Consider the following 206,397-nt stretch of genomic DNA (forward strand, 5'->3'; position numbering starts at 1 on the left):
ATATTTTTATTATGTTAGTAAAAAATTGTAGTCAAAGTTAATACATGAATAGTGAAAAAAGTCAAACGTATCAGTTATTGTGGGACGGAGGGAGTAGATATATATTAAAGACCTGTTTTGATCTACTAAATTGAGCTCAACTGGACTAAACTGAGCTGAACTGAACTGAATAGTGCTAAAATGAATATTTTATGAGAGAAGGAAATTAGTTAAGTAGGAAATGAGCTGATTGGAGCTGAACTGAACTATGAAATTAAGTTAAAGAAAATAGGCCCTAAATACTTATTTGTAGCCTTAATGAGTAATGACTACATATAAAGAACATTATTATAAGTAATGGAATGAAAAACTTAGGGCTTGTTCACATTTACTGAACTAAACTAATTGGAGTTGAGCTGAACTGAACTTAATTAAACTGAGCTGAACTAATTATTTTATGAGAGAGAAATTAAGAACTAAACTGAACTAAACTGAAATTAAGCTGAAGTAAACAGACCCTTAGTATTATCCATATATGTATGAGACCATCTCCAATGGTGAGACTCAAGTTTGAGTATTGAAATACAAAATGAGTTGTTTTTTTACCTCCAATTGTGATACTATCCCACTTCTCAATTTAGCAACTCATATGAAGTCTAAATTCTCAATGATGAGACTCTCTAAAATATACAAATGTCACTTTCAATTTATGACCAATCAATTATTATAAGATTAAAAAATAATAAAAAAAAGGTAAAACTAAATAAATTACAAAATATATTAGAATATTGACATGAGCCCACACTTTTTTATCAAATGAGACTCAAAGTTGAGTATCTAAACTTAACAACTTTCTTTTGGAGTTGCTAAATTATGATACCAACTTATTGGTATACATTACAAAAAATACTCTCTCTCTCCTAAAAATACTCACTTGAGTCTCACCATTAGAGATGCTCTGAGATCTAAGCTAGTTTTTTATAAAAGTAAAATTTTAATTCAAGACAACACCGGTTTGCCCTAAAAACTTGTTATAACATCATATACGTGAACTCCTTGTCCCCCCCCCCCCCCCCTAAATACTAATGGATATCTACACTGTTAGAAGTCTAAGAGCTAATTAGTCAAGACAAAGAAACAAATGCAAATTGAACAATACAACAATTGGATATCCTGAATAAGCACGACCAATTTACCAAGCCATCAAATACATATCATAATTACAATTAAAAAAAAAATGATGATTAAAGCTTCTTGTTATCAAGACGTTTATTGTGGTACATTAAAGTAGGATTGTACCTTTTGAGCCTGTAATAATTAGAACTCTCAGATAGAACTGTCAAAAGTTGACCCGACCTGAAATACCAACTCAAACCCGATTAATAACCGACCCATCTGATGATCATATATGATTCCAAACGTCATTATATGACTCCAAGATGTATCCCCTAAAATCTAAAGTTTTTTCGACACCAGGTCCCGAAACCTCCAAAATTTCTCAAAACGTGGATATTAGCCTTCAATTTTGGAATTTTTCGACTTTTTTTTCACCCGCAAATAAAAATTGTCGAAATGTTTACCACAGTATCTAATACCCTCCGGGAGTCCAATTGAGTTTGTAGAACCATCCAATTTGCCTTTAAACGACCAATTTAATTATTGGTTTACAACTTGCACGGATTTCATTAACTCAAGCCTACTACGAACATTTATGACAACATATAATGATCATATATGGTCCCAAACGTCATTATATGACCCGGGAAGCATCCCCTAAAATATTAATACTTTTCTACACCGGGCCCCGAAACCTCCAAAATTTCTCAAAACGCGTGGATATTAGCCTTCAATTTTGGAATTTTTTGACTTTTTTTCGCCTGGAAATAAAAATTGCCGAAATGTTTACCATGGTCCCTAGTACTCTCCGAGAGTCCAATTGGGTGGGTGAAACCATCCAATTTGCCTTTAAACGTCCAATTTACCGGCTTAAAACTTGCACTGATTTCATTAACTCAAGCCTAGCACGAACAATTATGACAACATAAAATGATCACTTATGGTTCCAAACGGCATTATATGACCCTGAGATGTATCCCCTTAAATCTCAAGGATTTTCGCCACCAGGCCTCAAAACCTCCAAAATTTCTAAAAAAAACGTGGATATTAGCCTTCAATTTTGGAATTTTTTGATTTTTTTTCGCCTGTAAATAAAAATTGCCGAAATATTTACAATGTTCCCTAATACCCTCAGGGAGTACAATTAGGTGAATGGAACCATCCAATTTGACTTTAAATGGTGAATTTACTGGTTTACAACTTGCACCGATTTCATTAACTCAAGCCTATCACAAACATTTATGACAAAAAAAAAATGATCATATATGGTTCCAAACGACATAATATGAGCCCAAGATGTATTCCCTAGAATTTCAAGACTTTTCGACATCGGGTCCTGAAGACTCCAAAAATTCTCAAAAAGCGTGGATATAATCTTCAATTTTTGAATTTTTTTCGCTCAGAAATAATTGTCGAAATGTTACCATGGTCTCTAATATTCTCCGGGAGTCCAATTAGGTGGATGGAACCATCCAATTTGTCTTTAAACGACCAATTTACTGGTTTACAACTTGTGCCGATTTCATGAACTCAAGCCTACCACAAATATTTATGACAAAATATAATGATCATATATGGTTCCAAACGGCATTAAATGACCCCAAGATTCATCCCCTAAAATCTAAAGTCTTTTTGACACCGGGCCCTGAAACCTCCAAAATTTCTCAATCAATTTTGGAATTTTTTGACTTTTTTTCGCCTGGAAATAAAAATTGCCGAAATGTTTACCATGGTCCCTAATACCCTCCGAGATTCCAATTGGGTTGTTGGAACCATCCAATTTACCTTTAAACGGCCAATTTACCGATTTACAACTTGCACCGATTTCATTAAATCAAGTCTACCACAAACATATATGACGTCATATAATGATCACTTATGGTTCCAAATGGAATTATATCACCGCGAAATGTATCCTCTATAATTTCAAGGATTTTCGACACCAAGCCTCGAAACTTCCAAAATTTCTCAAAAAACGTGGATATTAGCCTTCAATTTTTGAATTTTTTTGACTTTTTTCCGCCCGGAAATAAAAATTACCGAAATGTTTACCATGGTCCATAATACCGTCCGGGAGTCCCATTGGGTGGGTGGAACCATCCTATTTGCCTTTAAACGACCAATTTACCGGTTTACAACTTGCACCGATTTCATTAACTCAAGCCTACCATGAACATTTATAACAACATATAATGATCATATATGGTTCCAAACAGCATAAACAGCATTATATGACCCTAAGATGTAACCCCTAAAATATTAATACTTTTCTTCACCGGGCTCTGAAACCTAAAAAATATCTCAAAAAACGTGGATATTAGCCTTCAATTTTGGAATTTTTTGACTTTTTTTCGCCAGGAAATAAAAATTGACGAAATGTTTACCATGATCACTAATACCCTCCGAGATTCCAATTGGGTTAGTGGAACCATCCAATTTGCCTTTAAACGACCAATTTACCGATTTACAACTTGCACCGATTTTATTAACTCAAGCCTACCACAAACATATATGACGTCATATAATGATCACTTATGGTTCCAAATGGAATTATATCACTGCGTAATGTATCCCCTATAATTATAAGGATTTTCGACACCGAGCCTCGAAACTTCCAAAAATTTTCAAAAAGCGTGGATATTAGCCTTCAATTTTTGTATTTTTCGACTTTTTTTCACCCGCAAATAAAAATTGTCGAAATGTTTACCACGGTATCTAATACCCTCCGGAAGTCCAATTGAGTTTGTAGAACCATCCAATTTGCCTTTAAACGGCCAATTTAATTATCGGTTTACAACTTACACGGATTTCATTAACTCAAGCCTACTACGAACATTTATGACAACATATAATGATCATATATGGTCCCAAACGTCATTATATGACCCGGGAAGCATCCCCTAAAATATTAATACTTTTCTACACCGGGCCCCGAAACCTCCAAAATTTCTCAAAACGCGTGGATATTAGCCTTCAATTTTGGAATTTTTTGACTTTTTTTCGCCCGGAAATAAAAATTGCCAAAATGTTTACTATGGTCCCTAATACCCTCCGAGAATCCAATTGGGTGGGGGAAACCATCCAATTTGCCTTTAAACGTCCAATTTACCGGTTTAAAACTTGCACTGATTTCATTAACTCAAGCCTAGCACGAACATTTATCACAACATAAAATGATCACTTATGGTTCCAAACGGCATTATATGACCCTGAGATGTATCCCCTTAAATCTCAAGGATTTTCGCCACTAGGCCTCAAAACCTCCAAAATTTCTAAAAAAACGTGGATATTAGCCTTCAATTTTGGAATTTTTTGATTTTTTTTCGCCTGTAAATAAAAATTGCCAAAATATTTACAATGTTCCCTAATACCCTCAGGGAGTACAATTAGGTGAATGGAACCATCCAATTTGACTTTAAATGGTGAATTTACTGGTTTACAACTTGCACCGATTTCATTAACTCAAGCCTATCACAAACATTTATGACAAAAAAAAATGATCATATATGGTTCCAAACGACATAATATGAGCCCAAGATGTATTCCCTAGAATTTCAAGACTTTTCGACATCGGGTCCCGAAGACTCCAAAAATTCTCAAAAAGCGTGGATATAACCTTCAATTTTTGAATTTTTTTCGCTCAGAAATAATTTTCGAAATGTTACCATGGTCTCTAATATTTTTCGGGAGTCCAATTAGGTGGATGGAACCATCCAATTTGTCTTTAAACGACCAATTTACTGGTTTACAACTTGTGCCGATTTCATGAACTCAAGCCTACCACAAACATTTATGACAACATATAATGATCATATATGATTCCAAACGGCATTAAATGACCCCAAGATTCATCCCCTAAAATCTAAAGTCTTTTCGACACCGGGCCCCGAAACCTCCAAAATTTCTCAAAAAGCGTGGATATTAGCCTTCAATTTTGGAATTTTTTGACTTTTTTTCGCCCGGAAATAAAAATTTCCGAAATGTTTACCATATTCCCTAATATCCTCCGGGAGTCCAATTAGGCTGGTAGAACCATCCAACTTGCATTTAAACGGCCAATTTAATTAACGGTTCACAACTTGCACGGATTTCATTAACTCAAGCCTACTACGAACATTTATGGCAACATATAATGCTCATATATGGTCCCAAACGGCATTATATGACCCCGAGATGTATCCCCTAAAATATTAATACTTTTTTCACCGGGTTCTGAAACCTCAAAAATTTCTCAAAAAGCGTAGATATTAGCCTTCAATTTAGGAATTTTTTGACTTTTTTTCGTTTGGAAATAAAAATTGCCGAAATGTTTAACATGGTCCCTAATATCCTCCGAGATTCTAATTGGGTTAGTGGAACCATCCAATTTGCCTTTAAACGGCCAATTTACCGATTTACAACATGCACCGATTTCATTAACTCAAGCCTACCACAAACATATATGTCGTCATATAATGATCACTTATGGTTCCAAATGGCATTATATCACCGCGAAATGTATCCCCTATAATTTCAAGGATTTTCGACAACGAGCCTCGATACCTCAAAAATTTCTCAAAAAGCGTGGATATTAGCCTTCAATTTTGAATTTTTTGACTTTTTTTCGCCCGGAAATAAAAATTACCGAAATGTTTACCATGGTCCCTAATACCGTCCGGGAGTCCCATTGGGTGGGTGGAACCATCCAATTTGCCTTTAAACGGCCAATTTACTAGTTTACAACTTGCACCGATTTCATTAACTCAAGTCTACCATGAACATTTTTGACAACATATAATGATCATATATGGTTCCAAACAGCATTATATGATGTCGAGATGTGTCTCCTGAAATTTCAAGACTTTTCGACACCAAGCCCCGAAACCTCCAAAATTTCTCAAAAAGCGTGGATATTAGCCTTCAATTTTGGAATTTTTTGACTTTTTTTCGCCCGGAAATAAAAATTGCAAAAATGTTTACCATGGTCCTTAATACCCTCCGAGAGTCCAATTGGGTGGGTGAAACCATCCAATTTGCCTTTAAACGTCCAATTTACCGGTTTAAAACTTGCACTGATTTCATTAACTCAAGTCTATCTAGCACGAACATTTATGAAACCATATAATGATCACTTATGGTTCCAAACGACATTAAATGACCCCGAGATGTATCCCCTTAAATCTCAAGGATTTTCGACACTGGGCCTCGAAACCTCCAAAATTTCTAAAAAAGCGTGGATATTAGCCTTCAATTTTGGAATTTTTTGACTTTTTTTTCGCCTGTAAATAAAAATTGTCGAAATATTTACCATGTTCCCTAATACCCTCAGGGAGTACAATTAGGTGAATGGAACCATCCAATTTGACTTTAAATGGTGAATTTATTGGTTTACAACTTGCACCGATTTCATTAACTCAAGCCTACCACAAACATTTATGACAACATAATAATGATCATATATGGTTCCAAACGACATAATATGACCCCAAGATGTATTCCCTAGAATTTCAAGACTTTTCGACACCAGGCCCCGAAGACTCCAAAAATTCTCAAAAAGCGTGGATATAACCTTCAATTTTTGAATTTTTTTTCGCTCGGAAATAATTGTCGAAATGTTACCATGGTCTCTAATATTCTCTGGGAGTCCAATTGGGTGGATGGAACCATCCAATTTCTCTTTAAACGGCCAATTTACTAGTTTACAACTTGTGCCGATTTCATAAACTCAAGCCTACCACAAACATTTATGACAACATATAATGATCATATATGATTCCAAACGGCATTAAATGACCCCAAGATTTATCCCCTAAAATCTAATGTCTTTTCGACACCAGGCCCCAAAACCTCCAAAATTTCTCAAAAAGCGTGGATATTAGCCTTCAATTTTGGAATTTTTTGACTTTTTTTCGCCCGGAAATAAAAATTTCCGAAATGTTTACCATATTCCCTAATATCCTCCGGGAGTCCAATTAGGCTGGTAGAACCATCCAACTTGCATTTAAACGGCCAATTTAATTAACGGTTCACAACTTGCACGGATTTCATTAACTCAAGCCTACTACGAACATTTATGGCAACATATAATGCTCATATATGGTCCCAAACGGCATTATATGACCCCGAGATGTATCCCCTAAAATATTAATACTTTTTTCACCGGGTTCTGAAACCTCAAAAATTTCTCAAAAAGCGTAGATATTAGCCTTCAATTTAGGAATTTTTTGACTTTTTTTCGTTTGGAAATAAAAATTGCCGAAATGTTTAACATGGTCCCTAATATCCTCCGAGATTCTAATTGGGTTAGTGGAACCATCCAATTTGCCTTTAAACGGCCAATTTACCGATTTACAACATGCACCGATTTCATTAACTCAAGCCTACCACAAACATATATGTCGTCATATAATGATCACTTATGGTTCCAAATGGCATTATATCACCGCGAAATGTATCCCCTATAATTTCAAGGATTTTCGACAACGAGCCTCGATACCTCAAAAATTTCTCAAAAAGCGTGGATATTAGCCTTCAATTTTGAATTTTTTGACTTTTTTTCGCCCGGAAATAAAAATTACCGAAATGTTTACCATGGTCCCTAATACCGTCCGGGAGTCCCATTGGGTGGGTGGAACCATCCAATTTGCCTTTAAACGGCCAATTTACTAGTTTACAACTTGCACCGATTTCATTAACTCAAGTCTACCATGAACATTTTTGACAACATATAATGATCATATATGGTTCCAAACAGCATTATATGATGTCGAGATGTGTCTCCTGAAATTTCAAGACTTTTCGACACCAAGCCCCGAAACCTCCAAAATTTCTCAAAAAGCGTGGATATTAGCCTTCAATTTTGGAATTTTTTGACTTTTTTTCGCCCGGAAATAAAAATTGCAAAAATGTTTACCATGGTCCTTAATACCCTCCGAGAGTCCAATTGGGTGGGTGAAACCATCCAATTTGCCTTTAAACGTCCAATTTACCGGTTTAAAACTTGCACTGATTTCATTAACTCAAGTCTATCTAGCACGAACATTTATGAAACCATATAATGATCACTTATGGTTCCAAACGACATTAAATGACCCCGAGATGTATCCCCTTAAATCTCAAGGATTTTCGACACTGGGCCTCGAAACCTCCAAAATTTCTAAAAAAGCGTGGATATTAGCCTTCAATTTTGGAATTTTTTGACTTTTTTTTCGCCTGTAAATAAAAATTGTCGAAATATTTACCATGTTCCCTAATACCCTCAGGGAGTACAATTAGGTGAATGGAACCATCCAATTTGACTTTAAATGGTGAATTTATTGGTTTACAACTTGCACCGATTTCATTAACTCAAGCCTACCACAAACATTTATGACAACATAATAATGATCATATATGGTTCCAAACGACATAATATGACCCCAAGATGTATTCCCTAGAATTTCAAGACTTTTCGACACCAGGCCCCGAAGACACCAAAAATTCTCAAAAAGCGTGGATATAACCTTCAATTTTTGAATTTTTTTTCGCTCGGAAATAATTGTCGAAATGTTACCATGGTCTCTAATATTCTCTGGGAGTCCAATTGGGTGGATGGAACCATCCAATTTCTCTTTAAACGGCCAATTTACTAGTTTACAACTTGTGCCGATTTCATAAACTCAAGCCTACCACAAACATTTATGACAACATATAATGATTATATATGGTTTCAAACGGCATTAAATGACCCCAAGATTTATCCCCTAAAATCTAAAGTCTTTTCGACACCAGGCCCCAAAACCTCCAAAATTTCTCAAAAAGCGTGGATATTAGCCTTCAATTTTGGAATTTTTTGACTTTTTTTCGCCCGGAAATAAAAATTATCGAAATGTTTACCATAGTCCCTAATATCCTCCGGGAGTCCAATTAGGCTGGTAGAACCATCCAATTTGCATTTAAACGACCAATTTAATTAACGGTTTACAACTTGTACGGATTTCATTAACTCAAGCCTGCTACGAACATTTATGGCAACATATAATGCTCATATATGGTCCCAAACGGCATTATATGACCCGAAGATGTATCCCCTAAAATATTAATACTTTTATTCACCGGGCTCCGAAACCTAAAAAATTTCTCAAAAAGCGTGGATATTAGCCTTCAATTTTGGAATTTTTTGTCTTTTTTTCGCCTGAAAATAAAAATTGCCAAAATGTTTAACATGGTCCCTAATACCCTCCGAGATTCCAATTGGGTTAGTGGAACCATCCAATTTACCTTTAAACGGCCAATTTACCGATTTATAACTTGCACCGATTTCATTAACTCAAGCCTACCACAAACATATATGTCGTCATATAATGATCACTTATGGTTCCCAATGGCATTATATCACCGCGAAATGTATCCCCTATAATTTCAAGGATTTTCGACAACGAGCCTCGATACCTCAAAAATTTCTTAAAAAGCGTGGATATTAGCCTTCAATTTTTGAATTTTTTTGACTTTTTTTCGCCCGAAAATAAAAATTACCGAAATGTTTACCATGGTCCCTAATACCGTCCGAGAGTCCCATTGGGTGGGTGGAACCATCCTATTTGCCTTTAAACGGCCAATTTACCGGTTTACAACTTGCACCGATTTCATTAACTCAAGCCTACCATGAACATTTATGACAACATATAATGATCATATATGGTTTCAAACAACATTATATGACGTCGAGATGTGTCTCCTAAAATTTCAAGACTTTTCGACACCAAGCCCCGAAACCTCCAAAATTTCTCAAAAAGCGTGGATATTAGCCTTCAATTTTGGAATTTTTTGACTTTTTTTCGCCTAGAAATAAAAATTGCCGAAATTTTTACCATTTTCCCTAATATCCTCCGGGAGTCCAATTGGGTTGGTGGAACCATCCAATTTGCCTTTAAACGGCCAATCTAATTACCGGTTTACAACTTGCACGGATTTCATTAACTCAAGCCTATTATGAACATTTATGATAACATATAATGATCATATATGGTCCCAAACGACATTATATGACCCAGAGATGTATCCCCTAAAATATTAGTACTTTTATACACCGGGCCACGAAACCTCCAAAATTTCTCAAAAAGCATGAATGCCTTCAATTTTGAAATTTTTTGTTTTTTTTTTTGCCCGGAAATAAAAATTGCCGAAATATTTACCATGGTCCCTAATACCCTCCGGGAGTCTAATTGGGTGGGTGGAACCATCCAATTTGCCTTTAAATGACCAATTTACCTGTTTACAACTTGCATTGATTTCATTAATACAATCCTACCACAAACATTCATGACAACAAATAATGATCATATATGGTTCCAAACTGCATTATATGACCCCGAGATGTATTCTATAGAATTTCAAGACTTTTCGACACTGGGTCCCGAAACCTTCAAAATTTCTCAAAAAGCGTGGATATTAGCCTTCAATTTTGAAATTTTTTAACTTTTTTTTGTCCGAAAATAAAAATTGTCGAAATGTTTACCATGGTCCCTAATACTCTCAGGGAGCCAATTGGGTATGTGGAAACATTGAATTTGCTTTTAAACGGTCAATTTACCGGTTTACAACTTGCACCGATTTACAACGACCAATTTAATTAACTAGCACTGAACCCGACTTGAACCGAAATTGACCGAAACCTGTTTTATCCCGTCAAAACCCGAATTGAACCCGACTTGTTACTAACATGACCTGAATTTAATCCTACCCGTTCCTAACCCAACCCGAATTTAACCCAACTTGTTACAAACCTAACTCGAAATTAACCCGACTTGTTATTGACCTGACCCAAATTCAACCCGACTTGTTTTTGGCCTGACCCAAATTTTACCTTACCTATTACTTACCCAACCCAAAAATTCAACCCGCTCTGTTACTAACTCGACTTGAAATTAACACGACTTGTTATTGACCCGACCTAAATTCAACCCAAATTGTTCCTGACTCGATTTCAAATCACCTAAAATGCAATTTAGACCACCTTATTGTTGTTGATCAAAGCATTTTGTCTTGGGAAACTTAGTCGGTCCAAGCCGGCAAAAGAAAGGAGCATCATCCTCAAATTTAAAAGTTAAATATAGTATATATTTGTTGTATGGTCAAAGGAGATAATTATCTTCCTAAATTATAGACTATAGTTCCCTAGTATATTTCCATATATATTATAGTCAATGGAAATAATTAGCTTGATAAAAATGATAATTATTTATTTATAGTTAGTTGAACCCGAATATGACCTAACTTGGAAATAAACCGACTTGATTGTAACCTGCAAATTATTGACTTGAACATAAACCGAATAGAATCCGAGAATGACCCGACTTGAAAATGACCCAACCTGATTATAACCCGCAAATTATTGTCTTGAACCGAACCCGACATAAACCCAAGAATGACCCGACTTGAAAATGACCCAACCTAATTATAACCCGCAAATTATTGACTTGAACAGATCCCGACTCAAACCCGAGAATGACCCGACCTGATTCTAAACCGCAAATTATTGACTTGAACCGAACCCGACTCGAACCCGAGAATTACCCTAACCCGTTTTTAACCCGAATTAAACCCGACCTATTGTTCACTCGACCCGAATGTAACCCAACCTGTTATTAACCCAGCCTAAACCCGATAAGAAGTATGACCCGACGTGACCCGACTCAAGCATGACCCAACCCAAACCCGACCCGCATAGGTTATGTTATTAATTTGAATTGACCCAACCCAAGTTGACCCGACCCACGCTTACCCGAATGGACAGCTCTACTCTCAGTGCATGGTAAAATATTAAATTATATTATATCAGATAGCATAATAAGTCATACATACTAGTCCATGTTGCTTTAAGTACAAGCAAATTATTTACAAAGATGATATTCTCTCCATCAGCAAAAGATCCACAATGTGTAAAGTAGAGCATATTAGTTAGGCGAGTTCATTTAATGACGGAGTAGCAGAATCCTAGTAGTTCGCAGTGGCCACGCTGAGAGATTGGTTAGAAAAGTATGAGCAACTGCTGGTCAAGGTGCTCTTGCTAAAATGAAAGCACAATCTATATAACAGATGTCCAATTAGCTCGACTGTGATGAGGAGTTTAGCTCAGCTTCTAGCATTCTGTCCGCAGGCATGCTACTTGCTGGTGGGCCAATCAAACTTAGCAATACCTGCAAATTAGATAGTTAAGTATGCAGCAGAAGTTGTATGAAAGGATTGAGAAGACTGCAACTTACAGGCAAAAAGATGAGCCCGTGCAGGAAACCAATGATAACTAATGCCAAGTACATTTGGAAGTAATAAACCTGCAAATATATATAAATATCAGTTATATGATCATACATCAGGTTGTCACCCATTTCATAAAATGGAATAGTGATAGATCACAGATAGATGATAGACCACAAAAATCTCTGATTTTGCAAAGCATAGTACAATAACTCCGACCAGCTTAGTCAATGTGATTCCACTGCAAAAGAAGCAAAAATAGGTATCAACTAGAAGAATTTGTGTAACAGCAAGAGATTTGACTTTAATCAATGGTTGAGAGCTCATAAGGTCATTAGTCATATCTAAATTTGGCTTGATATGATTATATGATGTATTCTAGTAATTAGTAATAAAGGAATCACATAATACAAAAAAAGGTGATGCATGTGAGGCTGATTGAGGCATGTCCAATACCCATGAACGATTACAAGTCATTGACATGGTACCACTAGATTACAATTGTTGATTAATACAGGAGCGTGTTACCTGAAAACAGAAGCTCCCATGGTACCAAGCGCCTCCTTTGCTCGTTGGTTTCTGTCACCGTGGCTGACCTGAAAATAATCCAGCAACTTGAGCACCATAGAAGAAAAAATATGGAAAACTATAAAGGGAGAAAACTATATCCGTGAGCCTTTCCTAATTCAATTTAAATAGTTTTAGAAGGGTCAACCAACACAAGAACAAATAATTCTAAAAAATTTACCGAAAATGCATGTGTTATATGAACACAGAACTCAACAGCAATTCCTATTGACATGATAAGATTGACAACAGATACAGCATTCAGTTGGATGCCCAGGATAGCCATAACACCCTGCATTTTCCATCATACAACAGATATGGGGTAAGTAAATATCAAAACTTAGTTCAGAAAGAAACATATGAATATCTGAATACCGGCTTTAACACCTAGAAAAGCATTCCAGTCCTTTTGATAAAGATAATGTCAGTGTTGAAGTCAACAATGATGCAATTCCACAAGTGGGTTTACAGATTCTAACCATTAACATACACAGCCCACAAGCTCTAACATTCAAAGTTATAGAAACTTCAAAAAACCAAGTATAGAAAAACAAATTTTTTACGTGTACGTAAGAGAACGATGTAGGATTTCAAGACTGATAATTTCTAAGGCAATAGTATCATATTATACCATGAGATCAACCACTATCATGGCCAGAACAAGCAAAATGATGGCCGAACTCCACAAACTGCAGTTGAAAAAAATAAACTATAAAAAATGTGCAATGAGCTTTATGAAAGGAAGAAAGTTGAATACTTGCATAAATAGGCAGAAAGGACCAAAAGTGCAGGGATTTCAGGCTTCTTACCTGGAAGTTATGAATAGGCACACAATGAAAACAGCACCTGTGGTAACAATTGACACATCACTGAGTAATTCTTGAGCATTGTGTCATGTCTAAACTAAGGCCATATGCTAAACTGAATGAGAGGACAACAACAACATAATCAAAGAAAATGAAACACTAAAATTTTCAATTATATAAGACCATCGACTATAAGTCTATAAGTAATAGTTTTTTTTTTTTTTTTTTTTATTTATTTATTTATTTATTTATTTATTTTAATATAATAACATCTGAATCATTTCTTTCCTTTTTTTTTTTGGCTCTGAAAGTAAGACTTTCTGCCTTATCCTTACTGTCATGTGTTGATGTGTGTATACTGATTGTTTTCATTGCTAATAATTTAACTCTCAATATGACCTCTTATATCAAATACCAAATAGTATAGAATATAGATCTCAACATTTGGTATTAGAGAAAGACCAACTAGAGACTAAGACATCGGCCAATAGAGAAAAAAAAACCAAAGCATACAATATAACCATAAAAGTTATTTTAGGTTGATAATCATTAAGCAACTTTCTCAAATTTGATTTGCTGACAAAAATATTTGTAACAGTCAACAAGTAGAGGAAAGAATATGCTTCACAACTCCATATTCATATTCCAATTCAGAGAGAAACAAATGAAACGAGGGATGTATGAACTTGTGATACTGCCCACAAGGTGACAAGATTTATGTTAATAATAAAGCCAAAGGCTTTTAGAAGCACTTTTAAAATACTAACCAAGGGCAATAGCTAGGTTGATGACAGCAGTTCTCCAAATGTCCAGATATTGCTCAAAAAATATATAAAAGACTGAATATGGAAAGATATCCATCTGCAAAATTATCATACATCCAGTAATACCATGAGAAACACAAAGATGAAAATTTTTCCCAACAATGAAGGTTTTTAAATAAAGAGGATGTCATTCTATCCCTTAAGGACTAAAGGAGAAAGAAGAAAACCAAAAATAAAATAAAAATGTATGATTATACCTCCAGCGAATCAGAAATTTTTGAGCTGAACTGACGGGCAGCACGGAGTGCATTAACGTAGTCACTCTGTCATTGAAAATGAATCAAATGGCTTGAGGGATCTTAACAATTACAAATGCCCTATTAGGCTAAGAAACTATTGGTTATGTCACACTGTAGACATGAACTAACCTGTCTGTTGACTGGTGTGTGATACGTTCGAAACTCAGATGCTCTAATAACACCGCTCTCATAACCTGGTTCAGGTTTCAACAAACAGATTTCAATCCTGGAACTTATAATTTGGGAGAGACATTTCTAGAATCATGCATAGTAGATGGCAAAGGTGAAAAAGAAGAAAGGAAGAGAGAATAGTAGACCATTCAAGTCCAGACTAGTAGAGTAGGCTCCATGACCCCCCTTAGCACAATCAGCAGAAGGCAATGCATCGAGAAACCACGGGAGCTTTTCTCTAAACTGTGTAGTAGAAGGACGATCGTTGCGAAGTTCTGAGTGGCGAAAGCACTGGAAGATATTCAACATGTAGGATTCATACTAGTATACTTGGTAAAATAATTTATGACTAAAGAAATTGGCAATTAATTTTTATTATGCATAAAGAAAAACTTCATTACTGTAGTACAATCTTTGCAAACTCCCCCATAACCACAAGGCCCTTCGTCAGGTGAACAGCATGGAGGCTGGAGAGCAAATTAAGATACATTAATAAGAAATACTAGTAAAAGAAACAACTAGAAGCAAAATCAATTTTATTGACAAATCCTTGCTAAGAAATGCATTCCTCATTGCACAAGAACAAGTTTAGTATTAGTGCGGTTGTCTGCTCTCAAACTCACAATTATAAAATAAAAATATTTACTAATCTAAGTCAAATGTCTAGTATATCAACTTTGTGGATCTATAAACTCATTACTTTATGACTTAAGTTTTAGCCTTCTCTCTGCCAACAGGTTCTCTAATTGGTGAAAACCTAACAGCCAGTCACTCGATGTCAATTTGACTCAAACCTAAATTCTTTTGTGGCCATTTTAGGTGGGGGGTTAAGAAACACTAACCTGATCATCAGGAGGGCAATAGCTACCATTAATAAACTTTCGGCAACAACCAAAAGCTTCAGGTGATAGCCACACTAGAAAATCATCAAGCCACGAGGCTGCTGGCTTTGCAATGTAGCTAGATTCTGATGTCAAAGATGCTCTTGATATCTGCAATCATTTAACCACGAAATCCATTTGTCAAAGCAGCATGGTAACTATGGACACACATAATATAGTAAGCAGAACAGAAAAGAGGTAATAAGGTATGTTGGATTTAGGCAAAAGTGCATGTTAAAACAGATCAGCAAACATATATGTAGGGTGTAGCCATAATGATGAAAATCAATAGAAGTAAAAACACACTTTAATGAAGCACACTATTAAAAGGGTGGAGACAGAACACAAAATCAGCAAAAGGAAATGGGGGTTTCACCTATCCAAGCTAAATAAAAAGAAAATGACAAGGAGGAAGAAGTTTCATATGCAAGAAGCACACATTAAAACTGAATTCATAATGCATCAATTTCAAAATCATAAAAGCAGTTAGTACACATCTACATTAAAAAAAAAAAAACATAGCTAAGCTAAACCTGAGGACACCAGCCAGTATGCTAAATACAAAGTATATTCTACCAAAGACTTAAGTTGAAAAGTTACCTCATTTAGAAGAGAATTCGAGTCACACTTGCTAATTGAACACAATTGATTTGTATGCCTTGAATTAGAACTGCAAAGATATGAAACATATATCTTTATGAAAATTTACATAAAACATACGATGCTAACTAGAATATAGCAAATAGAAAGGCAATCTTTTGTTGAAATATATGTTACTGAACTAAGATATGAGATATCACTTACAAAGGTGATTAGAATTCAGCCTCGAATATACCAATTAATAGTTTGTCAAGTATCCATTATTCCATTGTTAGCATAATGCATTGTCACTTGAAACTTGAGAATGTGACTTTAACTAAATATTATAAGCTGAGGTACCATCATATACAATAGCAACACTGTTTCTAATTTTTAGCAAAGCCTAACAGGTAACTTTCCAATATCCCAAGAAATCCATCATAGAAGGGTTGTATGTATTAAAGTTCACAGTTGTTCGGATAATTAGTGGTTTAAGGGCCTTCTGTTGGAAAGTTTTCCTCCGCTGTGGAGTGTGGACTGTGGTTAATCTTGAGGGGGATGACGAGATATAGCAATTGATATGAGCGGATCATTTTCTCTCAAAGGTTTTTGTAAGTTTCTCAGAAAAATTAAAATAAATAATGATTATGGGATGACAAAAGCACCTCCTAAAGCATTAAATTCTTCATAGGAAACAAGGACAAACAACCAAAGAGGGATTCCAGCAAAAGGTGTTCTTTAGAAAAGGATTATATTCTGTGAAGCAAGTATAATTCACTTCATGAGGAGAAAAAGGCTATTGTCTGCTCTCCTTCTTGGGTTCTATCTCTGAACTCTCTGAGGCTCAGCTTTGTCTGTAATGGGTTGTGTGCAGCTTCATTCTGTGGGGGTAACTTCATGCGGTTTGGAAAAGAAAGATGATTTGACTGTTGTAATGTTGAAAATGGTTCTGTTTAGTTAAATCTATTTAAATAAAAGCCCAAAAAAACCCGCTGATATAGAAAAATTGAAAACTTCTCCATGAAATAAGTTTTAGTGCACGAGTACATGCCTAATGAAAAACATAACAAATACCTGTAGTTATAATCCTTTACAACAAAATACAGGGGAGGTCCAACTCTGAGATGCTCTGAAATATTATTAAAATAGCCCTGCAACCACAAGTGAACTATTGAGACCAGGAAGAGTAGGCAGTGGGATAAGATAACATAAAACATCAAGGAACTTGATAAGCACAGAAAGACCTGAAGATATGAATCCCGAGGAAGAGCAATCTGTTGCTCTAAACCTGGCTCAATCCTGGGGCACAAAGCCTACACAGAAAAAAATAGAAATGTAATAGAAATATTTCAAACGAAGTTGCAGGTGGATGGATGCGTAGTTCAAAACTTCAATCAACTTAGAAATGGAAATTTTGATGAGTACAACTTACGATGCCTGCTAAAGCCAAACCAGAAAATAGAGCCAGAACAAGTACTTTAACTCCACGATGTAAGAGAATGGGTGCATGAATTTCCTGCAGAATGATAGGACTTTTAAAAATCAATATTATCCCCGGAGAGTCTCTTTAAAAATTCTAAATTGTTAGCTTCTGCAAATTGACAAGAGCTAAAGCCAAAGGCAACTACGAAATGAAGTTGTTATATCATCAATGTCAGCAATAAAAGTTCAATCATCAAACTTGACAAACTGCACTGAAGAAAGCAAAATACAGTCATTTTCTCAAAAAAAAAAAAAAAAAAAGTAGGCCGTTTGCTAGTGTTTAAATGATATTGAGTTACTTTGATGATCATTTCAACTTCCAAAAATTAAAAATCTACATAAGACAAATATCTATTAACTACAAAGACCAAGGATCTGTCATCATGTAAGTATAACGGAATCTTGGAGGACATAAAAAATAGGTAAGATCAATAAAATACAGATCCACAAAGCAGGCAATTCCCATATTATTTTTCTTTTCTTTTATATATAGAGGATGAAGGGGATGCCAAGTAGAGGACACAGACACCATAATACTTATAGCCTCTTTAGCACATCAAAGCTTTGCATACTGAGGCTTAAACGAGTTAAATCTCCTGAATAAAAAGTCTAAATGACCTTCGTCTCCTCTAATTATTAAGCATACCTTCATATATTGAGTAAGCAGTCCTGGAGTTCTCTGATGAATCTCTGTGCCATACATATAAATACATATATCAGCTCAATTATACGATGAATGCAAATAACAGACCAAACCCATCATTTAGAGAATAATTTGATCAACAGTCGAATCAGAAATGCAATTGAACTGATCTTGTTGAACCTCTATTTAATTCCACAGATGCTGATGAAACTCTAATGCATGGGAAACAGTCAATTCTGAAGTCTTCAGCTCTCTTGAAGTCCAAAACTATCAGTGCAACAAAAGCACTGAGTTGAAGAAGAAAGTCCAGAAAGACGGCCAAAGCTACAGAGATGGACACAGTTGTATCGATCAATTGAACAAATTAACTTAAAAGACAAAATAAAAACTTCAAATAATAAAAATCAGAACTAATCAAACCTGCAAACATAGAAAAAACACGGCATGCTGGCATAGTGATAAAAGCTCCCACTGCAAATGCCAAGACCTCAGATAAACTAGCAAGTGTTATGGAGGGACCAACTTCAACAAGGGCATTGCTTATTCGTTCTTCTAGAGATATTTCAACTGACTGCCGTTTTGCAGCATGTACCAATATGCACATGTTATCAACTCCAACCTGTCAACAAAAGATTGAGAGACTGAATGCATAAATTATGTTTGAAAGCACTTTGCACCCTTAAACCATGAAGGTAAAGGAAAGTAAATAGAAAAGAAATGTTAGCATTATAAGCACATGGAAGATCAAAAATATGCAACAAGGTGTTTAAACAACAAAGGCTATCCTGAAATAGCCAATAAGCCTTTGTAAAAGTAGATTTTACTATCAATTCAGGCATCATAGAAAGATGCATAGTAAATGACAATAGGTTGGAAAATCATGGCAGAACATTTGCATAGATGAAAATTAAAATTGTGAAGATCGAAATATACTTCCTCCGTTTTCTTTTACTTGCAACACTTCCCTAAAAAGGAAATGTCACAATACTTGCAACACACTATAAAAGGAAAGTTACTTTAGGGAAAAACTATACTATTTCCCTTATTTAAAGCACATGGCCCACTAAATTACACTCCTAACAACCACTCATCTTATTTTAAAGTTTATTATATCATGTAAACCCCACCTTTCTTAATTACCGCGCTAAAGGGTGTGTTGCATCTAAAAGAAAACGGAGGAAGTAGTAAACAAGAGTATATCATGAACCTATAATCCAACATGAAACAAGAATGCTGCAAAGCTATATTCTTTTATCTGGAGTAAATATAACAGCAATGCAAGTTGTTATAGGCAGTTTTTCAGACTTGGAATTTCAGATTGTAACTAGCAATTTAATAAAGGTGGAAGCTTTAATATTGATTAACAATGGTGGAAGGGTTACAAAATGATAGGATTAATAGCTTTAAACTATCACTCTCATAATGTTAGAATATATGTTAATATATTCTTGTATATATCTCTATGTTAGTTAAGTGTATATTTAGAGTATATTCTTTCCTAGTTTGTTAGCGTAATTATCGCATAAGATAGCCATTGTATTTTGTATATAATCTTTACACAACTAATGAGAATGATCAATGATCACATTCTTTCATGGTATCAGTAGGGTTTCGATCCTAGTTTTCTCTTCCTCTCATACGGCCCATCTCCTTCCTTCTCCTCAAATTTTCTTTCCTCCTTCCGCTGCAACATCCCATGGCTGAAGCTACCAAAAATCACCCCGCTTTGACTATCACTAACGTGAAGTCTCTATACATTCTTTCACATAATAGCTTGAGGATATCAGTCACTAACAATGGCTTGAGGCGCCATGATTCTCTAAGGTTTCCCTTAAACACAAATTTCTGCTAACCATTTTCTATCCCCTCCCTCTCTATTTATACTTAGGACTATTAACCTAGTACTAGTTAAGCAATATTAATAGAACACCTATACTACCCTTCCTTAGGTTAGTCTATTACACTTACAAACGCTTAATGATACAAATGACAAGATTCATTTAGTCTCTCCATCCAAATGATAAAGACTAAAAGACACAAAGGTAAGGGTTCAAATTACTTCATGTTAACTGTATTGAAAATATTGACATGATTATGCTCAACATGAAGCAACATTTTGCCAAATGAATGGCATACTGACTCATCCTTTCGCAGTACAATGTAAGATAATGCTTCAATTATCTATGCAAATTAGAGCTATCAAAATTTGATCCAAACCGAAATACCGACTCAAACCCGATTATTAACCGACCCATCTGAACCTGAAAAAATGGTGACCCAAACCAAACCTGACCCGACCTGAAACCAACCCTAAACCCGAGTTGACCCGAGTATATGAGACCCGAACCCGAACATGAAATGACCAGGAGATGACCCGACCCGAATGTAACCCGTTAATTATTGACCGGAACCGAACCCGACTTGAGCCGAAATTGACCCAAACCCGTTTTAACCCGAATTTAACTCGACTTGTTACTAACCTGACTTGATATCAACCTCACCCGTTCCTAATCCGACCCGAATTTAACCCAACCTGTTACAAACCCGACCCGAAACCAACCTGACTTGTTATTGGCCTGACCCAAATTCAACCAGACTTGTTATTGACCCGACCGAATTTTACCAGACCTATTACTAACCCAACCCAAAAATTCAACCCGATCTGTTACTAACCCGACTCAAAATCAACACGACTTGTTATTGACCTGACCTAAATTCAACCTCAATTGTTCCCGACCCGATTTCAAATCACCTTAAATGCAATTTAGATCACCTTATTACTGTTGATCAAAGCATCTTGTCTAGGGAGACCAAGTCGGTCCAGGCCAGCAAAAGAAAGGAGCATCATCCTCAAATTTAAGAATTAAATATAGTATATATTTGTTGTATGGTCAAAGGAGATAATTATCTTCCTAAACTATAAACTATAGTTCCCTAATATATTGCCATATATATTATAGTCAAAAAAAATATTTAGCTTGAGAAAGATGATAATTATCTATTTATAGCTAGTTGAACCCGAATATGAACTGACTTGGAAATGACTCGACCAGATTGTAACCTGCAAATAATTGACTTTAACATAACCTGACTTGACTCCGAGAATGACCCAACTTGGAAATTACCCAACTAGATTATAAGCCGCAAATTATTGACTTGAACCGAACCCAACTTGAACCCGAGAATGACCCGCCCTGATTATAACCCGCAAATTATTGATTTGAACCGAACTCAACTCAAACCCGAGAATGACCCGACCTAATTCCAACCCGCAAATTATTGACTTGAACCGAACCTGAGAATTACCCTAACCCGTTTAAACCCGACCTATTAAATTTATGAAAACATAAAATGATCATATATAGATCCAAACGGCATTAAATGACTCCGATATGTATCCCCTAAACTCTCAATGCTTTTCGAAACCGGGCCCCGAAACATTCGAAATTTCTCAAAAAGCGTGCCTTCAATTTTGGATTATTTTGACTTTTTTTCGCTCCGACATAAAAATTACCGAAATGTTTACCATGGTAACAAATACCCTCCGGGAGTCCAATTGGGTGGGTGTAAACATCCAATTTGCCTTTAAAAGACCAATATATCGTTTTACAACTTACACCGATTTCATTAATTCAAGCCTACCCCGAACATTTATGACAACAAATAATGATCATATATGATTCCAAACGACATTATATGACCCCGAGATGTATTCCCAAGAATTTCAAGACTTTTCGACACCGGGTCCCGAAGACTCCAAAAATTCTCAAAAAGTGTGGACAATAACCTTCAATTTTTAAATTTTTTTTACTTTTTTTATACCGGAAATAAAAATTGCCGAAATGTTTACCATGGTCTCTAATACCCTCCGGGAGTCCAATTGGGTGGGTGGAACCAACCAATTTGCCTTTAAATAGCCAATTTATCGGTTTATAACTTACGCCGATTTCATTAACTCAAGCCTACCGCAAACATTTATGACAACATATAATGATCATATATGGTTCCAAACGGCATTATATGACCCTTAGATTAATCCCCTAAAATTTAAAGGTTTTTCGTCTCCGGGCCCGAAACCACCAAAATTTCTTAAAAAGCGTGGATATTAGACTTCAATTTTGGAATTTTATTACTTTTCTTTGCCCGAAAATAAAATTACCGAATTTTTAACCATGGTCCCTAATACCCTCCGGGAGTCCAAATGGGTGGGTGGAACCATCCTATTTGCCTTTAAACGACCAATTTACCGGTTTACAACAGGCATCGATTAAATTAACTCAATTCTACCACGAATATTTATGACAACATATAATCATCACATATGGCCCCGAGATGTATCCCCTAAAATCTCAAAACTTTTGACACCGGGCTTCGAAACATCCCAAATTTCTCAAAATGCGTGGATTTCAATTTTGGAATCTTTCGACTGTTTTTGCCCGGAAATAAAAATTTCCGAAATATTTACCATGGTCCTTAATACCCTTCGAGAGTTCAATTGAGTGGGTGGAACCAAACAATTTGCCTTAAAAAAACCAATTTAGCGGTTTACAACTTGCACCGATTTCATCAACTCAAACCTACCACGAACATTTATGACAACATATAATGATCATTTATAGTTCTAAACGGCATTATATGACCCCGAGATGTATCGAAATGTTTACCATGGTCCCTAATACAATCCGGGAGTCCAATTTGCCTTTAAAATGCGAATTTACAGGTTTACAACTTGCACTGATGTAATTTATTTCAAGCCCACCACGAACATTTATTACAACATATAATGATCATTTATGATTTAAAATAATATTAAATGACCCGAGATGTATCCTTAAAAATCTCAAATATTTTCGACACCGGGCCCCAAAACCTAAAAAATTTCTTAAAACACGTGGATGGAAATGTTTACCTGAAAATAAAAATTGCCGAAATGTTTACCATGATCCATAATACCCTCCGCTAGTCTAATTGGGTGGATGGAACCACCAATTTGCCTCTTAACGGCAAATTTACCGGTTTACAAGTAGCACCGATTTCACTAACTCAAGCCTACCACGAACATTTATGACAACAAATAATGATCATAAATGGTTCCAAACGACATTATATGACCTCGAAATATATATTCCCTAAACTCTATAGTCTTTTTGACACTAAGTCCCGAAACCTCCCAAATTTCTCAAAAAACGTGGATATTATAGCCTTCAATTTTGGAATTTTTTGACTTTATTTCGCTTGCAAATAAAAATTGCCGACATTTTTACCATGGTCCCTAACAACCTCCGGGAGTTCAATTGGATGGGTGGAACAATCCAATTTGACTTTAAACGACAAATTTACCGGTTTATAACTTGCATCGATTTCATTAACTCAAGCCTACCACGAACATTTATGACAACATATAATGATTATATATGGTTCCAAACGGCATTATATGACCCCTAGATGTATCCCCTAAAATCACAAGGATTTTTGACACCGGCCTCGAAACCACCAAAATTTCTCAAAAAGTGTAGATATTAAGCCTTAAATTTTAGGATTTTTCAACTTTTTTTCACCTGTAAATAAAAATTGCCGAAATGTATACCATGGTCCCTAATACCCTCCGAGAATCCAATTAAGTGAGTGGAACCATCTAATTTGCCTTTTAATTGTGAATTCACCGGTTTACAACTTGCACCGATTTCATTAACTCAAGCTTACGACGAACATTTATGACAACATATAAAGATCATTTATGGTTTAAAAAAGTATTAAATGACCCGAGATGTATCCCTTAAAATCTCAATGCTTTTCCACACCGGGCCCGAAACCTCAAAAATTTCTTAAAAAGCATGGACATAATTCTTCAATTTTGGAATTTTTTGATTTTTTTTTCGCTTGAAAATAAAAATTGCCGAAATTTTTACCATGGTCCCTAATACCCTCGGGGAGTCCAATTGGGTTAGTGGAACCATCCAATTTGCCTTTAAACGGCTAATTTACCAGTTTACAACTTGCATCGATTTCATTAGTTCAAGCCTACCACGAACATTTATGACAACATATAATGATCATATATGGTTTCAAACGGCACTATATGACTTCGAGATGTATCCCCTAAAATTTCAAGAATTTTAGACACCTGGCCCCATATCCTCCAAAAATTCTCAAAAAACGTGGATATTAGGCTCTAATTTTAAAATTTTTGACTTTTTTTTCGCCCAGAAATAAAAATTGCCAAAATGTTTACCATGATCCCTAATACCGTTTAGGAGTTTATTAGGTGGGTGCAACCATCCAATTTGCCTTTAAACGACCAATTTACTGGTTTATAACTTGCATCGATTTCATTAACTCACGCCTAACACGAACATTTATGTCAACAAATAATGATCTTATAAGATTCCAAACAGCATTATATGACCTCGAGTTATATCCCCTAAAATTTCAACACTTTTCGATACTGGGCCCCAAAACCTCCAAAGTTTCTCAAAAAGCGTGGATAATTAGTCTTCAATTTTTGGAAATTTTTGACTTTTTTTCGCTCGGAAATAAAAATTGCCGAAATGTTTACCATGGTCCCTAGTACCCTCCGGGAGTCCAATTGGGTTGGAAGAACCATCAAATTTGCCTTAAACGGCCAATTAAATTACCGGTTTACAACTTGCACCGATTCCATCAAATCAAGCCTACCACGAACATTTATGACAAGATATAATGATCATATATGGTTCAAAACGACATTATATGACCCCTAGATGTATCTCCTAAATTCTTAAGCCTTTTCAACACCTTGCCCCAAACCTCCCAAATTTCTCAAAAAGCGTGGATATTAGCCTTCAATTTTTAAATTTTTTGATTTTTTTCGAAATGCTTACCATGGTCCCTAATATCCTCCGGGAGTCTAATTGGGTGGATGGAAACAGAGGGGGACCTTTCACTAGGGTCATTCGGGGCCCGGCCTCCCATAAATTATTATAATTAATTAGGGCCTGTTCTCATACGTTGAAATTCAGCTCGGCTCGGCTCGGTTCAGTTAAGTTCAGTTGAGGCCTTTAGTTAATGAACTTGAATAATCTATATTTACTTATAAAATATTAGGGCATAGTGATTAGTTTTGAGCAAAAGGTTAAATATTTAAATACCGACCCCTTTAATATTTTCGGCCAAGATCCGCTTTTGGGTGGAACCATCCAATTTGCTTTTAAACGACCAATTTACCGGTTTACAACTTGCACCGATTTCATTAATTCAAGCCTACCACAAACATTTATGACAACAAATAATGATCATATTTGGTTTCAAACGACATTATATGACCCAGATATGTATCTCATAGAATTTCAAGACTTTTCGACACTGGACCCCGAGACCTCCAAAATTTCTCAAAAAAACGTAGATATTAGCCTTCAATTTTGGAATTTTTTGAATTTTTTTAGCCCGGAAATAAAAATTGCCGAAATGTTTATCATGGTCCCTAACACCTTCCGAGAGTCCAATTGGGTGTGTGGAACCATTCAATTTGCTTTTAAATGGTCATTTTACCGGTTTACAACTTGCAACAGTTTACCGGTTTACAACGGCCAATTTAATTAACTTGAACCGAAATTGACCCAAACTCCTTTTAACCCGTCAAAACCCGAATTTAACCCGACTTGATACTAACCTGACCTGAATTCAACCCGACCCAAATTTAACCCAACCTGTTACAAACCCGACCTGAAATTAACCCGACTTGTTATTAACCTGACACAAATTCAACCCGACTTGTTATTAACCCGACCCAAATTTTACCTTACCTATTATTTACCCAACCCAAAAATTCAACCCGATCTGTTACTGACTCAACTCGAAATTAACACGACTTGTTATTGACCCAACCTAAAATTCAACCCAAATTGTTTTTGACCCGATTTCAAATCACCTTAAATGCAATTTAGACCACCTTATTATTGTTGATCAAAGCATTTTGTATGAGGAGACCAAGTCGGTCCAGGCCAGCAAAAGATGATAATTATCTTCCTAAATTTAAGAGTTAAATATAGTATATATTTGTTGTATGGTCAAAGATGATAATTATCTTCCTAAATTATAAACTATAGTTCCTTAGTATATTACTATATTGCCATATATATTATAGTCAAAGGAAATAATTAGCTCGATAAAAATGATAATTATCTATTTATACTTAGTTGAACCCGAATATGACCTGACTTGGAAATGACCCGACCTGATTGTAACCTGCAAATTATTGACTTGAACATAACTCGACTCCGAGAATGCCTTGACTTGGAAATGACCCAACCTGATTATAACCCGCAAATTATTGACTTAAATCGAACCCGACTTGAACCCGATAATCACTCAACTTGAAAATGACCCGACCTAATTATAATCTGCAAATTATTGAGTTGAACCGAACCCGACTTCAAACCCGAGAATGACCCGACCTGATTCTAACCCGCAAATTATTGACTTGAACCAAACCCGACTAGAACCCGAGAATTATCCTAACCCGTTTTAACCCGTGAAAACCCAAATTAAACCCGACCTATTGTTCACCTGACCCGAATGTAACCCGACCTGTTTAACCCGACCTAAACCCGACCCAAACCCGATAAGAAGTACGACCCGACTCAAGCATGACCCAACCCAAACCTAAACCCAACCCGCATAGGTTATGGAATTAATCTAAATTGACTCAATCTGAGTTGACCCGACCCACTCTTACCCAACCCAAACCCGACCCGTTTACCAAAATTGACAGCTCTAATGCAAATCTGTAGATTACATCCCTTGTCAAATGAATTCATGATGATCAATTGGAATATATCATCATCAACATCCAGAATTGTCATATACATGTATCATAATTTTGATTTTTTTTACTGTACTCAACATTAAAATAAATAACGGACACTAACAAATCATACAGTGGTAGTCATACATAAATTTACTTCCAGAAGAAAAATTATGATAAGAAGATAAACAAACACTCAGACACACATGTAAATCCAAAGCAAATCATATATATATGACAAATGATCAGTCAACTTACAGCCAAAACAAGAAAGGGGATGACTTCCATTATTATTAAAGTTGACTTCACTCCGAAGGCGCTGAAGAAGCCAACTGAGCCAAGAACAGACAATATAACAACCACAACTCCTGAAAGTCCAAGTAAAGCCTGTAATAGTAACAAAAAATCAAATTACTCGCTAGTATTTAGTTCACCGGACTCCATGCACAACCTATGTTAATCAAAATTTGCTTGCCCTCCAGTACCCATGTTGGATACTTGATACTCAACATGGATATGGACATTGAGCATTTCATTATGGACACTATGGACAAAAGGCATGAAGTGTTCCCAAAACCCTCCAATGAGGCTAAAAAAATAAAAGGACCTTCGGTTGTGCTGTATAATAATGACAATTCAGATAATGGAGAATTAAAGGTATTATGCTGGTGTAATTTATGGGACTAACTAAAAATTTACAATTGAATGCATACCTTGGATGAAATGTAAAAAGAGGACAAATGTGGTTTGTCTCCCAGAGTAAGTGATATATAAGCAAACATCACAAGATAGCTTATCTGATACAGATTAAACAAATTGCAAAACAAGTTAGTCACAAGCTCACAACCCCGTTTTTCTTAAATAATATAATTTTCGTAAAATAGTCAGGCACATAAAGATCACTTGCTGTAAAGTTCATCCAAAGTTCACAAGGAAAATTTTGATATCTGAATAACTTACTAAAATTGTTATAACATCAGCAGTGCTCTCTCGTTTTAGTTCATCTTCAATTGAGCTTTCAGAAGAAAAAGATAAAGTGAGATTGCTAGACTGCACCATAGGTAACAGTTCCTCCTGTAATGGGAAATGGATCAAGAGTCAAAGCATGCAACCACAGATATGTTAAGCAGATATTCAACCAAAACTATTGTACATGGTATAAACTTGAGTATATGCAGAAAAAAAATAGTATATTTTTAACGTTTTTTCCCTTCTATCTCAAATTCCGCTAAAGATAAGGACCTTTTACATGAGAAGAAAATATAGGCTGAAGAGAGACTTCTAGTGCTGTAAAAAGGAGCTAGGTCAAACCTTAACCAGATTAATGAAAGCCCTTTCCCATTTCACAGCTTTCCCATTTGCATCACTTGACTCATCAACCATATTAGTGACTGGGTAAGTTACCACAAATGCAGAAGCCTAACATTTGAACAACAAAGGATCAGTCTATTATACCTTCAGTTCAGAAATGTTAGAGTTGATAAAGAAATTACCTCAGAAAAATTATTCCCGGAAAATCCCCCTAAGGCAATGCTGGGGTCAAGGGGTGCTTTAAAAGCGCTCAAACACGAGTCAGTGGATGTAAAATGCTGTGACAGGATACATGTCGTCATGCCCCAAAGAAGTGTTAATATATGTTCAGTATGTTAAAGGTAGAAACAGGTGTCTTCAGGCACTTTCAACAAACTGAGCAAATGTAATATTCTTAAAATAGAAAATTCCACTGCTTGAGTAGCAAATGCAACAACTTGGCCATACCCTCTGCAAACAATACCAAAAGATTACAACTACAAGGGGTTCACAAAGTGATTACCTGAAAGCAATACAAAACATGCTGGATTCCTCCAAATTCATCATAATTGTCGGGATCCATCTGGAAATACTGTCACATAAAAAGATAAGATTGAAGTTACATAAAATAAAGTTGTATTATATCTAGTAATGTGAAGAGATGCACAGCAATGCTGAAATAGAGACCCTACATCAAGTTAAAAGGATGCAGCATTCCAAGCCATATGATAAATGAGCAAATTGATAATGTCTGAATGTGATGGATGATACATATGAGTGACAAAACATGACACATTATAATTAAAGTTTTCAATCAACCTGAAGGATACTCTGGATGGCACAATCCTCCCCTAGAGGTTTCAAACAAATATCAGACAAAGACACCATTGATCCTGAATAATTCACTTTCAGTTCATCAACCTGCAGCCAAAAAGTTAACCACAATCAAAAGCATCAAGAGAGAGTGAGATACACTAATAGACATCTTAATAGGTATGCAAACTGCAACTAAAAGTCATTTATACCTTCTGTTGTATGTCAAAAAGCAACTGTATATTATCCTCTGTTACTATACTGGAAGATTTCCCATTCTGCGGATCTGGCCTGGTTGCCAATATAAGCTGAAAGTAGTGAACCATTCAACTTCAGTTTGCAAATGTAAATGCCAATTCTAAACCCTTAAGTTGCACTATAAATTTCCCAAAGTAATATTGTATCCTCTGATACGCAGAGTTTCTATATCCTAAGCATGAAAGAGGGAAAAAAAAAAAAAAAAAAAAAAAAAAAAAAAAAAAAAATCTGGTGCCAGGTATTTAATGAAAATTCAGCATGAATCCAATGTCTCTCCAAGCAGAACAGACACATTACATGATGCATAGTATTTTAATGACTAAGCAAACCATAAAGATAGAAAACAAGGTGCATATATACGTTTACATGTCTCTAATACTACTACACGTCTGCCACAATATAAAAACAGAGTGTCTCATACCTGTTCAATCCTATAGAAAGGAGCTAAGTGTGTGTCAAAAAAGTGCTTCTCTTCTGCTGCCTTGCTTCCAGGACCAACCCATAACTAGAACAAAAGAAGCATCTAAAGAAAATTATGATGTTGCCAATACAGACAATAATAAAAATAATATACAAAGCAATTAACATGTTTTCTTAAGCCACCAAAGTTCTTGTAACGTTCTCAAAAAGAAAGAAAGAAATCAAAAAAATCTTGTAACTAGGAAGCTGTTCAATGATGTATGCATAGATATGCAAAGATTAGAAAAGAAAAAAGGTTAAGAGTGAAATTGTGATATGCTTTTGTACATATTCAGCCTAATAAACTAATCCAGAATATAAATTTGGGATTCTGTATAACTAATATAAAGAGGGAGAACACAAAGTTTAAAAAGAGAGAGAGAATAACATACCTTCTCAGGTCGAGTCTCGACCTTGAAACGTAGTAAACCCAAGCAAAGTATAAGAACTACGGCGACAGAGGAGCACAGCACAAGGGCAGGATTCCTTGCAACCCAAAGTCCATACTTCCTGCAATAGGTTCATAATGAAATAGTTGAATCAATGATATATGTGCCTTGACTGTTCAGGGTGGAAAAAATATATCCGCATTGCTAACCTAAAAGCATCAATCATAAATCCTTGAACAGTAGACTGAGACTGCAGCGCTTTCTCAGTATCCTAGTCATAGACAATGATCACGATATAAGAAAATAATTATTGAAGCTACTATATTACAAGATAACGCTTGGAAAAAAATCAAGTATCAAAATAAAAAGTATAGTATGGCAGATTATACAAAAGGAAAATTTTTTGACCATGCAGATATGGTATGAAATGCAGAGTTAAAAAATAAAACAATTTAAGCTGATGGATTGGACACATAACTACTTTACAGATCAAGGAAATGCAAATTACTGCTATAACAACAATGTCAGTTAACTAAATAAAAAAAAAATAAAAAAAAAGCATCAAACTCCACCTTATAAGTAACCATGAAATTAGACACGAATATATTGATCTACAATTAAACACTACTACAGTTATGGAAGGCTGTAAGCAGCTAGCATTTGATAATAATGCTCAAAAGTAGTTAGTGGTGAAAAGATTTCCCCAGTCACCAGTGAAAAGTAGTATAGACAAATGGTCGGAGTTAACCTTCACGTTAGGGGTGTCATCGTTTGCCTCGCCAAAGGAATCAACTTTACTCAACAAAGGCGTCGTAGTAGATGCAAGACCAGTTCTTTCTGTTCTACGGTAGAAGAACCCCCATCCAAGAAAAGCAGAAACTAACAGTATATAGATGATGGCCATTGACAAGTCAATGCATTTCACCTGCAAGTATTATTAATTACCAAATCTATATGAGCCAGAAGGTAAAATAGATAATATATACTTCTTCAGTTCCTCAATACACGCATCATTTTGAATTTTAACGGTGTTTATAAATGTCACTATTATAATTGTTGTGTGATCTAGATGTATGCTTATAAAAGATCATTTTTTTTATATCAGTATATATTTCCAAGTAATAAATGGTTAACTTCGTGCATTAAAATACATAAAATTCAGAATGATGCATGTATTAAATAACAGAGTTGCTCACAATAACTTCACAGGTGGCAAAACACCCAAAGTAGTTGATTCAAAGAAAAAAGTAAAGCTAGGGTCATTGTTTTATCAGTTAGGACCTCAAGTGAACCCAGCCTAACTGAGCAGGAATCCTTTGTCTGTGAATGAGGAGGTTCTGAACTTGAGCACACAGGTGATGAAGGGCAATCACCACATGAGCAGCCCAGCGAAGTGTCATTGCAGGAGTAGGTAGACACATCCATAATCTGCATTCCAGATGATTCAGGAGCGCTAGTCTGAAAATTGATGGAATATGGAGATCCGGGCATGCCGGATCCAGCCCTCTGACCAATGAATGCAAACCATTCTGAAAATTATATAGTTTAGTAAGTATTCTCTTAACAGAAAAAGCTTTCCCAAAAAGGCCCTGTTTGGTTTGATGTAAAATATTTTCAAGGAACATAATTTACCCTTTTTTTCTTTCTTTCTTTATTTATTTTTTTTCTTTTCTATTTTCCTTTGTTTGGCTTGTAAACAAGTGGAAAATAATTTTGCCAATGGTAGAAAATTGCATCCTTAATGGTAAGGGAATCCACATTTTCCTTCTTCCTTACCTCCTTTTTACTTTCCTCTCATCCTTCCTTACATTTCCACATCTATTTTTCATTTTTTTCTTTAACTTTTCTTGTAAGGAACCAAACTAAGGATAACCAATATGCGATTGTGGTTTTCCTTGAAAATTTGTTTTTTAGGAAAACTAATTTTTTATTGAATATGATTTACATCAAATCAAATAGGGCCAAAAGTATATTTTTAACTTCCAAATATATTATTGAAAGGGGAAAAAGATACTAGTAACACAGATGAGCTGATCAATAGAAGCCCAACAAATGGCTAAATCCCAATCTCTTGTATTAATACTAAGGTATATATACTGTTTATAAAATAATAAATAAAAAAGGGCAATAGTAGTGTAGTCCCCCAATCTATTCTACGATTCCTTCATATCTGATCCAAAGGGATTAATTTAGAGCTGTCAAAAGTTGCCCTGATCCGAAATACCGACTCAAACCCGATTATTAACCGACCCATCTAAACCTGAAAAAATGGTGACCCAAACCCGACCTGAAACCAACCCTAGACCCGAGTTGACCCGAGTATGTAAGACCCGAACCCGAACATGAACTGACTTGAAGATGACCCAACCCGAATGTAACCCGTAAATTATTGACCTGAATCGAACCCGACTTGAACCGAACCCGACCCAAACCCGTTTTAATCCGTAAAAACCCAAATTTAACCCGACTTGTTACTAACCTGATCTCAATATACCCGACCCATTCCTAACCCGACCCGAAATAAACCCTACTTGTTATTGACTTGACCAAATTCAACCCGACTTGTTATTGACCCGACCCAAATTTTACCACACCTAATACTAACCCGACCCAAAACATTCAACCTGATATGTTACTAACCCGACTCGAAATTAACACGACTTGTTATTGACCCGACCTAAATTCAACCCAAGTTGATCCTAACCCGATTTCAAATCGCCTTAAATGCAATTAGACCACCTTATTATTGTTGATCAAACCATTTTGTCTAGGGAGACCAAGTCGGTCCACGCCAGCAAAAGAAAGGAGCATCATCCTCAAATTTAAGAATTAATATAGTATATTTTTGTTGTATGGTCAAAAGAGATAATTATCTTCCTAAATTATAAACTATAGTTCCCTAGTATATTGACATATATATTATAGTAAAAGGAAATAATTAGCTTGATAAAAATGATAATTATTTATTTGTAGTTAGTTGAACCCGAATATGACCTGACTTGGAAATGACCTGAGCTGATTGTAACATGCAAATTATTGACATGAACATAACCTCACTTGACTCCGAGAATGACCCGACTTGGAAATGACACAACCTGATTATAACCCGCAAGTTATTGACTTGAACCGAACCCGACTTGAACCTGAGAATGACCTGACTTGAAAATGACCGGACCTGATTATAACCCGCAAATTATTGACTTGAACCGAACCCGAATCGAACCCGAGAATTACCCTAACCCGTTTTACCCCTTAAAACCCGAATTAAACCCGACCTATTGTTCACCCGACCTAAATCCGACTCAAACCCGATAAAAAGTATGACCCGACGTAACAGCTTAGCTTGACCCAACCCGAACCCGACCCGCATAGGTTATGGAATTAATCCGAATTGACCCGAGTTAACCCGATACACTCTTACCCACCCAAACCCAACCTGTTTACCCGAATTGACAACTCTACCCAGAACCTCAAAGATTTCTCAAAAAGCATGGATATTAGCCTTCAATTTTAAAATTTTTTGACTTTTTTCACTCGGAAATAAAAATTGCCGAAATGTTTACCATGGTCCCTAATACCCTTCCGAAGTCCAATTGGCCGAGTGGAACCATCCAATTTGCCTTTAAACGACCAATTTACCGGTTTACAATTTGCACCGATTTCATTGACTTAAGCTTACAACGAACATTTATGACAACATATAATGATCATATATGGATCCGAACGGCACTATATGACCCTGAGATTTATCCTAAAATCTCAAAGTTTTTCGACACCAGGCACCGAAACATTCGAAAATTCTCACAAAGCGTGGATATGAGACTTCAATTTTTGAATTTTTTGACTTTTTTTGCCCAAATATTAAAATTGCCGAAATGTTTACCATGGTACCAAATATTTTCCGGGAGTCCAATTGGGTGGGTGGAACCATCCAATTTTCCTTTAAACGGCCAATTTACTGGTTTAAACTTGTGCCGATTTCATTAACTCAACCATACCACAAACATTTATCACAACATATAATGATCATATATAGTTCCAAACGGCATTATATAATCCCGAAATTTATCCCCTAAAATCTAAAGGCTTTTCGACATCGGGTCCCGAAACCTAAAAAGCGTGGATTTCAATTTTGGAATTTTTGGCTTTTTTCGCCCAGAAATAAAAATTGCCGAAATGTTTAGCATTGTCCCTAATACCCTCTGGGAGTCCAATTGGGTGGGTGGAACCATCCAATTTGCCTTTAAACGACTAATTTACCGATTTACAAATTGCACCGATTTTATTAATTCAAGCCTATCACGAACATTTATGACAACATATAATAATCATTTATTGTTTAAAACAGCATTATATGACCCCGAGATGTATTCCCTAAATCTCAAAGCTTTTCGACACCAAGCCCCGAATCCTAAATAATTTCTCAAAACACGTGGATATAAGATTATTAGCTTTCAAATTTGGTATTTTTAAACTTTTTTTCCGCCCGGAAATAAAAATCATTGAAATGTTTACCATGGTCCCTAATACCGTCCGGGAGTCCCATTGGGTGGGTGGAACCATCCAATTTGCCTTTAAACGACCAATTTACCGGTTTACAACTTGCACCGATTTCATTAACTCAAGCCTACCACGAACATATATGACAACAAATAATGATCATAAATAGTTCTAAATGACATTATATGACCCCAAGATATATTCCCTAAAATCTCAAGTCTTTTCGACACCGGGTCCCGAAACCTTTAAAAATTCTCAAAAATCGTAAATATTAGCCTTCAATTTGGAATTTTTTGACTTTTTTCGCCCGTAAATAAAAATTGCTAAAATGTTTACCATGGTCCCTAATACCCTCGGGAGTCCAATTGGATGCGTGGAACCATCTAATTTGTCTTTAAACAGTCAATTTACCGGTTTACAACTTGCACCGATTTAATTAACTCAAGCCTACCATGAACATTTATTGTAATACCCGATATTTTATGATTTTATATAATATATTTTTTTAAAAAAAAAATAATTATTTTTATTTATTAAATAACTTTCGTAATCTCATACATTTAATTTTGAGTTCGAAGTTTTAAAACCCTATTTTATTTAAATAGGACCCTACATTCTAAAACTTACATAAATTATTTTAAACCCTAAAAATATTAACTCCTAAAAAAATATTAAAAAAAAAATAAAGGGTCGTCATTTTCGTTTGGCTTTGGCAGTGCGTGAAACGAACCAAACCAAACCAAAATTTGATTCATCTCTTATTATAATCTATATGATGAATCTCCACCATCATTATTATCTATATGATTATTACAAAGATGTGAATTGACAAGCTTCACACAATATTTGTAAAACCAAAGTCGTGAATTGCAGATCTACCGATTTATTTTGTCCCTCGTACTGTATATCAAATTTCTATTGTGATACGTTGAAAACGTTGAAAGGTAATCACACTATTCTAAGAGTCGTATATATATATATATAATTTTATATAGTAATCACACGATCTGCTACCTTAGAGTTGTTTGTATAATTGTTTTATACGTAGTATAATTATTGTATGATATGCTATTCATATATATGATTCATTTATACAATTATATGATTTGGTCGTATTTAATTGTCTTGTTACTATTGTTGTATATGATTGATTGTTTTATTATGCTAGGGTTTTTAATGTTTCTATAGGGAGTATTGTTTTACCGAGGTTTAGGGTTGTTAATGCAGAGTGTTAATTTTAGGTTGTGAGTTAATTAAATTTGGGAACTAGTTTGATTAATCAAGTTCGAATTGTTATGTAATTTGGGAACATGTGCCATTGTCGAGTTATTATTATTAGTTTGTGAATGGTTATTGGATCGAGTATGAGATCAAAAGGTTAGAACGATTATTTTGTTCTTGGTTTGAGGCTTAGCGTTATATACCTTAGTCCTTGGCATGTTGGTAAGAGGATGATAATCATAAGTTAAGAATGAAGTGCAATCTTTAATATTTATTTTCAATGGTCCCCTCTAGTTCAATGTGTTTTGTGGTTAACGAGAGTAATCAAGTTTTTATAATTGTTGGTTTGTTATTTGAATTACCTCATGTCCACGGCTAGGTATAGAACAAAGAGCATGACACACTTATGGGATGTATGAGTTAATTGAGTAAATGGTCGTATTATTATTCGAAGTTGAGTTGACAAAGGTTATTTCTAGAGTACAATGTGAAATGTAGTTTTGAACTACATTGTTTAATTGATCTAATAATGTTAATTATTCTATTATACTTTTTATTCTGATATGTAATGATTACTCAGCTTTTTGCTTACGTGCGTTTGTTTATTATGCTACTTGTGTTTGCGGCCAAGTCTTTTTTGTCTTATGGTAGCCCTGCGACGATTTATTTTGGAATTTATCCTTAATGGTGAGCAGTGAAGATTTTCTGAGTAGGTAAACAAGTTATCGTAGCCTCGTAGCTAAAGGAGCTCAAGTGTTTCGATTAGTATGATATAACGAGTTTGTGAAGCTGTATAAATAGCTTAGTAGCTTACCTTGTTTATTGGGTTGTAATTATTAGGATTTTATAAACCTTAACACTTGACAAGTTGTCGAGTTTAGCAGTAATACCTCTGATTCAGGTGTATGCTTCCGCAATTTTATAAATAAGGTTATTTATTGTCTTTTATTTCTTATTTAATATTAGTTAGTAAATCGGAGGTGTTACATTTATGACAACATATAATGATCATATATGGTTCCAAACGACATTATATGGCCCAGAGATGTATCCCCTAAAATCTCAAGGACTTTCGACACCAGACCTCGAAACCTCTAAAATTTATCAAACAGCGTGGATATTAGCCTTAAATTTTGGAATTTTTTGACTTTTTTTTCGCCTGTAAATAAAAATTGCCGAAATGTTTACCATGGTCCCTAATACCCTCCGAAAGTCCAGTTAAGTGAGTAGAACCATCCAATTTGCCTTTAAATGATGAATTTACCGGTTTACAACTTGCACCGATTTCATTAACTCAAGCCTACCACGAACATTTATGACAACATATAATGATCATTTATGGTTTAAAACGTTATTATATGACCCAAAGATGTATCCCCTAAAATCTCAAAACTTTTCGACATCGGGCCCCGAAACCTCAAATATTTCTCAAAAAGCGTGGACAAGTCTTTAATTTTGGAATTTTTTGACTTTTTTTCGTTTGGAAATAAAAATTGCCGAAATTTTTACCATGGTCCCTAATACCGTCCGGGAGTCCCATTGGGTGGGTGAAACCATCCAATTTGCCTTTAAACGGCCAATTTACTGGTTTACAACTAGCACCGATTTTATTAACTCAAGCATACCACTAAAATCTATGAGAACATACAATGATCATATATGGTTCTAAACGGCATTATATGAACCCCATTTGTATTCCCTAAATACTCAAGTCTTTGCGACATCGGGCCCCAAAACCTCCAAAATTTCTCAAAAAGCATGGACATTAGCTTTCAATTATTGAAATTTTTGACTTTATTTGCCAAAAAATAAAAATTGTCGAAATGTTTACCATGGTCCCTAATACCCTCCGGTAGCCCAATTGGGTGGGTGGAACCATCCAATTTGCCTTTAAACGACCAATTTAACGGTTTACAACTTGCACCAATTTCATTAACTCAAGCCTACCACGGACATTTATGACAACAAATAGTGATCATATATGGTTCCAAATGACTTTTTATGACCCCGATATGTATTGTCTAGAATCCCAAGGCTTTTCGATACCGAGTCCCGAAACCTCTAAAATTTCTCAAAAAGCGTGGATATTAGCCTTTAATTTTGGAATTATTAGACTTTTTTCGCCCGGAAATAATACTTAATGAAATGTTTACCATGGTCCCTAATACCCTTCGGGAGTCCAATTGGGTGGATGGAACCATCCAATTTGTCTTTAAACGGCTTATTTACCGGTTTATAACTTGCACCAATTTCATTAACTCAAGCCTACCACGAACATTTATGACAACAAATAGTAATCATATATGGTTCCAAACAGCATTCAATGACCCCGAGAAGTATCCCCTGGAATATCAAGACTTTTCGACACCGGGCCCCGAATCCAACAAAATTTCTCAAAAAGCGTGGATATTAGCCTTCAATTTTGAAATTTTGGACTTTTTTTCGCACTGAAATAAAAATTGCCGAAATGTTTACCATGGTCCCTAATACTGTCCGGTAGTCCCATTGGGTGGGTGGAACCATCCAATTTGTCTTTAAACAACCAATTTACCGGTTTACAACTTACACCAATTTCATTAATTCAAGCCTACCACAAACATTTATGACAACAAATAATGATCATTTATGGTTCCAAACAGCATTTTATGACCACGAGATGTATCCCCTAAAATTTCAAAACTTTTCGACACCGGGCCCCGTAACCATCAAAATTTCTCAAAAAGCGTGGATATTAGTCTTCAATTTTGGGATTTTTTGACTTTTGTTCGCCCGAAAATAAAAATTGCCGAAATGTTTACTATGGTCCCTAATACCCTCCACGAGTCCAATTGGGTTGGTGGAACCATCTAATTTGCCTTTAAACGGCCAATTTAATTACCGGTTTACAACTTGCACGGATTTCATTAACTCAAGCCTACTACGAACATTTACGACAACATATAATGATCATATATGGTCCAAAACGGCATTATATGACCCCGAGATGAATCCCTAAAATATTAATACTTTCCTACACCAGGCCTTGAAACCTCCAAAATTTCTCAAAAAGCGTGGATATTAGCCTTTAATTTTGAAATTTTTTGATTTTTTTTCGCCCGGAATAAAAATTGCCGAAATGTTTACCATGGTCCCTTATACCCTCCGGGAGTCTAATTGGGTGGGTAGAATCATCCAATTTGCTTTTAAATGACCAATTTACTGTTTTACAACGTGCACCGCTTTCATTAATTCAAGTCTACCACGAACATTTATGACAACAAATAATGATCATATATGGTTCCAAACGGCATTATATGACCCCGAGATGTATCCCCTAAAATCTCAAGGACTTTCGACACCAGACCTCGAAACCACTAAAATTTATCAAAAAGCGTGGATATTAGCCTTAAAAATTGCCGAAATGTTTACCATGATCCCTAATACCATCCGGGAGTCTAATTGGGTGGGTAGAATCATCCAATTTGCTTTTAAACGACCAATTTACTGTTTTACAACTTGCACCGATTTCATTAATTCAAGTCTACCACGAACATTTACGACAACAAATAATGATCATATATGGTTCCTAACGGCATTATATGACCCCGAGATGTATCCCCTAAAATCTCAAGGACTTTCGATACCGGGCCCCAAAACCTCTAAAGTTTCTCAAAAAGCGTAAATATTAGCCTTCAATTTTGGAATTTTTGACTTTTTTTCGCCCGGAAATAAAAATTGCCGAAATATTTACCATGGTCCCTAATACCCTCCGGGAATCCAATTGGGTGTGTGGAACCATTCAATTTATTTTTAAACGGCCAATTTATCGGTTTACAACTTTCATAGATTTACCGGTTTAAAATGGCCAATTTAATTAACTTGCATCGAACCGAACTTGAATCGAAACTGACCCAAACCCGTTTTAATCCGTCAAAACCCGAATTTAACCCGACTTGTTACTAACCTAACCCGAATTTAACCCTACCTGCTACTAACCCGACTTGTTATTGACTTGACCTTAATTCAACCCGACTTGTTATTGACCCGACCAAAATTTTACCTTACCTATTACTTACCCAACCCTAAAATTCAACCTGATGTGTTACTAACTCAACTCGAAATTTATAGCTTGATAAATATTATAGTTCTCTATTTATAGTTAGTTGAACCCTAATATGACCTGACTTGGAAATGACCCGGCCGCCTGATTGTAACCTACAAATTATTGGCTTGAACATAACCCGACTTGAATCCGAGAATGACCCGACTTGGAAATGACCCAACCTGATTATAACCCAGAAATTATTAACTTGAATCGAACCCGACTTAAACCCAAGAATGACCCGACTTGAAAATGACCCGAGCTGATTATAATCTGCAAATTATTGACTTGAACCGAACCCGACTCAAACCCGAGAATGACCCAACCTGATTCTAACCCACAAATTATTTACTTGAACCGAACCCGACTCGAACCCGAGAATTACCCTAACTCGTTTTAACCCGTGAAAATCCGAATTAAACCCGACCTATTGTTCACACGACCCGAATGTAACCAAACCTGTTATTAACCCGACCTAAACCCGACCCAAACCCAATAAGAAGTATGACCCAAACGTGACCCCCGACTCAAGCATGACCTAACCCAAACCTAACCCGCATAGGTTATGGAATTAATCTAAATCGACCCAGCGCGAGTTGACCCGACCCACTCTTACCCGACCCGTTTACCCGAATTGACAGCTCTAGATTAATTCCCCCTTCTCACACAAAGTAAGTCACAATAGCATCATGGAGAACAGGAAAAAGGATTCTCATAAAATTACTTTCTTTTTCAGGTCCTAAAACAAGAAATAAGTCTGCTCTATTTAGCTTCACAGCCACTGCCTGAAGCAAGAAAATAACACTACTAAAATGTTGGTGGGCAGTTGGTCAGTTGTGGACACTGAAGAGTTTGCTATAAAATAAGGATATGTTTCTGGTAATCTCTATATATACACAATTTTTTCACTCTTTAGTAATCAGGCAAAAAGGCTACAACCTTTATCCCATGTGCAAGCTTAGATAAGACTTACAACATTCTGGGTAACATATCCCAAAGCTCATAAATAATTTGGTATGAATGGAGAAAAAAGAGGATGTTACTTTGACAGGTTTACTTAGAATGTAAAGAAGTTAAAAACTTGAAAACACATTAGAATATCAACCTCACCTTTATAACTTTTTGCACCAGCCCCAACAAAATCTATGGCTCTTGTGTTCATACTACCGAATTTTACATCCTTGCAAGAGTTATATAAACCTTCACCAAAATCTTCAGATACATAATATTCAATTCCATCCACAGTCAAGTTTCCGTTTACCTGCAATATAGTTAAAACTTGATGTATAAGACTATAACGATAGTGTTATTCTACTTCACCTTCGAGGCAAACAACTATTACACCTCCAAGGTACAAAAAAATGCTCCAATGAATATTTATAGCTTATAATATCTCTCTCCAGAGGAAGAAGGCTGGAGATTAAAACACAGATCTTTCATGAAACAAACTGCACAACTGTTCATGTAGACACTGAAACTATAGAACAGCTCTAAGAGATAGTGGTTCAGCACCAATCAAATTGTGATACTAACCTCGACAATGGATGTAACATTAATAAATAAACTCTGGTTTGGTGAGCATGAAAGCTCACAAAAAAGATTCAGGAAGTTCCTCAAGCAAGCTGGGCAACCCACCAATAAAGGAATTGCCTGCAATAAAATATCCAAAGCTGAGCCTTTTTGACAAATGACTAGTAAACTGAATAAAACACTAACAAGCAACATATCTGTAGAAAATTTAAAGTCCTACAATTAGCACTCCCAGGTCCAGATCATATACAGGAACAAGCTTCTCTTAGCATATTTTATATTAACTGCTGGAACGCAGTGCCAGACAAAAATTTACCTGTTGAACCTGTGACCGCAACGTGTCAAATTGACGCTCTGTACAACAAACATTACCAGTAATGGTAGGACACAAACTCTGGATTTTTGCTGAAAAGAGATCATCAGGCTGCAAAGAATGACAAAAGGCTTTAAGCTAAAAAGTCCAACAAGGTTGGCACAAATAATTTACACAAAAATAATCTTTATAACATGCCTTTTTTGAAGGAGAGCTATAAGGGCAATTTAAAACTTTCCCATCACTACGCTCTCCACAAATATCATACATAGCACAATATTCTTCAGAATGTCTTCTCCTAAAAATCAAAGTAAAAAAAAAGTCAAATTACAAATTTTACACAGACAGTAACAATTAAGAAAAATTAGATATATAGAGCTTAGACCAGTGGCAAAAATCTTGTAGAATAGGAGATACAAGATCCCAAATTATGTCATTCATCTTATTACATAGCCTAGATATTAAAATTTGACACATAATACATTCCTCTAGAGTTCATGCTTTCCATAGCACATGTAATAGACTGTTAAACTTTCTCCATTTTCCCAAGTCCTACTCACTTTCCATTTTCATCCATTTTTCTAAGTTTTACTCACTATTACTTTATTCCTTTATTAGCAACCTTTTATTTATTTTCTATCATATTCAACCCCACTTTGTGGGCTCAGTGATATTTAATAAAACACATGCTCTCTATCTCTCTCATCGTTAAAGTAAAAATACCCACATGCACGGTTCCCTTTTCCGCTTATTCTTGGTTTGCATAGCTATTGAGTAGATCTCAAGAAAACAGAGGGAAAATCTAGCAACTCAAGAAATCAAGATTGCTACTCAAAAAATAGATAAATCAACTTTTCATGTCTTCTTACCTTCTTACTTTTCATTTTATGCATTTAATTAGTAATATATGGAAGGTAATAATCAGCCTTTCAAACAAACATAAGTTGCAGGAAATGCTGATGATAACCTATTAGCAAGCACTAGATAAAGATGGAGATGATAATTAAGAGCTATGAGGCAGATATCTTGATAGAATGGTCTCCTTCACAGCTATAACACCCCATGTGTACCTCTTACTTGCTTTCAAGTAAGAAAATGTTATTCGGGGGAATCAAAGTTCAGGACCTGTTGAGTTCTAAGAAAACTACCTCGAGATTAAATATCAAAAGGTTTCATGTAACACCTGAGTCTTATTCTATTCTGAATTATAGACAATATTTACCAAAATGAATAGATATCAAAAGGTTTCATGTAACACCTGAGTCAATACACGAGACCAATTGTACTCAAGATGGCTATCATGTCATTCACCTTTCAACCATCAAATTGACAAAAATATACTACAAACATCTAAATTCAGATGAAGCTACAGGGGAGAGAGATAATTGGCAATAAGTATGGAGTATCAAAATATCAAACAATTAGTTATTTCCCCTCACTGGGAAAATGAGAAAGTTAAAAGCTACTAAGAGAGGCAAACTGTTATGTAAAATAGTTAGGGAATGTAATAGGCTCTCCTCCCACACATATGGCTTAAAAATTAAAATGTACTACCTCCGTCCCCGAAAGAACAACCCATTTGAACTAATTTTAGTCCCAAAAAGAAGGACCCATTTGCATTAAAACACCCACCAATTTGCAACAATATTTGTGCAAAATTAGCTTCCCCATATAAAAATTTGATTTTCCATGTAATTTTATTACTTTCTCTCTCTATTTTTTTTTTACAAACCCCTTTTAAATTTATCTTTTCAATATACTTTTACTTCTTTTTATTTAACTTTCTTAATACCCGCGTAATCAACCCAAATGGATCGTTCTTTCGGGGACGGAGGGAGTAATAATTAACTGCTGATTTGGTGCATTAGAATCCTCCACAAAGTCCGAACAACCATCGCCACTACCTCCAATCCACCGCCACCTTACTCTAAAGTCTAACACCTGAACCGATGCCTATTACCTCCATATTTACAAGCATGCTCTAACAAATAACAGTACAGTTTACTCCAGTGATAATTCATATGAACTTCTACTGTGACTTGGAAACAAATAAGAAGTGAAACTATAAACCTGGCGATCATGCTTTTCACAACTTTCATGGAAAACAATGCCATTACATTTACACTTTCCAGAACTTGTCATTTTCAAAAGATATTGTATTAACAATTCAAACAAAATCTATTTATTGCCAAAAATTATATCATACGAAGCAAAATCAAGCCTTTAGTTTCCAGAATTGGATTAGTTAAATTTCAGACTGCTAATTTCCTCTATCTTTTCTCCCCAATATAATCACTATTGAAAAAGATTGTGACTAATGACTATTAATCATTTTATAATTTATCAAACAACCCAAAATTTAAAAATAAAAATAAATAAATAAAGAGAAAATTGAACTTACCCAAGTATAGCATCAGAAAACAAGGAAGACCCAGAATCAGCATTAAGTAAAGTAATCAAAGAACCCAGAAAAACCAACTGCAAGTTACAGATGATCATCAGAACTTTAATCAAGTATTGCCACATAATAATTGCAAAAAAAAAAAAAAAAAAAAAAAAAAAAAAAAAAAAAAAAAAAAAAAAAAAAAACCAGAAATGAAAATGATGATTTTTCAAATTGCAAGATCAAAAATTGGTTATTTTTCTTGATGGTTTAAATTAGAAAAAGAATAAGTTAACCTGAATCATAAAAAGAGAGAACAAAAATCTAAAAGATGGCGCCATTGATGATTTCTCACATAAGCAAAATTAGTTTGATAATGGAAATTGGAGAGAGAAAAGGAAAGTGAAGATGAAAGAGGAAGTCGGTTTTCAGTTGAAAATGAACAAAATTTGTTGGGGTTAGTAAAGACTAGAGAAATTGAAGGTGAAAGCAAAAGGTCTTAGAATTTGTGTAGTAAAAGAAACGTATCGTTATTCATTTGTGATTTTGTCTTGCCATTTGTGATTTTGTCATATGAATATTTGATGTAGACTTTGTTAACTCGTAATTTTTGTTTTTTCCCTACTTGGTCCTCGTGGCTCTCGCAGAGTCGCGGATGGCCGATGGTGTGTGATATTAATTATTGCTAAACGTGTACTCATTTTCGTATTTAATTAAGAGAAAAATAAATTATACTCAATTAATCTTTTAATTGCGTATTTGGATATATTTAACATCATTCAACTAATAAATTTGGGTGCACCTAATTTTACTTTACATCGGTCATTTGGTATAAGCAATTATTCTTTTTGTAAAATTAATACTGTATGTGCAATTTTGGGTACATCTAAGCTTTCATTTGTTTAAAAAAAATGGCAAAGATTTTAACAAAAAAAAGTTGGACGGACGAAATTTCATAACTTCTTAAGCTATTAGGATCAATTGACAAAATTACACTACTACTAAGCTTTTCTCTCTCTAGCGGCAACCCCCACAAAAATCCAAAAAAAAACCCCAAAAACCAGATCAATTGGGGCTGCCATGGATAGAAATATTCATGGTAAGCCCCAAATCCCCTCTTTAGTCTATAGTTTATGTAGTTTTTTCATAATTTATTGGTCAAGAAACTCTCTTTATCAGAGTTGTTTCTCCCCTTCTATGGGGCTTTTCTGTTTTAGCGTCTATTGGTCAAGAGAGACGAAGATAGCAAATCTTCGGCAACGGAACTGTTATTTCTCCTTTGATGTTGCACGAATTTGTGAGATTGTTGCATTTTGGAAAGACGCAAGGACATCATCAAAGGGTTTACATCTATTCTTCAATGGAGAAGTTAGTAGATTAGGAGAAAAATATGTTTCTGATGTGAGATCTGTTCTTTGTAGTCTTTACTTGATTTCTGTAAGTGTCGTTTGACTTGTTTAATTTATACTATTTCTATGGTTTCCCCTAAAAAAAGGATCAATTGATCACTATTGTTTTTTTTGCTTATATCCTTTATTATGTAGCTCAATTTATTTTGTTTAATCATATTGAGTACGGAGTATGATTTTGGCCATGTTGTACTTCTTTCGTTTTTTCTCCATCTTTGGCCAACCATTCATAGCTCCACTTCTTAAATCTTGAATAAAATATTACTTGTATATTATTATCTTATATCACATCTAACTGTCTAAATACATTGTTGAAATAACAATTGATAACCAAATACCTATATAATCTCACTTCCAAAAAGTGAAAAACTATGTGCATCAATAATGGATTTTGGTGAATAAATTCTATTGATTATTCGGTTAATTCGTCATCTGCTTCACCAATGTGCATACATCTGTGTAACTGCTCAACAATAAAGCAACTATCAACTGCTTGTGGAGTGGATTTATCCCCTGCTACAAATCTTAAAGCCTTGTCACCTACACGAACCAGGCTATAACCAGCCAATATTTTCACTCCTCTATCCTTAACTAATCGTCTCATCTTTGCTGCATCACTCCATGACCCTGTACTAGCATGCAAACTCGCTGCTAGCATGTAACCAGATGAACCAAGGGGCTCCAACTCGAGAACATGAGAAGCTGCTCCCTCACCAACTTCGACTTTCTTGTACCTAGTGCAAGCACTTAACACCGCTCCCCACACACTTGCCTTGCCCTGAAAATTTTCAGGCATAACTTTGATCAACTCCATAGCATCATCCAACTTTCCTGATCTACTCAACATATCAATCATACAAGCAAAATGCTCCAAACTTGGTTGAATCCCCAAATTTTGCACCATCTCTTTGAAGAATGAGAGGCCTGACAGAATTAGTCCGCCATGACTACAAGCAGATAACACTGAAAGTGCTGTTACTGCATTCGGTTGGAAACCACGTTGCTTCATTTCAACTACTAGGCCTAATGCATCTTCAGCTCGGCCATTCATGCCATACGCTGATACCATAGTACTCCATGACATAATGTTTTTCTGGGGTATATGATCAAACGCCTTTTTTGCTTCTTCTACTGCCCCACATTTGGAGTACATGTCTATAATTGCAGTTCCAACAGATACATATGCAGCAAAGCTACTTCTGATGGCAATGCCATGTGCCCATTTACAAGTTTTGAGTTCAGCTAAAACTGTACAAGCTTCAAGCAAGTTTAAGACAACCACTTGATTGATTCCCTCCTTAATTTCGGCCATTTGTCTATAAACAGTAATCGCTTCATCAGGCATACCACAATATGCGAATGCCCCAATCATAGTAGCCCATATAACCGTATCCTTTTTATCAGTTCTGCTAAACAGTTTCCATGATAGCTCAATGAGATTGCATTTGGCATAAGCGTCGATTAAAGAATTTAACACCAAAGCATTTGACTCATACCTATGTCTCAATATTCTGCAGTGTATTTGTCTGCACTGAAATGGATCAGTAAACTGCTTGCATAGTTGAAGAAGATTCACAAGTGTCACTTCATCTGTTCCAATATTTGCCTGCACCATGGAATTGGCTAAGTCTAAAGCTTCCCGAGGCATTCCATTATAAGCCATCCCAGATAAGACTGAATTCCAGGACACAATATTTTTGAAAGCCATCGCGTCAAAAACCCTCAAGGCTGAGGCCGGGTCACAGCACCTTGAATACATGTCTATCAAAGAGTTTGCAACAAACACGTCAATATCATGCCCTCTAGATATAACGAACCCATGAAGCGAACTTCCCGTGGAAGCATCTTCAAGTTTACTGCAGGCCTTAAGAACACTGACCAAGGTCAACCCATCTGGCTCAACCTCCATAATTTTAAACAACTGCAGAGCCAACAATGGTTCCTCATTCTGAACACAAGCCCCAATCATCAAACTCCAAGAAATAACATCTCTCTCACACATTTCATCGAACAGTTGGCGTGCATTTCCAATATCATCATCAGCATACACACCCATCAGAGAGTTTTGCAGAGACAGTACACTCAGAAACCCACTTTTCAGTACATAACCATGAAACTTCCTCCCACCATCAAAATCCAGAAGAATGCGATACGCTTGAGCTACAAGAACCAAGGTGGAAACATTCGGTTCGAAACCCAAAACTCGTCCCTCCACAAAAAACCAGAGACCGTCCTCTACAAGACCCTGATCAAGATGCCCATGAATAACAATGTTCCATGAAACAGAGTCTCTGTTTCTCATGCCCAGAAACACCGAGAATGCTAAAATTGGGGAACCCCATTTCATGTAAAAATCCAGTGTTGAATTCCCAACAGAAGGGAAAGAATCATACCCCTGCTTCACTGAACAAGCATGCACAGATTCTCCGAGTTTGAAGGAAATTTTTGAACTTGCTTTGATAATAGCAGGGAAGAGAGAAGTATCTGTAAGTTGTACTCCAGACCTCTGCATTCCTACATAGCAAGACATTGCTTCTTGCCAATGCCCATTTGATAAACATTCTTTGATCCTTGAATTCCATTCTGGTAATCTCAAATTACACGATGCGATTCGCAATCGCATTGCAGTGCATAACAAATGAACAAGTGGAGAGAGATTGAGAGAAGGAAGAGAGAAGCAAAGTAGGAAAAGTACAAAGATTGGCCGTATGCCTGTATCCTATCACTTGGACATGGATTGGCGCGAACACTTCTAGCTGAGTCGGAGTAATATGCATAAAATGCTAAGCAAATCAGCAATGTAAAAAATGAATTTTTTTTTTTTTTTTCATTAGCTTTTATTTGTCGAGCAAATAAATCTATACAAATAGAAAAAAAATATAAACCTATAGGTAAATTGCTTTTACAGAAGATGTTACAAAGTGGGGTTGACGATGGGAATTGGGATCTATCATCTATGTAATAAAAGAATTTCCAAAGAGGGGAAAAAATTGGGCAAAAAAAAAAGATCATTTTGTATTCTCCTAATAGGCTCTGCTGCTATATATTGAGACTATTCCGTGAATTTGCAGTGTCGAAGGTAGGAACTATCATACATCACATATCTGGACCAATATGACTTGTATTTGGCGATGGCAAGATCTAACCAAGGTTTGTAATTTCCATTGTAATGAACAACCGCGGCATTCCCTATTGCAGTCTGATTGAGTGCAGGGTCATATCCAAGTCCCAATACATGCCAGCTTCGATCTAGTGGATAGGTTAAATTGTAGAAAGTGATTAGGCCAGGCGGCAATGAGCCCAGCTTCCACAGAGTTCTGTCCTCATTCTGCAAAGCAAGTAGCCAATAGATCAAAAATCCAACAGATAAAGTTCACAACATAGCTTTAACAAAGTTTTGTCCTCTCTATTACTCCAATTTACAACAACAAAGGAGATGAAAATCTCCAATTATACAACCTCCAGTTGAAAATAAAAGGAGAACCATCAAAAACACACAAAAGAAAAGCTACAAATTGCATTTAGTTTTAACATTGGTTTTGATAAATCAAAGATATTACTATTCAAAAAAAAAAAAAAAAAAAAAAAAAATCAAAGATATTATAGCATCACCAGATTGAGATCTTTATTTCCTCTTAAAAACAATACCGAAAAAAGACAGTCCGAAGTCAAACACAGGGTAGAGTTTTATGTGAAAACAAGTAAGCAGCTCCCTCCACTGACCCAAGAAATCACTGAGACTTGACCTCCAAACTAATAATCAATGCCCTTAGAAATCTACACAAAATAGACTACCGAAAGCTCCAAGTAGAAATAAGCACACAATATCTGCAATCAATTTATAGCAACATGGACCAGGCTACTCTCTAATTTAAGCCCGATTTTGGTTGAAACTAAGATAGAAAGTGAGAAGTGATAGATTTTCTAAGAGGGCAAAAAGATAAAATGGGACAATGAAATAAAGTATTCCTTACCAGTTCTTGCCAGTAATGATATATTCCGGTAATGTTTCGCTTCCTCCACTCCTTCAGGTCAAACATATTCATTCCATATGCCCAGCCACAAGCATTGGGGTCAAAATTTTCTGAGATCAAGGGATTAGAGAAGTTAAGATACTTGTCAAACCTATGAAAGCTCTCCTTACATGTCTCAACAGCACCATTCACCATTCCTTTCATATCAACAGACCAAAGTGGAGTCAAGTCCTTTTGAACAACAATGTCATCATCTAAAAACAAGATTTTATTCAGCTTAGGATATACTTCTGGAAGATAGAAACGAAGATGGTTCAACATTGACAGATATTTCGGGTTCCTATACTTCAGTTGGTCTGTGCCAGTTGAAAGAGATGACGGGTTATTATTCACCTTAAAGTAAAAGTCCTTCATTCGAGCAGATTCAAGTTGCCGAAGCACAGGGCAATAAGAAGAATTTAACCATGTAAAATCATCAATGTTCAAGACTTCTACAGAAGCACTAGAGGGAGGATTATCAAGAAACCACATTTTCATGGCTGAAACCTTCAACTTATCCGTCACAATGTGGAAAACATGCTTTTCCGGCTCATTAGCATGCACAATAGTAGAATTCACTACTACTGCTGCAGCAAGTACATTATCTGAAAAAATGGCATAATGGTAAAGTGACGGGTCCTCAAGCTTATCTTTCATGTTAGCACCTTTGTTTGCACGGCCAGAAATGAAATAATTAGCAGTAAGCAGTTGAGAAAGGCAATGTATAGGTTTTGGTATCGTCTTTGCAGCTAGCTGAATCAAGAATGCACTCTCCTTCTTCAGAGCATTGACATTATCTTCAGTTACTTGAATCATTGCTCTTAGCTTCCTAGCCAAAACGGCACAATCATGCAATTTCTCTTTTGCTGATGCGAGAATCCCCCCCATTGCCTTCGCTTGATCCAGGGCACTGCAAGAAACAGCTGCTACATGAGAAAAAGACTAGTGACTATTAAACATGTGATAAGTATGCCAAAAAATAATAGCATTACCTTGGCTGAAGATCAACATCAGAATTTGCTTCACCAATGGTACTCAGGCTATCTTTGGTGCAGTTCATCAAGGAATTGTAAAGACTACTCTCATTCTTAGCTTTCGCAATGGTAGCATATGCTTTTGCCATAATGATTTGATCACGCATAAGCTTCAAAGTAGAATCAGAATTGGAATTATCATAGTCGCGTCTCCAAATGCTATACTTTCCAATGAAAGTAGTATCCAGCCCCTCAGCACGTTCAATGGCTGCTTTCTCCATCTCTGCATCCATTTCTTTGTCTTGCTTCATAAGTTCTGCTGTACGGAGCTCCCTCCTTTTAAGCCGTAATATCTGCAAGCAGTAAGTATAAATCGCCAAGCATGTGAAAAAAAGTAAATGCTAAAATGGAAGCAGTAAATGAACCTGGCGGTGACGCTTAATTGGATCATCTGGATATTTTTTTGAGTTGAAGACAGTGCTTTCTGTACTTTGCTTTGTCTCAACAGGATCCTCAATACTGTCTTGGTACTTTGTGATAGGCGGAGATAAATCCTTTGATTTCTGAAAAGGCAACAATGGTAAACATTGCCAATCAGTTTACATTTGCTAAGAAATAGCTCCAATGTCTGTAACAGCTATAATGAACAACACAACCCAGGAAAAAATAAAGTTAAAATTTTAGCAGAATAACTACAGGAACTTTACATCTCCTGACAGTTACAGTTATTGAGTTTCAGGAACAGATCAAACAGCATATATCAACTGGCTCTCAAAACCTTTTCATTCTCTATTCAGAAAAAGTACCTCAAGATTTTTCACATTGTCATCATGGTGACTAGGAGTTTTCCAAACCCAGGAAGCAGATAGATCTTTTGCTTTTACTGAACCAACCCTAACAGCTCCAGAGGCATCACTGTATGTCACCATTATGTCAATATCCTGCAATAGAAAAATAAAAATAAGTATTTTCCTATTTATGTTTGACTACCTAAGACCAGCTCTAATAGATACCTTAACATCTAGATTCCCAGATTTATCATCGGAAGCATATGATGGAGTTGCCTGGTCCTGCACTGTTACCATTAACAGTAAGATCATGTACAAAAAAGATACAAACTTAAAATGATGAAAAAGATGGAAACAGAACCTTTTTTCTGTTACATTGTTCACAATCATAAAGAATAGGGTACCCTCTGCGATCTCTTTGACTGAAATAATAGTTTACAAATATTAAGAAAATATGAGATGCCAGTGAAAAAAAACATTAAAAATAATAAGACTAACCAAAAATGACATAAATGTAACCAACTTACAGTAACTGAGCTTTGATGAGTGTACTACTGTATACAAACTGCATTATTGAAAGACATTATATTAGTAGACAATCAACAATAGTAGATAAAAAGCATCTTAGTAAGGTTTCATATAAGAACTTGCTTTTAGAAAGCTCAATGCATTTCAAGGCACACAGGGTTTAAAGCCAAGGTGCAATCAGCAAGGCAGGCACAAAGTACATTGCATATAAGGCATACTTATAAATTAGCAGAGTGATTCTTAAAGGAGCATAAGAGAAATCAGAAAAAATAGACAATAATAGAACAAAAGTAAACAATACAAGGACATGATGCCTCATGTATGCTCGCAGTTGTGCCTATGCGTCCTTTCATAGCCAAAGTTAATTGAGGCAATGAGGCCAGCATGCCCCTACGTGTAATGAAGTTATAAAGAGTGGTTTACAGTTAAGATAACAACATACCTTATACACACAATATTGTTCCGAGAAAGATTTATAACCTTATTCATTCCTCAAGTTCCCCTTTTTCCTTGTGGTTTCAAATAATATTTTTAACTCATTCATTGAAATTAAAAAATTCATGATAATACAATTCTCAAAAGAATACATGTTGTGAAAATGATTCATAAGCGTTCTTGTAAAACTTTGGTCCAAAAGTCTAAAATGCACACACCTCCAAGCTCAGACCTTGAATTTGAGAGCTTTTGGAGCTTCTATGCACCATGCACATCACATCTTAGATCTAAGTCAAATGGCTCTCAAGTATCGACTCTCGATGAGATAGAGCTATTAACACCAATATGATTTGATTATGTCTTTGTTCCTTGGGGTTTACAAAGAAGCTTTTAATTCACAACAATATGCAAACAAAAAACACTTCATTCAAACCCAAAGTCAAATTTGTTATGATATGTACTCAGAAATAGACTTGAGATCAAATGAAATCAGTAAATATAATATATGTTTACAACTTGAAATAAACTAGCAAGAATCTCAATATCAAGAACATGTTTAGGCAAAATGGCACCCCGCCCGAGTTTATTTTAGACAAGTATTCTCACATTCAATACTCATTATCAACATCTGAGTAACATTGGTTGAGTTGTGCATCATGCTAAGTAACAGGAAGATCCATTGAAGAAAATCGCAACTCAAACGAAAACAAGTTCTCAGCAGCAACAAACTTAATTTCCTTATAACACAGCTTAATCATAGGTAAACTGAACTAATCTAAAATCATGCATTTAGTATAATAAACAGCAGAAATTGAAGAAAAAATAAAAAAATCCTAAGAAGGATATTGTGCAATCTTATCAAAAGAAATGCATTTCAATCAATAATCAAAATTTGCAACCAAAAATTTATCGAAATTTCAATTTCAATCGAAATATTAAATTAACACTTTGCATCAAAAACCGCTACAAATTATGATTCGAAAAAAAAAACGCTACAAATTAAAAATACCCTAAATTAACAACAAATTACCAGTCACAAAATGTCAAAATCAATCACAATCACAAATATCAACATAAAAATCAAGAACTCAACAAAATAAGTAAATCGAATAAAAAAAAAAATTCAACAATTACCAGAGTGAAGAATATAACAATGGCGATAATAGAAGTGGAGATTCGTCGTCGACGAGGAACCATGGCTAGGAGAGAGAAATCGTTGAGATCAAGGAGAGAGAAAATCAGTTCATATTAATTGCAACGAAGAAGATGAAGTAATTAAACTACAAATTTCTGGGAATTATTTAATTTTCCAGATGATGGAAAACAACTGTTGGAGAGTGAGTTCTAAGTGAGAGAATTTTGATTTTGATTATTTTTTCAATATCTGTTTAGTTGCAGCACATAGTTCGTGCTTATTTTTTGTTCCCACTTTATATCACCTGCAATAACTTTTCTTTTGAGTGCAAATGAGTATGAGTTTGACCCTTTTGGGATATCTCCGATTTGAATTATTCGATCCAAATCTGGAATGTGTTCGGAGCTAGGAGTGGATTATTTGATTTTCGGCCCGGCTTGAATTTAATACAAAGTGTTTCGTATGATGTATAATAATGAAATAATGAAAAGGACTTGAATATGACAACAACGATCGATACCATAGTGATGTATTACGTAAATCGAATCATTTGTATGTGGTTGTGCAAATCGTAAATGGTGTATTATCTTGAGTTTAGAACGCATTTTTATCCCAATGTAACAAGTAGATTTAAAGAGAATAATATTATTGAGATTATTAGAAAATGAAAACTAATCAAAGTATAAATTAATAATTTATGAAGTTTTTATAATATATGGAGTATTACTCAATGAATGTAGAAAAAAAAAGGAAAAAAAAAAAAAAAGACTGACTAAGCTAGTTCATAACAAGCAACATCACCTCCGAGTGATCGATTCTTGCATAGTTCGATAGGTTTTAAATAATCCATTATGGATCTTAGCTTACTTTGGTTCAACGATAATTTAATTTAGTAACCTAAGAAAGGTTTTGTTAATTTTGTTTCACGTGCCGAAACTTAATCCTATTAACCTTTTATGATGGGCTAAATTTGTTAACTTGCTTCTTTAAAATTTCTCGGATTTTAAAAACTGGCTCTGATATGGCAACAATCCGACAAAAATCAAAGTGCACCATCTAATAAAACAAAATTTCACTCATTCAATCAGCATGAACGCTGGTCATGTATAAACCATTATCTAATTTGACCTGAACCAATAAGAGTATTAGAACCAATTTCTAACCAATCGTATGCTTAATTTGACAGCAATTATACCCAATCTTGACTCTATCCAAAATATTTTTGTATAGCTTTGCAAAAATAAATTAAGAGATTGTTCAACTTCCAACAAAAACTATCACTTGCTCCTTCTTCCTGAAGTATCTACCTGTCCATCCTAATTTAAGTACAAATTATGCTGATAACCTTTAACTCTAAATATAAAATTGAATATACATAGTTTTCAAAATAAATCAATAATTGATGTAAAAGATGCCCAAGATGGTGATTGAAGTTGCTATGTTGAATCTTAAGTTGACAGTTAATGCACTATACTAATGCTAAGTATAAATTTGGTCAAAGAAGCATAAATCTTTAACATTGAAAGCAACTTAAAACCACAAATATTACACTCTCTTGTTATTTGACTTTTTCGTCTCACAAAAAGAAATAAAATATTTTGTAGAAAGAATGAATGATGAGTGATAATAATATCCAGGAAAATTAAATTCAATTCACAGAGAATAATTACAAATACATACCAAGTATAACACAATACATCAAATTACAGAAACTCTTTCTTAACTAGCTATATATATTCAGTATTATCCCATCATAAAATGGAGGAGGTAATATCATTAAAAGAACAGTTTAATTTAGAGTATTAGGCTTGGCCAAAAAAATGACAAGTTAAAGCAATTTATGAAGACATATTCTACCTAGATTGTAGAGAATTGGGTTGTGATCGAATCCCATTTTGTCGACGATGTCCATGAGGACGAACAGCTGCACTACCTGCTGAGTTTCTCCTACACACCCTTGGTTTGTCATGAGCAATGCCTTGTATCTTTACTAAGGACTCCAAAACTTCTTGCATTGATGGTCGCGCTCTAGGTTCGTGCGCAAGGCAAGACAGAGCTAGTTCAGCAGTTGCTAACGCGGCTTTTGATGGATACTTTCCCTCCAACCTAGTATCCATTACACCCTTTAACTTCCTTTTATCAGATAAATGGGGTTTGATCCAATCCACCAATGTTTGCTTGTTGGTAGGACGGTTTGTATCAAGTGCTCGTAAACCAGTCAAAAGTTCAACTATCACGACACCAAAGCCATAGACATCACTCTTGACATACAAGTGACCTATAATGAGCACAATGATGTTTTTTGGTTAGAAGTAGACTTGATTATTAAACAAACTCATTGTTAAGATTGTACATAAAAAAAAATTGATCTTTATTACTATGTACTGTTAAATTAAGGCTAGTTTAAAAGATACCTGTGGCAATGTACTCAGGTGCGGCATATCCATAGGTGCCCATAACCCTTGTTGTGACATGGGATTGACTCGCCGAAGGACCCAATTTTGCCAAGCCAAAGTCTGATATCTTTGCATTGTAAGACTGAGAAGGAAAAAAAATGTCTGATATCAAATTGTTGTTCGCATGTTTGAGATTTACGGTGTCTAGGTGAAACTTACTATGTGTCTATGTCAAATGTTCAATTAGCAAACTCTTATCGCTAAAATTCTCCTAAACAGTTCTATATGAAAATACACTATTACTACTATGGTAGTAGTATTTAATACCATATTTTACTACGGAGTATAAATTTACTTACGCCGTCTAGGAGTATATTGGAAGCTTTGATGTCACGATAAATAACACGGTCATCCGAAGAATGTAAGAAGGCAATTCCCCGTGCAGCTCCGATGATAATTTTAAGCCGTAAGTCCCAAGGAAGTGGTTGAACAGCAGAGCCCCCTGTGTATTGCACAAATATATTAACATCATAACTTTTTTAAAAAAGCACTCTGATTACAATTATTATTCAGTCTAAACCATTTTCTACCAAAATAAGATTTGAAGAAAAACTTACTTCCAAAAAGATGATTTTCCAAACTCCCCTTTTGCATGAACTCGTATACAAGCAGCAGTTCTTTGTCTTCCCAGCAGTATCCAAGTAATTTGACAAGATTAGGGTGCGAAAGCCTTCCTAAAAAATTTACTTCTGACTGCATCGTAGGATAAATAATGACATCAACATTCGCCCCCAATTACTCCCAATATTCTAAAAAAAATACATATTTCTAGGACAACCATTGTAGAATGTTCAATGTTTCAAGTGTTTAGATCTTTAGGATATACTCCCTCAATCCCTAAATTACATTCCTAATTCTAACATTTATTCCTCACATAATAAAGAGAAGTAGAAATGTAATTTAGAGACGGAGGGAGTACCATGGATGAATAACATATCTAGACCTCTCCTAAGTCCTAACCCCGACAAATATATAAATTTCATGCTCAATAATAGTTTGTACCGTATTAGTTTACATATCATAATCAAGCTTATCTATAAAATCAAATTCCACAATACATAAGAAAATGAGAGCCATGTTTTTGACTTTAAGTTCTGATTTCTAATAATTTCTTTTAATATAATAACTTGCAATTCCCCGTTGATTTTTTAACATCAATTATATCCCTAGTATTACGTATGAAAATTGCCACAATTCCACAAAATATTAGTCAAACAATTTGGCTTTCATAATTGCAAGTCAACATATGTGGCTTCATTTTCCCAGTAGTTACGCTTACGCAAAACAGCCCTTCAATGCCAAAGATAACAGAATTTTTTCTGTAACAGAACAATTTAGACTAAAGACAAGAAACTTCCTCTAAATTCTACTCGTAATTCATATACACCAGTTCAAATATAACATCTTCCGTCTCTTAAGTCATTTATAAGTATACAATCAGTACAGTATATGTGATTATTAAATCCGTAATACATAGTATATGAGTTTGACCATCTACTATGAACGCATAAACTTTGTGAGTTTAGGAATTAAACCATTTTGATTAGTGTCATTATTATTTATTATTGTGGTTACATCTGTACTTATTCTCCTATGTTAAAAAAATAATTGTGTTCACTTTTACCTACTAATCCACTATAATATACTAATTACACCATTAATCAGAACATAACTTTGTCCAAGACTTTAGAAAAGGCATAATTCAACCTTCTAATGTGATTAATCATACTCCTCCACTTCTGTCTATTAAAGCAACAAACCATACATTAGATTAAAAAGTTTGCCTTTTGAGTCCTATAAAAAGCACAAAAGACATAAATGTACACCAAACTTCCTAAATGGTAACGAAATGACTAAACTAGTTGACACCCACGAGAGGCAATACAATACAGACAGGTTTATTAATTATAAATTGAGTGAAATAGATGATGATGATGAATTACCTGCCATTCCTCGAAACCTTGAACACTTTCGGAGTTCAACTTTTTAATGGCGACAACCAAACCGCTACCACTCTTAGGAGGATGTTTATTTTCAAGCCAGCCTTTATAAACTCGACCAAAACCTCCTTCACCCAATAAATTATCACCCTTGAAATTTCTAGTAGCAGATTTCATTTCTTGAAAACTATACTCTCTTAGATTTGGAGTAGGCAAAATCTGGCCATTTGGATACACATCATCACCACTTGATGCCGAAAATTGGCTCTTGGTTGATATATTGCTGCTGCTTGTTAATGAGGTGGTCTGACTAATTACACCTGTTCATATACACAAATACAATCATCTATCGAATTAGTACTCTGTTTCGATTGTTAAATTTATTACAGGAAGTCGATAAAGGACAGGACAATGATGTAGACGAGATTTACCTGAACTAACGTTTCCGGTAGTGCTAGGAGTTGTGGTGGGTGTCTCAGCTGGAGAACCCCAGCAATTTCCCATTTGATTCTTCTGAATTTATCTCTCTAATCAAAGAGGGAAAGAGAGAGAAAAATGAATGTTATGTATTTTCAATACTTATAATTATGACTAAAAATATGGAGGGGTGTTTGCTTTGTATTTTGATTGGTGGTTGACTAGAAGAAGATTAGAAGAAGCAGCACAAAATGATAAAAATTAAATTAAGATTTTTTTTATTTTATTTTAATACCAACGCTTTCTTTGTTCTTGGTCATATACACTTGCGCCTTGTTCAATGGGTCCATTTATATAAAACAATACTTGTATATGTAGCACTCATTTTCTCATGTCCTTGATTTTCATACTTGGTTGGTCAGATAAATAATTAAATTTTCAAATATTCCTATCCATACTTTTCCTTTTGAAAAATTTGGCCTTCTAAATTGATTCTCACCGGACATTTTTATGATTTTTTATTAACAAAACAAATTTTATTATGGGGTAACTTTTACTTGAGATAAACAAACTTAGTGTAAGTATGTAACTTTGTAAGCAAATGTTGATATGACTGCCAAAATTGTGTAATCCGATTCAACGTAAAAAAAACATTCAAAAAGAGTGATTCTCTTTTTGAATGAAAAAGAATACAAATCATTTGACACTCATAATTTGCTAGCCAAACTGCCAAAAGAATGTTGGACGGGGCCATGAGGTAATAAAAATAAATCCCATACTAGTCTTCTTATGTAGTGCGTATTGATATTCTCTGGCATTGAACATAATAACGGAGTTTTTTAAATCTAGAGAGAACCGATGAACTGTAAAAATTAGTGATGTAGACGAGATTTAATCCTGGATTTTTTAATATTGCAAAAACTTTAATTAACCAACTAAACTAACTGACATGTGTAGATAATAAATGACAATATGTACTCCGGTAATTAGTCTAATCAATCTACAAGCTTGATGATTGTTGTTCTCATTTCACATTGACTTAAAAGTTAAAAAAAATAATAATAAATAAATAAATAAATAATAAAGAGTGATATCCAAATGCAGTATAAACATAATCCTCGTTAGTCATCATACCATTAAAATAAAAGTAATGCAAAACAGAATTGTTATAACCATGAATAGAATAAATATTATTAACAGTGTGAAAGTTCCCAAGGACTGAGTCAAATTAACAAATATTAGCCTTTATAATTAAACTGTATTAAAATGTTGGACTTGGCAGCTGTAATAAAGTCAAGAATACCCTTAATAGTTAATACGATACGATGTTGATGTCAAAAGGAAAGTCAAGTCAAGCATTTCTTCAAGCAAACTCCTTCATTTCTCTCTTTATAATATAACCCTTTGCCTCCAAGAGAAAACTAAATTGAAGCTTCAATGAATTGCAAATGCAAGTAATGTGAAATTTCTCCACGTGGGAAATACTCGGGTACGTAAATTTGAGACAAAGGACTATGAGTCCACACTAGAGATTATGATGACATTGAACTAGACTAGGTAATATAATAATACTTGTATGTCATACCTAGATTTGTTTGGATATTGACTACAGCGGCTCCGCCAATGACTTATCGGGCGTGGTGACACTGTACCAAGGGTGTTATTCCGACCTCCAGCCTTATTGAAGTATGATATAGCGTAGTGCTTTAGCATACGTGTAAGATGAGTCATAAGAACACTTTGATCAAACCTTTATATTTGATAGATTATCATACTCTTTTAATGTGAAATATTATTATCACATGATTTCATAATTTGATGACTTGACTATGATAATTGATAGTCATAACATAGATAGGATTATAAGACTTTTTTTAACTCTTGTAAAGAGTTTTTAGACAAACATCAATCAAAATTCATAAAAATTTCAACTTTTCATTGTCAGGAAAATAATTTCCCATTATATACAACTTCTTACGGAAATTTATTTCATATCAACGAGGAGGAATCGTTACACCAATACACCTTGGTTACAATAAAAAACAAAGCGTAGCTTTTGAAGTTGATGACATGATGACGTGATGTAGGCGGTGTCAAACTCTCCGCGTAAAATAAATTTATAAACTTAGTAATTACAACGAAGAACGAAGCAATCTCATCGAGTGGAGTCATTAGATATATTAATGTAGATGATAATACGGAGAACCAAATTATACTGCTTCATAGTCATCGGCTTCAAAACGACGTCACATCAAATCTCTCTCTTACGTGTGAGCCCTACCTCTCTTCACACTATACAATTGGGCTTTTGTTTTTAAGTGGGCCAATATCTGGTCCAACTTCAAGACTCTTTTTTTTTTAATTTATTATTTTATTTGGGTCCTGAAAGTCTTCCCACGCTCCTCTCTTTATGGGCCCCCTTAAAATAAAATTAATAATGTACTTCTATCATTTTTTTTTTTGGACAATCATAATGTATTTTGGATTCATGTATCAAACTATCAATGTATGGATATTGTAACGTTTGTCATTTCATATAATTTATAAATACAATACATAATACTATAAGGTTCAATACTTTTGAAACTCAAATCACTAATAAATTTGTGGACAGGCTTTGCAAAGTAAACCATCTACAGAGTACTTCTTTGACTTGGATTTGTTACTTCTAGATCTCTTTTGCTTTAGCTCTAATTTTGATTCTATCTCTTGATGTCATGTTAAGCGGGAAGGTAACTCTATAGCTCATAATTTAGCCCGCATTGTGCCTTTTGGTGTTGAACAGGTATGGGAGAGTCATGGTTCATGTGACGTTGCTCTACACATTTTGATGGATAAATTAATAATATAAGGCACCATCCGTTTTTCTTCAAAATAAAAAATTGACAGTGTTATTAGCTCCTATAGACTTTTTAGCAATAATAAATTCAAAAGGTCGTATCATTAAAATAGGTCAATAAAGAATAATCATATTAATTTATAGTTATGTATCAGACTATCAAATTATCTATCTCATTTAAAACCTTGTAATGTTATTTTATTACACTATTTAGCATTTACTATTTAGTGATTAAAAAAAAAAAATCTCTATTATGTTTGAAGCTTGTAATTTGGATGTGTTCTCCCAAAATCATAGAAATTCAAAAATCACGGTGTATCACACCCAGGTGTACCGAACTAGGCTTGGGTTAGTTCTACTCTTCATTTAATGATTAAACGAAAAATAATCATTTAAATGAGAATATAATACTTATGGGTGTAATGTGTATAACCGTATAACCGTATACCCACTTTTCTAATTTTAAGGTGTATAACCGTATACCCACTTTTCTAATTTTAAGGGGGAAAATAAAAAAATAAATCTAGCAAAACTCCAGCTCATCAAGAAGCATGGTTGACTATAACATCTTGTTCACGGTCAACGGAAGATTGTTTTAAATGTTACTGTACTGTAGTTTACACATTACACGGTTTACACCAACCACTAGTTAAAGCTTAAATTCGTTGTTAGATTTGGTTCTTCATTCAATTCTTGCTGAAAACAACATTTCATGCAATTATTTTCTTTATTTATTGGTGGTGACTAACATCATTACGTACATCTGGTCATATGTACAGTACTATACTACTATGAGATCTTTTCAAGCATTATAATATCTTTGACCTTTACCAATTACCATTAACAAATTCAATTAATAGTAAATTAGTAATAGAAACTAAGAGTAAGCACATACTAAGAAGTTAAGAACTAATCTACAACTCAACTTAGTGACACAAACGTTACGGTGATGTATATATGCTACCTCTGTTTGCATCAAGTAAATAAACAATATGCTACCTTTGTCCTTTAATACTTTCTTCGTTCTGCTAAATAATTTACCATAAGAGTCTGTTTTCATTGACTGAACTGAGTTGAACTGAACTGAACTTATTAGGCTGAACTGAACTGAGCCGAGCTGAATATTTTATGCGAGAAGGAAATTAGGAGCTGAATTGAACTGAAAATAATCTGATGAGAACAGAGCCTTAGTGAAAGTAATCTGAATAGGATGACCTAGAAATGACCAATTAGTAAAAATAATCTTGATAGAATTACCGAGAAATGATTGTTGGTCTGAAACATTAAAAGAAAAAAGATTAGTGGTTATGAAAGAAAAGTTCATTGACATTTGACATCTAATTCAAGTACCTTAACATTTGGGTGACTATGATTTACTACAAAGTCATTGTCAAAGACATACATTTAGATATCCCCCATAGTTTACGGCTCAATATTTATTTTGATTGGTAGACTAAGCAAATGTATAGTTTCATGCACCTTTCTTCCTAAATGACTTACTAAATCATGTCTACCATGAATTTTACATGATTTGTATCACAACCAAGTCAAAGCATTATTATAGAGGAAGTAGTCAATCCTATTTATTATCTTTCACATCATTGCGACAGTTATCATATTTGCTCTTTTCTCACACAATACTCATTAAAATCAATACTCGTTCATAATTAGATAATTCATCCATTTCTTTTAAGTTGCAACAATTTAACTTCTTACGCTAATTTAATGTCACGCACCTTTGTGGAACTCCCACCATGGCCGCCCATCGTGCACAATAAGCACAACCTGTGCAAGTGTCACATCTGCACCACTCAAAAGAGCCTCGGGAGTAGCTTTCTCTAGGCACACCCAAGTGTAAAATACAAGTATAATATATGAATATTGAGGGCTATCCCCACAGAAAAGAAAAGGAGGTAAAAGAAAATTGACAAAGAGCTGGTACCAAATAAACCAAACACTACTGAATAATTGTTCCATTTCATGCCAAGAGCTGAAAGGAAAAGAAGAAAAAAAAAAAAAAAAAGTACTAAAAGCTTCTTCAACTCCCTAAAAAGTTTAACATTAACTCTGCTAAACCAACCTACTTATTTTCCTCTCTTAATCTCAAAGTATCCTATTCAACTATAGCAAACAGCATCTGGAACCCATCAAGCAGCCCACGATAATGAAGCAACTGTATCCTCGAACAAATCAGAGCAATCCAATATATGTCTTCTATACACAAACTGAAAACGCTGAATAATTTTAACCACCTGCATAACACAAAGGATACACGATAAATAAAAGAAAATCCAGAAGCATGAAGGATTTAGAAGGATGAAGAGAGAATACAAATATATTACCTTATTCTTTCTGACCTAACAATATCAAATATATATGTGCAGTCATTAGACATATAATATAACTCAAACAAACTTCTTTCACTCCCACCACTTTGTACAATTGTTGAAATAGGATGTTGCGACTTCTTTAAATCTAGCATTTTCTTTTTAGGAGATTTTTATTCTAGTATCTGCTTTGATCACGTTGTGAAGGTGAAGGCCTGCAAGGACTTCGTTCTGCAGAACCAGCAGCTGCAGGAATATAAGGTTGTGTAGCCAGATATTCAAGCGCCACAAGGACATCCTTGATGAAGGGTCGGTGTAAGGGCATTTCCTGAAGACAAATGGCAATTATTGCAATGGCTTGATGGAAACATCGCACAGGATACTGACCCCTCAGTGCTGGGTCAGCCAGCTTGTAAAATTTTGTGCGGTCCTTGAAGATACGGAGTGCCTGCAGAGGATAAAGGTATATAGAGATGGGTTACTGTAACTGGATATGGAAATTTTCTACTAATATATCTTTGCTTGATATGAATGTAAACTCTAATTCAGTTTTTGGCACCACTATTGCTTGAAAATAGCACAGAAAACATACGAAGTATTAGATATGACTTGTTTCTTAAAGATAGATGAGAAGATGATGCACTGCCTTCGAGGCTTAGGATGTAATTATTGGATTCGACTTTTGGGTAAAAACCCCCGAAATTTAAAAACCAAACTCATTCTGGGAAAACAAAATGGTTAATGAGATGCAAATTCACAAACAGATTTTCTTTGTTGACATATGAGGAAATAGGAGACAATGTAACTCCTATTAGCCTGAGAGGGGAAGGGAGGAAAAACTAAATAAAATGGCGGATTTCTGGAAATATAACCAACAGATATATCAAATCTTAATGCTCTGCTATATACCATTAAAGCTGTAATATCGAAGTATGATTTATAAGCCAACTTACCCATTCAACTAAGTTTTGCTCTGCGCGACCCCTACTTGGGTCAATTGCTTTGCGTCCAGTGATGATTTCTAATAAAACAACACCAAAGCTATAGATATCAGATCTTATGGTCAGTTTACCACTCATGGCATATTCTGGTGCACAATATCCATAAGTTCCCATCACGCGGGTAGAGACATGGGTCTTGTCACCAACAGGTCCCAACTTGGCCAGCCCAAAGTCAGAGAGTTTGGCATTGAAGTCATTGTCCAGTAGTATATTTGCTGGTTTCAAGTCCCGGAAGATAACTGGTGGATCAGCTCTGCAGTGGAGGTACTCCAAACCCTTTGCTGTATCAATAGCAATTTTTATGCGCGTGTTCCAGTCCAAGGGAACCCAATTAGGCATCAAACCTGAAATATACCCCAATAGAGAAAGAATATCATAAATATACATACAATGTAAAATAGAAAAGCATTTAGGTCTAACCAAATATCTTAATCAGGTAACGAAATGAAGGGGATAGGAAAAGGGTGAGAGCGAAATAGGGAAGAAAATTCAAGCGTGATCCAAAATAAATTTAGAAGATTTATGTAACAGGCAATATATAGAAAAGCATATTTGTCAATTAACATTTCAGATCATAAAAAGTGCAGACCACACAAGATACTTGAAACCGAAGAACTGCATAGCTCTTTCTAATTTTCTATGGCTACTTTTCTACCAAGTGAGAAAGATATACAAACTGAGCAAATAAAATTTATATGCTACAAAGAATTCCAAGGAATATAAGTACTACGAATGGAATATAAGTACATTTCTACCAAGAGCACCACAACACAAATAGAATTTCACGTTTCAAATGCCTATACCGTTCCTTGCACTTGCCTGGCTGTTAAATTACCCTAAATTTCTTTATATGTGAAAGAACGACGACTCCTTTGGTACCTCAAGATTGTAGAAATAACAATAATACGAAGCATAGAAAAGAACAGCATTCTTTCTATATCAAAAGAAGCAAAAATATAAAGAAAGATACGCCTGCAGTCAATTTAGATCCGCTGCAACAAAATAATTTCCACATTATCATGTGAGGCTGTAAATACTAGGAATGTTCTTTAATATAGTTTAAAAGACATGCCCGTCAAAAAAAAAAAAAAGTTTAAAAGACATGAGGACTTTTTGTGTTGGTGCATTATTAATTCAAATAATTAATAATTAATTATACACTTCAGTTAATGTACTAGACATTCGAGTTTCCATTATGCTTACTCTCCCAGACTCACAGCCAATGAACCTATGTTGGCTTCATAACTAAAGCATCCCTTACACCCACGTTATTGCTACAGAAAGTATTTGCGGTAAAAATGGCTATATTTGGTGCATTCCTAAATTGAAGTGCTTGGTTAAGTCAGCACTTCATTTAATGTATTATATGGTTGCTTCCAATATGGTCATGGACGTGATATAAATTTCATTACTTAAGGTTTCTATCTTACATAAAAAGGGATGCATGCCTACTTCACAGTCGTTGAACCTTAGTCCATTTAGTTAAGGCATCCCATATACTCACATTCATGCTGCAAAGAAGGTTCCAAGCAATACAAATTCAATAACTTGCTTCATTTAAACCTAGGGGCAAGGCCAGAATCAAATAAACTATATACTAAATTTTGAAAGGGACGATAGACAAACCATATATTCATGTAATTGTTTGTGGACAAGTTTTTTCGTGAACTTGACTACTTGAGAGTCAAACTCAATATATTTCAGCCACCATGGATTATTCTAAGATTACCAATAAACCATCATAATAGCAGAACCTCCTCAAAGTCTCAAACTAACAAAAACAATTTTCCTCCAACATAGAGACCTCTTTAAACTCAATACTCAACAGTACAGTACTATAGTGCTAATATTTCAGTAAATCCCTAGATTCATAGGCTATTTTGATGAGAAAAACTATCCTCAAGCCTCACCCAATCTCAGCTCAATAATAAATAACAAATTTCCCTTTAAAATTTTCAATCATGTAGCAGTTTGTTTTCAGGACTTATTAGGCAAACCTGGGTAGCCCTAGATATCACTTGAATGACTTGCAACACAAACTTTGAACTATTCAAACCAAATCCTTTCTTTTCACTCCAACTGTCCAACATACCTCAATCAGTGGCATCCTATATCCTTTAATGGTGATTCTATAGAAATGACAGGAACCCGAAAGTTGGAAGGAAACACTCCAAAATAATTCTAATGAACATTTTAATTCCAGTGTTCTAGTCAACATACAGTAAGGGATTATTCATTATTATTGGCAAACAACTCTAGTTCGGTAGTTCCTACTTCCTAACAGGGCATATATCAGACTTCAACTCTGCTTCAAAAATACAGATGAATACATCAATACCCATTCACGTTTATTTATGGTAAAATTTGATCTACAAATCACATCAATACTTATAGGGTATATTCTAATTATTCTATCTGATGTCGTGAGCTATATATCCATATTAATAAGCAGACCATAATATAATTCAGCCAGTCATCAGACATCACCTTTTCGGGGAAATTGATTTTGACACACCCTTAATTGATATTGGCACACCCCCATGTGAGAAGAGCATAAAAAAAAATAAAAAAAAATAAAAAATAAAAAAAAAATAAAAAAAACTTTGCTCTCACATAAGGGTGTGCCAAAATCAACTTATGGTGTGCCAAAATCATTTCCCCCTTTTCGGTGCTGATAAGTTTAGCTGATCATAACTGACCGCATCCATTTTTTTTAATTAATTAGATCCCATCTAATAAAATACTAATATGCATAAATAAAAAGGGAACACAGCCAACCTGACACCATTTTTAATGCTTACAACATGATTAAAAACAAATATGAGCATGATGCACAAATAGTCAAAGTAAGCAGACACCAATACCTAGAAACCTTGAGAATTATAAACAGCATTATTATACTTCTACTGGGCACTAGATTTGAGCAATATACCATAATTTGAAAACAATGTATGGATTATCTCTAAATCGTAATGTACTACCAAAACAAGATTAAACTCCAGAACGTGATTATAAACTGGGGATCTTCAAATTAGTCATATACACAAGCATAAATCAGAGATCTTTCAGCTTATAGCACATTTAACTGAGTGATCAGAACATACTTGGGTTACCGAACAGGTGGTCCTCCAAGCTACCCTGAGGCATGTACTCATAAACTAAGAGTTTTTCGTCACCATCCGTACAGTAACCTTTCAAGCCCATAAGATTAGGGTGGTGGAGAAGGCTAAGCATGAGAACTTCGATGATAAATTCCTGACTTCCTTGAATTCCTTCATGATTTAATTGTTTAATTGCTACAATCTACCAACAAATGCAGGATCTCACATTAATAGTAGTTTATAAGTACAAAAGATGTCATAATCCAATATAATAGGCCACAATTATATTCTAACATTTAAATTAAAACTATTCGGACGCAAATGTATGACAAGGTAACTACAGAACAAACAAAGTTGCAAAACTTTTAACCACTAACCTCCCCAGTGTCCAACCTTCCCTTGAAAACCTTCCCAAAACCACCTTCACCAATGATGTTAGCACCATTGAACATTCCAGTGGCGATACAGAGCTCACGATAAGTAAAGGCTTTCGCCGGACTTCTCAACTGAGCAGCCGCATTAGCAATCCCTAAGTTTGCATCAACATTAACATTCTCTACAAAATGATGCACAATTTCTCTAACAATCAAACACTTTATTCTATGAAAATTCATACTTATATCATTTAAACAATGTCTCACTGTCACAACTCACCATTTTCATGCACCCTATCTTTTCTCTGCCTACTCACTGCATAAATCAACCATTTTCAGCAGTAACATTAAAGAATCAAGCATAAAACAACAATGTACATTAATAAGGTTGCAAATTATACCTGACGTACGAGAAGCAGATCGAGCTCGATCAGTATCCTCGACCTTCACAACCTTTTTCCGAAAAGCAAGGCAAGAAAAAAGCCCCATTTTTCTGCTAAAACACATAGAATTGAAGTCACCCAAATCCAAATTAAAAAGAGGGGGAAATCAAGAACCCTAAGTACCCATTTGCACTAATTTTACAGCAAAATCAAATTAAACCCAACTCATTTCTTGAAATTTCAAATTAAACATAACCCAATTCTTAAATTTTGAAATTAAACACAGCCATATACTAAAGACATGAAATTAAACAAAACCCATTTCTTAAAACTTGAAATTGAACAAAACCCATTTCTTAAAAACTTCAAATTGAACCTTTGAACTTTCAAACTCAGTAACCCAGTAAGTAAAACTTCAGAGAAAAAATTGAGGAATGAAAGAAATAAAAGACAACCAGAAAATGATGAACAATAAGCAGAAAAAGATAAGCAGAAGAGTACAAAAACCTTTGAAGCAGATCTTAACGAACTCAAGTAGAGTAGAGAGAATTACTGTATTTTAAAATCTGAATTTTTTTTACTTGCTACACAACAAATCAGCCTATATTTATATTGAAAAGGATGAACTTGGGGTTTTTTACACATTAAATTTCATCAAAACATTTGTTACAAATTCACTAAAAACCAATTTTTAAGAAAGGAAACAAAAATCAGTGTTGAAAATTAATGTGATATTCTGTGATTTCTTGAAGGGAAAAAGCATGATAATTGACCATTAAAAAGGAAATAAATCCCGAAAAAATTGAAATGCTGATAGTTTCTTAATTTGAAGAGCTGATTCACACTTTAATAAAAAGTTTCAATTAATTTTTTTTATTTTTATTACCTAAGTGATTAGTTGACAATTTGACTGTACAAAATTTTGAGTTTCTAGTACGAGTGGAAATTTAAAAATTAAAATCATCTTTTTATTTTTATAAAATGGATAGATATAAAGAATGTGGGCCTATTTGGTTGAATTACTGCATAAATTGATGATTGTAGCAGGTCGTTCTCCATAATTTTCTCTCTCTTACATTTTCTCACAAAAAAATTGGGTCAATCTTATAATCTTATTTAAAGTTTGCTTTACTTTTAACATTTAAACGTTGCGGTAGGGATTTTGTCCAGTCTCCTCTATTTTTGGGTGGTTAGATTTTGCATCATGCATCAAATCATCAAACTGTAGTAAGTTTTTTTGGGTCCGATGTCGGAATGAGTTTAGGGCTTGTTCTAATAGACTAAAATCAGCTGAACTGAACTGAGTTGAAATGAATATTTTATAAGAGTAGGAAATTAGGAGCTGAGCTGAACTGAACTGAATTGAAAATAAACGTATGAGAACAGGCCCTTAGAGCGTTACAAAAGACTCCGACAATGAACTTATGACTTATTGTACATATGCCCTTGTTGATAGGTTAATATTTCTTTGCTATTGTATTAGCTAGTACTCTGGCTACTAATGCTCAATTTATGTTTAACGGTTAAGTATTCCAACTTAATATGTGTCTTCTATGAAAAAAACTAAATATACTTAATTTGATTCTGATTTGACCACTAGCTAAGCTAGTTTGTTAAGAAGTATTACATTTGGCAGTACTAGTAGATTTGATATATATATATATATACCGCTATCAAGTTGTTTGGAAATAGAATAATCCAATGTACCTTATTGATGAAGTTCAAAATTTATATTGTATATAACTTGATCAAACTCATAATTGAACTAACCATCCTTATTCAGTTTAACCAGCAAACAAATTATCCATTAGTATAAATATTTAGATAACCAATGTAATGAATTCACGAGCTTAATTAGTACAAGCCTCATAGAATTCGACTTTCATTAAGTTTATGAATTTGTTACGTGCAATGTTAGATTGGTTTCTATTATTGCAGCAAATAGAAAGATAAAAATAATTGTAGAATTGAAAAACAAAGGGAGTTTATGTTTATAATCAACTATTTATTTAAAAGATACAGAAAAATAAAGATTAGGAGATTTATGATTAGCATTTTTTGTATAAAATGTAATAAGCTATTACTGGACATATACTCTGTATCCTATGAGAGTTTGCGCAACCTAAATGTATTGTTAGCTCATTATAATGATTATTGCTCATTTAATCATTAAATGGTCGAAAAAAAATTGATCTCTTGGTTGCACCATACATATGGGTGTATGTAATTATTTTCAGTATTCTATATATGGGTGAGATTGTGTAATACTGTAATGTATTGTCTCCTTTTCTTGTACGTTGCACCCAAATTGAGAAATGAGGTAAGAAATGTTTGCACCATTATAGTTAATTTTTTAACACAGCAGAGAAAACAACCCTAATAAATCAATTAATTATTGTACGAAAGTTAAAAAATTTGTCAATTTATAGGAGCCTTAGGAGGTATATATATACTAGTATATACCATGTAATATAATTTGGTACAGATCCATGTGACGTAGAACTAATAAATATTTCATAGACTGACACATTATTTAAAAATTACAATATTAAAGTAAGTAGTAATTCATAGGCTTTAGATGTCTGATGAAATATAATTAGTAAACAATTAAGTCAATAGATTAAAGTCCACTTAATTTGGAAATCTAGTTTAAAGGTTCGTCATGTGATTGTTAAAGTTGGATTTGGTAGCTTTGTACAGATTATTTATAATTTAATACTTATTCTACTTAAATATTAGTAATATTTTGATTTTTACACAATTCACTATATAATTGTAATTTTTAAATGTTAGTATCAATTAAAAATATGTATTATTTCATGCCATTATAATAAGTTTCCTTAATATAATTTGTCAAACATAATCAAATACTGCAATAAAATATAACGAAAGAAGTAGGGTGTTATATTGGTTGTTAAGTGTAAATTCCTTCAAAATCTATTTTTTTTTCCTAGTTAAAAAGGGTATTTTTGGTTTAATTAATATAGATTACATTTAATTTTGTTGGTGATATTTAGAACAAGTTTCTCTTTTTATACTGAATTTTTATCTATGTTAAAGATAATAATAAAGTTAATTAGTTAACCATTTAAGTATTAACTTGGAAAAAAAATAGCTCAGTTGTTTTTTCTTTGTTTCTTCTTCTATCTTTTTGTTTGTAATGTTCCACAATAAAATAATTAAATAAATAAAAAAGCTTGATAGAAATGATGATGGATAAATTGTCAAGAAATTGAAATTTGTATCAATTATAAAAATAAATAAATAAAAAAGACAAAAGAACGTACAAGACTACAAGTAGTGGAGATTGCGAGATGACAGTTTAACATTTACAAGGCTGAGATAAAGACTGAAAACCTACTTAATCTAATCTTATCATCATTTTATTAAGACAAAAGCGTATTATTTTAGTTGATATGAAATGTCTCTCTTTATTCAAACAAAAAGGCATAACTAATTAACGACTTATTAGTTGTACTTTATTGGCTTAATTTATGATTACTTCCAAGATACTTTGCTGATTTTTATTTTATTTTATACTTGTACTTGTTACATATGTTATTATAAAATTTTTTTTAAAAAAAATCATAACACTAATTGTACTAGAATATTGACTTATTTGTTATCTTAGCAACACTTTTTAAAGTGTATATTGTATAGTTGATTGATTTTATACTAAAGGTAACGTTTGTCACTCAATAAATTATACGAAGTAATAGGATTTGGGTTAAATACTTCGATAAATTTATGTATGTTACTCCCTATGAAATACTATATTCATTTTTATTTTTCACTAATATAAAAAATAGTTTAAGTGTAAGCAAACCTCGATCACATACTTTAAAAAAAATATCGTAACAAGTTATAAACACCTAACATGATAACCTCTATAATAGCTAACCACTTATGCCAAACATGATTAATGTTCAATCAATGCAATTATAGAATTATTATAATAATCTAATATCACTACTTCAGTCCGGCCTTTAGCTTGATAGTTGATACGTTGGCATTTCAATATCACTCATATTATTTTAAACATATATATGCCGCATATAGGTCATAAAATGTTATAAATCATGTAATCAAGTTGATATTATACCTAAAAATGTGGTTACATTTTACATGCATATAAAAGTAGGTTGCAATAATACAAGTGATTTGAGCCGTTAATAAAATTGCCATAACCAAGCATTTCAAGTCAATTAAGGCTCAACTTTAGTATCTCGTCCTCATTTATAATTGTATCATTAATATTTCCGATCCGGCCTCGTACAGTCATAACACATGCTCACACGCGTGGTTATTGAATGAGAACCTAAAAATGATATACGACTTTAAATTAATTTAAGTATGTGAGAGCAATATATCCCACCAACAATCCGTATTATCATTAAACTGAGTTTAGATAGATTTATTGAAAATTATTGATACGTAACAATATATACTTTTATATAAAATATATGAAAAACCTCACATAACAAAAGGACGGGTAGACTAAGATGATATTATGCCACACACTTTTGGATCAATCATCAAATTAAAGGATGAAAAAAGCTAACCATGTAGCGTATAAGCCGGATGTAACAACGTCAAAACAATTGATGCAAACAAGAGGGCTCATCGATTAATCGATTTATAATCATAAAATGTTTATATGCGGACGTAATATATCAATATATGTACCTATTGGCTGATCATGCATAGAAAATTATACAGTAAATGCTTTTACTAATTTAGAAAAATCAACATTTTATAGATATGCTACTACTACTTTTTGAGATAATATTTTGTGCATTTCTTTAATCCAATAAAATTAAGTATTTACATATTGATCAAATGCTTTTCTTCCATATTTTATACAGTATATCAAAGTGCAAGTCAATGAAAAGTCAAAACAAAAGAAATAAAAAAGGGAGGGAAAAGGTGTACATATTAGTTAGAGTCTTAGGCTCTTAGGTTGAGACAGAATTTGTATTTGTGCTGCATATTTCCAACACAATCTGATAATTATTCCTTAAATCTATAATAAATCATTAAATAACAATAGTTGGACTTTGATTATGCTTTATGCACATCCAAACAAAGTTGATTATCTGGAACTTGGACCACTTATCCATTCCAAATTTCTAATAATAGCTTCTAGCTTAGAATTATTGTACTACGAGTATCTTTATTTTTTTTTTTCTTAATTTCCTTTTTTTTGTATATTTTATTTATTTATTTATATATAAATGATGTATTGTACTTATTATTATTATTATTACTATGTTAAATCCCGTGTCATGCACGGTCATAATTAAATTTTACAACAAAATTTATAAAGAATGGTGTTAATTCAACAAATTAATCCAAAAAAAAAATATTTGTAACAAAATAATAGTCTCTAATTAAAGATATTGATGGTCAAAGTTGTGTCTCAACAAATGTGCAAATTCAACCATAACTTATAAAAAAAACGGAGGAGCATAATATAATAAAATGATTTTGTTCAGTTGTTCTTATAAACGTTATGTATATTTGTAAGATTTATACAAAGTATCCTACCAAAATTATTATTCCTATTTTTAATTAAAATAAATTTTAAGTCGGAGGAAAAAAAATTATAATAATATTATGATAATCTTGGATGATGATATATGACAATACCTTAATTTTAAACTATGTTAGTATATTTGTAACTAAAAGATTTATAGTATATAAAATATGTTGAAAAATAATAATAATAAAAAAAATTTAAATTGAGTATGATTGGATTAAATGTGTTGTCAAAATGGAAATAAGTATTATGGTAGGTTATAAAATGGAAGTCATTAAAATTTGGCAAAAAAAATTAAAAAAAAAAAAAAGGAAAGATAAAAAGGCGGAAAATTTTTTTATAACATCGTGACAAGTGTCACTTTAGGTTCGCTTTTAGTATAGGTTAATTGATTATTATTATTATTATTATTATTATTATTATTATCTATACTAATCTATTAAAAGGCGTTCCTAAGAACGTCCACGTGTCACGAAAACTCTCCTTACCGCGCCACATCACCCACTAAACTATTCATTACGCCACGTGGCTCTCCTTCCATTTGTTTTTCATTCCATGTCATGCATTCATCATAATTAAAAAAAAATGTCCATAAGAATCGAACCCACAACCTCTAATTCTAGAATTTAGTATCTTACCACCAAACTATGAGGTTTTTTATGCACTCTATTGAATACAAAATATTAATATGTAGCAAAAAACAATATGAACAACAAATTTTATTACAAGAAAATTAAATTATACATTACAACGTATATTAATTTTCAATTGCATGTAATAATCCGGGGCATCGCCCGGGCCCAAAATCTAGTTTTTTTTTTTTATTTTAAAAAGCGAGCTAATGTAATGTAGTACTTTATTTGCTTTAAATTTAATTTAAGTAAGCAAAGATGCACTACAAATGATTTTGTAGCTGATTTGACCGTTAATTGGTGAATAATTTGAGTAATTAATTTATTTATTTGATTGATTAACTGAGATAATGCATTATTAAGATCAAAGTCCAATCACTAATATGTTAGTGTGTGATTCAAAAAATTAATTAATTATCTTAGTTGCTATTTTCTAGCTTAATGATGTTAGTGGGTTAATAGGGTCATAGTTTATCATCATGTTTTTATGTAAGTAGAAGTTTGTTAAGTTGTGGGTTATTGATCAATCACGTTGTTAGTGGCATATTTAGTGGGGCCTAGTTGTCCTTGAAGATAGGAATTATGGTTAATTTCTTAGCCTATTTAAGAAGTCTTTGTATTTTCAAGTTATGATTAAGTGAGTAATATTATCAGATTATTTTGCTTTTATGTTCTTTTATCTCTTTCTTTTTATCTCTTAATACTTCAACATATTAGTCTATTATTATCAAAGATCAAAGTCCAAATAAAGTTGATTGTCTGGGACATATGGTTTGAACTTTGAGCTGAACCTCCATTAAACAGGCCCAACCAAAGTAATTACTTCGTTTAAAATGGTCCAATGGTTGACTCTTCTCACCAAATCCAAGTCCACTGGGCCAGTTTAATATGGGTTAGATCATACTTCGTATGTTATTAATTTTAGCTCAGATGAAATCAAATTGGGATAATGAGAATTATGATATATACGGACTGTGCTTTCAATAAGTGGGTTTAATACATACTTCGTACTCTCCTCGTTTCTTAATTATATGCCTATTTATCTCTATTATGTGAATAACAAATGACAGAAATAGACATATAATTAAGGAACGGAGGGACTAATAATGTATTTGTTACGTCGTATGTTGATTTTGATAAGCAGGTATGAGTTAGTTTAATAAGAATCTATAGCCCCTTGTTAGGATATCATTGCAAATTTGCAACTAATGTTCCGTAACCGTAAAATAATTGCTATGGTAAAGGTTGGTATACATTCGATCATTTGATTATTAGGGTTAAACATTAATAAGTTTGTATGAAGTACAGTGCGTAATAAGTAAGCTATAAAGTTACTACTTACATGGCACATTATTGTATTTATTACTCTGTATATATATTAATTCCTTAAAAAACAGAATACGAGCTAGTTAACTGTAATATATCCCTAACTAGTACGTATATCTTCAAATCATAATATACATATAGTTCTACTCCTTTAGTTTCAGAATAAATGTTCCACTTTGACTAGCATATCTGTTAATGGGGAACATTGACCAATGATAAATTAAATTATCAATAAACATAAATTATACTTTAATTTGTAAAAAGTTGATATTCTAACAGGTTCCTACACGACTATGGGCCCGTTCACATTTACTGAATTGAACTGAACTGAACTGATTGGAGCTGAACAGAACTGAACCGAAGTGAGCTGAAATAAATATTTTATGAGAGAGGAAAATTAGGAGCTGAAATGAACTGATTAGAGCTGAACTATTAGAGCTTAGAGGTGAACTGAACTAATTAGAGCTGAACTGAAATGAATAGAACTGAAATTAGGTAAATGTGAACAGACCATAGGTTTAGCTTTATGTATAAATAAAACACCTACAAAAATTAAAGTGGTGTTTATTATTAACGCAAAATTCAAAATAGTATTTTTTTTTTAATAAAAAAACAAGATCAGATCAGATCGAGGGACTATCAAAAGAGGCCAGGATAGCACTTGTCAGGAGTGATATCTCATTTGATTCCATAAATCAAAAATGATTTTGATATGAGTTTTCTAAAACCACCTTATACTATCTATATATACATAACATACGCCACTAATTAACTCTCACATCAAAATCTTAAGCTAATTAATAATAATCCTCAAACAATAAACACTAATATTATTATAGAAAATGGCAAGAGAAATGGTAGAACAACTCGAATTCGAAAGACAAATCATCTCCTACATCGTTGAAAACATTAACAATCTCTCTGAAGAATCAATTGCAACCATAATCTCGTTCACCACCCCTCGCGATGCTTGTCGTGTCGCGACTCTCTCTTCGAATTTCAATGAAGCGGCCAACTCTAACGTTGTTTGGAATCGTTTTCTGCCGTCCGATTATCGTGAAATGATCTTACGGTCATCCAACATTGATGATGTTCATATGTTGGATACTCTCTCGAAGAAGGAACTCTTTATGTATCTCGCTGATAATTCTCTTCTCATCGACGAAGGATTGATGGTAATTTAATTAATTTTTTTTTTGTCGTTTTAATTTGGATTTTGATTTCTGATTTCTTTTTATCATTGAATTATTTAATTTTTTTTTTTTTTGCAAATCCTTTCTTTTAAAAATAATTGTTACATTTTGATGTAGAAATAGGTAGAAATAATGATGATTTGGCTTTCAAATGAAAAGAAGCAATTGAACTTGATAATTTTAAGCATAGGAATAAATGTTAATGCTGGTGGCTTACGTAATTTAAACTATGGTACCTTAGGACGGTACAAAATTGTTCATATATTACAATTTATTACATAAGATTTCCGTCAGAAAAATAAAATAAAAATTTACATCTAGGTAGTTCTAGTGAAGGGTTTATTTGTCACATGTTCCACCATTTTTAAAACTAGTATAGGGCTTATTTGTCACATGTTCCACCGTTTTAAAAACAAAAAATATAAGATAAATGTGACGTACGTACATTGAGTTTTCAATTAAATAATCTCTTACCAATTTAATAATCCTAAGTGTGAATCTAGTTATATAAGCACTCGATCTATGCATGGCTACATACTACATTAATATTTATGATGCAATATTTTTCTTTCCTACATGAGAATCATCTATCATTGTTAAATTTGATAGAAAAATTCAATACATTTTTATTTGTTGTAACTAACCAAAAATCCGAACTCTTGATTAGAGCTTTTCACTGGAAAAATCAACCGGAAAAAAGTGTTACACACTAGCTGCAAGGAAGCTAGACATAACATGGGGTGATACACCAACTTACTGGCAATGGCTTACCCATTTGGAGCCTCAATAGAGGTTCGTTTCACTTGTATTCGATCTCTTTAATTTTAATTTAATGTTGATTGTTAATAATGAAACAACAACTTTATTCAACTTTATTCAATTGTATAGCCCATAATAATGAAAAAGTTGTTGATTTATTCACGAAAATACCCATATGAGAAACAAATTTTGTTTATCAATATGAAAAACAGGGAATTTCCTGTTAATATTACATCATTTCATTAATAATTATGGTTGATCATGCTATTGCCTTATCTAATTATATCATCAACAGGTTTGCTGAAGTAGCAAGGCTTGAATATGTATGGTGGTTAGAAATTAATGCGAGAATCACAACATCAATGTTATCTCCAAACACAAGGTATGGTGCATACCTTGTGTTCGAAGTTACGAGTAACGTTTGGGAATTCTACGATCTTCCCATTGATGTCGCGGTTGAAACTTCTGGAGGCGAAGAAGTGGTGACCGGGAGGGTCTACTTAGACCCACGTCGTGCAGGTATATTTGACCGCGAGTATGATCTAGTTGCATCATTCGACGATGAAGGGCCAGAAGAGAATGTTAAGCTTCCAAACAAGAGGAAAGATGGGTGGCTTGAAGTCGAAATTGGTGAGTTTTTTACTAGAGAAGAAGATGAACATGTGACGTTTTCACTAATGGAGGTTAAGGCTGGGATTGCTAAAGGTGGTTTAGTTGTTGAAGGAATTGAGATTAGGCCAATAATCGAGTAATGGTTTATGTTAATCGAAAATAATGTACCAATGAATAGATGATACATTGGTTTGAATAATAATAATAATTCTGATAAACAATTTGCAAGTTGATTAGTTTTTAATTACATTTTGGTATTGTGCTTATATTACTTATATATTTATGTATAATGCTCTTATGAAAAGTATAGAGGAACAAATATATCACATCAAGATCAAGCCAAAGTGAATTCTAGCTTATAAATTAACAACTAACAATACATATTAACTGTGATAATGGTTTGAACTTTGATCTTAACCTCCACTAAACAGGTCCAACCTAAGTAATTAGTTAATCACTTCGTTTATGGAGTCAAAATGGTCCAGTGGTTGACCCTTCTCACCAAATCATGGGAATTACTAGCTACTACTCCCTCTGTCCCCAATTGATATATAGTCATTTTTGAAGAAAAATCACGGGAATTAAGGAGAATTAAAGAAAGTACATTGAAAAAGTAAATTTACATTAGGTATGCAAAAAAGTAAAGAGAGAAAGTAATTAAAGTACATGGGAAAGTAAATTTACATTAAAAAGTTAAATTTGCACAAATATTTTTGCAAAAGTTAGAGAATTTTTGTAAAAAAAATAATACTCCGTATTAATGGTACTTGAAAAAAAAATCAAATGTGACTAATATTTTGGGTGCCCAAAAATGGCATAAGTGAATATCAATCGGGGACGGAGGGGATAGTTATTAAGTACTCCCTCCGTCCATAAATTACATTCTTTTTTCTCTCTATTATGTGAGGAATAAATGCTAGAAAGAGGAATGTAATTTAGGGACAGAAAGAGTACTTAATTAATCAGTACTAGCTATTAATTATTAATTATTAATGACTAATTATTTATTACTAATTACTACTTATTAGTCCCTCCTTCCCCAAAACTTTGACCCTTTTGGTTTGATTTTGTGGTTATTAAGAAACTTAAATAAAAATAAATAAAAACATATTGGAAAGATAAATTTACATGATGTTTGTAAAAAAGTAGAGAGATAAAGTATAAAAATATATATATATATACAAAAAACAAAATTTTATATGGGGAAACTAATTTTACACAAATATTGTTGTAAATTGCTGGTGGGTATTTTAATGCAAATGGATCGATCATTTTGGGACTAAAATTAGGCCAAAAGGGTTGAAGTTTTGGGGACGGAGGGAGTAACTACTAATTACTAATTATTAATTACTTATTACTGATTATTAATTGTTAATTATAAATCATTAATTATAAATTATTAAATAAGAATAAAGAAGTAATTTGTTTAATAAAAAACCAAAACCAAAAAGCTAGTAAGACTAGCTTTTGTTTTTGGCAGAAAAATAATCAATATTTCAGTTAGCTGAAAAAGCCATTTACCAAACAATATTTTGGCGGTTTCACCAAAAGAGAAAGCTTAAAGTCAAAAGCCAATAAAAAAGCTAGTCAAAAGCCATTTACCAAACAAGGCCAACATGCAAAATACTCTGTGGTAAATAAGTAGGTTTAATAGTGTATTTGCTACGTCATATGTTAATTTTTTAAAAGCGGATATGAGTTAGTTTAATAGTAAAATACTCCGTGATATATCTTCATCCATAAAATAATTGATATGGTAAAGATTGGTATATATATTGGTCTAATATTCAAAATGACCGAGTTTAACTGTTACCGTTATTAGGGTTTACAACAAAAAAACCTAACTCTAAGTATTTATGTGGTTAGATCATACCATATCTATATACATTTTAGAAGTATGTAATAAGTAAGCTATAAAGCTTCCTAAACTACATGGCAAATTGTATTTATATTTTGTATATATATTGATTCCTTAAAAACTGGATACGAGTTAGGTTAACCGTGATCCCCAAACTAGTACATATGTTTTCGAATCATAATACACATAGTTATACACTTCTAATCCTCCCTTTTTAAATAAATGCTCCACTTTAATCAACACATTTGCATATGCTTTCGTAAATATATAAATTATACACCGTAAAGATTTATGATATTGTAACAAGTACTCACATGACTATTTTATGTATAAATAAAATATCAACAACTGACAGTCAAAGTAGAGTTTGTAACAACTATAAAATTCAAAATAGAGCATTTATTTTTAAAACAGACTGGATTAAATGGGTTGGCACTTGGCAAGAGTGATATCTCATCCAATCTCATCCAAATCAATAGAATCAAAATAAATCAAAAAGAGTTTATTATTACCATTTATTAGGGTTCAAAACAAATACTTACACCCTAAGTTTACCTTGTCAACTTATACATACTCTCTATATAACATACACCACTAATAAACTCTCACACCAAATTCCTAAGCTAATAACAATCTTTAAAACAAATTAAACACTAATATCATTGAAAATGGCAAGAGAATTCATTGTTAATAAAAGTACTCTTATTAACAACCTTCCGGATGAATCCATTGCAACCGTGATTTCATTCACCACCCCTCGTGATGCTTGCCGTGTTGCGACGCTCTCTACGGCCTTCAACGTCGTTGCTGACTCCAACATTGTTTGGAATCGTTTTCTGCCGTCGGATTATCGTGAAATTATCTTACGGGCATCTAACGTTGATCATCATGCTCTTCTGTTGGATAATGTCCCCAAGAAGGACCTCTTTATGTATCTTGCTGATAATCCTCTTCTCATTGACCATGGATTGATGGTAATTTTATTTTTTCGTCATTTGAAATTAATTTGAGTTTTGTTATTTTTTTACGTTGAATTTATTGAACAGGTTTTATAAAAAATCCTTTCGTTTTAAAATAATTGATTCATTTCACTCGTGTTGACGTAGAAATGATGATTTTGCTTTCATGAATTGACATGAAAAAAAATTATAAAAAAAAAAAAAACCAATTGGCCATGATACCTACATACTCTTTGTTGAAAGCTAAACGTCGCCCTCGAATATCTAACTAACGCTCGCAAAATAAATTAAAATTACATTCTTACCCTTTTTATAAAAAAAAAAAATAACCCTCAAACAAAATTACCTCCCTCCCCCAACAAAACCCTCATTCCTTACTCACTCTCATTCTCTCTCTAAACAAACCACCACCACCACATCCACCTCCACCACCACAACATCCACCGCCGCCACCACTATCACCGCAGATAAAAGCGCCGGAGCAGTGGTTGAGCGCCGATCTACACCGTGATAATGCCGCGGAAGGACAAAGGCAAGTCAATCGCCGGCGGAGAAGAGGTTTGTGTTTTTTTTTTTTATTTTCTGAAATCCAGGCAAACGCCTGATTTTTTCGCACAACCATGGCTGAAACGCCTAGTTCGTGCGTACAGCCGTGTGGTTGTACGAAAAATCTGGGCGGTTGAGGTGAAACGCCCAGTTTTTTCGTACAACCACACGGTTGTACGCACGAACCAGGCGTTTCAGCCATGGCTGTTCGAAAAAACTGGGCGTTTGCCTGGGTTTTTATTTTTTTTTTTAAATTCGTTTTTTTTTTTTTTTTTTTTTTGGTATTGGGTTTTAATTGCTTGGCTTTGAATTTGTAAATTCGTTGTTGTTATTATTATTAAATTCGTTGTTGTAAATTCGTTGTTGTAAATTCGTTGTTGTTGTTTGGAAATTGGAAATTAAATCATCAACTAAAGTTCAAGATTTTTGGGTTTTAATCAACTAAAGTGAAGGACTTCAATTGCTTGGTTTTTAGTTGTTGATTTTGGGATTTGTTAGTGTAGATTTAATTTTTGTAATGCTTTAATTTTAATTCAATCATAAATGGTTTTAGCATCTCGTGTAACAAAGTAGTGAGATATCTATGCTTTGTGCTCATATATTCACACCCTATACATTTTAATATGACTTTACAATCGGATTATAAATATGTAGTAGTTAGTTGTATTGTGTTTGAGAAATGACGTTGTTGGCAATATTTGTACTCTGTATATAATGGATTTTCTTTAAGTGCTGTTGGATTGATTAAGAGTTATTATTGTTTTAGATATTAGCCTCGTAGATATTCCAACCATTACTATCTATCTCGATGCCCGTATAGAATTTCTTGGAAGTTTTTTTTGAGAATTTTCGTGATGTTTAGTTTGAAGTTTTGTTGATATTTTGGGTGGTTTGTGTTGATATATAGTTGATGAGGATTAAATATGATTTCGAATTCATCTATATGAAAATACTTGTTGAGCATTCTTGATTCTTTTTCATTTTTCAGATTTTCATACTATAAGCAATGGTTATTGGCTGATTTTTATATTCCTATACTTGTTGATCCTTTTTTTTTTATCTACTATAAAGATGTGAGTAGGAAAATGGGTTTTGATTAGATTTTAAATGTTGCTTGCTCCGTTACTTCAAGATTGTCTTGACTTTACCCTACTCCAAAATTGACTAGAAAGATAGCTTTTTTTTACCGATAGAAATTTTAAAATCGGCAATTTGATTAGTCTATGTGCAAGTTCCTTAGATTTCTCGAATTAACGTGAATGTGTAATGATAGTTTGGTTTCGGTCATTATTTCTTATTTCTTATAGTTGATGGTGATACTAGTATTATATCATTACTTTATGTCGGCTAATGCAAGATTAACTAAGGAATAATGTAGAAATATTGTTTGTTGGATTTTGTTATAAATAATTGGATGATATGTGTACTAGTTTATTATTTGGTTAAAAGTTTGAATATTTAGTTGTTAATTATTAGAAATTTGTTGGATTTTGTTATATATAATTGGATGATATGTGTACTAGTTTATTATTTGGTTAAAATTTTGAATATTTAGTTGTTAATTATTAGAAATTTGTTGGATTTTGTTATAATTAATTGGATGATATGTGTACTAGTTTATTATTTGGTTGAAAGTTTGAATATTTAGTTGTTAGTTATTAAAAATATTAGTTGGTTGATTTTGTTAGTATTAATGCCATTTTATTCTAAATTTAGAATGTAGTCGAGGGTTCTGGTCCACGCCATGCTAGATCACGCGGCATTAACGCGTCGGTTAGGAGAGATAGGGGGCCGGGGATTAGTATACGGGAAGGTAGTTCTTTACCGGAGCGCGATAGAGAAGTGGGTAGTTCTGGGACTTATTTGGATGAGCGGGAGGGAGCCGGTCCTAATCCTTTGTTGAGGACTACTAGCTCGGTTTCGGGTTCAGGTTCGAGATACGATGATGATGGACCTGAGGACGATGATGCTGATGCTGATGCTGAGGAGCAGCCGACTGTCGTGACGAGAGGTCCTGATGGGAGATTTACGAGTTCACGACCACCTCGATCTGTAGCGCCTTGGCTTGTTCAGGGGCCGATGGACGGTGGACCCGATGTTGGGACCGTTATTCCTAGTTTTGGGGCCCATGTTGCTCGATATATTTGGGACGGGCATGATCGACGGTTTTTGCGGTGTCATACTAGAGCTAGTGTGTGTAGATTGTTGAGTGAATGGATGGAGGGATTTACGGCAGACACTGCTACGCGGATACGACAGACTGGGTTGTCGCACCTGCCGAGCATTATGCACGACCACCTTGATTTTCCGCTGATTTCTGCTTTTGTGGAGAGATGGCAGCCAGATACAAACACCTTCCACCTACCTTTTGGTGAGATGACCATCATGTTGCATGACGTTTACCACATACTTGGTATTCGGGTTGAAGGTGATATGGTTGCCGAGGATCTATCTAGTGACCGGTATAAGACATTTGCAGCTGAGTTGTTACAGTTGACTACAGAGGAACTACAGGTCAAGACTCAGACTGCCATATATAGGAATGGTGGCGTCCATACTGACCAGATTTTTGATAGGTGTCGTACTGTAGAGACTACAGAGGAGGTTCAGGTCATTGGTTACATGTGGGTCCTTTTGGGTAACACGCTCTTTACTGACAAGAGCGGTTGTCGTACCCACCCTTCTTTTCTCACTGAGTTGTTTGTGGAGCATAACCTGGAGAGGTTGACGAGATACTCCTGGGGTTCAGCCACACTAGCGTACTTGTATCGTCAGCTCGGGCATGCCACCCGAAATGGATGTGATTCTATCGCGGGTTGTCTAACTCTTCTCCAGTCTTGGATATATGAGTACTTTCCATGTTTTCGGCCTCACCAGGGTGTGTTGACGCGAGACGTTCCATATGCACGTGCAGGGTTATGGGATGTTGGTATGGCGCGGAAGCATCAACAGCGTCTCGTGTCCTTTCGTACTCGACTTGACCAGCTGGGTGACCATGAGGTATAAATAGATACGTAATACTATTTGTTTTACAATGCTTTAATTTACAGTTGATTTACTCTTGTATTAATTTGTAGGTATGCTGGTTGCCGTACGGAGCTTTTCCTGCATTACAGGTGCCTAGGACTGCGTTTACTGGATGTATTCGATATCGAGGCATCATAGAGCCATATATGCCCGGTCGAGTTGTTCGACAGTTGGGGTTTATACAGGAGGTTCCCGGTGACATGATTAGGCCTGATGATGCTCATAGACCAGTTAGTGTTAAGTCTTATAGGGTCAGTTTTTCAGCTCAGATGACTACTCGCATGTGGAATGGTTTTGTTCCCGGTGCTGCGTTCAGTCTTCTGCTTGGTGGATATACTAGAGTTCCGCCTGGCGGACATACTTGTGCACCTGACTACCTATCATGGTTTAGGAGAGTTAGTCATCCTATCGTCACTCCTAATGTTGAGGATGATCACGGTCTTCCTGAGAGGACCAACGTTGATTACGTAAGTTTTTTATTACTTGTTTATTTTTATTTAATTTATTTTTCCTATTATTATTAATATAATTATAATTGTTTATGCAGTGGGTAGGACGATTCATGGTTACAGCACAACGATCACTTAGTGAGTACCCTACACTATCGAGAGACACCAGAGCAATGTTGGAGCAAGTGATTTCTGATTGGAATGCAATAAATGGACTTGCTGATTAGTTGTAATATTTATTTGTAGCTTGGACTTTATTTTTTTTATTAGACTATGTTTTGGATGTTGACTATGTTTTGGATGTTGTTAGTGGCCATTTAAGTTTTACACATTTGTTGGAAATAATCAAGTTGACATTTATGTTTGAGTTTTTTTTTATTTTTTTTTTATTTTCTAATAGACTGTGTACTTGCTTCACAAAAGAAATGCTTAAAATAAATTAAAAAAATAACCATGTTTATTAATAAAGTTAAAATAAAGTTGAATCAAAATCCACAACAATACTCAACGGTACTCAAGAGTTGATTAATGTCTGCCACAATTGAAGCCTTCTATCGTACCTTCTCTCCCACCCGTTTACACTTGTCTGTCGAGCGTTAAACCACATTGGTGAAATTGGAGGTAGTGGGTGGTCATGTTCCATATGCAACCGAATGAAATGCGATCCACCAACAGTTCCAATCACAAACTCCCCAGAAGGCCTATCTAAAGGTCCACGATTGTTCAACGGCAAAACAGTAGTAGATGGATAGTAGCTCGACGGTCTATTTCCTACTCCATAACAAATCACCACCACATTCCATAATGTGGCAATAGCAAAAAAATCTTGTTGTGCTACCATCCAGTGCTCCTCTCCACACGCATCACCATCCCATCTAATCCGGTCTATCTCCCTTTGCAGTCCTGAACCAACCCCTTGGCCCCATATGTCGTAGTAAATCATGTTGTACAGCCAAGGGTGAGAACCAACCTCATTTGCCATTTGATGCCGAACCAATCGCCACTCCTCCTGAGTTCCGTACAATAAATCTGCTACGCAACGAAATCCGCAGTTCCCATCACCAATTACATCCTTAACACCTACGACGTAAGGCCAAATGATGTTGGGAATAGCGTAGCTGTATCTGCATTGGCGCATGTCGAACCCAGTACCTACAAAATTAAAAACATAATATGACATATAGTTAAATTAAAATTTAGGATGAATAAACATATTATTTAAATTGATGATCACCTGTATTAGATGGGGGCGGTCTACTTCTAGATCGATTCTCTCGCCCACTACGTTCAACATGCTCAAAAAATGAAGGATCCCGCCTATTACGATTCTCGGGTGGTCGTCCCCTTACACGAGGGTTGACTCTAGGCTCCTGAAGGTCATCGTAGTTAGGATCCATCTCACCCTCAATAACTCGTGACATGTGCCTAAGCATCACAGGATCACTGGCAATAACCTGATCAACAAGGGTGCGGAAATGAGCTCGATCCTCATCATTTTCATCAACTATATTAGGAATGTCGACACCATCTCCAATGACAAGGGTCCTCCAAAATGGATGAATATTCTTAGAATACAACCCCTTCCCTGCAGCAATCGAGTCATATATTTGGCACGCACAAGGTAAGCCGTGGGTAGTACGTAGAGCACACCCACAGCGTCGATGAATATCCGTACTCAACCCTCGCATTCTGTTTGTCTCACCGAGAAGAATAGACAGACAATAGTGGGATACCTTTCCGTTCAGCTGATGTAAAGGCTTATGCTTGTACTTCTGACCATGACTTGTTCTACATGCCTCCAATACATTACGAATGGCTATGATCTTGTTCTCAATCGAGCAGTGCACTTGAGCCCAAACCGTGTCCAAAGAGCCTGTTGAACTGTCAATCCAACACTTCAATGCTGAATGCTGGCTCTCAACCCTGCAGTTGTTAACATTGCCAAAGTGTAGTACCTGGTTTGTCCAAAACAATACAAACTTCTCCTTGTGTACGAGCCAAGTGTCCATAACATATTCAATCACTTTCGGCCATCGACTCCACTTGGTTTTCAGCACTGCAAGTTCTCTGTTATATGCCTCTTCAGATGTAGCATTAATCACAAGCCTCCACCTCCCATTTTTGAACTTGGCACCAATCTCCTTTTTTTTTTTCAAACATGGAAGTAACCTTCGCCTCAACATCTTTGTTAATATGCCACACACACAACATGTGTCTTGTGTTTGGAAACACGCTCTTCAACGCTGCACAAAGGCCAAGCTCCCTATCTGTCAGTAGTACCGATGGCTCTCTATGATAACCGATCAACAACCTCAAGCACTCAAGCACCCACCGATAACTTTCCTGAGACTCTGACCTCATGAATGCGTATGCAACAAGAAAGTTTTGATTAGTCGGTGTAACCCCAACAATCTCAAAGAATGGCATGCCGTATCGATTCGTCTTGTAAGTGGAATCCATACCTATCACGTACGGGTATGTGCGAAGCAAATTTGTCATGATCGGGTGTGCCATGAAAGCATGTTGCAACACATTGTTGGAATCAGTAAAAACCCAAGTGAGGTATTTGCTCTGTCTGGCCAAATGAAGCACCTGGTGAACTACTTCTCTTCCTTCAAATTGCTCCATTCTTATTTTACTTCTGCAGTTGTAGACATGCCTGATGTTAGGATGGTCTCCGGGAAACTTTTCTACAAGAGTTCTCATGATATGTCGAGGTGGCACCTGTGCCTGAGTCATGTCACGCACTACCTGCTTAGCAGCAATACTAAGACCACTAATTTGTCGATGTCCCTCGGGATAAACAACCAAAGAATGATTGTGAGTTCCGTTCAAGCAACTAAGCTTCCAACCATTTACTACTCTGACATACTCAACCTTGAGTTTGAAGGGACAATTGGTTGCCTTGCTTTTGGTGTCTTTGCGTATCGCGTTCATCATGTCTCTTATCATGCCCTTTTTTCCACGATCACAACTCACATATCGATACGGTCGACCACTCCGATCGGTCTTGTAAGAAGCCTTCACTAACATAAATCCGAGCGGTCGACAAACATTTTGTGCCCATAGAACAGCATCCTCAAAACTCGGAAACACTTCGTTTGTCAAAAAATGTCCACTATAGTCCACACCGTCACCATCCTCGGACTCAGAATCCTATATAAATATTAATAAAAGTTAGAACCAAAGAAGACGACTAATAGTAATAACAACAAAAACAATACAACTAATTATAAAAAAAACTTTCAACCATAATAATGACAATAACAATAATAATAACAATAACAATAATAATAATAATAATAACTAATTTTAATAACAATAATAATTTCAAAAGTATAAAATCCAATGACAATCAACCAATACGTGAAATAAAAAATTAAAAAAAAAAAAAGAAAAATCGAAACCCAGGAAACGCCTAGTATTTTCGAATGACCTAGGCTAAAACGCCTAGTTTTTTCGAAACATCCTAGGATATTCGAAAAAACTAGGCGTTTCAGCCTAGGTCATTCGAAAATCCTAGGCGTTTTCTGGGTTTCGATTTTTTTTAAAAAATTAACGCAACGTACCGATTCTGATCGGTTCGACGAGCCTTCGGCAAGCGTCAAAGGTTGTGTTTCTGGTATTTCGTTGTTGTCCATAAGATCTAACGAAATTGATTTTGCAAAATTTATAAAATTTGTTTGATTTCACGGTGGTTGGGGTGGTTGTCCGATGAAGGTCGGTGGCCGTTCACCACTAGAGAGAGCGGTAAAAAATTTTGTGTCCAGTAAAAGTATGAAATTAAGGTAAAATTAATTATTTTTATAATCGTTATAATAAGGTTAAATACGTAATTTAATTTCATTTTGCGGGCGTTAGTTAGAAAATCGAGGGCGATATTTAAAAACCCCCTTTAATTAAGATAGACAATCCGTAATAATTTTAATCACAATCGTATGTTCAAATTAAATCGTATGTTCAACTTTGACGGTAGTTTTGAGTTTTGTATTGAAAAAAAAACTATTATCATATAATTTTTAGTGGCTTTTAATTATATTTTAGTGGTCAAATTATTGCATAGACAAGTATGGTAATATTGGTGGCTTACGTAATTCAAAGCACGGTATCCTAGAATTGTACAAAATACTATGTATATTATACTTTATTATATATGTTCCCGTTGAAAAAAAAATAAAATTTACATTTAGGTAGATCTAGTAAATGGCTTATATATATGTCACATGTTCCACCATTATTTCTAACAAAAAGAAAAATAAAATAAAAAATATACGAAGTGTAAGATGAATATGACGTTTATTGTGTTCAATTAATTATGCTCTTACGAATTTAATAATCCTAACTCCGCATCTAGTTATATATGCACTCGATCTATGAATCCCAATTTTATTTCCTCAATAATTGTGAAAGGATTATTTAGATTTCCGGCCTATTATCTGTAAGAAATTCCTACTACTCGTATTTTTTACGGCATGTTGCATGTATTGAGAAACAAAGAAAGCATAAGACTTAATTAAAAGATACTTCGTATATATGACGCATTCTTTTGCACTGATGTCACACCAATAGTAGCTAAAAAGTTCATCGTTGCTTGTTAAATTTAATTGTTTGATGCATTATTTTTGTTGCTTGATTGACGAATGTAACAACCAAAAATCTGAACTCTTGATCATCAGACCGTTTCGCTGGAAAAATCAACTGGAAAAAAGTGTTGCACACTTTCTGCAAGGAAGCTACGCATATCATGGGCTGATTCAACAACTTACTGGCAATGGTGGCTAGCCGAGGATTTCTTGCCTAGATCGAGGTTCAATTCAATTCATTTGTAATTCCATCTCTTTAACGTTAGTTTTTTGGGGTGAGAATCGATCCCAGAATCTCCTGGAATCGAAAGGAAAGCTCTAACCACTTGAGTTATCCCTCACTCTTGTTTCTTTTAACGTTAGTGATCATGTTTGCCTTATTTTATGTTGTCAACAGGTTTGCTGAAGTAGCAAGGCTTCTATATGTGTGTTGGTTTGAAATAAAAGGGGAAATCAAAACATCGATGCTGTCACCAAACACCAAGTATGGTGCATACCTTGTGTTCCATGTTAGTAGCAGCGCATGGAATTTCTATGATTATCCCGTGGACGCTGTTATCGAAACTTCCGGAGGCCAAGTGGTGACCGGGAGGGTCTATTTAGACCCTCGTCGTGGAGGTATAGTCGACGAGAGTTATGAATTAGTTCCATTAGCTGGTGCTGAGGACCCAGAAGAGGGTGTTAACCTTCCGAAGCTGAGGGTTGATGAGTGGATTGAGGTTGAAATTGGGGAGTTTTTTACTGGGGATGAAGATGAACTTGTCACTTTTTCGCTTATGGAGATTTTAACTGGGGCTTTGAAAGGTGGTTTAGTTATTGAAGGAATTGAAATTAGGCCAGTGATTGAGTAATGGTTTTGAAATCCAAATTGATGTACCAATGAACAGATGATGCATTGGTTTCAATAATAATTCTGATAAACAATTTGCAACTTGATTGGTTTTTAATTACTTTTTGGTATTGTGATTTTTAATCTTTTATTGCTTTATATTGTTCTTATCTTCTTAACAAAAGTGTAGAGGAACAAATAAATCACATGCATAAGAACAAATTAAACCAAATAACCTCACTAATTAGTTTTAGAGAAAAATTGTGAAAAAGGACCTTTAAGTTTTAAGTGGTCGATTTTTTAAAAATGGAGCTTTTAAGTGAAAACTGGTGAAACAAGACCTTTTAAGTTTTAAGTTACATTGTATTTGTATCGGTATTTGGGTGAGCTTGCATGGTGGTCAATGTCGGAGCTCCGGTGTTGACTATTACGTGTTAGTCACGTGACTTATTAAAAAAAAAAAAAAAAAAATTCCAAATTTCCCTCCTTTTCCGACTTAACCAATGAAAGGGTTATTAATAGTTGTCATCATCTTATTGCTTAATACATGGAGCATTGAAAGTTTAAACCCTTTGAATACACAGCATTAAACAATTTAATTGATGTAGTATTCTAAATAAAATGGGAGAAAAGTAAAAGGGAGCAAATCAATCTTGTAGTGAGTTTTAATTAAATTTAGGATCGCTCCCAATCCACCAGGCACCACCTTTTCAGCCACGTTCCCCATCAGATGATGATTCTGCTCCTCCACCTTTAGAGATGGCTGAACCACCATCAGAACCTATGCCTGCTGACAATCCACAACCAGCTCCGCGCCTACCCGAACCATCCACAGATGGTTCTCAACCTGTACCACCATTAGGAGCAGTGAATTCCCCACTGGAACCTAAGACTGCTTTCAATCCATCTCCTATGTTTAATCCTCCTACAACACCACCTCAAACCTCAGATACCGATGTACAACCACCAACAGACGACGACATTCAACCACCACTACCACCACCAGCTATGTTCATCAAATGTTTAGGTTTGAATATTTCTTCTAGTAAACTGCATTAAATTTAACTCAGGAAAAAGAAAGTATTGTTGCCAATTGCCATGCAGTGAGAAAAAATAAAATAAAAAAGCAATCAGATTTCTGATAGTTTCCAACTACAACAGCCTGAATTAAGCTTCTTGATTAATACTCGTACAAGTCATTTACAATATGATTATGTCTTAAAAGTCTATTTTAGTACATTTGAGTGGATGTCCACAACAAAATCAAACTTAAACTGACCAAATATATACATATATATATATATATGAAGAATATATGTCACTTGTATTAAGATATGATTCGTATGAAGCATATAACTAGCTAATTAATGTAATATTCTTATCAAATGGGAGTAAAAAAAAAAAAAAAATAATAGAGAACATTACAATCTTATTGTGTTTTTAAGCAGCTAGCTCACTACTACTAGTTCTTTATTTTTAATTGATTCGTGGAAAGGCACTTACAAGTGTTACAACTCTACAGTTTTCAAATTGTCAAATGAATATGAAAAGATCATGTCAATATTTCTATACATTACAGTATTACTTTTATGTAATTTAAGGCAATTTGAAGGAATAATGATCTTGTTAAACCATACCAAGAGGGCAAGAGTTATATAAAGTGTCAATTTTTGTGGGATCAGAATATAATTGAAATGGCAGGGCATAGTAGTATGATGAGTTTACTATTAATGGTTGTAATACTGGCAACTACGGCTTCCACCACAAAAGCCCAGGTGCCTGCCCTCGCGCCAGCCTCAGCATTGCCACCTGCTAAGGTGTTTAGTTTGGCATTATTTTTTCTTAACATTTCCCAACCAGATTTACCACCAACTCTAAGGGTGGAACCCCCTTCAACTGCAAACACCCCACCATCAGTTCCGATCATCAATCCTACTCCACCACCAGTAACACCACCGTTTCCATCACCACCACCAACACCAACACCACCACGATCACAAACACCACCACGAGCACCACCACCACAACCACAAACACCACCAGATAAAGATTCGTCCCCTCCACCGTTAGGGGAGGACAATCCTCCAACTGATCCAAAGATCGATAATCCTCCACCACCATCACTACCACCAAACAAAGATTTGTCCCCTCCTCCGTTAGGGAAGGACAATCCACCAAGTGATCCAAAGATCGATAATCCTCCACCACCACCACGAACACCACCACCATCACCACCAGCTAACGAGGATGTTCAAACTCTTCCGAAATAGGATACTACACCGATGCCACCATCAAAAGAGTAAATTTCTGCAGCCAGTTTTCCATTGATGTCCAGTTGTCCATTGTGCAATTCCCTTACCAGTGTTTTCAAGTCACACCTTGTCACCTTTATTATGTGCTCATATAGTATGTTTCCTGTGAATATGTTAGTTTTGATGGCCTGCTTTAATCAATCTCTTATTTTCCTACAACCTAGTATCTGTACTGCTATTCGTTTCTCTCGCGTTTGTATTTTTTCCAATACGTTACATACTGTGCAGATAAAACAATGTGTACCCTTTTTAAAGAGTAATTTACTCAGTCTAATTCATCATCTTAACTATCTGGGCACTAAGCTAGAGTATAGTTCCACAAAAGTTAGAGCAAGATGACAACCCATGACATATACGGAATATATATTATTAATTTATTACGTGCATCAGTGCATGATGATATTGATGAACAAACCAATGATAAAAGTATGAAACTAACTAATGTAATATTCTCATCAAATGGGAGGAAAAAAAGAAATAAGGAGCAATATAGTCCTTAATTATTGAGTTTTTAAGCTAGCTAGGTCAATACTACTAATTCTTTTCTTACTTGATTCGTGGAAAGGCACTTATAACTCTGCAGTTTCCAAGTCAAATGACTGAAAACATCATATCTATATCTCTGTACACAGCAATTTTGATGGATTAATGAGTGACCTTGTTAAACCATACCAAGAATTATATAAAGTCTCAAACTTTGTGGGATCAGCATCTAATTGAAATGACAGGGCATAGTAGCATGGTGAGTTTACTATTAATGGTTATAATATTGGCAACTATGGCTTTAACCAGCAAAGCCCAACCTCCGACGGCCATGGTGCCTGCCCTCGCGCCAGCCTCAGCATTGCCACCAGCTAAGGTGTTTAGTCTGGCATTACTTTTTCTTAACATTTCCCAGCCAGATTTAACTCCAACTCCACCAACGCCGGTGCCTCCTCCTCCAACTCCAAGGTCGATGCCCTCTCCACCTCCATCGCCAACCATGGAACCACCTGAAGATGATTCCCCTCCTCCTTTAGAGAATCCATCATCATCAGATGGTATTATCAATGAAAACCCACCTTTAGAGGCTCCATCGCCGTCAGATGACTCGGATGGTAATATCAACGACAATCCACAACCATCTCCGCCCCTTCCACCAGATGAGGGGACTGATCCATTGCCAGATCCTATACTCGCTCCAAATCCACCACCATCACCAATACCATCACCGCCACCACCACCACCACCAACAGTTACTGATCCAGAAGAGGATGCTACACCAATGCCACCATCAGAAGAATAGATTCCTACAGCTCTGTTTTTTTCCCACACCTTATCTATCTGTATTGCTATTCATCTAGTCATTTTGCTCTGATCACTCTTCATGGTTCATCGCAACGTTTCTCCACTATTTGTATTATTTCCCATATGTTACTATGCAGAAAAATATATAAGACGTCGCGTGTACTAACATAATTTTTTGAGGTTAGGGCCATCTTTTTCATTAAACATCTCATTTAGAGATGGGGATTAACAAAGTTTCGGTGTCAAATCTATTAAAAAAAAATGTTGAACTGATCGAGTTTACAGCTCTTGGTTATTATATTCTAAATCAAGTGTGCACTACAAAATCATCTAACTAAATAGACTCCAGTAAAAAATCAATCATATTATACTTGCAAATTGTTAATTAAACGGAAAATTTAAAACAATTGGTAGCTTGTCCTGAAATTCTGATCAAACCTTCCATAACTCCATATTATAATGCCCTCACACAGTCACACACACCTGCTACGAAATTTCCAACCAATTCTGTATCTAAACATAACATAAGTCATTGTTTCTTCAAATTCATAAGATTCGTGGGTTGAAATTAAATGGGGTTCAAATTTGTGGCAAGTCTGCTTTTAGTAGCCATGCTAGCCAGTATAGCCTTGACTACAAAGTCCCAGTACCTCAAGATTGTAAACGGCCAACTAATACTCTCCCTACCAAATGGGTTAGTCCAGGAACCAGTGTCAGAGACCCTCCCTAGGCGATCCACAGGGATGCTAAAGAATGTTGGTAGACGGCTAAGATCACGAGTGTTCACACCGCCAGCACCTAACCAAGCTCCAGGATACATTCAACGAGCGCCACCAACTCCCCCTCCTATCTACAGGTGACATTATTGGGGATTTTAAGGCTATCGTCTTCACTGTAATACAATCTTATCATCATCATTTTCTCCTAACATTTTCTGAAATTCCATGTATTTCATCATTTAGAGTGAATTAAACTGTATTCGTGAAGAGAAAGCACTTGTGAAATGCAGTGAGAAATAAAAAAAAATGAAGAGCAATCAGCTTTCTAATGTACTGTAGTGCGTTTCTACCAATAACTGCATGGTTAAACTTCTTAAGTAATACTATCAGTCATTGTTTCTTATTACTATGATGGATGATGAAATTCCCAAGAAATGTTGATGAATTTATCATAACACTTATTTGAAATATTACCCTCCAGAACTTAAGTATTTACATAATTTTTGAGCTTAGGAACACCTATTTTTTATTGAACGTTTCATTTAGAGAAAAAATGTGTTGAACTGACTGAGTTTACAGCTCTTGCTTATTATATTCTAAACCAAGTGGATACAACAACACAATTAATTAAATAGACTCCAGAAAAATTCAATAACACTATACTTGTTTGTAAAATTGAAAACTAAAAACAAATAAAGAATTGGTAACTTACCCTGAAATTATGATTTAACTTTCCCTATCTCCATATTATAAACCCTGACACACCTGCTACAAATTTTCAACCAATTCTGTTTCTTAAATATCAAGTCCTTGTTTCTTCATTGGATTAGTGGGTTGAAACTAAATGGGGATCAAAATTATGTCAAGTATGCTTTTAATAGCCTTGCTAGCCAGTATAGCCTTGACTACAAAGTACCTTGGGATTGCAAACGGCAGACTAATACTCTCCCTACCAAATGGGTTTGTCCAGAACCCAGTGTCAGAGACCCTCCCTAGACGACCCACAAGGATGCTAGAGACTGTTAGCAGACGGCGAAGACCACCAATTGGCACACCACCACCACCACAGAGGGCTCCAGGACAAATGCAACAAGCGCCACCACCTCCTCTTATCTACAGGTGACATTATTGGGGATTTTAAGGCTATCATCTTCATGGTAATACAATCTTATCATTATTTTCTCCTAAGATTTTCTGAAATTCACCATCAACTCCAGTAGGCGATTCTGACGTTGAGACATTCAACGACCATCCCCACCTGAGGATGTTTAGGGAACCACCAGACTATGATCCTACACTGAAGCCTAAACCAGAAGAATAGATTTATCATTCCTATTTTTTTCTCTGTTTTGCACTACTCATAGTATGTTTCCTGTGTTTATATCTCTGATAATATGTCAGTTTAGATGGCCTGGCTAAATCAGCTTGTTTTATTTTAATTTCCTACACCCTATCTGTATTATTGCTACTCAATCGTTCATTTTGCTCTAATCACTGATCATGATCCATTGCTACGCTTTTCTTCTCTCTGTATTTTCCAATATATTACTCATTCAACTTCATTATCATTAGTGGTCAAGCAATAAGTAAGAGTTTCATTATCACAAAGGTAACAGCAAGATGACATAAATCATGCACAGCGAACAAATCAATAACAGTAAAGTTTAGCAGGCATTGGATGTACCATTATTAGTTAAACACAATTCACAAATTTCTTAATAAGCCTAAAATCATTACCATTTCCGCCAAGTTTGTGGGTAGGACATGAGAATATGTGATGTGTTTCCTGTTTGCAGTGTTGCTAGTTTTAATGGCATCAACTGTAACCCTTCAGCCACAAAAATGTGTCCGGTTCACTGCCTTTACCTAGTCCTGCTGTGTCAAAAATTGGCATAACAACGAAAGTGCAATGGTTTTTGCCTTTTTAAGACAGATATAGTCCAATATTAGCTCTGCTCAGGGGTTGGAGGGGTGCAAGCGCGGTGCAATATCAGTGCAGCAGCATCTAGATCAAGGTCCCGTCAAAAAAATAATTCAAAGAGCACTCAACTTTCAAATAGTTTCTAACTATAACAGCCTGGATTAAACTACTTCCTAATTAATACTTCGTATAAAACATTTGCAATGTGGTTATTTCATACAAGTCTATGTTCGTGATTCAATTGACATATGAGTGAATGTGTACAACAGCATAATCAGGCGTAAACTGACCAAATATATACAAATATATATATGAAGAAAAAATGGCACTTGCATTATGATATGAAGCTAATTTATGTAATATTCTCATCAAATGGGAGTATAAAAAACAAATTATAGAGCAATATAATGTTAAATTATTGAGTTTTTAAGCTAGCTAGCTCAATACTACTAATTCTTTTCTTACTTAATTCGTGGAAAGGCACTAATAACTCAGCAATTTCCACTAAAATGAATGAAAAGATCTTGTGTATATTTCTGTACATAATTATTTTATGTAATTTAAGGCAATTTTGATGGAATAATGAATGACCTTGTTAAACCATACCTAGAGTTATATAAAGTCTCAAACTTTGTGAGATCAGAATATAATTGAAATGGCAGGGCATAGTAGTATGGTGAGTTTACTATTAATGGTTATAATGCTGGCAAGTAGGGCTTTCACCACCAAATCCCAACCTCAGATGGCCACGCCACCTGCGCTTGAGCCAGCCTCAGTATTGCCACCTGCTAAGGTGTTTAGTCTGGCATTGTTTTTTCTTAGCATTTCCCAACCAGATCTACCACCAACTCCTAGCACGGTGCCTCCTCCGTCACTGATCATGGAGTCACCCGAAGATGATATCACTCCTCCAGCACCATTAGGGAGGACAAATCCTACACCAGTTCCTATGATCGATGACAATGATCCACCTGAAGATGATTCCACTCCTTCAGCACCATTAGGGGTGACAAATCCAACGCCAGTTCCTATGATCGATGACAATGATCCACCTGAAGATGATTCCCCTCCTCCTTTAGGTATGACCATTCCATCGTCAGATGGTGATATCGATTACATACCACAAGAATTTCCAGGGGATCCACCTACAGGTGAGCCCCTTCCACCGGAAGATGAGACTGATCCATCATCAGATCCTACACTTGCTCCTAATCCACCACCATCACCAGTTACTGATCCAAAAAATGATGCTACACCGATGCCACCATCTGATCCACCGTCAGATCCTACACTTGCTCCTAATCCACCACCACCACCATCACCATCACCATCAGTTACTGATCCAAAAGATGATGCTACACCGAGGCCACCATCTAATCCACCGTCAGATCCTACACTTGCTCCTAATCCACCACCATCACCAGTTACTGATCCAAAAGATGATGCTACACCGATGCCACCATCTAATCCATCGTCAGATCCTACACTTGCTCCAAATCCACCACCACCACCAGTTACTGATCCAAAAGAGGATGCTATACCGATGCCACCATCAGAAGAATAGATTCCCTTAGCTGAGTTTTCTATTGTATTCTACTAAACAGTTTCTTTATCAGGGTTATCAAGTCTCAACCTACTACCCTCGTAGTATGTTTCCTGTGTACATAGCTCCGTGAATGGGTCAGTTTTATGGCCTGGGTTAATCAGGGTTTTCGCACAATATATCTATCTGTATTGCTATTCATTTGGTCATTTGGCTCTGATCACTTGTCATGGTTCATCGTAACATTTCTCTACTATTAAACTCCTGCTTATTTGTTCAACTTCATTATATTTAGTGGCCAGGCACTTTTCCCCTCCCTATTGTTATCCAAAGATTGTGTTACAAGATAATATTGAGCTTAGAGGCATTTTTTTTTTTTTTTTCCAATTAAACATATCACTTAGTGACAGTGATTGAAGTAGTTTGAACGTCTAATCTGAGTACTCCGTATTAAACAAAAGAATTGTAAGTGTTAGAACTGACTAAGTTTACATCTTAAATTATAAATCAAGTGGGTACAACTGTACAACAACACAATTAACTAACGGAGTATATACTTGTCGTACTTTTTAACGTGGAAGACTAAAACAATGGGTAGAATGTCCTTAAATTCTGATTAAACTTCCATATTTGGTATTATAATAGCCTCACATTACCTGCTACGAAATTTTCAACAAACTCTGTTATTAATCATAAGTCCTTGTTTCTTCATATCATAAGTTTTTTGAGAGTTGAATTTAAATGGTGTTCAATTACATGGTAAGTCTGCTGTTAGTAGCCATGCTAGCCTGTATGGTCTTGACTACAAAGTCCCAGTACCTTGAGACAGCAAACGGCCGACTAATACTCTCCCTACCAAATGGGTTAGTCCATCAACCAATTTCAGAGATCCTCCCTAGACGACCAACAAGGGGACTAAAGATTCTTGGCAGACGGCGAAGACCACCAGTCAGCGCACCACCACCACCTCAGCGAGCTCCAGTACGCAATTTTGTACTACCAAATCCTCCCCCTCCTCCTATATACAGGTGAATTATTGGGGATTCTAAGGCTATCATCTTCATGGTAATACAATCTTATCATCATTTTCTCCAAGATTTCCTGAAATTCAGCGTATCTAGTTCAGCACATCTCATACAGTCATATGTTGCATATACCCCCTTAACTTTTGTCTATCACTTTTGATCGATCATTCAAAGCTACGCCCATCCTCGAAGATTTCAAGGGAAGAGAAGCCATCTGCAATAACTGCAAGTGCTCCTTCTGGTGTACATACCTATGTATCGGGGGACTAGGGGAAGCATGTACTATCTCTGAACATCTGAAAAAGTTTGTCTACTTCTACTATAATTGACAAAAATTGTGATCACATTAGCAAGTCAGCCAAACAACTTCATCTGTATTCCTATTTTGATTACTATCTTGTAATGGTGTAATCCTTATTTTGGTTTTTTCTTACTGTAAATTCTATACTGCTAAATTTCTGCCATTCCATGTATCCGTTTGGGTGTCAAACAACTTCCCATTTTCCATAGCATTTCAGTATAGCACAGCAAACCTGATGAGTTTGATTACTTCAGGTTTCAGGTATTGCTGTTCCTGAAAATCTGGTTGATTTGCATTAAGCCGTACTTTCACAGCTTCAAAGATTCCCTCTGTCCCAGGTTCCAAATATAATAGGCTAAATCTAACTTTAAGGTCAAACCTTATCAACTTCATAATATATTTTTTCATTTAACAACTTCAAATATTATTGTTGATCGATACCTATAAACTAATTTAATAATCTAGGCAATCAATCAAGTATAAGAGTTATAAATCCCTGTTGTTAGTCTTACCAGCAAGGTCAGATGTGAGTCAATCCCATAGGGAAGGGTCAGTAATTAAAATTACGTAAGCTCAGCATAGCCTTATTCCCGAAATAACAAAACTTCTCAACTATAAGCCGGTTTTAGAACTTTACTGCTACCCCTTTCCCTAAACTTAAGCATTTTTCTGATAATACAGGCAAAGGATTCATGGCATTGACATTGACAGTTTTTCTTGTCTTCTCTAAGGATTTATCTATTAGTCAAACAGCAAACATCACAGTACCCGCTTGGTATAAGGTCACAGGGGAGTTGTATACATTTTTAATCTCTTGAAACCTGTTTGGAGGAAAATACTTTTACGTAGTATTAAATACTAGACAATGTTATCATTCAATTGCATATCATCTCCATGACTCCATAAGATTTATCCACTTAAGCAGGGGATGATACCGAGTAGATAGTAAAAATTCTTATTTACAACGATAGCTTAACAAAGGTGTTGATTTGAATGGTTTCTGGCAATTTCCTATGGAACATAAGTATTTATGTAAACATAAAAAATATATAAAAAATAAAATAATAATAAATAATAAAAAAAATTTAAAAAAATCGATAGGAAATTAAGAGTTAATTTTGAGCTTAGGGGCATTTTTTTCCAATTAAACATCTCGCTTAGTGACAGTGATTAAAGTAGTTTGTGGTCAAATCTATTAAACAAAGAAATCTAAGTTTTTAGCTGACCAAGTTTACATCTCTCGCTTATTAAATTAAAAATCAAGTGGGTAGCATGTCCTTAAAGTCTGATCAAACCTTACGTAGTTCCCTATTATAATAGCTTCACATACCTGCTATGAAATTTTCAACCAACTCTGTTTCTAATCAAAAGTCCTTGTTTCTTCATGTCATAAGTTTTTGAGGGTTGAAATTAAATGGGGTTCAAAAACATGGTAAGTCTGCTGTTAGTAGCCATGCTAGCCAGTATGGTCTTGGTCTTGACTACAAAGTCTCAGTACCTTGAGATTGTAAATGGTCAACTAATACTCTCCCTACCAAATGGGTTAGTCCACCAACCAGTTTCAGAGACCCTCCCTAGACGATCAGTAAGGGTGCTAAGGATCCTTGGCAGACGGCGAAGACCACCAGTCCGGGCACCACCACCACCTCAGCGAGCTCCAATACGCACTTTTTTAGCACCACCAACTCCTCCCCCTCCCCCTTACCCTTACCCTCCCCCTCCTATCTACAGGTGACAATATTGGGGACTATAAGGTTATCATTTTCATGGTAATACAATCTAATCATCATCTTCTCCAAGGTTTTCTGAAATTCAGTTTATCTAGTTCAGTACATCTCACATACTCATATGTTGCATATCTCCTTTACTTTTGTCTATCACTTTTGATCTATCATTCAAAGTCGCAGCCACCCTCAAAGTTTTCAAGGGAAGAAAAGCTATTGGCAATATTGCCATACATAACAGTGAGTGCTCCTGGTGTATGCACATACCTTTGTAACAGGGGACTGGGGGTAGCCTGTACTATCTCTGAAATCTGAAAAAGTTTGTTTACTTTTACTAGAACTGACATAAATTGTGATTCGCATCAGCAACTCATAGTATGAAGTGGACAAAATTTCTAGACCGAAGGGCTATAGGTTTTACATGTAATTCTTGTCTTCCCCCCCCCCCCCCCCCCCCGATTTATTTCAGTAAAGTAACTTCATTTGTATTCCTATTTTGATTACATTATCATGTAATTGTGTAATTCTTATTTTGGTTATTTTCTTACTGTAAATTTTATACTGCTAAATGTCTGTCATTCTATGTACTCACCAGTTATGGTGTGAAACAACTTCCCATATTCATAGCAGTATACCACAGCAAAACTAATGAGTTTGATTACTTCAAGTATTGCTGTTCCTGAAAATCTCATTGATTTTCATGAAGCCATACTTTCATAGCTCCAAAGATTCCCTCTGTCACAAGTCCTCAATATAATAGGATAAATCTAACTTTTAAGGTCAAACCTTATCAACTTCATAATATATTCTTTTCATTTAACAACTTCAAGCATTATTGTTGACAATACCTATAAACTATTCCAAAATAATCTAGGCATAGATTTATTGAGATCAATCTAAAATCTGATAATGTTATTACTCTCTCTTGGTAGGCTTAGCAATTAGGTCAGATGTGAGTCAATCCCATAGGGAAGGATCAGTAATTAAAAAAAAAAAAAAAAATAGGTAAGTTTCACTAAGCCTTATTCCCTAAATAGTAATACTTCTCAAGTAAAAGCCGGTTTTAGAACTCTATTTGGCTACTCCTTTCCCTAAACCCAAGCACTTTTTGATAAAATAGGCAAAGGATGCATGGCATTGGCATTACCAGGAAATACCTGATTAAATTCATGTTCTTCTAGGATTTATCCATAAGTCAAATAGCAAACGTCACACCACCACTTGGATAAGATCACAGGGGAGTCATATACAGTTTTAATCTCTTGGATGAGAGGTTCTATGTGATTATTTATGATGGATCCACTTCTTAAAATTTCTGTTTTTCATGTTTACTATTCGAGAAGTTTACAAAAGGGGCAAGAAAAATAAACTAAGAAAAACATATCACGATACTATGAGAGTAAATGTGTTATGTGTCAAGGTTTTACTTTTATAAAAGCCACTCCCAACATTCGGGTGTAGATTCATTGATTTTGTACATATATTGAGTGTATCATTACAATGGTGAAACAAGTACATATTTCCCAAACCTTTAAGCAGATAAAGAGAAAGCATGAAAGTTTGTTCATGGCATCTTTTATCTACCAACTCAATCAACATACTTAGCATTCTAGAAACACCAAAACTCAAAATACATGTGTACAATACTACACCATGGAAACAACGGAGAATTTGAGCAACTAAGCAACCAGCTTTTAGAATTCAGGTAAGGTTGAGAACAGCTAACCTGATTCTAAGCAAATCTTGTTGCTGACTGATGAAGACATGCATGATAGACAAGGAAAGTTTTCACTTCACAAATGGTACTCCGGACGGGACCCTTTGAGCATATTCTTCATACTCATCAACAAAGAACTGTCTCAAGAAAAACTCTTCATAGGGTATGCGTCCAGCAAAGAACTTCCAAACTACCACTGCAAATGCTAGGGTACAAATGGGATTTAACAGCATAATCTGAGTGCCAACTGACCAGATGAAAAAGCCGCAATAACCTGGATGCCTCACAAATCCATAAATTCCGTGAGTTACTAGTCTGTGTTGCTCCTCATGGTGGACTTTAATCAGATGCGTAAAGGCATGACCAGCTGTTACCATTGCCACTTTTCGTATTATTTCCCCAAAGACAACCATGCCAAGGCCTGAGTTGCTTATCCACCAATATTCTTTCAGTCCAGGAAGGAAGGTGATCTCAAGCCAGTACTCAAGCAACGAGCATATCATTGCCACAATGTAATTTTTGCTTATCAAAAGAGATTTCAGAGTCACATTTGATCTCCCATGAATGTAAACAGCTAAAAAATACTCCGAAACATGAAAAAAACCTATAGCCACTATAAATTGAGATAATTGTCTGCAAGCAGTACTGCTGAAGAGTTCAGTCATTTCTTGACGAGAAGATAATGAAGTAATATAAGCCAATCAGGACCCTTGTCAGAAGATTCAGACCTACTTATTCAACCACGTCAATGCATTAGCATTGTTGATTATCTCAGATCTGGTACACACTGGTAGAGATATGATACCAAGACAAAGAGTCGAGTCTGCATTTCATCCCCGCCTCATACCTTGAAACCAAAAAAAAAAAAATGATTCTCGTTAGGATTCCCACCCCATGAGCTCCATAACACAACTAAGCTCACCAGATGTAGTGTACACATAAAGGCAACAATAACATGAATATATAAAAGCCTCCTACTTTAGGTAAATCTCAAGCATTCATAATCAGCACCACTTTGAGCATAACCATAAGAAACTGCGTGATGATAAGAAATAACCTTACAAAGTAAACATTAGGAGGATAGGAAAAGACTATCTATAAGACACAATCAAAGCAACAGATCATTCATCAATGTAAAGATCTTCCAGGAAGGGTTTCTAAAAATGGATCAAATCTGTTCTCACTCTACTGTAGAAGGGATTTGTGTAATTGTAAAAGGCAACCATTAACCCTACTAACATACGATACGACAAAGCCATATACTGGAATGCTCTTATGTTAAGCAAAAGCACCAGTCATACACAGATAACAAAACCAAGGGATCCCAAGAGAAAAATGCAAGTGAAAAATGGTGGGGAATAGTTAGTCTTTCATCCCATACAATATTCAATCACATTTTCCTAACAACCTAATGCTAGCTTAAACATAACACCAATATCACTAATATCAACACAAGATAAACGGTTTGGAAAGCCAAATCATGATTCATGAAACTCTCTATAACAATTTCTTTCATTGTATCATTTTTTGCTCATTTCCATTCTATCCTATCTATCATACAACTTACCGGCTAATTTTCCTCCTACGGCGCAACTAGCTTAGTTGGTTAAAATCTACGGGTAGTAGTACCCATAGACCTAAAATTAATTCTCGTTTACATCATTTTTCCTTTTGCAGCTATCTCCACACCTTAAGTAAATCAAAAGAACTCCAATTACAAAATTTCACCAAAAACTAATTCAAATTTCTAATAGACCCAAAATAATGGATCAAAATTTAATTAAAGAAACTACTAATCCTTAAAGTTACATTCTTTCAGTAATTCAATGTACAATAATAAATCTAAGTACCTTTTGCAATCATAATCATAAAGAAGACAATCTATAAATGCAGATTATAAATAAATATTCAAATTGTTAGTTTCAAGAATGTAAATTAATCAACAAAAATGAACAAAATAATACAGTTTATAAAAAAATTGATTTTTGGTGAAAGAACCTGAAGAGTGTGATAGCAGAAGATGAATCGGAGGAGAGCCACTGAGTCAAACTCCCGAGTGCAGCCGAGTTGATTTGACTCACTGAAAACCGGCTAAAATAATGTTTGGTTTTATTTTATTTTCCTTTTTTTTTTTCATTAGGATTTAGGACAATAGGCCCATATAAAGAAAAGAGCCAAAGGTCCATATAAAGGCCCATATAGTAATGGCAAGGAAAAGGCCCATATGTTACAGTTTCTACCAAAAAAAAGAAAATCCATAATCTAAGGGTTAAGTCACTCATAGCGTAGAAGCAATAAATTTGAATTCTTATGATAAAATTACACATTGATGTGTTTGTTAATTTTTGGTTTTCTCAAAGTCATAGCTTAGAAGCAAGAAATTTTCTAAGAACTTCTGGTGAGAGCTTTATTTTACAAATTCGATCCAAAGCAATCTACGTAGATAGATGTTTCTGCTTAAAAATCATCGTTTGATATAAAATACGGAGTAGTACATAATGCAAAGTAAGCCAAGTATATGTACGATGTATACAAAGTGTCTATATATGTGCAATGTTGTTGACAAAATCCAAATTTAAAACAAGCTTAATCCATTTACGAGTATGTGTTTCAAAGATCAACAACATAATTTAAAGCATAGAATAGGTAAATATTGAAAACAATGGAATATTATTCGATAATTTCGGTTTGCATGCTACAATTTGTTGCTAGACTTTTTGTCATGTACAATTTTTTCAATAAAGGGTTCTAGTTTCTTTTCCACGTCTTCAAAGTCTTGCTTCATCACATCCACCTGCACATCATGTAATTCACAAAAATTTAAATGGTTGCCATAAAGAAATAACACAAAAATGTTTTTAGAGTATAACATTATCACCCAAAAACATAACCAATTAAACTAGTTAACATGCACGAGAAAAAATAGAAATGACCTTAATAATACTAAAAATATCGTACGTGTTTACCTTATGTATGATTTCTTCAGCTAAGTGAGCATCCTTAGCAGCCTCCTCTGAAACATGCTCGACAACCAAAGCTGCTTCCTTAAATTTGTTACCATCAGGAAGTTCATTAGCCACCTCCTCCGAAAGCCTCTCCGTCACGGATGCCACCTTCTCTACCACTTCCGCCACTTGCTCTACCTCTTTCAACACTACTTCCGCCTCACCTAATGTATTTGATAATAATCATATATAATTATATTAAACAACATCAAAAAATGAAATAAATAAAGATTGTTATGTACGTAACGTTAATGTTTATGTACTGTATTCAGTATATAAATATCAATTACCTCCTATTCTTAGTAGAGTTGTCCATTTAGGTGCCCAAAATGCTAGAAGTAGAGAAAACATAGAGCCTAAAACCATTTTTATCCTGCACACGTAAAACAACAAACTCGTTATTAAATTAATTTGTGTCTACACTCAACATCCTCGTATATAAATTATACGTATAACTTAATTTGTCTCACATTTTGTATTGCTATCGGAGAAAACGTGATGAGAATAATAAATCTATCATAAAATTGTGATACTGATATGATATTACAAGAATAATAAATCTATCATAGATCAGATATATATAATCACAATATATATTCTCTAAAATATTATCACAACAACATCAGTTCTAAGATTTCTAACTGTCTCTTAAAATGACTACCGTAGAATCATCCACTAAAGATGAAAATTATCATGAAACACATACATACCACGAAACACGCCTAGCTGGTGGTGGCCGTGGTTTAGGAGAAGGTGGTTTAGGTGACGGTGGTGTTGGCTTTCCATCGCCTCCCCTGCATATATAATTACATTAATAACTAATTAAGATCGCGATATAGCTAATAAACTTTGCTAATTAATTATTTACTCTTACGTTCCGCCAGAAGTAGAAGCACCTTCAGCACGAACCATTTTTCTACTTCCAGTAGATTGCACATTAATAAAAGAGCCATTATTATCTCCAATTCTTCGCCTAGAATTCGAAAAAACAGCATTATTAGCCAATGGATTGTTCGTTTTTGCTCTATAGAGTTGTATAAGCTCAATCAAACCGCGCATTTTGTATGATCCTAAATTGTTTCTCATCCTTGTACACGATACTAATACAAATAAGCTAAGCCGCGATCCTCAATACCAACTTTGATCTTCTTAGCCAAAACTACGTTGCAATTCGAGTTTCGTACAATTGGAAGAATCATGTAACGCTAGCTCGTCCTATTATATATAAGGTTAACTTTATATGAATATGGCGTGATAATATAAAGTTTGAGTTTGTATAAAGCATTTAATAAGTAATGGCCTAGCTAGTTCGCGTGTTAAATTGGGCGATACAATAATACAGTTTATTTATATATAATCAATTATTTGATGGATTGCTTTAAGGATATGCATGGCTTATGTGAAAAATTAAGCAAAAAAACTCGTAACTTGAAATATAAATTATGTTACTTGCAAGTCATGTATTGCCTAATTTGTATCATATATTAATTATCTTTCTTCCAATCTTTGTATTTCATACGTAAATATTTACTAAAATGTTTTTTTTTTATTGTTTTTATAATACTTCATGTAATCATGTTCTCTCATACGGCTCATTTCTTTGTCACGTCGTTAGGAGTACTTGCGTATAATTTTTTTTTGCTATCTTCTTAGAATTTTTTAATTAGATCCATCTCTAAAAATGTGATAAGAACAAAACTTTTTGGAGGAAAGGAGGGAGAAAGAGAAAATGGATAATCTCTTGTTTAGATAGATAACAATACATATGAATATATGATCGAAATGGGAAGAAACTGTTATACTAATAAGCAATAAACCAGAAATAACTTATCTCTTGATGCGTGAACCAAACTGACAATAGCCGCGTCGTGGAGAACCACTGACCTAAAAGACGATTCCGCGCTACCTCCCGGTGCAGTAGACAATTGCGGTCGCCCTCCAGGATAAGCACGGCGCCGGAGTTTATGTGCACTCACAAACCCGACTGGAACTCAGAATACTCGCCCAGAAAACAGAACAGAAAGAACATGTATTTAGATAAGTTTAGAGGAAAGAGAAGACTGATTGTGTTGTGTGTTTTGGCTAAGAAAACCACCGAATATTTATAGGGTGAAGAGGAAAAACGGAAAGCATGAAAGGTGGGAAGAATCTGGCCAAGAAAACGACCAGATTAATCTGGTCAGTCAACAACCGAGGCAAGAAACAAGGAATTAATTCTCACAACAGTCAGAAAAGAATAAACCCAACAGACAAAAAGGAATATTCTGTTTAACAAAGAAAAGGGAAATAAAATTTCTCCAAAAAGATAACAAGGACCCACGCCCGCGCATCGCATTCCCCAAGTCCCAAGTCCCAAGTCCCGAGGCCCGAGCCCGACCCGGCTCGGCTCGGCGCGCGCGCGCGCGTGTGTGTGTGTGGAGTAACACACACCTCCAACTCACTCAACTAAGTAGTGCTAAAGCACTACATTATAAAAACAAGGAAAAACCTTCCTCCCCAATCAATGTGGGACTTTTCCCCTTCCATTTATTTCTCTCTCTCTTTCCCTCTTATTTTTCCCAACACTCTTGTTTTATATCAAGAACTTCCAACAGAAACATCCTCCTCTCCTCTCATTATTACATTTTTCTTTCTTCTGAAATTCCCTACTTAAACGCATGAAATCCACGACATGACATGACACAAGTTATCCGAAATTTCCATTATACAACACTAGCTAACAATGGACTAGGTTAGGGGTTGGGTTAAGTCAGGTTGAGTTGATATAAATGGCCTGGTTTGAGAATCTTTCAACCCAACTTGGCATGATATTTAAACAAGTGAACTTTTTTTTTTTTTTTTTTTTTTTTTTTTTTTTTTGACAAGGACAAGTGAACTTGAAGCTCGACTAATTTTAAGTGTTTTTTTTTCTTCTTTTTTTTAATAGTTAATACAGAGTAAGGAGTATAAGATAATGCATTTGTGTGACTCTTCCCGTTTGATAAAATTTTTCTAATTCTTTGTTTGCATATTATCAACCCAACACTACAACAGTGCAACCATTTCTTAAATTTACTTATAAGTTTTTGCTTGACAAAAGGTGATATCAATGGTGGGTAAACTCTAAACTCTCGGTAAAAGTATGTATGCATTTAAAATCCGAATCTCTAATATATTAGCAAACTTCGTAGGGATGTAAGTTTTCACATAGATTAATGCGAGTTGGGAGAATGGGACAAATGTTTGTTTACACATTATACTAGTATATGTATGCAAGACCACAACCTTTTTGAGTGGAGAGCCAAGACTACTTAAGAGTGTCTTTATCTTCTTATTTTACTACCCGTTTTCTAAGCATTTTCTCAGCTTCTCCTTTTGCTAATTAATTGCCTTTTTTTTTGTACTAGCTTTTAGAATTTGATATATTTTTTTACAAATCTTACCTCGACAACTTAATTCAAGTTAAGGCAAAACAGATGGAAAATAAAACTATTATCATAATTCAAAACGTGACAACTTTTTTTTCGGGGGGAGGGGGTGTGGGTGTACTAATGTTGTATGCTTTAAATATAAAGTAAGGGGAAAAAAAAATTCCTCAAAAAAAAAAAAAAAAAAAAATAAAGGAAAAAATATTATGGAATTAATAGAATAGCTTATTCATAAAGGTAGAAGCGATTTAAGCTCCAACAATCAGTTAGTCACTGATTCAACTTTGTCTTCCCAAAATCTTACTAGATTTAGATTTGTTGCTTTCTTGTAGCAGTAAGTAGTCTCAGGATAAATGATGGATAACCAACAGATTCCGAAAAAGGGGTCTGATTCAGCTTCACCTGCAGAATCTGAAACTACAAAAGTTCAAGAGATTCAACCTGAAAACCCAACTCCCACAAAGGAGTCTGATTCAGCTTCACCTGCAGAATTTGAAACTACTAAAATTCAAGATATTCAACCTGAAAACCCAACTCCCACATGCCGCCGCCAAACTTCTCATACCTCTGTAAACATTTCTGATGATGTTTCAGCTGCTTCTTCAGGAGCATCTGCGCAACAGAGAGAATGTTCATGCTTTGAGGTACTATGTAAGATAATATTTATACTTTTGCTACCAGTTATATGTGCTTGTTATTTGTGTGTTGCTGCTATGATTATAGCAGTTTTTTTAGGCCTCATCATTACTTGCTCAGTTATTGCTGCCACAGTCGCGTTACCACTGCTATTGGTGTCATTTTTAGTTATACGGTTACTTCAGTTCTTTAGTCACGGTGATGCCTATGACAAAGCGGTTCAACTTATGCTTTTCATCCGTGCTTGGATACTCATAGATATGGTGGTGTTTCTGATTATATTATGGATTTTCTTCTGGGTACCTAAAAACATCTCAGGATTAAAGCATATTCTGTTGTTAGGATTGACTTTAGCAGATTGGGTAAACCTATATTATGTGATCTTCGGCATCTACATTTTGAGCTGTTTTGTTTCAGTAGTGACCATTAATTTATTACCACTGGTCCCCTTGGATCACACAGAAAGTGGCCTTATATTACCCGAAGCAGTGCTTGAAATAATCGACTGTCTCATTTTCTGGTTGGCAGAATCCGAGGTTATGAAACGTGTTTCCACCTTTAAGCACCACAAGATACTTGGACTGAACACTCAAAAATGGATTGAGGTATCAATATTCGTCCTTGTTGCCTACAATGTCATCACCTTGTGTACTTATATGATAGTGTGGTTGCTAAGGAAGTTAGTTTGTCACAAAATACTTAAACCAGGGATTAATACAAAATCACGTCAATACTTAATTATAGAAAAGTTCCTGCGAGGGAAATATCTAATGTATTGGGCTAATGGAATGAAACGCAGCATCAACTTCATATTAAGATCATTGCTGCTTTTAATTACTTGGGTGTCGTATTTTGGCTCTAAGCTAAACAAAACACCCCAGGCCAAATACATTCTGGATTTCGGAACCTGGACTTGTCTGAGTCTTTTAATTTGCTCCTTTCTTTGGCTGGTCAAAACTTGTGTCTTGCTATCATGGGAGGCTTGTTCTGTGTATAACAGATTGAACTCTAAAATCTTGGAAGGTGGGAAGCAATTGTATTTCCTTGGCATCATAGGTCGCCACAACTACGACATCTTAAACCTTCTGTATGAGTGCAAAGATGATGAAACTTTGTGGAACTATGACATCTTAAACTATGACTCGGATGACCAGAGATTAAGACAGTTTGTCTCACATCTATGTAAAACCTTGTTTCCTACTAGAGTAATGAATTTACACGCTCATTACCTAAGTAAATTGGACGATGTGGATGAGTGGGGAGATAAACAAGTTAATGCAAAGAAATTGTTAATGAAGAAGCAGAAAAGAGTCAAGCATGACTTATTGATACAGGAGGGTCGGACTCCTACTCTGTATTGCATACAGCAAGCTGCTGGTTATTTTTTGACAGCGAAACAGACATTGTTAAAGGAGAAGTATTCTTGTGACATCCTTGAAAATTTGAAGAGCCATAGTCAAGATGATGATCATGGGTAAGGGCCATTTCTTCCTCTAATCTACCTGTGATATCTGTTATATTATCCTAAGCCTCAACCCTTGTAATTCAGGATGCAAAATGATTTTACAATTTAGAATTTTCACTAATACCTTTTGTTACAATTTTATCAAGCCTATCATCTCCTTAGGTAACAATATCTTCCCAACATCCTACAATTAATACATACGAGCCCTTTATCCCACAATGGTCTTTTGTTGTTTGTATATAACCTTTTACTTAAGATTATGGAACTTATTCAGAATATTGTTCATGTTTTTAACTGATAAAACTGATAAGCAGGAGTATCAAAGAAAATCTGAAGCGACTTATTGAAGTTGGAAACAATACGAATGATGAAACCAAAAAATCATCCGAGGATGCTCTAGTTAAGAAGGATGATTGGGGATATTTTGAAGATCAACTTCATGAATATGTGGGTTCCTCACAAGAAATATCAGCTGAAATTTTTCGTGTTTGGATGGTATGTACTTTCTTCACCAGTCTTCTTTAGTTCTCTATTTGGGAATTTAAATTAAGCACTTAGCTTGTGGGGTTTTACATTAAGCACTCCTGGAGTTTATTAGACACGTACTTTATAGGGGAATTTATCTTTGGTGACCTCGATTTGGGATATTAATCAGATAGCTTCAATTTGGTGATCTCAAAAATTAGACAGGGTGAAAACCTCTGTTAAATTACTCAGGAGGACAATTCTTTGACCAGGATTTTTTTTTTTTTTTAATGCCATTTCATATTTGTTAGGGTTTAATTGATTGACAGCTTGATTTATGTACATTGATCAGGAAAGGGCACGCAACAATTGTTTGTTCCTTGCGAATACATTAAGTAGTGCCAAGGAGGTTGTTGATTGTTTAAACAAGATAATCAGTTGGCTTTTGATTGTTGCTACTTTCATAATGTGGTTGCTTCTAACTGGGTTGGCTTCCACAAAGGTACTAGTCATCATAGCATCTCCGTTGTTAGCTGCAACTTTTATATTTGGAGATGCTTGCAAGACCCTATTTCAAGGGATCATGTTTGCCTACGTTATACACCCTTTCGATGTTGGTGATTTATGTGTCATTGATGGAAACATGGTAAGTTATTCAACTTTTAATAAAAACTTCTGATTCGTTTAGGCAACAAATCTTTTCTTATATGATTACGGGATGTTATGATTTGCTATTGTTTTCCATAGGTAGAGGTTAAAACAATTGGTGTTTGGAAATCAACCTTCTCAAAAGTTGGGATGCAAGAGCAAGTGTTATATCCAAATTCAGAGTTATGCAACAAAAATATAATCAACTACAAGACAGAATTTGATTGGAATGATTATCTAGAGCTTGATACAATCTCATTAGACGAGGAAAAAATCAAGATTTTGAAACAAGAAATAGAAAAGTAAGGGTTTTTAAATGCTTCCTCACATATTTTTGTGTCTCTGATTGTATTTTATGCAATACCATCAAATTATTCACAGTTGGTGTATATTTTTGTTTCATCAGATACCTTGATGATGGTGAGAACGGTAAATTTACACCAGGTTATAATTGTGTGGAAGTGGTGATAACTGAAGAAAACATCAAGATAGCTATTAACTTTAGACACCATGTAAACCTCAAGAATAGCACTTACTTTGAATGCCTCAAGGAAAAGCGCAAGCGGCGATCAGAGTTCATTCTCCATGCACAATGCCTTGTAAATCACATGAAAAATGGAAACACAAATACCTCAGGTTAGCTTCTGTCCATCATTGTTAAGATTCAAACTTGTACACTTTAAAGACAAAAGCATAAAATTGAAGAAAGGATGAATCAATGGGATGTACTGTATTCATCCTACGTCTTAGTGTAACTTTAACTCTCTTACATTCTCCCTCTCCCCCTTCTCCCTAGTCCCTACGACGTTACATGTATTCTTGGTACGGTGTTTCATACTTTACAGTTAACCTTTAGTGTATTCACCTTCATTGCAGAGAGTTACGAAGATAAGGTAGAAAGTAAAAATGGCAGCTTGATGAATATTCCCGATTCAGGTGATGAAGATGACACTTTTGTAGCAGGAAAGGTAGAGGGAGTCTATGGAGGATAAGTAATTCCGTAAACATGTTTGACTACACTTTACACCTTTTGTGCAATTTTGCAATAAAGACAATCTTGCTACAAAATCATTAAAGCTAGGACTGATCTTATTAGCAATAATGCTATAGTTAACTAGTTGACAGTTACTCGAGTTCAATTCAAACAGAACTCAAAGCACTTATATGAGCTTAAATCTCAACTCAAATTCAATTTGAGACCTTAATAACTCGGTGTTGAAATCCAGAATTTGTCTAGAAAAGTTCATCAGCTATGAGCCTAGGATTCTATTAAATGCATAATTAAGCAAACCAAATTTTGAATGTGACGGTATCTGATTAACTATTAGCTAATAAGCTTACTATACTAGTATTATCTTAGGCTAAGATATACTTCCTCATTTTCCTTTTAGTTGACACGTTTGTTTAGTCACGTTTACCAATGTACAAATAATAACACTAATATCTTTAATTACTAATAAGAAAAAATTATAAAAAGTTGATATTAGAAAACTATACATTGTGACGAATCTAATAAGATCTCACTTGACTATATTTTTCCTTACATATAAATCACAAAATATGGTCAAAGGGAGGTGTGTGAATAGTGTTAAAGTCAAAACGTGTAAACTAATAAAAACGGAGGTAGTATAATATATTCAAAGGTATCATCATAACGTCATTGTATAATGTCATAAAGTGAAAATTCCAACAAGAACTAGTTGCTATTAAATATTCAAAAGCATTGAAAATCTTCATTGCAAACGCAAGCAAGACAATAACAAACAATAACAAGACATATAAAGTAATAAAGATACTATCCCTAATTAACTACTCTAAATGATTTTCCACAAAATAATTTTCATGACCAATCGCTGATATCATTCACTATTACATTAATTATTTTTATTATGAACATAATACACCTTGATGTAATTTTAATTTTTAATTTTTAATTTTTGTGTTCTTCTAATTGCTCAGTTGTTAATTGTCCCTGTCTTCTTCTCCTACGACGGTTCATACAATATTGGATTAGGTTAAGTAAAACCATCACAAATTTGCATGCCAAAAGCAATACGTACAACCTAATAATATTAACAAAAAGCAAGAACTTAGCTAAGAAAGATACAATATAAAGCGGCTTTTGAGGTAGTTGTAATTTATCAATTTTTCATAATCAGTACTGATAAAAATCAATTATCAAATATGTATGAAACTATAAAAATATCTTACTATATTTGAAAAAAGAAATGGTAATATGATTATGAAGTCAAACACACTAATATAAAATTATAAATATGTATATATAAACATAGTAAGTCTCTGGTTGCCGTGAGTAAGCAGCCAAATTGACTTAACCTCTGTCTCTCATTCAAAGTCTCCTACCCAAATTTTCCCTATATTTAGTTTCCCCTCACAAAAATTTTCCAACACCTCAAACTCCTATCAAAAATTCTAACCCCTTTCTTACTCTTCCAAATTCCCATGGCTTCTCTGCACGGTCACAGAAAACTCACAAACTCAAACTCAAACTCAAACTCAAACTCCGCCACTACCACTGATACCACAGTCAAAACATGCCTACAGTTTTGCCACTCTGAAAAAAATACAACCTCATCACTATACTCTGGTTTCTGCCCTGAGGTCTGCTTGGCAATCTGCCCTTCTCTTTGCATATACCCCCACACAAATCTCCCCTTACCTCAAGACTATAACCCTTCGAAACTTAACAAGTCCCATAATCTTTCACCTCTCCTAATCTGTATGCTTATACTTTTAGCCACAACTTTCCTCTTAATCATCTTCTATGTTCTGTATACCAAACTATACTTCCACTTCTATGCACCCAATAGTCATTCTTTTCTCCAAACAAGGCCTAGAAGTAGACGAGGAGGAAGGGTGGGGAGTGATTCTCAGGATGAAGAACACGTGAGTAGGGTGGTCTTCAACCCCTTCTGGTGCATCCCTACCGTAGGACTCCCTGCTACGGTGATCAACTCCATCGCCGTCCACAAATATGGGAAGGAGATGGAGGAAACAGACTGTGCAGTGTGTTTGGCAGAGTTTGAAGAAGGTGATGTACTGAGAGTTTTGCCTAAGTGTAGTCATGCCTTTCATGTACCTTGTATTGATACTTGGCTTTCTTCACACACTACTTGTCCACTTTGCCGTGCTCCTATTATTCCACCTGATCAACAAAATCACGATCATGGTCATGAGCACAAGGCTGAGGATACATCAGCCTCGTTGTCACCAACAGTGGAGGAAGCAACAGAGGATAATTCCTCTGACGAGGTTCTGAGAATTAGTATTGTAAGTGGAGAAGAGGGAGTTGATGAGAATAATTTGGAGGAATTCTTGGAAAATAGTTCTTCAGATAAAGATCAAGAGAATTTGGAGGAAATTAGTAAAGGGAGTTGTTCCCAAAGATGGTCTTTAGAAAAAGGGGCAGCTAATTTGGTGACTAGATCACTTTCTTGCAGTGGAAAGATTTTTTCATCGCGTTCTAATATTAGACCAAGTCCAAATTCATGATTTCCGAACGATTATTTCTTACCAGAACACAATACATGGAAGTATACATTAATACATACCCTTGCATCCTGATGGGTTAATCATACATACTTGTCTCAAAATCTGGTGGAGTGGGGCGAAATATCTTTCTGTCTTGACAAGTAATACCGTTTAGTTGGGAATTTTCGCGATCTTTTGAGATGGGACATGGAATAAGATATGAAGGGTAGGAAACATCCAAGGAGAATGCAGAACTTTGATGTTAACGTCCTGGTTGGTGGATGAAACAAGAGTACAAATTCATTTTTGTTACTTGCAAGTATGAAGCTAGAAAACAGGTAGAATAGTTCTGTCCTATGATTTTGTCATTTGACTAGGATGTTTGAGCTAGCTTTAATTAAATTAGTGTTCTACATCAATGAGAATGTGAATAAGAAAGTGAAGCAACAGCATAACTACTTTTACTAGTTTAGCTGTTGCCTTTTAAAACCTATTTTAAGCATTGGTATAACGACTGCTAGTCTGCTACTTCCTCTATATTACTACGCTTACCTTAATATTTAAACCTTTGAGTTTTGGTGTATGTAATGAGAAGTCTTTCAATCCCACAACATAGTTTGAAATTTCCAATATGCTATGCATATAGAGGTCGTGCAGGCAGCATGCACAAAGCAGGTGCATCAGCACAGATATGTGCACATAATGCAACGGCCTCACATGCATAGTTGCTTATAGTGTACACTCCAGCGGGGGCACCATACTCGGTGCTAAAAGAAGCATGAAATTTTTTGCTCTCAACATGTTATTGATCTCATACCACCTTGTCAATCAAATTTCCTTTTACAGGAAAACAAATTTAACTGATCATATTTTGATGCTCTTGCATACATCAATGCATGGATACATTTGGCCAATCAATAGTTTGAAAGATAGACCATATAGTTCACATAGGAGTAAAATCATTGTGGTGTCATAAGGATTCAGACCTACCACTAAACGTATCTTGTACAACATGTAACTAACACTCAATGCAAAGACATAAAAATGTGTTGAACTAACCAAAATAAATAAAATTAAATTAAAATCAGTACAAAGTTTAACAAAACAGGGAGATCGAAAGGTTGAGTGCTTGGAATTGTCAAACCCCAGTCAGATTACACTGATGTCAGATTACAGGCATGAACTAAGGTTCTTCATATTGCTCGTAATGACTGCCTGATTGCCCTAAGTTTTCCGAAATATAATGGAACCCATAATTAGTGCCTTTTATTATTTCCTGCTTAAAGAGGTGAGGTGTCTCACTATATTCCCCACGAATTTAATGTTTGGGCATCCTTAAGAGTTTTCATACAAGTGAGTCAAACAAATTCAGAAGCTTTAATGTTTTAAAGAATTTGCAAAAATTAAGAAGGTAAAAATGAAATGGAAAGTAAAGACAGTAAAGATAGATGGGGATCCATACAGTATCAAGTGGATGTCTTCCAATCAAGCATTTGCCCAGCAAACATAGGAACAATTTCTCCGAATGGGAAAGATATACACTCTGGGCCCTTCCATGGTTCTTTTAGCAACTTAATCTTAGATGTATTCCTTGGAAGACCGTAGAAATCGGGACCATTGAAGCTTGTAAATGCCTCTAACTTGTCAAGTGCATTAGCCTAAACGAGCAAAGAAAGCAGAAGATGAACTTCCAGAAAATTCTACCAGCAAATACAAGTACTATATAATTGAACATCATGCAGGCAGGAAGAGCATGCCACTGCTACCTAATTTGTTCACTTTGAAAAAGAAAAAAAAAACACTAATAATTCATCAAACTTGTTGGTAAAGAGAATTCAATCTCATGAAAAGATTCATCTAGCATAACCTAGCCCTCTCTGAAGGAGCCTACTACTTCTATTATAAATGCATACCTCTTCAAATATTTTGGCATATAATGACAGAGCAACAGGCGCATTAAAGATTCCAGCACATCCACAAGAACATTCTTTCTTCCACCTCTCATGAGGAGCACTATCAGTCCCGAGAAAATATTTTTTACTCCCACTAGTTACTGCTGAAACAAGTGCCTGCCCTGCATGTACAACCAAAAGGTACTATTAGAGCAAATCGAGACAGAGAAAATGACAGAAATTCATGTCAAAGACACAACAGAGCAAATGTCATGGATTTTATTCACTTAATTAGTTGTAGCAAACTACGCACCCTATCTAAAATCTCACCCTACAATTATTATTATTATTTTGATTCATTACTGATTTGAAAGCCCATACTATGAATTTCCCTTTTAAGCACTGGAAGACAATAGTTATGTGGCTGCAAGCCTCCTTGGAAGAGAGAGTTCCTATTCAGAACAAGGTGTTGTGGAGTCACAGTGGCGGCTACAGTACCTGATAATTGTAAAAGGAGCAAGATTAATAAACAGGTAGATTTTAGCACTGCACTGAAAGAAAATTAGAAAATTAGTTTAATAATTGAAAAGGATAAACTTACCTTCATCACATGATTCAACAAATTTGACAGCATCAGCTGTAGTGATATGTTCCATCACAACTTTAAGCTGAGGAAGTTTTTGTAGTAAAGGTCTTAAAACTGTCTCAATAAATAACATTTCCCGATCAAAAATATCCACATCAGGATCTGTAACCTCCCCATGGACCTGTTAATAAACACAACTCTCAGTAAACAGTCACCTATTACAAAACCATCATGAATTTATTTGTCACACAGTAATGCAAGTAGCTCCAGGAATGTTGAACTAAAGCACACCAAAAACATTTTCAAATTTCAAGACTGTCATGAATTGAAAAGGTACAAACTCATAGCTTCATCTTAAATGATTTGTATCATACAATGTGAAGCATGTTTATTAATTCAATATGTTTGATCCTGCACCCAAGAGAGAGTGGCAAGACGTTTTGCTTGGACTGGGGAAGAACGGGGTTGATTTGCTTTAGTACTTTAGTTTCTCAGCTTATGAAACTATCTCTCCCTTAAGAATCATGGTTCATTCTAGGAGGTGAAAGAAAACTTTAAAATATGAGCAGGTGAATAATCAACACATTTTCATGGTTAACACAGATTTTTTTTCATTTGCTTGATGGGTTATAACAAGAAAGACAACACCAATCCCTGCGCTGCATTTATTCGTGACAGACAACTTACCAAGAGAGGCATATTTTGTTCAGCCATCTCTTGGAGCACAGGCAAACACTGTCCAAAAAGATCAGTAACACCATCCTGTGAGTTAGTTGTTGCACCAGCTGGGTACAATTTGACAGCATAAACCACCCCACTTTCTCCTGTCAAAATAATTACAGTGCCAATCAAAAACAACTTAGATTTGACAATTATTCATCACCCAACCGATGACTTTGGGAAGGCTAACATACTATTACACGAACAAGATCCCAGTTAAACAACATTGTTCACTTTCAAGTTTCAAGTGAATAACAAATGCTAAACAAAATTTTCTATAAACACTAAGAACCAAATCAAACAAACTCTATAACTAAGAAAGCACAAAATGAACATGAAATGACAGAAATACAAATGTAGGGATCATGAAGCCATAAAGGTAGGAAAGCAATAGATAATTTTATTAGAAAATACAGCTCTATGACTAAGGATTTCTTGGGTTATAACTTATAAGTTTGAAAAGACTCGTGTCAATGTTCACGATAATGCTTGTCTGCCACAAATATCACTTTTCCTTCATTAAATTCCCACTACCCACTTCTAAAATTGATTGAAAACAATCACTATTGAAAGAAGAAAAAAAATGTTTGCTAATGACTCTTCAAACCATGGATATTGACATAGGATTTTCCGTACAAACTAACACATAAATTCGTTACCATTTGTCTATTCCTATCATTTATTAGTATCATTAGTTCATTACCGCCTACCAAACGAGCCGTTAATATATAACAAGCAAACCCAATAACAACAACATCAATTTCACCTAAATCAAAAGTTTAGACTTACTAGCAAGCTTGATCTCATTAGGGGTAGTAGTATCAGTCAAATAGAGTGTCATAAGAGGATCAAATTCGCTATTCGAAGGCAAAACCTTCAAAATCGAGTCTCGGTACGCAACAGCAGCAGCTGTAGTAGTAATTGGAGGCCTTAGATTTGGCATTACAATTGCCCTCCCAAAATGTGTAGCACTGAATTACATAACAATACACTTCGTATTACAATTTTATAAAAACGGGTTTAAAATGAAAAGCGAGTCGAACTTTTAGGAACGGAGGGAGTATTTAAATGAAATAATTACCTGAAAGGAGCAACGGCAGCAAGAAGGTTGCCGTCACGAAGATGAAGGTGCCAATCATCAGGGCGTGTTAGCGTTAATTCCATCTTATGCTGAAATAATTATGCAAAACTAATCAAACAAAAATTGATTTGAACTGTAATTTTATACTAATTATGCGATTAATTGAAGTAATTAGAGTAATAATAAACTCTTGATTGGTGAAGGTGGGAGCTTGAAATTTGTAGGATGTGATTGGATCTTACAATAGTAAAAGAGAGTGATGACTGATGAGTTGTTCATCAGTTGAGAATTGATTTTGAGAGGGTGAATTTGAGGAAGACGAGTCACGAGAGGGAGGGGTTTGAAATTAACCAAGGGTAGTTTTGTCTTTTCGTATTTTTTATGGAGAGTATTTTTAACTTTTTACGTAGTACAGAGTACGTACGCATTATGTATTACTATTTTGAAGGTTTACTAGCTTTCGTCTATTTGAATCCAATAACTTGAACTTTAAAAAATATATGGAGCAACTTGAACTTAGTTGTTAACTTGTCATACATTAACACCAATCAGTTCAGTTCAGTTCAATTTAGTTCAGCACCAATCAGTTCAGTTCAGCTCATAATCTCCTTCTCTCATAAAATATTCAATTCAGCTCAGTTCAGTTCAGTTCAGCTCATAATCTCCTTCTCTCATAAAATATTCAATTCAGTTCAGTTCAGTTTACTTCAGCACCAATCAGTTCAGTTCATGTCATAATCTCCTTCTCTCATAAAATATTCAATTCAGCTCAGTTCAGTTCAGCATCAATCAGTTCAGTTCAGCTCATAATCTCCTTCTCTCATAAAATATTCAATTCAGCTCAGTTCAGTTTAGTTCAGTTCAGTTCAGCTCCAATCAGTTCAGTTTAGTTCAGTTCAGCTCCAATCAGTTCAGTTTAGTTCAGTTCAGCTCCAATCAGTTCAGTTTAGTTTAGTTCAGTTCAGTTTAACTCCAATCAGTTCAGGTCAGCTCAGTTCAGTAAATGTGAATACTCCCTCCGTTTTTAAATATTTGCTCCATTTCTCCATGCGCGGAGTTTTATGAGAAATTGAAGAAAGTAATAAAATATGGAGGTAGTGGGGTAGTTGAGAAAATAAAAAATTATAAAAAGCAAAAGTAGTGGAAGAATAGGAGGAGAGAGAGTATTTTGTTAGGTTCACTAAGTGTGAGAAATGAATTAAATATTGCAAAAGCTTTCCATAAAAGGAAATGGAGCAAGTATTTAAAAACGGCCGGAAAAGAAAAGTGGAGGAAAATTTGCAAATTGCAGCCATTAAAAGTTCGTATTTTGCAAATTGCAGCCATTAAATTTTTTTTTTTTTGCAAATTGCAGCCCAAAAATTCGTATAAATTGCAAATTGTAGCCCGATTCAATTTTTAATGGCTGCAATTTGCAAAATACGAACTTTTTTTTTTATGCAAAGCCGGGGGCATAAAATAGATTAAAAGTTTAGCAAAGTAATACAAGAGTTAGGGAGGTTTATCCTCCAATAATACATCACGAATTAAGTCAGGGGGGGTCATTCACAATAACAAAAGTTACATTCTGATCTGGGGAAGTTCTACAACACTTAGCTAGAATGTCAGCAGCCCTGTTAGCATTTCTACCTTCAAAATATAGCCTAACTTCTTGCAAACTCTCAAGCTGGTCCCTGCAACATTTTAGAATATTTAAGTTAGCATCCTTGACAGCCATGCTATTCATGATGAGATCAACGGCTTGCTTTGAATCTGAGCAGACATGGGCTTTAACCCAGCCTCTAGCTTTGAGTAATTCAAGACCAACAGATATGGCTAGGAGCTCTCCCATGATGACTGACTTGACTCTGCATTTCTGGTAAAAACCTAGCACCCAATTACCTGCACAATCACGAATAACACCGGCTATACTTGCCCAAGAATCAGATGAGCTGTAGGAAGCATCACAGTTTAGTTTCAGAAAAGAAGTGGGAGGGGGGGGGGGCAACGAGTAACAGGGCAGGGAGAAGAAGAGAGCAAACCCGAAGATAGATTCAAAGAGGATTGGAATTCCCAAGCTAAAGCTAAGGCCTCTCTGAGAGCTATATCAGGGGGTTGGTTTGTTTGGTTGAAGATCAAGTTGTTCCTACTGAGCCAGAGTTTCCAAGCAACAAAAGAAAACAAGGTCTGCCAAGGGAGCTGGGAGTTTGGGGAGGAGGGGGGGCGACAGAGAGGTTAGTGTGGAGCCAGGAATGCAAATCTTGGAGGAAAAAGGAGGGGGGCATATGGAACAATCCCCACACCTCTCTAACTTGGTCACAGTCTCTGAGAATATGAAGAGAATTCTCAGGGGCATTGTGACAGAAAGCACACAACTCTGAGGTGGATATCTTTCTCTTACAAAATACGAACTTTAAATGGCTGTAATTTGCAAATTTTCCAAAAGTGGAGCAAGTATTTAAAAACGGAGGGAATATGCCCTAAATAACAATAGATTTTACATTGATACCCTTTAAATTATATATATTAATTCAAAAAAAAAAAAAAAAAAAAAGGCAAACCCCAATTGGAAAAGCAGAGCAGCAAAGCAATAGTAGCAGTAAGCAGGGCACCACCGCATCAGGTGGTTGCGGCAGAGGAAGTAGCACAGCACCACAAAATGCGCAGGGTTGCGCTTTCTCCTTCTTCAATCTTCTTTCTAATCAGGCGTTTTTCTCTCAACCCTCTTTTTCCCAACTCCCCTTTTCTCCATACACCCTGGTACTCTCTCTCTCTCCTTTCACTCTTGCGCTTTCTTGTTGTTTATTAAACCTTTTCTTAATTAAATCACAAGTTTTATTAGCATTTGATTACACTAGTTACTTTAGTTCTCTCTGTTTGAGGGATTTTAATTTTGGGTTCTAATTATGTTTTGATTTGCTTAAGGTTATTTGCTATGATGGGTTAATTTTTGTTATTGATATGATTTATGTTATCATTTCTTGTGATTGTAATGGGTACATTGGGATTAATGTTTACATGTAAATTGGGAAGGATTTTTTGGATTAAGATGAGATGCTTATTTAGGTGAAAATTTTATTGGAAATTTTGACTCCTGGGTTCTGAAGCTTGTGTTGCAGCATTGTAGTTATGTTTCACACAAATTACATACTCCCTGAAAGTAATGGTCACAAAGTATGAAAGTAATGGTCTTGTATTCTATTTTAAGATGTTTTGAGAAAGTTGTCATGGTTTATAAATTTGGGCTAATGATTTACTACCATTGTTTTGTTACTATGTGCTTCTGTCTAAATTATGTGGTGCAAAGAGCGTGCAAGTTTTATTTTACTTCTAATGTAGTGAAACGTTTTCGATCCTTAATTATGAGGGATCGAGATAATGTGACACCAAAGGGTCATTGTTGTCTATGTTTGGAAAGTGATTTAGGGTCTTCCCTATTGTTGCTGTATGTATCACCGCTAAAAGGTTGTTACTTCAAACTATGAAATGGATCAGGATTTCAGGATGATAATGTTGGGTGCGGTTTTTTTAGATAACTCTCAAACTTATAATACATCATATGTTTTCTTTTTGTGGGTTTGGGACTTTGGGATGTGTTGAACTTGATGTAGGTTGCTTTTGTGGCTATGCTAATGATCTCATTTTATACTAGCTTCCCTATAGTTCTACCCAAGGATTTCGTCCAAGATCCTCCTTTAGGGCCACTCCTTCGAGTCTCCTCTATTTCAGGCTACCGAGGCTTCCACAGTAGTCTGTTTTTGGACAGCGCTAGTAGTGATGCAGATACCTTAAAGAAATCTGAGAGAAGCTCTACTTCACAGGATGCGTCTACAAAGGTAAAGAGGAAAAAACTAAGGGGAAAGAGAGCAGTTGTAAGGTGGCTAAAGCACTTCAGGTGGAAGAAGAAGAAGGAGCATCAGAGGATGACTGCTGAAGAAAAGCTCTTATACAAGCTAAATAAGGTCAGCTGCTACATTCTTCCATTCTTTTCCTCCTTTCTGCTGTTCTGCATTTGAACATTTCAATGCTTGTTATTTCAATGTTTTATTACTTTAATACAAAAAGAATGAAAAGTGCTTAAACAGGAAGATGTTTCTGCGTCATGTGGCATTTACTAATCCCAATACAGGATGTTGGAATTTGCCTCTATCTTAAGAGTGATGTGCTTACAACTTTTGCATCTCATAATCTTATTCTTATACTGTTTTTCTGTGCAATGTAACATCCTTTATAATGCGTGTGTATTGACTTCCAAGTATGGCACATTGCATTTTTTTTTTATATAATTCTGTTCTCTCATGACAAGCGTAGTTTAAGAGAGGGAAGGACTGGGGATGGAAGGGTTTGACATGTGTATTTCTATTAAGGGTGAAGCAACTGCTTATTTTTGTTCTGTGCCGACTTCGTCTTTAAACATTATGCTTTCATCTAGCTGTTACAAGTTGGTTGTTAAATCTCAAAAGGGAAATTTGTCACTCGTAAGCTTGCTTGAGTATACAAATTAGCTTACAGTATTCTTTGTCCTTGCTCATGCTTTTTCACAGCCCCCCTTCCCCCAAAACAAAAATAATTGAGCTGTCTCTGACTTAGCTTCAGTGCAGGCTAGGAAAAAAGAAGAAAGACTTGTTGAGGCACTGAAGAAGTTAGAGCCAAAAGAGTGGTCAGAGGCAACTCATGATCCCGAGGTGTTGACGCCAGAAGAGCATTTTTACTTTTTGAAGATGGGCCTCAAGTGCAAGAACTATGTTCCTGTCGGTAGAAGAGGGATATACCAAGGTGTAATCCTCAACATGCATTTACATTGGAAGAAACACCAAACACTACAAGTAATTGTAAAGACATTCACTCCTCAAGAAGTTAAGGAGATGGCTACTGAATTAGCAAGATTGACTGGTGGAATCGTACTAGACATTCAAGAAGAGAACACGATAATCATGTACAGGGGAAAGAACTATTCACAACCTCCAGCAGAAATAATGTCACCACGTGTGACCCTTCCTAGGAAGAAGGTAATATATGTTATTGTAATGTTCTCATGTTTGATCATTTCATATCATGAATCAGGTTTTTTGGCAAAAAGAAAAATACTACGATATGTTTGTTATTTCTATTCCTGATGATAAAGATGGTGTTTTTTTTTTTTGTTTCTTTTTTTAGGGCTCCTTGTTTGTTTGTCTGCTTCCACATCAAGATAAATTTTTAGTTCATAATATCAGGCTGTAGAGTGTATAATAAAATTCAATTTGCGTCGTATTATGCTAGCAAATTGTTGGTGGTGTCAAAGATTCAATGGGTACATTACGTACATAGTGAAACTTTTATTCCTAGGAAAATTTAAAGTACGGATTATAACAATCAAAGCTGTGGGGTACCTCATAAAGATCAAACCAAAGCTCAGGATACTAGTGAAAATTTACACGAGCGGACAAGCCTGTCAAGCATCTCTTAGTAATCCTCATATATACTTCATTTATTCGTACATGACTTTTATGGCTTTTCATTGAACAGTTTGATGCAATACGTGATGTTTGCTTTCTTGAAGAACTTGGTATTGTGTTAAATTATTCTATTGCTCTACAATGACCTGTTGTGTCGAAATTCCTTGAAAATCTTTAATTTTCATATCTTTATACCAGACTTTTAAAAATATTGAAATATTCTTCTTGAACATTGAGTTACTCTATAGCCTTATTTGACAAACTCAAAATCAGAAGTATAATTTTGTTGTAATGCTGCTGGGCATAATTTTATGAGTGCCTCTTAGCTCACTAATAGATGAATGTTTAATTCTTTATAGGCATTGGATAAATCTCAGTATAGAGATTCTTTGAGGGCTGTTAGAAAATATATTCCGAGGCTTGAGCAGGAACTTGAGCTGCTCCGCGCACAGGCTCGAAACAAAGAGAATCATGCTTCCGAGCTAGCTGAAAATCCTACAATTATATCAACTGATACGCATGATATTTCTTCTGCTCCCTTATCAAGCCTGGAGTCGCCCCCTTCAAACAAACTTAGAGAATTGATGGATCAATATGATAAAACTGTGGAGGATGATGATCCATTCACAGATGAAAGCGTGAACTCAGATTCAGAAGATTTATCTGACATTTTTGAGACAGATTCAGATAGTGCAGAAAATGTAGAGCAGCCTCTATACTTACATGAGTTCGATAAATTACCTGCCAAGATTACTGACACAGAAACATTTGCGAAAGATCTCCGTCAGATGTCAGTAGACTCAAAAAAGACTGAGATATCAGGTGAGAACGTTGACCTAGCTGATTTTGATGAGGTTGACCAGGTCTTTTTGCGAGCAGCTGAACTTTTGAAAAAGAAGAGACGATGAAGGTAAGACAATCAGATAACAAGGCTGTTGTGGAAATTCCCTTTTCTGCTGTATTGACACATGAAATCATTTTGATCTACATTTAGGGATATAGGTCATATAGCTATGCATGATGTGTGTCAGTGTGTGTATGAAGATGCCCAACAACGCAACATTAACTTGCTAATCCTCTGATTCTCTCAACATTTGATTAATTGGAAGCAGGCAATTTCTTGAACATATTTACATTTTTTTGTAATATAATACAGTAGTTGGTTTAAAAATCAAACCCCATATGTATTGATCAATTTTTCAAATAAAGTGCTCCTCTTCCTTTCTGTATAGCTGTCTTGAGGAGTATTTAGTAAATTGAGATGTAATCTTTTCCCACTGAGCTTTTCGATCTCCTGCTTTTGTTATTACTATGAAGGGCAAATGGAGGCCTCATTTATGATAGATTGTTGCTGAAACTTTTTACTTTTTACTTGTCAAGTGCGTGTAGCACTAGATAGAAGTGGATGGAGGAAGGGGATCTTTGTGGATGACCACCAGAGATAAATTCTAGGTTCATGCAGTCGACCCCACCTTTTTGGGGATTAAACTTTGCTGTTCACTTGGTGGTTTTGATAGAGTATTTCATGAAGTTGCTTTTCTGTAAGTTTGAATTTCTATATTAATGGCTAGTGCTCTAACTCCTAATGCTTTGACACTTTCAGATTACAGAGTGGATGGCCATGATAATGTCAAAGTTGAGGAATTCTTTCAGCAAATCAAGGATTCTGTTTGTCCTTCAGTGCCATGGCCTTCAGTGAGGTGATGACTCGGTATGTCTGTGGGGCAAATGGTGAAGGTTTCTGCAGTTAGCGAAGATCTGAAGTTCCAAAAGGTTGGCCAGATCTGTTAACGTATAAACCTTTGGAGAAGTTCTTGTGCAGTAACTCTCAACAGCAATGTTGTACGAAGAAGCAATTTAATTGAGTTGGGCTGGGATCCATAATTTGATGAAGGTTGGACGGTATCCAAACCATGCTAATTATATCCGTGACCACAGAACACCTTACCTATTTTTTAGAAGCTGAAAAAGTGTTACTCGGATAATGACGTACTTCTACTTCCGTCGTCATATTGCATGCTGGATTGGAAAACAAGGTTGCGGTTGACTATAGATACGTAGATATTTGAGGATAACTGAGCTAATGTGGTTGAAATGTGCCTATTGTGTTAACATATATGATGTGGGGGAATACCGAAGATGCTACTGAAGTCATGGATCAGCAGGGGAAGACCTCAACAACCCTATTTTTTTTGCGATTTCCTCTGTGAACTGTACTTTTACAACCTTAATATTGGCGAATACTTCTGCTGAAGCTGGATTTGCAGAAAGTGTTCAACGTTTCAATCTGAAACAGGAATCCTGATATAATCGATGAACATAAACAGTCATGTTAGTTAAGAGGTTTTACTTAAAAGACTACCCGGGGTCTTGAGAAGAGCATAGATGGATGAATCCTCCATCTTTAGTGGTATTGAGAATTTGAGATGTAGCTTATTAGCCTGCCTAATGACAGTTTTTGACTTCTGATAACAAACATCAGACTTGTTTCGGAATAATATTTTGAAAAATTCTCTTGAAGTTGTAATATGTGTATCTTTGATGGAAAAATAAATCTCACAATCAGTTAGTTTAATCCACACTACCAAAATTAGAGTTGACTTAGTGAAAATGAGTTAATTTGTAAAATTCAGTTTCAATAAACACAATTTTTAATGAGCACAATATTTTTCATTCCAATACAAATGAGGTAAAAACAATGGAACTTTCAAAGTGACATTATTTTACACCTATCAATCTAAGGTCTCTTCAACCAATGAGGTCTTGACCTAGTGGTTAAGATTGATGAATAGTCGTATGTGGTCTAAAACTTTAAACCCCCAACCTTGAGCCGAAAATAACACCTTGTTTTAATACCCATGCCATTTAAATTGTCATGATTTACTTCGTATTTAATACACGTAATAATCATATGAGATCTTATTGGCTCGGATCGCAAAGTCCGAACGGGAACTACTCTAGCAAGTTAGCAGCAGGCCAGCAATAGTCACACCGTGCAGCATCAACCCACGCCATGGCAGCTCGCTCTCTCCTCCATCTCAGACGGTAATTCTTTCTCTTTCTCTCTCATCTTCCATTTTCAACATTTAGCTCAATTTCTCAAACATTTCTCTCAATTTTGCAGAAAAATCATCACAATTACAAATAGCAGTAACACCAAAATCAATGCGAAATTTCTGAGTTCCAATTCAACTTCCGACGCTTTATCAACCGAAACCCTAGAATTCGAAGATTCTTCTCAACAAATTTCCGACGATTTGAAGAGTCGGATCTTCCGTCTTCGACTTCCTAAACGAAGCGCCACTAATATTATTCAGAAATGGATCAATGAGGGCAATTCCGTCACCCTCCCTCAACTCCGTCAAATTTCTCGAGACCTTCGGAAATCTAATCGTTACAAGCACGCTCTTGAGGTGTTTTTACTATATTTTTGTTGAATTTTTGGTGTATTCAGCTTATCATATATATGTATAATTAGATTTATGGCATTGAATCATAAAGAACTAGAATTTCAAGCTATTTTGTAAGTAGTATAATTAGGTAAATGAAGGGAAAACATCTAAGTGAATTGCACCCAATGATGTAGATTATAGACTAGTCACATCGTTATTGAATGTGAGGTCGTTTTGAGATGTTCGGAGAAAGTTGTCACCTTTTGGAGTTGATTAATGGATTGGGTTAGGATAGCTAGATTTCATATTATATAGTGTGTTTGGGTGAAGGGGTACCAATTTAGTTGATTAGTTTGCTGGAACATAGAGCCTTCTATTATGGGGATATTGAATTAGACTATTATGTCATTGGGTCTGTAAGATGAGTTATGCAAGAATTGATTTAGCTCTAAACTTTTTGGAATCTTGGTGTCTCGTTTCGTCTTTATACGTAGTATATTACTTCATATGACGATAATGGTTGATTACAGAAAAGTTGTGGTGTTGCAAGTGGTAGTCTCTGATGTTGAGGGAATTCGCCAATGTCTATTGTAGAGACAGCAGACTAAAGAAGGCAAGAGAGTAAATTGCTTCCGAGTCATTATGGATACTAAAAAAGTATTAGTCTTGATTCTGAAACCAAATGAAATTATATTAGATTTTTGAATATGGCTGTGATTCAGGTTCCAACAAGGAGAGGTTCTACTATGATGTCCATGTGTGGTCTGTGTGTTAGATGGTGTGCTTGTTTTGTATTGCTGTCAATTTTGTAACCTTGCTGAAATGAGGGATATGTTAGAATATTTATGAGTCTTGTGAGATTTGAAGCTTCATGGTGTTTCTGGCTTTCTGCTGTGAATAATAAATACTCTAAATATCACTTCTTTATTTGGGGAAATAGTTTCAGGGGAGTACTGAGTAGAAACATAAGCTGCTTAATTTTAGCACAGAAGTTGAAGTATACACTCGTATGCTTTATGATTTTAAGCTTGTACTACTTAAAGATGGCCATATGAGTGTGTTGTTTGATTTAGGCATCAGCAGCTTCAACTATTTTTGTAAAATTTACAGAATAAACCTGGTTTGAAGACTTGAAGTTTTTGAGTTTCTTGACCCTGTCTTTGTTATCATACAATGTAAGTATTTTTATTAAAATATAAAAGTTCCCAGTAAGCTGGTTTAAGAATACAACTGTCTCAGGGATAAAGAAACCAGAAATCACCCATAATTTCCATTGGATAGTGCCTTTTTATTGGGGAAAATATCTTAAAACCTGCTAATGGATGACTGGATGTACTGCTGCTGTGGAATGTGCCAAATTCACATTTCTGTCCTGACTTTAGTATCAAAACATGTTGTAGCTCTTTCTTTGGACGTACTCAACTTTATAATTGTCTCCCAGCTTTTATTTTATTTATTTTGGGAAGAATATTAATGATGGCAAATGCCTTGCAGTTATGCTTAGATATTTGAGTCAGAGAGCCTATATGTCTGCACTGTACCATCTTATTGACTTGGAGTGGTATAAAGGCTTCTTTTATTAGACTTCCATGAAGCATTATCTAGAATGGGTTATTATTGATAGTAATTTTAGGATATCAAGAATGGTTATATAACTGAGATGAGCAAGGTAGATAGGCCTCATACAGTGATACTGAAGAAATCAGAAGAGTTGACCTTTAACTTGTGTGAGCTATTTAAAAATGACTTATGGCAATTTCCCTTGACTACGTCTAATGAAAATAGGTCTAGAAATTATTGTTTTAAGATGGAAGAAAGAGAATTTATGGTTGATTCTGCCATTGTGGTCTAGTGTGTGGTCATCAGGGCAACACGTAAGAAGTTGTAAGAATGATGTTATATGAGTACTTGTTTCGTTATGGCTACTATGAAAATAAGTTGTCCCAAGATGCGAACTAGCTTCTTCTTCTTCTTTCTTCTTCTTTTTTTTTTTTTTTTTTTTTATGTAGGAATTCTGTGCTGCAAAGATGTTAGTTAATTCTGAATTTTAGTATTGCTATATTTGCTAACCATCTGCTCCTAATACTCATACTTCTCTATGAATGGCATTTTGTGTTATAATTTTTCACAGTTAACTGTTATAATGTGTTATGTCCTTTTCTTTATATATCGCACGATTCCTTATGACGATTCATGTTAGCCGACTTCTTGTTGTTGTAACTGTTGTCACAAATGAGTGAAAAAAGTTCATGGCCAATATTATTAGGCATATAAGAGAGGGCCAAAGATCCCAATCTGTTTTCATACCCCCCATGTATACTGTGCCAAATCTTCCTGTTAAAACACAGTGGCTAGTCTTCAATTATGCTGTGAAATATCCAATGATTGTCATTGTTTCCGTTGCCTTAATGTTGGCTTCATTTTATGGTAGAGAGCACACTTTACTTTCTTTTTGCTTCACGTTCTTCTGTTTTTATGTTGCTAATTGAGATTGTTCTGACCTTTTCTGACTAATATACATGGTAGGATTATTTTACTTAAGTGCTTTGTGATGCTCGAGCTAATGGTCAGTTAACTAATGATTTGTTACCATACAGATAACAGAATGGATGGTTTCTCATAATGAATTCAAGTTATCTGATTCTGACTATGCTGTTCGCCTTGATTTGATGACAAAAGTTTTTGGAGTTGATGCTGCTGAAAGATATTTTGAAGGTCTTCCACATGATGCTAAAACAAATGAAACATACACAGCTCTACTCCACTGCTATGCATGTGCTAAATTAACTGATAAAGCCGAGGAGCTTTTTCAGCGTATGATGGAGTCAGGTCTATCCTTCCATGCCATTACCTACAATGAGATGATGACTTTGTACATGTCTGTGGGTCAAATGGAGAAGGTTTCTTCAGTTATTGAAGAGATGAAACGCCATAAGGTGGCACCAGATCTCTTTACTTATAACCTTTGGATAAGCTCTTGTGCTGCAACTCTCGACATTGATGGTGTCAGAAGCGTTCTATCTGAGATGAGCCAAGATCCTCACTCTGATGATGGTTGGGTGACGTACCGAAACCTTACTAACATTTATGTTACAACGGGCCAACTTTCCAGCTCTGGGGGTAGCTCTCTTGTAGAAGCTGAAAAGACTGTTACTCAGAGAGAATGGATTACCTATGATTTCCTCATCTTACTTCATGCTGGCTTTGGAAACAAGGATATGATTGACCAGATATGGAAATCCTTAAGAATGACTAAGCAAAAAATGATTGGTCACAATTATGTGCCCATCTTGTCTTCATATTTGATGCTAGGCCATATTGAAGAAGTAGAAGAAATAATAGATCAATGGAAGAACTCCACTTCTTCAGTTTTTGATAGATCCCTCTGTGATAGATTGGCGAATGCTTTTGTAGAAGCTGGATTTATAGAAAGAGCTGAAACTTTCCGTTCCCTTTTGAATGAGAAAGATGATGCTATCAGTGAATCGGAATAGGCACAAAGCAGCTATGGTGGGTGAAAAGTAGGCAGATGAGTCCTGCTACTCAGGTGTGGCGTTTTTGAAGCCCGCCTGATGACAGTTTTGATAAAAGCCAGCAGATAAATTAATTTTTTTGAAAGAATCTCCCTTCAATGTATTTGTCATCGATCATGTACTACTCTTGTTTCGAATCTTCCATCTTTGGTAAATGAAACTATTTATCATTATTGGCTAGTAATAATGAGCAAAAATTGTATGAGTACAACGACGATCATGCTTTGCTCTATCATACTGTCGTATTGTGATTTTATGTGTAAGAAAGTGTTGTTGGTCATATGAGGTTTTGTCAAAAAATAAAAATATGAGGTCTTGTATTTATCTTTGGTATATATATTTACAATATAACTGTTTATCATTTTTATCTCTATTATACAAGTGAGGGCTTTGGTAGTTTGGTCATTTGGTGTCCACCTAAATTATACAATAATACCTTTTATAGCTCAATGTTAATGTTGGAAAAAAAAAAAAAAAAACAATTGCCTTGAATGGAACGAGAAATAATTGAAGGTGATAATTACAATTAAAATGAAAAGTAATCATTGGCAAATCATAATTGACAAGTTAAAATTGACATTAGTTCTTCAAATAATTGTCACCAACTTAAGGAATACGGAGTAATAAATCATGGCACTATTATGACAATTAAGAAGATTTTATCAATGATTATTTCAGCTTTGTGAATAGATATGAATAATTATATTACTAAAATTATGAATACACAAACTTTCCCCTTTATATTATTGCTATTATTATTTTTATTTACCGATTCGTTTTACACAATCTTCCATCTCATCCCTCATTCATTGAAAGTGCAACATTATATGCATTGAATCAAATTTCCTAAAGCATACACACAAATTTAATATTTGCCATAATTGAAGCTATTTAATTTTTTTTTAAAAAAAAAACTTTTCACGCGCTATATAACACACATTCATCATTAAATTTCCTACCAACTACAAATCTACAATTACACCTTACCAATTTAATCCTCATGTATAACAACTCCGCACATAATGAATTTGCCTCAAATTATCATTACAATTCAGAACTCACTTTTTTAAAACACAAAAAATATTCTAAAAACATTTCATTATCTAAAACCAGTCATATGCAAAGTCATAATATGTCAACCGTCCACTAATTAAATTGTATGCTAATCAAATCCACTAATGGGAAAATCCGATTTGATACAACTCAATCCAATTTGATACACAACTCAATCTGATTTGATGTATTTCAATCCCTTATATTTAGCCCTAATCTTCTCCTTGAGAAGAAATTCTTACAAAGCAAATGAAAAAATAAACGTTAAGCCCCACCATAGACATACACAAATGTTCCATCTCACGGGCTCCTCGAAGTCCCACAAATTTTCATACTAAAGAAGACTACTGTACTCACTGAATACAGTATTCCCAGTAATTATTAGCACCTCTCATACTCCTTTTTCTCACTCTTTTCTTCTCTTCTACACTCTTCATTTCACTTACCTTTCTTTTCACTCTTCTTCTATCAAAGGTATTCTCTTTCCTGCTTTTCTTTTCTTTTTGATTTTTGGTTCATTTGATTGATTGATCTTTGATGTTATAATCTTGTTTTTGTTTCTGGGTTTGTTGATTTTGTTGTTGTTTGATTGTATAGGTTTGTGGAAGAATTACTGAGTTGGTGATCTGAAATGGGTGTTACTAAGAGAATTAAAAAGTTATCTGATTTTCAAGGTAGGCTAATACCCTTTTGTTTTCAATTTAACTTCTTTTTTTTGTGGGATTTATTGCTGATTTATTATGGTAGTTTAGTATTTTGATTTGGGTCTTTTTTTCACCCTGGGTTTTCTTCAGAATTTGATCAACAATGGAGGGTTTTGATGCGTTGGCTTTGGGTTGGTGGCGGGTTCTTGCTCCAATGATAAAGAAAGAATTTGGTTTCTGAACTTTTGCTTTTCAGAAAATTATGTCCATTATATTGATGAATTAGTTATAGCATTAGTTTGATTTAATTTGTAGTTTGATGTAATTTGCTAATTGTTATTAGTGCAACAATGGTCAGTTGAGTAGTGATTACTGATTAGTTAGAGTGAGTGTAGGGAGTAATTGACAATGTGGACTGATGAATGATTTTTAGTAATTTAGGATTTAGATGAAGTCGCCGAGTAAGAAAAGGAAGGGAGTTGAGGAGCTATTGAATGGTGGGAGATATACTTCGTCAATAGCATATTATAGGTCTCATGTATCGTTGGAAGATTACTCTAGGCTAAGAAAAAGGGGAAAGGAAGATGTAATTAGAGATGATTGTAGATTGTCCGAGAGTAGAGTGAGTGGTGTCGTTACTGCTCCACCTTACGGTAGCTTGCCTTCTGGGTCACCTACGAGAGGTATTAAAAGGAAAATAGGTTGTATAGATGCAGCTACCAGAACAGGAAGGAAGAAAAAGATTGAGCAGGATTATTATTTGGGTGCTACGATTGGGAAAGGGAAATTCGGGTCTGTGAGAATGTGCTGGAGCAAAGCAAGTGGTGAGGTGTTTGCGTGTAAAACTTTAGCCAAAGGGGAAGAACCTGTGCATCGAGAGGTGGAGATTATGCAACATTTGTCTGGACATGTGGGCATTGTAACACTCAAGGCAGTGTATGAGGATGTTGAATCTTTCTATCTTGTGATGGAATTTTGCCCTGGTGGGAGATTGCTTGACCAAATGGCAAGGGAAAGGCGATATTGTGAGCAGCAGGCCGCTAACATACTAAGAGAACTTGTTATGGTCATCAAGTACTGTCATGATATGGGTGTTGTTCATCGTGATATAAAGCCAGAGAATGTTCTTCTTACATCCTCAGGGGGCTTGAAGCTTGCAGATTTTGGCCTGGCAGTTAGGATTGTTAATGGTAAGTGGGCTCATAAATTATTATGCTTGATGCTGCATTTAAGAGCTTGACATGTTAGGTCTTCTTCATTGCAATTTCTGCTCATCAATTTATAAGCATCACTTTCGATTCGTATGATTTGTGCTTTTAAATACTTCGTATATTTTATGTAAATTTCTATAAAGGTATGAAGTCTGAGGTCATATTGTTGTGACTCGAAGAAGTGGCAATCCTGGATTTTGTTCGTGTCATGTATGTCTTTGTTGATGTGGTATGTTTGTCAATTATCTGCTGTTCACATGATCACATCTCTCTCCAATCAACAGACATACACTAGGGGGGAATGGGGATAGCGACTAGATAGAGAGAGGAGAGAAAAAAATGCAATATATAATTTTTTTTACTCTTTGATGTCTCCTTTCAGGTCAGAGCTTGTCTGGTGTGGTTGGAACTCCAGCTTATGTTGCTCCTGAAATTTTGGCGGGTGAATATTCAGAAAAGGTGGATATCTGGAGTGCTGGGGTGCTTCTTCATGCACTTTTGATTGGTGTTTTACCCTTTCAAGGAAGCTCTTTAGAAGCTTGTTTTGAGTCCATCAAGAGTGTAGATCTTAATTTTGATAGTGGCTTATGGATAACAGTTTCACAGCCTGCTAAGGATTTAATTGCTCGTATGCTAACAAGAGATGTTTCAACAAGACTATCTGCCAATGAAGTACTAAGTAAGTTCCAGTCTTTCTTATTGGTCTTCCACTGCAAAGTCTAGCACCCTCTTCTGCTTGTTTCATATGTTTTAGATTGACAATAGTCACATATATTTGATGCGAAAAAATGACAAATGAAATTGGAGGATCTTATGTTTAGAGTTACGGTGGATTTCTCTTTTTTCTTTCTTGTTCAATTTGTAGATTTGATGGCAGATCTATTCGAGTACATATACATATAGCAGAGTTATCAGTGGTAAAGAAAAAAAAAAAAGGGACCCTTGAAAGATAATCTTTTCTTAGTATTATCCTCAAGTATTTGTAATCCTTCCCCTCACCTTGATCATCTGATCTTTAATGAGTTTCTGTTTCTATTTCTGTTCCTATTTTATATTTGTTTCTCTGCCACGTAGGATAAGACCGAATTTTATGTTTCCATATCATTTCCCATTTTCATATCTGCTTATGTGCTACATAAATTGTGACCGAATCCTATGTTTCCATTTCTAATTCATATTTATGAGTTGTTTGAGTGGGACTCGGGAGGGGAGGTTTTTGAGAGCAAGCCGTCAACAGAGGCAGTTAGCACCTCCTTGTTTAGTATCGAATCACTATATCTATATTTATGAGTGTTTAGACTATCATTGTAGTTGGTTAGACTGATAGTTTAAGCTTGTAAAATCAAGTTAACTAGCTACGGAGCATGTTTGCAGTGGAGATGGTGACAGTCTATGAGAGGTGAACTGGAGGCAGCTAAACTTTTTGCAGATTTAAAGCTGAGTTAGTTGTGATGTACATACGAATCTAGGGTATTGGGCCTATTGGCTAGTTGGGAGGATGGTAAATCTATCTATGATGCTAAAGTTGTTTTCACTCTTGGAATTTATGCATGCTTGGTCATTTTTGGTTGCCGGTGTAGAAGAATTGATGATGTTGGTGCTGTAGCAAATGAGATATATTTGGGGTTGATATTAATTGTGCTTCTCATTGTTTAGTTGTGTATGCTTGTTAACTAGAATAATGAAGATTGCAACCATTATGGTTGCTGCGAGTCAAGTAATTCAACTTTAGAGTGTTTCTTTTGATAGTGAGATTGCACAAGTCAATAAGATTTAGCACATTTTCTTATTTTGCAGAAAGTTAAGAAATGAGGAAAAAAGTTGTTTGTTAAGGCTTGCTTGGAATGCGATTAATCATGATGGGCAGAAGGGAGGTAATAAAGAGGCTAAGAATGGGCGGAGGTGGTTAGTAATTTTGGTGAAAAAGAGAGAGGAAGAGAAGGTAATAGATTACCCCCAATTCAGGGTTTTTAAGTACACCCCTGCTTCTGGGGCCTAGGTATAAGAATTACCCCCCAAATAAGGGTAATAATCTCCCATCACGGCCTCTTCCTTCAAGCATTACTACCCCCACTCGATTATTTATCACTTCTTATTGCCTGTCCTAGAGGAAACATCTTTACTCCTCAACAACACCCCCCCCCCCCCCCCCACCCCACCCCCTCCTCTCTCACCCCAGCTCGTAATGTTAGTTAGAGTAAAATCCATTAACTGCTGGTCATGTTTTGATTGATTATTTCCATCTCTTTTATCTTCAGCTATTTGTGCTATTTGGCAATATAAGTGTGATGGTACGAAAAGCCATTATCAACTTAATTGGTGAATTTGCTTGTGTGTGCTCATGTTATGGTGCTCTAATACAATGTTCTATTTGTGACAGAACATCCATGGCTTTTGTTCTATGCTGATCCACCTTTGAAGACACTGACCCTTAAGTTAACACCGAGCAAAAGTAGGAGAATGACTGCACGTGACGTGACTGTAAAAAAAAGGAATGAATCAGAAAATAAACAGGACAAGCCAGCTTATTCACACAGAGTTGACTCAGACAATGACTCGTCAACAAGCAGGTCGACTAGTTCTTCGTGCAAGTTGGAAGAGGACAGTGGATTAGTGGATGCTCTTGCAGTTGCAGTTTCCTGCATGAACATAACTGAAACTAAGAGGATTAGGTTATGCAACCCACCGACTACTATTTCTATTTCACATGAGTGTTCATCTAATATAAAAACTAATCTCTGTACAGCTTTCTGATTATTTCTAAAGTGTTGATAAACAGTTTTAAGCTACTGGGGTTAACTTAAGGTAATGTTAGCCACCTCATAGCTTAAATCAGAACTTAGGACTACCCTTATGGTATTAGTCTTACCTGTTAATGCTTTTATTATTCGATAAGCGGGTTTTGACTCTTCTGTAATGTGTGCATATTTTCGTGCCAGTATGTGACTAGCTGAAGGACAGTTACCAATAGGATGTTATAATGTAACTTTAAAGTTAATATTACATGACTGTTTTTCCTTGGGTGCATCTTTTTACTCTTTTGTGCATTATAGTCCCTTTTCCATATGCTGTCATTTTCGCAGCTGTTTATATCCTGAGAAAGATTGAAGGATAGAACTTTAGAAAAATGAAACAATGTCTGCTTATGTAGTTTGAGTGCTTGGTCATCTTTACTGCCATTAATCCGATGACCTTTCCTAAACCTTTTCATTCACCTTAACCTGCCCGTGGTTGCGATTGAGTCCAGTCCTTTCACCGATTAACTTCACCGATAGTGTGCAGTGCAGTCCCTTCACCACATCAACTTTGTCGCTACCTTTACCGAACCTTGATTATCGTCTACCAGGAGGGCTGGCAATCCCTGACCCAATCCGATAACCCGACCCGAAGTTACTGAGAGAAACCCGAACCCGACCTAAACCCGAACAACCCGAACCCGACCTGCTGATCCGAATTGCCACCCCTATCTACCAGCAACCACCTTCCTTATACCCTTTGTGTGCAGTCCCTTGAGCATGTTAACTTTGCATGTACCTTCATATGAAAATGAACCTTGATTGTCAGCTACGGCCTTCACTAGGGCCTAGATCCTTTGCGTGCCTTTGCTCTGTAGACTGTAGCTTAATGTTATCCTCCATAACATACTTTTTCTAATGGTGTTTTGACGTTTGATTAATCTAGTCAATCTCATATGTTTGGATTTTATATATGATAGATATCAGAAACACTCAAATAATTTGATTTCTCTACCACATATTTATGTAGTACTATCTCTGTTACATATTATTTGCAAAGATTAGACTCCCTCTCTACTTTATGTCAAATCATTGCAAATAATATGTAACGGAGGTAGTATAAAAGATTACTGAATTGCTGATACATAAGGGTGTCAAATAGTCAGAGCCGTCAAAAATTGAACCGACCTAATCTTAAGTGTCCTGGAGTCCTAAATTAGAATTCTATCTGAATGGATTTATTGCTTTAACATGACTATTTTGAAATGGCCAAACCAACAGGACCTTCTCCACACATCCATTATGATTGCTACCTCTATTTTTGGTCTTTTACTAATGTTAATCTCTATTTCTACCAAGCGGAACAAGACTCAGAATGCAGGTCCTCACTCTACAGTAATCCAATGGAACACCTGAAATTCAATACTCCAAGCTCTTTTCTCCTTTAAATCATACTAGTAATTCAGTTTACACTAGATTCCTCGTCTCTTCGAAGCAAAAGCTCCCTAATTATTAGAATAAGCAATAGGGGTAACTTTTAATGACCTGGTAACATCCAAATCCGAAAATTTGAATTATTCACCCACAAATTCCTAACACCATGTGTCTTCATAAATCATACATTAACATTATCCGAATATCTTCTATACATAAGTATAATATATAGTCCGTGGAAACATTGAAAAGGGGTACTATAAAATAGTGAAGGCCAAACGACTAAACCATGATAGATCCATATAGCAGAAATTTTATGCCTGCAGGGGGATGCTCTGGTTTTTTTTTTTTTTTTTTTTTTTTTTTTTAAAAAAAGGCGGAATGAACATATATTTTTTGCAAAGAACATACAGTTATTTTATAAAGAACATCACATATAGTTGTTTTGTAAATAGCATATATCTATTTAAAAAAAAAAAAAAAAAAAAACATCCAGCTTTATATATATATATATATATATATATATATATATATATATATATATATATATTGAGATCATATGAGAGCATCTCACCTAAAGGTGGACACGGGCCGTGCCGGCACGAGCCTGGCACGGCGGCCCACCTGTGGGCCATGGGCCGTGCCGTGAACAAAAAAATTAGTTTTGGCACGGGCACGGCACGCGGCACAATGGGCGGCACGGTGGCCGGCACATGGGCCGGCACGGCCCGGCACGAGGCCCATATTTACTCACCATTATACACTATTGTACAATTTTTGTAATATCGAACTTCGTATTTCGTATAATAAATGAAGTTATTCACCAAATATTGTACGATTTTTAATTATCATTAATTATTTGTATTATCGATTTATCGTACCGGCTCCCGTCATATGATAAAACAAGTTATTCTTCAATTTTTTGTGTTTTCGGATTATCGCAGTCGTAATTTTTTATTTTTTATTATATGCATTGTTGTTTATTGCTAAATTAGTAAAATTGTTTTTATTTGTTTATATAAACTTAAACATAATTAGATAAATAATTTATATAACCTTAATTAAAATAAAGTTGTTCTAAACAAAATATATTAACATTAACATAAACATAAATTAATCACATTATTTATATAAAATTAAGTTGTACTAAAAAATATATATCGTTTTTTTATTTACATTTATTATTTAAAAAAATAAATAAATAAAAAATTAAAGTGGCACGGTTTGGCCCGCGTCCCGGCCCGGCCCGGCCCGCCAGGTACGTGGGCCGTGCCGTGTCGTGGGCTGGGTTGTACCAAAATTAGGCACGACACGATTCCCACCGCGGCACGGCCAGGCACGGCCCGTGGCGGCACGGCACGACCCGTTGCCCATGTTTAATCTCACCCGATTGGGCATTGTGCCGCCAAATGTCAAAGTAATAAATTAACTTCATTTATTATAAGGGTGCGACTATATTAGTGCAATGTTATATTATTCTGTTTGATTATAAGTTGGTCAAATGTCAACTATATCAAGTATTCAAGTGAGCCCTTTTCCAATAATTGAATAAAACCAACCGTTTGATGTACGACACGTCAAAGTAATTTGAGGGTTGACTTTGAACTCATGAATACTACAAATCTCAAGATATGCCTATTATAGTGTATAATTATATACGAAGTATACAATTAGGTCCGTTGCCACATTCTAGTGTCGACATGTTGAACAACCCGGGTTAGGAGATAAGCTAAAATACGATCCCTAAATTATATCATTAGTTGCATATTTGGTCCCTCATCTTTGAAATGAGGCAAATTAGTCCCTCTGCCACTCTTAGCTCACCATTTCTGGTGGAGGAAAATCTGAGTCAGCAAAGTTGAGGGATGTTTACTGCCAATTAAACTAAAGTTTAGGGACTTCTCTTCTTGAGTCAGCATTAGTTTAGGGACTGCACTTCTTTTTTGCCAAAAGATTAAGGACCCCTACCAACAAAAATTCAATCTTTACCAATCACAATTACGCACAATACTACAAAATAGCATAATCAAGCATATTTGAACCAAAATCAACCAAAATAAGAACAAATTCCAAAAAGCCCCTTTAGCAGGGTTTGATCATATAACTAAATGAAGATTAATTTTTAAGAAGAGAAGATCGATGACCGTACCTTGAGCAGATGTGAGTTTTGCCATCTTCGCTTTCTATTGCTCTGAATATTCACCAAATTCCGAGCCAGACATCATAAACGACAATGGAGTAATTGAGCTTGAAGATGAAGTGACGAAGTTTGGGTTATTTTTGGTAACCTTCTAGAAGTCCCCTAGACTATAAAACTCATATGCATGATTTTTTTTTTCACAGCTGTAATTATTAGAAGGTCCCTAAACATTACCAATTCATTAATTAAATACTGTCAACTCATACCAAGGTCCTTAAACTTTATTTTTTTTTTTTTTTTTTTTTGTCACATGGACACTGTAGTCCCTAAACTATGCTGGCTCATCATTTTTTCACCGGAAAAATCAAGTTAGGGTGACAGAGGGACCAATTTGCTTCATTAAAAAGATGATGGGCCAAAATGCTACAAATACAATAGTTGAGGGATCGTATTTATGCTTAACTCCCCGGGTTAGTTATATATCTTATACGAAGTACAAGACAAGCTCATAAGCGTAAAAAACATGGGTACAAGTTATACAATTTTCCTTAGTACTTTATTTTGATCCAAAAGACGCATTTGCGTGTTGCTTCTAAAAATTAGGTGATACTTAAGCTAATACTTCTAAAATTTGGGTGATACTTAAACTAAGAAAATTAGCAACTTCTTAAAATTGAGCTAAGGAAATTTGAAACAAAAACTTTCAACTATTGGACTTATTTCATGAAAATGTAGCTAACAAGGCCTAACTATTTGTCTTACTTTTTTGGGCAAGGTCACAAGAGTATTGCACTGCCTGCCTAATCCAACTAAGAACAACTAAATTAGGCCAATAAATCCCATTTTTAATTCCTTTGTTTTTGGGGTAAAATAATGATTGCATATATATTTAGATTAGCAAATGTCTTCGATTTTGATATAATTATGTGAGTATCATTTGGTTAAAGCATTGAGAGTTATACTAAAGACATGTGATCAAATCGTGTTTACATCGGTATCAGTTGTGATTATCTGACTCTCTCTATGCACTAATGGAAAGATTTCTAAACTTTATGACAACAACGTTTATACTTCATTATGCAGTAAAGTAGCACCAAAAATTCTATGCAAGAAAGTAAACACAAATTTGGTTAGGTTCATATCACGATAAATCTATTTTACACCCTCTAATTCTTAACAAGTTGATAAGTTATAAAGTATATACTTCCGTAAGAAGTAAGGCAATTGCAGAATTTCCTCGAGGTTTGCTAGCTTAGCACATGAACTTTACCATTTGTTTTCGCTAGTTTTGGGTGAGTAGTGTTATATTAACCACATGTACACCCTCGAAAATTGAAGAATGTATTAACAACCACCCCTAATTTGCTCTTACTACACGTTATATATGCATACTTTCATTAGCAAAGCTTCTTCCTCACTTTAGCATACACACATATACAAAATGTGAGGGCGATGATTTAGGGTGCGCATAAGTGAGAACAAATAAATCCGGGATCTGAATGTATGTACCTGGCTAAGCCGCCATGGAAAATTTTCCACAAACTAGTGAAAGACACACACATACCTCTAATATTCATAATATTCCTCCCTTGGTACCTAAATATTACAACCCTAAAAGCAAGCACAACAACTTATCTTTCAACTATTCACCAAAACATTCTATTATCATCTTACTCATATGTTTAACCATATTTCTTCTCTTCCAAATTCCTTCTCTTCAATTCCCTCCGTCGATTGAGTCCTTCAAGAAGGTTGCCTCCTCCCCCTTAGGAAATCAAAATTCAACGAACGAAGATGAGATTGAGAAGCTCAAACACGCGGTGACATTCCTCCCCTTGAAGGACTTAAGATACTCGAGCACAGCCGCCCAAGGGCACACATGGTTCATGAGTTCCATGTACGACACACGCGACGAGGAAGGGGACGTGCAATACCAAAAGTTCCCATCAAATGACTCAAAGGGAAGGATCCTATGCATAAAGGGTCATGACACACATGATGGGTCATGGAATTATTATGCACTTGCATGGCCGGAAGCGTTACCCCATAATGCCACCCTTATGAAAGGCCTAACATTTGTGTCATATAATCATTATAATTATGATAATATATGGCATGGTTTGTCCGCCGTATTTCCGTTTGTAGCATGGCATATGAAAAATGGGTGTAAATTGCCTTCTAGATGGGTGTTATACCATTGGGGTGAACTTAGGGCTAAGATGGGTCTTTGGATACGTTTGGTTTTGCAAGCCACTTTTGATGGGCCAATCAATATTGAAGTGTAAGTTTATTTAAATTGTGTATATTAATTCTTTATTATTGACTCAACATAATTTCATATTTTCATGAGCAGAGTTGCAATCTTAAATTAACCTAAAATGGGGTTGGATTAGACCAAAAGCTAAAATGGTCTATCCGTTATCGGACCATGGCTTAGGTCAAAATTTTTGTGTTAAGCTCGACCCATTTTGGGCCGGGCCAACTTGAAGTGAAATTGAAGGAAAATTAATTAATTATAGAGTATTAACTATCTAGCTAGGAACTACTAAAAATGATCATATGACATGTGTTCATAATCTAATAAAATTGTTTTGTATGGATTTGATGTTGGAAGTTCTTGATATAAAACAAGAGTGTTGGGAAAAATAAGAGGGAAAGAGAGAGAGAAATAAATGGAAGGGGAAAAGTCCCACATTGATTGGGGAGGAAGGTTTTTCCTTGTTTTTATAATGTAGTGCTTTAGCACTACTTAGTTGAGTGAGTTGGAGGTGTGTGTTACTCCACACACACACACGCGCGCGCGCGCGCCGAGCCGAGCCGGGTCGGGCTCGGGCCTCGGGACTTGGGGTCTTGGGGAATGCGATGCGCGGGCGTGGGTCCTTGTTATCTTTTTGGAGAAATTTTATTTCCCTTTTCTTTGTTAAACAGAATATTCCTTTTTGTCTGTTGGGTTTATTCTTTTCTGACTGTTGTGAGAATTAATCAGCCATTAATTCCTTGATTGTAGCTGACTGATTAATTCCTTGTTTCTTGCCTCGGTTGTTGACTGACCAGATTAATCTGGTCGTTTTCTTGGCCAGATTCTTCCCACCTTTCATGCTTTCCGTTTTTCCTCTTCACCCTATAAATATTCGGTGGTTTTCTTAGCCAAAACACACAACACAATCAGTCTTCTCTTTCCTCTAAACTTATCTAAATACATGTTCTTTCTGTTCTGTTTTCTGGGCGAGTATTCTGAGTTCCAGTCGGGTTTGTGAGTGCACATAAACTCCGGCGCCGTGCTTATCCTGGAGGGCGACCGCAATTGTCTACTGCACCGGGAGGTAGCGCGGAATCGTCTTTTAGGTCAGTGGTTCTCCACGACGCGGCTATTGTCAGTTTGGTTCACGCATCAAGAGATAAGTTATTTCTGGTTTATTGCTTATTAGTATAACAATCTAAAAGACGATTATGGCTTCCAAATTCCTTGTTCCTGATATGTCTAAACTAGAACCTCTTGATGGAAAGAATTATAAACGTTGGGCTGTTAGGATGCATTTTTATTTGGAGCAGATTGATGTTGCATATGTTCTTGATGATATTGTTGAACCTGTTGATAAAGATGATTTGTCTGAATCTGAGATTAAGTTTTCTAAGGATGATAGAACTTGTAAGGGCATGTTGTTGCATTATATGTCGAATAGTCTGTTGGATATTTATATGGGTTTCTATCATGCTAAGGATATTTGGGATGCTTTAGAGAAAAAATATGGAACTGATGATGCTGGTACTAAACGTTATTGTGTTAGTAAGTGGTTAAGTTTTCAAGTTGTTGATGATAAGCCTATTATTGATCAGATTCATGCTTATGAGAGTATTTGTATTAATATGGCTGCTGAAGGTCTGTCTATTTGTGATACTACCCTTGCTATTGTTCTTATTGAGAAACTCCCTCCCTCTTGGAAGGATTTTCGTAACCAACTCATGCACAAAAAGAAAGACCTAACCTTAGAGGAACTTGCTGCCCACCTCAAAATTGAGGAGGAAAACCGTATCAAAGACAAAACCCCTTCTGTTTTCCCTTCCTCTTCTTCTGCCAAAGCCAACCTTGTTGAACCCAAATCAAACAACCAGTCCAAAGCCAAAAACAGTAACCTTAAGCCTAATGGGAAAATTCAGAAGTACAAGTTTAAGGGAATCTGTTATGAGTGTGGTTTGACTGGTCACAGGGCTAGAGATTGCAGGGTCAAGAAGAAGAATGGGCAAAGTCAAGCAAATCTTATTGAGGATTCTGACGTTATTGTTGCTGTTGTTTTAGAAGCTAACTTTACAGGTAATGCTGCTGAGTGGATTGTTGACACTGGAGCTACCAGGCACATCTGCGCCAACAAGGACATGTTCACTACCTATGACTAGGGCTGGCAAACGGATCAGGTCGGGTCGGGTTCGTGTTCGGGTCAGTTAAAATTCGGGTCAAGGACCCCTAACCTGAACCTGATCCATTTAACTTTTCGGGTCAAAAAGTTCAACCCTAACCTGATTTTTTCGGGTTCGGGTCAACCCGAATCTGACCTGATTTTTTTGGTCATTGATTTTTCGATTTTGAATTACCTCAAAATTTCAGATCTAACATTTCCCATTTCAGTTTTTTGTATTAACATCTTAATTTTATAGAGAAAATCATTGATAAAATAATCAAATTGATACCATCAACAAATTAAAAGTGTAGATATATAAGCTACAATAAGTTAGTAACCAAATTTAATTACAATACACAAGAGCTAAAATAAAATGGATCTCCAAGATCAATGATTTGCAGAAATATTTTTTAGTTATTGGTCACTTGATGGTCGTCCTGCTTGCGGCTTGCTGATGCGAGATCGGTCAAGCGAAAGTGAAGCAACGAAGGCTGGTGAAGCTAATTAAAGAGAGAGCGACGACGCGACGGTGATGGAGAAACGACGAACAAGAATTAATGAGTGGGGGTTAAACACCACCAAGAATGAGAGTAATGAGAAAGAAAGGGATGAAGAGAGAGAAAGTGGAAGTAAGAGTGAAAGAGGCAGAGACTAGAAATCTAGAATAATCAATAATTTATACTTAGGGTTAGGAAAATTTGGGCTGGGCTAGTGTAGTTAAACGGCAGGGAGACTCATTTAGGATTTTAGGGTGTTACTTCTATTAGGTGGGTTTGGTAATTTTTTACTCTTTTTTTTTTTTTTTTTTTTTTTTGGATTATCTGATTTTTTTCGGGTTAAGTGGGTCATTTTCGGGTTGAAATTTTCAACCTTAACCTAACCCATTTAATTTCAGGTCGGGTTCGTGTTGACCCATTTAAGTTTTCGGGTCGAAAATCTCAACCCTAACCCGCTATTTTCGGGTCGGGTTCGGGTCGGGTTATCGGGTCGGGTCATCTTTTGCCACCCCTACCTATGACAAGGTTGAAGGTGAAAATGTCTTCATGGGCAACTCAGCTTCTGCTTCTATCCAAGGCAAAGGGAAGATCGTTCTCGCTCTCACTTCTGGAAAATTGCTTACTCTCACTAATGTTTTGCATGTTCCAGAAATGCGCAGGAATTTAATTTCTGGCAGTTTGCTCATGAAAGCTGGACTGAAGCTCTCCTTTGATTCTGATAGATTAGTTCTTACTCGCAATGGGGAATTTGTGGGGAAGGGCTTTTGTAATGGGGGGCTTTTTACTCTTGATGTTAAAATTGACACTATGAATAAGAATGCTAGTACTTCTTCTGCTTATATTGCTGAGTCTATTGATTTATGGCATGCTAGATTAGGTCACGTTAATTTTGATTCTGTTAAAAGGCTTAAACACTTAAATTTGATTCCAAGTTTTTCTAAAACTGATTTTTCGAAATGTCAAGTTTGTGTTGAAGCCAAATTTACTAAGAAGCCATTTAAATCAGTAGATAGACAGACTGAAGTACTAGAACTTGTTCATAGTGACTTAGGTGATTTTAATAATCACGAAAGTAGAGGGGGTAAAAAGTATTATATTACTTTTGTTGATGATTGTTCACGTTTTTGTATGGTTTATCTTCTCAGGTCTAAGGACGAAGCTGAGGAAATGTTCCTCAAATATAAAGCTGAGGTAGAAAACCAGTTGGACAAAAAGATCAAGAGGGTTAGGAGTGACAGGGGTGGGGAGTACAGCCCTGACACTCTTAAGGCATTTTGTGAGCAACTTGGCATTGTTCATGAGACGACGGCTCCCTATTCACCCGAACAAAACGGTATAGCTGAAAGGAAAAATAGAACTTTAAAGAATATGATGAATTCTATGCTTATTAGTTCTGGGCTTCCTAATAACATGTGGGGGGAGGCTATTCTTTCTGCTTGTCATGTTTTGAACAGGGTTCCTCACAAGAAGCTTGACAAGACTCCATACGAAATATGGAAAGGTCGAGCGCCAAACCTGAAATACTTGAAAGTGTGGGGGTGCCTAGCAAAAGTAGGCACACCTAGCTTCAAGAGGGATAAGATTGGTCCCAAAACTGTTGATGCTATTTTTATTGGCTATGCTTATCAAAGTGCAGCTTATCGTTTCTTTGTTAAAGGTGCTAACAATTCTTATGCAGGTGGTCATATCATTGAAGCAAGAGATGCTGAGTTCTTTGAGAACATTTTTCCTTTGAAAATGTCTCCTTCTAATGATAGTGAATTGCATGCTAGTAGTTCTGTTAGTTTACCTATTGCTAATGCTCCTATTACTAACGATGATTCTGTTTTGGAGCCAAGGAGAAGCAAAAGGGGAAGAAAGGAAAATAGTTTTGGTCCTGATTTTATTACTTCTTATTTATCTGAATCTTCCTTAATTGATGATGATTTTGTGCATATTTTTGTTTTGGAAGATGATCCAAGAACCTATGATGAGGCAATGAGGTCAGTTGATGCTGTATTTTGGAAAGAAGCAATTGATAGTGAATTACAATCAATTCTCAATAATAACACTTGGGAATTGGTTGAACTTCCTAGAGGTTGTAAGCCCATTACTTGTAAATGGATCTTTCGGAAAAAATTAAAGGCCGATGGATCCATAGACAAGTATAAGGCAAGGATAGTGGTAAGGGGTTTTACTCAAAAGTTTGGCATTGATTATTTTGATACTTACTCCCCTGTTACTAAAATTGCAACCATTAGGACTTTAATTGCTCTTGCTTGCATTTTTGGTCTTGTTGTTCATCAAATGGATGTCAAAACTGCATTTTTGAATGGTGACTTGGATGAGGAGATTTACATGGTCCAACCTGAAGGGTTCGTTGTTCCAGGACAAGAGGAGAAGGTTTGTAAGTTAGTCAAGTCATTGTATGGGCTTAAACAAGCTCCAAAGCAATGGCATGACAAATTCGATAAGACTATGACTGGTAATGGTTTTCATGTTAATGAAGGTGACTCTTGTGTTTATTTTAAGCATGATAGTCATGGGTGTGTAATTATTTGTCTTTATGTGGATGATATGTTGATTTTTGGGACTAACTTGGATCGTGTAAATGAGACAAAACAGTTTTTGAGTTCGAATTTTGAAATGAAAGACATGGGTGAGGCAGATGTGATTTTGGGAGTAAAAATCAAGAGGACTCCAAATGGCATCTGTCTTAATCAGTCACACTATGTTGAAAAACTTCTTAAAAAGTTTGACTCATTTAATGTCGATCCAGTTAAGACTCCCTATGACCCAAGTTTCCACTTAAGGAAAAATAATGGTAATCCAGTTAATCAGTCTGAATATGCTAGAATTATTGGTAGTATTATGTTTCTTATGAACTACACTAGACCTGACATTGCTTATTCTGTTAGTAGGTTGAGCAGGTACACTCATAATCCAAGCAGTGATCATTGGATTGCTCTAAGGAGGTTGCTTAGGTACCTTAAGGGTACTATGGATTGGGGTTTGCACTACTCCAAATTTCCTGGAGTTTTGGAGGGTTTTTGTGATGCCAACTGGGTATCCGATAATGATGAAGTTAACTCCACTAGTGGCTATGTCTTCACCCTTGGGGGTGGAGCCGTATCCTGGAAATCTTGTAAGCAATCTTGTACTGCTATGTCTACTATGGAATCTGAGTTTATTGCTCTTGAATTAGCAGGTCATGAGGCAGAATGGTTGAGGAACATGCTTGCAGATATTCCTCTGTGGGGGAAGCCAGCTCCTTCAGTTGCACTTCATTGTGATTCGCAAGCTGCTATTGCTGTTGCACACAACCATGCCTATAATGGGAAGAAGAGACACATCCGTCTGAGGCATAAAGCCGTCAGAAATTTGTTGTCTGAAGGGGTGATATCACTGGACTATGTTAAGTCCGAAAAGAACATTGCGGATCCGTTAACTAAAGGCCTATGTAAAAAACTAGTTTTGGAAACATCGGAAGAGATGGGGCTAAAGCCCGTTGTATGAATTGTGAAATAATGAACTCCTACTCACTATGAGTTCAAAGGGGAACGTTATGTAATAATTCGGAAGCACATTTTTATTTTATTTGTCCATCTCTAGATGTTTGTTTTGTGCTTAGCTACATATGAGAAGGAGGTTGAGCATACGGCTCTTAATGAACCCATATCCATATTTTTGGAGGTGTGTTGTAGCTCACACTTGATGGAGTTCACCTACTTAGGTGTGGAAGTGTGGCCGCTTCCTATGAGTATTTCGTGGGCTTATACTCTAGAGCACCTATGAGCATCCAGGCTGGACGTATGGCCAGTATAATGCGTCATCTTTATTCGCGGAATTTCAGAATATTATACATGTTCAATTGTGTGGCTCAAAGTGACGGGTCCCTAACTCCCTATTGAGTTCAAGACGAAGGTCACTTGTTAGGTGAGGGATCATAGCTTGATGTCCACTATGTGTTAATTCAAGTCGCGAGACATTGACACTTATGCAATTGTTTTGTTTTGCCCAGAATTCATTTTTCCTTTCTTTCTTTTTCATATCTTCGAACCTGTGGGGGATTGTTGGAAGTTCTTGATATAAAACAAGAGTGTTGGGAAAAATAAGAGGGAAAGAGAGAGAGAAATAAATGGAAGGGGAAAAGTCCCACATTGATTGGGGAGGAAGGTTTTTCCTTGTTTTTATAATGTAGTGCTTTAGCACTACTTAGTTGAGTGAGTTGGAGGTGTGTGTTACTCCACACACACACACGCGCGCGCGCGCGCCGAGCCGAGCCGGGTCGGGCTCGGGCCTCGGGCCTCGGGCCTCGGGACTTGGGGTCTTGGGGAATGCGATGCGCGGGCGTGGGTCCTTGTTATCTTTTTGGAGAAATTTTATTTCCCTTTTCTTTGTTAAACAGAATATTCCTTTTTGTCTGTTGGGTTTATTCTTTTCTGACTGTTGTGAGAATTAATCAGCCATTAATTCCTTGATTGTAGCTGACTGATTAATTCCTTGTTTCTTGCCTCGGTTGTTGACTGACCAGATTAATCTGGTCGTTTTCTTGGCCAGATTCTTCCCACCTTTCATGCTTTCCGTTTTTCCTCTTCACCCTATAAATATTCGGTGGTTTTCTTAGCCAAAACACACAACACAATCAGTCTTCTCTTTCCTCTAAACTTATCTAAATACATGTTCTTTCTGTTCTGTTTTCTGGGCGAGTATTCTGAGTTCCAGTCGGGTTTGTGAGTGCACATAAACTCCGGCGCCGTGCTTATCCTGGAGGGCGACCGCAATTGTCTACTGCACCGGGAGGTAGCGCGGAATCGTCTTTTAGGTCAGTGGTTCTCCACGACGCGGCTATTGTCAGTTTGGTTCACGCATCAAGAGATAAGTTATTTCTGGTTTATTGCTTATTAGTATAACATTTGATGATGAATTAATAGGTTTGACGGGGTTGAAGACAAGCAACCGGTATGCTTCGAAGAGGCGGTGGTTATGAGGCATAACGAGGGAGGGATGTCAAGGCAAAGAAGGATGGAAACGTATGATCTAATAAGGTGCAAAGCAAGGATGTTTTGTAATGTAAGCCTTGATCGTAGGCCACATGAAATTGGGATGACTCTATTTATGAGGACTGGGGCTAGATCTTTCACAAATGATGCGGCTGTTATTGACCTCTTTAAAACCGAATGTGACAAGTTTACCAATTGCCAATTATATGTAGCTTACTCTAATAATCTCACCTTTTGTCAACAGGTTAGTCCTTTTTTATATTAATACTTTCAGTCGCAATTATTTATTTAGAGACGAATAGAGTAGTTGTTAATTATATTATTACGCTGGTTATTAACATTTAATGTTGATTATCTAGGGATATAGTGGCATAGAAATAGTGTGTTCCTTGCAAAGTTGCAATCTTAAAAATATGTAGTTGGATTGCTGAATTTAATCTACTGGGGGGCATTTTGTATAAGTTTGATTATATATTACTGTTTCATATTTTAAGTATGGTGGCAGTTTTTGAGCAATTATACAATACCAAATGTGACCGTTGTAATTTTTCAAATGGTGATATAAGGGTGGGTAAGGATTTTGAAGACAGAATGTCGATATTATGATCATGGGATATCAAGTGACAAAAGATCACTTTAATTTAAAAAAGAACATTATACAGTTTTAATGGAGTGTTTGCCGACACCCCATGTACTTTAGTGGATCCGCCATTTGATATACTTTGCCATAGAGCTAGGATTAATTGGAAGTGACATAGGTTTCTTATTCTCTGCACTATTTTTATTGGAGCACACTAAAATAGTTGACATGTCATACAAGTTATCAACCATAAGCGATCAATCTATTAATTAATTAATTACAATTAGAATTTGGTTTACACAGTAGGTAATAGCCTTTAATGTGAAGAGGGATCTAACACAACAATAAACCATGTAACAACAAATACTTATTTTTTGACATTCATGATTATATATAGAGATCTGACATGAGTTACATAGCTATGTATGTATATTTCACTTTCAATAGCTTGTAACACACCGTTTTAGTACAATATTTATCGAGTTTAATATCTTTTTTAAAGTGCGTGTTAAAGTGGTGTGTTACAATTCATAGGTATAGAAATAAAATGAAGTATGTATCTCCATTATATTATTATATACTTGTATAAATATACCTTCACAGAATAAAACAAGCAAAAATTTAATTAATATGATTGATCAATGCTAATTAATTATGTATGCCTTGAATTTGATGATGACAGGTTGAATTGATGAGCATAACAGATGTATTGGTATCACCTCATGGTGCCCAATTAACCAACATGTTCCTAATGGACAGGAATAGTAGTGTCATGGAGTTTTTTCCTAAGGGTTGGCTAAAGTTAGCCGGTGTAGGCCAATATGTCTATCACTGGATTGCAAGTTGGTCCGGTATGAAACATCAAGGCGCATACCGTGACCCGAATGGTGAACCTTGTCCCTATCCCGAGGACGATCGTCGATGTATGTCCATTTTTAAGGGTGGTAAGGTCAGTCTTAATGATACTTATTTTAGAGAATGGGCAAGAATTGTGTTAAAGGATGTGCAGCTTAGGAAGGTTGATGAAGCCACTAAAAATAGTCTAAATTCTAAAACAACTATTGGTTGTACTTGTAATTTGTGATATGTTTAGTTACAACCAATTCAAAAAATTTACATGATGTTAAAACAATATTTTAAGAATAGTTGATGTTACCAGTCTTACCACTAAGTGGTTTGCTATAGTTTTACTTAGTTCATCGTCTCATTGTCATTATTGCCACAGTTTAAGAAAAATGTGACCACTTATTGAGACAATTGATAAGTATAATGACTACTACACCGTACTAGTATAATTATTACGGAATACTTAAATAACCCACCTTCCAACCAACTTCACTTATGTCATCTGGACCATTTTTAAAACTTAATATTGAAATTTATCTAATATTATTTTTAAAAAAATAGAAATTTTACTACATTAATACTTTTTTTATATCTTAATGTTGTTCCTACTTTATGTCTCAATTGTGGTTTGCTTAGATAATGCTATAACAATACAAATCAATCATAGCATAACACCAATTCGAAACTTTAAAAATGGAGTATGTTTTAACAATTACGAGTGTTAATATATACATTTAAATATTTAATGCATTGCATGTGAAAAGTCAAAATTTTCGAAGTATTCATATTATAGGTTTTCGGGTTGGACTGAGCCCTTTGAAGGAGTTAACTGACCAATATGACATGACGGGCCCAAAAGTAATAAATTATCCCATGTACCTTTGAGTTTTGATTTGGATGGCTATTGAATGGAGGAAATTTCATGGTTCAAGTTACATATAGAGCACAGTAATACGTAGAGCTGTAAATTCGGGTAATCGGGTCGGGTGTGGGTCGTGTAAGTGTGGGGCGGGTCAACTCGGGTTGGGTCAATTCACATTAATTCCATAGCCTATGCGGGTCGGGTTTAGGTTGGGTCATGCTTGAGTTGGGTCACGTCGGGTCATACTTCTTCCTGGGTTTGGGTCAGGTTACATTCGAGTCGGGTGAACAATAGGTCGGGTTTAATTCGGGTCTTCACGGGTTAAAACGGGTTAGGGTAATTCTCGGGTTAGAGTCGGGTTCGGTTCAATTCAATAATTTGCGGGTTAGAATCAGGTCGGGTCATTCTCGAGTTTGAGTCGGGTTCGGTTCAAGTCAATAATTTACAGATTAATCAAGTCGGGTCATTATTAGGTAAAGTCGGGTTCGGTTCAAGTCAATAATTTGCGGGTAATAATCAGGTTGGGTCATTTCCAAGTCGGGTCATTCTCGGATTCAAGTCGGGTTATGTTCAAGTCAATTATCTCATTTGACCATACAACAAATATATATTATATTGAACTCTTAAATTTGAGGATGATGCTCCTTTCTTTTGCTGGTCTGGACCGACTTGGTCTCCTAAGACAAAATGCTTTGATCAACAATAATAAGGTGGTCTAAATTGCATTTAAGGTGATTTGAAATCGGGTCAAGAACAGATTGGGTTGAATTTAGGTCGGGTAAATAAAAAGTCGTGTTAATTTCGAGTCGAGTTAGTAACAGATCGGGTAGAATTTTTGGCTTGGGTAAGTAATAGGTAAGGTAAAATTCGGGTCGGGTCAATAACAAGTCGGGTTGAATTTGTGTCAGGTCAATAACAAGCCGGGTTAATTTTGGGTCGGGTTTGTAACAGGTAGGGTAAAATTCGGGTCGGGTTGAATTCAGGTCAGGTTAGTAACAAGTCCGGTTAAATTCGGGTTTTGACGGGTTAAAACGGGTTTGAATCAATTTCGGATCAAGTTGGGTTCGGTGCAAGTTAATTAAATTGGCCGTTGTAAACCAGTAAATCGGTGAAAATTGTAAACCGGTAAATTAGTCGTTCAAAAGCAAATTGAATGGTTCCACACACCCAATTGGACACCAGGAGGGTATTAGCTAGGGATCATGGTAAACATTTCGGCAATTTTTATTTCCAGACGAAAAAAAAGTCAAAAAATTCCAAAATTAAAGGCTAATATCCACGCTTTTTGAGAAATTTTGGAGGTTTCGGGGCCCGGCGTCGAAAAGTCTTGAAATTCGATGGGATACATCTCGAGGTCATATAATGTCGTTTGGAACCATATATGATCATCTTTTACTGTCATAAATGTTCGTGGTAGGCTTGAATTAATGAAATCGGTGCAAGTTGTAAACCGTTAAATTGGTCGTTTAAAGGCAAATTGGATGGTTCCACCAACCCAATTAGACTCTCGGAGGGTATTAGGGACCATGGTAAACATTATGGAAATTTTTATTTCCGGACGAAAAAAAATCAAAAAATTTCAAAATTAAAGGCTAATATCCACACTTTTTGAGAAAATTTGGAGGTTTCGGAGCCTGGTGTAGAAAAGTATTAATATTTTAGGGGATACATCTTGGGGTCATATAATGCCGTTTAGGACCATATATGATCAATATATGTTGTCATAAATGTTCGTAGTAGGCTTGAGTTAATGAAATCCATGCAAGTTGTAAACCGGTAATTAAATTGGTCGTTTAAAGGCAAATTGGATGGTTCCACCAACCCAATTGGACTCCAGTAGGTGACAGGGTAAAGTCGTATCCCCTAATCAAAAATAATTACCTAATTCACTAACTAAAGTAGATAGGGAAGTAGGGTCGATCTCCACAGGGAAACAAGTCTTTTTACTCCTAATTAAATATTATAATCTAAATTATTTAAGTAACCAATATTAAAAGTTGAATATGAAACTAAACTAAAAAGAGTAGGAAAAGGGAGAAAATAATATATAAAAGGATCTAGGGCATAGGTTCACCAATAAATAATATTCCGGGGTAAAATAGGGTAATCAATTATTGACATTGCATAAATAACATGATTAACAGGCTCTCGCAATTTATTAACCAACATAGATCTAACAGGCTCTCGCAATTTACTAGATCTAAGTTCTTATTGAAAATAGCCTTTAATATCAAATTAACATCTGCTCGATTCATCAATTTAATATTGCTATACTTTTACAAGCCGCAATTGTAAAACATTAAAACAATCCAATAAGAAATCATCATGCAATACCAACAATCAATAATAGTCAATCATCAATGCATCAATTAATCAGATTGTAAAGGGCTCTCGCTACTTATTACAATCACACAATTAATTTATCGGTATTAAATCTCATCTCTCGAATCTTGACTTAACCATTTATAAATTAACTTGCCTATTGAAACTAGACCTAAACATTAATTCTCATCTCTCGATTCTTGAATCAATATTGTCAAACTCATGCATAAAAGACAGGCCTAATCTAGTCACAGAGCATTAAATCAATCAATAGGAAATTAATCTAGCATTGATAATTAACAACAATAAATTACCCCTTCATATTATTTATTAGATCCCCATAAACCCTAGAAATTAAACTACTCACACATAATTAGATATAGACTAAGCAAAGCAATAAAATAAATCATGATCAAAGGAATAAAATAAATAACTAAGATTAAGGGAAGAGAAATCGTCACCAAAATAAATCTGGAATTAATCAAAGAAATAAGAACAAAGGTTTAGAGAGAGAAAACTAAGTAGAGAGAGAAAGTCTAAAAGAGAGGAGATAAGGGAAGAAGAAGAGGAGAAGAAGAGAAAAGAAGATCTCCCCAAAAGAAGAGACGATCTAAAAACGTATTACGGAGGAGTATTTATACTCCGTACAAAAATCCTAAACTAAAACAAATTAATACGACTCTAATTGTTTCCTAAATAAACACGCGCCCGATCGGGCGAGGCACCGCCCGATCGGGCGCGCCTTTTTTCACCTCTAATAACAATCTCGCGCCCGGCCGGGCGCGTCACCGGGCGCTCCTCCCGCCCGGCCGGGCGCGCCTCCGGGCGCCAGCCTTTTTGGCCGGGCGGATCATTTGGGCCAATATTTGGACTTCGATTGGGCTCCAATTCTTCGGGCCAATCTGGGTTTCCTCTTTGGGTCTTGAATACTCGGTCCAAACGCCCCGGTATCACCTATACTGAGCCCTTAATCACCGGTTCGATGTCTCTAACCGGCCCTGGGCTATAAACTCTGGTCGTGCTTCTCCAATGTTCGTGATTGCTCCTAAATATCTCGGGAAAATACTCCAAAAGCATAAATCCCTGCAAAAGTCAACCAAATCTACGAAAACACTAGAAAACACCAATTAGTAATAAAAGTGGCTCTAAAGAGCCAAAAACACTACTAACTATGACCAAGGGACGGGGGTAAAATACTATATAAAATGGATACATCAGTAGGGTATTAGGGACCATGGTAAACATTTTGGCAATTTTTATTTCCGAGTGAAAAAAAGTCAAAAAATTCCAAAATTGAAGACTAATATCCACACTTTTTGAGATATTTTGGAAGTTTCGGGACCTGGTGTCGAAAAGTCTTGAAATTTTAGGGGATACATCTCAGGGTCATATAATGATGTTTGGAACCATATATGATCATTATTTGTTGTCATAAATGTTCGTGGTAGGCTTGAGTTAATGAAATCAGTGCAAGTAGTAAACCAGTAAATTGGTCGGTTAAAGGCAAATTGGATGGTTCCATCCACCCAATGGGACTCCCGGACGATATTAGAGACCATGGTAAAAATTTCGACAATTTTTATTTTCGGGAGAAAAAAAAAGTCAAATATTTCAAAATTGAAGGCTAATATTCACACTTTTTGAGAAATTTTGGAGGATTCGGGGACCGGTGTCGAAAAGTCTTGAAATTCTATGGGATACATCTCGGGGTCATTTAATGCCGTTTGGAACCATAAATGATCATTATTTGTTGTCATAAATGTTCGTGGTATGCTTGATTTAATGAAATCGTTGCAAGTTATAAATCGGTTAATAGGCCGTTTAAAGGCAAATTGGATGGTTCCACCCACCCAATTGGACTCCTGAAGGGTATTAAGGACCATGGTAAACATTTTGGGAAACTATTATTTCGGACGAAAAAAGTCTAAAAATTCCAAAATTAAAGGCTAATATTCACGTTTTTTGACAAATTTTGGAAGTTTCGGGGCCCATATCGAAAAGCCTTGAGATTCTAGACAATACTTGTCGGGGTCATATAAAGTCGTTTGGGACCATATATAATCATTATATGTTGTCATAAATGTTCGTCGTAGGCTTGTGACAGGCTAAAGTCGTATCACCTAATCAAAAGTATTACCTAAATCCTCTAACTAAAGTAGATAGGGAAGTAGGGTCGAATCCACAGGGAAACTGGTCTTTCTACTCCTAATTAATTAATATAGTCTAAATTATCAAGGTAACCAAATTGTTGTTATAATATAAAACTATACTACGAAGATTAAGTTTAAGGAGAAAATCAGATATAAGAAGGCCTAGGGTCACAGGTTCACCAATAATTAATATTCCGGGATAAAACATAACAATCAATCAATCAACATTGCACAAATAACATGATTAACAGGCTCTCGCAATTTATTAACCAGCATAGATCTAACAGGCTCTCGCAATTTACTAGATCTAAGTTCCTATTGAAAATAGCCTTTAATATCGAATTAACATCTGCTCGATTCATCAATTCAATATTGCTAAACATTCACAATCAAATTACATCTGCTCGATTCATAATCCAATTACAAAGAATTAGAACAAATCAATAAGAAATTATCATGCAAAGTCAATAATCAATAATAATAAATTACCCCTTCATATTAATTATGGATCCCCATAAACCCTAGAATTAAACTACTCGGACATAATCAAAACTAAACAAAGCATAATAATTAAACAAGACATAACAGAAATCGGAAAGAGTAAAATACTGAGATTAATTAAAGGAGAAATCATACCAAAACGGCGGAATTACAAGAGTGTGAGGAACAAGGAAAGAAAATAAAATCTAGAGAGAGAAAGTTAAGTAGAGAGAAGGGAGAGGAAAACTAAACTAGAGTAATAATAATGACAAGAGATCCTAAACTTGCCTAATAGAATTACATTAATACTAAGCAAGAGTTAACGCTAAAACAAAACAAAACGGAAAGCTAATCGTCTCTGAGGAACGACACGCGCCCGGTCGGGCAAGGGCTCGCCCGACCGGGCCCGCCTTTTTCTCCCCAAAAGCTTTCTCGCGCCCGGCCGGGCGCGTGTTGATTTGGCCCGCCCGGCCGGGCGCGCCTCCGGGCGGAGAGAGTGGACTTGGGCGATGCTCATGGGCTTCGAAATCTCCAACTCTTGGGCCTCCGAACTTGGCCCAAGTCCTCAAATCTTCATAACCGAGCCCTTAATCACCGATTTGATCCCTCCAATCGGCCTTGGGCTATCGAAAGCGGTCGCGGTCTTCCAACACTTGTAGATGCTCCTCGAAAAACCCGGGAAATTGCTCCAAGTACGCAAATTCCTACAAAACTCAAGCAAAACTACCAAAGCACTGGAAAACACAAATTAGTAATAAAAGTGGCTCGTAGGAGCCAAAAACACTACTAATTACGACCAAGGGACGGGGATAAATATATATAAAATGAACACATCAAACTCCCCCAAGCCAAACCTTTGCTTGTCCCTAAGCAAAGAGCTCCTCAATGAACAAATAAAACATGCCTCACCCCAATATATAAATCAAGCACAAACGATTCAAGGTAAATCAAGTGAACATGCTTCAAAATCAACCAATCTTATCCATCTAATCACCCTTCATCCCCAACAATTGTCAAATAGAGCAAACCACAAGAGCATATAGAATTCAAGACTAGTGCTCACACACTCAACTCTCATTCATGTGGCGAGTAAAAGATGTACTCGATCGCTCTCCACCCCAACCCCTTTAATGTGAACAATGCCCTCCCAAACTCACAACACTCGTGTGTTTAAAAAGACATACACTCAACCTATTAGTCGACTCGGAATATGTCAAGTCATAACTTGCATTGATAAACAACACTTTTCATATCTACACAACTCTATGCACAAGGTCAAAAGGTCTTTTAAAGCTTGTAATGCAAGGCTAGGGAAAAGGGTAGGATAAATTTGGGAATATGTGAGAGAAAGGCTATGCATAAAGGGAGCCATATCCTAATAAACCCATGACCAAAAATAATGGTCATAATCATCTCCAACAAAACTAACTCCAACACAAATCCACCAAAAATACTCCAATCATAAAAAACAATCCCAAAACTTACAATTATTCACTCATAAAAATATGATAATATAGAACAAGAGTGAATAAACAAACTTTGAACTCAAACTCAAATATTTACAATGAAACTCAATTTTTTTCTTTTGATCAACCTTCACTTAGAACATTTGAACATCAAACTTTTTTCCTCTTTTTGCTCTTTTTTTTTCATTTTTTTTTCCTTTTTTATTTCTTTGGAAGTTCACTTTCTTTTTTTTATTATTTTCTCACTTTTATTTTTCTTGAACTTCTCTTTTTTTTTTCCTTTTTCATCACACTTTTATTTTTCTCAAATATATACACTTTTAAACTCATCAAAACAAAAATATGATCAAGAAAAAAAAATACTTCTCACCCAAATTGTGCAAATAATGTGCACACTACAAACTCCCTCACCTCACTCACTAATAGCTCCCCCAAGCCAAGCTTGGGACTAGTAACCAATGAGGCAAAATAGGCTTGTAATGTGGCTAAAAACAATAAAAAGTCAAGGCAACAACATGGGTAGCAAGAAGGGAACAAATGTATCTAAATAAATCTGAAGGCTACCTAAAAGAACAAATGCCTTCGTCCTCCACATGTGCATAATAATGAGCCATGAAACACTACTCATAGTTGCAAACCAATACTCAAATTCATTGACATACCAGGAACTAATCACGCATTCCTAACCAAATCAACTAGTCAAGCACTATATTCACAAGTAGTTGGACAAAATTGACGCATGTTTAGGAATCCAAGCAATTAAACTTCAAATCATGATCAACAAATCCACAATGCTCACAATCAAATACCAAGAATCAAAACAATTTTTCTCAAGTATGGGGCACAGGGAAGCATGATTTACAGTTCATTGGTTCGTATTTTTTTATTTTTTTTGATTTTTCAATTTTTTTTGTATTTTTCAAATAAGGAAAGCAATAAAACTAATCTAGAAAGCAATAAATCTAAACTAACAAAACACACCAAAAATAAACAAAAATAAAGAAAAGGAAAGAGAAAAGTATATACCAAATCCAAAAATCCTCCCCCAAGCCAAGATCGGACAATGTCCTCATTGGCTCGAAAGTAGCCCAGCTGGCTACTCATCCTCATCCTGGTCCATATGAGAGGACCCACCTGCTCCACCACTGGAACCTGCACCATCTGCACCAAAAGAGCTACCACCAAAATAGTTAGCTTGAAAAGTCCCCCCCGGCGGTCCCCCAAAAGGAATGTCCTGGCCGTACCCATGGAACGAGGAATAGTCTGTGTAAATACCATGGGCAGTGGGATCCCTATCATATCCCTGAGGTGGGGGCTGGAACCAGTCTGGGTAAACAGCATCGTCGGGAATGTTGCCCCGACGAGCATAATCATCATAAATGGGGTAGAGTCCCCTACCCTGGTTCCTCTCTAGGTAGCCTAGCCTCTGGTCGACAGAACCAATCATCTGTCTGAACTCGGTCTGGGTCTGCTCTATGCGACCTATGGCCTGGCCAATACTCTGCAAGTCCCAAACTGGGTCAGAGTCACCGTGAGGGACGGAATGGGACTGTCGGGGTGGTGATGGTGGCTGTGGAATGGGTTGAACTATGAGCTGTGGTTGAGCCTGGGCCTGCTGTGGATCCTCACCCCTAGCATGGGCAACTAACAGGGCGTAAGTGTAGGACTCTTGCCCTGGTGGAAAGGCGGTCAGGTCTGGGTTGGGCAAAGGAAAAATGGGCAGGGGTTGTTCAGTCCCTGTCCTAATGCACCAATGGGTGACCTGGTTCTTGTCTACCCGCAACCACCCAAGCTCCTCAAGGTACCTAGAGGTCATGTAGGTGTCGGGTCCCATGTTGGTCATCTTATGAGGTCCACTCTCTACAAAACCGGCCTTCTTGATGGCTATCCTAGTGATAAGGCCACCAAGACGGATAGGGGTAGTGTGGTGGTTGCTGGCCGTAGCGTGCCTACCTAGGTGGTGAATAATGTACCGGGCGATGTTCAGTTTTTCATACCCAAAAATGTAATGGCCAATCACAGCAAGTTCATTGGTCTGACAGTTATGGGGTTCATTTCTACCTAGGAAACATACACCGGCAAATCTTTGCCACAATTTGGGGATGGGGTGGTGAATGGGCCTAGCACTAGCATGTTGAGCAGAAACATTTGAAATGCCAGTCAAAGCTAAATAAACATCTTCCATTTTAAATTCAGCATTCCATTGTCTGTTCAAATCAGGTTCCAGTTCAAATAATTTACAAAATTCCACAAAAGAAAGAGTGATATTTTTATTGTTAAGCCTAAATATTAATTTAGGACCACTTTTATGGTTTTGAATAACAAGAGAAGACAAAAATTCACAAGTTAATTCACGGTATGTCGCATAATGCATATCTACAAATTTACGCATACCAATATCGTTTAAAAATCTCCTAACAAAACCATATAAACCTAAAGCTTCTAAAGTGGGACGGTGTACCCACCGTGAGGGAATTACCTCTCTTCCGTAGAGCACCTCCAATTTCTCCCGTTGCTCCGCCGTCGCGATCTTGATCGTCGGCCACTGAGCGAGTTGAAGAGCTGGATCGTACTGTTGGGACGAGCTGGAGCTACCCCCGAGCAAATTTCGAGCCCTTTTAGCCGCCATTAGGTAGTAGTCGAAAATTTAATTTGTGGAAATGTAGAATTTTTTATGTAGGAATGCAGAGGATGAAGAGAGGAGTAAGAAAATGTAAAAAGTTTTGGATTTGGGTAAGAGAAGGAGGAGAAATCTTAGAGAGAAGTCAGAGGAAATTTAGAGTTTTTAGAGAGATAAAGCCGAAGGAAGAGAAATAAAATGAGAAAAGAGGAAGAAGACGGGAAGAGAAAGAGATGGGGAAGGCGCGCCCGGCCGGGCTAGAGGGCGCCCGGTCGGGCGATCTTGATTGGCACTCAGTTCAGTTCTCGCGCCCGGTCGGTCGCCGTTTCGCCCGATCGGGCGATCACATTTGTCATGAGCTCCCTCTCTCGCGCCCGGTCGGGCGCCATTTCGCCCGATCGGGCGATCAGAGGGACCTGGGTTCCTGTCGCCTCGCGCCCGGTCGGGCGTCTCACTGCCCGGTCGGGCCAATTTCTCAAGATTTTCGATCTTCTTTTCGCGCCCGGTCGGGCGACCTTCCGCCCGGTCGGGCCAAATTTTAGTCCGTATACGTCAACTCTCGCGCCCGGTCGGGCGAAACTCCGCCCGGCCGGGCCCGAGAGCAAGTTTTGACGAACTTTTTTTCTTCCTCAAAATTTGACTAACTCTTTCCTGTAAACTGTACCAAAAACTCATAAAACTCATTAAATTCCCTCCTCTCTCCTCTCATAAGAAAAAGAAAGAAAAACAAAAATTAAAGCAAGTAAAATACGGGTTGCCTCCCGTAAAGCGCTGGTTTATCTAGGTCCCGCACGACCTTTTTACCTCCATTGAGCTCATTTAGGAAGTGGAGTTAGGAGAGTCTCCTCCACATCCCTAATGGTAGCACCATCATGATACACTTTGAGTCTTTGACCATTGACCTTGAACTCTTCACCTTTGTTATTCACCAACTCCACCGAACCGAATTTGTTCACTTTTGTGACAGTGAAGGGACCGGACCACCTAGATTTCAACTTTCCTGGAAAAATCTTCAATCTAGAGTTAAAGAGAAGGACCTTATCACCCGGTGTAAACTCTTTTGGTAGGATCCTCTTGTCATGCCACTTCTTGGTCTTCTCCTTGTAGATGCGTGCATTGTCATAGGCCGACAATCTAAACTCATCCAACTCATTGAGTTGGAGAAGTCTCTTCTTGCCCGCGGCCTTAGAATCCATGTTAAGCTCCTTGATTGCCCAAAAAGCTTTGTACTCCAATTCTACGGGAAGATGACATGCCTTACCATAAACTAGCCTATAAGGTGAAGTACCAATTGGTGTCTTGAATGCCGTTCGGTATGCCCAAAGTGTGTCATCTAACTTCATGCTCCAGTCCTTCCTAGACTTGGCTACTACCTTCTCTAAAATCGCCTTGATTTCTCTATTAGAGACCTCAACTTGACCGCTAGTTTGGGGATGGTAACCAAGCCCGGTTCTATGATATACACCATACTTCTTAAGTAAGTTGTCCAACTGTCTCTCGTGGAAGTGGGAACCTCCATCACTAATAATAGCTCGTGGGACACCAAACCTGGGAAATATGATTCTCTTGAATAGCTTGATGACTACCTTGGAGTCATTTGTTGGTGATGCTATGGCTTCAACCCATTTGGACACATAATCGACGGCCACAAGTATGTAACAATTCCCATTGGAAGATGGGAACGGCCCCATATAATCGATACCCCAAACGTCAAATATTTCAACTTCAAGTATCCCAGTTTGGGGCATCTCATGCCTCCGCGAAATGTTGCCAGTCCTCTGGCAAGAGTCACAAGCCTGCACAAAAGTGTTAGCATCTTTAAACATGGTAGGCCAAAAGAAGCCTGACTCGTTAATCTTGGCCACCGTTCTAGAGGGGCCGTGATGTCCACCATAGCGTGAAGTGTGGCAACTAGTAAGGACGCCGTGAACTTCCCATTCGGGAACACACCTGCGAAATAATCCATCTGCACACTCACGAAACAAAAAAGGATCATCCCAAAAATAATGTTTAACATCAGAAAGGAATTTCTTTTTCTGTTGGTAGGACAAGTCAGGAGGTAGAGTACCACCCACCAAATAATTAGCAAAATCTGCATACCAAGGGTGATTCTCTACTACTGCATACAGGTTGTCATCGGGGAACGAATCATCTATAGGAAGAGAATCCTTACCCTCATCATACCTGATACGTGACAAGTGATCTGCCACTACGTTCTCTGCTCCCTTTTTGTCTCTTATCTCAATATTGAAATCTTGGAGCAAAAGAACCCACCGGAGTAGCCTTGGCTTGGATTCAGCCTTAGCTATTAGATATTTCAACGCTGCATGGTCAGTAAAAACAATGACTTTAGAACCAACAAGATATGATCTAAACTTTTCTAAAGCATATATAACAGCAAGAAACTCCTTTTCCGTGGTGGCATAATTGACTTGGGCCTCATCTAAAGTTTTGCTTGCATAATAGATAGCGTGCAAAACTTTATCCTTCCTTTGTCCAAGCACGGCTCCTAGAGCATAGTCACTTGCATCACACATAATTTCGAATGGAAGGTTCCAATCGGGAGCACATATGATGGGTGCTGATATCAAAGCCTGCTTAATCCTGTCAAAAGCCTCAAGACACTCGTCAGTAAAAACAAAAGGGGCATCCTTAAGCAAAAGCTGAGTTAGTGGTTTAGCAATTTTAGAAAAATCCTTGATAAAACGGCGATAAAACCCCGCATGACCCAAGAAACTCCTAACTCCCTTAACATTAACTGGGGGAGGTAATTGCTCAATCACTGAAATTTTAGCTTTGTCCACCTGTATGCCCTTATCAGATACAATATGACCCAAGACTACTCCCTCTGTCACCATAAAGTGACATTTTTCCCAATTTAGAACCAAATTGCATTCTTCACATCTTTTCAGGATTTTAGCTAGGTTAATTAAACATGCATCAAATGAGGAACCATAAACACTAAAATCATCCATAAAGACTTCCATGATAGACTCTATGAAATCAGAAAAAATGCTCATCATGCAACGTTGAAAAGTAGCAGGCGCATTACACAAACCAAAAGGCATTCTACGATATGCAAAAGTGCCATAAGGGCATGTAAATGTAGTCTTTTCCTGGTCGTCAGGGTGGATCGGGATTTGGAAAAATCCCGAATACCCATCCAAATAGCAAAAGAACTTATGGTTTGCTAACCTCTCAAGCATTTGATCAATAAAGGGGAGAGGGAAGTGGTCCTTTTTAGTGGCGACATTTAGTCTACGATAGTCAATGCACATACGCCACCCTGTAACAGTTCTAGTGGGAATTAATTCATTTTTATCATTTTTAACGACAGTCATCCCACCCTTCTTAGGAACCACCTGTACAGGACTTACCCATTTAGAGTCAGAAATAGGATAGATGATACCTGCATCAAGTAACTTCATAACCTCTTTCTTGACTACCTCTTGCATATTAGGATTCAACCTCCTCTGGGGTTGAACGCAGGGCTTGTAATTGTCCTCTAAGTGTATCCTGTGCATACAAAAATCAGGGCTTATACCCTTGAGATCATCAATACTGTACCCTATTGCCCTTTTGTGGGTTCGGAGAACCTCTAAAAGTTGAGAAATTTGTGGGTCATCCAGTGCAGTACTGATGATCACAGGGTACAATTCCTGCTCATCAAGGAAAACATATTTTACATGGGAAGGGAGAGGTTTTAGTTCAGGTTTCTTCACCTCTGCAGGTTTTGATTCCTGAACCAAATTTACTACCTTCACACAATCATTAAGATCAGATTCCTCGGTGGCAAGAGCTCTTTCTATATCGTCCACCTCCTTGCTCCATACGCTCATGTCACCTGCAGACAAATTTCCACAAAGAATTTCCTCCAAGGGGTCCCTTGCAAGAACCTGTGGTAAGCTTTCCTCACAAATATCATCCATTATATCAAGCACATCAATCAAATAACAATTTTCTTCAAGCATTGGACCTTTTAAAACTTTCCCTAAATTAAACGTGATATTATCGTCGCCTACAGAAAGGGTTAGTTTACCATTTTTGACGTCAATAATGGCTCCTGCAGTATGGAGAAAAGGTCTACCTAATATAATGGGAATTTGCGTGTCCTCAGCCATGTCCAGAACAACAAAATCAACGGGGATAAAAAATTTACCAACTCTAACAGGTACATCCTCTAAAATACCTAAGGGGTATTTAACAGAACGGTCTGCCATTTGCAATGTTATATTAGTAACTTTTAAATCACCCATATTTAATTTAGCACAAACAGACGATGGCATTACACTAACAGAAGCACCTAGATCACATAATGCTTTATCAATGAAGACATTACCAATATGACAGGGGATAGAAAAACTACCGGGATCCTTTAATTTAGGAGGGGATTTATTCTGTAAAAGTGCACTACATTCCTCAGTGAATGCTACGGTTTCTACCTCATTAAAGGCCCTCTTCCTAGTCAGAATGTCTTTCATAAATTTAGCATATGCAGGAACCTGAGTAATAAGTTCTGTAAAAGGAACTGTTACCTGCAAATTTTTAACAACCTCCAAAAACTTACCAAACTGTTTATCCAACTTAGTCTTCAAGTGACGGTTGGGAAAAGGTAGCTTGATAACTGGTGGTGCTTCCCTACTCTTCTCCTGGGGTGCATCCTTCCCTGGGGTTGTACCCTGCAATGAATCATCAAAAATATTAGCATCAGGAATTTTACCCTGCAGCCCTGCAGGGGAAATTGGTACAAAGGAATCAGGATTAGCAATGTCAGATAATTCAGGTTCATCCTCTTTGGGCATTTGGGGCCCATCATAGTGTGAACCACTCCTTAGGGTGATTGCATTTGCATGATCCGTTGGTTGCATTCCCTGCGCTGGTAAAGCTCCCTGCTGACGAGATTGAAGGGTAGAAGACAATTGGGCAATTTGGGTGTCCATGACTTTATTATGGGTTATAATAGAGTCAATCTGTTGGTCTCTACTCTCCATATGCTTTTGCATATTAGTCAGCATTGCCCTAATTTCTGATAAAGCAGGGTCAGAAGATGTAGTAGGGGGTTGTGATGGGGGTTTCTGATTGGCATGAGGATGGTAATATTTCTGCTGTGGAGGGGGTGCTTGTTGTGGTTGTTGTGGAGGTGGAGGATTTTGAACATTGGTGCTACGGTAAGATAGGTAGGGATGGTTCCGGTAGCCAGGATTGTAGGAATTGGAGTATGGGTTATTTTGCTTGTAAGTTTGAAAAGCATTAACTTGCTCCATTGAACTCCTGCAATCTTGTTCAAAATGACCTACACTTCCACAATTTTCACAGAAAGCATCATTAGCATTATTAGAAACAGCAGAAACATTAGCAACAGAATTAGGATTGTTAGTAGTAAGATTATCTAGTTTCTGACAAATAGAAGTAAGCTGGGCTTGCAATAAAGTGACTGAATCAACATGATGCTTGCCCTTGTTAGCAAAGCCTCTAGCATTCCCATATTGGGAATTATGGATTGCCATATCTTCGATAACCTGACCTGCATCATCAACATTTAAATTCATAAATCTACCGCTAGCTGCGGAATCTAAAATTGTCCTAGATGCATTTCCTAAACCATTGTAAAAAGCTTGAATCAACTGCCACTTCGCCAAATTGTGGTGGGGACACTCCCTCTGCAGATCCTTGAATCTTTCCCAAGCTTCATATAATGCTTCATCTGCCTCTTGGGCAAAATTCTGGATGGCGCTTCTCAATAAAGCTGTTTTCTCTGCAGGGTAATATTTATTATAAAAATTCAACGCAAGAGTCTCCCAGTTAGTAATACCAAGTGCAGCTCTATTCAAACCATTAAACCATAATTTAGCTTTTCCACATAAAGAAAAGGGAAAAAGAATCTCCCTGATTTGATCCTGCGTTACCCCATTCTGCCTAATAGTATTGCAGTATTGACAGAAATCTGCAATGTGAAGATTAGGATCTTCACCCTTTGCTCCACTGAATTGCTTCCTTTCTATCATCGTAATGAATTGGGGCTTGATCTCGAACTGGATTCCCTCGAGATCGGGCGTAGGAGAAAGATGCGGAAAATCTGTCAGCGATGGTTGCGAATAATCGCTAAGCTTACGAGGTGGTGGAGGTGGTGGTGTACCCATCTCTAGTTCTGAATCAGAAGAATGCTCCGAATCACTAGAGGAAGGTAATGGATTTCCAAGAATATCACTACTCCCGGAATCTGCTAAGATCTGCCTGTAAAGATTCTTTTGTCTATGAAACGAGCGTTCGATCTCAGGATCGAATGGAATGTAACCTGATCTGGAACACCTGGGCATAAACAAAGAACTAAAAAAAAACAGATATTAGTACTACCTCAAAGAACTAATGTCCCTTGAGGCAAAAGAGAAAATAATCTAAACTATAAAAACAATTAGAAATAAAAATAAAACCGTTTCCCCGGCAACGGCGCCAAATTTTGACAGGCTAAAGTCGTATCACCTAATCAAAAGTATTACCTAAATCCTCTAACTAAAGTAGATAGGGAAGTAGGGTCGAATCCACAGGGAAACTGGTCTTTCTACTCCTAATTAATTAATATAGTCTAAATTATCAAGGTAACCAAATTGTTGTTATAATATAAAACTATACTACGAAGATTAAGTTTAAGGAGAAAATCAGATATAAGAAGGCCTAGGGTCACAGGTTCACCAATAATTAATATTCCGGGATAAAACATAACAATCAATCAATCAACATTGCACAAATAACATGATTAACAGGCTCTCGCAATTTATTAACCAGCATAGATCTAACAGGCTCTCGCAATTTACTAGATCTAAGTTCCTATTGAAAATAGCCTTTAATATCGAATTAACATCTGCTCGATTCATCAATTCAATATTGCTAAACATTCACAATCAAATTACATCTGCTCGATTCATAATCCAATTACAAAGAATTAGAACAAATCAATAAGAAATTATCATGCAAAGTCAATAATCAATAATAATAAATTACCCCTTCATATTAATTATGGATCCCCATAAACCCTAGAATTAAACTACTCGGACATAATCAAAACTAAACAAAGCATAATAATTAAACAAGACATAACAGAAATCGGAAAGAGTAAAATACTGAGATTAATTAAAGGAGAAATCATACCAAAACGGCGGAATTACAAGAGTGTGAGGAACAAGGAAAGAAAATAAAATCTAGAGAGAGAAAGTTAAGTAGAGAGAAGGGAGAGGAAAACTAAACTAGAGTAATAATAATGACAAGAGATCCTAAACTTGCCTAATAGAATTACATTAATACTAAGCAAGAGTTAACGCTAAAACAAAACAAAACGGAAAGCTAATCGTCTCTGAGGAACGACACGCGCCCGGTCGGGCAAGGGCTCGCCCGACCGGGCCCGCCTTTTTCTCCCCAAAAGCTTTCTCGCGCCCGGCCGGGCGCGTGTTGATTTGGCCCGCCCGGCCGGGCGCGCCTCCGGGCGGAGAGAGTGGACTTGGGCGATGCTCATGGGCTTCGAAATCTCCAACTCTTGGGCCTCCGAACTTGGCCCAAGTCCTCAAATCTTCATAACCGAGCCCTTAATCACCGATTTGATCCCTCCAATCGGCCTTGGGCTATCGAAAGCGGTCGCGGTCTTCCAATACTTGTAGATGCTCCTCGAAAAACCCGGGAAATTGCTCCAAGTACGCAAATTCCTACAAAACTCAAGCAAAACTACCAAAGCACTGGAAAACACAAATTAGTAATAAAAGTGGCTCGTAGGAGCCAAAAACACTACTAATTACGACCAAGGGACGGGGATAAATATATATAAAATGAACACATCAGCTTGCGTTAATAAAATCCGTGCAAGTTGTAAACCGGTAATTAAATTGGCCGTTTAAAGGCAAATTGGATGGTTCCTCCAACCCAATTGGACTCCCGAAGGATATTAGGGACCATGGTAAAAATTTCGACAATTATAATTTTCGGGCGAAAAAAAGTCAAAAAATTCCAAAATTGAAGACTAATATCCACGCTTTTTGAGATATTTTGGAGGTTTCGGGACCTGGTTTCGAAAAGTTTTGAAATTTTAGGGGATACATCTCAGGGTCATATAATGTTGTTTGGAACCATATATGATCATTATTTGTTGTCATAAATGTTCGTGGTAGGCTTGAGTTAATGAAATCGGTGCAAGTTGTAAACCGGTAAATTGGTCGGTTAAAAGCAAATTGGATGGTTCCATCCACCCAATGGGACTCCCGGACGATATTAGGGACCATGGTAAAAATTTTGACAATTTTTATTTCCGGGCGAAAAAAAGTCAAATATTTCAAAATTGAAGGCTAATATTCACTCTTGTTGAGAAATTTTGAGAGCTTTATTTCAGAGTTTTAGCTGTAGTCGAGCTGATCCTTCGATGTTTATCTGGCGATCCAGGATACGGGGACCGGTTTTGAAAAGCCTTGAAATTTTAGGGGATACATCTCGGGGTCATATAATGCCGTTTGGAACCATTTATGATCATTATATGTTGTCATAAATGTGTTGTGGTAGGCTTGATTTAATGAAATCGGTGCAAGTTGTGAACCGATAAATTGTACGTTTAAAGGCAAATTGGTTGGATACACCCACCCAATTTGACTCCCAGAGGGTATTAGGGACCATGGTAAAAATTTCGGCAATTTTTATTTTCGAGCAAATAAAGTCAAAAAAATTCCAAAATTACAGGTTTATGTCCACGCTTTTTAAGAAATTTTTTAGGTTTCGGGGCCTGGTGTCGAAAAGCTTTGTGATTTTAGGGGATACATCTTGGGGTCATATAATACTGTTTTAAACCATAAATGATCATTATATATTGTCACAAATGTTCGTAGTAGGCTTGAGTTAATGAAATCCGTGCAAGTTGTAAACCGGTAATTAAATTGGTCGTTTAAAGGAAAATTGGATGGTTCCACCTACCCAATTGGACTCTAGGAGGGTATTATGGATCATGGTAAAAATTTCGGCAATTTTTATTACAGGCGAAAAAAAGTCAAAAAATTCAAAAATTGAAGGTGAATAACTACGCTTTTTGAGAAATTTGGAGTGTTCGAGGCCCGGTGTCTAAAAGTCTTGAAATTCTAGGGAATACATCTCAAGGTCATATAATGTCGTTTGGAACCATATTTGATCATTATTGATGTAATAAATGTTCAAGGCATGCTTGAGTTTATGAAATTGGTGCAAGTTGTAAACCGGTAAATTTGTCGTTTAAAGACAAATTGAACGGTTTCACCCACTCAATTGGACTCCCGGGGGTTATTAGGGAGCATGGTAAACATTTCGGCAATTTTTATTTCCGTACGAAAAAAAGTCAAAAAATACCAAAATTGAATGCTAATATCCATGCTTTTTTAGAAATTTCGAAGGTTTCGGGCCCCGGTGTCGAAAAGTCTTGAAACTCTAGGGGATAAATCTCGGGGTCATATAATGTCGTTTGGAACCATATATGATCATTATTTGTTGTCATAAATGTTTGTGGTAGGCTTGAATTAATGAAATCGGTGTAAGTTGTAAACCGGTAAATTGGTCGTTTAAAGGCAAATTGGATGGTTCCACCCACCCAATTGGACTCCCGGAGGGTATTTGGTACCATGGTAAACATTTCGGCAATTTTTATATCCGGACAAAAAAAAAGTCAAAAAATTCCAAAATTATAGGCTAAATATCCGCTCTTTTTGAAAAATTTCGAATGTTTCAGGGCCCAGTGTCGAAAAGCATTTAGATTTTAGGGAATATATCTCGGGGTCATATAATTCCGTTTGGATCCATATATGATCATTATATGTTGTCATAAATGTTTGTGGTAAGCTTGAGTTAATGAAATCGGTGCAAATTGTAAACCGGTAAATTGGTCATTTAAAGGCAATTTGGATGGTTCCACCTAGCCAATTGGACTCCCGGAGAGTATTAGGGACCATGGTAAACATTTCGGCAATTTTTATTTCCGGGTGAAAAAAAGTAAAAAAAATTCAAAATTGAAGGCTAATATCCACGCTTTTTGAGAAATTTTTGAGGTTTCGACCTAATACGGAGTATAAATTTTTAATATTTGTCTAATACCCACTCTAGTACTTCGTATTAAAAAAATTATACTCGTACTCTGTAAATTTTCTTTTACTGTCTTTAATATACTTCTTAAAAAATTATTTATTTTTTAATATTAGAAATAATATTACTCCGCACTGCCGTACAAACTATAAATTAATGCTCCCTACGAAGCATTATCTTACTAAGTAGTAAGTACGTACTCTCTCTGTTTTTTTAAATGCATTACTTTGATTTTTGCACTATTCACATATCATGAATGACTTGATTTTTTCTCCTCTATAAAATAAATACTCCATAAATAATATATCATTAGCTTCGTCATAATGTTATTATTCCGTAAATAATATATCATTAGCTTCGTCATAATGTTTAGTTTCATAATATTTTGTTATAATTTTTACTAATTGCTCATAACAGTTAATTAAAGATATTAATGATCAAAGTTGCATCTCGGTGAATTTACCGGTCAAATCTATAATTATTACTAAAATTAAAACCGCTGATATCATCTTTGTACACATGTCATTTTTTAATTAAAAATTTTCCTCCAAAATTGATTATGACATCATTTTTTTTTCAATTTTTTTATCTTTACAACAAATAAATTCAAATATTAGGCAGATTACTTTTTAAAAAATAAATAAAAGTATGGGTATCAATTACTAAAAACGCATTAATGAACTCTTTTTTCCTAAAAGAACTCCTTCATATGATTTGTTTCAAAATCATTAATTAATTAATAATATAATAATAAAAATATCTTTTAAATTATTATATCGTGCATCGCACGAGTACAAATCTAGTTGATGCAAATAAAGGAAAACAGAGGGAGCAAGGGCGAAGCTACATGGGGGGCGGGTGGAGGCCCGACCCCCAAGGACCAATTTCGTGGCCTTTAATCTTAACTGCTCGCCCCTATAAGTTTTTCGAATAAATATTATCTTCGTCTCATATTATTTGCAATGATTTGATATAAAGTAGAGAGAAAAAATGTTTAACCGTTGCTAATAATATGAAACAGATGTATTCCCTGTATTTTTAATAAGTGTTAAAAACTTACAATTTGACCAAACACGCTGAGGCACAAGTTTGACCATCAATTTATATAATTATATATTAGTAATATTATAGAAATGTTGATATTATGAAAGTATATATTATAACGAATCTAACGATGTATTATACAATAACATTTGTTTTATATATTTGTAAATTAATCAAGTCAAAACCATTATGTGAATAGTGAAAAAAGTGAAAACACTTATTAAAACACGGAGGGAGTAGTAATATTTTTGTTATAAATTAAGTTGTATTTAACGATTGTTACAGTGGTTTGAATCCCATTGTTTGGGGTTTTAATTAGATCCTAAGATCAAGCCTGTTTTCACATTAATTTTTTATTAAAGTTTTAGTCGGCCCCTATAGCTTAAAAATCACGGCTTCTCCCCCAAGGGAGTACTTTACTAGAAATATATTACTCCCTTCGTGTTTTTTTTAAGTGTTACACTTATCAAATCCGACCGTGCTTTAATAAGTGTTACACTTCCTATTTTGGCAAAAAGCTACATTAAAATATTGGAAAATGCTATACATAGCCCTTAGGGCTACACATAAACATTAAATTTACACTTGAAAATCATAAAAGTGTAAATTGTTAATTACTTTGATCAAATAATTACGTTGACGGCTGTCAAGTGTAAACTGTTGATTTGATTAAATGTTACTCCACTGTGACATGACTATTTAAACTATCCCACATTTGACATTCCCACGAGTGTGGAATGCCTAATAGGACAAATCTAGTGTCTGCTTAGATTAATGCATGCACGTGCCTTTTCTACTCTCTTTACGTGGCTTTTCTCCATCCATTTGATTTAATTTCGTCATTCATCTTCTTAATTGCCTCTTAATCATAAATCTGCCTTAATTAATTAGACGCGTTTGTATAGAAATTTAACAATAATCGTTGTTTGATTAACATAATTATATACTGTTTCAAAAAAAACAAAAAAAACATAATTATATACACTATACATATGAAATATTAAAGTCTTAAAAATAAATGAATAAAACAAGTAAATAATTCTAGCTATTTATTTTTGTATATATGAAGTTAATTAATAAGAACAATTTTGTAGAGGGTATGCTTGAAAGGGGAAGGTTGTGGTGATATATTGAGTGAGTTCAAGAGGAGGAATAAGACGTGTGATGTAAATTTTAATTTTGAAAGGAGGTAATGGGAATCAGATAAAGTATAACATCTATTTATAAGATAACGAAAATAACTCATCTGAGTAGTTGATGACTAATCTTGTTGTTTGTCTCACCTTACCCTTAATCGATTGATACAGTATAGAAATAGAATTGCTCAATCTAAAAAGAGAAATATTTTTGTGACATAAATTCTGTCATAGTGACATATAAACCCAATCTCACCATCAATTTGAAAATTCTGTAACAATATAATATACTCCACAAATGAATGAATTGTCAAAGATATAGCTAAGGATCGGATAAAATTAAAATAAAATGGCATAATTCAAGTAGCTATATCAAAGTAGGACTGTAGGACAACACCCCAAAGCAAAATAAACAAATAAAAATATTAACAAAAAAATGAAAGTTTTTTAAAATAAAAAATAAAATTCCAGTTGTGTAAATTTTTCTAAGAAATCAGTGAAAGTGACTTAAATTGAGGGACCCATGAATTGGTGGCTCTTTTGAGGTGACAAAGGCTAATTGAATTTGGCATTAAAGTTTGAGCATAAGGTTGAGTTAATTTTTGTACCAAATGGGGTATTACTATGAATACCAAACATATTAATTGTCACCATGTTATCATTATTAACAATGTCCAAGGCTCCAAGCTATACATACACCACTATTACTACCGTGAGTACCATTTTGTCCATTTACTATCGCCATGCTACAAATTACCGATAAGGTCAGATCTTGGCATAATGACAAAGATTGATCTGACGATTTATATATAATAAGCTACAGATTCAAAATTTCTCCTATTCGTAGTTTATACGGCTCTTGTGACTCATCTAGACCTAAAAAAAAAAAAAAAAAAAAAAAAAAAACTTGTACCTCATTAGGAGAAGGAAATTTGTGACTGATAGAGGAGTAGAGGATCATGTTATCTAAAAATTAAAACCTATGAACCAATAGGCAATAGTTAGCACATGTTTGGTATGTGGTATTAAATTGTGATAATGATGATAGTGATTTTCTAATCGGATTATAAAGAAGGTGGTCTCGATCATATCAAGGTATATAGTTATGTTTGCCAATTAACTTCCTTCTAGGATTCTATAAAATTCACTAAAATTCAATCATTTTAGGAAAATTAAGTTGGGCCGGTAAGTAAAGACGAGTTTTATTTTTTTTTTCAATTTTTAGATAAATAAAAATCAGGTAAGCAAAATGTATCCTAATATTATGATATTTATGTTTCATTAATTTTCAATACCGAGTTACCATGTTGAATGCGGTATTGATTAGTCACAAAATTTACAATAATGTGAAGGTAAAATATATTTTTAGGAGAAAGTTTCATCAACATGATCATTGTTATGGAACATTTTTACAAAATACGGAGTACATTTTGGGATAGATTTTCATAATTATTGTTTTTTTTTTTTTTTAAAGTATGAGTAGTTAATAATAAGAATGAATTTCGGTAAATTTTCATTTAACCACTGACAATTATAATTGATGGAATTTAGTTTATATTAACACAAGCATTTCTTAAACATGTTTTGATCAATTAAATGATTAATCAATTTTAACAAACAAAATTGATAGTACTGGTATTAGAGTAATAATTAAAAAGACCGTTTTAGATACGTAACTATCATAAATGAGGCGAAGAAAATGCAACCATGTAATATAACTCCTATCTAGTTATTTTGTAACAGTATGACAAGTACAATTAAAATCCTAGTTGGCAAGCAATATACTCACATCTTAATCAATTTTAGTGAACAGAGAAAAGATATTTCTGTGATCATAAAAGCTCTAAATATGGTAACAATTTACTAAGTACTAAAAGCTACCATAAGAAAGACAGACAAAGCAAAAGCTAAAATCTCCCACTTATGGCTGCTCCAATTACAGGGCAAAAATAAAAACACAATCTTTATTTTAAAATTAAAGATCATCTCAAAAAGTGATGAATTTTTAGAAGAAAAAATATTCAGATTTCTGCCCATCATTCAACAGCCTGTATTTTGCAAGAATAGTTTGAGAAAGAAATCAGTGAAAAATTCCAAGAAATTATTTGCTGGGTGTTAAATAATTCCAAACATTGCCCATGTTTACAACTTCCCATTTCATGTTATATTTCTTGATTACTTCTCTTGTATTATTTCTCCATTTTTCTTCATTTTCATTAGAAAGATCTTAGCTTTTTTAAGTTTCATTATGTGGGACTCTGAAACTGAGTCTCTTGGAGGTAGAGAGTATGGAAATGGAGCTCATGTTTCTGCCAAACATGGTGTTAAAACTGATGGCTTTGAGCAAAGAGGTCAATCATGGTATGTTTTTACTTGTACTTCCTTTCTCCGTCCTGGTTTAATTGTCGCGTTACTAGTTCAAATTACACTATCAGCGTGACTATTAAATCCGGACTGAGGGAATAATAATTCTTTCTTGTTGGTATTAGTCTCTCTGGCATAGTTTGAAGTAGTTTCTGACTTTTTCTTTTCAATTAATTTTGTAATTGAAGGTATGTTGCAACTGATGTTCCAAGTGATTTTCTGGTTCAAATTAGTGAAGTTAACTTTCACTTACACAAGGTAATTAATTGTTATATAGTGTTTATAATTTTATTTTTTATTTTTTTCTTTGGAATTGGTGTAAATAATTTCACATTGAATCATTGATTACTCATTTTCTTTCAATCAATTGTAAGAATTGTCTTTTCAACTTTAGAAATTAGGCTGTTGCGTATAATAGTTTCAACTTCTAACCCCAACCACAAAATTGGTATTATTAGAGGATATAACTATTCTATATTTTTGCTAATCAATCTATAATTAAATCCCTTTTTTTTTCAATTCTTTTTATGGCAAATTTTACTTTTTTTTTTTTTTTTTTTTTTTTTTGTTGTTGTTGTTGTTGTTGTTGTTGTTGATATTTTGTAGATAATGATATATGTATCTCACATATGAGAATATGAGATGAGAGCCTATTAAGTGCATTATTATGTTATTGGACCATCCCGATCCGATTGGGAGGGGAGGGGCGGGGGAGACTTTTTTTCGAAAATTGTCCCCAAACCCTCCACTTATTTCCCGTCTAATTACTAGAGAGAATCCCGATCCTTCCAAGTAGTCATATTATTGTGACTTGTTCCAACTTCCAACTGTACTTAATGTCTTGCACATGAATGTATAGATTAGATCATTAGACTGCATGCATGCATCAGGTCCACCAGATCTGTCAAAAGAGAAGATTTAAGTTAAATGCTCTAGGTTTGATGGTCATATTTACCAATTCTCTGTAACTTATGAATTTGAATGCTTGATTGCTTTATTTTTGTAGATTATGATTATGTTACACTAATAAACAAGGTCATTATATTGAAAAATTAACTCATTATCCCTTAACCTGCAGTACCCTTTAATTTCGCGGTGTGGGAGATTGAGTAGGATCATATATGACACCCATGAAGGAGATTTAAACAAGATAAACTTGGATGATCTCCCTGGTGGGCCGGATTCATTTGAGTTAGCAGCGAAATTCTGCTATGGAATCGCGGTTGATCTGACAGCAGGCAACATCTCAGGCCTAAGATGTGCTGCAGAGTATTTAGAAATGACAGAGGACCTAGAAGAAGGAAACCTCATATTCAAAACTGAAGCCTTCTTAAGCTATGTAGTTCTGTCATCTTGGAGAGACTCCATCATTGTGTTAAAGAGCTGTGAGAAGCTCTCGCCTTGGGCAGAAAACTTGCAGATTGTTCGTAGGTGTAGCGAGTCTATTGCTTGGAAGGCTTGTGCAAATCCCAAAGGCATAAGATGGAACTACACAGGGAGACCTTCAAAGGTTTCAAGCCCCAGTTGGAATGATCTCAAGGACTCAAGTCCAAGTAGGGCGATTCAAGTGCCTCCTGATTGGTGGTTTGAGGATGTCTCAATCCTTAGGATTGATCATTTTGTTCGTGTGATAACAGCAATTAAGGTTAAGGGAATGAGGTTTGAGCTAATTGGTGCTTCGATTATGCAATATGCATCCAAATGGATACCGGGACTAATCAAGGATGGTGGTGGGGAAGCCATGTTGGATGATCTCAGCAATGGGAATATCAGCAGAGAGAGCAATGGTAGCAGCAGTGGCAGTGGATCCGGAAGCTGGAAAGGTGGGCTCCATTTGATAGTCGCGGGAAAGGAAGAGCCTGAAGCGATTAAAGCAAAAGATCAAAGAATGATCATAGAGAGCTTGATTAGTATAATTCCACCCCAAAAGGACAGTGTTTCCTGCAGCTTTCTACTGAGGCTTCTGAGGATGGCTAACAAGCTGAAGGTAGCTCCTGCTTTGGTCACCGAGCTTGAAAAGCGCGTTGGTATGCAGTTCGAGCAGGCAACCTTGTCAGACCTCCTTATACCATCTTACAGTAAAAGTGATACAACATATGATGTTGATTTAGTTCAAAGACTTTTGGAGCATTTCTTAGTGCAAGAACAGACTGAGTGTGTAAGCAGTCCTAGCAGGTCATACATGGAAAAGAATATGTTTGAGGAGAGTCAAAGAGGGGGTGCATCCAGTGCTAAGATGAGAGTAGCAAGGCTCGTTGATAGTTACTTAACAGAGATTGCTCGCGATAGGAATCTCTCGCTTACCAAGTTCCATGTCCTTGCTGAGGCTCTTCCTGAATCTGCAAGAACTTGTGATGATGGTCTTTACAGAGCAATTGACTCCTATCTAAAGGTATTTCAATATTGATCTCCTTGTTCTGCTTAATTAGTCTATTTTTTTAATCTTGCAAATAAATTTGTCAGCTGATAATCATACTTCCTCCGTTTCTTTTTAGTTGCATCACTTTAAGTCCCATTAATATATTGTGTTTTGCTTCTTAAAATAAACAGGCACACCCTGCATTATCAGAACATGAAAGAAAGCGATTATGTAGAGTGATGGACTGCCAGAAGCTTTCGATTGATGCCTGCATGCACGCAGCACAAAATGAGAGGCTTCCCTTAAGGGTAGTGGTGCAAGTCCTCTTCTCAGAACAGGTTAAGATTAGCAACGCGATAGCCAACAACACCCTGAAAGACAACACTGCAGTAGAGTCCCAATTTCAGCCCATGGTCTCAACCCGAAAGACCCTTCTTGAGGGTACTCCTCAGTCGTTCCAAGAAGGGTGGTCATCAGCAAAGAAGGACATTAACACGCTCAAGTTTGAGCTGGAGACAGTGAAGTCTAAGTATGTAGAACTCCAGAACGATATGGAGACTTTACAAAGGCAGTTTGACAAGATAGTGGCTAAACCGAAACAACATTCTTCATCAGCATGGACTAGTGGATGGAAGAAGCTAAGTAGACTTGCAAAGATGAATAATATGGATTCTCAGGATGATGGCTCTGATCAACCAGTAGCAGAACAAACCAGAAAAACGCCGAGAAGGTGGAGAAACTCCATTTCTTAAGCCTTGTGAAAAGTTTTTCTTTTTCTTTACAATAGTTTTTTTTGCTCTTACCATGTCCATTATATTGAATTTGCCTTACTTTTTTTCTTTTCTATCATATATATTCAAAGAAGAGAGAATTAGCTGCCTTGTGAGTGAGTGTGTGTAAGTTTTTTGTCTGTGTTTAGGGTGAATGAAATTGACTGCAGAAGTTTTCACTGGTTCAATTTCTTCAGATTATATTTCAGAATACAACTAAGATAAATAAGGACTTAATTACTTAAATAGCTGAATTTTATAAACAGTATGACATACTTCTTCCGTTTCATATTATCTGACCACTTAACAAACCATTTTTATATCTGGTCGTAAATGAATTAACTTTTCAAGACAAGCAACCACACATTTTCTTACAACATCCTAGTTCCTGAATTGCTAAAACATTTAGGATCCATTGCATGCTGACCTATCCTGCTTCATGAAAGTCGAAAATCTTCATAATAGGGAAAAATTGACAACACTTTGAAAAACAGGTGATTTTGTTCCCTTTTCTCCTTTCTCAGAAGAAAAACCAAGGAAAAATACCAAATTGAAGTGGGTTCCATAATCAATAAACATATGTTTTTCTGTCTCAATTATTTTGTAAGTTCCCTTACGATGCGTGACTTTTCTTATTCATACACCAGACCAATTGGAACTTTGGCCTTACCTTAGTACATTACATGTGATTCGAGTATTACTGTCGTTGTTGCCTTCAGTTTTTTATCGTTTCGTTTGTAGTAAGGTAGGATCATAAAGTGCTCAAGAGTGAACACCATGGGGGCCTATTTTCCCTAGTATAGCACAAATGGAACATGACAGCTGCATCATTGGCTGCATATGGTGCATCATTGGGACGATTGTCAGAACTCAGAAGTGTGCCTTCATTTGAAATATAGTCCGGCTCGTTACCTATACGCTACTAACAGAGAACAAAATGTTGGTTGTAGATTAGTAGTTCAGAGTTTTCGTCCCTTGTTAATTGCCTAACTATTAACTAGTTCGGAAAACAGACTAGCTTCATTCTTGAGATAACAGAAACTTCATAGATCATCTTTTTATTACAATGTATGCTTTTTTCCTATGTTACTGATGTACTATTAACAGTCTGTCTTCCTGCAGCAAAAAATTCAGCACCAGAGTTACCACATTATTTTCAGATACTGTCGAAACCTCTTATAACTTTTATAAGGCAGTGTTTCTAGTAAAACTCACACCCTTTTTAAGTTAAGAGAGGATGTTTCCAATTGACCCTTAACCTGATGCGCGCACAAAACTAGAGAAAAAAAAAAAAAAAACACCCCCGGATATGAATTGACTAGCATTGTTAAATTAACCGTCAAGTGTAATAAAACTCAACTATAAAACGCAACCTATTAGAGACAAATTGCAGTGCCCTGAAGAAACTATGTACATTGCATATTGAAAGAAATTACAATAATTAAAAACATACCATATGTAGTGTGCAATTATATGATAGACATAGAATCCAAAATAGTTCTATTGATGATGTGATATGACCAAATTAGAGGAAATACATTGGACATGAATTCAAGAGTTAAAGACCCTTGAAAATGAAAGATGATAATTTTTAGTGTACTGTTATTAAGACCTTTCACAAGTACTCCATATATAATTATCAACTGATAGAAAATTAACAACTTTTGGTAACTTGATTGATTATGATACAAAAAAAATTGACAATTCATATTCTAAAAAAGTTACCCATTATACAATATATTCTTAAGTGAAATCATGTTCTTTGTCTTTAAATGAAATTCATTAGTGAATAGGAGTTTTCAGTCTTTTGTCGCGATGCAAAACTACAAACTACTAGTATCATTATATGTAATTATATTCTCTTTATTCATAAAATAGTGTCTTATTAATTTGTATTTGTAAGTTTAAATTAAAGTTTATGAAATTATATCATAAAAGGATATTAGGATGTGCAAAGTGATCATTTGAGCAAGGTCACACCATATTTCGAGGCTATTTGATTAGAAAATTCACTATTTATGAGACATAAAATATTCCTTTGTTGCGAGTAAATTGGACCGGAAGTAGTATAAGAGAAATCACAATTATACGTTATTGACATAGGGTGAAAATTACATAGCATAAATTATTAAATACTTGTGGATTGAGTTTGGGCCTTATTTTAGCTCACACCTTATCATATGGGCTTTATACAGGTGGGCCTTGTCTATCTTATTTTAGCCTATTGGCCCATAAAGTTTTCGTTGATTAATGGGCCCTAAACTTTTTTTTTTTCTAGGGGTATGGGCCTTGATCTTCTGCAATGTGAAAATATTGACTCATATTTAGTTATCCTTTTGCTCAATTATTCTCACTAATAGACCCCTTCAAGCTTTAATTTGTCTCAGCCGAAGCTTACCTGCTTTAGGCTTGGCTCAAGCTGAGTTTGACTATTATTTAAAGCTTGGAGTCAAGCCGAGCCGAGCCGGTCGCGACAATGAGCGTTCAACTTTTCTTGTAAAATTGCTATTTTCGTTTTTTTTTTTTCAGCAATACATATTTTTGCCTTTTTGCCTTTTTGGAATACTACAGTTTTCTTATGGTTTGTTTAATCAATTTTGACAAATGCGAGAATATGATATTAAGTAGAGCTATCAAAAGTTGACCCGACTCGAAATACCGACTCAAATTCGATTATTAACCGACTAATCTGAACCCGAAAAAATGGTGACCCAAACCCGACTTGACCCGATCTGAAACAAATCCTAGACCAGAGTTGACCAGAGTATGTGAGATCCGAACTTGAACTGACCTGGAGATGACCCGACCCGAATATAACACGTAAATTATTGACCTGAACCGAACCCGACTTGAACCGAAATTAACTCAATCTTGTTTTAACCTGTCAAAACCCGAATTTAACCCGACTTGTTACTAACCTGACCCGTTCCTAACTCGACCCGAATTTAACCCAACCTATTACAAACCCGACCCGAAATCAACCCGACTTGTTATTGACCTGACCCAAATTCAACTCGACTTGTTATTGACCCGACCCGAATTTTACCAGACCAATTACTAACCCGACCCAGGCCAATAATTCAACCCGATCTGTTACTAACCAGACTCGAAATCAATACAACTTGTTATTGACCCAACCTAAATTCAACCCAAATTGTTCCTAACCCGATTTCAAATCACCTTAAATGCAATTTAGACCACCTTATTATTGTTGATCAAAGCATTTTGTCTAGGGAGACCAAGTCGGTCCAGGCCAGCAAAAGAAAGGAGCATCATCCTCAAATTTAAGAGTTAAATATATTATATATTTGTTGTATGGTCAAAGTAGATAATTATCTTCCTAAGTTATAAATTATAATTCCCTAGTATATTGCCATATATATTATAGTCAAAGGAAATAATTAGCTTGATAAAAATTATAATTATCTATTTATAGTTTGTTGAACCCAAATATGACCTGACTTGGAAATGACCCGACCTGATTATAACCTGCAAATTATTGACTTGAACATAACTTGACTTGACTCCGAGAATGACCAGACTTGAAAATGACCCAACCTAATTATAACCCGCAAATTATTGACTTGAACCGAACCCGACCGAACCTGAGAATTACCCTAACCCGTTTTAACCCGTGAAAACCCGAATTAAACCCGACCTATTGTTCACCCGACCGGAATGTAACCCGACCTGTTATTAACCCGACCCAAACCCGATAAGAAGTATGACCCGACGTGACCCGACTAAAGCATGATCCAACCCAAACCTGACCCGCATAGGTTATAGAATTAATCTGAATTGACCCGACCCGAGTTCACCGGACCCACTCTTACCAACCCAATCCCAACCCATTTACCCGTATTGACAACTCTACCTAAAACCTCAAAAATTTCTCAAAAAACGTGGATATTAGCTTTCAATTTTGGAATTTTTTTACTTTTTTTCACCCGGAAATAAAATTGCCGAAATGTTTATCATGGTCCCTAATACCCTCCGGAAGTCCAATTGGGTGGGTGGAACCATCCACTTTGCCATTAAACGGCCAATTTACCGGTTTACAACTTGCACCGATTTCAGTAACTCAAGCTTACCACGAACATTTATGACAACATATAGTGATCATATATGGATCCAAAAGGCATTATATGACATAGAGATGTATCCCCTAAAACGTCAATGATTTTCGACACCGGGCCCCGAAACATTCGAAATTTCTCAAAAAGCGTGAATATTAGCCTTTAATTTTGGAATTTTTTTACTTTTTTTTCGCCCGGATATAAAAATTGCCAAAATGTTTACCATAGTACCAAATACCCTCCGGGAGTCTAATTGGGTGGGTGGAACCATCCAATTTGCCTTTAAACGACCAATTTACTATTTTACAACTTACACCGATTTCATTAATTCAAGCCTACCATGAACATTTATGAAAACAAATAATGATCATATATGGTTCCAAACGACATTATATGACCCCGAGATCTATTCCTTAGAATTTAAAGACTTTTCGACACCGGGACCCGAAGACTCCAAAAATTCTCAAAAAGCGTGGATATAGCCTTCAAATTTTGAATTTTTTGACTTTTTCGCCCGTAAATAAAATTGCCGAAATGTTTACCATGGTCTCTAATATCCTCCGGGATTCCAATTGGGTGGGTGGAACCATCCAATTTGCCTTTAAACGGCCAATTTATTGGTTTACAACTTGCATCGATTTCATTAACTCAAGCCTACCACGAACATTTATGACAACATATAATAATCTATAGTTCCAAACAACATTATATGACCTCGAGATTTATCCCCTAAAATCTAAAGGCTTTTCAACACCAGGCCCCGAAACATCCAAAATTTCTCAAAAAGCGTGGATATAAGCCTTTAATTTTGGATTTTCTTTTACTTTTCTATGCCCGAAAATAAAAATTGCCGAAATGTTTATCATGGTCCCTAATAACCTCCGGGAGTCCAATTGGGTGGGTAGAACCATCCTATTTACCTTTAAACGACCAATTGAACGGTTTAGAACTTGCACCGATTAAATTAACTCAAGCCTACTACGAATATTTATGACAACATATAATGATCATATATGGTTCCAAACAATATTCTATGACCCAGAGATGTATCTCCTTCAATCTCAAAACTTTTTGACACCGGAACACGAAACATTCCAAATTTCTCAAAAAGCATGGATATTAGCCTCCAATTTTAGTATTTTTTTGACTTTTTTTCGCCCAAAAATAAAAATTGCCGAAATGTTTAACGTGGTCCCTAATAAACTCCGGGAGTCCAATTAGGCGGGTGGAACCATCCAATTTGCCTTTAAACGACCAATTTACCGGTTTACTACTTGCACCAATTAAATTAACTCAAGCCTACTACGAACATTTATGACAACTTATAATGATCATATATGGTTCCAAACAACATTCTATGACCCCAAGATGTATCCCCTTCAATCTCAAAACTTTTCGACACCGAGCCTCGAAAGATCCCAAATTTCTCAAAAATCATGGATATTAGCCTTCAATTTTGGAATTTTTTGACTTTTTTCGCCCAAAAATAAAAATTGCCGAAATGTTTACCATGGTCCCTAATACCCTCCGGGAGTCCAATTGGATGGTTGGAGCCATCCAATTTGCCTTTAAGCGACCAATTTACCGGTTTACAACTTGCACCAATTTCATTAACTCAAGCCTACCACGAACATTTATAACAACAAATAATGACCATATATGGTTCCAAACAGCATTATATGACCCGGAGATATATCCCATAGAATTTCAAAACTTTTCGACACCGAACCTCGAAACCTCTAAAAATTTCTCCAAAAGTGTGGATATTATCTTTCAATTTTGGAATTTTATGACTTTTTTTGCCCGAAAATAAAAATTGCCAAAATATTTACCAGGCCATGGTCCCTAATACCCTCTTGGAGTCAAATTGATTGGGTGCAACCATCCAATTTGCCTTCAAACGACCAATTTACCGATTTACAACTTGCACCGATTTCATTAAATCAAGCCTACCACGAACATTTATGACAACATATAATAATCATATATGGTTCCAAACGAAATCATATGAATTCGAGATGTATCCCCTAAAATCTTAAGCCTTCTCGACACCGGGTCCCGAAACCTCCAAAATTTCTCAAAAATCGTGGATAATTAGTTTTCAATTTTGGAATTTTTTTTTAATTTTTTTCGCCCGGAAATAAAAATTGTCGAAATTTTTACCACGGTCTCTAATACCCCCTGGGAGTCCAATTGGGTGGGTGGAACCATCCAATTTTCCTTTAAACGACCAATTTACAGGTTTACAACTTGCACCGATTTTATTAACTAAAGCCTAGCTACCACGAACATTTATGACGATATATAATGATCGTATATGATTCCAAATGACATTATATGACCCCGAGATGTATTCCCTAGAATTTCAAGACTTTTTGACACTAGGTCCCGAAGATTCCAAATTTCTCAAAAAGTAATGATATTCACCTTCAATTTTTGAATCTTTTGACTTTTTTTCCGTAAATAAAAATTACCGAAATGTTTACCATGTTCCATAATACCCTCTCGGAGTCCAATTGGGTAGGTGGAACCGTCCAATTTGTCTCTAAACGACCAATTTACTGATTTACAACTTGCAATGATTTCATTAATTTAAGCCTAGCACGAATATTTATGACATCATATAATGATCATATATGGTTCCAAACGACATTATATGACCCGAGATTTATCCCTTCAAATCTTAAGGCTTTTCAACACCGGGCCCCGAAACCTCCAAAATTTCTCAAAAAACGTGGATAAAAATCTTCAATTTTGGAATTTTTTGTCTTTTTTTGCTCGAAAATAAAAATTGCCAAAATGTTTACCATGGTCCCTAATACTCTTCGGGAGTCCAATTGGCTGGGTGGAATCATCCAATTTGCCTTTAAACGTCCAATTTACCGGTTAACAATTTGCACCTATTTCATTAAATCAAGCCTACCACGAACATTTATAACAACATATAATGGTCATATATGGTTCCAAACGGCATTATATGACCATGAGATGTATCCCCTAAAATCTCAAGGATTTTCGACACCTGGCCTCAAAACCTCAAAACTTTCTTAAAAAGCGTGGATATTAGTCTTAAATTTTTGAATTTTTTGACTTATTTTTCGCCTTTAAATAAAATTGCCGAAATTTTTATCATGGTCCCTAAGCTAATACCCTCCGGAAGTCTAATTAGGTGAGTGGAACCATCCAATTTGCCTTTAAATGACGAATTTACCGGGTTACAACTTGCACTGATTTCATTAACTCAAGTCTACCATGAACATTTATGACAACATATAATGATCATTTATGGTTTAAAAAGTACTATATGACGCCAAGATGTATCCCCAAAAATCTCAAAGCTTTTCGACAACGGGCCCCGAAACCTCAAAATTTTCTCAAAAAGCGTGGACATAAGCCTTCAATTTTGGAATTTTTTGACTTTTTTTTGTTCGGATATAAAAATTGCCGAAATGTTTACCATGGTCCCTAATACCCTCCGGGAGTCCAATTGGATGGTTGGAGCCATCCAATTTGCCTTTAAGCGACCAATTTACCGGTTTACAACTTGCACCAATTTCATTAACTCAAGCCTACCACGAACATTTATAACAACAAATAATGACCATATATGGTTCCAAACAGCATTATATGACCCGGAGATGTATTGTCTAGAATCTCAAAACTTTTCGATAACGTGCCCCAAAACCTCCGAAATTTCTCAAAAAGCGTGGATATAAGCCTTTAATTTTGGAATTTTTTGAATTTTTTTCACCCGAAAATAAAAATTGCCGGAATGTTTACCATGGTCCCTAATACCCTTAGGGAGTCCAATTGGGTGGGTGGAACAATCCAATATGCCTTTAAACAGCCTATTTGCCGGTTTATAACTTGCACCGATTTCATTAACTCAAACCTACCACGAACATTAATGACAACAAATAATGATCATATATGGTTCCAAACGGCATTAAATGACCCCAAGATTTATCCCCTATAATTTTAAGATTTTTCGACACCGGGTCCTGAATCCTCCAAAAATTCTCATAAAAGTGGATATTAGCCTTCAATTTTGAAATTTTATGACTTTTTTTTTCGCCCGAAAATAAAAATTGCCGAAATGTTTACTATGGTCCCTAATACCGTCTAGGAGTCCCATTGGGTGGGTGGAACCATCCAATTTTCTTTAAACGACCAATTTACCAGTTTACAACTTGCACCGATTTCATTAATTCAAGCATACCACGAACATTTATGACACCAAATAATTATTAATGATCATATATGGTTCTAAACGACATTATATGACCCTGAGATGTATTTCATAGAATTTCAAGACTTTTCGTCACCTGGCCCCAAAATCTCCAAAATTTCTCAAAAAGCGTGGATATTAGCCTTTAATTTTGGAATTTTTTGTTTTATATTCGCCCGGAAATAAAAATTGCAGAAATGTTTACCATGGTCCCTAATACCCTCCGGAAGTCCAATTGGGTTTGTGGAACCATTCGATTTACTTTTAAACGACCAATTTACCGGTTTACAACTTGCACTGATTTACCGGTACACAATGGCCAATTTAATTAACTTGCACCGAACCCGACTTGAAATGAAATTGACCCAAACCCGTTTTAACCCGTCAAAACCTAAATTTAACTTGACTTGTTACAAACCTGACTCGAAATCAACCCGACTTGTTATTGACCTGACCCAAATTCAACCCGAATTGTTATTGACCCGATCCGAATTTTACCTTACCTATTACTTACCCAGCCCAAAAATTCAACCCGATCTGTTACTAACTCGACTTGTTATTGACTCGACCTAAATTCAACCTAAATTGTTCCTGACCCGATTTCAAATCACCTTAAATGTAGTTTGGACCACCTTATTATTGTTGATTAAAGCATTCTGTCTTGGGAGACCAATTAAGTCGGTCCAGGCCAGCAAAAGAAAGGAGCATCATCCTCAAATTAAGAGTTAAATATATAGTATATCTTCCTAAACTATAGACTATAGTGCCTAGTATATTGCCATATATATTATAGCCAAAGGAAATAATTAGCTTGATAAAAATGATAATTATCTATTTATATTTAGTTGAACCCAAATATGACCTGATTTGGAAATGACCCGACCTAATTTTAACCTGCAAATTATTGACTTGAACATAACCGGACTTGATACCGATAATGACCCGATTTGATAATGACCTAACCTAATTATAACCCGCAAATTATTTACTTGAACCGAACCCGACTTGAACCCGAGAATGACCCGACTTGAAAATGACTCGACCTGATTATAATCTGCAAATTATTGACTTGAACCGAACCCGACTCAAACTTGAGAATGACTCGACCTGATTCTAACCCGCAGATTATTGACTTGAACCGAACCCGACTCGAACCCGAGAATTACCCTAACCCGTTTTAACCCGTGAAAACCCGAATTAAACCCGACCTACTGTTCACCCGACCCGAATGTAACCCGACATGTTATTAACCCTACCTAAACACGTCCCAAACCCGATAAGAAGTATGACCCGACACAAGTATGACCCGACTCAAGCATGACCCGACCCACATAGGTTATGGAATTAAACTGAATTGACCCAACCCGAGTTTACCCGACCCACTCTTACCCGATCCAAACCCGACGCATTTACCTAAATTTACAGCTCTAATATTAAGGGCTTGTATCTAAAGAAAATAGGATTACATTTAGCATTGCTTTTTCGCAATATAACGCACATGCTCAAAATCATTACAACTAATTAGTCACCTATATAATTGAATAAACCATTTCATTTTAATGATCCCTGTCATTCAAAAATATCTACAACATTTTGATTATTAATTAATTTGATTATGCATTAACTTTAAGCACGTTTTCTTAAAACATACATAAAAGATTAATTTTTTGTTTCAAAAAAATTATTATGTTTGTGTGTATTATATTGTTGGATCATTTCTTTTTAACAAATACGAGTATTAATTTTATATTCGTATGCTTTGAAATACACATTGCATAGGTTTATGTACGTACTTTTACATTAACATTCCAAAACATATGGAATATTATAAAACCAACATTATTCCATTATAGCTAAATAAAATCCCTGGCTATTTTTAATTCTACCTTTATAAAGAGTACATCATATAATTTCTCAAAAAAAAAAAAAAAAAAAAAAAGTCATATAATTTATCTAAGATTTAGGAATAAATAAAAACTAGAATACGATTTTCATCAACAAAATATTATTCCCAAAATCAGAAAAAAGCAAAGAAATAAAGAAAAAGAGGAAAATAAAAAGGGAGACTATTTCCCTTTTAAGCAGGAGCCTCTCTTTATGAAAAGCTAATGGAAGAAACTATTTAAACTTGTTAATCATGAACAGAAACAACATCATTCTAGCATTAACTCTAATTTAATTGAAGGCTTTAAAAGTAACCTTATCAAAATTAAAAATAAAACTGAAATTTATTTCTTTTTCAAAAATGCAGTGACTTAAAAAGTGAGTTATACTTTTTGGTAAATTGCGATCACGCGAAATCTTTGGCACTTATTGGCACCACATCAAACTCATTTTTTTTGTAACTTTATAAAATTTTCTTCAGTAGTCCACAAAAGACAGCCTTAAAAAGGGTGAAAAGATTACTCATTCAAGTGAGTTGTATCTTGTATGATGCATATAATTATATTTTTAACTTGTACTAAGTCCAAATTATAGACAATTTAACATCATATTAGGTAAATTCAAGATCTATCTTAATCATTTTCACATTACAAAGGATTTAACATGGAATTAGTCAGGCATGGAAGAGCTATTTGTTAAATATCTACCTAATTCGTACACACCATATATTCCTTATTAGTGCAACAATGCAAGTAAAAGTGGTTAAATTGATTGAGCGTGAATGACCTGATTTGTACCTGATACTATACACAAATCTAGATATGTGACGTTGATTGGAAGTTGAAACCATGTGGTCCATACCAACTCGAATTGATCACTATTTGAAATTGATTATGGCTTTAATTAAACAGTTTATCATAAAAATTTAATAGACGTTATACTCAAAATTGACCCAAATCCATCTAAATGACACACCACTTGAATGCAATCTAAATGAAATTATCTTAATCTAACAGACTTATTTTTAGTACATGTCTACATTATTAGATAATAGAGGTCTTAAAAGATTAACAAGACGTACATTAACCTCCATCTATAAACACTGAAAACACATCTAGTCAAAAAATACATGCAATTATTGTTATGTTGTATTAAACATGTATGTAATTGATTCCAAAATCAATATTGAAAATCAATAGATTTCATTATTCATCCCAAAAATATCTAGTTTCATATGCATTTCTGTCATTCACTTCCTAGGTCAAATTATAGATATAGTAGCTAAGTTATAAAAGTAGATGATTAGATCCATGAGAAAAGAAGCAGCCGATGAAAAAAAGACTAAAATACCCTAATCATTGACTTGAAGAAAAACCATAAGAAGCAAGGCCAGGTGGGTGCACAAAATTATAAATAAGCCACCGCCATGAATGTAACCATAATTTCATTTTGTATTCTTATAATATAAAAAAGTATGTAACCCCACATTTTAGCCAACAATTCTCAATTACAAATCTATTATGATCTTTATTGGGTCCCAAAAATCCCTCATCCAAATAGCAAGGAAACAGCCTCTTCTGGTGCACAAAAGATGTAACATGACATTTCATTTCATTTCCTCACTAAACAAATTGCACTACAATACAACAGTACAATACTCGAATACGTCACGATGTGTAAAATTACTAATTTACCCTTAAAGCGTACCCCTCGGGAATGCTCGAAATTCATTTTTAGCCGGTTTTTTCCGTCTTTTAACCGTTCGGCCGAGTGCAAATAAGGTACATGATCAAAGTATACTAATCACAAAAGCAACATACATAATTATATATTACAGACAAACTCATGACAGTAACTAAGTAAACCACTAAGAGAACACTTTAAGACAAGGGCTTATGAAAAGCATGGGGCCTAATCAATTCAGGCTAAGAAAGAAAAGCAAAGAAAAGATAAAGGGGCCCTCTTTAAAGAAATGAAAGCTCAAGAAAGAATAATAAGAGGTAAAAATAAAAAGTGGGGGCCTTTTTTAACTTAATGCGCATGCTGCTAAGAAGCCATATTAGTCTTTCTTCCTTCAAATTTCAGGGTCCCTGCCTTGGGTCGTTTTCCAGCACAAACAAGCACTAGTCATCCCCCATGCGTTCTATTCCAAGACTTTTTCGACACCCGAAAAGGTATTACTATCATTACTCGTCAACAATGACAATGAACGAGGCCTCATTTCGTGCTATGATGACCACCATTGGATTTGATCTGAGGCCGTAGATCTCACCTTTGCACCCTCTAGCTATGTGTTTATTACGCAATTATGTACAATCCCAGTAGAAGAAAATAACAGCGTAAAAGGACCTACTTACAAGCGGAGTTCCTCACTCTGGCTTTGAGTAGTACGTTAAACAGATAACTTGGACTGTGACTAAGGACGTTCAATTTAGAGGTTCGTAGGAGCTGGAGCTATCTGGATCTCCTGATGACATGGTCTCAGCATTGTACTTCAAACCTTTTAAATAGCTGATGGCTTCGTCTAGGATCACTAATGGATCCTTGCTCGTCAAACCAGGAATTATACCTTCAAGAACTCTCAATGTATCATGGATTTTATCTTTTCTAGGTCTCTTGGTACCAATCGTAGGACACATTCGCTCACTGGGAGCATCGATGAAACCTCCATCATTGACATCCTCATATGCAGGGCTATGCCGCATTCTGTTAAACCCACCATGAAGGCCTTTCTGCCGCTTTGAAGATCTTTCTAAACTAGCCACTTGATAATAAAAATCTTTTTCACCCTCTTGGTCCTCCTGCTTCTCACAATCTCTGATCTCTTTGGCCAATGGAGAGTGACCGCTGCTCACTTCATCATCATCCTCACCATCACAATCATCATCTTCCAAGCCATCATCATTATCATCATTGTCATCCTCAGAATAAAGCAAGGCATTAATTTCTTCTGTATCTTCACGCATTTCACTGATTTCGTCAATAATTTCATTTTCACCTGACTCCTCACATAAAGCAGGTGTCTTAGTCCAAGCTTGTTCGATGATTCTTCCTTGTTTTTCAGCAAGATATTGGTGGCATGCACCAAATGACTCTTCAGCTGGCAGATTCCAAGCAGGACAAGTAGTAGTTAGTGGAGTTGTAAGATTCTCCACCCGAGGACACAGAGAACTAAAGATAAGTCTAGTTTCATTTCCTGACCGATCAAAAATGAGAAACTTCTTCTGTTGAGCAGAAGGTAATTCACACGTTGATGGCTTCTCACCACCACCAACTCGAGCTGGAAACAGAGGATTCTGTTCTCCGTGATATTGATTTTGAGTAAGTGGGGTCTGAGAATGAGGAACAGATTTTTGTATTGAGCCATAACCTTCAATCGTAAGGCCTGTTTCGGGATATCCAGAATACCCAAATCCATTCAAGTCCAAGTTTGCTGAAACCCTGCAAGGGTTTTTAGAAGCAGGCAAAAACTCGTGTTGCCTGTGCTCAACGGGTGCAATCATGCAGTTTCTGAAAGCAGATGATTCCAAAGGAAAATGTTGCTGACAAAGCCAAGAGCTACTCAGCTCAACCATTAAACTGAAAAAACCCACCTAAAGTTGGAAAGGGAGAAATTTTATTAACTATTACACAAACCAGATGAATATTTTTTACGAGAATGAATGGTAATAAGTTTTGATACTAACCAATATTATAGATGCTTCAATATGATATATTCAGCCTCTCCCTCAAGATTATAATAAAGAAGAAAAAAACGCGAAATATTCAACAGAAAACTAACAACAGCTAGTGCAAATCCAATCTACGTTACAGGTTTAAGCAAATGACGAAAATATTCAGCCTGCAGGCAACAAAAAATGAATATAATCAATAGATACTCAAAAGCTCATCTTCATTAGCAGAAAACAATGCATCAAATTGAGTTGAAAGGGAGTGATTGACACATACCTGGCAATCCTGCAAAAGTTGAAAACAAGCTATAACTCTAACTATTATGGTTGCTTTTCCTGCGATCCCATTCTCATGCTTCAATGCCCGAAATCTTGACTGGCTTGCTCCTTGACACACCATAACTACTACTAAATCCTTTCAGATAATACCCTCAAAATGAGCTATAAAAGAGACCGAAATACTACTACCACTGCTACAAACAAGGAAGGATGATTTCTAAGGAAATGAAAGAGGCCGAATTACTGAAGGAGAATGACACCAAAGGGATATTTTAGTGGAATGGTAGTTAAACGCTGACAAAGAAGGAAGACAATAATACTACAAGTTCTAAACTAGAACAACTCTATATCTATTCTTAAATCTAGATAATAATGTACCAAAACCAGGGAACGACGGCGACGTGGTTAGATCCCATGGTAAATGATGAAAAATTCAGTTAATGACTTATTGAAAATCAACGGAAAAAGGGTGACACTTTACAGGATAACCTTACAGTACAAGTTCAAAGAGATAACATAGCGGTGTACATCAATGGAAGAGCAGAACCAACACATGCTGTTTTATCCCTATCCCTGAAGTTTGCGAAACCACAAAACCTAAAGGTAAATAAAGATCCTGCACGAAAAAATGACAGCAATTTAACAACAATATATATGATTTTCTAGATGAAACAGAAACAACAACCAGTATGAATTCTCATATCGAAAAGGGTGTAAGAGCAACAACAACAGCAACAACAACCACCAGTGTGAATTCCGATATCTAAAGGGGACGAAAGAGCAACAAGCCTAATACAATAACCAGTATAAATTCCACCATTCGCGGCAAGGCAGCTAAATATGTACACAGCCTAACCTTCAATCAGTAAATACTAAGAAGAAAGGTAGTAAAGAATCATGCTATAAGTATAACAAGCTACAAAGTATAATTCATACTCAAACTTTCAAAAAAAATTCAGAACAACAAAAACATACATAAACTAAATTCACATATGATACTAATTCATGAGGCTACAAACTTTAAAGCTGCAATTTAAATAATACAGTACTCCTTAATGAAGTAAATACAAACTTTGAAGCAGCAAATTAATAATTACGGAGTATAAAATTACCAAGTAATCACTTTACTTTCTTCTTTGTACTCGTAAGATAATTATACATTTATACAGGAAATAACTAAACATCAAGATTCAATCTAACTTCCGTCATCTTTTCTTCAGTAACATATCAATTACCAAAAACCCTAATTCTCATAATTAACTAACAACAATTTGAGATCATGGGTACACCCAAAATCATAAATTTCTTTCAAACCCATAAAAATTTTAAGAATTAATTGACAAAACAAACATGGGGTTTTAACTATTGGGTAAATATATTCTATCATCAGCTACAATTCACCAAACAACAATCAATTCTTAATCTCTTCAATCTTACCAAACAAAAATTCATAACAAAAATCAAAACTTACCAACTAATTTCAGGTGAATGAAAAAGATGGGAAATTGCTGAGTAGTTTGATCAGATGAACCAATTACTGACTGCAAACTGCAAATAAAGGGAGAAAGAAAGAGTTCAGGAGAAATGGTGGGTGAAGAGAGAGAGAGAGAAAGAGGGTGAGAATACAACAGTCAAAAAGGGGTGAGAAGGCAGAAGGATGATTTTATAGAGATTTTTTTTTTTTTTTTTTTGATGTTGTTAAAATTAAATTAAATTAAATCAAAGAAGATAAAATGTGATCTCACTGGATTACCCCCAACCTTTTTTGTATGCAGTGTCAAAAGTGTCAACCGCACGGGGGTAATATTTTGCCAAACTCTTTAATGACATGTAGGGCTGTCAATTCGGGTAAACAGTTCGGGTTTGGGTAGGGTTTATCAGTTTCGGGTTATAACGGGTCGGTTTATAACGGGTTGAAATAATTAGCGGGTCAGTTTTGGGTCGGTTTTGAAAATTATCGGGTCAGTTTGGTTTGGTTTTTGTAATTGCAGTTTCTATTCGGATTGGGTCCTTATCGGGTCGGGTTCTAGTCGGTTCGGGTCATAATCAATTTGGGTTGAATCGGGTCGGTTTGAAAACGGGTTTAGCCCGTTTAATGTGGGTTTCGGTTAAAAACAGTTCGGGTCTTAATCAGGACGGGTCGTAATTGGTTCGGGTCATAATCAGTTTGGGTTAAACTGGGTCGGTTCGAAAATGGGTTTCGGTTCAAAACATATCGGGTAAAATCGGGTCCAATCATTATCGTTTCAGGTTATAATCGGTTTAGATTGAACTTGGTTGGTTTGAAAACGAGTTTAACCAATTTGAAGCGGGTTTCTAATCAAATCATATCGGGTTAAAATTGAGTCGGATGATTATCGAGTCGAATTAGTCAGATAACGGATAGGAACGGGTCATGTTATAATCAAGTCAAGTCATAAATAAGTTGGGTTTATCGAGTAGTGGGTTGAAACGGATTAGATCATAAACATATTGTGTAACAGATTGTAATAACGGGTCACGGGTTTTAAACGGTTTGGTCTCAACGGGTCACGGGTCGTAAACGGTTCGGTCACAACGGGTTACGGATTAAACCGGTTCGGTCACAACGGGTTACGGGTTGAAACGATTTAGGTTTATCGGATTTTTATCGGGTTTTAATGGTTTTCGGTTTAAAATGGGTCGGGTTACTATCGGGTTTAGGCGTAATCGATTTGGGTTGCTTTCAGTTTCGGGTTGCAACGGTTTGGCTTGATACCGGGTCGGGTTAGTAACGGTTCGCACAAATTCGATTCAGTTCAGTTTCGGGTAGGAAAAAATTGGGTCGGGTCAGTTTTCGGTTTCCAAAAAACGGGTTTTAAGCAGTTCAGTTCCTTTTCGGATCGGTTCGAAACAGTCGGGTTTAACGGTTCGGGTCAGAAACTGACAGCTCTAATGACATGCCATTAAAGAATAAAGAGTATAATACTAATAAAGAACATATAAACCGATGAAATGACACAGGCTATTTTCGTTTTCAAAGTTTGACTTAGGACGAATAAAGAGTATAATACTATTAAAGAGCATGCGTTTTTTCAAAAAAAAAATACTAATAAAGAACATATAAACGGATGAAATGACACATGCTATTTTTGTTTTCGAAAGTTCGACTTCGGATGTATAAGGTTATCAAAATTCAATGTACTATTGTTTCAAAAAAAAATTCAATGTACTATAATTAAAATATATATATATATAATTATAATCTATGGATAAGATATAATAAGATAAGATGAGTAAAAATCAGGTTAATAGAATGATCTCTTATAGTATATATGGAGTAAAAAGTTGGTGGAGTGAACATGTGATATGTTATTATCCTCCTAGTCTAAAAAAAATCTACCAAATTTGCATGTTTAATAATTTGAACAAAAAAAATGAAAGAGGGGAAGTCTAAAAAAAAACACAAAAAAACAACTAGTAGGTGGTGCCTTGGTGTGCATCTTTTTAAGTAAGAATGATGGATAAGTTGATGAAGTTGGGTGAGACATCCATGTCAATTTGTCAAACCAGTTTATCAATAAGATGTAAAAGTTTGGGAAATTGATTTTAAGTCATTATTTTGTGTGAGATTGATTTATTCTGGTATAATATACCATCCCTTCAAAGCTTTATTGATTAGAAGTATGTTTACCACCTTAGTTTTAGTTAACTAAAATTATTTCTATTTATTGACTTGATTTCAATTTTGCTAAGTAAATTGAATTTGCGAATAGAAATGTTTGATATTAATAATCTGATCCAGTTGTTTTCTCTTGTTTTGTATATAGAGTTTTATCAATTATAAAGTATGATTGCTTGAAACTCGTATTTATACACGTATCTAGTATTTTTTTATGAAAAATAAGGTTTAAACCCATAGAATGTTACTCCGTATAATTATTGCATGTATGGTCGTAGAGTTCTATATATATCTTTTACCCCTAGAAAATGTCCACCTAATTCCATAAATCTATAATTGTTATGCATGGTACTCGTAACAAACAGTACAATACCAAAATTGTGCATGTGTTGTATTTTCAATTGTTTCTTTTTTATGCAATTGTACATGTGCCGACGTGCAGTAGATAATGTTCATCTATGGATGAATGCCAAAGAACTTTATACTGGCCGCCAATTAGGCAGTCATATGTAACATCAACTATATGATGTTTTCATATTTTACGATTTATATATGTACTATTTTGTTTCATATTATTTGCAACAATTTAAAAGTACGTGTAAGTAAAAAGTCTCTAATCCTGAGACATTACATAATTTTATACCAAAAAAATATCAAATTTTTTGTGGTGTATATCCACTTTTATGGTTTTATCTCTTTATCTTGTGACATAGACTAAATATCGGTGTATTAAAAATTTATGTAGAATAATCCGAAGTAATAATTTTAGTCATACATAAACATCTTGATAAACAAATACGTATTACTTAGCACAAACAAAAACTAGTTTCATGCTATTAACTAAGCTTTTCTATCATAGTCGAAATGAGAGAAGTCCAACTACCAGTCAAGAAATTAAAGTACATTATGTCATTAATTCATGATGCTATTACTATACTACAAATAGTCCATTTGATTGCTCCACAAGTACATGTAATTAATTATTTAATTTCTTAATCCTAAAATGAAGATCACTCTCCACTAACCTTGTAGAAATGTATGCTTAATCAAATTATAAGATTTTAAATAAATTTCCCCATCACTTTTGATAATCTTTAATAGGAGGATTTAAGCTTGACATGGAGATTGATTCATTGATAGATTGATACCCACAAAGGCACAAAATAATGTATGTCACTGTAAAATGTACTTTGCAAGTTGACAAAGACAATCGAATTAGTAATTATTGTTATTTTCAAAGTTGGGCAATATTTAGTGAGATACAAGTATTCAACATGCTTGTAGAGGTGATAGAAAATAATATGTCCGAATCAAGCTTTTGTATAAAATCTTATGCTCAAACCCCTAAAATAATATCGGGCTTATTAAGTGTTTTTCAAATTGGACTGATTTAATTTAATCTAAAACTACGTGTTCACGCTTGTCCAAACCTGTGCTTAGCTTTTTAGGTCGGCGGGACAGTGCTATTGATTATCACCTCTACTTGCTTGATCTAAATTCTCTTGGAAAACCCTAGATAGTTGCTCAAAGATCCAATCTCAAGCTAAAATAAAAATAGGTTCTAATATGATGTTGGTGCTTGGTTGCAGTTCTTTGATTAGCTCTTGTGCGACATGTTTTATAGTGATATGATAGTATATATCTTAATTATTATGTAGTAGTGGTTGACTGGCTAATTGTATTGTTGTATGTTAAATAATTATAGTAACCGAGATATGTAAAATTGATATCTTTTAGAGAGTGAACATCATTCATAGTTTTTCTTAATAATTTCCGGCTTAAACATTGAATTTAATAGAATTAAATCATTCTTTCAACTGTAACTCGTGCCTAAAACATGATCAAGCTTCACATATACTTCATCTCTTCACCTCAAAATCTATTAAACGTTGTGGGTCAATTGATAATTCACCACCTATATATATGATAATAAATTCAATTAAGCTATAATGAATTAAATTATTAACAATAACACGCTTGGTGTCATTAGCCATTTGCTTCAAGTGGAGGGAACAAACACCAAAGTAGCTAAGCAAGTTCATTTGTCACATAATAAGGTCTACCATTTTGGTGACATTTATAGGTCCCACTAATTTCATTTCACTATTTCAAAATTAAAAGCCTTAATTTTAGGAATTCCCTCTTTATTGTGATGATAATTAAATCATATTATAGTCAAAGATGAATTAATTATACTAGATTATTTAGTTTAACGTAATTACATAATCTAAAGTTTGGCCAATCAACTCTCCTTTTGTTAATTTTTACCCATAGGCGTGAGGGTGAGTGATTTTTTTCGTCAACCACCTCGTGGAGAATATAATCATGATTTATTTTTAGAAAGTATATTTTGTTTATTGGGTATGATTAAAAAAGATTCATTATATATTTGATGAAAATAAATTTTTATTTTTTCCTTTAGAACAATGAAAAATAATATGTAAAAATGTTAATATTTTTAAAGACAAAGTAGACATATTATTACACATTGAGCCGAAAGAAGTCACTTCTAGACTAATATGCGGAAAACGGGATATCAAAGATTAGTTTCTTCAAGCACTATTTTTTTTTAATAAGGGTTTTACCTAATATTAAAAAAATTAGTGCTTTACTTATATAAAAATAGAAGGGGATGTGATTGACTGATTAGTATACTGTGTTTGATGAATGCTTTCAATGTTTTTTATTTTATTTTATGAATAAAATTAAGGCCAATCAACAATTGATAATGTTTAATCCTCAATTACTTACACTACTAGCTTAACCTAATCACAATGCATTATGTTTTGGTTATTGCTATTTCATTTTGTTGATCATTAATGTGATGATTATAAGTACATTAATTATTACTTATACGAGTATCAAATTGGAATTAAAGACAATGAGATTAAATGACTATGTTCTACTCTTACTAAATTTAACGGAGTAATAAAGTACTTAAATTATCCGTTCCTCAAAATAAATAAAAAATACAGAGTACTACTTATCTGAATTTATTCACTAAATCCAAATTATTTTCTCTACAACAAACTGTTGTGAGAGTTTGCTTAAATTTAATTTTCACTATATCAAAACTTGTTAGGAACCACTCGTACTTCATTATCAGGAGGCTTAGGCAATAGACAACCCATCAATTGTATGATTTGTATCCTCCATAATACGATATATGAACATGACTACTAGGTTAATTTCCGTAATCAACTTAAATTAGTCGAATCAAACATAACCATCCACATATTCATGCTTATAAGAAGAATAAACTTTCTGTATAAAGATTTAATTTTAGATTCGAGTCACATAATTATGGTTAAAGTTAATCAGATCAGATATAATTACTACGTAAAACTTCTGGGATCTCAGGCACCCAAACAGCTGAGCCTTGAACGTTTAGTTTTATTTAAAGTACCTCAACCATAATCGATCAATTATGAACAAGGTACCCCAACCGATGCATCTCTTTCAAGTTTTTGTATGTTGAAATGCCCAGAAATCCACCCTCCTACAATTCCCCTTTGTAACCAGCACTGCATTTTGCAATTAACGGAGCGAATTGGAAAAAACACTACTTGTCTACTTCGTAGGTAAAACAATTGAGATTATTATAAGGCTTGATGCACACAAAGATGAATACTAGCATTGCACAATAGCACATACATGTTAAGTCAAGCAGATAATCAGACAACCATAGTTCTACATCTTATTCTTGGTTTTGTGAAAATGGTTTTACTAAAATGTAAGCAGCTAATTACTGAGCGCTCAACACTTCAATCTCAAACACCAGGGTGGAGTTAGGTTGTATTCCCCAAGCAGGGAATCCGCCAGCACCATAAGCATAGTCGGGAGAGCACTGAAAATTTGAACAATAATTTTGGATCCATCAGTCTTTTCATTAGCCAAAGGATTTTCAGAATAAAATTGTTTATGTAAAGCATAACAATTAAAGAGAGCATCTTATGCAGAATACAGAGAAACCGATGTATTGAGTGGAGGTTCAAGGTTGTTCAGTATCATACTCAGGTAATTGTTGGCTTTGAGATTTCAAATATTATCTGATATAAACTGTATATCATCAACTCAAAATAAGTAGTAATATGACTTACTCCGTATATGATTATGTCTATAATATGTAGTCATGTAAATTTAGAAAACAGACAACATAATGCTAGAAACAGCTATTTCAACTTTCAAAAACTAAATTTAGTTTGGGATTGTTTTAAGTTGGACTTTGGATTATGCCACATTTTATCCAAGCACTAGTTTAGCATAGTGTAGGAACCAAACAGATCTATCTACCAGGGGATAAACACTGGTGACGAAGTATAATAAGAGGAGTGATACTTACTGTTAAACGAGCAACTTCACCCACTTGCATTCCGAGCACACCTTCATCCCATCCTGAAATCATTACAGACAATACTCAATAACTAGCTGAATATTTCAGATCAATAACAGGGTAGCACAAAACCATGCAGAAGATAATAAGGTTGTAATCAATTCCATTAAAAGCATTAGCTTGGCAGCAGAAGTGATATATGAGGTAAATTCAACTGATAGATATCTACAATTTTTGCACTTAATCAGTTCGATTTTTTTGGTTGACCAGGTTTCCAGCAGCCGAATTATCAGATTTGTGATAGGAATGTTCGGATAAAATGCAGAGGAAATTTTAGATTTTGGACTCGTAACCCAATTGGGCAGTTGCTCAAGGAAAGAGGAAACATGTACAATGGAATTTGGAGTGTGTCTATTGTAGTCACAAGGAAAATATGTTTTACCACTTGTAATTTTCATCACGACCTATCAGGAAAGGCTTAACCAAGGATCCAAATTAAGAGGAAGCCAACAATTCGATATGAATTCATCGACCCCAAACAAACATAAACCATCGTTTCCTATTCTCCTTGCCAACAAAGCATAATAAGCAAGATTCAGCTCGGGCTATTAAAAAGTTCGGTTGCTTATCATATACCAAATCACACCAAGAAGTCAAATTATCTTTCACAATACAGAAACTAGTTTAGACATCAAAGCTATCAACAAACTATATACACAACAAAGTACACATTTCGAAACACATCATACCAAATTAAAGGATAAAGGGTAGAAATTTTTCGCTACCATACCTTTAATCACATTTCCTTTGCCAACATTGAATGAAAATGTTTGCTGCCCAGGATCCTTGGTGCTGTTATAAAAGCCAGGTGAACGAAACGATTTAGTGTAACGAAATCGAAATCGTAAAGTACAAATATAACTAGGATTTAGAATTAATTTTGCACTTCAAACTAGCTAAAACAAAAGAAATAAAACCCATTATACCTCCAGAACTTTTGAGAGAGATCCCTATCTTTCCCTGCACCATTAAACAATTTAAAGTTTAAACAAGCATAATTAGCAAATTTAACCACAATCATTAATTATTACAAAATAATGCATCCAGTAGTAACAATCAAAACTACCAAAAAAGTAAGGGGGAAAAAAATAACATTATACAAGAATCAATTTTTCAATCAGTTTTTATGGCACTTAATTTATTTTTCGCTGAAACTTAATATTATACATTAGAAAAAAAAAAAAAAAAAAAAGCATAATCTAATGAACAAGAAATAATTAGCTAAAAGATAATATAATCAAGATAAAATCTTCACAAAAAAACACTAATAAACCCTAAATTTTTTTTTTAATATAATTTACATGAAAACAAACGAAAAGGGGAGGAGAGAGAATATACCATAACCAGTGCAGTGAACGGTGACTTTCTGACCGGTTACCGGATTGGGACCGGTGCCTGGCCTGAGAATTTCCTTCTCTATTCCCATATTTTGTGGTTGATCTAGTGTTTCTTCACTATTCTCTGAAGTAGAATTTGCGACTAGGTTTTTATTTAGAGAGTAACGGGCTATAACCGGTTTAGATATATTCACCTGGGCTGGGGGTGAGGAGGGGTACACTTGTCAATGTGACACGAACTGACCCGACCCGCGAATCCATCTTCAAAATAAAGCATTACGAAGTACTTTGTATTTTTAAAATGGATCTGAAGTCGATTAACACAAAGTACTTTTTTTTTTTTATTATTATTATTATTTTTAAATAATTTTTTAGAACCTAGCTAATTAAAAATTAGGGCATGTTTTGATTTACTAAACCTGAGTTGAATTAAATTGTATTGAGCTTAACTGAACTGAAGTGAACTAAATAAAGATGAAATGAAAATTTTACGAGAGATGGAAATTAATCAAAACCTAAACTGAATTGAATTGAATTGAATTGATATTAAGTTGAAGAGAACAGAGTCAACAGACCCTTACTCCTCTAAATTAATGGTTATTTTTCACTTTTGTGTGCTAGTACGAGTCTCATCTGATTGACTGAAATGAATTGAAGTGAATTGAACTGAACTTATTGGAGCTGAACTGAACTAAATATTTTATGAGTGAAGAAAATCAAGAACTGAACTGAACTGAACTTGTTGGAGCTGAACTAAACTGAATTGAAAATGACCCGAAGAGAACAATATAGGCCCTACGACTATTAAGTTATTTCAAATTATTTGCAACAATCCTTATTATTTTTAGCATTTTATTTGTGTGAAAGTGTACTGACTAGTGAGAGAGGTTTTGTTACGATATCTTTATGCATTAGTGAATTGTGCTCCAAATGATATATAGATTAATGTTCTTATAATGATATACAAATTAAATACAATGTTTGTACATCTAAAACCTTGGGAGTATGATGTGCATTATGTTCCTTATAATTCATTTAAAGTTTTTATATCATCTAAAACTTTCTTGTTCTTATGTATGAATTGTAATCCACATGCTCATTCAACTTGTATCCTTTCAATGCAAAACTTTAGTTAAGCCGCTCTTCTATTTTGCTCATTTAATTTTTATGTTCTTCAATATAAGACCATATTATTTTGTATAGAGCTATCATTATATTCATAATAACTTCACGCGAGCATTATGTAAAAATAAACTATTTTATTAAAAGTAAATATAACACAAGTGTATTCTATATATATATAAAAGGAAAATAAATACAAGAGTACATCAATACAAAGCCATACAAAGCAAGCATATAGAAGAGCAAAACTTAAACAAGCGTATATATATCCTTCCCCATAGAAGGCAGTACATTACATATAAACTCGAAATCTTAGTTGGAAGGTGGTGGCGTGAGAGACGGGATGGAATTAGGGAAGTTA

General features: G+C 35.5%; 17 protein-coding genes and 2 pseudogenes across 28 annotated transcripts; 7 read left to right on the forward strand and 12 right to left on the reverse strand.

Moving 5' to 3' along the window:
* Positions 1–11,864: 11,864 nt before the first annotated feature.
* Positions 11,865–45,063, reverse strand: LOC145559154 (uncharacterized). 3 transcript variants are annotated; one of them, XM_081620582.1, is made up of 39 exons: positions 44,817–45,063; positions 44,539–44,615; positions 42,336–42,429; positions 42,141–42,248; positions 41,828–41,944; positions 41,405–41,555; positions 31,774–32,021; positions 31,241–31,417; positions 30,702–30,763; positions 30,496–30,613; positions 30,066–30,149; positions 29,599–29,694; positions 29,393–29,494; positions 29,097–29,165; positions 28,777–28,872; positions 28,595–28,702; positions 28,244–28,357; positions 27,997–28,080; positions 27,542–27,670; positions 18,922–19,120; positions 18,682–18,825; positions 18,505–18,548; positions 17,809–17,892; positions 17,621–17,689; positions 17,451–17,527; positions 16,398–16,467; positions 15,759–15,908; positions 15,318–15,383; positions 15,063–15,207; positions 14,875–14,939; positions 14,704–14,769; positions 14,450–14,543; positions 13,686–13,722; positions 13,508–13,565; positions 13,058–13,168; positions 12,838–12,905; positions 12,484–12,550; positions 12,318–12,386; positions 11,865–12,251 (listed from the first exon to the last, which is right to left on the reverse strand). In XM_081620582.1, exons 1-39 carry the CDS (start codon positions 44,859–44,861, stop codon positions 12,159–12,161), a joined length of 3,855 nt encoding a protein of 1,284 aa, XP_081476708.1. In that variant the 5' UTR covers positions 44,862–45,063; the 3' UTR covers positions 11,865–12,158. The 3 variants fall into 3 exon arrangements, with proteins under 3 accessions (XP_081476708.1, XP_081476707.1, XP_081476706.1); XM_081620581.1 differs by having other exon boundaries at positions 28,601–28,702; positions 42,336–42,435; XM_081620580.1 differs by having other exon boundaries at positions 42,336–42,435.
* A 1,154-nt stretch (positions 45,064–46,217) lies between these two features.
* LOC145560463 (pentatricopeptide repeat-containing protein At2g17210-like) lies at positions 46,218–48,552 on the reverse strand. The gene has a single exon (XM_081621717.1). The coding sequence runs from the start codon at positions 48,550–48,552 to the stop codon at positions 46,342–46,344; it is 2,211 nt and encodes a 736-aa protein (XP_081477843.1). The 3' UTR covers positions 46,218–46,341.
* A 281-nt stretch (positions 48,553–48,833) lies between these two features.
* LOC145560464 (putative galacturonosyltransferase 3) lies at positions 48,834–54,218 on the reverse strand. 2 transcript variants are annotated; one of them, XM_081621718.1, is made up of 9 exons: positions 53,802–54,218; positions 52,232–52,269; positions 52,066–52,126; positions 51,930–51,986; positions 51,723–51,857; positions 51,342–51,479; positions 50,935–51,269; positions 49,904–50,852; positions 48,834–49,257 (listed from the first exon to the last, which is right to left on the reverse strand). In XM_081621718.1, exons 1-9 carry the CDS (start codon positions 53,862–53,864, stop codon positions 48,982–48,984), a joined length of 2,052 nt encoding a protein of 683 aa, XP_081477844.1. In that variant the 5' UTR covers positions 53,865–54,218; the 3' UTR covers positions 48,834–48,981. The 2 variants fall into 2 exon arrangements, with proteins under 2 accessions (XP_081477844.1, XP_081477846.1); XM_081621720.1 differs by lacking the exons at positions 52,232–52,269; positions 53,802–54,218 and having other exon boundaries at positions 51,930–51,991; positions 52,066–52,221.
* A 1,180-nt stretch (positions 54,219–55,398) lies between these two features.
* LOC145559156 (putative serine/threonine-protein kinase PIX13) lies at positions 55,399–58,834 on the reverse strand. Its single transcript, XM_081620583.1, has 6 exons — positions 58,630–58,834; positions 58,202–58,518; positions 56,816–56,951; positions 56,558–56,700; positions 56,217–56,340; positions 55,399–56,080 (listed from the first exon to the last, which is right to left on the reverse strand). The coding sequence occupies exons 1-6, from the start codon at positions 58,700–58,702 to the stop codon at positions 55,656–55,658; spliced, it is 1,218 nt and encodes a 405-aa protein (XP_081476709.1). The 5' UTR covers positions 58,703–58,834; the 3' UTR covers positions 55,399–55,655.
* Positions 58,835–63,307: 4,473 nt separating this feature from the next.
* Positions 63,308–69,541, reverse strand: LOC145559157 (putative serine/threonine-protein kinase PBL21). Of its 3 annotated transcripts, none has more exons than XM_081620585.1 (8): positions 69,148–69,541; positions 68,659–68,750; positions 68,538–68,573; positions 68,261–68,439; positions 67,887–68,085; positions 64,735–65,126; positions 63,797–64,229; positions 63,308–63,706 (listed from the first exon to the last, which is right to left on the reverse strand). In XM_081620585.1, the coding sequence occupies exons 2-7, from the start codon at positions 68,744–68,746 to the stop codon at positions 63,960–63,962; spliced, it is 1,164 nt and encodes a 387-aa protein (XP_081476711.1). In that variant the 5' UTR covers positions 68,747–68,750; positions 69,148–69,541; the 3' UTR covers positions 63,308–63,706; positions 63,797–63,959. The 3 variants fall into 3 exon arrangements, with proteins under 3 accessions (XP_081476711.1, XP_081476712.1, XP_081476710.1); XM_081620586.1 differs by having other exon boundaries at positions 68,659–68,753; XM_081620584.1 differs by having other exon boundaries at positions 68,659–69,541.
* A 7,414-nt stretch (positions 69,542–76,955) lies between these two features.
* On the forward strand, positions 76,956–78,841 carry LOC145558127 (putative F-box protein PP2-B12 pseudogene; annotated as a pseudogene). The gene is made up of 3 exons (XR_014092358.1): positions 76,956–77,312; positions 77,998–78,089; positions 78,385–78,841. The product of XR_014092358.1 is annotated as a putative F-box protein PP2-B12 pseudogene (transcript).
* A 7,213-nt stretch (positions 78,842–86,054) lies between these two features.
* LOC145558128 (uncharacterized) lies at positions 86,055–89,181 on the reverse strand. Its single transcript, XM_081619261.1, has 4 exons — positions 89,110–89,181; positions 87,699–88,696; positions 86,775–87,463; positions 86,055–86,692 (listed from the first exon to the last, which is right to left on the reverse strand). Exons 1-4 carry the CDS (start codon positions 89,179–89,181, stop codon positions 86,055–86,057), a joined length of 2,397 nt encoding a protein of 798 aa, XP_081475387.1.
* A 7,634-nt stretch (positions 89,182–96,815) lies between these two features.
* Positions 96,816–105,614, reverse strand: LOC145560465 (protein-S-isoprenylcysteine O-methyltransferase A pseudogene; annotated as a pseudogene). 3 transcript variants are annotated; one of them, XR_014093152.1, is made up of 3 exons: positions 105,500–105,614; positions 103,511–104,348; positions 96,816–97,275 (listed from the first exon to the last, which is right to left on the reverse strand). The product of XR_014093152.1 is annotated as a protein-S-isoprenylcysteine O-methyltransferase A pseudogene, transcript variant X3 (transcript). The 3 variants fall into 3 exon arrangements; XR_014093151.1 differs by lacking the exon at positions 96,816–97,275 and adding an exon at positions 99,389–99,835; XR_014093150.1 differs by lacking the exon at positions 96,816–97,275 and having other exon boundaries at positions 103,193–104,348.
* Positions 105,615–106,158: 544 nt separating this feature from the next.
* Positions 106,159–107,804, reverse strand: LOC145560466 (uncharacterized). The gene is made up of 5 exons (XM_081621721.1): positions 107,381–107,804; positions 107,217–107,300; positions 106,797–106,879; positions 106,468–106,670; positions 106,159–106,295 (listed from the first exon to the last, which is right to left on the reverse strand). Exons 1-5 carry the CDS (start codon positions 107,590–107,592, stop codon positions 106,197–106,199), a joined length of 681 nt encoding a protein of 226 aa, XP_081477847.1. The 5' UTR covers positions 107,593–107,804; the 3' UTR covers positions 106,159–106,196.
* A 2,217-nt stretch (positions 107,805–110,021) lies between these two features.
* LOC145559159 (dihydroorotase, mitochondrial-like) lies at positions 110,022–121,237 on the reverse strand. 3 transcript variants are annotated; one of them, XR_014092672.1, is made up of 10 exons: positions 121,141–121,237; positions 120,899–120,987; positions 120,607–120,788; positions 119,785–119,921; positions 119,113–119,278; positions 118,893–119,009; positions 118,533–118,693; positions 118,082–118,277; positions 113,664–113,723; positions 110,022–110,525 (listed from the first exon to the last, which is right to left on the reverse strand). XR_014092672.1 is itself a non-coding variant. In XM_081620588.1 (9 exons), the coding sequence occupies exons 2-8, from the start codon at positions 120,979–120,981 to the stop codon at positions 118,086–118,088; spliced, it is 1,038 nt and encodes a 345-aa protein (XP_081476714.1). In that variant the 5' UTR covers positions 120,982–120,987; positions 121,141–121,237; the 3' UTR covers positions 117,467–117,843; positions 118,082–118,085. The 3 variants fall into 3 exon arrangements, 2 of the variants coding, with proteins under 2 accessions (XP_081476714.1, XP_081476713.1); XM_081620588.1 differs by lacking the exons at positions 110,022–110,525; positions 113,664–113,723 and adding an exon at positions 117,467–117,843; XM_081620587.1 differs by lacking the exons at positions 110,022–110,525; positions 113,664–113,723 and having other exon boundaries at positions 117,866–118,277.
* On the forward strand, positions 110,267–114,119 carry LOC145558129 (mechanosensitive ion channel protein 10-like). The gene is made up of 7 exons (XM_081619262.1): positions 110,267–112,023; positions 112,332–112,362; positions 112,420–112,509; positions 112,832–113,125; positions 113,227–113,429; positions 113,534–113,763; positions 114,004–114,119. The coding sequence occupies exons 1-7, from the start codon at positions 110,267–110,269 to the stop codon at positions 114,117–114,119; spliced, it is 2,721 nt and encodes a 906-aa protein (XP_081475388.1).
* A 1,192-nt stretch (positions 121,238–122,429) lies between the features above and the next one.
* LOC145558130 (uncharacterized) lies at positions 122,430–123,233 on the reverse strand. The gene is made up of 2 exons (XM_081619263.1): positions 123,181–123,233; positions 122,430–122,829 (listed from the first exon to the last, which is right to left on the reverse strand). Exons 1-2 carry the CDS (start codon positions 123,231–123,233, stop codon positions 122,430–122,432), a joined length of 453 nt encoding a protein of 150 aa, XP_081475389.1.
* A 211-nt stretch (positions 123,234–123,444) lies between these two features.
* Positions 123,445–128,864, forward strand: LOC145560467 (putative CRM domain-containing protein At3g25440, chloroplastic). Its single transcript, XM_081621722.1, has 5 exons — positions 123,445–123,637; positions 124,530–124,839; positions 125,479–125,886; positions 126,675–127,225; positions 127,919–128,864. The coding sequence occupies exons 1-4, from the start codon at positions 123,537–123,539 to the stop codon at positions 127,221–127,223; spliced, it is 1,368 nt and encodes a 455-aa protein (XP_081477848.1). The 5' UTR covers positions 123,445–123,536; the 3' UTR covers positions 127,224–127,225; positions 127,919–128,864.
* Positions 128,865–129,141: 277 nt separating this feature from the next.
* LOC145560468 (pentatricopeptide repeat-containing protein At5g09450, mitochondrial-like) lies at positions 129,142–133,520 on the forward strand. The gene is made up of 3 exons (XM_081621723.1): positions 129,142–129,360; positions 129,440–129,728; positions 132,305–133,520. Exons 1-3 carry the CDS (start codon positions 129,329–129,331, stop codon positions 133,199–133,201), a joined length of 1,218 nt encoding a protein of 405 aa, XP_081477849.1. The 5' UTR covers positions 129,142–129,328; the 3' UTR covers positions 133,202–133,520.
* Positions 133,521–134,533: 1,013 nt separating this feature from the next.
* LOC145560469 (serine/threonine-protein kinase PEPKR2-like) lies at positions 134,534–139,175 on the forward strand. The gene is made up of 5 exons (XM_081621724.1): positions 134,534–134,767; positions 134,891–134,967; positions 135,088–136,127; positions 136,531–136,827; positions 138,529–139,175. The coding sequence occupies exons 3-5, from the start codon at positions 135,386–135,388 to the stop codon at positions 138,900–138,902; spliced, it is 1,413 nt and encodes a 470-aa protein (XP_081477850.1). The 5' UTR covers positions 134,534–134,767; positions 134,891–134,967; positions 135,088–135,385; the 3' UTR covers positions 138,903–139,175.
* Positions 139,176–143,850: 4,675 nt separating this feature from the next.
* Positions 143,851–154,065, forward strand: LOC145559160 (uncharacterized). Its single transcript, XM_081620590.1, has 3 exons — positions 143,851–144,738; positions 152,265–152,577; positions 153,596–154,065. The coding sequence occupies exons 1-3, from the start codon at positions 143,981–143,983 to the stop codon at positions 153,995–153,997; spliced, it is 1,473 nt and encodes a 490-aa protein (XP_081476716.1). The 5' UTR covers positions 143,851–143,980; the 3' UTR covers positions 153,998–154,065.
* Positions 154,066–177,649: 23,584 nt separating this feature from the next.
* LOC145559161 (root phototropism protein 3-like) lies at positions 177,650–181,516 on the forward strand. The gene is made up of 4 exons (XM_081620591.1): positions 177,650–178,274; positions 178,466–178,535; positions 179,356–180,669; positions 180,828–181,516. The coding sequence occupies exons 1-4, from the start codon at positions 178,162–178,164 to the stop codon at positions 181,386–181,388; spliced, it is 2,058 nt and encodes a 685-aa protein (XP_081476717.1). The 5' UTR covers positions 177,650–178,161; the 3' UTR covers positions 181,389–181,516.
* Positions 181,517–193,376: 11,860 nt separating this feature from the next.
* On the reverse strand, positions 193,377–197,167 carry LOC145559162 (transcription factor bHLH143-like). The gene is made up of 4 exons (XM_081620592.1): positions 197,016–197,167; positions 195,543–196,160; positions 195,281–195,435; positions 193,377–195,187 (listed from the first exon to the last, which is right to left on the reverse strand). Exon 4 carries the CDS (start codon positions 195,167–195,169, stop codon positions 194,021–194,023), a length of 1,149 nt encoding a protein of 382 aa, XP_081476718.1. The 5' UTR covers positions 195,170–195,187; positions 195,281–195,435; positions 195,543–196,160; positions 197,016–197,167; the 3' UTR covers positions 193,377–194,020.
* A 5,629-nt stretch (positions 197,168–202,796) lies between these two features.
* LOC145560470 (peptidyl-prolyl cis-trans isomerase FKBP12-like) lies at positions 202,797–205,060 on the reverse strand. The gene is made up of 5 exons (XM_081621725.1): positions 204,916–205,060; positions 204,504–204,537; positions 204,308–204,369; positions 203,527–203,579; positions 202,797–203,031 (listed from the first exon to the last, which is right to left on the reverse strand). The coding sequence occupies exons 1-5, from the start codon at positions 205,001–205,003 to the stop codon at positions 202,930–202,932; spliced, it is 339 nt and encodes a 112-aa protein (XP_081477851.1). The 5' UTR covers positions 205,004–205,060; the 3' UTR covers positions 202,797–202,929.
* Between the last annotated feature and the right edge of the window lie 1,337 nt (positions 205,061–206,397).

Source organism: Chenopodium album, chromosome 9 (assembly GCF_948465745.1).
Source record: "Chenopodium album chromosome 9, dcCheAlbu1.1, whole genome shotgun sequence".
Taxonomy (NCBI): domain Eukaryota; kingdom Viridiplantae; phylum Streptophyta; class Magnoliopsida; order Caryophyllales; family Amaranthaceae; genus Chenopodium; species Chenopodium album.

Bases quoted from the DNA above. Each gene is read 5' to 3' on its own strand.
- LOC145559154 (XM_081620580.1), bottom strand. From the start codon at position 44,861: ATGGCGCCATCTTTTAGATTTTTGTTCTCTCTTTTTATGATTCAG. The intron at 42,249-42,335 runs GCATGTTATAAA...CATTCTTTGCAG, and splicing joins ATAGCTCTCCTTCAAAAAAG to CCTGATGATCTCTTTTCAGC. The intron at 19,121-27,541 runs GTAAGTTGACTG...TTTTGTTGACAG, and splicing joins TCCCCTTTCTTGTTTTGGCT to GTTGGAGTTGATAACATGTG.
- LOC145560463 (XM_081621717.1), bottom strand. From the start codon at position 48,552: ATGCGATTGCGAATCGCATCGTGTAATTTGAGATTACCAGAATGGAAT.
- LOC145560464 (XM_081621718.1), bottom strand. From the start codon at position 53,864: ATGGTTCCTCGTCGACGACGAATCTCCACTTCTATTATCGCCATTGTT. The intron at 51,270-51,341 runs GTTCATTTACTG...TACTGCTTGCAG, and splicing joins CAATTAAGCGTCACCGCCAG to ATATTACGGCTTAAAAGGAG. The intron at 50,853-50,934 runs GTAATGCTATTA...TGTTTCTTGCAG, and splicing joins GATGTTGATCTTCAGCCAAG to TGCCCTGGATCAAGCGAAGG.
- LOC145559156 (XM_081620583.1), bottom strand. From the start codon at position 58,702: ATGGGAAATTGCTGGGGTTCTCCAGCTGAGACACCCACCACAACTCCT. The intron at 58,519-58,629 runs GTAAATCTCGTC...GTATATGAACAG, and splicing joins TACCGGAAACGTTAGTTCAG to GTGTAATTAGTCAGACCACC. The intron at 56,341-56,557 runs GTAAGTAAATTT...TTTCCTTCTCAG, and splicing joins CCAATATACTCCTAGACGGC to TCTTACAATGCAAAGATATC.
- LOC145559157 (XM_081620584.1), bottom strand. From the start codon at position 68,764: ATGTGTTTTAGCAGAAAAATGGGGCTTTTTTCTTGCCTTGCTTTTCGG. The intron at 68,440-68,537 runs GTGAGTTGTGAC...ATCATTTTGTAG, and splicing joins AGATAGGGTGCATGAAAATG to AGAATGTTAATGTTGATGCA. The intron at 68,086-68,260 runs GTTAGTGGTTAA...ATTTGTTGGTAG, and splicing joins GAAGGTTGGACACTGGGGAG to ATTGTAGCAATTAAACAATT.
- LOC145558128 (XM_081619261.1), bottom strand. From the start codon at position 89,181: ATGGACAACAACGAAATACCAGAAACACAACCTTTGACGCTTGCCGAA. The intron at 88,697-89,109 runs GTACGTTGCGTT...ATATTTATATAG, and splicing joins CGTCGAACCGATCAGAATCG to GATTCTGAGTCCGAGGATGG. The intron at 87,464-87,698 runs GTTTGAAAAAAA...TAACAACTGCAG, and splicing joins GAGGCGAAGGTTACTTCCAT to GGTTGAGAGCCAGCATTCAG.
- LOC145560466 (XM_081621721.1), bottom strand. From the start codon at position 107,592: ATGAGAAACAATTTAGGATCATACAAAATGCGCGGTTTGATTGAGCTT. The intron at 106,671-106,796 runs GTAATTGATATT...CAAATACATTAG, and splicing joins AACTCTACTAAGAATAGGAG to GTGAGGCGGAAGTAGTGTTG. The intron at 106,296-106,467 runs GTAAACACGTAC...CATGATGTGCAG, and splicing joins CTGAAGAAATCATACATAAG to GTGGATGTGATGAAGCAAGA.
- LOC145558129 (XM_081619262.1), top strand. From the start codon at position 110,267: ATGATGGATAACCAACAGATTCCGAAAAAGGGGTCTGATTCAGCTTCA. The intron at 112,363-112,419 runs GTTGGAAACAAT...GCTCTAGTTAAG, and splicing joins ATCTGAAGCGACTTATTGAA to AAGGATGATTGGGGATATTT. The intron at 113,126-113,226 runs GTAAGTTATTCA...TGTTTTCCATAG, and splicing joins GTGTCATTGATGGAAACATG to GTAGAGGTTAAAACAATTGG.
- LOC145559159 (XM_081620588.1), bottom strand. From the start codon at position 120,981: ATGGAATTAACGCTAACACGCCCTGATGATTGGCACCTTCATCTTCGT. The intron at 120,789-120,898 runs GTAATTATTTCA...TATGTAATTCAG, and splicing joins GCTGCCGTTGCTCCTTTCAG to TGCTACACATTTTGGGAGGG. The intron at 119,010-119,112 runs GTAAGTTTATCC...TACAATTATCAG, and splicing joins TGTTGAATCATGTGATGAAG to GTACTGTAGCCGCCACTGTG.
- LOC145558130 (XM_081619263.1), bottom strand. From the start codon at position 123,233: ATGCCCCTGAGAATTCTCTTCATATTCTCAGAGACTGTGACCAAGTTA. The intron at 122,830-123,180 runs GTGTGGGGATTG...TGCTTCCTACAG, and splicing joins ACTGTGACCAAGTTAGAGAG to CTCATCTGATTCTTGGGCAA.
- LOC145560467 (XM_081621722.1), top strand. From the start codon at position 123,537: ATGCGCAGGGTTGCGCTTTCTCCTTCTTCAATCTTCTTTCTAATCAGG. The intron at 123,638-124,529 runs GTACTCTCTCTC...ATTTTATACTAG, and splicing joins CCTTTTCTCCATACACCCTG to CTTCCCTATAGTTCTACCCA. The intron at 125,887-126,674 runs GTAATATATGTT...AATTCTTTATAG, and splicing joins TGACCCTTCCTAGGAAGAAG to GCATTGGATAAATCTCAGTA.
- LOC145560468 (XM_081621723.1), top strand. From the start codon at position 129,329: ATGGCAGCTCGCTCTCTCCTCCATCTCAGACG. The intron at 129,361-129,439 runs GTAATTCTTTCT...TCAATTTTGCAG, and splicing joins TCTCTCCTCCATCTCAGACG to AAAAATCATCACAATTACAA. The intron at 129,729-132,304 runs GTGTTTTTACTA...GTTACCATACAG, and splicing joins GTTACAAGCACGCTCTTGAG to ATAACAGAATGGATGGTTTC.
- LOC145560469 (XM_081621724.1), top strand. From the start codon at position 135,386: ATGAAGTCGCCGAGTAAGAAAAGGAAGGGAGTTGAGGAGCTATTGAAT. The intron at 136,128-136,530 runs GTAAGTGGGCTC...GTCTCCTTTCAG, and splicing joins GGCAGTTAGGATTGTTAATG to GTCAGAGCTTGTCTGGTGTG. The intron at 136,828-138,528 runs GTAAGTTCCAGT...TATTTGTGACAG, and splicing joins ATCTGCCAATGAAGTACTAA to AACATCCATGGCTTTTGTTC.
- LOC145559160 (XM_081620590.1), top strand. From the start codon at position 143,981: ATGGAAAATTTTCCACAAACTAGTGAAAGACACACACATACCTCTAAT. The intron at 144,739-152,264 runs GTAAGTTTATTT...ATGAATTAATAG, and splicing joins GGGCCAATCAATATTGAAGT to GTTTGACGGGGTTGAAGACA. The intron at 152,578-153,595 runs GTTAGTCCTTTT...TGATGATGACAG, and splicing joins ATCTCACCTTTTGTCAACAG to GTTGAATTGATGAGCATAAC.
- LOC145559161 (XM_081620591.1), top strand. From the start codon at position 178,162: ATGTGGGACTCTGAAACTGAGTCTCTTGGAGGTAGAGAGTATGGAAAT. The intron at 178,275-178,465 runs GTATGTTTTTAC...TTGTAATTGAAG, and splicing joins GAGCAAAGAGGTCAATCATG to GTATGTTGCAACTGATGTTC. The intron at 178,536-179,355 runs GTAATTAATTGT...CTTAACCTGCAG, and splicing joins TTAACTTTCACTTACACAAG to TACCCTTTAATTTCGCGGTG.
- LOC145559162 (XM_081620592.1), bottom strand. From the start codon at position 195,169: ATGGTTGAGCTGAGTAGCTCTTGGCTTTGTCAGCAACATTTTCCTTTG.
- LOC145560470 (XM_081621725.1), bottom strand. From the start codon at position 205,003: ATGGGAATAGAGAAGGAAATTCTCAGGCCAGGCACCGGTCCCAATCCG. The intron at 204,538-204,915 runs GTATATTCTCTC...TTAATGGTGCAG, and splicing joins CGTTCACTGCACTGGTTATG to GGAAAGATAGGGATCTCTCT. The intron at 204,370-204,503 runs GTATAATGGGTT...CTTTTATAACAG, and splicing joins CTCTCTCAAAAGTTCTGGAG to CACCAAGGATCCTGGGCAGC.